Genomic DNA, 279,261 nt, shown 5'->3' on the forward strand with positions numbered 1-279,261 from the left:
CAAGAAACATAAAGAAAAAACTCAATTTCAGGCAATAAGGAATGAAAAGGCTGAAATTACTATATAGCCTGTGGAAATTCAGAAGATCATTAATACCTGCTTTGAAGATCTTTACTCACAAAGACTGGAAAGAAAACACAGAGAAAATGGACAGATTCCTAGAAATATATGAATTGCCAAAGCTGAATAAAGAAGTTATAAAAATTTTGAATAACCCAATATCAGTTACTAAAAATGAAAGCATATGAAAACTTAACAACAAAGAAAAGTCCAGGTTCTGATGGGTTTGTGGTTGAATTTTACAAAAATTTAAAGAAGATTTAATGCTAATGCTCCTCAAACACTTTAATGAAATTGAAAGGGAAGCAAGTATCCCTATCTCATTCCTGGAGGCAAGTGTTACTCTGAAACCAAAACCAGAGAAAAACCCAACCAAAAGGGAGAACTACAGGCCATTCTCCCTAATGAACACCAATACAAAAATTCTCAGTAAAATACTAGCAAAGTAGAATGCAGTAAACCATCAACAAGATTATACATCATGACCACAAGGGCTTTATCCTAGGAATTCAGGAATAGTTCAACAAACACAAATCAATAAATGCAATACGTCACATCAACAAAGCCAAAGACAAAAATCACATGACCATCTCCATAGATACATAAAAAGCTTTGATAAAGTCCAACACCCATTCATGATAAAAAACAAACCCTACCAAAAATTGGAATAGATGGTATAAGTCATTTGTGACAAACCAATAACCAACATCATACTAAATGGACAAAAAAATGAAAGCTTTCACTCTAAAATCAAGAACAAGACAAGGATGTTCACTATCACTACTCCTATTCAATATAGTTCTGGAAACATTAGCCAGAACAACTAAACAAGAAAGAAAAATATGGACTAAGGCTAGGAAAGTTAAATTATCATTATTTTCAGATGATATGATACTCTACATAGAAGACCCCTTTTTTCATTTTGAAATAAAAAATGTCATTTTTTCAATTGTTATGATGGTTAATTATATATGTTCAAAGCTCACAATTATGAATAGCAAAGGCAATTCTGGGCAACAAAGCTAAGGCAGGAGGCATCATAATCCCTAACTTGAAATTATATTACAAAATTACTGTGATAAAATCAGCATGGTATTGGAATAGAAACAGACCTGAAGATCAGTGGAATGGATTAGGAGACACAGCCACAACTGCAAACACACTCAGCTACCTTATCTTTGACAAAGGTACTAAATATGTACACTATAAGAAAGATAGCCTCTTTAATAAGTGGTGCTGGAAAAACTGGCTCTTCATATGCCAAAAAATAATCTAGATCCATGTCTATCACCATCCACTAAACTAAAGTCAAAATGGAGCAAAATTCTAAATATCAAAATAAAAACTAAATATACTGGAAAACAAGGTAGGCAGAAATCTTGAAAACATAGGGGCAGGCAAAGAGTTCATAAATACAATGTAAAATGCACAGGAAGCCCTTCAAAGAATCAACAACTGGGATCACATCTTATTAAAAAGTTTAAAAGAAATCACCAACAGAGTGAAAAGAAAACCCACGAAATGGGAACAAATTTTAGCAAGCTGTACCTCAGACAAAGGACTTATATCTAGAACAGATAAAGAACTGAAAAACATCAGGCCCCTTAAATTCAAAAACCTAACCCAAAAGTACTCATCTGAGATGGATATGCACCTCTTAGGTGAAGAAATACAAATGGTAAATAAATACACAAAGAAACATCCATCATCACTTGTCATTTGAGAAATGCAAATTAAAACAATATTGAGATTCTATTTCACTCCAGAAAGAATGGCTGCCATGAAGAAATCAACTGATAACAAATATTGGTAGGGCTGTGGGGAAAAAGGAACGTTTTGTTGGGAGTGTAGACTGGTATAACCACTGTGAAAATCCATGTAGAGATTCCTCCAAAAACTAGGATTGAAAGTCCTATTCCGTCTAGGAATTCCTCATCTGAGTACTTTCCCAGAAAAACTGAAAATGTCATGCCACAGTGACATATGTGCACTATGTTTATTGCAACACAATGTTATAGCTAAATCTTGGAAAGAATGCAAATACTCATCAACCACAGAATGGATAAAAAAGATGTGACATTTTATACAATGCAATATTACTCAGCTATAAAGAAGAACAGTCTTCAGGCTTTTATAGGTAAATGGAGACAACATGAGACCATACTCGTAAGTGAAATAAATCAAATTCACATTTATAAATATCACATTGTTAATCTAGTATAAAAAACAAAGAATAATAAGATCCAAAATGTACAATAGATACTGTGATAATGAAAGGGAAAAGTGCTCAAAATGAAAGAACAACTGGGATAGGGGAAAGGAGAAAAGGAAGAAGGGAGAAGATTATATGTATATAATATGCATAAATATGTGTGTGTGTGTGTGTGTATATATATATATATATATATATATATATATATATACACACACAGACAGATCACTATGCTGCTAATCTCTTGGCTCATCACAAAAAACTGCTTGTGTTTTCATTGTTTGATTGTTTGAACATTTTTATGCCTAAATCTTTTAACCTGAACGATTACTTCTAAGATAACAATATGCAATACATTACATATTAGTGTTAATTTCTTACTATATTTTTTAAATTCTGTACCATTCCTATTTTTTCCTGTTTTGCTTTTTAAAGTAAAAAAAGTAATCTGGAAAGAAGTAAGGACAACTTGGGTGGGGGAGTAGAAATGACAATGCAGCAAGGCCGAGTCAGATTTATGAGAACAATCATCTTTAAAGGGTTTCTCTAAATTCACTGATTGTGTTAGAAGAGTGTTACTTATATGACTCCATTCATCCACAAGGGAAATCCAGGTGGCTAGTGGTCTCTGCAGTGCCACACATCTCTCCTGTACCCATTACCAACCAAAACCCTTACTGTTTTTTAGACTTCCAACAAAGTCAGATTCCATGGCAAAATCAAAATACTGTTCCATTCCCTGTGTTAGTTAGAAAAAGTGAGAATCCTCAGAATTATAGTCTCTTCTTCCCCCAAAACAAAGCTTGGTTTCCTTCTTTCTCCCAGAAAACTATAATGCTCAGGTCATTTGAGGGCAAAGATCTCCTGCTTTCAGATCTCAACCACAGTACTTGATGGTTGCTGTCAACTGTTCAAAGTGTTCCCAGGACTGACGGTTAGTGGTGGAATAATTCAACATTACTATTTCAAACCAGCTCTGCAGCACTACAGGCAATTCCCTGCTGATTTTTCTATTGGCAGGGGGGATTTCTCCCCAACTGTTTGTTCAAAGGTCTGGGAAATTACATTAACATTGTATCATCCATCTAACTGCGTGTCTGCAGCCCTCTGCGGTTTTTTGAGATATGGTCCATTTTGATTCATCTTGAACTCTTAAGCTTTCTTAAGGGGGCCTCCATTGAGAGCTGCTATAGAGAGCCCATCATCCCTATGTGTCAACGAGGAATGCTATATTCTAAGCCTTAGCAAAGCTGTTCCAAGCTCGTGCAGAGACCAGTGGCAGCATTGATATCAACTGGGAACTGAAAAAAAATATAAATTTCATCCTATATGTCAAACCTAACGAATTATAATCTTTATTTTATCAAGAACTACACATAACTCTTAAGAACTGGTCAAGGGAATTGTTTTTCCCACTCATTCACACATGAACCAAAGGAACACTCACCCAAATTTCTTCTGGGGCCCATTCCTTGGATTTGTCTAGGAATTTCTAAAGAAAACACACAATACACAAAACATGTGTGATTTACACTTATGTGAAGCATCCTTAGAGCTTAATAAGGCTTTTATAGGTACGTGGAGGCAACCTGAGACCATGCTCATAAGTGAAATAAGTCAAATTCATTTATAAATAACTCATTATTGCTCCAGTATAAAAAAAACTTTTTATTGGTACAATTTTGCCATTCATAATGATCATGTTCATCATAGAGATTTTAACCTGTACAAAATATATCTTAATTCTTCCTTTTTAAAATTCTCCTCCCTTCTCCCCCTTATCCCTTTTTCCCTACCCATTTACAAAAGCATTTTTCTTCTGCCCTTTCTTTAAATTGTTTTTCTTTCATTCATGAAACTATCCATGAATTTATTTCCTTAAGTCATTCCTCATGAAAGAAAATTTAAAAATGATTTTTGTGTTGTGAGTTGTCTGTAAGGTTATACTAATTCTGCAATAAAAGCCAAAAATTCTGCATGTTTATTTTTACAGCACTAGTGTTTATATACCAGATTGGCCTATAATATAAATATTCCAGCTTCATCTCAACAAGACATTTTAGAGAAAGGTCCTTAAAAGATGAAGATTTAGTTAACACAGGCAGGAATCTTGAAAAATTGCATGTTTTCCTGTTTTTTGGAGAGTATCAAATTCACCGGAATGTACATCTCTTTGAAAGCCTAGGTTCCTGGTTGAGCATTGTGGGTATGTCTATAATTCCAGCACTCTGGAAGGCTGAGTCAAGACGATTATAAGTTTGATCCTAGGATGAGCAACTTAGCAATTTAGTGAAACTGTCTCAAAATTAAAAACGGCTAGAGATGTAGTTCAGTGTGAAGACCCTTGGTACTATAAAAAGAAAGAAAGACCAGGTTTCTGGATCTCAGTGTCTGAGAGCTAGAGTCAGTAGATGTGAGATGAAATGCATGATCTATATTTTAATTAAAGGAATTGTCTAAATGATGCTATATACAGTTTTTCAAGAAGCACTCCTTGAAGGGCGTTGCATGGAGACATTTCACCACTGAAAATCTGGCCCCATTTCAGGCTCTAGGACCAAAGTTGTTCCCAGGCCATAGTTTATTAGATCATATTTTTCATAGTTATAGTTCAGATCTTGCAGCCCAATTTAACACAAAATGTGTTCTTACCTCAATGACGTGGTTGACTATTTCCCTGTAATTTTTCTATCAACAGCTGAACTCTCTACCAGTCCTTTAGTTAAGGTTTCTGTTCTCAAAGCCCAAATTACCCAGGATAAAGTCATGGAAAAATCCTTCAGGCTCTATCTAATACCAGCTTTTGGTGAAGAATTTTGTTGTCTACCTGCTGCCTGTTGTGATAATCTTGGTCAGTTGCTTTGGTCTTTTGTTTGTTTAATAGAGGTTTTCATGTTTAATTTTAGCCATGAAACTATTCTTCAAATAAAAGTTTATTTGGGACTCCAATAAAATACAATCCAAAAAAAGCTTCTGTGACTGATATGGTGGGAAAAGGGGAAGTTCTAGACATTCTTTCACTGCACCACACACACACACACACACACACACAATCAGTACACACTAAACTCTGAGGTAGTTCTGTAAAAGCTCATGGGTTCCTAGAATGGTTTGATGATCTGTATCCTGGGAAATGGATTCAATTGCATGAATTCATTTTTGGAGCTATAGTACTGTTAGACTTTCTTCCTGCTTTGATTCCTTCTAAATCTGCCTTCTAAAGTAAAGGATTGGATGTTTCTTCTTTAAACACTAAATCTGAGTCACTCCTGTAACTAGAGTAACCATTTGACTAAATATATGTATCTCAAAACCCTATGCTTTTATATTACAATAGTTTGGACTTGAGATGCCTTTCTCCTGCAAGTTTCAGGAGTTGAGGGCTCGGTGTCCAGCCTATGGTGCTGCTAGACAGTGGTAAAACCTGTTAGAAGCATAGTGGATGGAAGCTGGTTCATAATTTCAAACGTAGATATTGAGACACTGGCCTTTTCCTCCATCTCTCTGCTCCTCAAGTACCATGAGATTATTGGGCCTCCTTCACCACGCTTCCACCATGAAATATTGTGCTACCACACATTCAAAGCAACAGGGCCAATGGACTTTGGAATGAAACCTCTGAAACTGTGAACCCAAATAATCGTTTAAATTTAGTTGTGTTTGTTTCCTTGTTTGTTTGTTTTGAAGTATTCTCTAATGAGCTAGGGGCTTTTGCACAGAACTAAATCCCCTGGTCTTTATTTATTTATTTATTTATTTTTTGAGTCAGAGTTTCTCTAAATTGCTAGGTTAAGCTTAAACTTTGGGCTCCTCTTGCCTCAGACTCTTAGAACACCATGCCTGGGTCATTTCTTCTATTTAATTTGATTTAGCTTAGATATTAGTTATAGTAGCACAGCTAAGTAGTAACTTTAAGAAAAAAATAAAATCTGTTTTTAAATTGTCAGTCTTTTGGTTTTCTTAACAATTATTTTAATTTGTATAGAGTTGGTAGTGGGTTTTTTTTTTACCTCAGATTGTTTTAATATGTATCTTTCTCTATTTTATTAATCATTTTAGTTGGAGTTTATCCATTTCTTTGTCTTTTTGATGAATTGATCTCTATTTTATTGACTTTTCTGCTGTTACCTTAACTAACTTAAATTTAGGGTAATTATTGATATGATGGAGCTTAGGTCTACTATATTAGTTTCATCTTGTATCTGTTAATTTTTCCCTATTTTCCTTTCCCGTCTTTTAAGAAATTATTTGATTACTTTAATATTTAATTTTAGTTTATCAGCTAGGTGGAATTTTATCTCTTTGTATAAGTTTGTATAATAGCTACTCTAAATATTATGCTAATCTAACATGATACATAAATAAAATTTGTATATATGTGTAAATATATATAAAATCTTCATATGTATATATACATAAATAAACATATGTATAGTCTTGAATGGTCTATTAGAATTAATATAGTAGCATTTCAAGTAAAATGTATAGATGACTGTATCCCATCCCTTTATGTTATAGTGGTCAAATGTCATGCATTTTCATACATTGAAAACTCAAACAAAGAATGGTATAATTTTGTTTTTCAAAAACAGTACACATCTGAAAGAATTCAAGAGGAGAAAAGTCACTTTTAATGTTTGCCTAAATATTTCCCACTCTTGTTATTTATTCCCTATTGCTTCCCTTCAAGCTAAACAAATTTATTTTGGATTTATTTTAGAGCAGGTTTATTAGGTAGTACATTTTCTTATCTATCCTTCAATGGAGACTTTTATTTTGCCTTCATTTCTGAAAACTCCTGTTGAAATGCAAAAACCATTGCAGCAGTATTGAGTGGATTTTTAAGAGGTAATTAGGTGATAACAGCTCCAAACTCACAAATGAATTAACCCTTCTCCTGGGAGTATCCTCGTTAAAAAAAAATCAGTGTGTTTCTCATTTACTGTGGCCTTCCAATACTCCTCTCGCCAGGAGAGGCCTGCTGCCATGTTACGATGCACCAAAAAGATCTTTGCCTTCAGTCTTGTACTCACAGCCTCCAAGAAGCAAGTTTCTTTATAAATCACCCAATCTGAAATATTCTGTAATGGTAGCAGAAAACAAACTTAGCAAGGATAGTTCGCTTGGATATGAAATTTTAAACTGAAAGGTTTCTCGTTGTGATTTTTGTTTTCCTTCCATTACTTTAAAACATATTCCACTGTCTTCTAGTTTCAGTGATTTGTGTTTATTCAGATCACATTTAGTCCTATATGTAATGTGTTAGTAATGTGTTAGTTTTGATAGCTTCTTCCAAGATATTTTCAGGTTCTTTTTTTCAATTTTTTGTCTTTTTCATTTTTATCGGTACCGGGGATCGAACTCACCACTGCCTGCTTGCAAGGCAGGTGCTTATGCCACTGAGCTAAATCCCAGGCCCTGTTTACCAAAATTTGGTCTGAAACTTCAAATATCTAATTGAGTTGTAGATTACGCCTATTAAGTATCTTTTTCTTTTAGAACTGGCTGCATTTATTTTGCTTCTCTCAATTTGGACTGATTCTGAATTACATCTTTGACATTTTTAATATTACGGTATATAAATTCTAGATCCTGCTAAAAGCCTACTGGGGAATTTTAATTTGCTTGTACTTTTAGATATTAAATTCAGCTATAATTATGATGCACACTGTTTAATTTTTTGAATACTGATTCTAAGCTCATTTCTGTTTTCAAAGGCTATGCTATACTGTTTTAGGACTGTTTATGACCAACACACTCTGCGGAGTTTAAAAGGAAACTTTGGTATTACTTTAATTCAGAGTTCAATTCTTGAAGCTTTTGTTACATTTATTTAGATCTATTTCAAAATATGCTGCTCAGAAGTAAGCCTCAGACTTCTATGTATCCACATACAAGACAAAGGGTTCCTTTCCCCATCTGTCTCCTCCCTGAAGATCCCAATACTCACACATTTATAGGCCTCTTTTTTCTGGTACGTCCTAGCCAGGAAAACAGAGCTTCTCTGAAATTTTAGCTTCTGTGCTATTCTTCTAGTGAAAGAAGCCCACCATCAGGACAATATAGATAGGAAGAAAGTGGAGCAACTTTCTGTTTAGACTATAGGAACAGCTTGTTTTACTTCACTGGGGTAGACGTGTGGGATTACTTTTGGAATTTTCACCTTCTATGCTACCACTGTACAGTTCAGGTTATAAAAAGAGAACAAAGGGGAACAGGGATATAGCTCAATGACACAGCACCTACCTGGCAAGCACAAGGCCATGAATTCTATCCCCAGTCCCAAAAGAAAGAGAAAAGGAGAGAGACAGGGAAAGAGAGTGAGAGAGGAAGAGAGAGAGAACAAAAGATAAAAATATATTCCATTACACATCACTTCAGCAATGATTTACTTCATTTCACAAGCTGTTTTTATTTGCTTTAAGTATCATCACATAGTTGATCTTTTGTGTGTATTTTCCCCATTATTTCTAGTTGTAATCAGGGAAAAAGATGGATTTAGGTTAGTCCATGTTGTATAGAACCAGAAACCAGAATAACTTGTATACCAAATTTAATATCCATGATCACCAACTATAATCTGCTTTAATCAACATGTTCCTAAAGTTTAACTGAGATGATTCTGCACCCAAATTTTATAGATAACTTAACAATATAAATTTTAAATATAAATTTAAGACAATATAAAAATTATTAGATGTTAATCCTAGCATTATTTTTGTTAATGCTCACATATATTGACTCATTTTTTCAAAAGTGTTCTAGGAAAAAAAGAACAATCCAAAAGAACAATCCAAAGGGGCAGTTATGTCTTAAGTCCTTTTATAATGCTTTAACTTCAAATTTGTGAGTATTTTGAAGGAAATCAAATCCAACTAGAGCTAACCTTCGATCAACCAAATAATTGCATTTTAGAGTCATTTGACATTTCAGACTTTAGTGGTGTTTTCTTTTTTCTCTTGTAAAAACAGGAAGTGGTCATCCGCCAAAAGTAAGTAAATTTAAGTTTATTTGAAAACCTTAAGAGTTCATGTTGAGTTCACAATTTTAAACACAAAGTTCACCCATGCATTCTAAATTTGGCAACACTTTGCTTTCTTCAATCAAAAAAAAAAAAAAAAAACACCTGACATGGGGAGTATTTACAGAAGTTACAATTTATCAAGCCTAAAAGTATTTACATATTCCATTTTTATAGAGGAAGATGATGTATGTTGACATTGAAAAACTAGTACAGAAAATTTTATTAAAAGCGGAAATAATTTGCGCAAAATTGGGATCATATTGAATTACACACCAATGGAGTATGGAACCATACCAGTATAGTCACTGAATGAATGAATTGACAAATATAAGGAAAAATGCCTACCATTTTCTTCTCTACACCCACAAGACTTCTGATATCTGATGTGTAGTGGGTTTTCTTTGCATATCAAGAAATTCTCCAGTACATTGCAGACTCCAGCCATAGGTCATACAATCCCATTCATACACCATCTACCTGGACTTAGCTCTGATCCCACAGGTCAAGGGCTCAATCCAATAAGACTGATTCCAACTTCAGAAACCAAGCCCAAGTGGTGGGTTCCCTCATTAGTCAAACTTCTGTCCCTACAATCTCTCCTCTGTTACTCACTAAAGTGGCTCACAGAATTCTGGAAAGCATTTTATGTGCTAGATTGCCAGCTTATTACAAAGGTTAAAACTGAGTAACAGCCCATGGAGGAGATACACAAGACAAGGTACAAGGGGCAGCATGGATCATCAAGGCCATCTCCATGCAGACAATCCTCCCAGTACTCCACATGCTCCCTGACTTGGAAGCTCTCCAAACATCATCCTTAGGAACCTTGCAGAGGCTTGTTGCATACATTGATAGAACCATTGCTGATCACCTCAATGATTAGCCATCTTCTCTCCCTGGAACTCAGGTGTTGAGACTGAAAAATTCCACATTACTAATTAATTTATTCATTTCCCTGAAAACTGGTTCACATCCTAAAGCTATCCAGGAAATCTCCCGCTTCAGTCTTCTCACTGTTGTACAGATTGACTTCATCACTTAAGAGATTCCTTTTTGGAGCTATATGTCAGGAAATGGTAATAAAGACCAAGAATACATTCCTATTTTAAATCACAATATCATATCACAATAAGTAAATAAGATATAATATTTCTCATAAAAATTTCTCATAAAAAATAAAACTTGGCGATTATGGGCACACCATAAATGTGAACCATGCACAAGAGTCCATGATGGGAAGTAGAGAGAAAGCTTAACTTTGCAGTTTGAAAACCTGATAAATATTGCTTTTCACAGACAATCAAAGTTAAGAGCAACAGAGATGAGTCTTGTTAATAGTAAGCCTTCTTAATATAACTTGATGAGAATATCCCTTTACTTATGTGGCCTTCCAGCCTCTACAAAGTATAACCTCTGAATGACTATGAGAAAAACATCCAAAAAATGTTGCAGTACATGATCACCTTACTATGTAACCAATTAGAAACTCTCAAATCTGCTAAGGTCTTTTTAAAAAGTCTAATAAATTGCCATAGCCAAGAATAGCCCAAGAAGCCATGATAGCCAAAAATAATGACATCCAAAAAATAATATGGTATCCTGGTTAGAATTCTTTAAAAGGAGAAAAATCCAGTATTTGGCCTTCCTTTAATAGAATGCCAATAGGTCTACTCATTAGTTGCAGCAAATGAATCAAAGTAATATAAGATACTAATTGGTTATATGGTGCTTGGCAACACTTCGGACTATCTTTAGTTTTTCTATAAATTCAAACCTAAGCTAAAGAATTTAGGAAAGAAATCCAAAACTGAGATCTCTTCCTCAACTGTCCAATACCAATCCTAAGTAAAGAATGTGTCTACCTATTTTACATTTGCAAAATATACATTGAAAATAACATTTCTAAAATTCCCTTTTTGCATGTTCAAAATTGATATATGGAAAGTCAATTTACCATAACAAAGAGGTGTTTAGACTGTTTTTCTCCCTGTAAGGATATAGGTGAACTTTCATGTTTTCTTGTCTGTGTTTATGTTGCAGAGCAAAATCTGAACTTGTCTGAAGGTGACTTCACTCTTTTAAATTGTGTTTTCATAATTTTAAGTGTCTTTAGTAGATTACAGTAGATATTCTTCTGACAGAGAGATAAGTGATGAGAGTAGTGCAAAAAAATAAAAATAAAATGAAATAGAGAGAAAAAGGAAGAACTTAATTTCCCCAGCACTGGCATGTTACAGAGATCTTGGAGTCCAGGATAGTAGGACCACTAAACCTGTTTTTTACTAGTTTTTAGGTAATGACCAGATCTCAATGGGTAAAATGAATCCAATCAAGACTGGACTCCAAATATTAGAAATCCCTGTCTGAGCAGAGACCAATGCCCAAACTGACAGAGAGGCCACTGAGCCTCATCATAAAGCCCATAAAGAGTTAACTCCTGACTTGTCTGCATTTCCTAACAGGCTCGGTATTTCTTTAACTCCAAAGGAACCCCAATTATGGTTGAGATTCAAATCCTTACTAAACCATTGAGTTAAAAAGTCAAATGCAACTAAATTTTTTAAAATTTATAAAAATATGTAATTATTTCCTCTGAATTTGTAAGCTAAAAATTTCATCTTTTAGAATAAACTGCATGGCTAACACTTAAAAACCATCAAACACTGAACTCTAAATTGAAGAAAGAAAAGTTATTTGTAAATGTTATACCAAGTAGAAGACAGATGAAAATTCTGTAAAAACACAGGAAGTGCTTTGTAGCAATAGTTTCTGAATAATTAATTGGGCATTGATTATATATATGGCAGCAATAGGCTAGCACTTTGCTTACATAACCTTGATTTTCCCCATTGGGTAGGAGAGCAATCAGTCTCACTGAGGAAAGGTGACTTGACAAAGATCACATTGCTACTAAGAGGTGAAAGCAGATATTCCACAGTTACAGAGATAGGCACATTCTAAACCTAACCTCTCTTGAATACTAAGCTTCTCACCTCTTTTCCTTGCTTAGGTCTGCAATTCCCTCCTAACACCTTCTTTCATTTCAATATTTGCCAACCCATGTAAGCATATTTTTGTTTTGATACATTGTATCTTCCATGGATAAAAGTACAACTTAAGCTAAAAGAAATTGCCTTCCATATTTTAATCATAGTCAATGGAACAATATATCTGCTACAAAAGCTCTGTTCCACACATCTCAAAGTGTTCACTCATAAGTGACCACTAAAGCACCCACAATACTTTGCTATTCTGAAGCAGCAGAATGCTATATTTCTTACAAAGTAGAATAGTAGAATACTATTAGAATAGTGAACTACTGTTTGATTCAGAAAATTTCAGAATCTACATACCACACCCCTTTGAGTAGATGTAGAACTCTTGGTTTAGGCTTCAGAATCCATGAAAAAACCAAGCTGATTTTTACAGAAGTTGGACGTTTCCAGTCAGTCATTAAAATTGCATAGAAAACTGCATGTGCTATGTGTGCCCAAGGCACCTTATCCATCTAAGCCAGAGACAGAAATTGACTGCCCAATTTAATGTCTAAACAAGCTTCCCTCAAGAGAGATACATAAATACACTGTTATGGTTTGAATCAAAAATGTTCCCTCAAAAGCTCGTATGTTCGGATGTGACACTTTCAGAAGAAAGTTATATCATGAGGTGCTAATTTTATCAAAGGATTAATCCACTAATGAGCTCATAGCTAAGTTTCTCCTGGGAGGTAGGACCAGGTTGATAGAAGTAGCTTACAGGGGACACACTTTTTGAATGGTATAATTCTTCTTCTCTACCTTGATCTCTTTCTCTATTCTTGACTGCCATGAGAGGAGTAGCTTTCCTGTACCATTTCTATCTGATATGTTTCTGCTTTAGAACCAGGCAACTATTAGTGGGAAGGGTCATCTAGCTAGCACGCTTCAGAAGAACTGTAACCAACAAAGAAAGAAACTGGGGCCTCCTGGAAGAAGCAAAAAAGATGGGAAGAGGAAGCAACAACAAAAAGTCCCCAGGTCCCAACCCTGAGAACACTGACCCAGGACAGGTAAAAACAAAGGAGAATGAGAACAGCAAACATACAATATCAGACACGGTGCCAGCGGACATAAAGAGATATATTCGAGACCTCATAGACGAGTTCAAAAGTGAAATATTTAGTCAACTAAAGCAATATATAAGAAGATTAATAAAAGAAATACTAAGCACCCTTCAAGCAGACACAGATGAAAGAAGAGGGGAACTCAAAAGAGAGAACCATTTGATGAAGAATATAAAGAAAATATAAATTCCATGAAGCAGACTCAAAGAGATTACCAGGATATTGAAAACTCTATGGAAAGATGGCAAATTTGCTTGAAAGAAACTAAGGATAGATTATCCAAACTGGAGGACAGTTTTGCAATGTGGTATTATGAAAGGAAAAACTTTTTTTAAAATAACAAGGAAACAAGCAGTAACATACAAAAGCTAGAAGACGACAACAGGATCTATAACTTGAGAATAAAGAATGTGAATGAAGAAGCAGGCGTACAAGGAACCATGAGCCAAAATAAAACTTTTCTCCTCTAGTCCTAGCAGTGAAAAGTTGATGCACACACTAACACATTCCTTCCCTGTAACACAAGCTCCACCAAGTCAACAAGTACCTTATAGACAGAAAAGGTTTTTAAGATGTCTCATGTTAAATGATAATATAAATGAAGCTTCTTAGAGATTAAGATCCTATATAACTTGCATTAACTCATTACAGCTGTTTAGTAAAAGTGTCTCTTTTTACTTTTTCCTGTTGATTTTCTTTGCCCTTCACTGCCAAGAAAACTTACTACATTCTTTTCATTAGTTTTCTCATGTCAAGTGAATTTTTTCATCCAAATTTCACTACTCGGGCCCATATGTTTCTTCTTTATTTTTGTACATTCTTTTAAAGATACCACATAACAAAAATGTTTCTCTTATATTAATTTTGTTACTCAGGCAAAGTAAACCATCACTCCTCAGTATGTCATATAAAAGCCAGAAGAGTAGTGACTCACTCATACAGAGATTTTATTTAAAACATTTGTTCTGTGGTCAGAGTAGATTAAAGACAGATCGGGTGCCCTTGCAGCAGCTCTAGGGTAGTGAGAGTGAGAGATGTGCCACTTGGTAGATAAACCACATGCAGCTCACATGCCAGTCCCTGCTCTTTCTCTCCTGCCCCACTCCCTCAGAATGTGACGCCTGCATTCATGTCAACTGCTGTTGTACATTTGAAGGGATGTTGGAAAGGCCTGATATTTTAATTTACCAACCAAAAATGGAATGACTGGGGTAAGAGAATCTGAGTTTTCCTCAGAGATTCTTGGGCAACGAAGAAAGGAAAAGGAGAAATTGGTGTGGAATAAAAAGAAAAATTAGAGAAGAGAAATAAACCAAGAGAAACAATTGTGACAAGTTTCCATTATTCTTTTTTCATACCAGAAATTAATGATTGCAAATTGAACAGCTCATGGGTAATGGATTTGATCTTCATTAGTAGGGGTCAGAAATCCATCATGATTAAATAAAATTTACACAATTGAAACAAGAAAAGATGAAGTACATGAAAGAGAATATAACTCTTCTTTTTGACTCTTATAGAAAATCATGAATTCCAACATCTGAAAAAAAAATTGCAAAGAAACTGCAGGTGATAGAAGTGTGTGAGTAAGTGAATATATGTGACTGTCAGTGTTTATGAGTCTACATGATATTTATCTCAGTTCTATCAAAAAAAGTCATAAAAATCAACTATCAAACTCATATCCATTTTCAAACTAACCCTCGTCCTGGAATAACTTTTCTTTTCTCCTTCTTTTTCCCTTTTGTTTCCACTTTGTAAGAAGTATGCAAACAAATCCATGATTTCTTCACACTTAAGGCAATTTTTAAGCTGTAGGAAATGGTGTCGGCAAGATAATAGAACCTGTAGAATGAAAAGAATCACAGTGGTCATCTAGTTAGGTCTCTGAATAGGACACAAATCTTTTCCATAACATCTATTAATAATTGGTCAACAAAGAAAATATGCTTGGCTATTTTCATTAGTAAGGATTCCACTTTATGGAGAATTTAGTTCCAGCGTACATACATCTTTTTATTCCATGCATATTTTAATGTCCATAATTGTGACCAATATATTAATAAGCAGGAAAATGATAAGACAATGTTAAGCACATTTTGTAGCATCAAAGTAGAGTAAGTCAAATGATTGATGACTAAAGATGATGTGTTTTAGGACATCTTCTTGTGTGAGATAACACACAGTCTCAGGGTAATAGTCTTCCAGTCATGAGTTGAGATGAAAGATCAAAGGTCAAAGGTGGGAGGCAGCATGCCTAGAAAAATAAACAATTGCTGGTTGTTGGAGGGATAGGATGAGGGTGCTGGAAAAATGTTGGAAAGATAAACAGAGGTCATCAGAATGGGGCATTGTAGGTTGGGATGCAGATTATAGATTTCATTCTAAATGCAGTGAAAAGTTAGCAGGTATTTAAAACAATGGATTTATATATTTTGGTCATGCATAAGGAATGGAATTCAAACCAGAAGGAATAGAATCAAGGAAACCACTTAATAGAGCTATTGTGTTAAATCAGGAAAAAAAAATCAGTGCTTAGATTGTATTTGTAGTCCAGCAGATAGAAAAAGGTGAATGCATTTGAAATACCCTTAGCACACTTAGTGGTAATGGCTAACAAGACATACTAAATTCAATGTGTGGAATGGAATAGAGAAAAAAGGATCACACACAATGCCCAAATAACTTGCTTAGAACATCTGAGCAGGAGGAGGTGGGACAGTTTGTTGATATGTAGAAAACTGGGGAATAAACAGGTTTTCAGACAATGTAGGTTATCCAATAATTGTGTCTTGACCACATTATCCTTGCTATAACTGGCAGTTACAGCAGTGGAGTACTGGATAAACAAGTTTTAGGCAGGGAGAGGGAGCATATTTTTGCAGCATCTATATTTGGAGAAAATTATTAGAGAGCTAGGTCTACATCAAGGTAAAGTTTCCTCCTCTACAATGCTGTCCATAGTTCATTCCATTTTCAGGAAGGGTAAGTCAGATCCAACTTTTTATGCAACAACTCTCCAAATATTTGAAGAACAAAAGCTTGTGTTTACTACACAGTTGTTGTATGCCAAGTATTTAATACAATCGCTTATTTCAATATTTTAAGGCCTATGTAGGCATTGACTACTATCCCCCTTTAAAAGGTGAGAACACGAGTACAAAGATTATATTGTTCAAATACATAAAACTTCAGAATGAAAGGGTGAGTTTTATTCAGATCCATTTGAACTTAAAGCTCATGATTTCATGTAGCGTCAGGCCAATAAACACCAGGGCCCCCAAGCATCCCTCACACAGCAGGGTTCTCAGAGCATATCACCAGTCTGAAAGTTCTCCAGCGGCTTCCTCCCTTAGCAGATCTCTCATTAAGTTTTGGGCCTTCCAATGAACACATTTGATCTGACCAAAAACACACTCATCTTCTGGATAGGTACATTCCTAGTGTGATGCTGGACACTGTAATAGTAACCACATGGCACTGCTGACACATACGAATTTGTGGTCAGCTTCTGTCTAGCCAGAGCTTCCACATCCTTTACTTGTACTATGATTTTTTTTTTTTGCTTAAATTAAAAAGTTTGGTATATTTGAAACCTGTGCCTTTTAAGTAGTACATGCCATCCCTTCTGCTTTTATTGCAAATGCAGGTAGAAGTGAGGTGTTTGTCTTTATCATTTTCATTAAAATTATTAAATGATATTTAAAGTATAATCAAACAATTTAATGTAATAAAAATTAAAATTAAAATTTAATACTTGTCTGTCATATTTCCATTATTACACTATACCTCAATGTTCTCATCTGTGAGATAGAAATTGTAACAGTGCTAAGAAGAGAATAACAACTTATCTATGAGATCCTTAAACATGAGATCGTATTTACCTAACACTCAACATTTTAGAACAGCTCCTTATTTAAGGTAACACTCAACTTTTAATTGTAAGTCACTCTCTGATATAACCAAGGCATCTTGTATGTAGAAGTATACAGAAACTAACAACAATTCACTAATAGTTTTTTCCATCGAAAGTAAGAATGAATGACTTTATACCATTGAGAACCATAAAAGCAGTTTAATTGCTCAATAGTTTCCTGGAAAATGTACTGTTAATGTGCTTCCCTCTCTACCCCATCAAGAAAAGGAGTTGTTTTAGGAGCACTGAACAAAGACAGAAATTGAAGGAAGGCCCTCAAGTTCCTCCACTCTATCTAAACCCATTCCATCTATTTATTTTTGCCCTACATACAATCTATGCTTCTCTCTTAGCTCAGATTACCCAAAAGTGGATAATGAGATAAGGATTCAAGACAAGTTGTTTGTTTTGGAGGATATCTTGGGAACTACCAACAAAATGGGTAAGTCAGTGAGGAAGTAATAAAGTGGAGCATTATAAAGCTAGTTACAGTTAAGAGTAAATGAAACACAGTCCTGGGAAGGAATCTGGCAGAGTGTGCAGAATTCATATTTTAGACTTATTCTACATTGGTTAACAGATTAGACATATATTCCTTTTCATCATTGGTTGAGAATTGAAGAGGCAGTGGACTAATTCCCAAGCACTTTCAGAATGTCCTGTGCACCAGGAAAAGCCATCCACTAGATGCAAGTCAACTGTAATACAGTACCATGGTCGGCCCTGGGAACTTGCAAACTTGTGTAACAAAAAATGCTACAATCAGTGAAAGCTTATCAAGGCCCATAAACTCTAACCTAACTGATCAGATGTGTTTTTCTGGCTGTATCCACAACTAACAAGTAGTTAACACAAAAAAGAATGGGCAAAGCCTTAAACAGATACACAAATGGCCAGGAAGTACATAAAGGAATACACATTTTTAGTTATTAAAGAAATACACATCATCCAAAGACTCCATGTGAAAGAAAAAAAAAAAAGAAATACACATCAAAACAATATCACTTCATGCTCATTAAAATGGCTACCCTGAAAAATGAAAAGAATCAGTGTTGATGAGGATGTGGAGAAATTAGAATCTTTTTGCATTGGTGATAAGGATATAAAGAGTGAAGAGTAAAAAACAGAAAACTCTTAAATATTTAAATGTAGAATTATATCATTCCAGCAAATCAACTCCCACATATATATTTATGATATTCTCATTGTTCATCCCTACTTACATACTCAAAAGAACTGAAATTAGGGAAGTATGCACTTGTACACAATTATTCATGACAGAATTATTCAAAATATTCACATTGCCCATATTATTACTGTTCAGATTATTCCCTTAAAAAATGGAAACAATTCAAGTATCAACAGATGAATGGATAAACAAAATGTAACATATACAAATAATAGAAAATTATTCACAAATAGGAAAGATCTTCTGAGTTATGCAACAACGTGGTTGAATCATGAAAGTATTATGCTAATAGACAAATATTGCATAATTGTGCTGAAATGAGATGTCAAAGATAGGTAAGTCTATAGAGAAAAAAAGGTTCAACTGGGGATGATGAGAAAATACTAAAAATGAGTAGTCATGATAATTACCTAATGCTATGAACATACTTAATGCCACTGAATCATACACTTAAAGTGACTAAAATGGTGAGTTGCATTATGCATATTTTACCACAGCAAAAAGGTCAAAATAAACTGATATGGTTAAGAATCAATACTTACAGAATAATTTTTCAAACAGAAATTTTGGAAGCATTAAATTCAATGTATGACATCTAGAATTCATGTCTCTTAGAAGTCATGCTAACTCAAAACTAGAAGTTTAAATGAATAGAAGCATGACTTTGTAAAAGCAAGATGTATGAGCATATACATTTTTAGAACCATTTACTCCTACATATATAGTTGGATTTCATTGAGTTTATAGTTGTGAACTTGGTTATGACACTAAATTTTTCTTCATCAAAAGTAACATAGAATACAGTCCAAAGTAGATTTTGACTTTTACTTATCAAACTATTTTTAATATGAATCTATTTTCAAATATTTCAAAAGCCAATAATTTGTTAACTGTTCAACTTTCTATTATACCTTCTCCCTCTTTCCCTTTCATAAAACTGGTAAATTCCTCCTTTCTTTTCTTTCTTTCTTTCTTCTTTCTTTTCAGCACTGAAGTTGAACCCAGGCCCTTACACTGAGCAGCACTCCTGCTCTTACTTTGATGCAAGCTCTCACGGAGTCTCTAAATTGCACAGACTGGGCTCAAACTTGCAATCCTCCTGCCTCTTCAGTTTTTTCTACAGTTGAGCACATTTGTCATAAGCACGAGACTTTTCTCATCGGGGTGTTGCAGTAGCAAACTTCATCTCCTACTCTCCCCTATAGTCTTCCGATTGATAACTTCTCTGACATAAATTTAAAGTTTCCCTTAGAGGGAAAAATACAACTGATGAGTGCAATCAGACTGTCTTCGTTACTTTTTACTCGTCGCTGAGACAAAATACTTGAAGCCCAAGTTGGGAAAGGAAAGATTTATTACTTACAGTTTTTGGAGGTTTTAGTTCACACTCAGTTGGCTCCAAGGCAGGCGGGCATGGCTGGGCAGCAGTTCATGGTGGCTGCAAACAGCAAGCAGAAACCAGCAAAGAGCAAGACACACTTTCTTCCTGCCATTACATCACATCCTGGCTCCACCCCTAGGTGGGTGGAACACTGAGACCATCAATCCAAGCACTAGACAATGAACCATCATAAATGCAAATGCGACCTCATGAGGCCTGGGGACACAGACATAAACCATGACACAGACCTATATTCAATTTCCAACTCTGGGGTCACATTTACTATGTGATCAGAGACAAGAAACAAGGCCTTTCTGAGACTCAATTATATTTCATGTAAAACTGAACTTACTACAATACCTCCTGGCACTGATGCATAAGGTATATTACATAATAAAACATTTTGTTCAGAGCATTCCATAATTATTTTTTCTAACTTTCTTCTCTATTTATTACACTATCTAAGAGCAGACAATGACATCAATACCATTTTATCAGTTTCTTTTTCTTTAATAGTAATAAAATCATGAGCTGGACCTAAGCTAATTCTTAAACAGAATTCATGGCCTTGCATTTTACAACTGGCTATGGTCTTATCTGTAAATGGATGAAGCAAAAAACACTCTTTGAAATAAACAACTTTGCTTCATGGGTAAGTTCTAGTCATTTGCTTTACAGTACAGTGACTAGAGTTAATAATAGTATTGTTAAGCAAGAAATGTATTCTTATGCTGCATTATCACAAAAATGGAAGGACAAAAGGAATTTCTGGAGAGTGTTAAGTGCAGTATGTCTATTACCTTGATCAGAGTAATGTTGTCATAGGTGTTTACTTATGTCCAAATCCATCAAATTATACAAATAAACAGGTGAAGCTCTTTGTATATCAATTATTCCTCAATAAATCTTTCAGAGAGGAGACAACTATCTTAGTTATTTTTCTTTCATTACTGATACGAAATACCTGACATCCAAAGTTAAAGGAGGAATAATTTATTTGGTGTACAGTTTGTGGAGGTTTCAAATCGATAGTTGGTTGGCTCCAAGGCAGAGTGGCACATGGCAAAGGAACATCAGAGAATAAACAGTTCATTGCATGCAGAAGACAACAAAGGCAAGCAAGTGAAAAGACAGGCTTCTTTACGCTCCTATATTGTATCTGGGCTACCAAGCTGAGCCAGCACCAAACCAGTCATTGGATTGGTTTAGTAATCACACACCTTAATCCCAGTAACACACACTCTAGATTTGGTTTCCTCTGAAAATGTCCAAACTTCATACAAGGGTTTGGAAGGGCATCTGACCCAAACCACAACACCAAGGTAGGAAGAGAGGAAAGAGGAGAGAGAAAGAGGGGAAGAAGAAGGAGGAGGAGGAGAAAAGAAAAGCCTAGCGGAAATGTAGCAAAGAAATGGCTGATATGAACTCCTTTTTTTTTTTTTTTAATCTGCTACCTAGAACGTAGAAATGAAAGAGTTTTGGCCCAGACAGGACACTGTATCTGGTGAAACCTTAAAGGAGAAACCAAAGAGCTCCTATCTCCCCCACCCCTAGGAATTTACCTGTGACACCATCTTCCCTGCCCCTGGGAACTTACCTATGGCGCCAAACCTAGGACCAATGAGCTACCTCTGCATCCCTGATGCCCCCTTAGGTTCCACCCCAAACCGAGGCTACTTACATACCCCCCCATGCCACGTGTCCACCAGAAAGAAAGCTGGACTCCAGCGGTTGGGGGGTGTTGGTTCTCTCTCTCCATGTTCTCAGAATAAAGGCCTCTTTTTTTTTATACTCCTCATCTTCTGGATATAATCCTATCAGTAAAAACCTGTACAACAAAGACAAAAGCTATACATAAAAGACAGGTTAGTGAAAATTTAGAAAGAATTTGAAGTTTCTGTGGAGTAGAAATGCCATAACATCACCAACTCATTTCCACCTAGGAATCATCTCTATGGAAAGAGGTTTATTTTACTCACAGTTACGGAGGTTTGAGAGCTCTGGGGAATCTACAGCATCACAGTAAGAACATGCTTGGGAATAAGAAGTCACATCTGCTAATAGGAAACCACAGGCCCTGGGTTCCCACAACACCTTCCAAAGACACACCACCAATTGACATCGTGAGCTACATCAAGCCCCACCTTTTAAAGGTCCCACCTCCCAACATAACCACATTGAGCACCAACTTGCCAAAATATGAAACTTGGGGTACATATTTTGTTCATATCCAAACTATAGAACTAATATTCCCTCCAAAGAAAAAATTTTGAGGCAGTGCAAATTTAGAGTTTTGTTTGTACCTCAAATTCTTCATCTGTTTCATGGGGTTCAAAATAATTACTAATAGGGTAAGTCTGATCTAAAATGCAAAAGTAATGTTGTTTAAGTGAAGTTCCTATAGAAGATGTCGAACACATATTTATTGTCATTTTAATATGTTGCCTCAGTATATTTCTCTGTTCAAAGGAAAAAGTAGCTCACCACATAGCTATCATTAAAAATTGTGTAGTAAAGTATATTAAATACCATGAAAATAGACTGTTTGAACGTATTTAAAACATTGACTCCTGTTCAAAACTTGACATAACCAGGAAAATGCTAAATTCAAAGAGCAAAAGTAAAAGAGAAACAGAATTATACATAGTTTCTAGTCCTTCTTCCAAAAATACTTATCAACTACAAAAAGGTAAAATGGTCATTTTACAATGGATGAACCACCTTAACTAAATGACTGAGCTCAGGCTCAATAGCAACAAAGAATGTCAACCTCATGAACCTTTTAATAAAACCCAGTTAGAACACAGTATCACTTCTGTGGCATTTTGGCTAAAAATAACTAACTTCACCTCAACTGTGAGCAAACATCAGGCAAGTGCAAAATGAAGGAAACTCTGATCAGTACTCTTCAAAAGTGTCAGACTCATGAAAGACAAAGTAATAACTGAGGAATTGTTTTAAATTGGAGAAGACACAAAGAATTAGAACTAAATGCAAAGTGAATTCCAGAATAAGATCCTAGAACAACAACAACAAAAAAAAAATCAGTGGAAAAACTGGTGAAATTTTAATATTGTTTGTAGTTCAAAGGAGTGAAGCCAGGCATAGTGGTCCATGCTTGTAATCCCATCTACTCAGGAAGCTGAGGCAGGAGGTTTGAAAGTTCCAGGGATAGCTTGGCTAATTTAGAGAAGCGATATCTCAAAATAAAAACTTATAAAAGAGCTGATGGTTTATTTCAGTGCTAGAGTATTTGCCTAGCATATGCAAAGTCCTGGGTTCAATCCTCAGTACCAGAAAAGGTGGTATATTAATATTAATTTCCTGGTTTGAGTCACTCTACTATAAATACTTAAAACTTGAATATTGGATAAAGTAGAGTAAAATACACACAGAAATCTTCTTGACTATTGTTAAAAAGTTTGTATAAAACTGAATTTAGTATAAGCTATAAAAATTGGAAGAGATCTGAACAGGTATCATGAAGTGTAGAAACTTTCACTGATAACAAATACAAATAAAACAATATCTGACAATAAATCAACATATAAGAAACATCAGTTAGAACACAAATGGTCACTTTGCCAAATGCTTTCATGCCTTAAATAATTTGGACAATAAAATTGAAGCATAAATGCTCAATTTAAACTTTTTTGAGTGGAAAAAACAAACTGTACAATATTATATATAAAACTATATATAACCTGACACACAATAACCTCATTTATGATTTATTCATTGATGTACATTTTAGTACTTACCCATAAATTATCTTGAAAGATAGCAAGAAAATCTAATTTGTGATTAGCATTTAGAGGTGAAAATGGGAAGGTAAAAGGAAAATTCATTCCTCTATATACTACTTGAATTGTTAGCATATATATAATGTATATACATGTTGTCCTTATTATTTTAGATAATAAAATAATACAGCTATAAAGAGAGATGTAAATCAAATAAGTAACTTCATCATCTCCATCACCAATTATAACTTTGCTGAATTGTCTAACCTTCTAGATCTCATTTTTTTCTTCCCTAGAATGAAATGATTAGTAAATCGTGATTCTTTAACTAGAAATCCCTGGTGTGTTTGGAAAAAACGAAATTCCTGGGACCCACCTCAAGTCCTATTACATCAGATTTTAGTGATAAAACCCAGGAGCAAAATCCATAAAAGCTCCTCAAGCAAATTTGCCAGCCAATGGTGACTGTATCTCTAAATGATTGGTTTCTTTCCTGCATTCAGTCATTCAGTAGAATCTCACTATAGCTTGCTACATGCATGAAATGCTAAGGAGCTAGAAATAAAATACACAAACCTAATACATTTTCAGTCTATCAGGGAAAACAAATAAAGCAGAAAACACTGGGAAGCACCACAACATGTAACACATGCCACTAGATACTGTATTTCTTTCGAATTAGCCCTCAATACCTTTGCTTCTCCTCCTTTCCATCAGGTAGCCTGGTCCAGTTGGATCTTTCCTGCCAGAAGATATTTCCCATCTGGTTCACATTTTTCCAGAGGCTAGAATTCACGATGAGAATATACAAGAAGTTCTCCATCTGGAAGGCATAGGGATGAAAGCTGTATGATTAAGCAGAGAGAAGGGAAAACCACCCAAACAGAGCCTGGAACACCTCTTTTCAAGCCACTAGGCAGTCCACTGACTATCTGGGCTCAGGCTTTGATCTCTGGACAGCACAGCTAAGAGCACAGTTCCAAGCGCTTGGGGGAATGTTAGCTCCTAGGCAGGTGGCCTCTAGCCTTTGCAAAGATGACTGGATCCCAAGATGGGAATAACAAAGGATGGGCTCTGAAAGGAATGTATAAAAGGTACCTTGAAGGTAAATCAAAATTGAAAATATTCAGAAAAATTAACTGCAATACCTATATGAAATATACACAGACATCTTTTCTCCACATTATTCCCTAAATAGTATTTGCACACCCTTTATGTTGTGTTAGATATTATAAGACATCTAAAGGTAGTTTAACATTTACAGGAAAATATGCATAGGTTATTCACAAATACCACATCAGTGTATATAAGGATCGTGTGCATCTGAAGATTTTGGCATCCATGGGGAATCCTGGAACAAGTCCCCCACAGTGACTATGTACACACATACATGTGTGCACATGCATGCATTTTACTGCTCTGTTTCCTTGACTAATACACACCACTTCAGGGTTAAGCAATACTGCAGCATTTAACAACATTCTCTTTCTTATCAAAGACAGCTGCCCTGGGATAACTGCAGTTCCCTTTGTCATATGCTGTTTCTCTTGCCAATAGCAGCTCTGCCCCTTCCACGTAATTTTAAGTATTTGAACACTGATCAATTGAGGCTAGACACTGATGAGATTTCCCAGTGTCAATCTGTGAGGCTCACTGTTCTAGACACTAAATGTTCTCATTAGAATGTGGAAAGACTCTTCTCATGGTAAGAATCCTCTTGAGGACTAAGGTAGCAGAAGGGGTTTAACATTTTCCAAATCACTCCTTGCTTTTCCACCACGTTCTTTCAGGAATAGGAGAAACTTAAATATAAAACTCTGTAGTGAGAGAAAGTTTTTCTTTTTTATACTAGGCTATTTTGTTTTTAAAGGGAGGCTCTTGTTCAATCAAATGTCATGCAATCAATTAAATCTCCAAAGATTATGTGAGCAGACTTGCACTTTGTTTTCTTCTAATTATCCAAGGAATCCAAGTGTCATGTTTAATAAAAATGAGATACTATCAGCAAAAGCTCACATCTCAAGGAAATGAAAACATGGGCCTACAAAGTTTCAGTTTGGGACCCACATTATGCTGGCAGGGAAAGCCATTGACACTTGTGATCAGTTGACAAGTGGTGTTTGGTTGTCTATTTTTACTAAGTCTTGTCTGTAGTAAAATTCTATGTCCATATCCATATGACTTCCTTTTACTAGCCTGCATGTCTGTAGGTATTCTCCTATGGTGAAACAAAGTTTCTATTCCAAAAGTTCACATTATTCTGTATCCTTCAAAGTTGTGGCTCCTGATAGTATAAAAAGAACCACCTACCCATATTTTGATTACTGAGTCTCAGACAATTCAAACAGATGCTATGGTGATGAAGAAGTGTAAAGAGACTGAGAGGGGCTTTAAAGGGGAGCTAGAAAAAGTATATGACTTCTCTAGATCTAAGAATATAATCAGCAACAGCAGCAAATGATATCAGAGAGTAATAAAATAGACAAATTTGGTTTAAAGAAGTAGGCAAATTTGGTTTTAAAAAGGAGATAAAAATAAAAAGCCAGAACATAGAATCAGTGTAAAATGTCAAATGTAGCACCTTCAATTGTTTTGTCAGAGACAAAGCTTCTGATGCTTGTTACTGTACCACTATATGTACAGTAGGCTGGAACTGTGTTGAAAAGTTGTACTCCTTCTTTGTACTACAATCATATGTCCATATTTCCATCCACATGATCTTGCAGGGCCTCCCAGGAAAGAAGTAGCACACTCATGTCTGCCATTTTTTACCAACTTAATGTGAATTGACTGATGGCCATCTGAATTGATTTGAGTGATCAAATGTTAATTCCATTCACATTGGCAGAGATGATTTTGTGCCTTTGTGGATTAGTTTGTTTGCATCTATTTTTTCAGATGAGAAAAACGTACAACACATTAATAGCTGATCCAAAATAAAAAGATGCTACATGGAGAATTGAATTCAATACACATGTCAAACACAGGCAATTCTAGCCAATCCCTGAAAAAACACTACTGTCACACAAATCTGTGAGTAAAAACCACATTTATCCCTGTAAGCCTCTGGGGTTTGCAGAACTTTGTTGCACGTCATTGGTATAGTGCCAGCTGTATAATGAAGGTGAAAAGAGGAATTTGGGAGATGACATTCCATCAATAGACTAAATTTTGAATAAAGTAGAAATAAGACAATTTGGAGAACTATTATAGATATTTGTTTTAGTTACTTTTTACTCTTTGGTGCTGAGACAAAATACCTGACCCTCAACATGAAAGAAGGAAAGGTTTATTTCTTACAATTTTGGAGGTTTAGTCCATACTCAGCAGGCTCCAAGCAGCAGGGTATAATGACAGGGCCACCATTCATGGCTGGCTGAGAACAGCAAGGCACGAACCCGGCACAAAAGAGAGACACACCTTCTCTCTGCCCTTACATCATATGCTGCTGGCTCTGCCCCTGGACAGGTGTAGCACTCACACCACCAATCTGAGTGCTAGACAACAAACCAATCACAAATGGTAGATTTCACCAAGTCCATAATTGCATGAGGCTTGGGGGCCATTGACATAAACCATGACAATATTGTAGGGATTTTTTTTTTGCTCCTTAGAATAACCAATAACTCTGCAACACATAACAGTTTCCTAAACCTATAATGTCTAAGATGTTGTTGTTCTATCTACCTGACTTCCAGAGTGAAGAAACTTAGAGCAAGTGGCCTATCCAATCTATGCTCTTCACCCAGTGCCAGTATATGATAACCCTTTGCTTTTATAAGCCACTGTTATGGTTTGCTTATTTCCTCGCTGTATCTCAGACAATCTTGACTAATAAATACCAGAAAGGAGTCCCAGGAGAAAATCAGCAGTTCTCTAATGCCACAGACTTTGAGTTTTCCTTCTTTTCATTTTTTCCTTTCACATCTCTCTTTAAAGATCTCTCTTTAAAGTTTCCAGGTGGCTATGGCAGATCCAAGACAAAAGCAGGTCACATGCCAATGTCTGGCTGTAAGAACAACTTTAGGAAAACTATCTCTGTTGCCTTTTCATTGTTCATCTGAGGAGACAGGCTCTTTCAGCCATTAAAGACATGGAAGGATAGCAGTCAACAGGTCCTCCAAAGGTAGTATGCGGTGCTACCTAAACTGTATATTCTACTATTTGTTGAGCACTTACTCTCTGTCAGTTTGTTTCCAACGCTTCTACATATTAATCCTACCCACCTTGCTCCCTTTTTATGGATAAGAAAATGGTACTGGAGGAAACGAATTGATGATCACAAAGAAAGAGCAGCATGTTTAAGATGAACTAGATCTTGGATAACAGAATAAAAATCTGAACCCGAGCTTGACTGTCAATGTCAAAATCATTTTTGTGCAAACTCCTTTCCTATTGAGACTTCTGCTTCTCTCCATTCTACCCTACTTTGAGACAGTTGCTGATTCAGCTGCATGATTCCTCTCTACTACAAAGAGGCGCAAGACACAGACATAACAACAAAGTTCTTCCCTGGAGGTCTGAAGTAGCCAACAAAAGGCAGATGGTGATTTTTTTAATGCCAAAGCCCATTCCAGTGAAGCAAGTGCCTGCTGTCCCATGACTTAAAACACCAAGTGATGTTCACATTCTGTTGGGCTCCCAAGTAAGCACGCCAAGTCTGTTTGCAATTTCGCAGCTCTGAGCATGCTTGTCAGAGGCTTTCCATTCATTTTCACTGATGCTTCCTTGGCCTTTTGAAGGCCCCATAACTCTGAAAGCCAAGAATCCAGGACCCAAACTCTCAGACTTCTCAATTACACTGCTCATGTCCGTGTCTCTCCCTTTGCTTTTTCCAAAGGAAGGACATCTTGATATAACTCAAAAATCAGCAAGCTGAAAACTCACTGGGAGGTTGAGCAGTAAGTCTCTGATGTTCCTCATCCTCAAAGCATTATTTCCCCCTTAATCACCAGCATCCTGGATTCAGAGTCTCTCACTCACTGGACAGCGGTCTGTCTTGATCTCTCTGGGAGAGGCAGCAAAGCAGCTGTGGGAGAATTTGGTGCCACATTCACAGTGGTGCGCTGTTTCTTCAGATTTCCAAATGGAAATGCTCCTTCCTAGGTGGCCTTCCATACACAGCAGCACCACAGTCCCTCCTCCCAGAAAGACAGCTGAGTGGTCCAACTGTCGTGTCCTTCAGGAAGCAAAGCACGTCTTCTTTGCTGCAGAATCTCTTAGATTTTTCCATATTGGAAGAAAAGAGACTAAGATTTTTTTTTCTGAGAATGTTAATGATATGATACTAGCGTCAGATCAATAGGCTGTTTCTCTCTCTCTCTCTCTCTCTCTCTCTCTCTCTCTCTCTCTCTCTCTCTCTCTAAAAGAGAACAGAGCTTGGACAGAAGAAAGCAACAGGCCCTTTGGGCCTCCTAAGTGGTAAGCAGAATTATCCAATTGGTACTCCATGATCCTCACTCTTGTGTAACCTTCTCCCCTGAGCTTTCAGTGTGGGTGGAATATGTGAGTATGATTACAAAGGAGACTGCCCAGGTGGGCCTAAATTCATCACATGAATCATTTAAAACAAAAGAGATGTTCTTGCTGACAGCAGAAGTCTGGAAGATGTAGAGAAATTTATGACAAATCTATGGGAAAGCCCAGGGTCTCCAGGAGCTCAGAAAGGACTCAGCTGTTGGGCAGCAAGGAAATGGAGGCTTCTTGTTGTGTAGCAATAGAAAACTAATGCAACCTCTTCAACCCCATTGTCAATTGCTGTCATTTGGAACTTAAGTGTCCCCTAAATGGCCCCTGTTAAATGTTGCTTGCCAGTTTGGCACTATTGTAAGGTGATGAAATCTTTACAAGGTGGGGTCTATTGAGAGATCTTTGGATCATAGGTGGCAGCCCTCAGAGATGACTGTGGGACCTTTGTCTCTTCCTTTCTTTTCCTTCCAGACATGAAGTGGTATAGTTTTGCTTTGCCGCTCACTCCTGGCATAATGTGGTGGCACAGGCCCTAAGTAAATGAGAACAGTAAATGACAGTCTGCAACTTTCAAAACTGTGAGCTAGGTCAATCTTTTTTTTGTAAAGGTTTATCACTTCAGAAATGTGTCACAGCAACAGAAAACCGACTAGTTTCAATTATATCCTTCAGTATTCAACAAATTGAAATTAAATTACCATGGGCTCTAGAAAATAGTAGGTTGTAGCATCACATTGTCTCCACTATCATTATTCATAGCAAATAAGAAATTAATATTTTTATACTAAATGTATAAAGAAATGCTTAAACTCCCAAGCTTTTCGAGTCAGAGAAACATGAGTCCAGATTCTGGATTCATCATCTAATGGATCTGATTTTCACTGAGTTCTTTAAACTTAAATAACAGATACCTCAACAGTTAACTCATTGGCAAAAAGGGCCAAAAATGACATGTTTCATCTTTGAACATCCATCAAAACATGACAGTTTTGGCCACAAGCTCCTTTTTCAAATCTCCCCAGTGGATGTGACACTAGGCTCCCCTGGATTCTCATCCTTAGCTGACAAAAGATACCTCCCCTCCATCTATTCCTTTAATGATAGAGTCTTCAAAATCTCAGTGCCTCACTTCATCTGTCTTCTCTTTCCTTTATTACGTTACTGCATAAGTGTTACACTTGTACCCTTGCTTGTACCCAGTGACTTCTCTTCTAATGTTTTCTATCTTCACAAATGAGTCCATCCTTTATTTCTCCTGGAAACCTGAAACTATCATGGAAAACTGCCTCAATCATCACATTCAATCAAACACTAAGGTGTATCAATTGTACCTCTTAAAAGTGTCCCTCATCTACTCCCTTATCTCTACCTCGACTATTACTATTATCTCAAGATCACCATATTTTGGATCTCTTCTCACTTGGAAATGCCTTTGTAAATTTTACTGAAGAAGTTGCTTCATTTTTCTGTCTGGTAAACCTATATTTATGACCAGAGCTGACTAGATAGCGGAGTACAGACGGAAAAAAAATAGACAAATGTCTGATATCTATTATCCCCATGAGGCCAACAGTATGTCCCATATTCCTTAAATTCTTTGTATTACTTATATAAATTTCCTTTTGATTATTATGACTTTGCTTTACTTGAAACCAAATAACTCTAAACAGAAATGAAATTCACACTTTGTTCTTCTTTCACCATATAATCGCAAGCTACAAACCAAATCTTAATTTGTAAAATCATCATATTTGAAAAAATTTTTGTGGATTTGCTAAGTCCAGGGTTCATTTGCAGTTCTTCACATGCAAGGAAGAATTACTAATAAAAATAAAATTTTCCAGATCAATAATATATTTTCAACTTTCTACTACAACATAACTTTGAATTTGACTTAACCATGACATATATTTCATGACACCACTCCCATTGCAGTACAGGATACAGTCTATGGCCAAACACCGAAGTTACCAAGGCATATTTCTTTGATGTTTTTGTTTTTATTGTCATTAACTATATTCACTATATTGTACTGTATATCTTTCAGTTTTATCATCCTAAATCTTATATCCATTGATCAACATCTTCCAAGTACTTCTGTCCCCCCAGCCTTTGATGTCCTTTAAGAGCATATGATTGTGTTCTTCATCAAAATTTCTTTCAATTTAGAATCCATTGATTATTTCATATTTCAGTTTGTGTCAAAATAGTAAAAAATGATACATTTTCATATCTAGTGTTCCTTCTCCTCTTACCAGCTAACACTTGGTATTCTATTAGCAAGAGTCCTCCTGCCATTTCTCTCTCTCTCTCTCTCTCTCTCTCTCTCTCTCTCTCTCTCTCTCTCTTCTCTCTCTTTCTCTCTCTTTCTTTTTTTCTTTCAATGTAAATTCACAAGGTTCTCTTTTCTGGTATTTATTATTATTGTAAATAATCACTTTGATGAACAAATTATACTAATTTAATTACTTTTACACCACAAATTGTGTGTGTATGTAGTGATTCTTCTTTTTTTTTGGACATAATAAATGCTTCAAGTTCATGTGATACTCACCTTGGAATTAGTCATTCCTTTCAACTGTATCTTAAAATCGAAGTAGTACACAGTAGGTTTTCTTAAAATGGGTCACATTTATACCTGCCTGACTGTTTATTAAAGTATTTTAGTAAGGCTCAAAGACAAATCAACGAATTTTGAGTGGAAAATTCCTCTAATTGTTTATTTCCCTTCAGGCCCTTGAGCAGGATGATTAATTACAATATGGGTTGAATGCTACTTATTTAAAAATCAATGTATTATTATCCTAATCTTTTGAGACTCAGCGTTTGGCAGAGTTGCCCAAATTTTATTATGAATTACAATGCTGGTGATTAATCCAATAAATTACTGTTCCTCCAGTTCACTTACACCAAATATGATTGCATTTTTTTTGTCTTTTTCGTTTTTATTGGTACCAGGGATCAAACTCAAGATTGCCTGCTCACAAGGCAGGCGCTTATGCCACTGAGCTAAATCCCGAGCCCCAGTTGCACTTTTAAAAACACAAACTTGTTGGAATATATTTCTTCATCTATAAATTTCAAGATTTTGACTAATTTTACACAAAAATATTGCTATGTGTGGGCTCCCATTAATCTGCCTTATGTCATTACTTGCTACTCTCCACAGCTGCTTTGAACATAACAGAAAATTACCAAATAAAAAAAATAAGCTGTCATATGCTCGGATTTCCTCTTTGGGGCATTTTATGTTTTTTTCATTGTATATCTTACACTTTAAAATATATTAAACACATCTGTTCCTGTGCCCAGGAAACAATTATTTCCAGCTTTAAAAACAGAATTGAGAATTCAGGGGGTTGGTGTTAGAGGATGAATGTTGCTTAGATTTTATGTGACAAGTGTCTATGTCTCATCTATGTACATTTTGTAAGATTACTCATCTTTAGGAACAAAATGTCGATGAAAACTTAAATCACAAAGAATGCATTTCCCCCTGGCTTGTATATTTATGCTGAATGGAACTCTACAATTCTTTGAATTATATGCAGTTAGGTTGGTGTGATAGGTTTAGTCAGCATGAGTCAGACACATTCAGTGAGATATAATATACTTTATAACTAAGAAACACAGAATAAAATGTCAGTAGCTGAAATGTAAATGGTCAGAGTTGGTGTCCAGGCTTCTAGAACATAATTTAGATTATTATTTGTTTTATTAAACTTTAAGATCCAGAGATGTAAAATAAAAGGGGAGGTTTTTTTAAATAAGAGTTTTACTGAAAAATAACTCTCATGTCAAAAATTCATCTTTTTAATGTGCATATTTAGTAGCTTTCAGCATAGTTACAAAACTGTGCCTTTTTCACTCTGTCTAATGGCAGAATATTTCTTTTGTCCTCAGAAAAAACCTGAGAGACATCAATTGCTTCCTCTACACCTGAGCCATCACTAATCTACTTCCTCTGTTTGTGGATTTGCCTGTTCTGAATATTTTATATAAATGGAAATAGATGACATGTGGTAGTTTTGATCTAGCATCTCTCCTCTTGCACCATGTTTTCGAAGTCCATCAACTGTACAGTAAATATTCGTGTTTCATTCTTTTTCATGATCACATTATATTCCACAGTTTATATGCACAATTAATATTTTTGTCTACCCACTCACCAGCTGGCAAATTGTTTTCACATTGGCTATAACAATTATTCTATGATCATTCATGTTCAAGCTTTTATGTGAACATATGTTTTCAGTTCCTTGGGGCATACACTTGGGGTGGAATTACCAGGTCATATGGTAACCGTATGCTAAACTGTTTTAAAAACTCCTAAACTGTTTACCAAAGTAGGTGTATCATTTTACATTATCATCTGGCAGATGTAGCATCCAATTTCTCCACAAATCCACCAAAATATAATATAGTGTCTTTTGCATTACAGCTATCAAGTAGCTCATTATGGTATTGATTTTTTGTTTCTCTGAGGATTCATGGGGCTAAGGGTATTCTCATATGTTTGTTGAGCAGCTGTATATCTTCACTAGAGGAATGTCTATTATTATGGCTTGTTTAAGTTATTGTTAAGCCTCATGCAGTCACAAAGATTGCATGCTTTTCACTTTTATTTTTGCTCTTTTTACTCTTGCCACTTGCAGCTGGCATGAACAGTTGCCCCTCAGTCATATCACCCTGCCTTAGAGCCAGTTAAGTATGGACTGAAACCTCCAAAAAACTGTAAGCTAAATAAACCTTTCCTTCTCCAATTTTTGGCATTAAGTATTTTGTCTCAACAAGGAGATAAAAGTAACTAAGACAGAATTTGGTATCAGGAGTGGGGTTGTTACTGTCACTTTACCTGACCATGTGGTTCAAAAGTCTTTGGGAATGACTTATGGGAAGAGATTGGAAAGGTTCGGAGACCTCATCTGAAAGAGTGGCACTGGCACATCTTAGGCTGTTCTGTATGGGAGACTCTGGTCAGACCTCAGAAGACCAGAAGACAGATAGAAATCCTGCAGGTAAAGACCAGGCTCTGGAGCATTCTGCTGGGAAGAAAGGCTGCATTGGTTGTTGGACTCCAGTTGATGTATGCTATGGCTTGGCAGAAAGTTTGTCTACATTTTTCTCATGTTCAAGACTTTGCCTGAGATGGAGATTAAGGGCAGTGTATTAATTAATATGACAAAAGAAATTTCAAGGCAGTCAAATGTTGAGGTGATGGCATGGCTATTGTTGGGGTCTTTTAGCCACATTTATGTTGCAAATCAACAGCAAAGAGCCCAGCAGGATGATTTAAAACATTGTGAGTCAGTCCAGAAAGCTGCAGACTGTAAAAATAGAGCTGAGATCCCCATTGCTGAGAAGGAACAGAAAAACAAAAAGACAGCCTGTGGGTATCATGGGGAGTGATGGCAGGTCTCTACCCTTTGTTACCTCAAAAATTCAAAAGTGTAAGATTTTGCTTAGAGGAGAAACTGCAGAGTGCCATGTTCCAAAATTGTGGTAGGTTCAATCTGGGAAACACAGCTGCCAGCTGGAGTGAGTGCTGGCACCATCCTGAGCCCTGGGAGACTTTAAGATCATTGGTCCCTGTGTTCAAGGACCCACACAGCTCCCAGCCACATTAGACTACCCTTGGGAGGTTTTGTGGCCTGATTGGATTATGCCCAGAGACCTTTTTCAATCAGGGGATTTGAGAGTCCGTGAAGTGAGTTCTAGGGCATTGGTCCTTGCCCTGAGAGAGCTTTAGACCATCATCCACAGTGGTTAGATGCCTGCCCAACTTCCTGGAAAACTGGAGGTGGCACAGGAGGGCCTGAAGGCCTGACTGGACCATGCTCATCAACCTCCATTCAGTCCCAGAAGCCCAGGGCATAGGAGAGATTTCCAACACAGCAGGGGAAACCTTGGAACAACACTTGAAACACAGAAATATAGGAAAATGACAAAATGAAAGACCAAAATGCAATCTCAAACATCCAACCCATCACAAGAAAGCCTAGGATACATGTACATAGAAGAAAATATATGCCATACACCAAAAATACTTGAAATAATAGCAACTGAAATAAAGAAAAGACTCCAGAAAGCTTTACAGTAATTCACACTAGAAATAACCTCCCAGGTAAAAGAAGAAATGATAAAAATAATGAAAGATATCCTAAACATAAATAAAGAAAACACAGTTACAAAATTAGAGGAACAAAGCAAAACAATAAAATCCCTGGATAAACAATATAAGAAACAAACAGACTACATGAAGCAAATTCAAAGAGATAAACAAGAAATCAAAAATTCCATCAAAAGTTGTGAAAATCAACTCAACAAAAGTGAAGATAGAATTTTAGACCTCGAAGACAAGATTTCAGCTAGTAAACAGGAAAGGAAAGATCGTTTAAAAATAACAAGGAATCAGGATATAACAATTCAACAGCTTCTAGATGACGCAAAGAAAAACAACAAAAGCTTCATAGAGATAAATGAAACAGAAGGGGAAAACACAAATGATATCAAGAGGCTATTTACAGAAGTAATAGCTGAAAATTTCCCAAACATGAGAATAGAAACTGACATTAGGATTAGTGAAGCATATAGAACTTCAAATAGCCATAAAGTAGAAGTAGAATTCTGCAGAATTCTACTTGAATTCTACAAGAAGTACAAAGAAGACTTAATGCAGACACTCCCCAAACTCTTCAGTGAAATTCAAAGGGAAACAATCCTTCCTAAATCATTCCTGGAAGCAAATATTACTCTAGTACAAAAACCTGAGAAGGACCCAACTAAAAAAGATAACTACAGGCCAATTTCCCTAATGAACACAGATGCAAACATCTTCAATAAAATATTGGCAAACAGGATGCATCAAATCATCAAGAAGATTACACACCATGACCAAGTGGGATTCATCCCAGGCAGGCAGGGATGGTTCAATATATGTAAATCAATAAATGTAATCCCCCAGATCAATAAAGCCAAAAGTAAGAATCACATAATCATTTCTATAGATGCAGAAAAAACTTTTGATAAGGTCCAACACTCATTCATGATAAGAATCAAACAGAAAATTGGAATAAATGGTCTTTACCTCAACATGATAAAGGCTGTCTATGACAAACCAAAAGCCACTATCATATTAAATGGCCACAAGACTGAAGGTCTTCACCTTAAGATCAACCACAAGATAAGGATGTCCCTTACCACCGCTCCTATTCAACATAGTACTGGAAATACTAGCCAGAGCAACTTGACAAGAGAGAAACAAAAGGGATAAAGACAGGAAAAGAGGAAGTTAAATTAACATATTTGCAGATGACATGATACTCTAGATAGAAGACCCCCAAAACTCCATTGAAAGACTCCTAGATATAATAAAGAAATTCAGCAATGTATCTGGATATAAAATCAATACACAAAATTCAATAGCATTTCTATACACTAAGAACAAAATCATTGAGAGAGAAATAAAAGAAGCCACACCCTTCACACTAGTGTACAAAAAATGACATATTTAGGAATTAATCTCATAAAAGAAGTAAAAGATATATATGCAGAGAAAATTATAATACCCTGAAAAAAGAAATTGAAGATGATCTCAGAAAATGGAAAGACATCCCATGCTCATGGATAGGAAGAACAAACATTGTGAAAATGGCCATTCTCCCAAAACTGTTATACAGATTCAATGCAATCCCAAAAAAATACCATCAACATACCTTATAGATCTAGAGAAATCACTCCTAAAATTCATCTGGAACCAGAAGAGACCTAGAATAGCAAAGGCAATTCTAAGCAGCAAGGATCACAATGCCTTAAATTGGGTTATGATATAATTTGAAGTTATACTACAAAGCAACTGTAGTAAAATCAACATGGTACTGGAATCAAAACAGATCTGAAGATCAATGGAATAGATTAGAAGATACAAGCACAACTACAAACACACTCAACCACCTTATCTTTGATAAAGGGGCCAAACATGTTCCCTGGAAGAACGACAGTCTCTTTAATAAATGGTGCTGGAAAAACTGGCTCTTCACATGCCAAAAACTAAAACTAGACCCATGCCTATCACCATATACTGAACTAAAGTCTAAATGGATCAAAGATCTGAACATTAAAACAGAAACACTAAATCTGTTGGAAGACAAATTAGGTAAAAATCTTGAAGACATAGCGATAGGTAGAGAATTCATGAACAGGAATCAAACTGCATGGGAAATACTTCCCAGAATCAATAACTGGGATCACATCTTATTAAAAAGTTTCTGCATGTCAAAAGAAATCTCCAAAATAGTGAAAAGAAAACCCACAAACTGGGAAAAAAATCTTAGTGAACTGTCCCTCAGACACAGGATTTCTATCTAAAACATATAAAGAATTTTTTAAAAATCAGACCCCCAAATTTCAAAGACCCAATCCAAAAGTGGGCATCTGAGAGGAATACACAGTTCTCAGATGAAGAATTACAAATGTCAAATAAATACATGTAAAAATGTTCATCATGATTGGTCATTAGAGAAATGCAAATTAAAACCATTTCACTCCAGAAAGAATGGCCAGGATCAAGAAAACTACCAACAAAAAATGCTGGAGACACTGTGAGGAAAAAAGAACTCTCCTGCACTGTTGGTGAAAGTGCAGACTGGGGCAACCACTGTGGAAATCAACATGAAGATTCCTCAAAAAGATGGGATTGGAAGTCCCATTTGACTCAGCTCTTTCACTTCTAGACATATTCCTAGAAGAACTGAAAACATCATACCACAGTGATATATGTACACCCATGTTTATAGCAGCACAATTTGTAATAACCAGATCTTGGAAATAACCTAAGTGTCCATCAACTGAGAAATGGATAAAAAAAGTTGTGGTATTTTTATACAACAGAGTACTACTTAGCTATAAAGAATGATTACATTAAGATATTTATAAATAAATAGACACAACTTCAGACCACACTCATAAGTGAAATAAATCAAACTCACATGTATAAATACTGTATAGTCTCCCTAGTGTAAGAAATGGTAAGTAAACATAAGAGTTTATGGTAATCATGAGTCCCCATTACATTACTTTGAAACCTTATAATGTTTGCATTCATTTGTTGGAATGATTTTATCCTGGTTTGTTTGATTTTATTATCTGTGATGGTATGAAAAGCTATTTTGAAGAAAAGACACTATAATAGCCAGTGCTGATTTAATATCATCTTACTCTGAAGTCCTACTATGCTTTTGTTCTTCTGTTTCCATTGGTTCTATCATATTATATCTTTTTTTTAATTTTTTTAAATTTTATTTAAAAGGAAAAAGAGAAAAAACAAAACAAAACAAAGCAGTGTAAGGGTACAAGTAATACAGAACTACAAAAAAAAAAAAAACAGTAAGAAATCACCAGTTAATAGATTACACATTTTCATCTTAGAAATAGTTGCTCGTGAGCTGGGGATTTAGCTCAGTGGCATAAGCACCTGCCTTGCAAGCAGGCAGTCATGAGTTCGATTCCCGGTACCGATAAAAAGGAAAAAGACCAAAAACAAACAAAACAAAAAAAAGAAATAGTTGCTCAAGTCACAGTATCAAAGCATACAAAGTGGACATTCAAACAGTGAGACTGCAAACAGTTGTGTTCAATGATCCAACCAAAAACATTAATATGGTCAGCTATTTAACACCCCTAAACACACTTGCAGTTGTATCCTTTAGAGCACTTTTTTTTCCCTCTCTTTTTTACAACAAAATTTACACATTTTGAGTTTTATTACTCCTTAGTTCTCATTACTTTTTTTTGGAAGAGAATAAAGTCAAATATGGCAAAAAAGGTTTCAGTCAAAACCAAGGATAGACATAGCACATGATGTAAAAACAGATTACAAGGTTATCAACAATGGTTACCATAATGCCTCTTGCTTCCTTAAAAAGAATTGTCTATCTCATTAGGCATTATAAAGTTGAACAAAACAGTAGAGAACAAGACCAATAATATTATACATTATTAGATTTTATTATGTGTGATAGTATAAACAAATTTTGTATGGAAAATGAGATAATAAAGTACCCATTATTCATTCTCTGTTATTTGATTCTGAATGCCCTGTAATGCTTTCATTCTCTTGTATGGTTTTATACTGTTTGTTACTATCATATATGAAGTTATGCTCAACTATTTCAAAGAAAGAGACATTATGATAGTTACTGTTAATTATGGCTTGTCTTGTGGTAAAATGCTGTGTTGCTTGCATTGTTCTGATCTGATCTGCCTTTTTATGTCCTCTTTTGTCTTAAACTCTTTAAAATAAAAATTTTTTAAAAATTTTTAAATGGCAGTGGAGGCTATACCAGGTTCCAAAATGGCAGCAACAGGGAGAAGCTATTCCTTACAGTCAGGTTCAGGGTACTCAGAAATCCAGGCACTCAAACTCTACAGCAAGAGAGAGGAAAACCTGGTTACTCCAATTGGCAGCAGACCTTGGCAGCATCCATATTGTGCTGATGTTAGGCACATGGAGAATGCAAGGGTTCTGAGGTTAAAATGTCTCTCACCCCAATTTCAGAAGACCTGGGAGGTCAGACAGTGTACCCCTGAGAAGACAGTGTGTGAAGCTGTGAGTTTGAAGCCAAAGGTACAATAGAGAACCCAGAAATTTGGAAAAGCCGGAAGCATGGATGGTCTAAGGAAACCTGCAAGAAGGGAGAAAAGCAAGCCTAAGAGAGAAGCTGTGGGAGCTAAAACCACCTGAAGTGCCATGGAGATGGAGTCACTCAAGGGCTTTGTAAGTCACAACCAGATCATTTGAGATGCTGAGCATCAAACTCCAGGACTTAATGTTTGTTCCACTGGATTTTGGACTTCCTTCCATTCCTTTGTATCCCCCTGTTTATACCCTTTGAAATAGTAATGTTTATCTCGTGTCATTGATTATTGGAAGTGTTTAACTTTGTTTTCATTTGTATAGAGAGTGATAATGCTAAGACTTTGCCTTAGATCTCAGAGAAACTTGGGACTTGGACTTTTCAGCAATGCTGACACTATTAGGACTTTGGCAACTCTTGGAGATGGACTAAATGTTTTTGCTTAAAGAATGCATATGAGTCTTTGGGGATCCAGGGATGGAATGTTATGTCTTGTTTAACTGGACCCCCAAAGTCTCATGAAGTCATGAAAGCAGAATGGTTTTTCCTTTTCTATTTGCCCTTTTTGTTCTTACTGTTTGCTGCTGCCAAAAATGGTTGCCCCTTAGCCATGCCACCATGCCTTGGAGCCAGCTAAATACGGACTGAAACCTCCAAAAGCTAAATAAATCCTTCCTTCCCTAATTTTGGTCCTCAGGCATTTTGTCTCAACAACAAGAAAAATGTAACCACAACATCGATTCAAATACTTTGCCTGAATTTAAATTGAGATACTTGTGTTTTGTGGGGATAGGGAAAAGTGGGTAGCAGGATCTAACTGTGCCGCTGGCCTCAAACTCATGCTCCTCCTGTCACAGCCTTCTGAGTAGTGGAATTACACAGATGTGTCACAGAGCCCAATGTGTCTTTTATTTAGATATTCATCCATTGTCAGATACATGATCTTTAAATGTTTTTTTAGATACCTGATCTTCAAATTTTTTCTCCCATCTATGAGTTCTCTTTTCACTCATGATGTTTGAGGTGGGTAAGGACAAATTGGAAACTTGAATGGGGAATGCCCAAGCTGAATTGCATCAGCATGGCTCTGAGCATGGAAGAGCAATATAAGGAGACTTACGTGGGGCAGTAAAAAAAGAGGATAGCAGGGAAGGACTTAGTTGACTTTCCTTGGAGGAGCTTCATTGTGACTGCTTTTCTTTGGAGAAGTTTTGGCAGTTTTTCTTCAAAAGGTTCTAGCTGTTTTCTTTCTTCAGGAGAGCATTGATTCTCATCTTCATTTTGGTCATTGTTTCCTGGCTTCCAGTTCAGACCCTTCAGCCTTCTGGCACAGATCCTTAAGCCTTTTAGTGTAGACTCTTGAGATTCCAGCACTGGCCCTTGGCCTTTTAGGCACAGATCCTTTGACCTCCTGATATGGATTTGTACAGGACATTGCCATAGACTCCAGGCCCTCAACTAGATCCTTTGAGTATCTAGCACACAGACAGACATTTTGTACTGTTGTCCATCTGCCTCTAGCAAACATTGACTTCTACAATTTCCTTGAAACATAAAAATTTTTAACTGATGAAGATAAATATGTCTTTTTTTTCTTTAGATGCTTGTATTTTTGTTGTCATGTCTAAAGACAACAATTTAAAGCATAATTTAAAGCAACATCATGGAGATTTTCTCCTCTGTTTTTTATTAGTAATTAAATAATTTTAGCCCTTACATTTATGTTTTTATCCATTTTGAGTTTATGTGTGTGGTATAAGGTAGGACTCTGTCTTCCTTCTTCTGCTTATGGATATCCATTTGACCCAATACCATTTGTTAAGTGTATTCTTTTACCATTGCAGTACCATTATCTTGGCACTCTCAGTTCCAGTATGTGGCCACTGTCTTGGCTTTCTCACTTGTTTATGGTAATAAAGCTAGCTACTCTGCTGTGAGATTTATCCTTGTAGCTAGGAATGAGACAACCATGACTCTTAGAAATGAAGAAAAAATGGTCTAATTCCAGCAGTGTAGAAATACCTGACTTGACCTAGCAGACAATAGAGAAAGAAATAAAGAGTTATAATACACAAGCATGCTTGTATGGATGAATTGTATGAGTCCAGAAGATCCACTAGATAAGCACATTCTTGAGATGATGCAGAAAGCAGAGATACCATTCACCAGGGCTCTCAAGGATGCACTGTAAGATGGGACATGCTACCATGTCTAAGAAATCTGGAGATTGGGCAGTGGCAAGTCACAGAGTGACTTTGTAGCATCCATAAGAGGACAGGGCTATGTAGCTGATCTTGTTAGCACTTTCTGTAACAAGACAGAGGCTCTGACACACTGTTTTGTGAAGGTACGTTGTGAAACTGATTTCAAACTACTAATGACAAACAATGAGAAAAAATCTATATTGCATGACTCCTTTAGTGATTCACCACTCTATTCACTTCAATAAAGATTTAATAAGACATTCTAGAGTCTCTACAAAGTTCAGAAATATTTGCAAAACAAAATTCTAGAACCACAAATAAAATTTTAAATAATCTCTTTAAATATAAAAGAACATATCTATAATTATTTCATGTAATTGTGCTTTGAACTTTTTGTCTTTTCTAAAAAGTAATGTGTTTTCGTAGCATGCCAAGAAAATTAATCTTTGGCAGTCAAACATTATTTTCCATAGCCAGGTTATAATCAATACATACAAGTGCTTTGGCAGCTATATAGTATATAATTATAAGGCATTTCATATATCAGCAAACAGGGTTCCTACGTCCAATCCACATACTGATGTTCATGTTCTTAGACTTTATGAAAGCAGAGTAAACAATGAGTTTAAGGGATTTTCTCTGCAGCAGGAGATTTGAATGGCCACTTTGTCGTTTGTTGGTTGCACTCCAGATACACTTACAAATTTCTCTCATCTCAGTTTACTTACTTAAATAATAAATAAACATGATTTTATATAAGAAATTTTTGAGAAAATATTAACTGACATCCATCAATAAACTCTAGTTCTAGTCCAAACCCAACTCTTTGAGTGTTCCTCCTATCTACCTCTATCCCACTCTGTCTTCTAAGCTTTTAATGAAAGGCTGTGAAGAAACAGACCAGCATAGCCAGAAAGAAATACAGCCCATCTTTCAAAATCAGTTCCATTTACTTTGTCTGAAAAGCTGGCTTGTGGGGCGGAATTCATATTACTTTTTTAATATGTTCATACATACTGTTCCTTCTTATTTTATCATATCATGGTGAGAACACTTACCATGGGATCTCCTCTGCTAATAGGATTTTAACCTCAGAATAGAGTATTGTTGTCTATAAGATAATGTTGTATAGTATATCTCAAGAGCTTATTCAGTGTGCATAATTGAATTTTCACAACTGTTGAGTGGCAATTTTTCTATTTCTTCTTTGCCCTTAGCAACCACAGTTATATCTTTGGCTTCTATGAGTTTGGATAAGCAGAGAAAATCCCTTAAAAATCACATATCAAATGGATAAATTTTTATTACTGAAAAGTATTTCAAACCATTTACAAGACAATTGCTATATTGCTTTATTACTTCTATGCAATTGCACTTAGATTTTTTCTGGACTGGGAATCAAACTCAGAACCTTGTACTTGCTAGCAGGAGTTGTGCTCTTGAGCTACATCCCAAGCCTTGCAACTGTACTTCAATATAGCCAACTCTTAGCATCTGAGTTGGCTTTCCACAATCTCTAATGCTGCTTTCTTACCATCTATGCCACTATTAATTCATAGCAATAAGTAATAGACACAAAAATCCATTTACCACGGTTTACCTCTTAGTTACCATCTGCTTATCTATGTAACAATCAATAGCCTCAGAACCAAATCAGAGGCAACAACATGGAATTCCAGGCCCATAACTCTGTGTTCCTCTGTCGGATTATAATGGTAAGCTACCACAGAGTCAGAAGGATATAATAATTTTCATGAAATTTTTGTTACCTATTAAAAAGGAACCCTGAGAAATTGCATTTGATGGTTTTATATGAAAAAATTTGTCCATACATAATCCAGGGGTTCTCAACAGGTAATAATCTTTGCTTTCCAATATTTGGAAATGCCTGGAGACAATTTTTAATGGAGGAGGGAAGATGGTCTATTAGTAACTAGTGGCAAGGGCCTGAAACTCCAGTAAATGTTATATGATACATAGGATAGACTCTGCTTTGGTTTTGATGTAGTTTGACACAACTAAAATTTATGTTGACATTTAATTGCCAGTGTGGCAGTTTAGGGAGGTGGAGTCCTTGAAGGAAATTAGTGTCTCTCCAGTGGGCTTTTGTTATGTGTTACCAAAAGCCCCTAGCCAGACACAGACGCCATATCTTGAACATCTCAATTTTCAGAGCCATCAGCCAAAATAAACATTTTTCTTTTGTAAATTACCTGGTATAAGGTGTTCTGTTATGGGAACAGAAAACAAACCAGGCTCCCATGCTAAAGAAATCTAGCCCAAATGCCAGTAAGTGTCGAGGTTGAGAAACTTTAGTCACTCCATAGCTTAACTACAAATATATGTAAGGAAAAGAGGGATGGAGTATAATACAATATTTTAGAAGACTCTCATATTATAGAAAATATGACTATAGTCATAACTTTTTCATAAAACAAAATTTGTCATTGGAATGAGGAGCAAAAAGTCTTCAAAATTGAATAAGCAAAAGCATTGAAAATAGGTCACAGAAAGAAATTCAGAAAATAGCAGAACAGGATCTTAAACTTGCCAAGCATACCATGGTGACAGTGTTCTCATAAACACGTGGGCACTACTCTAGGAATACAGAAATAGCTTTATTCAATCTCTACTTTTTTGGACCAATGGAAACATGTTTCTATGGAGCAAATCTGATTATAAAAAACTAATAAGTGTTGGGCACAATTATTCAAGAACCAATTTGGCTTGTTTTTTGTGGCATTCAGTTAACTAGATGACATACAAATAGATGCTGAGAGCTAAATGCTATAACTTCTCCTTAAAATGTGTACTTATCTATTAATAAACACCTTTTAGAGAGCTTTAACTAGTATATCACCCTTTACAGTGCCCACAGATTACACCACAGTCTGCATTTAGTTGGAGCTTAACAATGCTGGCTTATAACTTGGTAAACTATCTCATATTCTGTCCAAACTAAAAGAGCCTACATCTTGAGAGGTAAAAACAGATGGAAACAAAAGCTTAGCCATAGAGTATTTCCTACAGACCAAGTACTATACCAGAGACAAAAAGTAGAAAGATGAATAAGGTAAGTACTTGGTCTAACATGTTTTAGCCTAATTTTTCCATTAATATTGAGTTAATAGTGACCATTTCTAATAAGATGAAGCTGAATCCCATACCTATGACAGAAGTAAAGTTGGAAAGCCCAGTGTTATAGCCTTTTGCATGAAGTTTTCCATTACAACATGCTACCACGTTCGAACAAGAATCTATGAATTTCTACATTGGTTGGAGGACAAATAGGACAAACAAGGGGTAACACAGAATGGTGTCTTTTTTAAAGTTAAAAATATTCTCCCAATATGGTGTTTTCCTGGTGAGACAGAAGGAAGGTGTAGTTTCAGAGCAGAAGAATTACTAAGTGACAAAAGTCAGTACTACAATGAAGACTCCAGCAGTTCTGAGATGAATGGAAAAAAATTTATAACCCATCTGCAAGCCTGTAAGCCTGTCCCACTTGGGAATTAATTAGGATCAGCATTTTGTCAGCCAATATATCTCAAAAATATATCAGTGGCATGCCCTGTTTTCTCCTGTGCCACAAACCCCTCAGGTTCAGGGACGTAAGTACACTATCCTCCATGACTTTCGGGGGAGTTGAAAACTGTCTCTTGGCAATTTTTTTCATTTTAATGTGATTGTATTATTTTCAGTAAATGTATGTATAAGTTTGATTTGATATTTCTATTTAATACTTCCCATAAATATTTGTAAAAGAGAACATTTTGTGAGATTATGATACCCTCACTTACAAGTGTTCCTCTTCTACTTGTATGAGTAGTATCTTTTGTGCCAAAGCTATAATTTGGTAGATGATCACTAGAATATGAAATATGACTAGAAATTCATAAATGTCCTATTTCTATTCAACCTGCTTCATCAACACAGCATTGTTCTCTCCTATGCTATAGGACACCGAAAGCTGCTTTCACATTCTTATTTTCTCAGCTATAATTTTAGTCTTTCCACCAAAGCAGTTTTATTTCCTGATAGGCAACAGTTTATGAAAGCCAGTGCTGAGAAAATATTCCAAATGCACAGGTTATGTGGTTGATGGAAAATAGGCATTAATGGAAAAGGGACTGCAACCAAGGTCTCTTCCTATTGCTATTTTGGAACTTCTGGTTTTCCTGTGGAATTCCAACTCAGCGGTGATTGCAAAACCAAAAAGACTGAACAGAATGTTAGAAAAGCAAAGGATCAAGGGGAGATTACCTAGGATAGATAATTACACATTGTACTTTAATGGGTTTTCATTTTTAAGTCAAAGAAAATAGGCAATGTCAGGATAAGGGCAGGAACTTGAAATTTATGTATTTCTCCTTTCTTTCAAAATGACCTACCTGTATCTATTACCAGCCCCCTTTGAAAGATTACACATCCTGTGTCCAAGGACACAGGGCATGTTCTGACTTGCAGAGGTGTAGCTTGTGCAGCCCCATGGCAGCCAGCGCCATCTAGTGTCTACATTTTCACAACTTTTTTTCCACCCAGAAAGTCACTGCTTGATGTCAGTCAGATTCACAGATTTTAAAATGATAGAAAGTAAAATGGGAGTTGGGACAGAGACTGGGACCCAGAATTCTTGATAACCTGCTGTCCTGTCAGCTTGTTGCGGGAAAGTTTCCAGGCCAAGCCAAACCAAAACCATACCAAACCAAAAGGAAGATTCTTAACACCAAGGAGACATGAAGGCAGTATTTTAATCTGCTGTGGGATAATTCTACAAAAGCAACAGCCTTGAATTAGGGAAGAGTTTAATCTACATAAAACTTAGAAGTGGGGGTTACAAAGCAAGAGGCTAGTCTTAAAACAGTAAAAACACTTTGGGAACAAGAGGAGGGGGTTCTTACCAAATGAGCACAGTTAAGGGTATCCTCGAGTCAGCCCAGGATACCTTAAAATATAGACAATTACTCTGACTTAATCCTGATCAGAGATATGCAGTTGGGCTGCAGACACTGTCAAGGTCAATAGAATTTAGTAGAAACAGCAGAACAGTAACTTAGACTTTTCTAATTGATCATGAAATATCTATAAGGTTGTTATTTTACACAGGTGTTCTTACATTATAATTGTGCCCCAACAATAAGCTCTGCTGCTTGCTTGCAAAAATGAAAGCCTAGATACTGAAAACCACATGCTCCCTCTCAGAAGCTGATCATCCAATTAGCAAATATTGCCAAATTCCAAAAGGAAACTGTAGGCCACTTCAATTCAGTATAGATGTCATAATGACACTCTAGATATACTTGTATTATTTCTACCCTTAAAAAAATCTCATTATAATAATAAGAACCCATCCACTGATCCCATGATAGATATGACCAAGCTCAAATCAGGGAGGCAAAAGGTGCCATCCTGATCCCTGGAAATCTCTCTCCTTGGAAAGCTCTGGTGACAGCATACATACCACATCCACGTACACCTCAGCCTGTTAAAACCCCAGACCTCAGACCTGTTTGGAGTTAAGGTGCTTTTAGACTATGAGTTCTTCTCCACTCACTGGCCATTGAAATAAATGTCTTACTTGCTTCTAGAACTGGTCGATTTCAAAGGGTAATAAGTAGGACAAGAACCTGCAAATTCAGTAACATTAACAGCTCTCAACTGTCAGTGGGAGACAAATGTTCTCCAAGGTTCTAGAACTTTAGGTAGGATTCCACAGTTTCTCAATGTATTGCTGGCTTGTGTTTTATTTGCTTAAATTTTGCATATGAAATCTATAATATGTACAGAGAACTGGCTTCTGAATTTTAGCTACTATGCTGTGAGTTAGGGAGGATTTTTAACAGCATATTTGTTAGACTCTGACCCAAGAGCAGCTTCCCATTGAGGAGTATTAGAATATGGCACCCCACAATATGCCAACTCTACGCCAATAAGTCATAAGATTATTCTGAACAGGAGGCAACTGAGAAAAAGCAGACCCAGAAAAGTTTCCTGGTCTGGTCCTCCTGGCTAAATGTAGGGCATAAATCTTCCTTTATGAGAGTGATCTTTCAAACACACACACACACACACACACACACACACACACACACACACTAATCCTTGTCACTACAGTTGTAGACAAAATTGAGAAGAATCTGTGTAATACTCCTCTCTTAACTATGGTTTTGTGTTCTGCAGTTTTGGTCACCTGCAATCAACCATGATCCAAAATATTAAATTCCAGAAATTCTAGAATTTCAAAAATAAACAATTCACTAGTTTTAAATTTGCGCATGCTTTGGAGTAGTATGATGAAATCATATACCATCCTGTTCTGTCCAGATTGAGATTTGTTCGGCAAATCCACACCATATAGAATACCTGCTCATTAGTCACTGGGAACCATATCAGCTATCAAATAAATTGTCACACTTTTTGTAATAGGTATGTATTTGTAGGGGAAAAACATACTGTATACAGCATTCAGTACTATTCATGTTTTCAGGCATTCTCCAGGGGTACTGGGATGTATTTCCTACAGATGAAAGAGAACTACTACACCCACCCCTTTAGATTTCCCCATATGTTTATCTTCTCACAATCCACCCCTAGAAGACCTAATGCCCTTTATATAGTTACTTCCTCACAATTTATATCCCTTTGTTAAAATGGCACATAAGCTCTCATGTCTAAATACTTGTTTGGGTTTTCCACTTCTTTTCTGTGAAGCTTCTCTGTGTGTAAAATATTAACATCAAATGAAGCTTGTGTGATTTTCTTCTCTTTACTTTTGTCAGTTTAACATGTAGAGCAGCCACAGAATTTAAAAGATGACAGAATGTCTTCTTGCCCACTTAGATACAATGAACAACTTATAACTAGCCACAAGAACAGTGACTATATCCAGAAAAAGAAGCATGGCTCTATATCAAAACGGTCTTATTTTTTCTGATGTCAACTTTGAATGATGGCTATGAGTTTCACTTTCTTCTAAAATAACAAAGACTTCATCCAAAGCCTCATACTCTTCCATCTGCATGATAGTTTATTACATGAGAAGCAGAGGAACACACAATCATGAATCAGGCACATTTTTCATTGTTAGGCACAATATTTGGGGTACATGATTGGTTATCCTTTAGGGCCAGTAGGCATTTGAAATACATAAATAAAATTAAAACCAAGAAACCCAGCACACAAATAGATCTACATGAATTTTTGGAAGGTCTCTTTTTTTGTTGTTTTGATATTTGGGTTAATACAGGCATATCCCCTTTCTTTGTGCTTTACAAATACTGGGGGGGGGGGGTTGTTTTTTGAAAAAAAATTGAGGGTTTATAACACTGTTTTCCAGGATCACATGCTCACTTTATGTCTCTGTGCTACATTGTGACAATAATTGTAGTATTTTGAACTTTTTCATATATACACATTTTTCCCACTATGACATGTATATAATAGTGGTGTTACTATTTTAACTGTTTCACGGCATCACCGTTGCATTCATGTAGAATATTGAACTTAATCCATAAATGAGTGTGCTTGACTGTTCCACTGCTCCTGTTTCCCTTTCTCTCCTCAAGTCTTACTCCTTGAGACATAATAAAATGAAAATAGGCCCATTAGTAACTCTTTGATAACCTTTACGTATTAAAATCAAAATTTCAAGATTATTAAGCTTGGTAAGAAAGATATATCAAAAGTCCAGGCAAGCTAAAACCTAGGCTTCTTATCCTAAACCCAAAGTAAAAGTTCTTGAGGAAAGTTAAAAGTGCTACTCCCGTGTACACATGAATGATATTATTACTAGTAAAAGACATTTTTATTGGTTTGGATGGAAGATCAAACCAGCCACAACACTGTCTTAAAACATAGACTAACCCAGAACAAGTCCCAAACTCTTCAGTTCTATGAGATCTGAAAGATGGGAGGAGCATGCAAAAAGAAAGTTTGAAGTTGCTTCATGTAGGCTCAGAAAAAAAAGCCATCTGCACAGCGTAAAAGTTCAGGGTAAAGCAGCAAGTGCTGGTGCAGAAGGTGCAGCCAGTTATCTGTGTCTAGCTAACGTAATTAGTGACGGCAGCTCCAGCAAACAAAAGATTTTCAATGTAGATGAACTGTATCAGAAGAAGATGTCGTCTAGAGCTACCATAGCTGCAGAAAAAAGTCAATCCCCCATCTCATAGCTTCAAAGATAGGCTGACTCTCTTGGTGGAACTACTGCAACTGAAGTCCGTGCTAATTTGCCATTTCAAAATTCTAGGATTTCAACAAATTATACTAAATCTACTCTGTGTATGCTCCATAAATGGACCAGAAAAACTTGAATGACAACACATCTGTTTACAACATGGTTCACTCAATATTTTAAGCCTACTGTGGAGACAGCAAAGAAATAAAAAGATTCCTTTCAAAGTATTCCTGGTAAGAGACCACATACCATTCACCCAAGAGCTCTGGTGGAGATTTACAAAGACATTAATGTTTTATGCAGCTAAAACCACATCCGGTTGGCGACCTATAATTCAAAGTGTAACATCGATTTCTAAAATCTTGATTTTTTATTCTATGGAAAAAATTAAAACAAATTTTCATAGTAAAATGATAGAATAACAATAGTTAACACATTACATATTATTGTCTTAAAGTAGCTACTTGGAGTACAAGTGTTATGGATTAAAAACTGGTAGTCAACTTAACACCAGCTGGGTTACATCAGCATGGTGCTGAGCGTAGAAGTCCCATCTGAGGAAAGTTGCCAGAATAAATAGAGACATGGAGAAGGAGAAACTATTCTGTTGAGGCACTGAGACACTGTAGGTTCTTCTACGAATTGCTATTTGAGTCATTGTTTCTCGTGGAGAAGCTCTGGTCCTCACATTGAGCATTGCTTTCTGGCTCCAGAGGGGAAGATGTGTACTGCTTGGTCTCCAGGACGAACTCGTCACGCAGGCTTCCTGGCATATACTCAACTATTCTTATCGTTGGAGCTCAGGGCCTCCGTGTCACTGAGGCTATAGCTGTGGTGCTTTTCAGGACAGCCCTGGTCTTTGCTATGAGTGTGGCTTCTTGGATCCAATGTAGAACCCTCATCCCACGGGTGTGGCCTTTTGGCTTCCACCGCTGACCTTTGGGCCTTACAAGCATGGATCCATAAAAGAGACTGGCATGAGCCCTTGTTGTGGGCTCTGGACCTCCAATTGGACTCATGGGAGGCATTGTCATGAGCTCTGGGTTTTCACGTGTACTCGTGTAAGACTCCCTTGCTATGGGATTTAGGCCCTTGACTAAATATTCTATGTCTTTGGTGTTGCGGATAGATTTCCTGCGGTTTCTTGTGTTAACTCTAGGTGACCATTATAAATAATGTTATAAACTCCACGTCCTGATTCTAATTGTTCTCTGCACAACAAGAAGATATGAGCATAGAAAACTTTACCAGTCAATATTAGCACACATCTTTTTCTATGAACTAAGAGATACTAATAGTATACTAACTTGCATTTTTTCACTCTTTTCCTTTCCTTCCCTTCTCCTTTCACCCATTCCAGTTCCTTTTTCCTTTTTAACAATTTCTTTCCACTTCATAGTATCTATTGTACATTTTAGAATTTATTTATTCTTACAATTTCTCACACCAGAGTAACAATACAAACTTTACACTTGTGAGTCTGACTTATTTCACTTACGAGTTTGGTCTCTAGTTGTGTTCATTTAACTGTAAAAGTCTCAAGTTTATCCTCCTTTATGGCTGAATAGTGCTCCATTGTATAAAAGTGCTACATCGTTTTTATTCATTCCTCAGTCAATGGGCATTCAGAATATTTCCAAGATTTCACTATTATAAATTGTGCTACTATAAACATGGGTGCACATTGATACTGTTGATTGATGCTTTTAATTCTTCTGTGAAGATACCAAGAAGAGGAATACCTGGGTCTAATAGGACCTCTAATTCCAACTTTTTGAGGAATCTTCATACTGATTTCCAAAGTGGTTGCATCACTCTGCACTGCCAACAATGAAAAAGGGTCCCATTTTCCCCACAGCCCTGTCAACATTTGTTATTGGTTGATTTCTTGATAATAGTCATTCTTTCTGGAGTGAGATGGAATTTCAGCATTGGTTTAATTTGCCCTCTCAAACGATCAATGATGTTGAAAAGTTTTCATATATTTATTTATCACTTGTATTTCTTCACCTAAGAATTGTATATTCATCTCAGATGTGCACATTTGGATTGGGTCTTTGAATTTAGGGAGTCTGGTTTTCTTCAGTTCTTTATATATTCCAAATAAAAATAATTTATCTGAGGGACAATTAGCAAAAATTTTTCCCACTCTGAAAATTGTCTTTTCACTCTGTTGGTGATTTTTCTTTGATGTACAAATGCCTTTTAATAACATACAGTCTCATTTGTTGATTCTTTAAAGTGTTTCCCATGAAGTTTGAGTTTTTTCATGAGTACTCTGCCTATACCTATGTCTTCAAGATTTCTACCTACTTTGTCTTTCAGTAGACTGTTTCTGTTTTAATATTTAGATCTTTAATCCATTTTGACATTGGTTTAGTGCCCAGGGATAGATGTGAGTCTAGTTTTAATTTTCAGCATGTAGAGAGCCAGTTTTTCCAACACTAATTATTAAAGAACCTTCCAGTGAACATGATTGACTGTTTTGTCAAAAATAAGATGTTTTGTCAAGTATAAGTGTTTTTAAAGCTGTATCTGCACCTTCTAATCTGTTCTGATGATCCTCAGGTCTCTCTTTTTTGCAGCACCATGCTGATATTTTCACAGTACCTTGTAATATAATTTCAAGTCAGGATTGTAATGCCTCCTCCTTTGCCTTTGTTGCCCAGAATTTCTTTTGCTATTCCAGGTCTCTGCTGTTTCCAAATGAATTTTAGGAATGTTCTCTTTAGTCCTCTGAGGTATGCCTATGGTATTTTGATAAGGATTGCATTAAGTCTGTATAACAATTTTGGATGTATGGCCATTTTCACTATGCTGATTCTTCCTACCCATAAGCAAGGGATACCTTTCCATTTTCTGATATCCTTTTTGATCTTTTTCAGAGTACCACACTTTTCATTGTGTTGATCTTTTACTTCTTTTGTTAGATTGATTCTTAAGTATTTCATTTTTTTTGGATGCTACTGGGAATGGTGTGGCTTTCCTAATTTCTCTCTCAGTGAGTTTGTTGTTTGTGTACAGAATTGCTACTAATTTTTGAGTGTTGATTTTGTATTCAGCTACACTATTGAATTTTGTTTTTAAATTGAGAGGACTTTTGGTGGGGTTTTTGTTGTCTTCTATGTAGAGAATCATGTGGTCTGTGACTAATAGAATTTTTTAAATTTTTATTTAAACAAAACAGAAAATGGGTAGAAATAATACATACTTTCAAAGAAAAAATAAACAGTAAGAAATCACTAGTTGATGATTACATATTGTCCTCTTACAAATAATTGCTCAAGATATAAAAGTGATACAAACTGGGGATTCAAACAGCAAGACTGCAAACAATTCTGTTCAACTATCCAACAAAAACTTAGTAATATGGTTATCAATCCTATATACTTAAATATATATGCAGTTATCCATATCTTCATTTATGTTGACATTAAACAAACCATAGCAGGCTAAAATCACTCTGAACAAAGAATAATAGTATGGCTGGACTTCACATCTTGACACTAGAGGATCAGCACTAGGTACTGTAATGTCTTTTTCTTCAAAGTATTTGTTCATTTCATCATGCGTTATAAGATCAGTTCTCATAAACTGTTTATAGGTTCTACACATGCATGAATCTTTTTTATTTTAAAGAGGGTATGATTAAACATAACAAAACAGATCATAAGGAAACAATTTTAAGAAACATGGGTTTCAACGCAAGTAGAGCTTCACTGTCTATCTTGTTTCTAGTTTTCTTCCAAGTAGTTGTCCCCATCTTCACACACATTGAATACATACTGAACATCATAGAACTAATCTAATCATAACAGGATGATGAAGGCCTTTTAGGTCTTCAAGACCTGACATTGAGGAAGTCAATAATGACTACCATAATGTCTCTCATTCTCTTTGAAGTAGCTGTCTTTATCTTTACATATCCTGAAATTGAACATAAGAGATTAGACTAATATCACTCTGAACAGTGAATAACAGTAATGCTAGATTTCATATCATAATGCTACAGAACTAACACTGGGTATCTTAGTGTCTCTTTTTCTTCAGAGTATCTGTTCATTACATCTTGCATTATATAATCTGTTCCCGTAAACTTTTTAGAAATTCTCCCCATGTGTGAATCTCTACATATATATCTATCCTTTCTGTATTATAGGGAAAAACAGATCAAAACAAGACAAACAAAATAAATTCCTAGAAAAACATGAAATGAAAAAGACATATAAAACCACAATATTAGGTGATCTGCAGTAGTTACTAAGCTTTCTCTTGTTATTTTCAATAGAATTGTCCACATCATCAGACATAATACAACTGAACATAGCATTACATAGCTATTTTAATAAAAACACAAATTTGGAGACATTGTAGGACTTCAAAAGCATGAAATAATCAAACCAGAATGGGTATCTTATTACATCTTGTCATCTTCAGAGAAGTTGCTTCTACTCTTAGACTTGATACTATCAAGCATACCAAATTCAAATAAAATCAGTCAAGGCAAAACAGCAGTCTAACAAACCAACTTCAAATAAGATCAGTCATAGTAAGACACTGTAAGTAATACAGGGCTTCCGTTTAAGTTAATAGGAAATTAAGGATAGTCACCATGCTATAGCCTGCTATTTTGGGGATAGCTGTCTATGCCCTCAAATCTGGTTGGTATGAGTAGACAGACTGGAACAAATCAAACTAAACAGAGCATTAAGACTACTGTGGCTTTTAAATTCTGATACACTATTAACAATGTTCTCTGCCTTCTTTTTTTTAGGCAAATCCTCACCTTTCCCTTTCTCAGGATGCTTTGTATATTGGATCCCACTAGCTCCTTTAGTTTTTAGATTAGGGGTCAGCCCATTATCTATCTGAATGGTGCTGAACCTTTTTACCCCTGAGCTTGATCTTGAGCTGTATTCCTTTACTTACTAAAGCTACAAGGTTTTCCTTCCTTCTAGCTGTGTAGTTCTACACTGCACAAAAGTGTCATAACTTTCTAACCTATCTGTGGCTGCTGGACAAGTTGTCCCCATTTGTCTCTGGTTCCCTGTTATATAGAGCATCATTTTCTCATCTTTGACTTTCAGTTTATTAACCCTCTTTCAGGTTGCCTCCTAATCTACTCTGTCTGTGGTTTTTGTTTTGTTTTGTTTTGTTTTGTTTTTGTTAGTGTATCAAGGCTATTTATATTGGAGATTATAGCCCACCTTCTCTGGATCATCTCTGCTATTCTATTTTTCTGCTATTATTTGTCCACTTTTTTCCTTCATTCCACTGTCTGCCCCATTCATTGAGGCATCTCTGCCACTGTTGCTGGAATCCTGGTAATTTTTTTCTCTCTCTCTAGAATGTCCTTCAGTATTTTTTGTAGGGTTGGATTGGTGGAAATGAACTCCCACAGTTCCTCCTTGTCTTGGAAACATCTTATTTCTCCATTAATTTTGAGAGAGATTTTTTCAGGGTACATCAATCTGGGGTTAGGGTTATTTTCTTTCAGGGCTTGGACTATTTCCTCCCAGGCTCTTCTTGATTTGAGAGTTTGTGTTGATAAATCTGTTGTTACTTTGATGATTTTTCCTTTGTAAGTGATCTGCTTCTTTTCTCTGAACACTTTTAAAATTCTGTTCTTGTGGTGGATTTCTGGAAACTTGATTTTTATATGTCTGGGTGTAGATCTGTTTTGGTTGTAGTTGGTTGGAGTTCTGTATGCCTTATTTATCTGGATAGCATTTCTTTTTCCTATGCTTGGGAAATTTTTCTTAATTATTTCTGTGAATAGCCTTTGTAATTCATTTATGGTTACTCCTGCTTCTTTGCTCACATTTTTTATTCTTAAGTTCTAGATCCTCTTATCATCTTCTAGCCTTTGAATTGCTACTTCCCTGTTCCTTGTTATTTTTAATAGGTCTTTCCTTTCACAATCACATGTTGCAAATCTATCTTCAAGTTTTGAAAGGCTAACTTTAGTTTCTGTCAAGGCATTTTGCCAGCTTTCAATGGAGGTTTTAATTTCCTGGTAATTTCTTTGGATCTGTTTCATGTATTCTAGATTTTGTTTATATTCTTCACCAAAGGTTTCTCTTCCTTTTCTGGGTTCCTCCATTCTTCCATTTGTGTCTTCTTGAGAGGGGCTTAACATTTCTTTTACTAATTTTTTTTATATCTTGCCTCACTTGGATTAGAATTTCAGTTTTAAGTTCATCTATGATGTCATGAAGGTATTTCTTTACATCCACTGATGTTGTGGCCAATATTGCATGATTGCTGCACTGGTTCTCTTCTGTATTTACTTCTCCTGGACTTATTTTCCCAGTGTCAGCATCTGGAGATTTTTTCTTGTTTCTTTCTCCTGTCATGGTTCTGGTTTCTTTCAGACAGGTGTGTGATGGAGGTCTCAGGCCCTCTCCATATTGCTTATGGTTTTTCTGAAGCATGCAAGCTGCTTTGCTGCCCTCTCCAGTTTGCTGTTATCTGAGGTGCATGCAGGGACTGTGGGCTAACTGCTCTTCTCTGAGCCACTCAACCAGTAAGTGCCTTCAGCAACTTAGGCTGTGCTCTGGCTGACATCACAGGGTCAGGACAGTTTTGTCCCTGGGTGCCGACCAGGGGCATGACTCAACCCAAGATGATCCCACCAGTCCTCTCTGAGCCAGCGATGGCTGACTGATGCCACCATAGCACCAGACTCTGCCCCACTCCAAGATGTCTTCTAGCCAGCTTCACCCACTATGGGACCCAATTTCCAGCACTCACCGAGAATTAATGCAGCGCTCCACCTTGGTTCCACTCTACACTGCGCCACATCCTCCCTCCAAGGGGCCGGACTCACCAACTCCCATTATCAGCGGCTGTGGCTTCAGCATGACCTTGAATCATCTGATTCCACAGTGCTCCCAGCACAGTGTGGACCAGTCTCAGTGAACATGTTTGGCTTCTGCCCTCCACTTGCATTTTTCCTTCCTCTTCCTGTTCTTCTTTTTCCTCTAGTTTCCTCCTGGGGTTGTAAGAAACCCTCTCTACTCATCCAGCCCTCTCCAGGTTGTCAAATTCCAGCGTCTGAGCTGTTTTTCCCAGAGAGGCTCTCTACCCAGCTACCTAGCAAGCCGCCACCTTCTTGTCTCAATCTGAGAATAATGATAATTTCACTTCTTCTTGTCCTATCCTTAATCTTTTTATTTGTTTCTTTTCTAATCACTTTCTCTAATGTTTCCAGAACTATAATAGAAAAGGAGTGGTGATGGTGGACATCCTTGTTTTCATCCTGATTCCTAGTTAAAGCTTTCAGTTTTTGTCCATTTAGTATGATGCTGCCTCTTGATATGTCATAGATGGCTTTTACTGGATTGAGGTAAAGACCATCTATTCTGGTTTTCATCATGAATGAGCATTGGACATTGTCAAAAGCTTATTCTGCATCTCTTGAGATGAGTGTGATTATTTTCCTTTGGCTCTATTATTGTAGTATACTACATTTATTGATTTGCATATATTGAACTACCCCTGTGTTCCTGGGATGAATCCCACTTGGTCATACTGCATTATCTTCTTGATGATTTGCTGCATTCAGTTTGGTTGTATCCTATTGAGGATTTTTGCATCTATATTCATTAGGGACACTGGCCTGTGGTTCTCTTTTTGGTTAGAACTTTCTTCTGGTTTTGATATTTGGATAATACTTGCCTTGGGAATGAGTTACAGAATTGTCTTACATTTTAGTTTCATTAATAAATTTGAAGAGCAATCTTCTCTGGGCTTTTCCTTACTGTTAAGATTTTAATTACATTTTCAATTTCATTAACAGATATTGCATTATTCAGAATTTTAATGTCTTCTTGGTAATTAATATGTGTCCAGGAATGTGTCCATTTCTTCCGTGTTCCCATCCTATGAGAATAGATATTTTACATATGTATTGATGAACTTATGTATTTCCACAGAATCTACAGTGCAAATCTAGATATTCTAAAATATGTTTTGTAAGGCTGTAGCTGGCATAGTGATTCCTGTCCTAGATCTGAACAAAGTAAACTGAAAATCTTGTGGAAAATATTCACTTGTTTGGATGGCATAAACAATATTTTTTATTCATAAGAGGAGAATGAAAGCGTCAGTGTTAACAGAAGAGTCTGGAAGAAGTTAAATCCAATTTTCCTGGATAACTTTGAGGCATTCAAGGTTTCAGTGGGGATAATGGAAATGTGAGGCTATAGCAAGAGTAATAGAATTAGAAGTATAGCTTGAGTGTGAGACTAAATGGTTTCAGTGCCATAATAAATCTTTTTTATTTTAAAAGAATAGAGCCAAACAAAATTAAACAGAACAAAGCCAATTAAAAAACAATGAAAATCATATAGGACTTCAAAACAAGATAACAGGAAATCAACAGTGGTTACTACAATGCCTCTTGTCATCTTCAAAACAGTCACTCACACCATCACACATAATTAAGTCAAACATAATAGAATAAAACCAATCAGAAAAAAAAAACAATGAGAGTGATACAGGACTTCAAAACAAGATAATAGGAAATTAATAATGGCTGCCATAATGCCTCTTGCTATCTTCAAAATAGCTGTCCATACCATCAGATATAATAAAATCAAACAAAACTAAACAGAATAAAACCCATCAAAACAAAACAATGAAAGCAATTCAGGCCCTTAAAATAAAATAACAGGAAATTAACAATAAGTATTGTAATATATCTTTGTATCTTCAAAAAATACTTAATGAGTGAAGAATGCTAAATTGGCTAATACAGTGGGTTTTTCTTATTTTATTTAAGGAGAAAAAAAGCAGAAAAAGGGTGCAAGTTATACAGATTTACAGAAAAAAATAAACAGTAGGAAATCACTAGTTAATGGATTATATATTGTCATCCTAGAAGTAGTTGTTCAAGTTACAAAATTAAAGCTTATAATGTGGACATTCCAACAGTGAGGCTGCAAACAGTTCTGTTCATTGATCCAACAAAACTCAATAATATCATTATCTATCTTATATGCCTAAATATACATGCAGTTATATTGTTTAGAGCACTTTCTTTTCCTCTCCTTTATACAATGACAATTACACATTTTGGGTTTTGTTGCTCCCACAGCTTTTATTACTTTTTTGGAAGAGAGTAAAACCAAATGTGACATAACAGAACAGAGTCGGTCAAATCAAAAGGGTGGACATAATAGATAATGTAAAAATATAATACAAAGTGATCAACAATGGTTACCATAATGCCTCCCACTATCTCTAATAGAATTGCCTATATCATCAGTTACAATAAAATTGAACAAAACAGTAAAGAACAAAACCGACAAAACCAAAAAATTGGAGACATTATAGGTCTTCAAAAGTAGATAATAGTCAACCAGAATGGGCGACATAATGAATCCCACTATCTTCACAGCTTTTCAAACCTGGTACTATCAAACAAAACAGGATAGAAGAACATCAGTCAAAACAAGATGGTGAGAGCAATACAGGGTTTCAAATCAAGATAATGGAAAGTCAAAGTGGGTTACTATAATATATCCTGTTATTTTTTTATTTATTTTTCCCTTAATTAAGAGGATAAAAATAAAAAAGTAAATAAAAAATGGAGATTGAGATAAAAGAGGGCATAACAGCAAAACAGCACAGATCAAAACATAACCATTTAAGCAAAATAGTGTTTCATCACAAGATAATCCTGACATAAAAGTAGTTACCATATTGTCTCTTTCCTTGAAATCTTTGAGTATAACTTCTTATACTGTAGCATCAAATATATCAAAACAACGTAAAACCATTTAAGAGAATGACAGTATTACAGGGTATTTAGAATCAACTAACAGAAAATGAACAATGGTTTCTGTATAATCTCATTGTCTATAAAAGTTCTTGTTTATACTATCACATATAATAAAATCCAATTAGATACAACCTGTTTAGACCAATGGAGACATAAGAACAAAAGCTTGTGTGAGACTTCAAAACAAGATGATACTAAATCTGTATTACCTATTATGATGTCATTTTCTCCAAAATAACTGTTCCTATCATCCAGTCTTCTCTACTTCATTTCTGTTGAGCTCTTTTTCTGTCATTAGTTGTCAGTTTGTCTTCTTCATTTTGTTTTCTGCTCCATTCATTGTGGCCTCTCTGCCACTATTTCTGGATTCTTCGTATTTTTCTTTTTTAGAATATCCTGCAGTACTCTCTGTAGAGTTGAATTGGTGATTGCATATTCCCCTAGTTCCTCTTTATCCTGGAAGCATCTTGTTTTTCCATCAATTTCCAGGGATAGTTGTGCAGGAGGTTATTAACCTCCAATCTTGGCTGGAGGTTATTATCTTTCAAAGCTTGAATTATTTCCCCCCCCCCGTGCTCTTTGTGATTTGATGGTTTGTGCTGAGAAGTCTGCTGTAATTCTGATGGGTGTTCCCTTGTAAGTGATCTGTTTCTTGTCTCTGATGGCTTTTAATATTCTTTTCTTGTATTGGAATTCTGGAATTTTGATTATTATATGCCTGGGTGTAGCTCTGTTTGGGTTGTAGGTGCCTGGGGTCCTGTATACTTCACACAACTGAGTATCTTTACCTTTTGCTAAATTAGGAAAATTCTGCTGGATTATTTCTGTGAGTAGCTTTTGTAATTCATTTGTTTGTGTCCCTACACCTTCTTTTATGTTCTTAATTCTTAAGTTATAGATCCTCTTATCATCTTCTAGTCTTTGTATTATTGCTGTTTGTTTCTGTGTTATTTTTAAGAAGTTTTTCATTTCATGCTCCCGTATTACAAATCTGCCCTCCAGTTCAGATAATCTGTCCTTAGTTTCTTTCAAGCTGTTATGCCAGTTTTCGATAGAGTTTTTAGTTTCCTGGTAATCTCTTTGAACCTGCTTCACGTATTTTATTCTTTCTCTATTTTCTCCATCAAACAATTTTCCCCTCTTTTTCTTTTCTTCCACTCCCCATCTGTTTTTTCTTGGGTGGTGCTTAGCATCTCTCTAACTATTCTGCTTATGTCTAGCTTCAGGTCATTAATAACTTCATTCCTGAACTCATCTATGAGGCTCTGGAGATAACACTTTATATCTATTGGTGCTGTGTCTGCTATTGCCTCTTTCTCAGGATTGGGGGCCGAGGAGCCTTTCTTGTTGCTCCCTCTTCCCATATTCTTTGTTCCTTATATATGCAAGCATATATAGGAGGCCCAGCTTCCTTCCCTGTCAGCCACAGTCTGATTGAATTGCGCTGGCTAGGTGTTTCCGCCCACTGCAGCGCACCAGGAAATTACAGACCCGGCAGCCTATGAGGGGCCTGCCCCTCCAGGTCAACCTACCTTCAAGCGCTGGGACCTGGGTTGTGCTAGCCTACTGGGTCTCAGCTAGCAGCGTCACATAGGCTAGGCACTGCTCACCAATCCTGCTTGAGAGGAGGATATGTGACTGAAGTCACTACAGCGCCCTGTTCCCGCAAGTCTGCCTGGCCCCAGAATGTCCTCTGTTGGAGTCTCCTAGACAGTGGAAGAGTCCCAGTTTCTGTCACTCACCGATGCACAGCTCCTTGCCCATCCTGCTTTCAACTCTGTTCACCGATTCCCGTTCTCAGAGCTTTCCTGCGTCTCTCTCCCTGCCGAGCCGATGCAGACGCAGCGGCGGCGGCAGGAAACCCAAATCACGGCTTCCAATGGCGCGGGCTCCAGCTTCCACACTGAGGCTTTTCTGTTCCTCTTATAGCACCACAATTGCATTCCCAGTTGGTTTCTCTCAGCCCAGTTCATTCTTGGGTCAGCAGGGCATATCTCCTCTTGTCTATGATTCCTTACTCCACACCATTCCTGAATTCTAAGCTGGGTCTTTCAGAGAGCCTCCGTAGCTGCTGCTATCTGTCCACCATGTTCTCCGAAGTCCCCCAATACAGTGGTTTTCTAAAATGCAAACATCTCCTGGTGAAAAGGCTATGAACATTACTGAAATGGCAAGAACATATATTGCATAAAATTAGTACAGCAGCAGCAGAGTTTGACAGAATCAACTTTAATTCTGAAAGAAGTTTTATTTTGTTTAAAATGCTACCAAACAGCACCACATGCAACTGACAATTCTTTTGTTAAATAAACAGTTGATGTGGCAAACTTCAAATTGTTTTATGTGAAGAAATTGCTGCAGCCTTCCCAATCTTCAGCAACCATCACCCTAATCAGTCAGCAACCATCAAAGTAAGCTGAAAATCTTTAGTAAAGAAGCATATTAAAATGATATTTAAACATAATGGTATTTCACACTTAAAAGACTAATATAGCAAAATTCATATGTACTAGGAAACCAATAGTTTGACTTCTTTTAATGAGATTCATTTTATTGCAAGAGTCTGAATGTGTTTAATTATTGACTGTTAAATTCAATGAGGGAGTTTTACAGAAGATGTTGATGATTATAGTAATTAAGAAACTGAAGCCGTTTAATACTCATTAGAAGGGCATTAAACCCTTAATGAAATAGACTACCTGCTGCTTCCTGCAGACTTGAACTTTTTCAAGGAAATATGTAGTTACTATATTTTCCAGTGGCAACAATTGAAAGAAGGAAAAAATAGTTCTTACAAGTCTTAAATGTCTCTTTCAAAGAAAAAGTAGCTTTAACTTGTCCAAATTTATAGACATTACTTTGACAGGTAAAATTCTGTCATACAGTCTTCCTCCCCCATAGTAATCTTTGATTGAGAACAGAAACTTAAATTACAAAGACAACTTGGGTCTACAACAGTCTCAAATTTAAAGACATTCCTTACAGGAAAACAATTAAAAATAAAATTCTGATGCAAGTCTGTGGAATTTCTCTTCATGTTTCTTGAACTGAGTTTGGAGTCTTGGGAAATCCCAAAACTACCCACTCCAAGATCTCAGATGCCAATGCATTTTTTGACTTTTCATATGGTACCCATAGGTTGAGTGGCAATGACTTTCACACAAGCAGGTACTGGCTATAAAATATAATTAAAGACATCTACTTGTAATAGTGTAGACAACATTTTCATGGGCAATTATGTAACCACATTATATCTGATATATTTCAGTTTAACATATTTGATCACAGGACCTATTATGATCTGACATAAACCATTCTGAGGTCTGCCTGAGAGAATTTACTAGAATTTTACTTAAGAGGAAAATCCAAGCAAAGTTACATTTAAAATTAAACATTTGAGGATTTTGAACAGTTTAAAAATTCATAAATGCTGAAATGAAAAAAATTTTACTAGAATTATATCCCTAAATATAAGCCATTAAAAGAGGAAGGTTTGGTTTAGTAGCCATAATGGATAGATGGGTGGGCCCTGAAAAATATAGGTCTAACTAGAATGAAGAAACCATTTTTGGAAAAAATGTCTCTACACATGTAATTAAGAATCTTAAGATCATATCATCATGAGTAACAATGGTTCTAATCCCAATGACAACATCCTCCTAAAAAGAAAAAAGATACACATACATAGAAGATGACACTCATGATGATAGAGATAGAGATAGAAGTCATATCCTCAAGCCAGAACACACTTGTCAACAACTACATCTCAGATTTCTGAGCTCAGTGATTGTGAAAGGATAAATGTCTCATTTTAAATCACAAAGATTATGGGAAATTTGTAATTGTAGCCCTAAGAAATCAATCTACTCAAGTATCAAAAAAATGACTTGAGAGGAATGAATGTTTTAAAATAAATTCTCCTCTACTGATTAGTAGATTAATTAGTATTGATTAATACAAAATTCTCCCCATCCATGTTTCATACTTACCAGCACTGAAATTACAGTGGGGAAGCTTACAACATACAGAGTAGTCAAAGCTGAGAAGTATAAAAATTGAGATTCCCTAAATTCTTCTTTGTAGGAAATGCTTCAAAAACAGCAGGCAAATGTCAGACTTTTCACACCTTCTCCCAGGATTTTCATCACAGACCCCTAGCAATGAGTTTATACTCAATCAGAAACAGATTCCAAGAGGGATGAATTGGACCCTCTAACCCCATAAAATAATACCACCATTACCCATCCAACACTCAGTGGACACCAGCTCTGGGGTCCCCATTTTTTGGAGTTGTTTTACACTACTTTTTTTCTTCTGTAAATAAACATGCTTTTATTTTGCACAATTTTGTACTATTCTTTTCCCTCTTTATACAGAAAAGGAAAGACCAGCCCAGGAAGTCAAGTGCAGGCAAAAACCCCTCCATATAGCCCTACGATAGGTGTGTGTTTGTGTAAAAAAAATGTGGCAATAACAGATACATATATATAGATACATATTTCAAATATTATAATTACATAATTATATTGTAATTTATATTTTCTTACAAAAACAGACTTACAAACATTATTTGAATTGTTACATGAACAAGGTGTGATCTAAAAACAGATTGCTTAATTTTTTTAAATGTATTATAATAAAAGACACATTATTAATAATGACATTTAAAATGTTTCCCCTTGTTATGAATGCAAGTTATTCTTCCCACTTTCTGAAGTAGTTTCGGAAGTCCTCTTTTCATGAGTTATGCTGCCACAGCTGCCATGATATTTTGAATAAATTTAAAGTTTACCTTTCATGCTCATTTTGTGTTGGGGAAGAGTCAAAATTTGCACAGTGCCAGATCTGTTCAGCAAGGCAGATGAGGACACACCACAGTGCTCTTAGGAGCCAGCCGTTCCATTGTATGTTACTCAGAACTTTGGGATTTTTTTTTTTTGTAACTTCTAAAGGTACCTTAGAAAAAGAGTTCATAAACTATTTCAGAAAGTGGAAAGAACAATGGGGAAAATTGGCTAAAGTAAAGAAGAATATCCTGACAGGGATTAACAGCAATGTATCTGTTAATGTAATTATCTTTTAATTTGAATATTCACCCTACATTGTGATAACACTTTGCATTTTATCCACAGTCGTGCCACATTTAAATTAACTATTCCATTCTTATTAAATTTTCAGTCTACTTATATTTCTACCCCTATAAATTGTTCTGCAACACATCTCTGTGAATATATATATTTTTCCTATGTCTTTTATTAATTCCTGTAAAAAAAAACTTACTCAGAAATTGAGTCATTGGATCAAACAGTATGAATATTTCTAACTTTTTAAATATATTTCAAGTTGATTTTACTTTCAATGAATATTTTCAGACTTAAAATCAAAATACCAATCAACCAGTGTCTAGGCATATTTTGTAAAAGACCACTGAAAGAGTTTTGTCCTAGAATAAATTACAAGACACTATGGTGGGAATCTGAGCCATCCTAAGCATTGGGTAGACTTTAAGAAGATCTCTTCAGGAGCTCAAGGACCCACCCAGAGCCCAACCACACTAGGCTGCTCTTGGCAGGATTGAGGCCTGCCCAGGACATGCCTAGTGACCTCTCAAACCTGGAAACAGCTGGCTGGGGTGAGTCCACCTGCCATCCAGAGCCCCCAGGAGACTTTAAGAACATCTATTCTGGAGCTCAAGGACCCACCCAGAATCCAGCCACACGGGGCTGCGCTTGGCAGGTTTCAGGCCTGACCAGAACACACCCAGTGACCTTCTCCCAAATGGGGAAACTCAGTGGTGGCAGAGGTAAATTTGTGCTACCTCATGCCCCGAGAGATTTTAAGATCATCTCTTCTGGAGCTCGAGGACCCATCTAAGCCCAGGCACACTAGACTAGCCTTGTGAGGTTTTGTGGATGAACTATATTATATCTAGTGATCTTCTTCAATTACAGAATCGAGAGTAGGTGAAGTGAGTTCCATGGCATTGGTCTTCAGCCAAGGAGAGCTTCAACCCATCATCCACAGTAGTTAGGTGCCTGTCCAGCTACCTGAAACACTAAAGGAGGCACAGGAAACCCTGAGAACCTAACTGGACCAGGCTCAACATCTTCCACTCAGTCCCAGGAGCCTAGGGCATGGGAGATGATTTACAACACATCCAGGGGAAGCCTTGGAACAACATTTGAAGCATAGAAATATAGGGAAATGACAAAGCGAAAGAACAGATAACAATCTCAAATATCCAGCCCATACCAAGAAACCTTAGGAGCTATGTACATAGAAGAAAATATATGCCATACACCTGAAATATCTGAAATAATAGCAACTTAAATAAACAAACAACTCCAGGAAGCTTTAAATGAATTCAAACTAGAAATAATCTCCCAAGTAAAAGAAGAAATGATAAAAATAATGAAAGACATGCTGAACATACCTAAAGAAGACACAGTTAAAAACTTGGAGGAACTAAACAAAAAGGTAGAATCCCTGGATGAACAATATAAGAAACAAACAGAATACATAAAGCAGATGCAAAGAGATATACAGAAAATCAAAAATTCCACAAAAGTTATAAAAACCACCTCAATGAAAATGAAGATAGAATTTCAGACCTCAAAGACAGGGTTGCAGCTAGTGAACAGGTAAGGCAAGATCTTTTAAAAATAACAAGGATTCAGGAAATAACAATTCAAAGCTGCAAGATGATGCAAACAAAAACAACATATGATGGATGATAGGGATAAATGAAAAAGAGGGGGACAACATAAAAGATGTCAAGAGGATATTTAGAGAAGTAATAGCTGAAAATTTCCCAAACATGAGCACGGAAACTGATATCAGGATGAGTGAAGCATATAGAACTCCAAATAGTCATAACCAAAATAAAACTACACCCAGACATATAATAATCACCATCCCAGAAGTCCAACATAAGAATAGAATATTAAAAGCTGTCAGAGAGGAAAAACAGATCACCTATAAAGGAAAACCTATCAGAATCACAGCAGACTTCTCAGCACAAACAATAAAGTCAAGAAGAGCATGCCAGGAAGTATTTTAGATCCTAAAGGAAAATGATTTCCAACCTAGACTGCTATACCTTGTAAAACTGTCCTTCAAAATCAATGGAGAAATAAGATACTTCCATGACAAAGAACAGCTGAAGAACATGATCACCAAGCCAACCCTGCAAAGAATAGTGAAAGTCAGTTTAGATACACTTAGGAAAAAAACCACTAAGCAAAGCAGACAAACAGAACGAAAAGATAAAGATTCAACAGGAGAAAGATAACATGTCAGTGATAAACCAACACATAACAATTATAACCGTTAATGTAAATGATCTCAATGAACCAGACTGGCAGAATGGATCAAGAAACAACATCCAACCATCTAACACAAAGGAAACTCACAGACTGAAAGTCAAAGGATGCAAAACAATACTTCATGCCATAGGAACCCCCACCAAAAAAGTGGGAGTAGTTATTCTGTTTGCAGACAATGTGAACTTCAAACCAATAATGATCAGAAGAGATAAAAAAGGTCATTACATACTGGTTAGGGGAAAACTTCAAGAGGAAGAGATAACAATCTTAAATATATATGCACCAAATTGCAGAGCACCCAGTTAGATAAAGCAAGTATTAACAGAAATGAAATACAAAATTAGCAGTAACACAATTATAACAAGAGACCTTAACACACCATTGACACCAAGGGACAGATCAACCAGACAGAAAACCAGCAAAGAAATAACAGAACTGAGTCACACATGAGAACAAATGGATTTGATGGATATATACAGAGTGTTCCACCCAACATCAGAATACACATTTTTTTCAGAAGTACATGGGACATTCTCTAAAATAGGCCATATATTAGCCCACAGAACATATTTAAATAAAATGCAGAAGAGTTGAAATTATCCCATGTATGTTATCGGATCATAGCACCATGAAATTAGAAATTAATGATAAAAGATACTGCAAAAATCACACAAACACATGGAAACTGAATAACACACTCTTGAGTAATCAGTGGATCACAGGGGAAATTAAAGAAGAAATTAAGCAATACCCATAAGCAAACAAAAACACAAATACAACTTACTGGAATCTGTGGGATGCAATGAAAGCTGTCCTCAGAGGGAAGTTTATTGCACTGAATTCCCATATCAGGAAAACAGAACGAATACAAATACATAACCTGATGCTACACCTCAAACATCTAGAAAAAGAAGAGCATGTCAAGCCCAAAGTCAACAGAAGGGAGAAAATTATAAAAATCAGAGCAGAAATTAATGCAATAGAGACTAAGAAAACAATCCAAAGATCAATGAATCAAAGAGTTGCTTCTTTGAAAGAATAAATAAAATTGATAAGCCCCTAGCCAACCTTATTTTAAAAAAGGAAAGAAAAAGCTCAAATTCATGCAATAAGGAATTAAAAAGGTGAAATCACTACAGTCTCCATAGAAATATAGAAGATCATCAGCACCTATTTTGAAAACCTGTACTCTCATAGGTTTGATAAGACAAAAGAAATAGATTCCTAGAAACATATGAAGTACCAAAGCTAGGTCAAGAAGATGAAAAACTAATGAATAACCCAATATCTATTAATGAAATTGATAGCGTAATTAAGTCCTTACCTATAAAGAAGAGTCCAGGCCCAGACGGATTCACTGCGGAATTCTACAAGAAATACATTGAAGACTTACTGCCGACACTCCTCAAATGCTTCAGTGAAATTGAAAGGGAAGCAATCCTTCCTAAATCATTCCTAGAAGCAAATATTACTCTAGTACCAAAACCTGAGAAAGACCCAACTAAAAAAGATAACTACAGGCCAATCTCCCTAATGAACACAGATGCAAAAATCCTCAATAAAATATTGGCAAATAGGATGCAGCAAATCATCAAAAAGATTATACACTATGACCCAGTGGGATTCATCTCAGGCATGCAAGGATGGTTCAATATATGTAAACCAATAAATGTAATCCACCATATCAATAAAGCCAAAAGTAATAATCACATGATCATTTCTATAGATGCAGAAAAAGCTTTTGATAACATCCAACACTCATTTATGATAAGAATCTTACAGAAAATTGGAATAGATGGTTTTTTCCTCAATATAATAAACACCATCTATGACAAACCAACAGCCAGTATCATACTAAATGGCCAAAAATTGAAGGTTTTTACCTTAAAATCAGCCATAAGATAAGGATGTCCCTTATCACCACTCCTATTCAACATAGTACTGGCAATACTAGCCAGAGCAATTAGACAAGAGAGAGAAATAAAAGGGGTAAAGACAGGAAGAGAAGAAGTTAAATTATCATTATTTGTGGATGACATGATACTTTATATAGAAGACCACCAAATCTCCATTGAAAGACTCCTAGATATAATAAATAAATTCAGCAATGTAGCTGGATACAAAATCAGTACTCAAAAATCAATAGCATTTCTATACACTAACAACAAAATCAGTGACAGAGAAATAAGAGAAGCCACACCCTTCACACTAGCAACCAAAACAATTAAATATTTAGGAATTACTCTCATGAAACAAGTGAAAGACCGATACAAGGAAAATTATAATACACTGAAAAAAGAAGTTGAAGAGGATCTCAGAAAGTGGAAAGACAGCCCTTGCTCATGGATAGCAAGACTAAATATTGTGAAAATGGCCATTCTCCCAAAACTGCTGTGCAGATTCAATGCAATCCCAATAAAAATACCAACATGGATCTAGAGAAATCACTCCTCAAATTCATCTGGAACCAGAAGAGACATAAAATAGCAAAGACTGTTCTAAGTAGCAAAGGCAAGGCATGAGGCATTACAATCCCTGACGAAATTATACTACAAAGCAACTGTAGTAAAATCAACATTGTACTGGAATCAAAACAGAGCTGAAGATCAATGGAATACCACAACCACAAACACACTCAACCACCTTATTTTTGATAAAGGGGCCAAACATGTTCACTGGAAGAACGACAGCATCTTTAATAAATGGTGTTGGAAAACCTGGCTCCCCACATGCCAACAATTAAAACTAGACCCATGCCTGTCACCATATACTAAATTAAAATCTAAATGGATCAAAGATCTGAATATTGAAACAGAAACACTATATCTATTTGAAGACAAATTGGGTAGAAACTTGAAGACATAGGGGTAGGTAGAGAATTCATGAACAGGAATCAAACTGCACAAGAAATACTTCCCAGAATCAATAACTGGGATCACCTCTTATTAAGATTATCTGGTGGTGAAACACAATGATGCTTAAATTGTTCAGTTCTGACCTGCATTGTTCTGTTACAATGTCCTCTTTTATCTCAATCTCCCCTCTTTTTTAATTAATCTATTTTTTCTCATTTATTTAAGGGAAAACTAAATTTTAAAAAATAGTGGGATATACTATAGTAACTCTTTTTGTTTTCCTATTAACCTGATTTGAACTCCAGTATTGCTCTCCCCATCTCGTTCTGTCTCATTATGCAATATTCTATTTTGTTTTGATAGCATGAAGCTTGAGGGTATAGGCAACCACTTTGAAGGCAATAAGATTTACTATGATGCCTATTATGGCTTGACTATTATCTTCTTTTGAAGTCCTGTAAGTTTTCCAGTGTAGGTTTTATTGGTTCTGTTCTGCACTGTTTTCATCAATTCTATTATACCTGATGATATAGACAACTTTTTTAAAAAAATAGCAAGAGGCACAATGGTAACCATTTTTGATCACCTGATACTCTATTTTTGCATCATGTACTATGCCCATCCTTTTGTTCTAACTGACTCTGTTTTGTTTAATCACGTTAGGTTTTATTCTCTTCAAAAAACAAAAAAGTAATCACAGCTGTGGGAGTAAAAAAAAAAACCCAAAAAGTGTAACTGTTACTGTAAAAACGAGAGGAAAGGAAGGTGGTCTAAGGGATATAACTGCATGTATGTTGAGTGTGTAGGATGGAAAACCATATTACTGAGCTTTTGTTGGATCATTGAACGGAACTCTCTGCAATCTCACTGTATGAATGTCCACGTTATATGCTTTAATTTTGTAATTTGGACAACTGTTTCTAGGATGATGGTGTGTGGCCTATTAACTAGTGATTTCTTAATGTATAATTTTTTCTTCTTGAAATCCTGTATTATTTGTACCCTTTTACTGCTTTGTTTTTTTATTTCCTATCTTTTTTCTCTTTAAATTAAAAAAAAAGTTTCTGCATGTCAAAAGAAATCTCCAGCATAATGAAAAGAAAATCCACAAACTGGGAAAAAAAACTGTGAACTGTCCCTCAGACAAAGGACTTCTGTCTAAAATATATAAAGAATTTAAAAAATTCAGAGCCCCAAAAATCAAAGACCCAATCCAAAAATGGGCATCTGAGATAAATACACACTAATCACATGAAGAAATACAAATGGAAAGTAAATACATGAAAAAATGTTCATCATCATTAGTCATTAGAGAAATGCAAATTAAAACCACACTGAGATTCCATCTCACTCCAGAAAGAATGGCCAGAATCAAGAAAACTACCAACAACAAATGTTGGTGAGGTTGTAGGGGAAACCGAACTCTCCTGCACTGTTGGTAGGAGTGTAGACTGGGGGCTGGGAATTTAGCTCAGCGGCATAAGCACCTGCCTTGTAAGCAGGCGGTCATGACTTCAATCCCGGGTACCAATTTTTAAAAAAAGGAGTGTAGACTGGTGCAACCATTGTGGAGGTCAGTGTGGAGATTTCTCAAAGTCCCATTTGACTCAGCTATTCTGCTTTCTAGGCATATTCCCAGAAGAATTGAAAACATCATACCACAGTGATATATGTGCACCCATGTTCATAACAGCACAATTTGTAATAGCCAGATCTTGGAAACAACCTAAGTGTCCAACAATTGAGGAATGGATAAAAAATTTATGGTTTTTTTTTTCTCTTTTTCTTTTTATCGGTACCAGAGATCGAACTTATGACCACACACTGGGGCTGATGCCGCTGAGCTAAATCCCCAGCCCCCAAAGTTGTGGTATTTTTATACAATGGAGTACTACTCAGCTATAAAGAATGATCACATTGAGATATTTATAAATAAATGGATGCAACTTGAGATCATACTCATAAGCAAAATAAATCAAACTCACATGTATAAATACCATATAATCTCCCTGGTGTAAGAAATGGAAAGAGTACATAAAAGTTAATGGTAATCATAATTCCCCATTACATTGCTTTGAAGCCTTATATGTTTCCATTCATTAGTTGGAATGGTTTTACCCTGGGTTGTTTGATTTTATTATCTGTGATGGTATGAATAGCTATTTTAAAGAAAACAAGACATTATAAAATAGCTAATGCTGATTTAATATCATCTTGTTTTGAAGTCCTACTGTGCTTTTGTTCTTCTGTTTCCATTGGTTCTATCATATTGTATCTTATTGGATTTTATTATGTGTGATAGTATAAACAAATTTTTTATGGACAATAAGAAAATATAGTAACCACTGTTCATTTTCTGTTATTTGGTTCTGAATGCCCTGTAATACTTTCATTCTCTTTAATGATTTTATACTATTTTGTTAAGTTTGATACTATTGTGTATGAAGGTATGCTCAACTATTTCAAGGAGTGAAATATTATGGTTTCTGTTATATCGAGTTTTCTTGTGGTGAAATACTGTGTGGCTTAAATTGTTCTTTTCTGATCTGACCTGTTATGTCCTCTTTTAATATCTTTTAAATAAAAAAATAAATAGTACTAAAACAAGTGAATAAAGAAAGAAATGTGGAATCTAAGATAGGTAAGAAAGGAAATAAAGATCACAAGGAGCTGATCAACTGAAGCTAAAGATGTTCAAAAGATAAGAAGGTCAAAATAAGATCAAAAAACAGGTATATTAAGAGCTCCTTTAGAAGACAGAAGATAAATGATTTAAGTCAAAAAGAGAACTCGGCTTTTAAATGGCAGAAACAAAATCACAACAGAGTTGTATTAATTAGAGTTCTCTAGAGAAAACAGTCAATAAAAAATATATAGATAGCTGGCCATAGGTCTGCAGAGGAGGAGCTGGGCAGATCTGGGGTGCCCTCACCGGCCTCTCTGCGTGTCTGGAGGACTCTGGATATCTCCGCCCAGACTGCTGGAGTTCCCCCAGACTTCCAGGTGCAGTGAAGGGGAGAGGTGGGTTTGAGGCTTCCACATCAGCCTCCCCATTCCGGCTTCACTTGGAGACCTGCTGAGCTCCCGATAGGTGGGCTGGCCCACACTACCAGCCTAGCCCAGCCTCTTTAGCTGTCGCGCCTGGCCATAGGTCTGCAGAGGAGGAGCTGGGCAGATCTGGGGTGCCCTCACCGGCCTCTCTGCGTGTCTGGAGGACTCTGGATATCTCTGCAACCAGGGAGGGTCCACAGGTTCCTGAACCACTGCGGCCTGTGGTGGGTACCCTAACCCGACTGCGATTGAAGAACTGTGGAGCTTCCAAGGGGCAGGTGGGCGCACAGTGTCCCTGAGGCCCAGCTTGTCTGGAACCGCGGAGTTCTGAGCAGGCAGAGGAGGGCCACTGGTTCTGTAGGCCCAATGGCTTGGGGTAGCGCGGTGCCAGAGTCTCAGTAGCTCCAAACATAGAAGGGGATTTTCAACAGATCCTGAGGAAGCTTTCAAATAACACTTGAAACACAGAAATATAGGAAAACGACAAAACGAAAGACCAAATTACAACCTCAAACCTCCAGCCCATCTCAAGAAACCCTAGGAGCGATGTATATAGAAGAAAATATATCCCATCCACCTCATATATCGGACACAATAGCCATTGAAATTGACAAGCAACTCCAGGAAGCTTTAAAGAAATTCAAACTCAAAATAATCTCCCAGATAAAAGAAGAAATGATAAAAAAAATGAAAGAGATTCTAAATATATCCAAAGAAAACACAGATAAAAAATTGGAGGAACTAAACAAAAAGATAGAATCCCTAGACGAGCAATATAAGAAACAAACAGAATACATAATGCAGATGCACAGAGATATACAGGAAATAAAAAACTCCACTGAAAGTTGTAAAAACCACCTTAATGAAAGTGAAGATAGAATTTCAGACCTTGAAGACAGGATTGCAGCTAGTGAACAGGAAAGGAAAGTTCTTTTGAAAATAACAAGGAATCAGGAAACAACAATTCAACAACTGCAAGACGATGCAAAGAAGAATAACATAAGAATGATAGGGATTAATGAAAGAGAGGGAGACAACATGAAGGATGTCAGGAGGATATTTAGAGAAGTAATAGCTGAAAATTTCCCAAGCATGAGATCAGAAACTGACATCAGGATGAGTGAAGCATATAGAACTCCAAACAGTCATAACCAAAATAAAACTACACCCAGACATATAATAATCACCATCCCAGAAATCCAACACAAGAATAGATTATTAAAAGCTGTCAGAGAGAAAAGACAGATCACTTATAAAGGAAAACCTATCAGAATCACAGCAGACTTCTCAGCACAAACGATAAAGTCAAGAAGAGCATGGAGTGAAGTATTCCAGATCCTAAAGCAAAATGATTTCCAACCGAGACTGATATATCCTGCAAAACTATCATTCAAAATAGATGGTGCAATACGATACTTCCATGACAAAGAACAGCTGAAGAACTTAATGAACACCAAACCAACCCTGCAAAAAATATTGAAAGACAGTTTAGATACACAAAGGAAAAAACCACTAAGCAAAGCAAATAATTAAACAGAACAGAAAGATAAAGATGCAACAGCAGAGAGATAACATTCCTACAATTAACCAGCATTTAACAGTAATAACCATTAAAGTAAATGGTCTCAATGCACCAATCAAAAGAAACAGACTTGCAGAATGGATCAAGAAACAAAATCCAACCATATGCTGTTTACAGGAAACCCATCTAACCCAGAAGGATACTCACAGACTGAAAGTCAAAGGATGGAAAACAATTCTCCATGCAGCAGGAATCCAAAAAAAGGCAGGAGTAGCCATTCTATTTTCAGACAACGTGAACTTTAAACCAACAATGACCATAAAGGACAAAGAAGGTCACTACACACTCGTAAGGGGAAAACTCCAAGAGGAAGAGATAACTATCTTAAATATATATGCACCAAACTCCAGAGCACCCAGTTATATAAAACAATTATTAACAGAAATGAAAACTCAAATTATCAGTAACACAATTGTAACAGGAGGCCTTAATACACCACTGACACCAAGGGACAGATCAACCAGACAGAAAATGAGCAAACAAATAACAGAACTGAATCACACCTGTGAACAAATGGGTTTGATAGACATATACAGAATGTTCCACACAACAACATCAGAATACACATTCTTCTCGGCAGTACATGGATCATTTTCTAAAATAGACCATACATTAGCTCACAGAACATATTTAAGCAAATGCAAAAAAGTTGAAATCATCTCTTGCATATTATCGGATCATAGCGCTCTGAAATTAGAAATTAATGACAAAAGATACCGCAAAAATTCCACAAACACATGGAAACTAAATAACACACTCTTGAGTAATCAGTGGGTCACAGAAGAAATTAAAGAAGAAATTAAACAATACCTAAAAGAAAATGAAAATGCAGATACAACTTACCGGAATCTGTGGGATGCAATGAAAGCCATTCTGAGAGGAAAATTTATTGCACTGAGTTCCCACATCAGGAAAACAGAACAAATACAAATAAATAACTTGATGCTACACCTCAAACAGCTAGAAAAAGAAGAGCAAGTCAAGCCCAAAGCCAAAAGAAGAGAGGAAATTATAAAAATCAGAGCAGAAATCAATGCAATAGAGACTAAGAAAACAATCCAAAGAATCAACGAATCAAAGAGTTGGTTCGTTGAAAGAATAAATAAAATCGATAAGCCCCTAGCCAACCTTATTTAAAAAAGGGAAGAAAAAGCTCAAATTCATGCAATAAGAAATGAAAAAGGAGAAATCACTACAGACCCAATAGAAATACAGAGGATCATCAACACCTATTTTGAAAACCTCTACTCTCAAAAGTTTGATAACACAGAAGAAATAGACAGATTCTTAGAAGCATATGAAGTACCAAAGCTAGATCAAGAGGATATAAAACTGTTGAATAACCCAATCTCTGCTAATGAACTTGAAAATGTAATTAAGGCCTTACCCACCAAGAAGAGCCCAGGCCCAGATGGATTCACTGCAGAATTCTACAAGAAATATAAAGAAGACCTAATGCCGACACTCCTCAAACTATTCAATGAAATTGAAAGGGAAGCAATCCTTCCTAAGTCATTCCTGGAAGCAAATATTACTCTAGTACCAAAATCTGAGAAAGACCCAACTATAAAAGAGAACTATAGACCGATCTCCCTAATGAACACAGATGCAAAAATCCTCAATAAAATATTGGCAAATAGGATCCAGCAAATCATCAAGAAGATTATACACCATGACCAAGTGGGATTCATCCCAGGAATGCAAGGATGGTTCAACATACGCAAATCAATAAATGTAATCCACCATATCAATAAAGCCAAAAATAAGAATCACATGATCATCTCTATAGATGCAGAAAAAGCCTTCGATAAGGTCCAACACTGATTCATGATAAGAACTTTACAGAAAGTTGGAATAAATGGTCTTTACCTCAATATAATAAAGGCCATTTATGACAAACCAACAGCCAGCATCATACTAAATGGCCAAAAATTGAAAGCCTTTACTTTAAAATCGGGCACAAGACAAGGATGTCCTTTATCACTACTCCTATTTAATATAGTACTGGAAGTACTAGCCAGAGCAATTAGGCAAGAAAGAGAAATAAAAGGGGTAAAGATAGGAAAAGAAGAAGTTAAATTATCATTGTTTGCAGATGACATGATACTCTACATAGAAGACCCCCTAAACTCCATTGAAATACTCTTAGATACAATAAATAAATTCAGTAATGTGGCTGGATACAAAATCAATACTCAGAAATCAATAGCATTCCTATACACGAACAACAAAATTACAGAGAGGGAAATAAGAGAAACTGGACTATTCACATTAGCAAGCAAAAAAATGAAATATTTAGGAATTACTCTTACGAAAGAAGTGAAAGACTTATACAGTGAAAATTATAATACACTGAAAAAGGAAATTGAAGATGATCTCAGAAAATGGAAAGACATCCCTTGCTCATGGATAGGAAGAACAAACATTGTGAAAATGGCCATTCTCCCAAAACTGTTATACAGATTCAATGCAATCCCAATAGAAATTCCATCAACATACCTTATAGATCTAGAGAAATCACTCCTAAATTTCATCTGGAACCAGAAGAGACCTAGAATCGCAAAGGCAATTCTAAGCAACAAAGACAAAGCAGGAGGCATCACAATCCCTGACTTGAAGTTATACTACAAAGCAACAGTAATAAAATCAACATGGTATTGGAATCAAAACAGAGCCGAAGATCAGTGGAATAGATTAGAAGATACAACCACAACTACGAACACACTCAACCACCTTATCTTTGATAAAGGAGCCAAGCAGGTTCACTGGAAGAACGACAGTCTCTTTAATAAATGGTGCTGGAAAAACTGGCTCTCCATTTGCCGAAAACTAAAGCTAGACCCATGTCTATCACCATGTACTAAATTAAAATCTAAATGGGTCAAAGATCTGAATATTAAAACAGAAACACTAAATCTATTGGAAGACAAATTAGGTAGAAACCTTGGAGACATAGGAGTAGGTAAAGAATTCATGAACAGGACTCAAACCGCACGGGAAATACTTCCCAGAATCAATAACTGGGACCACTTCTTATTAAAAAGTTTCTGCATGTCAAAAGAAATCTCCAGCATAGTGAAAAGAAAACCCACAAACTGGGAAAAGATTTTAGTGAACTCTCTCTCAGACAAGGGCCTCTTGTCTAAAACATATAAAGAATTAAAGAAACTCAGACCTCCAAAATTCAAAGATCCAATCCAAAAATGGGCATCTGAGATGAATACGCAATTCTCAGATGAAGAAATGCAAATGGCAAATAAATACATGAAAAAATGCTCATCATCATTGGTCATTAGAGAAATGCAAATTAAAACCACACTGAGATACCATCTCACTCCTGAAAGAATGGCCAGGATCAAGAAAACCGACAACAAATGCTGGAGAGGCTGTGGGGAAAAAGTAACTCTCCTGCACTGCTGGTGGGAGTGTAGACTGGTACAGCCTTTGTGGAGATCTGTCTGGAGATTTCTCAAAAAGTTGGGACTGGAAAAATCCCATTTATTCCAGCTATTCCACTTCTAGGCATATTCCCAGAAGAACTGAAAGCATCATACCACAGTGATATATGTGCACCTATGTTTATAGCAGCACAATTTGTAATCGCCAGATCTTGGAAACAACCCAAGTGTCCATCAACTGAGGAATGGATAAAAAAGTTGTGGTATTTCTATACAATGGAGTATTATTCAGCTATAAAGAAGGATCACATTGAGATATTTATCAATAAATGGGCGCAGCTTGAGACCATACTCATAAGTGAAATAAATCAATCTCGCATGTGTGAATACCGAATAGTTTCCCTAATGTAAGTAATGATTCAAATATATAAAAATATGTGGTAATCATGATTCCCCATTAGGTGGCCTTGGAGCCTTATAAAGTTTTCACTCATTAATTAGAAAGGCTTTATTCTGGGCTTCTTGATTTGAAAATATTTGAAGCTAGAGTATATGAAGTTTTATCCAAATATATCAAGGAAAAAGACACTATGGTAACTACTATTAAGTCAGGTTATATGGTGGTGAAGTACTAGGTTGTTGAAACAGTCATGCTGTGACCTCTATTGTTATATTGTTATGTCCTGTTTTATCTCAATCTCCCCCTTATTGTTTTAAAAAAAATTATTTAGTCATTTCTTATGTTTGTCTTAATTAAAGAAAAAATTCAAAAAATTAGGATATATAAATAGTAACTCTTTTCGATTTCCTATTAACTTGTTTTGAAGTCCTGTAGTACTCCCACGATCTTGTTTTGACTGATTAGACTCTGTTCCATTCTATATGATAGTATCAAGTTTGAAGACATAGGCAACTACTTTGAAGACAATAAGATTCACTAAGATACCCATTCTGGTTTGACTATTGTCTTCTTTGGAAGTCCTGTAATGTTTACAACGCCTAAGTTTTATTGGTCTTGTTCTCTACTGTTTTGTCCAACTTTATAATATCTAATGAGATAGACAATTCTTTTTAAGGAAACAAGGGACAACGTTGATAACCATTGTTGATAAACTTGTACTCTGTTCTACATCATGTGCTATGTCTATCCTTGGTATTGACTGACAGCTTTGTTTTGCCATATTTGACTGTATTCTTCCCCCCCCCAAAAAAAGTAATAAGCACTAAGGAGTAATGAAATCCAAAGTGCGTGAATTTTGTTGTAAAAAAGAGAGGGAAAAAAAGAAAAAAAGAAAAAGAGCTCTAACGGATATAACAGCAAGTGTGTTTAGGGGTGTTAAATAGCTGACTGTATCAATGTTTTTGGATCATTGAACACAGCTGTTTGCAGTCTACCTGTTTGAATGTCCACCTTGTATTCTTTGATAGTGTGATTTGAGGAACTATTTTCAAGATGATAATATGTAATATACTAACAGGTGGCTTCTTACTGTTATGTTTTTTTTTGTTTGTTTGTTTTGGGTTTTTTTTGTTTTGTTTTGTTTTTTTGTAGTTCTGTATTACGTGTACCCTTACACCGCTTTGGTTTGTTTTGTGTTTTTCTCTTTTTCCTCTTAAATAAAAAAAAAAAGAAAAGAAAAAAAATATATAGATAGCTATGCCAAGGGATTTATTAGTTAAATCTACAAGATTGGTGTAGAAAAATCCATAATGGCTGTCTGCAAGCTGGAGGATCCGATAGCTGCTCAGCTGAAGAACATGGAAACTGCAGAACAAGACAAGTCAAAGATGTAACACCAGTACAAGGTCAAAGGTCAGAAGCTCCTCATAGAGTCAGAGGAAAGCTAGAGAAACTAGGGACCAAAGACAATGGCAAAGCCTATAGCTTTCCAAATAAGATCACTTCCTTCTTTTCTTTTGTATTCAAACCAGGCTACAAATCTATTGATCAGTGACACTCACGTTAAGGGTGGATTTTCCCTCTCAGTTTACTGGTATATATGAGAACCCTCCACAACCAGAATTGTGCCTTACTAACCTGTTAGATAGTTCTTACCCAAGTCAAGTTGACATACCATAATTAATGGCCACAAAGTCCTGAGATACATGCACTGAAAGTGGTGCAGAGGAAGTCACTGTGATGAAATCACCAAAATTAATGACTAGGTCATGCCTAGCTAGCCCTCATATCTGACCTTAAACTTGGCAATACAGTAACATATATATTCCAAATGCTTAACACTGTTCAGAATATATATATGAACTTGACACTTAGTAGATGTTGATTTTAGGAGCATTCTTGAGGTCTAAAAGAAATAGAATAAAATAGAAAAAAATACTGTGTGAAGAAAAGAATCAGAGACTTAGGAAGTAACTAAGTATTATCTTTAAAATTTGATGTCACTAGAATGCTGTCTCCAAAGCTGGTTTATAATCAATGATATGGTGTGTGAAAGAACAGAGAGAGTACTAGATGTCAGGTAACCACTGATTTAATGGTTTTCATCTTGTAAACTTACATGCAAAATACTTCCCTGTCTTTAAATACTTATTTGTTGCTAATGTATTTTATCAGAAATTTTCAGAAAGAAAGAATTAAAAAAAATCAGACCCCCAAAATTCAAGGATGGAAAAAAGGTAGGATTATGAGATGACCTTAATGTGGAAGTTAAAGGAGAAGCAGTAAAACATAAAAAATAAACAGCCCACACACATCTGCTATCTACATGCACAGGAAAATCTAGAAAACTAACTTTAAATAAAGTCAGTTTGCATTTAAACCTTATCTCATAAAAAGTGACATAATCTGATGAATTCTCAAAACAATTAGAAAAACTTTATTCAGAGTAATTTCCTATTGAAATATAACATATAACACATAAAAACATCAAGGACTTGACCAAATATCTGAAATTTTGAAATTTTCTTAAATGCTTAAAGTATTTTTTATAATTATCTTTTTGTGTGTTGTCGTTGATGTTATCACTGTTTTGTATTGTTTTGGTGATTTTTGTTTTTGTTTTGTTTTGTTTGCTTGCTTTTGAGATGGTTTCTCACTATGTTGCCCAGGATAGTCTGTAACTCCTGGACTCAAGGAAGACCTTAGGCACATAGAACTATGCCCAGTTTAAATGCTTCATAGAAAAATTTAAAACTCTAAATGTCTTCCTTCAGTTTGATGTTATTCTTCCACTGGTAAGCTTTTGAATATACGGAACATAAATAGGAGCTGCACCTTTTTTAAGCCTTAATGTCTTTTGTTCTTACTGGACCATTGTTTCCCATAGCTTGATCTTGGAGGAGGCAGGGTAATTGAAACCAAAATATTTAAAATGCACTCTCTGACTCCATTCACAAGGCACTTAATGAAAGCTGAGGGAAGTGCACAGAGTTGGGGGTGTAGCACAGTCCCACAGACAGCCTGACACCAGTGACACCAGGATTAGAAATACCAGTCAAAACAAAGAAGAAGGAGGCTGGGTGTGATTCAGTTACCAGCACTGTACCTTGGGAAACCATGATTTCTGGTGAGTAAGCCCTGCCCAAGATAATGAAAGTATAAAAATATATTTACACAATAGTGATTGAAGTTCAGTGTTTTTCATCTTATTTTCTAGCCTACTGGCTAAACAGGAAGTTTTTTGCAGGATGCTCCAATATCCTCTGTTCATAGTAACAACTTTAGCTTTCCTTTTCTCCCACGATACACTGAATGTTTCCGCTTGAGGTCCTGGATTCAGTCTTGGATTTCCTGCCAGCAGCAGCTAAGGTTCCTTAACTCTTTGTAAGGCTCTTGTCAGACTACACGTAAATGTCACATAAAACATTTTGTAGACAAACTCAATTTACTAAGGTAACCTTGCGGAAGGTCAAAGTTGGTGAATTAATGAAACTGCAAAATACGACCCATAATCTATATTTATCTCTACATTTGCTGGAATGCAGTATTTAAAAGAATTCCTGGTCATAGTGAAAAGGATAAATGATTCACTCAGGCTAAATATGGAAGGAAATTCTTCCTCAGACCTTACCTTGACACCTGGAAATGATTACAAAAGGTAAATGCTATTGTTATCTAAACATGATGATAAAAATAAAATGAAGCCAATGGGAACAGGGCATTTTGAATTAACATTCAGACTGAGCACATTAAGAGATGCAAGTTATTTTTTTCTTCAGTATTTACTGAGAAATTGAAAAACAGAGCATCTGCACTTAGCTACATCCCAAGCCTTTTTCTTTTCTTTTTTTTTTTTTTTTCACCTTCAAACAGGAATTATGGTCATGTGCTATAACACATAGCACCAATTTTCTTTTAAATCAATCTCCTATTAATTGATCTTATTTAGTTTTAAATTCTGCCCTTCTGATTCAGTATGGCATGGTGACTGAGACCGTGGACTCAGAGTCAAGACCCTGAATTTAAATCCCAGCACCAGCTTTTATCTCTATGAAGTTAAGGAAATTTGTTCAATTCTTAGGTTTCTGTTTTTGCTCACTTTTACTACAATAATAATGACTACATTGGGCCAAATCATACAATAATTCATTTTTATACCTTAAAACCTATGTAAGTTTTTTTGAGTATTAAGGAGTTAGTACCTATGAAATGCTTGGCACATTTATAATACCTGTTAAAATATAACCATGCAATGATATTTTTATTGTTATCATGCTAAATCTTTTTTCTTAACACGTATAATTCTTAAATATTTATAACCTAAGGGTCACTTAATAACACTCTAGAGGATAAAATCTTGAAGGATAGTTTTTATCTATTTGTTCATTGATATATTCATCTCAATAATAATGCCTAATATACTCAATAATTATTTGCTATATAAATGAATAAACTAATAATATGAAGATAACTATGACAAGATAGAGTTTACTACCACTAGCTGGAAATCATAAGCTAATTTATGTGTGTGTTTGTGTATGTGTGCATGTATTTTCCTTTTTAGTGAGATGAGCTATTTGTTGAAATAACAACTTTTCAAATTAGCTCAGGAAGACTAGTGTATTTTCAAGGTGGCAAGTGGGTCTACTTCTAAAACACTTAACCTCTGAGTCTTCCTAGAAACCTCAGTAATAATCCTACTGAAGCTAACAAGAGGAGCTCTGTTTGAATAATCAGAGCAGGCATCGAGAACTCGCTTGCTGGTTCCTGTCGAACTCATAACACTTATGCCTGTGTAGAGGCAAAAAGATGTATTTAATTTTGTGTTTAACTTTTTGGATTGCCTTCTGCCTAACATTATTTTCTCTTGTAATAAAAAAGGAAAATACAAAAAATATCCGAAGATGTTGATTTACTTGGTAGCTTATAGTACAAAAAGTCTTAAACCCTACAAAGAGAAACATAGTAGCACTGAGAGAATGCCATCAGAAATATACCAAAATAGCTCATGGCATCAAATTCATTAATATTTTGAATCTATAATTAAAGATATACCTGATAATTTTAATAAGCAAAATGAATTTATGGTTCATGACTTTTCATTTGCCAGTTGTAGAGTCTTTAAAAAGCAGTTTGACAGTAGTACAGTATCCATTACAAAGGAAGAAGAGGACCAGGAATAAAGCTCATGAAACAGTGGCTGCTAGGAAAGTGCAAAGTCCTGATTTCAATTTCCAGTACCAAACTAAAAATAGGAAGAAGAAAATGAAGAGGCAAAGAGACCAAAAAGACAAGTGAGCTAGGTCTAAGCTGCAGCACCTGGGTTCTAGTCCTGAGTCTACTGCACCTTATCCCGCCCCTCTGTGACTAAGTTGCCAGGCGTAATACAAGCAGATAATGCACATGACACCTTGTACAATGCCAGGAATGGCTAGCACAATAAACACCATCTCTTGCTGACAATATAGAATGTCATAAAGATAGCATCTATTTCAGAAGAGATGCTTTGGAAGGTCAAGACCACCAAAACCCTTTATTTTTTCCTTTATTTTCATTTACATTATTTCTATTCAAATAGTATCAATCCTGAAGTATCTACATTTTTACTCAGTTAAAAACAAGTTCAGCACCACAGATGGCATGGTAGTTCATATTGCTGGGTTTAAAAATAAAAGATCAGTAACAACAACAAAAAAAATTGTTTTATGTCTTCCAGAAATCTTGAAGCTTTGCTTCATGTCTTGACCATCTTCCTGCTTCAATAAAACTTCTCATGAGACTCTTGGGAGAATTAGCTCAAACAAACTTGGGAGTGATCTGAGTACTTGCTTATGCTGAGAGGATGTTGTTTATGTTTTAAATCCTGTTTTCATCCTGGATGAAGTGCCTCTGTTACCAGGTGCTTCTCTCTCTGTTATCGGCTCCTCTTCAGGGCTCAGCCTGCCAAAGGCAGCTTCCTGCAGTCTCTGTGTGAAACTTGAGGCTAAAGAATAGCAGGGAGCCTATCAGAAGTTATGACCCATGTGGGTTGCAGTTTCCATGAATGCAAAGCCGAGCATAGTCTGGTAAGGCCATTGCACTGATATGCCACAGGCCACAGAAGAGAGACAGACCTCAGGAGAACTGATTGAGAATTCAGAAAGGGAAGAACAAGATGGCAGGGGATTGTCATCTGAGATGCAAAAAACAAAAACTTCCCACAAATAGATATGAATTAAGGTACAATGCCTGGAACATTCCTGGGAAAAGCAATGAATACATGATACTCAATACAATGACCATCCAGCTTGCTTTGCACATATTCCATGTTCATGTTGTTACTAAGAATGACTTGACTTTAGCTATCTAAACAGAGCAAATAATTATTTGAATCGTACTTCAAAGGAAAAATTCCATTACCGCCTCAGATAATTAATAAATCATCAAAAGGGACACTAGATCAATTTTACTTCAAGACTCAGTGTTTATTCACTGGCTAATTAAAAAATAGAATGCTTGATTATGTACCAAACCTACTAATCCAGGGCTGTCATGACATAGAGTCAAAAGGAAGATCAGTCTCTAACCAGTTCTACTCCCCCAAAGAGAGCAGGTGGACAGGTGCTCACAGAGGTGCAAAAAACCTGGTAACCTGGCAGTCCTTTTAGAAGTCCAGTTAGACATTTCAGTGCTTTGTATAGAGAGCATATTTCTCTAAGACACTTACTCAAGGAAATATTTCTAAGTTGTATCCTCTTAGTTATCAGTTATTGACGGTAAAAGGAAAAACCTGATTTAGGAATAAGGAAAATATCACGCATTACACTTCCTTTAAGCCAGGCTCAGCCATTTCCTCTCTACACTCATGGCTTCCTTCCAGGCACAGACAATGTCCAGCAACAGTCCTGCAATTCCCAAAGAGCACGCTACCCCAACTTGCTCACTGATTTTCAAGGGCAATCATTAATGATAGTCTTCCTGGCAAAACACAACACATGAACAATAAATATTCCTCCTGATGGAAAATTAGGGGGAAATGTACAGTGGAAGAAGGGTATTGGATGAAGGCATAAGATTTCTTAGAATCATTTCTGTGCTCAGTTTTTATAGATTTCAGAAAATAGACATTTGGAAAATACATTGAACTGCTTTTATTTTGTAATAGTTTTTCTAGTTTCTCATAAAAACCTTTCCTAAACACTTTAATGAAAATGTACAGTGGAAAAAGGGCATTGGATGAAGGCATAAGATTTCTTAGAATCATTTCTGTCCTCAGTTTTTATAGATATCAGAAAATAGACATTTGGAAAATACATTGAACTTCTTTTATTTTGCAATAGTTTTTCTAGTTTCTCATAAAAACCTTTCCTAAACCCTTAGTATTTAGATTAAGCTAGCATGTTTATAGACCACAAGGTGATTTAGAACTGTTACTTCTAGGACTAGAATTAGAATAGGTTTATAAGGTGCCTAACACTTGCAGGAAACATGTTAAACACTGGTTATACACAAATACACAGTATGCCTCCCCACTCCCCAGTATTTTAAATTTTTCCCTAATGAAGCATTGTTTAAAAAACAAAAGGTTATTCTAGAACATTTGGGGCATTGTATTGGTCAACTTTCTTTTGCTTGAATATCTACAGTTTAAAGAAAGAGAGGCTTAATTCGATTCACAGTTTCAGAGGGTTCAGTCAATGATCAGGTGGCTCTAAGGGAGAAATATGATGTCAGAGGAGCATGGCAGAAGGAAGCTTCTCATTCCATGTTTCTGGGAAGCAGACCACAGGAAAAGAACCAGAGAGAGAGAGGAAAGGTACAGGGGACAGGACAGAATATAATCCCCAAGACCATTCCCTCTTGAGCCACCTAGACATACTCAGAAGTGAGATTTTATTAATCTCCTAAGTGTCATGTAATCCAGTCAGATTGACAATCAAGACTGTCATAGTCATGAAAACTAATGATAATAGTAGATTATAAACCATAACATAAAATTTAAAATTCATGAGAAGAAAGGAAGGGAGAGAGAGGAAGAGGGAAGGAGGGGAGTCTTTGTTAATGCTAGAATTTTCACTCATGAATGTATACAAAGAAAATTTTTGTAACAAGGATGTTAATAATTATTACAGAGATCACAAAATTACACTAGATGCAAGTTTAATAAGGAAAAGGTTTTTTATAGAGGCTCAAAGTTTTTTCTACTATTTATTAAGTACAAAGGGAAACTCAATTTTACAGAGCAAAATCACCTTGAAAATCACTATGAGAAAAATAGTCATACTGTGGTTCATGTTACCTTGTACTAAGAAAGATGTATCACTTCTATTGTATTTTTGCCAAAAATACATAACATAAATCTAGTCATGAGGAAAGTTCAGTAAACCTAACTGAAATATTGCCTATAAAATTCACAACCTGCATATATCAAAAATATGAAGATCATAGGCAGTAAAGACTAAAGAACTATTTTATAGTAGTGAAGGAGAATAAAGAGACACTAAAATTAAATATAATATATGACCCTAGATAGGATACCAAGCTAGTTTCTTTTTTCTTTTGCAATAAAAGACATAGAGAAATGATGAAATTTGATGACACATTCTTTACATCAGGGATCACAAACTTTTTCTCTAGAAGGTCATAGAGTAAATACTTTCAGCTCTGTTGGCAGAAAAATCGCTGTCCCTATTCAACTGTAGTATTGTACAAAGACGTGGTCATAAATAATCCATAAACAAATGAACATGATTGTGTTCTGACAAAATGTCAACTACCAACATAGATGTTGTGCCACATTTTCCAGCTGTTGGGTTGCATGACAGTATGAGATCAATGTTAATTTCCTAATTTGTTAACTGCATTTATAAATGAGAATCTTCACTTTTAGGAAACATGTCCCAAAGCATTTCCTGGTGACACTGTGATTGGAACCTACTCTGAAAGGCTTCAAAACAGGAGAAAAAAAGACTAATGAAAATTAATGTGGCAAAATTTTAAGACTTGTGAAGGCTGGTAAAAGGTATGGAAAAGTTTTTTAATTGTTTTGCAAATTTTAAATCTGAAGTAATATCAGAGTCACCTCACTAGTTTAGTAAGCATTTATTGAATGAATGATACCCTGGAGAGTTATGCTTTAAAAGTTTTTTTTTTAAAAAACACATTATAGTGGATGGGTGTGGTGGCACATGCCTGTAAGCGAGCACTCGGAAAGCTGAGGCAGGAGCATCGCTGGGAGATGGAGGCCAACATGGGGTACATATTTGAGGTCAGGGTCAGGCTGAACTACACAGTGAGACTCACTCTCAAAAAATAAAAATAGCTTATGATGGAAAATCCATTCGGACAGTTTAATAACTAGGAGTCCGATCGTTAGCAGCAAGACGTAAAATCAATGGCCAGAAGAAGCAATGAGGGCAAAATTTCCCTCAGGACCACCTGTCAGGACCTACTTGTACTAAACTGATCCCACTTTCCTATAGGCTGTCATTTAAATGATACTCATAAAAACAATTCCATAAATACTCCTCCTATTCCAATTTGCGCACAAAATGCTTAACTCTGAAGGGAAATTGCTTCTCCTTCTCAGCTCTCACATTGTTAGGATTGGCCAGGCATCTGAAAACCCGCAAGAATACTTCTTTATTTAACCCAAAGAACGGTCAAATATTGCAACCAAACATTTCCCTATATATGAATAAATTACTGGCATAAGAACAATGAGGTTGTGGTAAGAAACTTATGGGATGGTTTCCAAGGCAATGCTTGGAACCATGATTAAACTTTGGATGAGCATTCTGATATTTGTAAAAAGTTTTACACCTTACCACAGGTTGATTGCTCACTAAGACCAATACAGAATTTCCTCTAGAAATACTCTCTCCAGAGTATCTTCATCTTTCGATGCTAGCATTTCACAATTCCTATTTACAGGGCCTCCTGGAGCACAAGCAAAAGAAACTAAATAGTGGTGGAGGGTCATTTCCAACGAGATATGAAAGTATGAAGACATTACTTTCATTCATGCCTCATTTGTCAAAACGGTGGGCAGACACCATTGAACGTAAGTGAGCGGGAAACCAAGGTGCAGTACCACAGACACTTGGTGAGCACCAAATATCTCCACCACATGCCTTCTTGTTTTACCTCAGTAAAAATTACTGCAACTCTCCATGAAGATTACTATCTAAGAGAATAGAATTGTCTATTCTAAACTGAACAAAAGCTTATAAATGTTGTAACGAATTATTTTATTAAATCTTTAGCCCCAGAAGAGATTACTGACAGCTGCTGGTGCTGCTTAATTGTAGAGCACTTGCCTCGCATGTCTGAAACCCTGAGTTCTAGTCCCAGTACCAGAAGAGAATTAAGAAAAATGAGGAAGAACAAGGAGGAGAAAGAGGAAGAGAAAACGGGAAGGCGTAGGGAAAGGAGGAGGAGGGGACAGGATTACAAAAATTTGATTCCTTTTTCCTAACTGATGATCCCAGAAACTTGAAGAAATGGCGGGAAGGTAGCTTTTTATTTCTGTTGTAACTGAGTTGGAAAACTACTCAGTAACAAGCAAACAGATTATCACTGTCACCATAACACTTTAAGAAAAAACATCTCAAAGCCAAAAGAGTTAATAAATTTCCAAAATCCCAAGATGTGAAAGGAAGTAATTTGACATCTGAACATCAGAAAAAAAATATTTTTTGGCCTATGCTATTTGTATATGCCGAGGTCAGCTAAAAATTTATCAGAATTTTAAAGTAAATGAAATTAAAATCCTACTTTAAATGGTATCTTGTATCTGAAAGATGCAAACAAGCACATAGTGACCCGAGCACTTTCCCTCCCTTTTTAAAAATCTCTCAGCAGGGCTGAAGTATGCTAATGTGGTTGCTGAATCCAAGGAGACACTAGAAATACAGAGTGAAAGGATTTTGCCCTAGATAGGATGCTACAGCAGTGGGAGGCAGAACCAAGGGGCTTTACCACGAGGTCATCTCTGCCGCACCTAGGCAACTCACCTGGGGCCCGAAGCGAGTTCCAATGGGCTGCTGGCGCATCACCAGTGCCCCTCTAGGCACCACCCAGGCCAGAGCTATGCATGTGTCCCCCACACCACGTGTCCGACAGAGAAGGCCAGACCCGGCAGGCAGTCATCGAGTCTCTCTCCACATCCTTAAAATAAAAGCCACTTCTACTACATATTTTCTATCTTTCTAGCCGCGCCAAAAAACCTATCACAGAGTTATTCCCAAAAAACTTGCCTCAGTGTACAAGGAAGAACGTTCAAGGAAAATCCTGGGAATGTTGTTTATACAAAGATGCAGAAAGGGAAAGTCAAAATTTGAAAAAAAATTAGATTAAGTCCAATGAAAGTCCTTTCTACAACAAGGGTCACAAGAAGCAAGGAAAATAAGACAAGTTCTGTCTTGAAAGTCAAGTATTCCTGGAATTTACATCTCAAGGGAAAGGGAGGAGTTTAAAGATGTTCAACTTTATAAATAACAGTCCAGCACATCTTATGGTTTAGAGTCCCAGAAAAGTTTTCTTTTTTTTTTTTTTATTAAAAAAAAAGGGTAGAAATAATACTAAATTACAGACAAACAAAAGGTAAGAAATTGCCAGTTGATAAGTTACAAATTGTCATCTTCGAAATGGCTGTTCAGGTTATAGAATTAAAGTATTTAGAATGACATTCCAAAAAGTGACCCTACAAACCATTCTGCTCTATGGCCGAACTAAAGCTCCGTAATATGATTATCAGTCCCACCTATTTGTTTTACATCTCTAAGAGGATAAGGTTAACCATATCAAAACAGAACAGAACATTTAAAAAAAAATAAAAAACAATTTAAAGAAATACAGATTTCAAAGCAAGTCCACTGGAGATCTACCTTATCTAACTGTCTCTAGCTTCTTACAAATAGTTGTCCCTAACTTCACCCACTTTCTATACTTATTGCATATTATAGAACTAATCAAATCATTACAGGATGATGGAGTCTTTTTAGGTCCTCAAGTTCCAAATTAGGAAGACAATACCAACTACCATCGCATCTCTCATTCTCTTTGTGATAGCCGTCCCCATCTCTGCATATGCTGAAGTTGAGCTGAAGAAACCAGTCCAGAGTCATTTTAATCAGCAAGCAATAGATTGCTAGAATTTATATTATAATGCTACAAAATAAGCCTCGGGTTTTTCAGGTCTCTTCCTCAGAGTATTTGTTCCTATCCTCTCTGTATTATAGGGAAAACCAAGTCATAACAAGACAGCGAAACAATTTCCTAGAAAAACATGCAATGGATAAGACTTATAAAACTATAATATAAATGATCTTCCGTAGCTACTATGTTTTCTCTTGTTATTTTCAATAGATTTGTCTACAACACTGGCTTATTATAGTTAAACATACTATCACCTATTTTTATAAAAACTTATCTTTGACTGCATTGTAGTATTTGAGAGCTGTTACTGATTCATACCAGTATGGATATCCTTTACATCTTGTCATGCTCAGAGTAGTTTCCTCTACTTTTAGGGTTGATTCTAACACGCATACCGATTTCAAATAGGATCAGTCAAGGCCAACCAATAGTCTTATGATTCAGATACAATTAAGATCAGTCATAGTAAGACAATGTAAGTAATACAGGATTTCAGCCTAAGTCAATAGGAAAGTAAGGATAGTTACCATGGTATAACCTGCTATTTTTGGTTCTAGAGGTCTGTGTCCTCAAATCTGATATGAGTGGACAGACCAGAACAAATTTAATTCAATCTAAATATGGCACTAGGACTACTGTGTCTTTTAAATCGTTATACACCATTAGCAATGACCTCTGCTTTTTTTTTTTTAAATATAGTTTCAGAGCTGTCTCTACTAAAGACTAGCTTACCGTCTCTGCCTCCTGTCTGCTACTCCACTTTTCTGCTATAATTTGTCCACCTTATTCCCTCATTCCATGGTCTGCCCCGTTCACTGAGGCCTCTCTGCCACTGTAGCTGTAATCCTGATATCTCTTCCTCTCTTTCTCTGTAATGTCCTTCAGCGCTCTCTGTAGGGTTGGATTGGTGGCCACGAACTCCCACAGTTCCTCCTTGTCTTGAAAGTATCTTATTTCTTCATTAATTTTTAGAGAGAGTTTTGACGGGTATATGAACTTAGGTTGCATATTTTTTTCCTTCAGGACTTGGAATATTTCTCCCCACTCCCTTCTTGACTTAAGAGTTTGTGTTGATAAGTCTGCTGTTATTTTGATAGATTTCCCATTATAGGTAACCTGCATCTTTTCTCTGGCTGCTTTTAATATTCTGTTTTTTTGGTGGATTTCTGGGATCTCGATTATTATATGCCTAGGCGTAGATCTGTTTTGGTTGTAGGTAGCTGGCGTTCTGTATGCTTCTTTTATCTGGATATCATTTCTTTTTGCTATATGTGGGAAATTTTGCTTTAATATCTCTGTGAATATTTTTTGTATTTCATTTTTGGATGTTCCTGCTTCCTCACTCACATTCTTTATTCTTAGGTTATGTATCTTTTTATCATCTTCCAGTTTTAGAATTGCTTCTTTCTGGTTCCTTGTTATTTTTAAGAGGCTTTTTCTTTCACGTTCATAAGCCCTAAATCTCTCTTCAAGTTTCAGAAGGTTGTCTTTAGTTTCTGTCAAGGCATTTTGCCAATATTCAATGGAGTTTTTAGTTTCCTGATATTCTCTTTGGATCTGTTTCATGTATTCTAAGTTATGCTTAAATTCTTCTTCAGATGCTTCTCTTTCTTTTCTGATTTCCTCAGTTCTTCCATCTGTGTTCTCTTGGGCGGGGCTTGTCATTTCTTTAATTAATCTCTTTATATCTTGCCTCACTTGGATCAGGAGTACATCTTTAAATTCCTCTATGAGATCATGTAAGTACTTTTTAATTTCGGCTGATGCTGTGTCGAGTAGAGGATGGTTACTGTGTTTGTTCTCTTCAGTGTTTAGTTCTCTTGGGTTTAATTTCTCCTGTTGAACAGCTGGAGATTTTTTTTTATTTTTATCTCTTGTCATGTTTCTGGTTTCTTTCAGACTGTCCTGGAGTTCTCTGGCCCTCTCCGAATTGCTTAGGGCCTTTCAGAAGCGTGCTGGCTTGAGTTTTTGCTGTCCTCCCCAATTTGCTGTTATCTGGGGTAGGCTGGGATTTAGGGGCGGTACAGTCTAGTCTCTAGCCTCTGTGTCAGTTAGTTCATAAATTAGGCTGTACTTTCTGGTTGTCACTGAGTTGTGACTATTTTGTATCTGCTTATTGGGCCCCAAGCAGAGGCTTGGTTTAGCCCCAGTAGCTCCTGCCAGTTCTCTTTGAATCAGAAGCAGCTGAGTAATGGCACAGGATTCTGCCCAGGTCCCAGCCGTTCTCTTCCAAACCTCTCTGTGATAGGAGCACCAGAAAAGCAGATCTGCCCAAAACCAAGATGGCTCCCACTAAGTTCTCTGTGTGGAGCTGAAGCCAGCAAGTAATCAGGCTCTGCCAGGACTCAAGATGTCTTCCACCAGCCCTCCCTACAGGGGGACCTGGTGATGTCACCAAGCTGCGGTTTCTGCCGCCAGGCTAATATGTCTGCACCAGACTCTGTGTTATTGATTTCCCCGTGGTGGCGGGCCAGCTGTTCTCTGGCCAAACGCAGCAGCCGCGGGGTTTTCTGTACTCACCAGAGTCCGGTGCAAGTCCTCGTTCCGGGACCGCCGCACACCAAGCTGTCCACTTTTCCCCCACTCGCGGCTCAGCGCTGACCGGTCAGATTTCTGTGCACCGTTTAGATTTGAAACGCCAGAGCTTTGTACATTCGCTCTGGTGCAGCGGTGCAGAACTGGCTGCTACTTGGAGTCTCGATCTGGGTCTCAGTTTCCCGCAGTCCCCAAAAGCAACTCAGCTTTTCGTGCTGGGTCCACGAGTCTGTTTGTTGATTTAAGGGCGCGGGATTTGCAGCCTCCGGTCTCAGCACGACTTTAAATCCTCCAGCTGTACTGTCTTGGTTAATAAGAATCGCTATCGATTTGTCTGGTCCTCTCCATGCTGTCTTTTTTTTTAGCTTTGAGTTTGAATTCTCTGGAGAGACTCTTCGCTCGATCCCCTAGCTCGCCGCCATTTTCGGACTTCCCCCCAGAAAAGTTTTCTACAATAACAGAGGATACATTCTGAGAAACCCCACCAGGAGAAGGCCTTTCTTTCTAGTCAAGTCTCATCTCTGTCTCTCACTCTCTGTCTCTCTGTCTCTCTCTGTCTCTCTCTCTCTGTCTCTCTCTCTCTCTCTCTTGCTCACTGGCTCGTTCTTGCTCTCGCTCTCTTGCTCTCTCTTTCTGTCTCACACACTGCAATGGTATTTTAAGCCACTGCTGAGTTGTTAATGGAATATATTTTTCATATATACATACTGTAGCTAATGAGAAAAGTTACTGTAGAAATAATTTGCTTCTTTTTTGTTTTATTTGGTTTGTTTTGGATTTGGGTGCTGATGCTATGGATCAAACCAAAGGGTGCTCTGTAACTAAGCTACATTGCCAGGCTTTTTTATTTTTTATTTGTGTGTGTGTGTGTGTGTGTGTGTGTGTGTGTATCTGTGTGCATGAGACAGGGTACTGCTAAATTCCCTAAGAAGGTCTTGAACTTGTGATCTTCCTGTCTCAAACTTCCAAGAAGCTGGGATTACAGGTGTGCTTTGATTTTATTATTTGTTGTTCTGTGATCTGAGATGAGGCTCTGCTTGATCTTATCTAACATGAGAATGATGTGATAGATTCTGTAGGATGAATGGAATATGTGTAACTAAGAAACATAACACATCTTATGTGACACAGAGTTGACCACACGTCTTTCCACCTTTCATCTCTTAAAAGTATCACTTACCATTGTGATTAAAAATTCTCTAAACACTCATGTGCAAATGTGTGTGTGTGTGTGTGTGTGTGTGTGTGTGTGTGTGTTACACAAGAGGCTGAAACTGAGTAACAACCTACATATGATTAAGTGAAGTCATTGGCTGGAAAGAGTGAGAAATACAAGATGACAGGAAGATTGTGTTGACATTCAGGATGACAAGTCAATCTATATCTGGCCTACAGGATATTAAACGACTGTAATAATTCATCTTTTCCCCAAAACCCAATTTCAAATCATGCAGTAGAAATCAATGAAAAATGTTCTCTTTACTATGTGATTTGAAATGATGCTTAGAAAATATACAGTTGTGGACAGTTGATAGACTCATGACTTTGGAAATTTGTTTAAGTCTTTGAGTCTTGCTTTTCTCATCCATAAAAAAGTGGAGAATATTAGGGAAATGAGGGGTTATGGAGAGACTTCCTAGTAGACTAACAGCAGAAGAACTTCTCTTGATTCTAATATACCCTTTTCCTCTGTCCATGCCTCCAGTGTTAAGTAACTTCAGGGACTGGTGCCTTCAGGGTTCAGAAAGCCACTCACATCTGCCCACCTGCACTTTCACCATGGTGCCCCTGCCCCTTACCATCTGTTAGCTACATTGTATATTAGTCAGGACTCTCCAGACATAGAACAACTGCAGTGTTTGTATATATAGACAGAAAAGATTTACCTCAAGGAATTGGCTCATGTGACTGGAAAGACTCAGCCATTCCAAAATCCGCAGTATTAGCTGACAGCATGGAGACCCAGAAAGACTAAAGGCTACAGCCAGAGTTCAAAGATAACCTGGAAACAGAAATTTGTTTTTCCTAGAGGACACAGTAGAAATTCCTTAGGCTTTTCATTGATTGAAAAGAGCACACCCTCATTGTAAAGAGTAATCTGCATTTCTCAAAGTCTAAATTTAAATCAATCTTACTTTAAAAGTACCTTCATAAGAATATCTAGGCTATACTGAGCTAGTATACGTACAGTTGCCAAACTTCTTCCTGCCACTGGGCCTTTGCACTGTTTCTTTGCTTGGAAAGTTTGTTCTCAGTTCCTCACAAGTGTGCTGCCTTCTGCTGCCTCCTTTCTTACCACAGAATGATCTTTTACCTCCTCCCCCTTTATTTTACTCAAACGTGTAAAATACTATCCAAAATAATCTTACCTCTGTATTTTTCTGTTTGTTCTCTGTCCTCTTCCATCCGTTTCAGAACAATTGGCTTTGTGATATCAGTGATCTTTTATACCTCATATTCTATTCCCAGTCTATAGCACCATGTCTAAAACATGGTAGGCATGAAATAAATAATTGTGAAGTGAATCAATATTCCCATTCCAGACATTCCAAAATTATCCAGTTATCTGTTCATTAATAATTTTTATATAGTAATAATAGAAGTTCTTTTAAAACTATATCATCTCATCCTGGATTAATCTTAATAACAGATGCTAAAGTTACCTGTGATCTCACCATAGTGATGGTCTCAAACAAGTTTGTAAAATTTAAATTCTATTTTACAAGGAGGAAGAAGAGATGGAATAGCAAGGAACTGGGAATGAAGGTTGTCTAACAAAACTTACTGTTACTGCATTAGCATCTATAATTATAGGTATAGACAAGAGAGTACCAATCTAGACTCTGTCTACACTGACTTTGAGGTGATTTAATAGTGATTTCTGAATAACTCAGCCTAACTGTATAGATTTTAGGTGTTGTGGTGAGTAAAGCAGAGCTGGGATCTTTTTTGGATTACCTTGTTAACTGGCTTTATTTCTTCTGTCATTGTATGTGTATATAAGACCTGACTGGAGAAATTTACATATGGCAGAAAAATTGAGCTTCCCTGAAAGGTGGTTTCTTTGGTAATGAGATAAATATTATAACCTCATTATTTATTGCTGAAAATAAAAACACAATGCTACATGATATATACATATGTAATATAATATAATATAAAAAATATAATATTATATATATATAATGGCTAGCTCTAGTTTTTTTTTTAACTTAAACATAATATTATAAGTGATAAATTAGGGACTGGGAATTTAGCTCAATGGTGTAAGTGCCTGCTTGGCAAACATGATATCGTGAGTTTGATCTCTGGCACCAAAAAAATAGTTATAAAGTAATAAAAATTCTTTAAGTTTGCACCTCAATGAGTTCAGCGAAACTCTGTCATTTCCAAGTATCTTCGTAGTCTCACAATTTTCTCCTTTTCTTTTCTTTTCTTTTCTTTTTTTTTTTTTTTAACAGGTTTCCCCCAGTTTGGGCTGGCCTTGAACTCACTTTATATCCCAGGCTGGTCTCAAACTCGTAATATCCTCCTACCTCAGCTTCCTGAGTACTTGGATTACAGATGTGCACCACTACACCTGGCGATTCCTCCTTTCTTGCCTTAGGCCAATACTTTCACCGGAGCATGTACTTCTGTCTTTTTAGTTTTAACCTTTGAAAAGAGATTCATTTTGTCATAAGACTATTCATCCTTCCACAAGTGATGAAGACTCAGGAACAGAAATTACTACTTTGTTTTTAAAAAAATATGCCAAGCAGAGAATAGATAAGCGATGTCTGATACCATGCCCATATGAAAAGTCACTTCCCTGGAGAGTGAATTGGGAGCAACACAGCTAAAGAGACCATCTCAACCCTGTCCCTTCTTTTGTTGATAGAATCTAAACGCACGCATTACTTAGTTCATTGTGAGAATTAGTGGAAAAAAGGAAGCGAACCATTTACCTTCTTGGTAAACCTGGCCCTGATACCTTCACTGCTAAACCAACTTCACCTTCCTGTGGAACAGATACTATCAATCCATTCAAAGACCTGGAGAAGTGTACCAAGGGCCTGCGTCTCAGTCCACGTCAGACAGAAGGGAGGACTCATTGTCTGACAGCTCCAAAATCTACCTAGGGGAAAGCCTTATACCCAGGGACAGGAAAGGCTCTCCAATGGAAAACACAAAAAGCAGAAACCATAATATAAACGACCGATAGGCACGGTTATGTAAAACACTAAGAAAGAATGTTCATGATAACAGAAAGGTCTCATGAGATTTAAAGATAGTTCAACCAACTGAGAAAGTGTGTACATAAGGAGGAGGTAAAAGAAATTAATATGTAATTGAAAAATGACAGTTGTGAAAAAATTAGTAAAAGATCACCCCTTACCAAAAAAAAATGAAAAAGCAGTAAACTGTCAAAAATAGAAGTATTTACCTTAAAAGTATATAAAAGGTTATTCAAAGTGCTAGATAACAGATACGATGCTCAGAAAGATAAAGATAAATAAGAAAGACAAATGACACCCTTTGTTAGAGTTTGACAGTTTTACATACATGTGGAGAAATTAAACTTGAATGTCATTTTTCTGAAGAGATGAATGTCTATGGTTAAAAATAATAGATTCATAAAAGTTACTAAAGGACTAGACCTTAAATGTTCTCACTACAAAAAAAAATGGTAAGAATGTTGGGTGATGAATATGATACTTGGTTTTACTTATTCCACAATGAGTACATATATCAATATAGTTTTCATTTGTGAACTGCATCTTATTTAAGAATTTAAATTTAAATGTGCATTCCTTGGGTTAGTAATTTGACATTCAAAATTGAACTGAAGCATAATGGTAGAAAAGTTCACTGACATAAAAGTGTATAAAACTAGTGGCATTAATAATGATTTATAAGACTTCATCAATGAGCAATTGGTTGAAATATAAGAGCTCAGAAATGGATTCCATTGCTGTAAAGAGGCTGAGTACACATTGTCCATTTTTAACTTTATTAATTCTATTCTGTTCAAATCATCTGTTTATGCTATATACATACTTCCAGAATCAGTGAAAACAGACTACAGTTTCAAAGGCCTTCAATACACCTTGTATCTTTGCCATATATATATATATATATATTTTTTTTTTTTTTTTTTAATCGGTACCGGAGATCAAACTCACAACCACGTGCTTGCAAGGCAGGCACTTATGCCGCTGAGCTAAATTCCCAGCCCCTATTTTGCCATATTTTATTCCAAGGTACAAAGTAGTTCTCCTTTCCAGGGAAGCTATGATTTCACATGACCTCATGTCAAAAAGCAATACTTTCTCTCTTCACGTTAAATTTGTTTTAATTCTTTCAAGAGAAAAAAAAGGAGGCACTGAAAGAAATAGGCAGACGCCACAGGTACCTGAGTGCCACAACCATGATGCAAAGAGGGGGAAAAATTTTTTTTTAATTTTATTCCTCTGTGTGTCCTCAGGATCCTTTGAATGAACAGCTGCCAACCCCAAGCCACTGCTCTGCTGGGTTGGAAGAGAAATTTACTCCTCAAGTGCGGGTGTTTGCAGGGTCCCTTTGTCCCCAGCCACTTTGGGCCAGCCTTTCATGCCAGCAGGAAGGAAACGCTGACAACTCTCTCATCTTTATAGAAGGCAGACTTTATTTCCAGCTCTCAGGTCAAAAGGCAGCGGAAAGAAAACAAAACCACGAACAGATAAAAACTAAAAATAATGTCCTGTGAGGTGAACCAACCCAGTTGGAGATCCTTAAGACAGCAACAAGGCAAGGATGTGCGTAGGGCCACATCTGCGTCATCCGTAACAGGTGGCCGTGACCAGAACCAAAGCCTGGAGGAGAAAGGAAGGAGCTCGGCAAGCAGGTGCGCTGGGGGGAAGGCGTGGGGAGGGGAGAGGAAAAGCCTTGAAACCCTCCTGGGCGTGGAGCCCAGACACTTTCCCAGCAGGTCACGTCGGGGAGAGCCCAGGCCTGGGCATGGGGTCGGAAGGAACTAAATTTGATTTGGGGTTTTGTGGTTTGGGTGATGCGCTTTGAGTTTAAAATAGAAATGGATGTGTTTATGTGGTTGGGCTTTCTTTCTCTTTGCTTTGAATTGTCACTTTAGAAGAAACAAATCTATGATTCACAGATTAATGCCCCAAAAGTAGTTTTCATTTGGTGATTTCCTATTTTATAGGAAGCAGGAAGAGAATGGATTTAAAAATCACACTAAAGACATCCGCTGTGGACTTTGATGATGAATACACTAATGATTTGTTTTACTTATAAGGCACTTAAGTTGTGTTTCCAGCACTTTCTAACTTGGACAGTTAACCATCCTGAGCTGAGCTGTAATAATCATACACACATACATGCACACCATCAGGATTATGGGAAAGCTGATCTCAGGTGCTAAGGGGCATGGCCCAAAAGTGATACTGAAAAAAAGAGAAAGAATCCAGCCTATGTGGATGCAATTACAAGCTAGACCTCAAAGAAAACTGAAGAGCCTTCTCACCAATCCACTAGGTATCTTCAACTCGGATTTCCCACATGCACGAAGGCTGACTCTGTATCCTGCTTCCTTCCTTTCCCATGTTAATTGTGTCTCCATTTTCCCAGGCTCCCATATGCAAATAACATCCAACTTATCTACCATCCTTGCACTCTGTTTTCTATCCTCTTGCTCAACCTCTGAAATTATCCTCATATTTGTCTCCTTGTGTATCTATTGTTCTACTTATTCTTCTGATCTACACTAATGTGAGAATTTTTACCTCTTTTCACTACCCCCTGGCCTATTCAAGCTGCAATTGATTCTATCCACTGTTTTAGTCAGTCTTCACTTAAATGTGACCTAATTATGTACCCAACATTCTCATCACTAAAGCAATGTTCTCTGCCAATAAAGAAAATCTGAACTCATTAGCGATGGCATTTAAAACCATCTAGTCTCTAATTTTACATTTACAAACAACATTGAAAAATTACTTTCCTTAAAATATGCTGTCCTAACTCAACATCTGCACAAATTGTTATAGCTTCCTTCTTTTTGTATAAAAATATTCATATCCTTCAAAGCATACTCCAGATGTCTTCTGCTTGATGAAGGCTTCCACAGTTCTCTGATCCATTGACTACCCAGTCTTTCCCCTCCCCTCCACACTTGATAGCTCCCTTACACTGATCATCATACTTCATCTTTATTTTGGGTGTTTCCTAATAGATTTCAAGCTCCTTGGGGAAATCATGTCCCATTCATCTTTATGTACTGGAAAATGCTTAACATAATCCTTTATCATAGAAAACACCTAAGAAGTATCTGTTGTAATAGAGAATTAACTCATGCTGTGTCATGACTTCCAAATTATAGAAAGCTTGCGTTAATGATACCTGGCCACTCACCATTCCAAGATAATTATGATGGAGGCAATATGTGTCACTTACTGTACATTTATTATATGTTAAAGATACTGTGTACATTTTCTAGCTTGCAACAACCCAGTAGAATGCATTGTCACATTCACATTTTGTGTACGAGGAAACTAAGAGGAAATCTCTAAAAGGTACACAAATGGTAAACAAAGGAAACAAAATCAAGGTTCTCTGATTCCAGAATAGTGCCCTAACCAACAACCACTAACCACATATTGACAACACAGATGTGTTTTCATGGTGTATTCATCAGTTTTACTTTACTACAACAAATACCTGAGATGATCAACTCAGAAAGAGAGAAAATTTATTTTGGCTCATGGTGTCAAAAATTTCACTCCATCATCAGGCAGACTCATTGCTTTAGGTCAGTGATGGTGAATCTTTTAGAACTTTTAATAACACAAACATCCCGTTATGCTAAGGGTGCGATCATTCACCACCACTGCTTTGGGCTTATGGTAGCGGTGCTGGGTGAAAAGCATGGGGAGTATGCAACAGAGCCAAACTGTTCATCTCACGACCAGGAAGCAAGAGACAGAGGAAGGGTCCAAGTTTCACAATCCCATTCAAAGGTGCACCCTCAATGACCTTTACACCACCTGCCTCTTAAAACTTCAACTGTCTCATCATAGCATAGGGACAAAGCCTTGAATATATGGGACCTTGGAAGTCAATCAAGATCAAAGTGCAGCATTCAGCTACCTGGAATTGTACAGCAGTTCCCTTAAACAGGTTATCGTTTCCCATCACAATGTACGCATCTTTTTATCCAGCCTTCCCTTGAGAATAGCTAGATAACACCATGACAGGTATAAACCAGGCTTAGCATCGGGCTACAAGCTGAAAGAAGGACAGAATCTAGAGTATAAAAAAAGGATGGACATCACCAAAATCAGGTTAACATGGAGGCAGGTTCAGGAGGTGACAAAAGTTTAATCCAATGGATAGTGAAGCTGGAAAGTGCATTTGGAATAGAGAGGGACATTTGAAGGCATAGACACAAAGTCTGGGAAGGCCACTACTTGGGAACAAAATTAAAATGCTGACTTGCAAGGGGTCCAGAACACAGGCAAGAAAAATGGGCATGGAGTCAAATGCAAACAATTCCAAGGCCAGAGACCCAGATGTACTAGTGATTCTGGGAAGGCAGGACATAATCATGAATATTATCTGACTTGGGACTTTTAGGTAGAGATAAGTGGAAAGTCCTACTGAGAGAGGAGGATATGGGCTGGGACAATCCAGAAAGTTCTGATAATTTACTTTTATATCTCCAAGAAGACAGGACACAAAGGATGATTTGTTTTTCTTTTTTAAATATGAAGAAACCCATACCTGGTCATGCACCCCTTGTTCAAAGAAGCTCAATAAATCAGTAGGCTCCAGAAAGAGGCCAATTCTTTTGCAGAGTGAAGAGTTGAGTCCCCATGGGAGGAAAAGTGCTACATTTTCTAAGCCTAAGTAACTGGAAATGTCATACCTCTCTTTCAGGAAATATGCCACACAAGTATTCCCCAAGACATTATAATCTCTAGGCGCACTCAGGAAGCTTACATAAATAAAAAGCCAAGCTAGACTTTTCCAGAAGGACTAACCTATAACAACACTTCAAAAACAAATCGTTTTCTTTTATATAAGAAAATGTGTATGTGATATCTATTACTGTTTTCCCGGTAACCTGCTGTGAAGTTCTGTACCAATTTCACTGTACGATCTTAGTTGGCTTTATTCTGTCTTGTTCTGTTGTATACTTTCAAAATAAAATTTTAAAAAATTAAAAAAAAAAGAAAAAAGAAAATGTGCTGCGCATCATTATCAAATTTCCCAAAAAAGTCCAACTTATCTCTTATGAGTGTCAAAATTCAAAGCTAATCATTTACTCCATACAGGACCCTTTCAAATGTCTAAATTTCCCAAATCACAGCAGATAAACTCTGCCCTTAGAGATTGTTAGAGTTTATCTTCAGCAATTTTCCCCTATATGCTCAGCTACCTGAACTGAACTCATTACTCTTTTTCAAATGAAATCAGTAATTGAAGTTATAAAACAAAACCAATTTTCCATTACTTATGAAACACCTAATATTTCTTTGTGATATAGAAAGTTTAGAACTTCAAATGACATGTCCTACATGGGTAACTCTGAAATAACAGCACATTTAATACTTCCTCCTTGATCTTAGATGAAGTCTCCCTTTCTGCTAAATAGGAATAAGTTGAAAAATCTAGAAACAACATAAATTTTTTTACCCAGGTCTTTCCCATGAGTCAGTTCTCTATTTGTCCTGAATGTTTCAATCCCTTAATAGAATTTTCTCTTTTAATGATTTTAGGGGGGGAAACTAAGTTGCTTCCTGGCAGCTCGGATGGTGCACACACACAACAGCCAGTATCCACTAAGTACCAGTCACAGAACAAGAAGACAACAATCATTAAAAGCAAAAAACCAATACCACTACTTAGGCTACAAAGAATATGTTGTAAACTTCACCATATAATTCCAAAATGTTAAGTTTTCACAATTATTTTTATTTACTGAAAACAAAGACGTAATGAATGTGACATCTAAAACATGTTTTAAAAAATTACCTTCTCCCCGCCTTTACAGAAAGGAAAGGTAAGCAGAAAAGTGTTAGTATAATCTAACTCTTCTGTGGAATAAACACAATGGTCCCTGTTTTTGGTTGCTCACCTTTCCTACAAAAGAATAGGGATACTATTTGCATCTCAGGCTATGCAGATGGCACAAAAAAGTCTCATGCGTTTTTCTTATGCAAATGCACATCAAGAATATGTGTTTACCAGTCTTTACTCTGCTGGTCAGATAACCAATCTGGGACAGTCTAATATGACTTCTCCTCTCCCTGCCCAAACAAAAAAAGTACTAACATTGAAATCCATAGTGTTGTTCTGATCAGACAAGCAGCATCAAAAAATAAACTTAAATATCCAGGCATAGTAAAATGACTACATATACAGAGTACGTATAGCCATCATATAGAAAATGACACAACAGCTAGTTAAAGAAACCACTAGATAAAGAAAGAGCTCTAGAAGGTACTTGATATACTATAGGCATGTGAAGTTTGATTCCACTTGCAGAAGGTTCAAATCTCCAAAGAGCACAGACCTACAAGGTCTTCTAGAAGAAGAATAAGGCAGATCCAACAAGAGCACTGGGATCAGACATAGCCACCTCTGGATTTAGGTTAATGGGAAAGCTTTACAATGACAAGTACTGACTTAGTCCTTGGATAAATACCTTTAGCTCCCTGATTTCTCCCAACAAAAGTCTCTGGTGAGTCACAGTTGCTACATTTAGTTGTGAGCAGAGCAGAGACTCATGAACAATCTACCTGTCAGTCCTGATCAGCCATAAGGCCCATGTACCCATGAGGCTCAGTGTCTGTCTCCTGAGGATACTTCTCTTAGCACTTACCTCTGGCTTTCTAAATATTACTTCTAACCTCTCCAGACACCTGGCTTTTAGATTGGTTTTGTCTTTTATGCCCATTGCCCTCCAAATCTGCAAGAATCACTCACTTTAATTAACCAAGGCAGTCTGTAGCTCTTGCTACTGTTTCTCTGTTCAAAGACTTTCTGAGGCCCCTCTGCTCCTTAAAGCTTCCTCTAGTGGTCCCCTCTACCAACACTTCTTTTAGGGAATTCGATCTTTTTGTAGATTTCCAAAGTACTTAAAAGAGCATTGCAGCTCACAAAGTGGATTAAAAATACAACAACAAATTCTATTCCTTTCTATTTCCTCCCATTTACTAGGCACCTCCATAGTAAAATGACAATATCAATAATTCATAATGATTTCCCAAACAAATTAATAATGCAAACCACAGTAATAAAACATTAAGTCTAGAACTATGCTAATGACAACAATGGTTACAAAATTAATGATCTCCCTGAACTCTTCATGCAAAAACATCCCATAGTTCTTTATGGTTTTAAGATATCAAGAAGTTTTTGCTTCTGCACAAGCAGTTTTCTGGGTGATCCCACAAAGCACAAATAGCCAGGATAGAAGTGCGTGCTTGAAAGTGGAAAATTACAACTATGTGAACCAGTTCGTCAAGCTCCCCTTTGCACTGGATAGGAGCCAGGATACTATGTCTTACACTTCCGGCCATGCAGGAATGATGTTTGGGGATTTTTCTCATGGAAGATGTATGGGACATTCTGTGTTGCTTTTCAAAGACAGATACTGAGTGACAGCCTATCTTGCCACATGTTGGAGTTTTATATCTTTTGTATTTACTTATATGTGTTTTAAGAACTAACCACATCTTTTATTTTATTGCATCCCATTTAACAACAGTATGAAAGATTTGAGCCCTTCATCAAAATTAAGGATTCAAATTACAAACTGAAAGCACAAAAACATTTTCTCAACTGTAAAGAGCTTTGCAAATGTAAGACATTATTCAAAAGATTGTCATAAAATACCTAACAAGAACTTTGGCCTAAGCAAACTGTATAGCACTATAGTGTTGGCAGGAATTCATGATTTTGTAAAACTTATTTTTCATTGTTATTACTACGAATAATCATTATAGCAGCTGCCCATGACCTACACACAAATCTTTAATATGAACTTACCAGGGAGAACTTCCGGGTTTGGCAGCCTCTTTCCTTCCCACCTCCCCTTTCTGACCCTGGGAACCACACAGAATGACTAAAGTAGACCATGTGTTCCACAGTGTGTATGTGCAAAGCAGCACATGTAGACATCACACGCCTCTTTAAGAAGTTTACACCAGAATGATGGTGAGAAAGGGGCAAAGCCAAGTGTCAGAGTTAATTTCCAATCAGGATATCCTACTTGGAAACAAGCCAGCTTCCTCCCCTTTGAATAATGCAAGAATGATGTGACCTTTCTTGTAAGTGAATGAACACAATACTATTGGCACGATCACATCTGTATGGTTCTGCCTTGTCTAATGCTCTAAGTCATTCGGTAAGAAGTGAATTCCAAACACCTTGGTTTGGCAATGAAGCCTGGGTATTCAGGACAGCAGAATCAAACTGCTTAGTCATTTTTCCTAAAAGTTCTACCTTTAAATATTTCCTTTAACATCAATGATTATGCACTCAAGAATTGTGGCAGCCTGGGAAGTCTCCTACGCTAATGATGACAGAAACATGTGGGTAAGGCCTTTTTGTATCTTGGCATTATTTAATAACAAAAGCTTTCAAAATGTTATTAACCTTTAACATAGAAATCTGACTTCTAAAAACTTATCTGAAATAACTAACATCACAAAAAAATTAGGCTGCAAGCACAATTTTTTCAAGACAGTTTGTAAGAAGAAAAATTTTCAAAACACTATGTATCCAATATTGATGGCTAGTTTTATTAATCAGCATTCACTCCCAGGAGCATTTACATGTCAGCTACTTATGATAAATATGCTAGATAAAAGAAGCAAATACAAAGATGTGTGCAATTTTGTAAATTCATATTTGTGTGCGTTGGGCATATGTAGGAAAGAATGAGGTCCACAGATCACTTTGCAATTTTACAAACAAGTACATAACATCATCTAACAATGAACAGCTGATCTCCAGTTATCTTCAGATTAGGCTATTCAAGACCAGTCCTTCTATTCAAAACTTCAGTTCTAACAAAAAAATATAAACTATTTTTACCTGTCATTTTCTTCTTTTACATCATATTGTCTTTTAGGTCACTTCCAAAAGAGGAAGGTAACTATATGTTTGGAATCATCCGTGGTAGTGTCTTAAATTATGTCATTTCTTAAAGAAGAGGGAGGAAAGGAAGAAAATAAAGAAGGAAGGAAGAAAATGGAGTGGATAAAAGGACGGGAAGTGTAGGAGGAAAACAAAAGATCATTCATGATTATCTTCTGCTTCTTTTTCCACTGAAGCTCCACCTGTGCAGGAGACTTCTTGTTATGGAACACATTATTATGCAATTCTGATAGTTTGGGAATAAAACGGTACAGATACATTTCTGATTTAGTAAATAAATTTTGTGTCTCTGGATTTATTCATTTATCATAAACATGTTCCTCATGTTAAAGAATCTCCCTTGTAAAAATTTAGCAAGCATATCCTTGTATTTTTAAAATCAAAGATTCAGTATGAAAGAGAAACTATTCTACGGCTGATCAAGAGGAACATTTGAACAAGGTATAATTTAGGCATTTCCCATGTCTGATTATCTTATGCACATTTTTGATAGAATATCATTCTGTTTGCTTCACTGGCCCCAAGCAATGAGAATCTATCAAGTAAATATCGACATCTTGTAGTAACTTCATTTACAGGTATATGATATCCAAACAAGCATCATAAAACTTTCTTCAAGGTGCATGGATTACCCATCCTCTGACTGTAGAATAAGCATGATTGGAAGGGAAACCTTAAGCAAGTGAGAAATTTTTAATCCCCCTTTATTTCACCTCCCACTTTGTCCTGATGCCACCACCCAGGCTCACAAGAGACAAGTATACAGGAAGTCATTTTGCTTCTGAAGGCTCACACTCAGTAAGAACAAACAGAGTCTACTCAGAATTCTCCTCCAACTGCTGTAATTCACTGTCAAGGGCAGTGAAAAAGAAATAAGTGAATTTCCATTTTGGAAATAAATTAATACTACTTTCAAACATGAATTTTAAAGTCAACAGATAATTAAGAAAATCTATTAGAGACCTTCACTATAAACCTCTAACCTCTTAAAATTGATGTCATGGTGGCCAAGTGACACTTAGGCACTTTCAGCAACACAATATTTACCAGGAAGGATCCTGCTCAGAACCTGTTCATCTTTGCGACGTTCACAGAGGGCAGTTTTTATTAATTGGGGGACACACAAGAAATTAACCAAATAATTTATGAAATTGAATAGGTAATAAAGAAACAGCCTTATGTGATTTTCATAATGTTAATTTACAAAATGAATGTATATGGAATAGTTGGCTTTTATTTTGTAGTTTTCTGCTGCATATTTCTGTTATGGAAGAAACTACCAATCTCAGAGAATTTATAAATAATCAAGCTGCTTTAACTAGAGAGATTTTTTTTTAAACTCGAGGTTTATTTGTAAATGTTTGTGTTTATTTATTTCAAAAGTGTGCTTAGATTGGGTTTTTTAATGCATAGAGTAAGAATTTGCTTCTGTAAGCCTGTTTGTGAAGATAACTACTCCAAGCAAAAGTGGAAAGAGAAAGAGAATATTAACAAAAAGAGAAGGATTATATAAAATGTACTCAGAGAGACCAGGTGGAAAAAACTGTATTTACTGATTTTTTTTTCTTTAAGAAGACTGAACTCAGGAGTATATTTTGGCTCTGCACAAATACTTCCTCACTCCAGACCAGTTAATGCATTTCAACAATCTCTTGTTCCTATGAACAGGGATTGCATCAGATGACATAGGACATACACAAATGGATGTAATCATGAGTTTAAAGTATGTTTCCTGGGGCTGATTTCTAGCAGAGGCTAGTCTGGGTTTGAGACATTCCGGTAACACTGCTTTCTCCATGACTTCAAGAAAATCTCCCTTTCTCTCCTTTCCTTCCTCCTCTACTGGTCTGACTGGGGTATGAGAAGAGTCACTTGGTTCTGCCCTGTGCTGGCATGGTCAAAAAAGCTGAGTCATTTGCTAGATTTATCAGCTGACTGAGGTGACTTAAGCAGTTATAAGAGGAATGGGGTAAAAACTAATGGTAGCCAGCCTACCCAACTGTGGACAAAAGGCAGAAAGGTTACATGCACATCTCAGCTCTTTAATTTATATCAGCCAGGTTATCAGTGTTTTTGAACTTCAATTTTCTTACCTATAAAAACAAAGAGAAATAAAACCTCTCTCTCGAAATTAAATAACATACTAATCATTTGTTACCAAGCAATAATTACTGAGCACACTCAAATGCCACTTTATTATAATAATTACAACTGAATTGAATTCTTACTATTTAACAGGCACTGAACTAAATAGCCTATATGTTCTTTAAAATATTACGATATGGTCATCTTATAAGCAAAGAAGCAATGATAGAGATTAAGAAATCTGTCTAATCTTGAACAATTTCACACCCAGAATGTCTATAATAGAATATAATACCCTTGACTCTACAGAACTTCTGTAAAATCTTATGCTGAAAAGCACCTAATAATTGTAAGTAATTCATAAATAATATCTGCTTCTTTTGCATGGGACTTTGTTTCCTATTTTTAAATTTTCCTGTTATTTGTCCTTGGGATACAAAGCCTTAGTAATGAGGAGGAGGAGGAGGAGGAGGAGGTGTAGGTACCATTTTCTCAACCGGAAAGCATAATGATCAATAGGGTTTTATCCCAGCCGTGTACAAATCGTCACTTCCCTTTTCCAGAAATACTTAAAAAGCTGTTGTCCCTTACCCAAGAAGTATAGTCCTGCTTCTCCTCCCTGAATCTGTACTGGCAATGCCAGTGTTGGAAGATGGGTGAAATCCCAGGCCCTTCGTCTTGTCTTTTCATTCTTCTAATCACCCCTTGGTGGCCAGTCTTCCAGCTTCTGCACACGAAGGGCATTTAGTGTGTTTTGCTGCCCCCTTATGGCCATTTTTAATTTACCTATTTCAAGAGCTACCTGACCTAGCCTAAATTTTTTCACTTAAAACTCTCTTCAAACCAGAGCGCCAAGTTTGTGTGGTTTGTACCACTGCCATCAGTGTAAAACATGTGAGAGTGTGGCACATTTTTTAATAAAATAAACATGCTTAAGTGTACTAGAAGCACTATTGGTGATAATATCTGTATTAAAACACATTGTACACAGCATGTCATACCAAATTTTAATCAGGCTCTGAATTCCATAGTGAGCACTAAATTCTCAGCCGCGTTCATAAGAGCTCTTTTGCTGGAATGTAAGAACGTTTCTGTGCTGCAAAATCCAGTATAGAAGCTTGATCATCCACCATGTTACTAATATAAATAGCACTCTAGGGAAGGGACAGGAGAGGAAACTGTAAACTTATCATTGTGCAGTCGGCTTCTTATGAAGACATTAAACATGTTCAATATTCTAAATTGGAAGAGAACAGAGGGGCAACATGAGAAATACGCCAGAAGTCATTTTAAGATTTTCTCAGAGCTGGAGAAATAGCAGAGATCTCAATCTTAGCTCAGATATTGATGGAGAAGGGGAAAGTGGAACCTAGAAAGTAATTTTATAAATACTACTAAATATGTGGGTGATCAAACACACCAGAAAATGTTTAGGAGAAAGGTTTATTGAACAATGTAAAGCTAGTCAATTTGAGTGTTTATCAACTTCTTCTCCAGCTGTTTTGTTCTCATATATATCTGCATCATCCCCATACCATGCTAATACAAGGGGTATTTTTTTTTAGAATATGAAACACATTAAAATAAGTATTTTAAAGAACTATAATTATGTATTACAAAATAGTAAAAAGTATTTAAAATTATTTTACTTCTTGGTTGGTCTCACTTGCCAACACTTACTGTCTCCCACTTACTTCTATATTGGCAAGCTCATTACATTCTGGAATAAACTGCCTTTGAAATAGCAACAATATCATAAGGCATATTTGTCAGCTGGCTCCAAGGCATGACAGGGAAACCACAGGCCATCTTACTCATGACATGCTGTGTACAATGTGTTTTAATACAGATATTATCACCAATAGTGCTTCTAGTACACTTAAGCATGTTTATTTTATTAAAAAATGTGCCACACTCTCAGTAAATTATTGAAATCAAGGTAACTTACCAAAGATAATTTTAAAATTTGAAACGGACGCAGCTCTATGTGGAAAATAACACTAAGACAGTGCCTTAGTTACTTTTCTCATTGATGAGATGAAAATACCCAACATCCAAAGTTACAGGTTTATCACAGCTCTCAGTTTGGAAAGGTTTCAGCCCGTAATCAGCCGACACCAATGCTGGGAAGCAGAGCAAAGAGGCACCACAGAGGATAAACAATCGATGGCAGAGCAGAGCAGACGGAAGGCAGCAAGCAGCCAGTAAAGCCTTAGCAGCAATGAGGCAGAAGCTCTCCGTTTCAGCCTTCCAGGGCCACGCCTGGGGGAGGGATCCCCATTATCCACACCCAGAAGTATGCCTCGCCAGTCAGTGAACTAAGTTAGTAATCATGCACTCTTAATTCCTGAACTGCACAGTTTAATCCCAACACCATATACCCTAGAGCCAGCTACCTCTGAAAAGCCACATGCATGAGCACGTGAGACTTGGGAGGCAATGTAGAGTCAAGCCGTAACAGACAGCTACTCCATTTCTTGAATTTGATCGTTTCTTGAATCAAGAAACATAAATTCTTTGGAGAGAAGAATAAGAATTTTGCCAAACTGGTTACATTGTTGGTGAAGTTCATGCCTTGGGAATACGACAGGAAGACTGAAGTACAGATTTTGCACTCTTCGTTGTTCACAAACCAGTGCTGTTTCTAAAGCACCTAGAAGCCATAGCATATTATGCAATTTCCTCTTCCAGTTTCTGCTAACATCCAGAATAAACCAGAATTTCACTGTGCTCACTGCTATGAGGAAAGTGAATTCCTGGTACAGATCACATATATTATACATCTTATTATTTCCACCTGCTTCTGAAGTTTCTATAAGAGAATGTCGAAAGTGTTTTATGGTTTAACAAGAGGTCAAATGGAGGGTTTTGATGGAACTTTTCCCAATCATATCTTTCTACCTTACCCCACCTGCCACCTCCCTGACACCTAGTATATGTTTAGTATCCTTTATCTCTGAATGACCTTCCTAAACACATGCAAAATACGTTACATTTACATTTTCCATAACTTACTTCGACCTCAAAAGGTATTTGTTTACTAAATTCTAGGCTATGTATGACGTAGAAATTATTTTCCTATGTTCATCAGGACAGAATTGTCTACTTGGGAGGCTGATATCCACCTCCCGCCACCACTGCTTGCAGTCCCAGGTCTTTCACTGTGATACTAGAAAGCATTTCCTTTTACAGAAAACATGGTAAAGATTTAAAGGAGCAGGAATAGTACAGTAGTCTCCCTTGGCCCCGCCCATCAGACTTCTGAGGGTACCTGAAACTGTGGGCAATACCAAGCCCTACACATACTATGTTTTTCCTATATCTACATACCTATGGCAGAGTTAAATTTATAAGTTAGGTACAGTAAGAAATTAACAACTAATTATTATTAACCAATACAGAATAGGACAGTCATAAAATAAACTTGTAGTAAACATAATGCAGTCTCCTTCCCGCTAATACCTTGTACTTACCCTTCTTGTGATGGTGGATGGGGCACAATGCCTGTATGATGGGATCGAGAGGAATGCTGGAACTATTGTGATAAAGCCTCTGGTTACCTGTAAGGGTTACTTGAAAACAAGCACTGACACAGCCCATGGTTGTTCCGATAAACCAGATGGTTTAGGGTTATTTGAATGCCTAAAGGTGAGTAGCATGTACAGTAGGGACACACACAATAAAGGAATATTAATATCTCAAAAAGCACAAGCAAGATGTTGCCAAATTTCATCATACTTTTCAGAATGGTATGCCACTCAAAACTTAGGGATTTTTATTTCTGCAACTTTCCACAATATTTTTTGGATGGAGGATGACCAAATGCAAGGATAATCATGAAAAGTAAAGCCACAGATAAGGGGAAATAACCATTTCCTCGGTCATGAGGCAGTATAGCACTTTTGAAGGATGGTGCATTGTTGTCTCTGATGTGGTTTGTAAAGAAAGAGTGCCTCCCTTGTTCTCCTTTGAACTGGGGAAAGAAAGTAGTCCACAGGCTCTCTAGCTTTTGGTTTCGACAGGTGGGCCTGATTTTTTTTTAACTTCTACCCTAAAGGCATAGACAGAACTTCAGCCAACAATCCCTGCATTCCAAAGGTTAAAGCTACTGCATGAGTGAAGGTCTTCAAAGATACGTTTGGAGGAGCTCCTGGAATGACAAACACATGACCTGATGCCTCTCCTTTCCATGCTTTTGGCCTACAGTGCATGTGATGGTGTGGAATCCATTCCCTCCAGCTACGAAATAGAATTCTTTCCATTGCTTTAAGCTCAAGGTCACTGGCTCTGGCTCTTAGACCTTTGCTTAGCTGGATGCATCAGGCATCCACATCACCCCTCAAGACTCAGAGTCAGTGTGCTGTGAGAACAGAAGAGCAGTCTTGATGACCTCTGTTGTTGTGACAGTCTCTCTCCACCCCTATGTGCTGCAGAGCCGGTTTGTAGCCCAACTTCTAGATCTGGGGTCCTGTCATTGTAGTTACCAACTTTCTGGGTTACCTCTCTCTGCCCCTATGTCACAGAATCTCCTTTGTTATGACCCTTACACGATATTAAATGTATAGCTTACCTCAGCTGTACAGTGTTCTCCTCTGTCTCTCTTAGATTGGTCACCACTCTAGATTCCTATTTATACTCCCTCTCCTCAGCTCTGATCAAAACTAACTCTACCCTGCCTGACTTGAGTCAAAAAGAGATTGCCTTAAAGCTTGCTCAGTGGCTGAAGTCCTTGTGATCTGCCCCACAGCCTACTGTGATGCTGCCTGGTCCCTCCCCCACATACACCTGAGCACAAACACCCTAAATCCCCTCCTTTGCAGAGCCCCTGCAATTTCACTGACTAAGCCAGTCCAGACCCCTTCCTGAACTTGAGCCTAAATGATTGATTGACTCTGCTTTATCTCAACTCTTCAGATGGCTCATTTAAAACACTGGTTTCCCTGGGGAGGGAGTGGAAGTGAAGATTGAAAAGTTATTTACAGGGTAAAGAAAGTTAGAAAACCATTTGTTGTCATTGTTTTCATTAATGTTGTTGTTACTGTCATCCTTGTTATTGTGCAAATGTACAAAGACAAAATACAGACTGCCTCCTTCTGTCTGGCTTCTTTGTTTTTCTAGCTGTGTCAACCTGATTAAGCTACTGAACCTCTGGGGCTCCCTTTTCTAATCTCAGCACTTCGAGAGGCAAAGGCAGGAGGAATGCAAGTTCAAGTTGTGCCTAGGAAACGTAAGAGATTTGGTAAGGTTTCCTCTCAAAATGAGATACCTCAGTGTAAAGGCATCGAGTTCAGTCTCCGATATCAGCAAAAAATGGCTGGCATCAATCATGCATGTCTTTTTTCATATTTTCTGAGGAGTAGATGAAATAATGGATAAGACATGAATAGTACTGACGTGGAGACGTGTTACAGTGGTTCTATGATAACTCAGCTCATTACATGCAAAGCGAGGACCGCCTGCATATGTTAGACCCATAGGCACAGCGCTAGATTCCTTCTTTCTTATCTTTACAATTCACTCTTTCCTCTCCCCCATACAGTTCTGTATTCTCCTTTTTGAGACATACAACTGAAATTTTTATTGCTTCAAAATTTATTCTAGACCCCAAAAGCAAGTAGGAAGTAGAGGTTAGACTGAAATCCAGGTCTGGATACCACCGATAAGCACTGTTTTTCACAGACATATGTTTGTTGCTTTCTCTGAGAATAAAGTAGAATAATAAAATATATGTGGTTTTAAAGTCTTGAATTCACATGACTCGAGAGAATAGACTTGAGTAGAATAATAAAATATATGTGGTTTTAAAGTCTTGAATTCACATGACCTGAGAGAATAATCTCTCAGGTGTTCTAGAAATTACAAAGAAACTTTTGTTTAAAGAAAATTTTTTTGAGGTAGGTCTCACTACAATGCCTAGGTAGACCTCAAATTCCTGGGCTCAAGCTATTCTCTTGATTCAGCCTCCCAAGAAGCTGAGGCTATAGATATGCTTCACTGCATAAAGCTAAAATTGTTTGTATATCTTTCATAATTAAAGCATAGTCTAGGAATGTAGTATTTTAGCATCTGTGCCTTAATTTCTTAAAAATGCCTCAACTCTGTCCTTCTGATACAACATATTTCAAGCTTAATGAATACTCAGAAATTTTTTCAACACTGACATTGGATTTGGTACTTCAAAAGTGGTCCTTACTGTCTTAATGTCAGTAAGCAGGTTTACAGAAACAAAATGTTGATGTAATGCCTTGTGTGAGTAGACAAAGTTTTTAATGTACAAACCAAAAAATGGGAACAGTAGCATTTTGAATCGATGGGGCTAGATGATATAACATACTTTCAGGTTTGAAAATGCATCTTATCTGTCCTTTATATATAATTTTTAAAATTATATTTGTTGCAAAGAGAGGTTAAATGATCAGAAGATAACATCAAGGAAAACATTGAGTATCAATGCCGTGGCAGCACGAATGCGACTGTTGAAATTGTCAGTATTGTATTTAATTCCGATAAGCACTCAAAGTAGACCTCATTTTTATTTCCATCTACAGAGGGGTAAGTTGAGACAGACATTAAAGCACGTGTGCAAGATCACATAGCTAGTAGATGGTGGAGCACGTTTTGAAAAGCCTTCATGGCTCTACATTAGACCTCTTTACTTTGCCCCAGAACTGACGCAGATTTCTTCTGGCTCAATTATACTTTCCCACACTTTCATTGTTTTAAAATAATTCTTCACCCATTGTCTTAACATCATAAAATCATATTTCAGCTTACCTTATCCCGCTATGATATGTCAATAATCATGGATACTTTTGCACACAAACATAAGTTTTAAATGAAATAAATCTCACTGGCTCCTTTACTTCATGAGAAATTACATAAATGAAGATAATTCACCTTCTTCGTTATTGGTGGATATTGCCACTCACCCTGGGCTTGTGGCTGAAAACAGAGCTAATCTATTCTTTACAAGCTAGAGTTTTGAGAACCGGAGGCTCAGGCATATTGGCATTTACATTTACCTTCAGTGGTGACTCATCGGATTCCAATGAAGGAGTCCCAAAAGCCAAACAGCTCAAGGAGAAGATGACCTATCCAAAGATCACTATCTGACTAGTGAGACTAATTTAGCCTCTTTATGGTGGAAGTTGTGAATTGTTCAGAAGTTTTCTAAAGCACACCATGTCACTGGCTCAACTTTCCTGGCTGCCAAATTGGAGGAGACAAAAGAGATGGCATGCTCCTGATAAACATTTCTGCAGCTGTTGAAAAGGTCAAGTGGTTTAGCAAGTTCTTGTCTAAGAACAACTGCCTCCCAATCTTCAGGATCACTCTGTCTCACAGAAAAATTGACTGCCTTGACCAGAGCTAACCATTCTTAAGCAAGGAGCAGTAGGGTCTGAGTCAGCTCCTGGTCCTTCCTGGAGGACTGAAAGACACCCCCTGCCAAGGAAGTTTCTGTTAGTGCAAGGAAACCCAAGGTGATACTGAAGAGCAGATAATACCCAGAAGTCACAGAATTTTGAAGAAGTGGGAGTAGAGTTCTTTTAGGTCTTTCTTTAAGCTTCATGGTTAGCACCTCCTACAACTACTTTGGTACAAAGTCTACACAATGCTCTACATCTCTTAAACAGCATGTCAATTGAAATCGATAAAATAATTTTATCTGTAAGAGGTCTAAATGTATTCCAAATATTTGTCTTAATAATCTTATGATGAAGAAAAAGAAAGAGAAGATGAGAGAGAGAGAGAGAGAGAGAGAGAGAGAGAGAGAGCTACATTGAACTGAATACCAGAGTGCTGATACGTTTAAATATACTTTAACATTCATATCCCTCTGTCTAATCCCTTCCAGAGGTACCGTCTCTTTGCTTTTTTTTTTTTTTTTCTGTTGGATCAAACTCACTACTAAATGCTTGCCATGCAGGTGCTGTGCTGTTGTATTATATCCCCAGCCCATCTTTGTCATATGGAGTAAATATCAAAAGTAGAATAGTGACATTTGAGGTTCGTACAGTTCAAACCTTTGACACTGGATAACACAAAGAGACTAGTGTGCTTCTAAATCATAGCTTAAATGCACATTATCTAGGGATGGTGCTGAACTCCATATTCTTCTCTGAATTGCTAACAAGCTAAAAGTGGCTTCAGTTACCTTGTAGCATTGATGAGAAAGGGTTCAGAAGGCAAACTCCAGGATGGTACAGAGTTTCTGAAAATTAATGTAGTAATGCCACTAATGCCCATCACTAAATGATTTCTTTTGTTTGGTGCAAAGCACCACAACTAGCTTCACAAAGATTTAGGTGGTCTTATATGTATTCTCACCAGACCAAGTGGAAATTCCTCTTTTGTCTATTATGATATCACACAGTCATTGGCATGCATTTTTTAATTGACACATTGTGATGGATGCATGTTTTATGAATCTAACAATATTAAACAAATAAATTACACTTTTTTCTTTTTAAAAAAACAACTTTTTGCCTCATATATTGATTGTTTCCCCATTCCTATGCTCTTCTGCTTCTTCCTGATCATTTCTTTCTCTATGGTTTGACACTCAGTGGAGTATATATTCCCATTCAGGGAATATACTTGTCGGACTCACATTCCAGTGTGAGCCAACTTCAGCACTGAAAATCCCCACCTTAAGCTTTTGCCAAACAAATCTGCTCTCTCACTGCAAAGCTTGAGAGGGGGAGGGATCACCATGAGAACAAGAGAGAACTGTGCTAGGACAGACAGGTAACTAAAACTGATCCATGCTCAGCCCTGAGAAACAGGGGTGAGGTCCTTTAGTTTTAACATTTCTCTAAAAGGATCAGTCTAGTACATAAAAATTAAATAGATTTATGATAATGATGAAAGACAATAGTCCAAATTTCCACCAATCAGGGAATATTTTATGTATATAAATGTATGTGATGCAAAATTATGTAGCCGCTAAAAATTACACTGTATTAACTGATATGATAAAAGGCCTGGAATATAGTTTGAAAAGTAAGGCCAGTAAACAGTAGCAAATTCCATTAAAGTCTTGTGGGGATGTGAGAGGGAAGGTGACTTGCAAAGGGGAAAATATGGCCCAATACATTTTTTAAATGCATGAGCAATTAATTCAGGATTATAGGTAACATTTTGCTGTATATGTTCTCTGAACGTTCAGAAATGTATTATTTTTAAATTACAAAACAAAGCTATTTCCATTTGTGGAGAAGACACCTACACAGCAAGTATTTATGAACCATGACCATCTGGGGAGGCGGGGAAATACAGACAGGAGTTTTGTGAGTCACCCATGTCAATGTTTAATTCCCTCCTGGGTCCTTTGAGTTCCAACTATGGTTTCGGCATTTGCGGGAGAGTGGCTCACTTACCCTTAGTGGGATAACATTTTCTTTGATCAAAGTTATGTCCTAAATATAATTATGGTTGATAATTAAGTAGAAACTAATTTCATCATTACATTTTTTTCCTCTGCCTTTTGACTATTGATTTTAAAAGAGGGAATAACATTGATTTTTAAAATTTTCTAGCATATTTTAGTTGTGTTGAACTAACCATGCATGATAGCTAGTTTTCAAAGATATGAAAACGCACTTTTCTCAGTATTCACAATGGAAATTATGCTGCATACTTCATTCGAAGCCTTTGCCTGAGCCTCTTGGATCACTAATTTTTGAAGGAAGTCTAACTTCCATGAAGAATTCTGACTACCTCTAAAGAGTCCACACTAACAGAGACAGACAGACAGACAGACAGAGCAACAGGAACAGAGACCCATGTAGCCCCAGACAGTCCATCTGTCCAGCCCAGACACCAGATATAAATTCTGAGAAGCCCTCCAAGATTAACCCAGCCCCCATCTACGTGCAACTTCAAGAGACTCAAACTGAGACCTTTCAGCTGCCCTCAGGGCACCTAAAGGATTGTCAGAAACAGTAATAGACTGTTACAGAGTTTACTGTCTTTCAGTGTATAAACAACATCAAAATGCTTTTGTTATTAATCCAGTTTTCTTTCTCCATTTTTCAACATGAATTTGGTTTCCTACAGTATCTTAGATAAGGACCCATCTTAATGTGGTAGATCAGTGTTAGTCAATATGATAGGTGTCTGAACAAAGAAGGCATTGTAGCAAAGGAAAAATACTTTCAGAACTTAACAAGATCATAAAGTATGAAAAGCAGGAATGGCTGTAGATGAGCAGATAGAAGAGCAACTTCCACATAGGATGCCTGGAAACTTTGTGTATGGCCTCTGTGCCACTCAATCTAAATGTCAGTTTGACTGGCAAGGGTCCTGGGGAGGTGACATGGGCACTGTGCTCATCAGCGGATTAACTGGCTGGTGTTCATAGTGGAATATACTTTTAGGAGAAGGGACACAGTTAGAGGAAGTGGGTCCCTGTGGCCTGGCTTTGAGGTTGTATCTCTTTCTGGCTCTCTTTCTCCTGTCCTTTGCTTTCCAGTCACTGTAAAGCAGAGCCAGCCAATCAAGAGCTGAAACATTGAGGTAAATACCCCATTTCCTTCTTTAAGTTGTGTATGCCAGGTATTCTGTCCCATCAGTGAGAAAACTGGCTAACATATGTTTCCCATACAAATACCTTCACTTCTTTCCTAAACTTAAAACAAGATTCACAGCGACAAGGCAGCCTATCACTTTAAGATGCAGGATTAGAGCAAGCTTAAAACAATCCAATGAAAGATTTCAAAGTCGATAAATGCTTTGTTTTTGGAAAGGCAAGTGATTAATGTAAAAATTGAAGTAAGTCCTCCACCTGGGATTCTAACCCCTGAAATGATGAAAATTTAAGGTGAAAAATCACATGTTTTTAAGGAAGTCTACCCCAGATTGAGCAGCATCAATTTGTTTAAGCAAGAAGCAAAGCAGAGGTGAATGTGTCTTTCCAGGTATAACTGGAAATGTACTCCAACTATCCATGTGAAGTTCCAGGAATTTTCTAAAGTGCATTGATGTGGACACAAGTCAAATAGATTTCAGTGCAAAGGAGAACTCTGCAGTGCAACCACATTTACTTGCACCAGAATATTCTGTCTTCAGACATCTGGACCATGACACTGCCTGATCCTGTAAAGGAATGTCCTAATATTACACCTATATATCCAGGAAAAACTCAGATGACTAGCTTGCTTCATAATTTAGTGTCAGAAACACATGGAAGCCAAAAATGGGTTGGTTTAATCTTTTCATTTCAGACATCTGGATTGTCTTCACCACAAGCCATCTGAGTTTAATAATGAAATCTTAGCCTTCATTTCTATAGGCTGTCTAAAAGGGTATTCAGTCTGAAGTACACTACAGATAAAATGATTTTTTCATGAATCTTTAGGACTGCACTACTGCTGAGTTATGTTTTGTTCTGTTGTTTTTGGAAGTGAGGCGACAGAAACAAGAAGAATAAGGAGGAAGAACAGAGAAAATAGTCCAGGTAACACTTTTATTTGGATGGTCTTTTACTCATCCATATGACATTCCTGGAACATTGGACTTCCATCAGCAACTCAAGGAATATACAGACTTGCTGTACTTTTTAAAATGTCTTTTATTGGTTGTTCAGTTGTTATGAAATCAACACACCATCTCATTCAAGGACACCTTGTTTCTGAATGCTGATGTGGTTTGTCCCAGCTATGAAAATCACACCAAGCACTTTAATAGAAAGAGGTGGTTGGGTTTTTGCTTCTTTTTTTTTTTTCTTTGCCCTTATTGCTTTCTTCTCACTAGTGAAACTGTCATCTGAGTCAGTTCATAGATTGACAATACATTGAACACAACACACAAGTTGTAAAGCTGTACATCCATATACATACAAACATCTGGGAACCAGTTACAGTGTCAGCAGCTAGTTCTTTCCTCCTCAGCAGCAGTATGAAGCTGAAGAATAATCCTGAGATAGGAAATCAAAGCAAATGCTCCTCACCATCAGAGGGGTTCAAGTTCAACTTAATTTCTCAACTTTGTTTTCCTTTTGAGGGGGTGAATGCGGAGCCACACGAGCCATGTAACCACCATTTGGCTTAAAATCTCAGCCATTTCCTTGCTCAAAAACATGGATTCGAAAAAATATTTCACAGCACATAAGAAACATTCTTTTCAATATGCTTAGAAAAGAGGAGAAAAATGATAAAATTATGCTTTTTATAAGATACTACAATTGAAATCTTATCTATTCACTGATAGCAAACAATCATCCAGATTATGGGGTATGCCCATCAATATGGTATTTACATGAAAGACTGATTTCACAAGAACAAAGACCCATCAGAGGTTGTTCTCCAAATGTTATAAATAAACATGACTTCTTTAAAGCTATGTTATGCCTCAATAAAGTTTATTTCTGGAAGCTCGTAGTATGTAAGCTACATCAATACCAATCCCATGTCCACCCCAAGTCCTGGATAATGCCTAGTCCCTTGGTTTCAGGATTTGAGATAACATCATCATTTTGATAAGCAATAGTTCAAAAGAAAAAGCAAACGAACAAATAAAAATGCACACAACTTGGACAACAGGAAGACTAGGCTAAAATGATAAAGGATAGGGGCAGCCAAGCCAATAGGCAAAAAATCAAAAAAGATGCAACAGTTGTACTTTTGTGAGCAGATAAAAGAGCAACTTTAGGGCTGGGGATTTAGCTCAGAGGCATAAGCGCCTGCCTTGCAAGCAGGCAGTCGTGAGTTCGATCCCCGGTACCAATAAAAATGAAAAAGACAAAAAAAATCTATAAAAAAGACCAAAGAGCAACTTTAAATACAAAAAAAAAAAAGGTACTTTAAATACAATCTTAGAGCTTTACAGAAGTTAGCATTTGACACTTGTAACTTTCCTTTCCCCACACCATGATGGGAGATACTTCCACCTGAAGCTGCCCCACATATTTCCACGCAGGCAAACACAATGTGCAATTTGTATATATGCCTACCCAAACTTCTTCTTTCCCCCTGCAGTTCCTAAGCAAAAAGTTCCCAGAGCCAACAGTTAAATTTAACATTCACTGCAAAGACATGGAAACATTCCACCCACATACATAAACTTCTAATGAATTCCATACTCTACAGTTCAGCCTGCCTCATTCATAAAGAAAAGATACTGCAATCCACAAAGAAGAGATGATTCCAACGAGGGAAGCCTTGTGGTGAGCTGCACATGGCAGGGGAGATGCAGGAGCCCATGAGGGAATCCACACACTAATAATTCTGCTTTTTCAAAATCTCCAGGGACACTAAATTTAAGCACTGAAGATAGGACTTTTGAAGGAAAGGAGTATACAATTTTTCTGGTCTACTTTCAGAATATGTTGAGGACCAAGAAGAGGTAGCAGGCTCCTAAATATTTTATGAAATTATAAGTATTAAGGCATGTTTCCATTGCCCCATAACATTCTTTAGAATGAATATGATTAAAAAGTAAATTTGGGGTACCATATACAAAAACAGTCAGTCATACAAATAGTTAAAAATATATATCATAAAATTCACAGAATGGAAAAAAATCTTAATATATGAAAGCAGCATTTTCATCTATAAAACTGAAGTACAAAGGAAGTTTGGGAAATCCACCTATTCTATTGAAATTCCTGTAATGTTAATTCCACAGAGAAGCTCTATTCAGCATCTCATCAATGTGTCCTCAAAGTATATGGAAAAATGTTCAAGTGTTCAGAGAATTTGAAGCCACATCTGTAAATCTCACTCAGCCAGCTCTCTTCATTTACAATGACCCAATTTGGTGATTCTGTACAGCAAGAGGTAAGTTCTCACTGTGTAAATTAATTACACAAAGAAAATACTTTCCTCTCAAAATACTGTTCTGTTAAAATGTCATTTCAGTTCATGTAGAAAATCCACTCAGAAAAATGTGGGGCAAAAGAGCAAATCAGACAGAGGGATAATATGTGAGACAAACTATCCAAATTTTCAAGTAGCTTTTTAATACAGAGATTAGCCAAGAACAACATACAGGGAGACTTTCTGACAATCAAACGTTCCAACATGGCTCCCAAGAAACACAAGCCATTCCATTTTTTGTGCAAACTTCTATTGATATGGAGAGCCAGGCTCAGTTCCTTAGTCAGTGTCTGAGCCCTACCCCCGCACTCAGTTCCTGACAGATACACCATCTCAGCTGCTCATTTCCAAGGACTATGACAGGTTTCCATTCCTCCAACTATGACCCCTCTGTAAAACCCAGCCGGGGGCAGTGGTTAAGTTCATTTGAGTTCCAGATAGCATTTGGTCTGTGTTGCAATTGCTTAAAGAATTTTTATTTTATTTTCCTATAACCAAATAAACAAAAATTGTGACTCCTTCCTTTGCAACCTTAGAAATTTAAAAATGCTGCGCCCAAAAGCCCAGTCACACTCTCCCTGTCAGTGAGAGAAGAAAGGAGAGTCAGGTTGTGCTCAACTACTTTAGAAAATAACTCATTTAAGGACCTATACTACAAGGCCTTCACATATTGATTTCAGGCACTTACTTTGAAATGATTTCTGCTTAAAAATTAAAATAAAACACTCCTCTCTATTTTAATATCTCAATTCCTTAGCCTTTTTGGTATATTAATTATAGCAAAAGCCCCCACATTCACAGACATGGTTGACTCCAAAGTTTCCCAGATTTGGGGGTTCTTTAAGATATGCAAGTGGTCATTTCATTTCTGAGGTCTCAGGAGCCACAGACTTCCAATTAAATGGAACACTATTGGTAGCCATACATTCTGATTGGAGGTTGACGGGGTTCAGATGAGCAAAGCTGACTTGAACCACATTTCTCTTCTGCTCACAAAAGATCCCCAAAGTACTGAAAATTCAAACTCTTTTCAAGTGATAAACTTGTAAATTATAATTCTATTTCTCACGCAGACATGTAGTATGTTTCTAAAAGCCATCACAGCCTCCTGCATTGTGGGGTGCAAAATGTACCGATCCTTCTCAGAAAACCTTATTTGGGCTTCTTAAAACTGTCACCGGAATTAAAGGTTAGAGAGTTCTGGATTTGTACGCTATTATTGTACTCAAGAAGTAACTGATGGATGAGCTGTATACTCTCAAAATGCTTCAAGCAATTGTTCTTCGTCTCAATCACCTTATCACCTCTCAATGAATGATGTCTCTTGCAGACATCATTGGCTTAAAATGGAGACCCTTTCAAGTCAATGCCATTAGAGAAGCAAAAAGAAATTAACATCACTGTCTGAATCTGTTCATACTTCAATATTTTTTATGTAAAAAAAAGCAGGGTCAGTGTTTTGATGCGTTTCTTCACAGAAGAACATTTCCATAACCTAAGGCCAAGGATATACCTGCCCTTTCATCCTTTTATCAGCTTATTCTTTCATTGCTCTTTGATTTATCTTTTCTCCCAGTCCTCAAACATGATATCACATCACCATTCAGCTTTCATCTCCAAAACCCAGTGATAAACTCTGAAAACAATGCTTACTTGCTTTAAGTATCTCACAGAATCTACTACAATAGGTAATGATCCACGGATGTTAAATATTGCTGCAGAAAAGCACATGCCCAATTTAACTGCTCTTTTGGAAAGGCCAAATGGACGTTCTTACTACAAACACTCATATTTTAATGGGAGTTTTGCTTAAAGGTTCTCTCAGAAATCCCTTACATTTTCAAGAACTGGGGAAATAGTCCATTTAGTCAGATGGTGTACACTTGTCCATTTTATTTTTTGATACATGAAAATGGATATATCAGTTCCTTTTTGCAGAAGTATTAAATCAACTCTGATCTTTGAAAGAATTCTATGAGAAAAAAATACTAAAAACGGTTAATGACTCACTCTAGAACCTCCTTAGGAAATTCTGGTTCCCACATGAAGACACAAGTAAGTGCCTACCCTTGCCCTTGCTTTTCCTGCCAAGCCACAAAGGCCTCATTGCTTGAATGAGACCCTGACTTTCAGAAATGCAAATGTATAAACTCATAAGACCCTGGAGCATGTCAAGACTAACTCTACATAAAAACAAAGGTCTGTTCATACTGACAAGTATAAGAACAAATACAAATTGTTACAATTCAAAAAATTACAATAAGCTTGTGAAACTGTGGTTAAAAAAGAGAACAAATACAATAAAACCTCTCAAAATCTAATTGCAAACTCCCAACAATAAACCCCTTGATGTTCCATTCTAGCGATAATTCAAGTGATGTAAAAATACTGAATGTCCAAGGAATTAAACAGCATATTTTTAAGTTCTATTAATTTGTTTGTGTTAGGAGATGATATTGGCTTCTGAAAACCAAAAATTTCCTATAATGAAATCCTTGACCTTGCTTTGCAACTCTTTTTACTTGGGTTATACTTACTTCAAAAGAGAAAGAAGGTTTTAGAGGAATTTGGCTTGAAAAAGTTTGGGGCAGGAGCTAAAAATCTTCACCCAAGTAAATTTTTGATTTCAAAAGACACCATTTGGAAACATGTAACAGCATAATATTTGCATAACTGTAAATAGCAGTCTAAATTTTCAAAAGAAAGACACATCTTGATAGTCACCAGGAACAGGTGGCAAGTGATGAATTTGATGGGAACGTGCTTCCCTTGGGAGGATAATTTCATGGTGAAAGCTCTAGAATTCAGATTTTGTTTGCCAGGTGAAGAGAAAGCACTCTTCTAGGTAAATTGCAGATCAAGCACTTGTATATGCTTTAAGGACTCTCCAGCTGACATTCAGGGCATTAGGCTGATCATGCAGCAGGAAATGTAATTCTGAAAAACAGACTACAGCTTAAGATGTGCTCTATTCTAGAACAGAAAGGGGGAAACTCAGGTCACTGGCTAAGACTCATCTGCACAGGACTCTGCACAGCTCAGAGGGTGCAATACTGACAGATGTGAGAGTAGTTGTATAGCTGTTCTGGTTCAGTAGAGAAGCAGGAAATGGCTTTGGCACCCAAAAAATCAACCATGGCTGGCAACCCCCCCAAATCACATCACAAGGAGCCATTCTGCAGAGGCCCCTTGAAACAGAAATTTACTGATTGATTTGAAAAGAAGAGTACTTTCCTAACTTCAGAAACAGTGCACAGGGGGTCTGCAAGAGCCTGCAGTCACAGTGAAAATGAGGCGTGCCCTGGACACTGACTCCAAACTACTTTTTGCTTCCTGAAAAAAGCAGACAAATCCACAAGGTGGACACATTTCAAGATATTAAGAACTGGGCTAGAGATTTAGCTCAGCAGCATAAGGGCCTGCCTTGCAAGCGTGCAGTCGTGAGTTCGATCCCTGGTCTGATTTTAAAAAAAAGATATTAAGAACCATATCTATCTTGTACTTCTGTATTTTGTTGACCTAAGACAGGTATTGGCAAACTATGGCCCTTGGGCCAAATCTGGCCTATCAATTGGCTTTGTAAATAAGAGTTGATTAGAATATAGCCGTGTTCATTCATTTACAAATTACTTATGAATGCATTCACAATACAATGGCAGATTTGAGTAGTTGCAACAAATACTGCATAAAACACAAAGTCAAAGAGATTTACTATTTGGCCTGTAACAGAAAATCTGTCAACTCTGATCTAGGATTCATGTCTACATTCTAGAGTTATCTATTGTAGGGTTTATAAGCACAACCCCTCCCAATAAAGAAATGTTTGCAAATTACGTTTTCTGTATAATGTACTCTTTCCTAGGATAAAGTCCTTTCAACAGAGTTTTGAAAGAATCCAGAGTACTCCAAACAAAGTCAAAGGAAAACCAAAGAGTATATCGAGCTCTTTTAACAGTGCTAAAACATACACACACCCCTAGAAAAGATGAACATAAAAGTTTTAGGATATCAATATTTTAGTCATCGGATTTGGTGGCATTCTCTTCTAGATTTCACACTTGCATTTTTCCTTCTGAATATGCAAGTTTTCAGGATCTAAGTGAAAACTGTTCCTTTCATTTGAAAATTGGGTGGGGAAGAAAGTATCATTGAGGTGAAATTTATTATCTTTCATTTGCTAATTCAATAAAAATGGAAGAATCCTTAGACCAGAAAAATCATGTTAAGAAGGCAAAAATGCAAGCACAATAGAAATTTAATTTATTTTGCTAGATCCAAATATCAGCTCTGATGAATTTTATGAATATATGAACCTTACCAACAAGGTCGGTGGGAGTTAAATAGCCAAAAAACAAAAACATATGAGTGAGAAATTAGGAACTAGGTATCCATTGAACTTTTAGGCCAAAGACGAAGTGTTTTTGTTAGAAACTTTTGAGAGAAACAAAATACTTTCTCTGAGCACAGGTAATGAAATTTCTTGTTAGTGTTGGAGCATAAAATATCTCTCTCTTCTGCCTCCTTTGTAGTTATTTACAAAGACGCTACATCAAGTTCACTTGGAGAAATCAGGGATTTCATTTGTTTTGCACTAACCTCCTCTAGTTCTGGGTCTTATAAATATTCCATTTTCTACATTATGACAGTTGGCAATAAGGAATATCAAAGAATGACAGGCTAGCCTTAAAAAATGAATTAGCCAGAAAAATTCAAAAACAATAACAAGACAGAGTGAAATCACATAGAGCATTGAATAACCAAGAATTCAACCTTGAAGGTCAGTAACTATACAGCAAACATCATCATAACATTATATGTCTATGGTCCCAAACTATGTGTACTGAGATATGCTAAGATGTCAATGTAAACTCACAGACACAGGAAGATACTGCAAAGTTTTAAGGGAAACACTATAACATCTGAAGGACAGGAGACAAAATGCTACTATTAAACTCTGTGAACTTAATTCCCTGATACATTGAACTATTAAATATTTTGGCCTAGGGCACCATGGAAAAAATTATTATTTTTTCCAACTAATGGCACCGTAAACAGAGAAAGTCTGGAAACCTCTGCCATATACTGGATAATTTCTGTTAGGTTTGGAGGATATGTAGGAACTCTAAAATACAAACAATTTTGAGCTATACCAGACATACTTGTTTCCATTTCAAATGGTCTAACCAAGATAGAAGCTGTTTATTTAACCAATTATTCTGTCTTTCAGCATGACCAAATAGAGTCTTTGAAACAATGGCTTATTCCTCCATCCAAGGTCTTTGATCATGTGTAAAATAAATGACTACATTGATGATTTATCAATATATACATCTAAGCATATATTTTGAGGAGGAAATCATCATTTGAAATTATTTCCTGAACCCACAAAATATTTTGCAAAGATTTGGTGATGATAAAATTTCAACTCTGAGGGCAGATTCAATTTGTAGAAACTTCCAAACACAATTTCCTGCTAAACTGATAAACCAGGCAGTTACGTCAAAATGGACACAAACTACTAAGGACTCCTCTAACAAAAATAAAAACAAACAAGCAAAAAAAGAAACAAACTAACCAAACGAAAGCATACTTCTAACATGATGGTGATACATGTAGGGAAAGAATGGATTTCTGAAAGAGAAGTGGCAAAAATATTTTAGTAAAATTATTTATATAAATATACAATGTTTCAAGGTAGCTTCTCTCAAGAGCAATATTCCATGATACATACACACAGATAGTAATCATCTTCAAAATCCTTCACATTAAGTTCTTGGCACACTTCTTAAATCAACAATATATAGAGAAAAGTGGATATTTTTATAAATATAAAGAAAATTTATACTATGGACAACTATATGATACCAAGTCAAATACATTTGAAAAATAAGCATTATCTCTGACATAGAGCTATGCTGATCTTGTAATACATTGATAGAGCCAGGGCTGACAATCAGGTGGTCCATGGTGGCAGAGAATTAAACACTTCATACATATCTGTCTATATGTACAGGAGACTCTCAACTTACATATAATTTATCTGCCTTGGTTTTTTAAAGTTTACAAGCCAGTAACATAATTCCTTAGAAACAAAACCATGCTCTAAAATTTGGATTTCTAAGGCTATCAAGCCATCATATCTTGGTAGACAAGATACTTACTTAGTCATCAAGTAAATAATTGTTTCTCTGGGGAAAAGGTATTTCAATTTTCCAATCAGTGATCCCAGTAACATGCCCTCCCTGATAGTGATAAAGATATTGCAAAAGAAATAGGAGCTCTTGTTCTTCTACAATCACTTATTGTTCTCCGCAAATATTTGAAAGAAAGTAATTTCCAGTCAGTTCTGTCCTTAAAAAGTCCAATGCAATGCTATCATTTCAGAATCATATGAGGATTGTTTTTTCTTAAAAAAAAAAGTACCACTTTCTAGACCGCAGCCTGATGGAAAGTCTCCAGTGGTTAAGGCTTTGATGTTAGGAGTGTTCACAGACTCTTTAGATGCTTCCAAAGCGCACCAGGGTTGAGAACCTTAGACCAACTTATTCCCTACTATGGACTCTTCTACAAGTTCCAGCCCTGCATTTACCAGCTAAATAGACACACCAATAAAAAATGCACTTTTCCTTAAGAATGTTTCAAAGTACATAAACAGGTAGGAATAATCTGACTCAGACAAAAAGGATTATTTACTTTAATAGTTTAAATAGATCTATAATGGATTGACCATAGATTTTTCTCCCAATACTTTCTGTTTTCAGAAAATGAGTAAATAGAGCGGGAATAAGGTTGTAACTTTTCCTGATCTCAAAGAGAGAAACTTCCAGATGTAGGAAGGTGGATGAGAAATTACATGGCTATAATCACAAGGTTAGGACCCTCGCTCTGGCTAGAAAAAAATGAAGACAGGACATGAAGCTGCTATTTAATCAAATGTATATTTGTTGGAGTGGCACATGAAAAAATACTCTGTGCAGCCTCAAGAGCAAGACGTCAAGAACAAGACAAGAAAATACAGAGAAAAATATACTACTGCATTTCAAATCTAATAGGAGAAGGAAGGGAAAAGTGAAGGGATCAATGCCTCCACTCTGGAGAACTTGAGGCAAGGAAAGAAATAACGTGGCTTTTTTCCCTTTTTTTAAATAAACCACCTTCATCTTCAGCATAGCCCTGATAAACACTACTGTCAAAAGCAATGATTCCTGGTTATTTAGGACAGGTCTGTATTTCTTCTATCAATCATTTCACTCCTTAATCATAAAAAAAGAAAAATCTTCAAATCAGAGAACCTGTAGTTGTTTTTATCCTCAAGAAAAAATTTGGCTCTGCAATCAACCTGCTAGGAATTTAGTATGGAGTTTGCTACCCTACATTATTGAGGAAAAAACATAGCCTTCACTAATCCTGTGGAAACCTGGCGTCTATTCCTAGAAATTAATTCAACCTTCCTCTTTATCTTTTTATTTTGTCAGAAAACTACTAACTGGCTTTAATTTTCTTCTCTTCCAATCATAGTAAGGCTTTTTCATTGTATGAGAAAACAAACAAAGCAAAAGAGTACACCAATTACAGAGGCAATCCTTGGGGCTTACCCAGTGCAGGAGGGACAAAAGCAGAAGGCATCAATTCGCTCTGTGATTTGCCAGGTAGAACTCAATTTAACACACACACACACACACACACACACACACACAGATATGTGAATATGTGGATAGATATAAAATCACATCACAAATCACTTTCCACTAATACTATACCACAAATGTCAAGAGAACCAAATTTTTTAGTCTTTGAGCTGTGATAAAAGTGATTTTTATGTTTTCCAAAGTTGGGGAAAAAGTAGAAGCAAGATACTTTGACACTTCACTTAAAACACAAGATGATCACCCAGGACTGAGTTAGTTTGTGCGCATGGCTGCAAGCCACAACTAGAAGAGACATTTCACAAGAACTCCTTTTTTGAGATTTTTATAATATTCTTAAAGATGCATATTAAATTATTTCTTCTGGAACACAGACACAATCAAACTTAAAAAATAAAAGCCCTATAAATATCGCTAACCCAATCCTCTTCTGTATCTCCCTTCTTGCATAAAATGGAATCTTTCCAGCCAAGCGCTTAAACATAAATATTAAAATAATAAATGGAACAAACTACAAATCTACTTATAATTTCATCACTACTGTAGCACCTTTTTGCCAGGGCCAACGCATTCATTTTGTAAAGAACAAGAGAAATCTGAGAAGCTTAGGAACTTGTATGGCACATCATTAAATATTTAATCACCTTTTAAAGTCCTAAGCCTTTATCATATTTCATCCATCTAGAGAGTTCATTCTATGCTATAGATTCCAAGACCCCCTTAGGAGGGGGGTAAGAAAAAAAAATAGGGAAAGAAAACCCTCAGGGAGGCAGGGTTAAATGATCTCAAAGATGACTTTCTATTGGCGCTGTAGTGAACTTGCTTCGCCCTGTAAACCCATCAATCCACAGTAGGGTCAATTGATTAAGTCCATTGATTTTTAGTCTCCAAGAATCAGTTTTACAAAAGACGCCACATCTGTTGCTTTGGATTCATGTAGGGTGAAAAATGGATGTTGCTGTGAGAGAAAAGAAAAAACATATGGCATTAATATTTGTCAACGATATCTGAGATCCCCAAATTAATGCATTCATTTAAAATAGATTAATATCTCCATCAGCAGCAAGCTGGACTCCTCTTACCCTTCCAAAATATGCACACAGCTAGGGATGCAGCTATTTTAAAGTTATCTTTTTGCCACTCTTCTCTTTTAGAAAGCCCTAGATTTTTTTATACAAAGAAATTCTTTTGCTTTAAAAAAAAGTATATATGTTATGTAAATCCTATCTGCACTAAAATACAAACATTGGCAAAGACCATGCAAAGCTTTGACATACCCTACAAAGCATTTTATATTACTGTAGGAATAAAATAATTAGAAATTCATTAGATTTAGGCCATTTAATTTCTCAGGAAAAGTGATGGAATAAGATACCAAGTTTGTTGAACAATAAATGTGAAGGAAGGCATCCTTGCCCTTGACATTGAAATAGCTTGTGCGGACTGAAGCATTTAGAGTCATTTTCTAAGTCACAGCCAAGAATTAAGTGTGTCTTGATCCATCTGGAAAATAATGCAGACTACCAAAGTATAGCTATGTGCAGAAGAAATTCAACTCAGAGACTGAAGACTACAAATGGGAAAACTGGTCTTTGTACATGCAGCTCAGAATAAATAAACTTTAAAGAAGGAAATAAGTGTTGCACTTTGCTGGGGGAAAAGGCAAGGTATGATGCAAAAAATCATATATTTCAAAACAATTCAGAAGAACATCAAGTCACTTTTCCTGCATCAAAACAGCATTCCTAAATCACTCAACTGTGTTATAATAAGTACCAAGCTGTTACCTTGGAACCTTGCTCCTATAATTAGAGATACATCCGATCAAAATCCACATTTCTCATACCAAAACCAGAAGCAATCAAACACAAATGGACAATTCCTTCAACTACAATCTGATGCCAAGTACCCTCCTCACCTACCACACCCATGTCCCTGACCCTCTGGTGGTACTATTTTCAAAGAGAACTTGAGCAGTTAAATGCAGGCATTTTTGTAAACAGACATGTAGATGACTCATTCTGTTTCCCTGACCAAAGGGATTTAGTTTACAATCTCATGTTCCCTTGCTGTAGGTTTTCTAATTATATTTGTTTTAAACCTGACAGTAGAGGGCTGGATGAGTCAGCTCCGTGGGGACATGAATTCTCACCCATGAAAGTTTTAAGAAACAATACAATGCAGATAGAACACAGAAATAAAACCCAAAAGAAAGGAGGTGGGCACTGTGAAGGACTATGACTCAGGAAAGGAAAAGTAAGGTTTCTGCACTGCCTTATGTGAGGACACAGGTCGGGTGCTGACTCAGAGCCTTGCACCAAGGACTCGAGCGGAGTTTCTAGAGATAGAGTCCCTCATCCTGGGCTCCTTCAGTTACCAAATAGCACTACTTTTGATTACTAACCACTTAAATAGCACACTTACCAAACGTTTTATCATCATGGTTATTAAGCTTTCCCACATCCTCTTGGAATCTGAGATCTTTTAATGTACTTAAAAGCTTTCTACTATCAAAACAGGACGCACTAAACCTCAGATTATTTTAGAGGCTGCTTCCCATGTCTGGCAGCCCCACTTCGCCTCTTGTTCTGTTGCTGTTAGCTCAGTGGATGTAGGCTGAGTTTATGAATTAATTAAATAACTTGAAGTTTTCAATTAAAAAAATCTTGAGGTACATTTCAGTATATTCCCAGGCTGGAAATATGCAATGAGAGCCAGAAGGCAGGAGGAGGAAAAAGCAGATAGGCAACTCTAAATTCAAAATGTGATTTACCTTCTCCTATAAGTTTTGAGGCTGCAAAAGGCTGAGATGGAAGCCAATCCCCTCTCCAAACTGTGGACTAAGAACAAGGACAGATACCTGGAGGTGACCAGATGAGATGCCCTGAATAATCTTCAGTCCAGGGTTCCAGGCTTTCCAAAGAGGAGTCAGGCACAAGAAAGTAGAACACGAACCACATAGACTCACTGTGAGGCCTGAGGGAAGTGTAGAGATGCACGGACATGCTGCCAGAGGAGAGGGCCAGGCCACAAATACCAACAGGTCTCTGTGGCCCATGTACAACACCTCATCCTTTGAGACTGCAGTGTCCTTTGGGTTCAGATACCCTTGTTTCACACAGCCATTCAATCTAGAACTTCCTAAAATGTTTGAAGAACATTATCACCTCACTTGTAAATCACTTGAATGAGTTGAGTATCACTTTTGGTTGTTGTTATGAAAAGGAGAGGTCAGCAAACTATGGCCCATAAACCACATCGAGCCCATTGCACACTGCCTGATACTACATTTTTATTGGAACATAGACACATATCCACATAGTAAATACAGCTGCTTTCCTACACTACAACAGCAGACTTCAGTAGTGAGCAGAACTGCATGGCTACAAAGCCTAAAACACCATCTAGACCTTTTTTTTTAAGTTGACTTATACCTATTCAAGAAGAACAAATCCTAAAGAATCACTCTTCCCAAAAGAAGTTTGAGAAAATAAGTAAATAAGGCCATCATAAAGCATGTATAGCCATCAATCCTAGGGAGAGAAAAAACTATCTGGGGTAGGGGTACCCATCTGAGATGGAGCCTTAATTATACTGTACTTCATCTGGAAGAAAATGATTTTTTTCCTCCCTACCTTTTTGTAAACTTCTAAACTTTAAACAACAGCTTCTTGGCACATATTTCCCAATACTGAAGTCAGGGAGTTTGGTTCAGATTTTCCATTTAAAAATCTAAATTCTCAGGAAAGCAGGCAATAGTTAGAGTCTTAAAGGACAGGCTCATTTCCAGTACCACAAAGACTAATACCATAAAAGAAGGCAGGGAAAGCCCACACGATCTTACAACAACATTAATATGTATGCCAAAGAAAATCACAGTGCTAAAATATAATGGAAAGGTAGAATTCAACATCGGTCTCCAATGTATAATTTGCATTTTTTTTCTCAAGTATGTTGCAATAAAATTGCTGATGAGGTATCTTAAAGAAAGAAAGAAAGAAAGAAAGAAAGAAAGAAAGAAAGAAAGAAAGAAAGATTTGCATTTTAAATAGCCAGAAATAGAAAACATTTTCTCCGAAATTAATTATGAAACAAGGAGACTTTAAAACAGGATTGCTGACTCCCTAGGATCCCACAGGAATCACTCTATGTCTATTGTACTTTGTATGAAGCAACTTCTTAAACACTGTAGGACAGTGGTGGTGAATCTATGACATCACATCAGGCTATTTGTATCACTGAAAACTCTAAAAGGTTCACCATCACTGCTCCAGGGACTGGAGATGTCCACCAACAAGTAGTAGCCAAGATTGAGAAAGCCTCTGACTAGCTATTTACAAAAATAATAGTCAAGAGGAAATATTCATTCTAAGCATGTAGAATGTAAAGATCTTATCAGGTATTATTGATATGCTTTTCTTTTTAACTATAGATTTTCGGTGAACAAAACTGTTGAGGACTGAGCTCTGGGCACTGCTTTTGCAAAGGAGACAATGGCAGTCCAAGGATATGGCCTTCACTCCAATTCACCCAAATGGAGAGTGGTGAATTTCAGCCAAAGCTTGTCCTCGAGAACCTACAGGCCATATAACTGGTTGCAAGGATCACACACATATCTGATCAACGTTCCACAACTCTTCCTTGCTTGACCTCTCTTTGGTGTCTCACTAACACACACAGTTTAACAGATAGTAGTAACCCATCCTATATCATGACCTGAGCTGTGTGTAAAGAAGCACAGTTCTTGGGTTAGGTGTGACTGGGGCAGGCATTTCATGCTTGTAGCCTAATTGTGCTGTAGTAACTACAACAGCAATGAAAAGGTATCAGTGTTTGGAGATTGCACAAGAATGTAACTTTCCTTCCCTTACTGAAAATAAGACTTTGATCACTGAGACAAATTTGAGACAAATCTAGGGGTGGTTTAACACAAATTCACAGTCTGAATTTTCTAACATCTCCTCTGCCAAAGCGTGTTAATCTCACATTCAACACATAGTTTTAGAGCAAACCATGGTTCATCCATTTTAGGTGCTTGCCCTCTGCACTAGAAATGTCATTTGTAATTATCCTAGAATACTAATTACCACAGTTAGAAAGACTACTTAATATAATAATTCAGGGGCTTTATTTTCATCAGCAAATGATAAACTGAATGTTGAGGTCATAAAACTCAAACTAATAATGTTTTCTGCTACTTTTTGGTTCCACAAAAGTGAAACTCAAAAGGAGAAAAGAATTCTCTCTTTCCTGGTCTCTCACCAAGAAATCTGTCTAATTAATCCTAGGTATTTTATCTAAAAGTGGTAAGTCACAAAGCATTCACATTTCTTTTATTACCGAAATCTCTTAAGTCAGACTTTCTTTAATATTATGTTAGTAAACTGTGACTCCTAGGATCTATTAAATTGCAAACCATAAATTTTACAGACATAATTTGATGTATACCATGAAAGATTTATTAGCCTGAAAAAATTTTCTTAGATTACTTCTAACAAAACATATGAGGACTACAATCTTCTTAACTCTTTCTCGAGTCCAATTCTAATCACGTATGTCTCAATGAACCAATTCTTCCAATATGTTAATTTCATCATAATTTAGGTCTTAGTTACTTGACTAGCTATGAGTATGGACATATTAACACTGCTAATACTCACCATAAGCTCGGGGTATGTAGGCCGTTCTTTGGAATTCTTCTTCAAGCTTAAAGGGGAAAAAATAATCAAATTAACTCTAGAAATCATTTTTTCACTAAACTAGGACTTTAATACCTGAAAAAGAGCGACTATAACCAGTTTTTTAAAAAGTATTGAAAACATAGGCTTCCTGTCTTGACCTTCTGCTTCTGTTACTAATGATGTTTTAAATCATTCTGGGTATAACTCAGTATTAAAATAAATGTGTGTGTGTGTGTGTGTGTGTGTGTGTGTGTGTGTGTGTGTGTCTACTATCTTTGGATACAGACTATCTTTTCTATTTCATAGCCACTATATTTTCAAACATATATCTACTTTCCTTTAGGGCAACTTTCAATCCTACCTTCACTGGCAAAGAAACTGGCAAGTGTTTCTCATAATACGTTTGTTATCTTTTCACTGTTTTCAACTACTCCATTCTTTCTTCTAGTTCTCTTAAATGTATAATTTACTTTTATGTATTCCTCACCAAACCTGCCTGAGATAGAAGCAATCAGCCAAGAAGTTTCTAAGGTAACACTATTTGTTTACTACATTTTAGTGACAAAAGAGAAAGCATACCCAGTCAAAGACTGAGCAATTACTCTTCCTAGAAATACTGTATGGTCCTGCCCTACTGTCAAGTAGACGCCGGTTAGTTAGCTCTCTGTTTACACATACATTCAATAACATTCGATACCAGAGGAAACAGTAAAATAATTTGCAAGGTAAATAAATCAAACCACCCTTACCCTCTATCCATCCCAGTCTTAAAATGGAAAAAAAAAAAGAAAGAAAGAAATAGTTTATTTGCAGTTGGAGTCACAGATTATAAAATGAAGAAAAAGATGAATTTTCAAAACTATGATTCAAAAAGCAACATACAGTCTCCAGTACCACTAGGCCAAAAAAAAAATTATATATGAATGGAAAGGAATTTTGTCTGGAGTTGAAGGAATCAAAATGTGACTCATAATTAGGTTACTGGGATTTATGCTAATGGGTCATTTTGAGCAAATGAGACTTCCTATGTGTAGCATGAACTCTGCTCCCCCTACAAAAGCTGATTAGAATGATGGGACAAAGTGTAGAGTCATAAGAGAGAGAAGTCACTGAGATACTGTGAAGAACTATGATTTAAAACAAAGCAAAATGGGAAAAAACAAGAAAAGGAAAGATTTTGAACCAAAACAACTTAAAAGTAGCCTACCAGTTTATTCCAGGTAATGCTGTGGGTAGAAGCCAAGGAACCTGACACAGGGTAACAGGAAGATGTGAGGACAGAAGTCTCAACCTGGAATTGAGGGCAGACCTAGGACCTAGGGACCTCAGTGACCAGACAACCTATGAGAGAAAGTTTCATCTCAACTGAGGATAAAAATAAGAGTGCATTAGATAGAGGAATGATCAAGGGTCAAGTCAGGTTGACATGGGGATGTGTGCCTCAGTGAAATGAATGAGACTTTATAATGCCCACATATGGCTCTGCATGTACATGTTTCCTGGTGTTCAGTTGAAGGTGATTTTCCCCTAGGGGACATTAGGCAATACCTGGGGGCATTCTGGGTTGTATGACTAGTGACAGGTATATTGACATCCAGGATGTCCTGGTAGAGGGATTTTGCTAAACATCCTTTTAGGCAGAGGGTGGTCCTCCCCAGAAAAAAACTATTGAATTCCAAATGTTATTAGTACAGAGATCAAGGAACCCTGGAGTGTGAGTCCTAGGCTGTCCTTCCTTGTTCCCAGCTCCTATCTCCTTCTCTGAGATAGGATTCAGTTAAAAGCCACTTCCCGTTACTTGGGCACATTCTCATTACTATTATCTTCTCCCTCCTTTCTCCTCTCTACCACCATCCCTAGCATAAACCATTTTTCTGAGTCCAGGAGCTAGTTCACCTAGAAAGAAACACAGAGGAACAAATGTGATCCTTGAGCACTGCTGGTTTGCACATAATCCTAGCATAGATAAAGAATGTGCAAAAGCCCTATATTTCCAGCTACTGCTCAAAGCAAATCAAAATCTTATCAGTTGAACAGTTTTACTTACTAAAACAGTAACAGCAAAACAAAGACAACATTAAATCCATACTCGGTAGTCAAGGGGTGGACTGTGGGTGCTGCAGTTTAGACAACTGCACTGAATCTAAGACAAGCTCATACACATCTCAGCATGCTTCACCACCAACAACAAAACAGAGGGAAGGATTAACCAGTGTTAGAACCATCACCTCATTTACTAACCAGGGGTCTCTGTGATACTGATAATGTTTTACTTTGTATTCAATACATAATAAAATGACTTCACAAAATGACTCTTCTCAACAGGCAGATGGGTTTGAAGGATTCCATTTCTAAGTAGAGGTGATTCCTCCCTGCAGGTTGTCTTATCTTTTCACAGTTTATAAAAAATATTTCAAGATTTTTTTCTTTATTTCAAAAAAAGGGTAAAACCACTCAAGCTGATCCATAATGCAGTGGTTAAGATTCTGGAAACTTCAGAGACTGCTAGCAAATAGGTCACTTCTTGACTTATGTCCTCTTGGGAGAAAGCTCAAAGTTCACCCCCAAGCTCTACTACTGAGTAATATTGAAAAATATTTACAAAGCAAAGCAAGGGTGTTTACTGAATTAATGTAATTGATATAACCATTTTTCCCCACCTTTTAAAACAAGAACACTTCAAAACACATGCTAAGAAGAGCAAAATACCCAGGATAAGGTTTGAGGGGGGGAAAAAAGCAATTTTTCACATTTAATAGGGAGTGCCTGAAATTCAGTATGAAGTAACAACTGTAGAGTTCAAAGCAACATCAATTTCCTTTTGGCTTTAAGTCAGACTTGAATTTTCAAATGGCCTGTCATTTTCAAGTGTACAATTAGCTAACTGCCCTAATTCCTCCTCCAAATGCCACAATACACACTTCTGACCATAGCTGACACATCTCCATGCTGTCTTGAGAATTGCTGGCTTCAAGTTTGTGCTGGCCAAGATGATTTCTGCCTATTTGAATTCCCCCAATGGTTTCCAAGAAGGGCTGTTTGTTGCATCAACAGAATAAAAGCATGGTGGGCCTCTCAAGTCATACATTTGTCAAAAGCTAAACAAATATCAAGCGCCTCTCTTTTACTGTCCTTCATGAACAAATAGGAGGCTATATTTGACTGTCTCTGTTTTATGCTAGTTATTCTGAGTCAGACAGTATCGACATCTGGATGGGCCGCCAACGTGCTCTCCTATGCCAGCAGGCTGGTCAGCCAAGCACTCAGTCTCTGAATTAGGTCTGGAGGAAGAGTAAAAATGAGTCTGGCTATTTTAGCAGTGGGCAGTTGATTTTCAGTGACTTCCTTTTGTCAACCCATAGGCAGAAGTATAAGCTTGACAAGATTCCTTTTTTTTTTTTTTAATAAACTCATTCACTAACCCTTCTCAGAACTCCATTATAGGGCTTTTCTATGAGATTTTTGCTATTATTAATCTCAAAACAAGGCCTCTGTGGGCAATGTGATCCATGTTAGGAACTCTTTAAAATCTCTATGTTAAGAAAACTACCTTGGGGAGGGGAAAAGAAGAAACAATATCACTCCATAGTCTTATTTGGAAGTTAGTACAGAAAGAATGGGTTTATAAGGAGTTATTGATTCTTTTTTCTTCATGTTCCTAAGAATATACACACAAACTTCCCTTTCTTTTTCCTAAGATGATGTTTCTCTGACATTACCACAAGAGAAATAGAGCAGCAGAAGAAATGGAAGTCTGTACTCTGAAGCCACCTTTGGTTGTGATGTGATGATGATGCCTGTAAGTGCTTTGTATCATGACTTCCTGTCTCCTGGAGACAGCAATCTGCACTGAGAGGCCAGAGGACAGAGACTACCCAGTGACCGCCAGGCTGCAGGCATGCAGTCCTTTAGCAGCATTGTGACTCTAGCAGATGCGTACAGACAGTGCATCCCACAGAGGAGCACAAATACTCTGGCAGCTTCCCTATGCAGTGAACAGTGTGCCCTTCTTCTACACTTAGCCCAAAGACAGACTAGGAGATAAATACATAGGTGTGTATACCTTAAAATTTGCTATTAAATATTTCAGTTTCCAAAACTCTAGCTCCCTTTCACCCCTTATCACCAAGAGCTGGTGAATTGTGAACTGTGAACTGTGAGAATTCTAAAAGGATCCTTCCTGTGTCATTAAAGTATAACACAACAATCACTCAAAAAGGGGCTTTGTATAAAAATGTGTCTCAACATTATAGTTTTACACAGGTGGGATCAAAATAAAAGTCAAATATTTAAATTTTAAAAATTTGTTACCGTGGAAGACACATGGCCGTTAATTCCCCTCAAAATACTCCCCAGCATGTATCCAATCCCTTTTGCCACTTTCCAAAGCAGAAGTGGAAGTTCTCTTTTGCAAGTATCTTTTAGCAGTGTGATCAAAAATATGGTAATCAAAAAATATGGGAAAAACATTATACTGTATTCTCACCCACATTACTCACCGGATTGACACTGTATGATTCTTGTCTCTTCTTGAAAGTCAAAATGACTATAAAACTTAACAGTGTTGAATCAGTTCAGCACATGGGAGCAGTCATGACAGCATAAGTAAAGACATGAAGGAGGACTCCAGAACTGCTTCAGAAAGTGCCAAGTACAATGCGATAACGGTGTGTGAGCTGAGAGGGGGATATTCTGGGGGGGGGGGTGTTTGCAATGTATCTTTTAGCATAATAAATTTTTAACACTCACCCTATATGTAAGTCTTACCTCAAAAAGGAAAATAGAAAAAGAGCCAATAAAGAGTTACATCTTATGCCTGACACTATTTTTCATCAATAAATAAGTGTTCTTTGGTAACAATCATTCTTTCCACTCCATTCCAGACCAAATTTGGATGAAGCTCAGTGGTAGAACTCTTGCCTTGCACGCACAAGGTCCTGAGTTGGATCCCCAATACCACCAAAGAAAACACCTTCTATATGCTAATATATATTAAAATGAAACTGTATTCAGAAAGACCCAAATCAGTAGTAAGAGCTAAAATGAAAGTATAATCTTCCACCCAGTTGGCTTCAAAGAAAATACATTAGTTATTTATGGCAGGCAAAGAAGTTACTGATCTGGGACCTAAACAAGAGTGGCTGTCCTCCCTTGAGCCAAACTGAGGATAAGAATGCTCGTGAGATTGAACAGTGATGTTTGTCAGCTATTTTCCAATTCCCAAACCAACAAAAACGACTCAATATTCTACAAAACAGATATCCTCAACTATCAGATTCTACCAGACTCATAGTACTGAAATTCTGAAGAAGAAAAATATATGATTTCTGTCATACACTGATGGTGCCTAAATGGAAGGATTTTTGTTTCTACTGTTGTTTCTATTAAGCCCCATAAGCAAGATAAACAGATTCCTAAACACTTCTGTGATGAAATGACATGGAAGTAACAGGGTGAGCAGAAATCACAACTACAGAACCTACAACACACCTACAGCTCGGAATATTTAAATGAAGTGAGCTACAGTAGCTCAGAAAAAGTGGGAGATCTTAGAGGGACAGCGCAAAGAGACCATGACATGAATACAGGAGGGCAGGCACAGTGAGGGCGCCTAGAAGGAACAATACTACCAGAATCAAGAATTTCCACACGTGTGTGCATATGCTAACAGGAGAAAACATCTCTGCTGCTGTCATTGCAGGGAGGGAGTTCATTGTTTGTTTGTTTTTGTGCTGGGATCTAAATCCAGTGACTTATAAACGCAACTCAGATGCTCTACCACTGAGACACCCCTCTGGCCTGAAGTCTCCATTTTTTAAATTTTTGTAAGTATTTCAGTGCTGTGATACTTTGGCAAAATTTTAAGTGAGAGAAAATTGCACTGGTAAAGGAAAAATGAAGTAATTGAATGATATTTTTCAACAGCAAAAGGTCAGAAACATGAACAGTTGGCATTAGGTTCACAGATCTTCTGTCTAAATCCATGCTCTCATGAAGCATGTTAAAACGGGCATTAGAAGCACAGCAGGATAATTTGAGAATATTTGAAAAATCCTGAAAATTCTGGCCTCCTGTTGAACCAACTAAACTCAAGTCATTCAGGGAGTGAGGGTGAGATATCTTCTCAGAGACAGTATGTTTGCAGGCTTGCTAGAGATTTATGAATGAGCAGCCAGAATTTAATCCACTGGATTTGGATTAAACTTACGATTCACAATAGGAAATTCCACTTTCCTAAAGTTTTTACACTACATTCATTCTCACCGAAGTTTCTTGAAGTAACCAGAACACTGGGAAGAGGGGGGCCAGTAGGAGCAAGGAGACAGGAAGAAGACAGCATATTGAGACCCCCCTCTCAGTGAGATCTTTCTACATTACTTCCTCTCCTGAAAACTACTGGTTTGAAGTATCCAAGATGACTCCCTCCTCTCCCCATGTGACCTTTAAACATTTGAGTATTAGGCAAAAAGAGTCAAACTCAACAACAACAAAAATGGAGTGCTTGACTCCAGAAGCCAAATCAAATTCATGAACCCAGGTCAGCACAGCTGATGTAACACCACATCTACACACTCAGTGGAGGAAAACAGACAGGCACACAACTCAGGATCCCAGAAGATGGATATTTTAGAGACATTCAACAACACTGTAGTAAAGCTTACTGCCACAGCGCTCTTGAGTATTCAGCCAAAAATAAAAAAAAATCCCACCATGGAACAATATCCTAAATCACTAGGAAAAAGTACTAGGATTGAGAAGAGGCACAAGACTCACAAAAAGTCCAAGAAAACTTAGTTTCATAAGCAACAGAGGGCATCTTTGTCTCACCACGTTGCTAATCCAAAGAACGGTGCCATGAAGAAGGTATTACATTATCTGCCATGGCCCTGAGAAGCCTTTGGAGCCCCCAGCCCTTTCACAGTAGTGAGTCGCTGCCTTCTAGTACACAGCTGGGGTTACCACCAGCTCTGACCCCGTACGTCCTCCCAATTACTATGTGTTATAGGGTGCACAGATGAACTAACTCGGTTCCATTTTGTGATTCACACTTGGCATCCACTTTCTACCAGCACTGGCAGTACTCAGTACTACCAAGATACGCTAAACCTCATGATCCCAGTGCAGGCAGACATTATTTCACTGTCTGCAGAACACTTACTTTCCTTCCCCATCTTACTTTCCTCAGGGACCTTGACAGTTCTCTTTTGTTTTAAACAGAGTCTCACTATGCAGTGTAGAGTGGTCTAGAACTTGCTTATGTGGTAGCCCAGGCTAGCCTTGAACTCATAGCAATCCTCTCACCTCAGCCGCTCACGTGCTGAGATTTGGGTGTGTGCCACCACACTAGGTGAGGACTCTGGTAATTCTAAGAAAACAGAGTTAGCTACCTTACTATGTCTCTGATTTGCTTCCTACTCCAAATGTATTTATGCTGTCTTCTCAGACCCCCTGTGTTGTATACTATGTCCTCATGAGCAAGGATATCTTCAGTTACCAAGGGCTCTCTAGAAGATAAAGCCCTGCAAGACTTCTGGTACCTAAGTTGCACTCTTCAACTTCTCACCATCTTCTTACCCAGAGTAATTCTTTAGGTCTATTCCTCATCCTTGGGCTTCCAGCAGACCTTACCACATTTCTCTTTATATTCCAATCAATATCAAATTGCTTACAAATCTTATGGAAGATTTTATTGATTTTTACGACACTCTGGTTTATACTCCTTCTGTTTGGAACAGCTTTCCTCCTCGACTTTCCTTTTTCTTGGAAGACTCCTCTCATAATCTCTGCTCAGAATTTATTATCAGAGAAGTCTGTCTCGATGGGTTTCCTAAGTTTCCCAAATATGCTACACATATCTCCATCCCCAGACTTGCCTCTATTTACTGCACTCTAATAACTGATTCATGCAACACCCTTACTTGACTTGGAGCTCAGCAATGGTGACAGTCATCGCGTTCTGCTTCATAGAAGGTATGTTCCATAAACACTCTCAGAATGAATGAATGTATGCATAATGGATCAAGCCCAGTGGAGGGAATTCATGAGCACACACCCCCTTCCTTAGTACTTACGCATAGGACATGGGGCTGTCTTACCATTGTGAGGTGAAGTCCACAAACTCTGCAGAGAACTTGTCTGCTGGGAGCTGTGGTGATGGCTCCTCTACCACCTGTTTGAGCTGCTGAAAGGGAGTTCCCCACGAATCGTAGGGAAACCGAAGGATGGCCAGCTCAATCTAGAAACAAGAGACAAGGAAGTGACACTTTAAACAAAGCTGCCTGCACGTATCAGCTGTGCTTCATTCTAGACGAACCAAGAAGAAAATACAAAGCTGAAGAAACAAGTGTTATCTGAGGACAAAAATAAACAACTAATTCTTTCTCTAGACATTTTCCCCAAACTACTAGTGCTAGTGGATTTCAAATATTATCTTACTAGAGAGAACCATTTAAACCTGTCTAAAACTCATCCCCTCACCAAAACCCAGCTTAAGACTTCATAAAAATTATAAGCTCGCAGTATTAAACTTCACGGAGGATGTACAGCAACCAGGTTTAAAAGGTTTGGTTTTGAGAAGGATTCATAACCTGACTCTTGCAGTGCTGTACCTCTGCTGCCACCTGCTGGTTACTTGTTGAAATTGAAAATTGGGAGGGAAAAAAAAGTAGCCTAGGACCAGAAAACTACATTTTGCTGGACTTTTGGTCACTTTGTTTCTACAGGACCATGCATTTTCTGGGCAGGATCATGAAATAACTTAAAGGATTTATTGAGCTTCTGTGCCTGAGAAGGAGACAGGGATGCAGATGAAAATTCCACATCTTGGCAATACAATGAAAATGTATGACCATCAAAGTTAGGAATCACTGATCACATACCTGTGGTAGCTGTGCCTAAGGAAACTGCCCTTATTTTTTTATCATGTCTTTAGGATATACTTGACCTCGGTATCTAAGGCTTCTATAATAAAAACATCTTGGGAAGCACACTGCACTTTCTGGACCACATAGTCCCATCAGGCACATGAGCTTTCTTCATGAAGTTTAAGCTCCTTGCCCTAACAAGAACAATGTAGTCTAAATTGTAATGAGTCTAGGGAGATCCTCTCAGAATGGCTGTATGCATAATGGGTCAAACCCAACAGAAAGGGTTCTTGAGAACAAACACATCACTTCCTTACACTGGCACATAGGAAATGGGCTCTCCCTAGATTAGGACAGAAAGATAATTCATGCTACTACACCAGTTACTCAAGGGCATACAGCTCATATGAAGCAGAAAAAATGGAGCAGTATTAGTTTTCCCAATCCAAATTTAACGTTTCTACTACTCACACTGAAAATAATTTGCACTCAAAACCTGCCATCTTGGGCAGAAAACGATTCCCAAAACTAGCATTTAAAACATCTGCTTTTTGGTCCTATGGCCCACCCCATTCCAGCTGCATGGTGAGAACCTCATAATCACAGGATCATCATACTCTACCATAGTGATGCCCAGACTCCAAATGTCAGACTTCACACTGTATCCCTTCTGGTTGAGCTCTGGATTTATTCTTTCAGGCTGGAAAGGAGACAGACAACTGAGAAACTGGAAACACAATTGAGATGATATTGGTAGCTCAATAAAGATTGTGGGAACAGGGACATTACCATCTGCCAAGTGAAATATTTTAAGTTGTTAACATGCCTCCCAGGCCAAAAGACAATGCAACTATAATAAATAGTAAATCTCCATGGGTTGGTTTGTTGTGGTTGTTTTGTCTTCTAAGTTCATCTTTTCTTAGAGAAAGTAATGGCTTAAATTCCCTTTACAATAAATTTTAATTTTAATTTTGTTGTGAAAAAGAAAGAGTATACATATTATAAAGCTACTCTAGCCATCTAAAATTATCCTTGACAAAAACACCAACAGTCCAGGCTCAGTAAGAACAATCTAAAAGGTAGTTACTAGGCTACCATCTGATATTCCTAGAACTAAGCAACTTTGAGCTAAACATAGTTAGGAAGCTTTTCATTTCCAAATGTAAGTCCATTTCCAAATAAAACATGGTACAAGTTCCATGTTTCCAAGGTCTCTGCTAATGCCAATGAATGAATGAATCTTCAGAGCTATGGGGTTCCCTCAGGACTAACTCAACTATCTTGTGCAGGTAATTTAAATTGTTTATTACTCTGCCTCAACTAACAAGACAGCACTCACCTGAAACTCAGGGTAGAAAGCTTTATGCTCAAGCAAAACACCCTTTTAGTTTGATTTTTTAAAAATATATATGCTATATATGTTTGCATTACCCAAACTGCATATATTGAAATCCAATCACTATATGGCCAGAATAGAAAGTGGAGCCTCTTTTTTGTGGTAATTAGTCTTCAGGGTAGAGCTCTTTTGAATAGGGTTATGACTTTATAAAAGATCCTCTATGCCTCCCACTATGTGAAACACAACAAGAATGTACCATTTAAGAACTAGAGAAATGAGCCCTTTCCACCAAACACTGACTCTACCAGTGTTAGATCTTGGTCTTCCCAGCCTCCAAAATGCCAAAATAAATAAGTAAGTTAATGGTATTTTGCTACAGCAGCCCAAAAGAACAACAACAAAAAAAATATGAAACAAGTGACCAAGGATCTCAGACAGGAAATATGTGAGAATATAAAGTGCTGCAGAGTATTTTCTTAGGTCTTAGGCACATTCCAATTTTCTATCTACATTCATCTGTTTCTTATTTCACAACCTGGTTTTGCAGACAGGTGTGTTTTGAGATGCCACCCCTGGCTGCTATACTTACGGCCATGTATGGTTTGCAACCTGCATCAATTGTTTTAGCAACAGAGTCCACCAGGTAGCCACTGATTCCAAAGTCACACATCTTCACTTGGCCCAGGGTATTAATTAGCACATTCGAAGGCTTGACGTCTAAAAGGAAGCACAACCGGGATCCTCTCAGTCCAGCCTGCTTTGAAGATCCATTTCTCTACCACCAGAAGGCCTGAAATCGCCACTTGTCCTTTTCTTTCCTCAAACTGTTCTACACAAAGTAACCATGCTCCTTGACTCCCAGTTACCTGCTGCTGACAGCTTTCAACTGCATTTCTCTTTTTCATGTTTTGTTTGTGCCTGGGGAATGCCAATCCTCAAATGAAAAGCACTGTTTCCTCTACTTATTCAATCATTGTTGCTCCCATTTATGTAGTAACGACCTTACTGAGTCAAATGCCCAGTTCAAAATGATCTATGGCTTATTTAATGTGGAAGTAAGAGACTGAAGAACAAATGGCATTGTAACGCAGTGATACATCAAATATGGTCAAAGCAGCAAACTTTGATAGCAACCTTCATTAGAGATGTATCAGTGGTTACCATGATGTAAAGTGTTACAAACCCAAGGATGCCAGACCATAGGGCAGGTCATGAAAGAAGAGGTATTAATGTTTTTGATCAGCTCTAAAGACTAAAATGATAGCACCCACCTACTCATATGCCCACAAGGATAAACCACTATCATCTCTGGATTATAGAATTAACAAATGGAGGTCAGTTTTTCCCTTTGTGACTCTTTCATCAAAGACACAAGATAAGAAGAAAAAATCTAACCTAAGAGCTTTACAATTATCCTTTATAATTTTTCTCTTAAATTTGTTGATATACTCATTTTAGTTTGCTGGTTTTTATATATGACATCTTTTTCAAGAATTTAGTACTTCATAATTTTTAAGAGTTTTTTAAAAACAATAAAAAACTTTAATAAAAATTAAGTTTATTCTTAAAAAGTTGCATATTTGTAAGAATTTCATATTCTGCTGGGGATTTAGCTCAGTGGCATAAGCACCTGCCTTGCAAGCAGGCAGTGGTGAGTTCGATCCCTGGTACCGATAAAAAGGAAAAAGACAAAAAAAAAAAAAGAATTTCATATTCTTTGTCCCAATTAGGGTCCTTCTCACTTTCTTATCGTCATTTTCATTTTTCTAATATTTAACACTACCAACTAATATTAATAATACTAGGCATACTGTACAAGGCATTTTGCACTAGACTGAGGCTCACAAATTACCCAAATTGTAATGACATGTTTATAATCAATACTTTGTATTAGTCACCCCAAAGGTGTGGCTAGTGTACCTCTTCCAAGAAGCTTTGCCTGACAATGGTCTTTCAGTAACAATCAATTCTCTATTTTGCATTCTATGTATAGTACTTTCATATTTGATAATTTCCTATTTATAAGATTTTTTCATAGTTTTTATTTCCCAATAAAGAATCCCTATGTAAAATTTTAATAAGAATAATTTTCTCAGATAAAATCTCAAAACATCTATTATAATACCACACTTGAAATGCTTTAAAAGTAATTATAAGAGGTATATGGTAGGAGGAGTAGATGGACACAGAGCAGGATGAATGTGAGGATAGATGAGTGGCTGAAGAGAAAATAGGTCAAGAATAAAGAAGGGAAGGAGAGAAAAAAAAAGAAAAGGCAAATTATTCTCTGCAGCTTCCCACAGTATGAAAGGGTTTTGCTTTATTCTAAAGCTGGCCACACTTCAATGGGCACAAAAATCACCTGGGGATCTTGTTAAAATGTAGGTTTTGATTTATCTAATGATTACACTCCTCTAAAAAGCTACTACATGACGGCCAATACAAGATGAACTTTTATCATATCCTCTACAACTATCAATAATATCATCCCACAGCTGTGTTTGGTGACAGGCATTTTATACTGAATTTAGGTATCATATAAAGCCCATATCTTCTTATTTCCTCATCCAAGATAAAGAATAGCTATTGCTATAGTTTGGTTCTTTCTCTCTCTCTCTCTCTCTCTCAATCTCTCTCTCTCTCTCTCTCTCTGTGTGTGTGTGTGTGTGTGTGTGTGTGTGTAACTGAAAATAGAACTCAGGACGCTGAGCTACATCCCCAGCCGCCGCATTTGTTTGATTGCGACAGAGTCTAACTACATTGCTCAGACTGGGCTCCGTTATGACGTTCCTGCTTCATCTTCCCAGAGCACTGTAATTACAGGTGCATGCCATCATGTCTGGCCAATTTAGACCTTAAGTGTACAACGAAGGCAGCTTGGCACTACTGGAATGTGATGGAAATGTTAAGAAGCAGGGTCAAGTAGGAGGTATTAGGTCACTGAAGGAGTGTCCTTCAAGAGAGGGTGCTGGTCTCTTCCTCTGTCTCTCATTCCCTGCTAGTAGGTAAATGGGCCTCCTATGCCACATACCCCTGCCATGATATGCTATTAGGTAAATGGGCCTCCTATGCCACACACCCCTGCCATGATATACTGTATTGCCACAGCTCAAAAAGCAACAGAGCCAATAAGCCATGGTCTGAAACTGCCAAAACTCTGAGCCAAAATAAGCCTTTCTTCTTTATAAGTTGATTATAGCAAGTATTTTTTCATAGTAGCGGAATGCTAACACAGCTACTTACATGGTTTGCTATGCAGTCCCAAAGGAAAGCTCCTGGGTTCTCTCACCTGGCTCATTTCCACTTCCATCTATGCAAGGGAGTGGGAGTGAGGGAGGGAGTCTCCAGGCCAAAGAAATAAACTTATAAAAAGCTACCAACCATGGATGCTTACCCCGATGAATGACAGAGAGCTTACTGTGTAAATGTTCTAGTGCTTTTACAATCTGTAAGAAAAAAAGCAAAGTAGATTCATTTACTCCATCACAGAAAAGAATGATAAGTATATTTGGGTTTATTACCCCTAGCTTAAGGTCACAAGGTAAAGTGTTTTTGCAGCATTGAGGTTCCTATCCAGGGAAATAACACAAAAAGTTACCTAAACTGATCTCCACCCACCAAAGAGGACTGTATCTCAGAGCAGAGTCAATGTCCTATTCATCTATCTTGTTTATGTTTGATCTCAAGAGTTTTTTCTCTTCAATCTCATAACCTCATTAAGGCACTAAGGTAGCAGTCATTCTTGTTTTCTTTCTCCTGATTTCTTCTATGCCTGTTAGTCTTAAGAAATCATTTGAAAAACCTACAAGTCAAAATTGAAATGCAGTATGGGCATCAGAATACAGATGCTGGGAATGCGGTCATTACAAATCAATGAACTGCTTAAATATATTTAACGTAGAGTCTACCAAACCAAGTCACTTCCACAGAGGGCTCAAGAGAAAATGATATTTATTTATCCACCTGACAATGTACTCTTATATTAAACAGACACGTGCAGGATGGCACATATGGTGCAAGGAACGTTTCTTCCCACTAGGGATACAAAGACACCTACAGCACTAATTTTCCCATTTTCCTTGTAGTTACATGATATACTCACAGAAACTGCTATCTTCCCTAGGATATCCTCTGGAATTGTTTGGCCTTTATCAATAACTTGTTTGTAGAATTTATCTAGTGACGTATCCATGAGCTCCATGCAGATCCACACATCTCCCTGGAGACCAATCAGTTCACGGATGATTAAAGAGGTTGAAAGAGGGATAGGAAAAAGCCCATTACTGTCTTGAAGAACTGACTCTTGAGGGGTGGGAGGAAATAAGATAGATTTCCTTTGAGATCTCAAAGGAATTTATCAATCAGCAAGGTTATCTCCAAAGAGCAAATCAACAGGTATCAATGGGATAAAAGAACCTTCAGTTACTGTTCTCCTTGAACTCTGCACCAGAGGGTCACTTACCTCCCGGAAAAGTGCACCATAGAACGTGACAGTAAATGGACAGTCTACTGTTCTCATGGAGACATCCAAATCCATCAATAGCCTTTTCTGCTCCTGGCTATTCACAGTGGCCCGGATCCGCTGAATGGGAAAGCACAAGAAATTTATGGGTACTACTCTGAGGATGAGTCTGCCAATAAAGCAGGGCTTCAAAGAGCCCCACTCTGAAAACAATACAAAAATTCGCAATGGCTAGCACCTTTCACAAATCAGTGCTATAAGGGGGACTGAAAAATACAGTGAATAAATAAAATTATTACAGTACAAGACACAATGCTAAAAAACAAAGGGATAAGTATGTCCAAAGCAAGGAGGCATATTTTGAGTATTGTAAGGATTAATGGAAATGTGTCTTTTACGATAGTTATTTTTAAAAATGTAAACCTTAACTGTTTTTTATGATCATCCCACATTGATTAAATACAGCACTTTCTGCCAAATAAAAACATTACAGTGTGTCCTCATCCATCTTATTTACTGCATCTGGCACTGTGCAACTTCTGGCTCCTCTCCAGAGTCAAAATGACCATGAAATGTTTTTAATCGATTCGGGCTAGGATGATGCAACTAAAGACATTCACGAAAGAGGACTTTTAGAACTGCTTTGGAAAGTCTCAAGAACGATGGGATAAGTATGTTTAAAATGAGGGGGGTGCATATTGAAGGGGATTAATAGCAATACATCTCTTACTGTAATTTTTAAAATTTTAAATATTCATCATATTTTTGGATCACATACAATAGTAACAAATTTAAAATAAGAAAGACTATGGCCATGTAATATACTAAATAGTCCCTAGTAAGAAGAAAACTAATAGTTTGCTTTAGAGAGTAAGGAAATGTTTGGGAATGTATTTCCAAGGTGCAAAAACATCTGCTTTACTTTATCATACCTGCTTGGTGCAAAGAAGTCACAGTATTAATTACTTTACAGCTTATTTGGGGTCTTAAAGGGAAAAAAGTCAGAAACCCCTCTTTAGGAACAATTAGGACTACAGTGAAACACCTGTATCCCTGGGCATTATTTCCAGAATTTGCCCCTCATCCCCAGATACCAAAATCCATGGATTCTCAAGTCTCATATAAAATGACTTTGTATTTGCACATAACCTATGCATTATCTCCCCATACACATTAAATCAGATCACTTATATTATGCAGTATATTATAAATCCCATGGAAATACCTGTTACATTGTATTGTTTAATGACAAAAATGCTGTACATGTTAAGCATAATTCTTTCCAAACATTTTTAACCCACAGCCAGCTGAGTCTACAGATGTGGACCCCATGGATATGCAGAGCAATGGAACTGAGGAACAGCAACTGTAATAAAACTGGTACAGCTGGAGGGCTTAGCAGGAATCAAACAAATGGAGTAACCATTCATTTTTACTGAGTGTTTCTGAGTGAAGCAAAACCTGTCACAACAGCAAATCACCTTCTAGAAAGGTGATTGTGTCATCAACTGACAAGAAATACATACATGCTTTGCTATTTAGCAGAGTTAACAGAACAGACTGGAAAAATCTCTAAGAGAAAAGGAACAGACCTCCATTCTCCAACAAAGGGACCCACGTTTCTGGCCATTCCTAACAAGGTCCCAGCTCTGCTAACTCATCTCAAGATGTTAATTCTCTAAGATCCTTCTAGCATCTACTCAAGAAATGCAGACCGATTCCAGACTTCTGTTCACAGACCAAAAACCTTCAGTTTACTCTCGATGTCTCCTTTTTCCAGAACAATTTTCTCTTTCAACTCTGGCCACTTGCTTTTCAAGGAGAATTCTTTACACACAATACTAGCCAAAAGGCTGAGATGTGATTCAGGGAGAATAACAGCAAAAAAATATATAGATAACAACACTGAGCAAATTAGAAAATTTTAATTTAAATCCAATATCAGATGAACTTCAAAAACATATTACCAGTTCTATTAAGTATGATGATGACATGGTAGTTGCACAAAAAATGAAAATGGAGGGATAGAACTTAGTTAGAAAACACATACAAACCCAGACACGCTTCACACACCTGTAATCCCAGCACTCTGGGAGGCTGAGACAGGAGGATGGTAAGTTCAAGTCCAGTCTGGGCAACTTACTGACTTAGGGCGATGCTGTCTCAAATTTTTTAAAAAGGACTGGGAATGTAGTGCAGTGCAAAGGTCCTGGCTATAATTTTTGGTACCACTGAGTGAATGAATGAATGAATGAAGCAACACATTCCAAGGAAGCATTTTTCACCCATTTAGAGAGAAATACTATTCCCTGCAAATACTCTTTTCTTTTTCACCCAATCAAAGACTGTTTTGCTCCTATGAAGAGCGATGATTTGGAACAGAAGTGGACAAATGTGCACACCATGGACAGGAAACTTTGGGGAAACATCAACTCTACCTTCACTGCCATGATCTGCTCACTGGGTACATGCCGCATCTTCTCCACCACTCCATATGCACCTCGTCCCAGCTCCACTATTGGCTCCAGATCATCTGCCTTCACCTCAAAGTTCTGCCAAAAAAAAAAGTCATCGTGTGATTAAAAAAGCAAAAAGTAAATCAGACACTAGCTATCTTGTCCTTTATTTGATGTCTCCAAATGTTATAAGGATTCTTAATAGGCCACAAGATTTTCTTGCACATGAAAGCAACTACTAAAAGCATGAAGCCACAGGAAAAGATTTGACTATCACAGGACCCACTTGCTTGGCACAGGTGACAAACAGAGCCAACTCCATCCAATCCGGTTCTCAAGTGACAGCTCAGCTGCAGCTGATGACATTGCAGTTCCTTAGCCATGCCCCCTTAATTACCCTTATAATCTATGACTGTCTGCTGGCAGCTATATCTCTTTGGCTGTGAGAATTGCCCTCTCAAGAGAATCATCAACTCTCCTCACACGTTTCCAGAGAATCACAACGCCTGATTTCAATTCGCAATTCAAAACAGCAAAAACACTGTAAGCCATTTTGCTTGAATTTCAAAACTTTTCTGACCCATCCCCTGAGAGCATGTTACACAGACAAAAACTTTTGCATAGCCAGCCAGAAAGCATATACATAAAATGGCCAATGTGTTAACTAATTAGCATGACTTTTCTCACCTGGTTTCCAATAGAAATGCAAGCCTTGGAGTCTAAATCTCTAGGTGGCCTAAGAAAGATGAAGGTGAGAAGAAGAAACATGAGATATTCAGTCCATTATCCTTCCCAAATTATATGTAACAGGAGAGGTTTTCCTAAAGAAGGAGGAAAGTGAATTAGTCAAATAGGATAAATGGCAGTACAATGGAATGGGTCAGAATTAAAATACCTTTTGAGTTGAAAATACTTCAACTCTTTGAGCCTCCATTTTCTTTTTTAACGTGGAATATTTTTACTAACTTCTGGAGGAAGAGTGTACTAAATGAAGTACTCCAAGTACAATGCTTTGCATAATGTTTGACATACAGTAAATATCTAATATATAGGAGCTGTAAGTGTACAGTTGTATAAGTATTATGCTATGGAAATAAGTCTTTTCTTCCATCTAAGGCCACCAATGTATCCAATCATTTCTCCACCCTTTCCATAACTGTTTTTTTTTTTAAGAAATAACTCACAAAATTCATAGAACATAGGAATTCCTAATGTAGTCTCTCCCTTTAAAGATGGACAGAAAGATTCAGAGAGGTGAAAGGCTTGGCCCGTAACAAAGAACTACTGACTTTCCATCTCAGCATCCTTAGACAGCATACCAGACTGTCTAATCAAGTCCAGCCCTTTACATCATGAACACACTCTTTAGTGACCTTCTCAGAAACCAAAGGTTTCTTCATTGTGTGTCTCCACCGTCTCCTTGTGTTTTTATTTCTATTATTTCAATAACCTCTCAGTCAGTAGCAATTGATTTTGGAGAACAATGTTTAGCTTTGCCTATGCACCTAACTAGGAGTCTAGGAACCTATTTTTTTAATAAATGTACCAAAAGTATTACAATAAAAGTAACAAATGCTGAGAAATATATTGCTAACATGATCAAACAAACAGAATAATCATGGGCTAAGGACACAGAATCTTGGTTTTGTCTTTCTCAAGTGTGGCCTAATAGGAGCAACTCAAATATCTCTAGAGAGCCATCCTATGGCAGAATTGTCTTTAAAATATACATAGGAAAAAGGAAAGGAGGATAGAGAAAGGGAAGGTAAAAGCAAGAGAAGGAAGACTCATTTGCTAATGCAGTTGTTACCAATGATTATAACTGCACCCCTTCTGTTCACACTAAACATGCATAAAACATTGAGAAAGAAGTAGGAACATAAGCACAAACACAAGCATGAATCTAAGGTTTCAATGGTCAGTCTTCTCTTGCCTCAAAATCTCCCTGATTCGCACAGAATACTTGAAGTTTTTCCATATGAATTTAAAACAGAAGCCTGGGAGCGGGGAGAGAACAAAACAAAACATATTCACATGTGTACATACTCATACTCACACATACACACACACACACACACACACACACACACACACACACACACATAGCGGTGATAGTGACGCTCTTGTGCATCTTGTATTTCTGAGCAGGAAGTTGATCTTCAGAGTTTTCCAAAAAGTCAAATATTTTAGACATCAAATTTTTCATTCTTAAAATGTCTACAGCTGTTTTTCTTTAGTCACCATGATTTGTATTATTACAAAAATCCTTTGAGAAAAAGACAAATACCATTGAAACAGAGGCCTAATGTCAACAATTTAAAACTCCTTTGCAATTCTTCATTACCTCACCTTTTTAAAAGTATGGAAACAGAGAAATACGAGTATGTGGACCCTCAACTCTACAATAAATGTGCATTACACCTTCCATCCCAGCTTAAAAGTAGCAAGGTGTCACTCTCCAGATTGAGAAAAGTAAAATCCTCAAAAAGCTTGTGATTTTCAGAAGCCATACAGTTGTCAGTAGCATTGAAAATAAAACTGAATCTCAGATGACCTAAAGAGAGCAAAGAGGAGAAGAAAATAAGAAAATTGGACAGTGTAATAAACCTGCTCCAGTGATGCCCATTTGAGTCTGAATCAAAGAATTTGCTCCCAATTTCCAGGTCTTCTCTAATAAAGTGATTAATCCAGCCAAGCCTCAGGCCTTTGAGTTCATCAAGTCTACTAAAAGCATCAAATAATGCAGCCAGAACTCACAACTCAGACTGAATTAACTGACATGGGTATTCTTCCTATCCAGAGTTGGACATATTCATTCACCAGGGGCATCAAGACTCTCCAGGAGGTTGAAACTGTGCATGGATACTCTCTGTCAATTACTCTATATTTTAGTCCTTTGAGGAAAGAACTAATCTTATTGCAAAATTCCCTAGAAGACCAAAGGTCACCTACTCCTAGTGTTTTACATGACCAACCAACTTTGGTTTATTATAATTATGTAGTTCACTAGTCACTATTATTATTAATTTATTTAATAGATCTTATTAAGTGCCCACTTGGGCCACAGACTGTGCTAGATCATTTACATTACGTAGCTTCTTTGATTTTAACAACTCTCAGAAGTATTTTTACCTGTTTTACAATGCAAAGAATTGACACTGAAAGAAATTAAACAACTAATGTTCCTTCGAACGGATGATGACACTAGACTTCAGAGCAGCATCAACTTCTCAAGCACAGGAGGAAAAGACGCTGCTTCACTTAGCCATGACCTGTTTGGTCACAGTCTAATAAGTGGCTAAAAATATATATGAGAGTCAGAGGTCCTGAGTTTATCCGCTAGCTCTGCCAGTGAAAAGCTGCCATAATAAACAACTGGAGCTACCATTCCCTGAGCAATGACAATGAACAAGGTACTGAGCTCGATGTTTAATATGGATTATGACATTTAGTCTGCCTAATAGGCACATCGTGTTCATTCCTGTTTTTTAAAAAGGGAAACTAAGGCTTAGTGCAAGTAAGTATATTTGCCTAAGGTATTTAGTGAAGTTTAGATCCCGAATGTAAACGTCAGCATTTTGGCTCCAGAGCTTGAAATCTTCTTATCGAGGAGGTTACACTGAAGGACTCTAGCAAAGCACATGATGACCCTTACATAGCTCTGTTGTTGTACTTGCCAAGTGAGAGTAATAAAAACTACCTCCTGAACCTCTGGTGCAGGTTAAAATGAAATGATACGAGCGTGGAAATGATTTAGAACTAGTTACTACCAATCAAGTGAAGGGACAGCTCAGAAACCTGAGTGGAAAATACACTAGTATCAGCAACTCAAAGAGCTCAAACGGGAGGACCACACACATAGAACTAGAGATAAAGGAGCTCTGTCCCAGGCTATTTACTTTTGTGTAGCATAGCAGAAGGCAGTAAGAATCACCAAGCCAACCTCAAAAGCTTGCCAAGAGAAATATAAAATGTGGAAGCTATTTCTCTACAAGTATAATCTTAAATCTCAGTATTAAAATAAAAACAAGAAGGCGCTGAGCTCAAGAGGTATATTGTACAACAATACAGTGATTTTGCTGGCTTTACAAAGTTACGGAGAAAAGAACATTCAACATATAAAACAGAAACCACTTTTATAGCTGCATAGATTCCTATTCATTTGCTTACACCAAAGAAGGCTTTCAGAAATTTATAAAACACAGAAAGTTAACATGCATTAAGAAAGGGCAAAGCATGTGTTTTTAAGGGAAGGAAAGTTTGGTATTAGGAGATTTATTTTAGAATCAATTTTTTTTCCTTCCCACAGTGCTAAAGATCAAATGCAAAGCTTCATTCATGCTGGGAAAGCACTACACAGTACCACTGAGCTCTACTCTCAGTCTGATAGACTATATTTAAAAGAAAATATAAAAAGATAAGAGCAGAAAGCATTAAACTGAAAACAGGAAAACAATAAAATATATCTGATACTTAAAAAGATTGATAAAACTTACGCGAAACTCACAAAGCTAACAAGAGAGAAAACAAAAATTACCAATATCTGAGGGGGAAAAAACCCAAGATATCACAACACATCCTGTAGCCATTGAAAGCATAATCAAAAAACACTATAACAGCATTACTCTCATAAATTTTATTACTTAGGACAAATGTACCAACCACTCAAAAGTCACATTCTACAAAAAAGCCAACCATGATAAAAAGATAATATAAAAAGACCTGTATCTATTAAAGAATTGTATTTAAAATTAAGTTCTAGAAAACTACCCAGACACATTTCATTTCACTGGGAAATTTTAACAAACATTCAAAGAATTAATACCATTATTTACCAAAAAATTTTAAAAAGGATCACTTACTACTAATTCATTTTTAAGAGGCCAGTATTATCTTAATACTAAAACTAGAAATTAAGGCACAACAGAAATAATGAAACAGCATAGGCCAACATCTCTCATGAACTTTTATATAAGAATCCTTCATGAAATTTTAACAAATCAAATATTACAATATATTTTTAAAACATCTCTCATGAACATTTATATGAACATTTATATGAATATGACAATAGATTTTTAAAATTATATCACAACCAACTGGGATTTATTTGGGGGATATAAAACTGGCTCAATGTTTGAAAATTAATTGATATAATTCACCATATTACTACATGAAAGAGTAAAAACTTTATGATCATATCAATTGATCCAAATAAACACTCATTTATAATAAACACTCATTTATAATAAAAATTCTCAGTCTAGTATGACCAGAGAAGAACTTCTTCAAACATAAAAAAGTCTATATTGACAGCAGACTTCATAGTAAGAGATTGAAGCCAGGCAAGATGGCACATGACTGCAATCAGCACCATTACTTTTCTTGTTGCTGAAACAAAATACCTGACACCCAAAGTTAAAGAGGGAAAGGTTAATTTAGCTCACGGTCTATAGAAGTGTCAGTCCATAATCAGCTGCCTCCAAGGAAGGGTGGCATGGCAAACAAGCATTGCAGAGAAACAATTCATGGCAGGCAGAAGACAGCTAAAGCAAGCAGAGGTACTGAGCTCTTTCTATCCCTTACATCTTATCGAAGCTACCTGCCCTTAGGGTGGGCAGCATAACACCATTAATCCTCATGCCCTTGATCCTATCAATGTACTGTGAATCCTTCCCAGCCTCACACCCTCTATATTTAGCCACCTCTGAAAAAGCCTCACATATGAAAGCATGAGGCTTTGGGGAGACATCTAGATACAAGCCAGAACAATCATTTACAGTTGATCCAAAGAAAATTAATATTTAGATATAAATCTTAATGCTAATATACATGATCTATATACATGAGTTAATATAAAATGCTGATTAAAAAAAAGATAATCTGAAACCTTGAAGAAAATCACCATCTCATTGTTTGGAAGATTCTTTATCAATAACATGTGAGACATAGACAAACTTAGTCTGAAACTTATATGAAAGACAAAGGCCCTTTAAAGAGTCGGCATAATTTTAAAAACATAAAGAACCAAGTTGGAAGAATCACTTTTCCTAATGTTATATATATGTTATATATAATATAGCTATAGTAATCAAGGCAGTGTGATGTTGACATATAAATCAATGGAACAGAGAATCCAAAAATACATCATAACAAATATGCCCAATTGATATTAGACAAAGGAGCAAAAGCAAGTCAGGGGAAAAATGGACAGTTTTCCACAAATTGTACTGGAAGAACTGAAAATCATTGGCAGAAAAATATAAAGCTGAACTAAAGATTCATATGTACTTTGTATAACAATTAGCTCTAAATAGGTCATGGGCTTAAACATAAAACTATAAAATTTCTAGACAAGAATACAGAAAATCTTCAGGACCTAGGACAAGGCAAAAGTTTCCTACCCTGGTTACCAAAAGCACAATCTTTAAGAGGAATAACTGATAAATTGTATTTCAACAAAATTTAAAACTTTTATTCTGTGAAACATCCTGCCTAAAGAATGAAAAACCAAATTATAAGGAGAAAAATATTTTCATATCACATATTTGAAAAAGTCCTTTTGTCTAGAACAGGTAAATTAATTTCCAAAGTTAACAATTCAAAAAATATATAGTTAGAAGTCTAAAGATATGCACAGACATTTCACCAAAGAAAATATGTGGATGAAAAATAAACACCTAAAAACCTATTCTACATAACTAGCCCCTACAAAAATTCAAGTTAAAACAATAGTGTTGTAGCACTATGTATCCGAAAGGTTAAAATGCAAGATAGTGATAACATCACATACTGACAGGGATGCAAAGAAGCTATATCATCTATACACTATTAGTGAGAATAATGGAAAAGACTTTGGCAGTTCTTTCAAAGCTGAAAATAAGGACCTGGGATTTAGCTCAGTCATGTGAAGTGCCTGCCTGGCAAGCGCGAGGTTGTGAGATCGATCCCTGGTATAAAAAAGAAAAAACTGAAAATGGACTTATCTTATAAACAAGCAATTTTACTAGTGGGTATGTATCCCAGATAAACAAAGACTAATTTCCTACAAGAACTTAAATAGAAATGTTCAAAATGGCTTTATTCTTAATACCCTAAAACTGAAAAGCTTCCTTATATAAACTAGTAAACCATACCACAGTACGATACGCAGCTGTAAAGTGGAGTTATTAATAGGCACAAACCCTGAATGAATTTCAAAAGTATGAATGAAAAACCAAAAAACTCAAAATGAGGTGTCATTTATATAACAATCATGAAATAACAAAATGGTAATGGAAAACAGATTGATGTTTGCTGGGCTTTAAGAATGGGGTTGAGGAAGAGGTGGGTGTGACCTTCAGCAGATAAAAGAGTCGCACTGCACATAAAGTTGAGTATACTGACTATAGTAGTAGTTAACCTCAACCAAAACTGATAAATATAATAAGACTATCAGGCAATATAGGTGATAAACTACGTAGAGTTACACATACACAAAGAGCTTGTATGACATAAACAATTCCTGGTGAAATCAAATTCATTTGTGGAATTTGTACCAATATGTGTCCCTTGAATTTTTTTATAATGCACTACAGTTCTGTAACATGTTAACATGGGGTGGGGGTTGTTGGAGACTCCATGGTAAGCGTGGGGGAAGCTTTCTTGTATATTTTTTTTTTTGCAACTTCTGTGAATCTATAATTATTTCCACATAAGAATTTTAAAATAATACCTCATAAAGTCCTCTACCGCTAGCATAGCCAGCCACATGTGTGACTCTAAGTGCTTGAGAAAAGAGATGGGGGAAAAACAATTATTTCACAGTTCACAGGGCCGTAGGATGGGGGAAACCATTGTTCAAAGAATCTTCCCATATCCCCCAGAACAACCTTGAGGGTAGGAATGGTAAGACCTTCCTTTTATAGTTCTACACAAAAAGAACATTCTAACTAAACAGGAGTCCCTCAGCTACCCTCTACATCCCAGGAGACCACCCCCCCCCCACTCTGGCCTGTCCCTGGGAGTTCTTTATTGAGAAATGTCTCTGCGTTACTGCCTGCAAATGCAAAAACCAAGAAACTCCTCTTACAATAGACATGATCCTGTTTACCTGCGCATCTCAACACTAGGGGGTGCAATTTCTGATGAGCTGGATTACCATTAAAATCAAAACCTTTACAAAGGGAGGCACTTTGTAGACATCAATGAAAGTCTTAAAAGCACAAGCTTCCATGGTGATGCCCTTCCTCTGTACTTGTCCTGGCTCACTGATGCCTCTACCGTGATTTGATGCTTTGGAAAAACCACTCATCTCATGCAGATGCTGTGGCTGGTAGTCATGACACTGGCTAGACAGGAAGTACTCTCACTACCCCACATAGAGACAAAGAAACAGAAGACTGCTAGACAGGGTGCGTTCTTCACTAAAACTTGCACGTATGGATCAAAGCTTCAACTAAAAATGGAATGTTCCTTTGCCTCATTTTGCCTTCTGATTATACGAGACAGGATTCAGGGGTCAGGACTTGGGTCTTCACCAAATATGTCTTTCTATCTCAACCTAAATTTTACAACAGTAGCTGTCACAGAGACTTGTTTCTTTATTCAGATTGACAGAGGAAAGCAAGACTGCACATCCTGAAACCTTTCTGAGCTTGGCTAGGCCCCCAGCTCTTAAATGCATGTGACATTTAATTCTTACTCAGCCAATAGTTAGAGACCATCTCCAAAGTTACAATTACAATTATTTCAGAGTTAAGAACAGTGAGTAAATGACTTCTCATTTAAAGGGTTCTCCTTCCCAACAACTTCGTTCAAAGTCAAAGCATTCCTCCCAAAAATGAATCCCCAAGGGAAATCTGTGAAGATATTGATCTTGCCAACTTACGTAGAACTGGTCTGAGGTTGTTCAAATGCTTCTTTTGGAATTTTCAGGCCAGGGTTTCGCTTCTTGCCTGTAGGGAAAGAAATAAGGAAAAAATTAAAGTCTACATCACATCGAGAGAGCAGGAACAAAAACTGAGAGTCTCTATGGGTGTACATCACCATCATCCAGTTCAAATCACCAGGTAGTCTGTGAGTACAAGAACCCAAGCACCAGCCAGCACAGTCATCCCAAATGCAGGTTGGGGTCAAGAATAGCATTTTCATCAGCCTAACTGAAAAATATCCAAGTAAGAATGCCATTTACATTTTTCTAGGAAGACTTACCCTTTCCCCTGCTAAAAATCTGTAACTTAACTTTTCTTTTCTTTCTTTCTTTTTTTTTTTTTTTTTTGTATCAGGAATTGAACTCACAACCTCACGTTTGGCAAAGCAGGCACTTATGCCACTGAGCTAAATCCCTGGCCCTAACTTGTCTTTTCTTTTTCATAATAATTGCAATGACAGATATGATGTTGATTATAGTTTTGGTTTTTATTTCTTCTTAATGTCAGCAAAATGCAGTCACCACTACCTCAGTATCCTACAATCTTTCAAATCTGTCTCTGAACAATTGCTAGAATTAAAAATGAAAGTAGAATAAAAACTGCTTTTCCACCGTCCTGCCTTGCCCCATTTCTCAGTTCATCTGCCAGGAGTTGAAAACCCTAAGAAACGGCTTTACAACATACCAGCTAGAGTACTATTTACATGTATTTGCTCTGCTCCAAGATGGATTAGAGTAGCAGATGGACCCGGGCAAGGAGGTTACCACTTCTTTGGGGGCTAGCTGGGAACATAACCTGATGTGCTCACCCATGAGCTGAAACTACAAGAGAACTTGGCTCAAGTTCTTTTGTTGATGAGTCAAAAAGAACAGACTGAGAAATGCCAAGTCAGGAAGCAGACTGGAAAAAACAACCTTTTTAAGGGTCTGGGACTTTTCTCCCTGTATAGAGAACCTGTGTGTCTTTGCCCTTGGCTGGGGAAACCAAAGCAGAACTGGATAGAAGGTCCACAGCTCTACCTCCTTGTTCATCTCTTCCATGCCTGGAAAGTGAGGACTTCACAGCAAATAGATCCCTGGGTGACATCCTGGGTGGATTCTAAAGTTGCTAAGAAATTTAAAGTCAAGCATATAATCTCCTTGCAGGAAGATGACAGCTGAAAACTTGGGACTTGATCAGCATCACAGAGCCAGCAAGAACCTCACCAGAACCAGAATTCAGGACTCCTGACATCCAAGTTAGAGGCTTTTTACTCATTATTTCAGAATAGTAAGAATACAGACATAGCGAGATTTCCAGTTTGTCCATTCACCAAAGACCGTCAGAATGACTTTTCATCTGTCACTCTATTTCCTCCATTGTAAAATTGAGAAATGACATCGATACTCACCTTATTGGGCTGACATGAAAATCAAATCAGACCATGAATAATAAAAGACCCTGAGATGCCATAAAGAGCTCTTGCTTACAATCATATGGACAATCAGCAAAGTCAGTTTCTCTCCCCCTTTCTGTCTTCACCCTCTCTCTCCTCTTTGTGTGATCCTAGAGGCTGAACCCAAGGCCTTCACTGAACTATACCTCAGGGTGGTTTTTTTTAAATTTTATTTTGAAATGAGGTCTTGCTAAGTCTTCAAGAAAAATCATTTGAAATTCGTGAGCAAAGTGTGTCATGTTATCAACATCCAGTCCAACATCTGTTTTTTCCATAATCAATTCTATCAAGTTTCATAAAGCCAGAAAAAATGTTTATCCATCAACTCAAAGAAAGCCTTTCAAGAATACCTTTAGATGGCCCAGGATTTAGCTCAGCACAGTAAGTACCTGCTTGGCAAGCACAAGGTCATGAGTTCAATCCCTGGTACCCCCAAAAAACAAAACCCTTTAGTCAAACAGCTTTTCTCAATTCTTTCTTCATTTCAATCTATACATCGTAGAAGATTTAAAACTCATCATTCATCTTCCTGTTCTTGAAACTTATGGCATCAGTTAAGACACTATACACAACTATTAAACACAATGCAATGTCAACTGACAATACAGGGAGCTTTATTACATACTAGAAACTCTGCTAGAAGCCTATCTGGTTGTGAAAATCCAAGTAGACATATAGCCTATTTCCAACAAGTTTTATCTATAGGCCTCAGTCAGAAAGTTAGGGAATGCTATTTCAAATGAAATAGCATAGCAAGGAATGAATGACAGATTCAAATTATTCAAATAACTACACACATAGTCCAGTGCATGTGACAGGTAATTCAGACAATTTCAATGACAAAATTCTATAGTTCTCCTAAATAAAACAAAACTAAAAGCAAACCATTTTGCCTGTGAAAAAAAGTCCCAAATGCTCATTTAAGCAAACCAAAAGCTGAAGTTACTCTTAAAACTTATACCTCTTTCTCTTCTTCATTTACAACTTTTATAAAATGAAAGTAAAAAGAGATATTTACTGAGAAAACCTCCTTTGAAAAACCTGAATAAATATTTATTCTGAAAAAAAGAAAGACAGAGAGAACATACTGGGGGGGGGGGGACGAAGACAAAGAGAGAAAGATTGAGACTGAGTGATTTCTTGGCATGCAAAGCAAAGGAATAAATGACCACAACAATAGTCTCCAAGTGGAGGCAGAAGCCAGTGGTTCTCTCTCCCCTTTATCAGTACACCCAGCCATTCTACCCAAACATCAACACCACTCTTCCCCTGAATTTGCTGTCTATTTAGTGAAACTGCCGGCTACTTTTCTCTAGATTGGATCCCTAACTATACATAAGTTTTAGATTTGCACAGTCTTCAGACTTTTCTTAAATCTAATATTTCAAAGTCTAGCAAACTCTCTAAATCAACAAGGAAAAGACTGCTCCAGGATACACAAAATCTTACTGAAATATAGTTAGAAAATACCCTGTCCTCACTTGAAAAAGCAGATTAAAAAAAAAAAGAGATATTATAAACACATACACACCAACGTTCCAGAATTCACATCCTTAGAAGAGCCAGCAATTCTGATGCAGTTTTGAAGGCTTCAGAGAAAGCCAGCAGAAGAAGAATTCACAGAAGTTATTCTTTCCTTAGTTCTAAAGACCACACACTCCAGCTAGGAGAAACCAACCGGACTAGACTCCACCCCCTCCACCAGTGCAAACTGCAGCAAAACTCTTGGAGTTCATTGTTCCCAGCTCAGCAGGGGAGATAGGAAGTGGGTCCATTTGGATACCCAGGCATGACATTTATCATTAACCAGACTCCGAGAAGTAAATCTATAAAGTAATTCAGCAAATGTTCTCCAGCCTCCCTGTAAATACCCCTTTTATTTCTTAAAAAAAAAAAAAGAATAACAATACATGGTCAGTTTACAGCTGTGTTTAGTTCAGAGCAATCTGTTTCCCCTAGGAAAGCTGCCAACACCTGACGCTAACATTAAACACTAAGTTAAAAAAAAATTAAAGGGGGAGGGAATAATATGAATAATAAAGCTATGTGGCCAACTATATTAAACGATCTTTTCTTTTGATATTTTAAAACAAAAAAATGAAGAAGTCCAAAAATATGCGTTACATTATTATTATGCCACCAATGAGCCCTCTCAGAAAGTAGATTCTGTCTTCCTGCCTCGTTCTTAGTAAAAATCTGCACAGAGGAATCCTTGCTGGCCTGACTGGGCCAGGTAGTGCTATATTACATCAGCCCCTGTGGTACCCAGACATTTTCTCTGAATAGTGTGGTCCCAACACAGATGTGTATTTGCAAAATTCATCGTAAACTAAAGCTGGGTCAGTATAATCCAGGCCTGAAGAAAAATAACATGGGGGCAGCAGGCAGGCTTGCCAATAGTTAGAAAATATTTACTAGGCCACAGAAATGTTCACTAGCTTTGACCATGTGGAAAATTCTGAGTTATGTGAGAGTCTTGCCCAGCACCCACTCACAAAGGGTGAGCACAAAGGGCTCCTCTGATGTGCCTTATTACATAAAGTAGGAGATTGTGCTGCACGGCCCAGCCAGACAGGACAAGGGCCCCACAGGGTCAGCAGAAGGTGGCATCCGAAGGATATGCTGACGCCTAAATAGTTGTCAGTTTGGCTAAGGGCCCGAGAGCAGGATTCTGGGGGTTTACAGCTTCACAAAACGATGGTGGTGCTTCTACTGCCAAATTTATTTTAAAAATCTGTTTCCCAATATGAATGGGCATTTCTAGCCAAGTAACTGGCCACCTAAAAGCCTTGGCTGCCCTCTCCTTTCTACTTGCATCTGGGCTTAAGTTCCAAGTGTAGTTGGCAATGAAACCGGCAGTGCAATGTCATTAGCTCTTATTCAATAGCAATGATCACATGCAAAACAACTAATGAAGCCGGGAAGAGGAACAGGGATGCAGGGAGACAGTTGTCTTTACAGCACCGGTCTGTAAATGGACACGGATATCTTGTCCCCTAACCCGTACCACAGCCACTGGTTGTATGCACCACTGAGAATCCCAGCAGTGTGCCAGCCTCCTGTGGAATTACATGAAGGATAGAGAAGAAAAGCTAAAAAGCTTACTTGACAACCTGCAGTCACTTTGATTTCAAGGAGGCAAAGTGGTATGGAACCTGTGGTAGACAGAACCCTCTCTGATCAAGTGTAGCAGTTGTTTTTTTTTTTTTCTAAACTAAAGCCTCAATATTCAGTTTTAATTGAAGTGGGGTTGCAGTGCAGGCACTCAGACTATAAAAGTTTCATCATTAATGTCTTACGAGCTTACAACGTTCTTCCCTCTGCCAGGGGTGGGGACGTGGGGGGTGTCTCAGCCCCTGTGGATGAGAACTCAATCCTCCAAACTCAGCTCACTGACTAGATACCCCACAGACACTTTCCACAGCACTCTGTAAAACAGGTCCATGCTGTACACTAGCAAAAAGAGCTTTGTTATGTTTGTATTATGCCAAAGTACCTGTAATACCGCCTACTGTTCCTTATGCGGTTTTCCCCCCTCTTGGTGACCTAATTGATATGTTAATCAGTGCTCCCCTCTGTAAAGAATTGTAAATCCCTGAGAAACTAACCTAATTGATATGTTAACCAATGTTGCCCTCTACAAATAACAGATGTGGTGCTAAAATAAGCTGACAAAAGATTGTTAATTACTGATAAACTTCTCTGTTCTCTGCTAAGGGAAACAAAGGTTTTCCTCATTAGCAGATTTCCTGATCCAGGCCCATAACCCCTTACTTTGTAAAACTGTGATATGTACATAAAGGCTGCAAGCTTTGAGGGGGACACACAGCTTTTGCAAAGTCTAACTGCACTGTGTCACTGGGCCCAGGATAAAATAAATCAGCATTGCTTTTTTAAAATATGTTTTTGCTCATTTTTTTATACTCGAGTTTAGGGGCTTGTTTGTGGATTACAAGAGTCCACATGACTGTCTTCCATTTATTTTCCTCATAATCCATAACTACTTTATTGTTGTACCTATTTGTTTTTGCACTTACTTGTTCTTATTTACTACCTATCTCACCCACTAAAATTTAAGTTGCATGATGACAGTGAGTTTGCCCAGTCCATGTGTTGCAGGCAGCTGAGTTAGTTAGAAATACTATAGGTAGTGAGACAGGGCTAGGTCCTCAGTACAGCCAGTGTAGATACCTGGCAACTGCAGGGGAGACAGACACCTCCTGCTGTGGGCCAGGCCTCAAGACAAAGGATCTAGTGCATCTACATCCTAAAGACTGATATTCTAATTAGTTCCCTGTCACCCTGGAGTCACTATCCCATCCCCCTAGTTCACAGCTCCAAGAATGCTCACTTCCTACGTGACTTGCTTTCCCATTTGTCACCAATTTAATCAATTTTACCTGAACTACTGATCTTATTGGCTAACTATAGTTATGCCCCACCTTATGTCCATCTGGTTTTTGAGTTCCCAGTCTTCTCCCAACTTGAACCCATGGATTTACTCTATAAAAGTCCCTGGAAAAGACAGAGTCCTGGGCAGCCCTCTTGGGTCCCCTTCTGTCTCTCTCTCAGACAGAAGCTTTCTTTCTCTCAATCAATATATTCTACTCTTCACCTCCATTGTTCCTAAAATTCACTCTTTGGTTTTAGAGAACATGAACTCGCGGACATAGTCGGTTGGGAGTTTCATTCCCCTATATCACATACGTTTTATAAATATCTGTTGACTAACTTTTCTCTACCAATATGAGGTATCTCTCTGTCTTTGAGGTAAAATTGCCAGTAGCTTACCAAAGGAAGACATTTCAAGGAACAATTTTCATTAGGATGCAAACTTTGCTTTCAAAGAGTCAGGGGCTATGAAAATTTAATTACTGTGATAACAGTGAGTATAAGTGGAGGATGTTACAAGCATATCCTAAAAGCAGGAGAAAGGAAATCAGGCAAGGAAACCAGAACAAGAAAGAGAGAGAGCCAATGAAAAAAAGAGAAAGATCTCACAAAGGAATGCAAAAGAAGTGTGTTTTTAGTTGTTGTTTGTTGGTTTTTAAGGCAGGTTCCTTGAACTCACTGAACCCAGGCTGGCCTCAAACTCACTGTGCCTTCCTCCCTCAGTGTCAAGTATGCTGGGATTAAGGAATGCGCCACCCTGCAATTGGTAGGACTTTGAGAGGACATGAGGATTCATTATACAATACTTCTTCTTATTTGTATACATTTTAAATGCTTCCAAGATAAAAATTTCAACTGAGTCTGTTGGCTCATGCCTATAATCTCACTACTTGGGAGGGTTAGGCAGGAGGATCACAAATTCAATGCCAATGTGGGCTATCTAGACAGTTTAAGGTTAGCTGCAAATATAGTGAGACTTTATTTTTAAAAAGACAGTTTAAAAAATAATGGGACATATTCTTACCATCAAGAATTGGGAAAGCAACAAGTGGAACTCCAGGTAAAAGAAGAACATGCTATCAGTGGTGGGAAAAGGCAGTGTAATATATTTATAGCATTCTGAGCTGTCTGCTTTGGATAAAGTTAAAGTTGGTGATAGAAGCATGAAAGGTAGGTTGGAGTGAAAAAATGCAATATCATGAATAGTAAATTTCAAATTTCAGACTTAAGAAAAGTCACCTACGTTTTTGAGAAGCATGTCATGCCACATCTATGGTACAGAAAAAAAAAAATAAATAACACCCTAAGATTAGTTAACCTGGTATCTTGTTTTGACACTCATATACACAGAAACTCACATATACACATGCCTTGATAATTTCAGCCTTCAAATCTTTGCTCATATTTTCCCTGAAATGTCCTTATTACCTGTCTTTCCTGGTCAACCAAGCATGAACTTATCCATAAAACCTTCTGCAAAAGACCCACGTATAACAAATGCCCCTCCTTTATGTGGCCACAGTACCTTGGACATTATCTTTAATCTCTCTTCCTACTCTGATTAATGGAACCCATCTGTTCACCTAGTACTTTCACTAACAAGGCATCTTCTTGAAAGCTTGACCCCATAACTTGCTATCCACAGAATGAGCTCTGATACAAGAATTAAGAGGCAGAGACTAAGTGATCTGGCTGATAAATTAAACTGCTTAAAATTTGCATAGGCAAAATCTGCAAGCACTGGCAACTTAGTGGCCAAGAAATGGATAGAGGAATGGAAGTTAAATAGGAATAACACTAATTGGAATACTCATCATCATCAGGCTTTTCCACACTGAGATAAAATTAAGTGAAAAAAGAAAAGCAGATCAAGTAGAAGAGACAGTGGCGAGAGGGCAGATATCAGGTTTAGTTCAGATGTGACAAGAGTACGATGCTGGAGAAATGTCTGCCAGATTTCAATCAGATAAACGAAGTTTCAGGTGTACATGGGAAAATTAGTATATCTGAGAGTAAAAGAAACAGAAAGGTTAAAAATTAAACAAGGAAACAAGAACAAGAGAAGAGAGGAGGCAATCAAGGCAAGAACACTTTGAGAGAATAACGAATCACTGGAGGACACAATTGCTGGCCCTGTCAAGGGAGAAGAAGCCAGGCATGCAAAACAGCATCAGTGAAAATGAAAGCACTCAGAAGAGTTTTATACAGTCTATGTGATGGAAGTTCACTTTTTTGATGAGGGAAAGCTGACATGTACTGATGTTGACTCTGTGCCCTTGAAAATACCTAAAAGCAAGTACAGCTAATGGCCTCCAGTTGTCAGCTAGATCCAGTGTGAAGGCAGGAGGCTGACAGTAGTTGGATGGGAAATCCCCACTGTCTATCTACACACAACTGCTTCCTCATTCATGTGCTGCTCCATTCATGAGTCTTTGTCTAGAGGAAATGCAGTCATGATGATGTTAAAATCATCACCACTCTAAAATAAAAATACAGCAAGAGGTGGCAAAGAAATTGAAGAATGCAATCTTGGGGCTGGGGATTTAGCTCAGCGGCATAAGCGCCTGCCTCGTAAGCAGGCAGTCATGAGTTCGATCCCTGGTACCGGTAAAAAGGAAAAAGACCAAAAAAAAAAAAGAATGCAATCTTTTCAAAATGTACACTGAGCTTTTGTAAGGTTTAAAAGAGCACTCTTTTTTAAAGAAATTAAATACAGAAGTGTTTACAAATAAAATAAAATGATTCCAGGATTTGTTTCAAAAATAATTTTGGGCCAGGCATGGAACATGCCTGAAATCCCAGCACCTGGGAGGCTGAGGCAAAAGGATCACCACAAATTCAAGGGCAGCCTGGATGACATAGTAAGATTCTGTCTCAGAAAATAAAAAGTTATTTTCAGAGGTAGAAATATATATTCCTGAGTTGATAATTACCAAAGGTCTAATTAATATAGGTAGTTCATTATCTTCGATACTTTTGAATATGTTTGAAATTTGTTGAGATATAAAGGTTTTAAATAGCAACAGTCACAGAAAACACTCAATATTAAGAGGATCAGGATTCTTTTTCATCTTTGGTTCAAGGTTACTTTTTTTTTCTGGGACTGAAGATGAACTCCAGACCACGTGTATGCTGTAAAAATGCTCTCACACTGATCTACAACCCAGCCCCAAAGACTACCATTTTGGTAGCACTGGAATCACTTCTTTGATAACCAACAAAACTATAGGACTTTAAATTTGATTGACTCAGTTGCTTGAAGGCTGAAACCACAAGGAAATATACAGGAAGCTCAATGCTAGTCATTTTTAGAAGCTACTCTCATCTCAAAGTATCTATTCTGCCTCTGTTTGTTCTGATTTGGATCTTAAATGATCCATAAAGTTTCATGTCTTGAGGGCTGCACTCCTACTTGATGGTGTCATTGAGAAGTGTTGAAAATTTTAGGAGATGGAACTTAATGGAAAGAAGTTAGGTCAATGGGAGGTATACCCTTAAAGAGGGATAATGAGACCCCAGCTCTTTCCCTCTCCCTCTCCCGCCCTTTCTCCTCCCACTGTCTCTGTCTCTATCTCTATGTGTACATTTCTCTCCCCTCCCCTCTCCTCCCCTCCCCTCCCCTCTTCTCTTCTCTTCTCTTCTCTTCTCTTCTCTTCTCTTCTCTCTCTCCTCCCTCTCTGCTTCCCAGCCACCATGGCTAATCAGTACCTCTACCACATGCTTTCTACCATGATGTTCTGCCTCCCCATAGGCCTGAAAACATGCAATCAATTGACCATAAACTACATCTCTAAAACTATGAGCCAAAATAAATCTTTTGTCTGTATAACTTAATTAACTCAGGTATTTCGCTACAATGATGGAAAGCTGACATAGGTCTTTTCTTTAGCTGTCTTTTCCAGATCCACTGTCTTTTCTTTAGCTGTATTTTATCATAATTTAGGTACACCTTAAAAAGAAGCATCTGAAATCCCTCTCTAGAAGGGTAATTTCCCTTACCTTACATAACATCCTTTTTATAAACACTGAGAAGTATGTGATCTGTTATAGGAGAAGTTTGTTTCTCCTGCAATAATTAATCAACCCTTACCTGTGGGCAATGTGAACAATATCTCACTATGTGTTTCTAACCATAGAGCAACTGGTTAAAAATTTAGGGCTAACTGGAAAGCATATTCATATTTACTTTTGTATCATGTTGTTTTTGTCTGTACTTTGTTTCTGTCTTACCTACTCTTTTAATAGCATTTTACTATGGAACATTTTAACTATATGAGGAATTACACAAAACATTTCTAATCAGCCCCTATGCATGTATTTCCCAGCTTCAACAAATGCCAACTCAGAGCCAATTTTGTTTTATCTTTATTTTATCAATGTTCCCAGATCAAATTGTTTTTTAACAAACATTTACTAAATGTCTCTAAAGAAACTATTTTTATAAATATAACAATAACCATTATCATACTTGCACAAAAGATTTAACATCTGTTTAGTGTTCAAATTATAGTCTGATATTTTTAAATTACTGTGTGCTTAAATCAGGATCAAAATCAAGTCCATGCCTTCTGATTGGTTGACAAGTTTATTAGTTTCTCTGTCTCTCTTTTTTCATCTCTCTCCCTTTCTCAATCTTGCTATCTCTGTATTTCTATTTCATCACTGTATCATAGTGATCTATACCCCTATCCCTTTCCTTATTTTTATTTTCAGACAAGTGCTCACTAAATTCCCCAGATTGAGCTTGAATTTGCAATTCATGTCCTTCATATTTCCAGAGTTCTGGAATTACAGGTTTCTACCACTCAGCCTGATTCATGATCCTCAATATTTTTGTTTGACAAAACTATTTCATAGTACTGTTATTTAATTTAAATCTGTGTCAAATTGCTGAATTGTATGCAATCTAGCAAGCTATCTTAAATTCTTAACAGAAAAAGAAGAAATGAATGAATATATAATCCCTCAATAATATTTGGTAATTTTAAAATGTTTTTAAATTACAACTTGGTGGATAAACAGTTATACCTCATTGTTTTTAATTACATTTTTAAAAATATTTAATGAAGCTTAGGATCTTTTATACATCCACTAACACCTGTATTCAATTTTCCATGAGCTACCTATTCAAGTTATTTGTCTATTTTTATACTAGGTTGCCATTGGTTTATTTGCAAAGCAGGATACTGTTCCTTTTGTAGTCAATGTCGCAACACACATAAACACTTGAACTTTTGCTTCTATTTTTCCTCTTTGATTGTACAAAAGCTTCAACTGTGACATTCACCTATAGCCTGTGCATTTTAATGAGATAGGACATGCTTTCTCCTTCCAAAATGACTAGACCCTTTCCAGACACCACCTGCTAATCCTGCTAGCCTTTGCTGAAGTAAAGAAGAAAGAGATGCTAGCCTCCTGCAGGCCTTACTAACTCGGTGCCAAGTGTAAAAAAAAATCATGGGGAGGAAATACAGTCCATTTTCCAAGCCTGGAGCACATTCTGAAATGCTGTGTGGTCCCTACAATAAGAAACAAGAGGCTAAAGAAACCATAGCCAAAACAATATCAAAAAATATGACAGTATTCTTTGCCCCGAAACTTCAAGTCTTCAGTCTGGAAAACCTCGGTCTAATCCTTTGCACTCATGGTTGTTTCTGCAGTATCTAGTTACCTTTCTGTATACAGAAGTGAGAAATTGTTGCGGCTCCTGTTTTGTAAAGCACAGCCTGGCAAAAGACCATGATGGCCTTTGCCTTTCATTCTATGACATTTTCCTGGCTTAGTGCATCTCTTACAAGTGACATTTTTAGTTAGAGGTTCATAATGTTCAACGAAAAATCCAAAACTAAAACATAGCTTCGTGGAAACCACAAACTTTCAATATGAAATTTTCTGAAAAGAGAAAGCTAATCTATAAAAGCAAACAATTTATTTTTAAAGCAGTTTGTTTATGCCAGTGTACTAATATTTCAATGCTATTTCAAATCATCATCTAACTCTTACCAAAATAAATCCACAGTCCTATAGAAAGACTGAAACTCTCAGTTTTTACTGCTGCATAAACTGCCATCACTACAATGCATAAATATTGCTTCAAGTAACGCTGTAATTCAAGCTGTCAGACGAAGTGGAGTATGCTAGTCTTAGGAAATAAGACTAGTAAATTTTTCAGCCCATCACCTAGAAACATGTAAATTTGTTAATCTCCAAAACTGAGCACAAGAAAAATAGAAAAACTCCCTATCTCAAGGGAACAATATTCTCCCTACCAACGTGAAAAGTGTAGATTTATATACACTCTATGATATCTCATATCTACTATCACCTACCCAATGGTCCTAAACTGGTTTCAATGGCTAACCAAAAATACAAGATCACTTATAATGATCCCTGGATACATTAATTTCATAAGATTTGCTTCACATTGTAGATTTTTATTGGATCCATTTCAACTGAATGTTACTAATGGAAATGCTTACAGTGTTTATTTATTATTGGAGGGTGGGAAGAAAGACTCAGGCCAGCACTCTTATGGTCAGATGACTTAACCCTCCAACAAAGTTCTATGCAGTAAACTGGAAAATAACTTAACATGACCTTGTGCAAAAGCATCCTGGGGGAAAGGGACAAACCTCTCATAAGCTGTGAGAATGCGTAAAGCTGTTAATGTAACCCTCAGCCCTAAAATGAGAATACCAAAGTCTACTTTGGAGGAGTGAAAAGAGCTAAGCAATATATGAAGCGATGCTTCACATATGAACAATATGAAGTATGATCAAACAATACAGTGAACACTTAAATATTTCTAGAAGTATTACAGTGAAAGACACATTGCCATGAGCTTTCCTCAAAATACTTTCCTTCACATTGAACGCGCCTATCCCATTGTTCTTGCCATTTTCTGAAGCAGTTCTGGAAAACTTTTGCAAGTATCTTTCATTGCACTGTTGTGACTGCCTCAGTATCCTGAGGCAATATTCAAAATGCCAGCCTTTCACAGTCATTTTGACTGTGAGAAAGAGCCAAAAGTTGCACAGTGCTACTTCCAGTGAATCAAGTGGACAAGCCTGCTTATCTGTTGGATTTCACTTGGCAGCTGCATTTACTATATTTTTTAATACACCTCAAAAAGACATTTTCATTTTTTCATTTATATATTCACCATATATTTTGATCACATTGTGTACATATTTAATAAATTAATGCTGGATAGCTCTTTATTCTCTTTAAGAAGTAAAGAAAACTAAGGACAACCAGCATTTGTTGAGTATTTATTGTATTTAAGACACAATCTTCACCATTTCGTATGACTTAATGATCACAACTGCATAGCATCGTATTTCAAGGACCTTGCCCAGAACACAGGTTTTCAGAGAGGTGAGCAGTCAGCGTTTCTGTATAACACAATTGCATTTAGCTCTTCAACTGAAATTGCTCTTCATCATGAGTCTATTTCTATTAGCTTATGGAAGGGTTATTGTTGAACTGTGTCAGAGCTATTATATAAATTCTGGAATCCAAAGGGAAGTGTCCTGGATTCAACTCACTGTACAGGCTTCCTACTTATATGACCAGACTTCTCTTGAAAACATGTGCAGATTAAAAAGCTATTTACCAGGAACCGTGGGGGCACTACCTAGGGTTACTGGGGGATTTCTAGACTCAATCAAAAAGCTATGTTGCCATAAGCTTTGCTTTCACTTTTCTGAACTTTATTTCCCCTGATGCTAAAATACAAAACATGCAGTTGGCCAATCAAGCAGGTAATTGTCTCACTAACGAATGTTCTAGAATATCAGAGGAGAACTACATCAGTTTTATAAAGTCAAAGTTTTCTACTCTTCAGTAGCTCTGTGACATGTTTACACTAACACTTTTCCCTTAAAGGAGTTCCTGATGAATTTTAAAAGCCTGTTCTCTGCCAGACATGAATTACCTTAGCAGAAGGATAACAATCAAGTGACTCCCAAAATTTGTGACTGTGATAACTTTTTACAAGATTCTACATCTTAGGGATGCGTATGCCATGTTTGATGATGAACCCTCTCAAAATCCAAGAACAGGGCTCTTAGTCAATTAGTGGATTCAGTGATCGCCTTATCCTGATGGTGTCTCCAACCTGTCGTCTTTCCCTTTCTGTTAGGAGACTTAACAGTCCAAGGCTAGACTAAACACTTGGGGACACTGAGACTCTCAAATCTGGTTTTTTCAAAGAAACTTTAACACTCAAAATAAAATAAATACACAAAATCAGATATACTGCCATGCCTTTTTTTGGGACATTTCTCAATAAGGTAGTAATTTCTCTCCAAGACATTGTCCCATTCTCCATGCCCTTAAAAATTAAAATAAGCAAGTAAATAAACTAGGTCTTCCACCAAATAACACTCATTGCATCCAGCCCTGTAGCCAGAATGAGTGTCTCTCAGTTGCTGGGAAAACAACTGAAAAACTTCTCTCCTCCTACGACCCCTCTTTTCTCTTCCCCTGTTGAATATTTCCGGATGTTCTGGGGTTAATTATAGCACTAGGCTCTTATTTTGTAAATTCAGCCTCTTCCTTAACAGTTCAAATCCATAAATATGAGAAAATCTGGACTTTTCCAGAAAAACTTAAGAAAAAGAAATAACAGAACATGGTATATTAAGGAATAAAGATCTAAGGAAACTTTTGATGCTTGAATTTTTATATATTTGTTATTATACTCTTTAAAATGATGAGAAATTTGAGGGACTGCCAAACCAAGAAAAGAAGCCACCGGGACAAAGAATCAAAAGAGGTCAGGCAAGTAAGTACACTGAAATGACAGGATGTTGGGTGCCAGGGACACCAGGATATAGAAAAGACTGAAAAGAGGCAGTCTCATAGGAAGGAGTCTTTAGAAAAGGCAGAAAAAGGGTAAAAAGGATGACTATAGAGGCAAAATCTGACGTGAAAGGAAAAAGAGAGAGGCACTGAGTATTACACACAACAGATTGTTCTGCCCAGATTTCCTATAGGGTCCTACAAAATACAAAGCCAAGAAACATTACAAACAGTCCAAATAGGTCAGCAACGGAGTTTCTATAGATTCGAATGAAATTGTCCCAGATACCCTTACAGTTCACAAGCTTCTAAAGAAGTTACCAATGCTTATAAGAGAAAGGAGAAAAATCCAAACGGGAAAGCAAGCTATACAAGGATAGAAAGTAACTGCAACCTGAAACTTTTTCATTTTTTCTAAAATCCTCCTCTGTTTCAAAACTGATCGATTTAAAACCTGGAAAATGACTCAGAGGTGGTTCCCAGCTCAAGAGCTGTCTCCAGTTCTCATGATCACCTATGAATGCATGGATTATCTCACTCATCTAGAAATTTTAGAAAGTTTGCTACTAAAGAATTTGATTTCTTTATCTCAGAGTTGTAACACCAACGCTTAAAACATGACCCATGACACTACATTTGCACTCCAAATCTTATTATGATGCCTCATTATAATACAATTCAGTGATCTTCGAATATGCAGATTTGTGGAAACACCATCAGAGTTAATTTTAGAATATTTTAATCACCTATAAAATAAGTATTCTACCTATTACCAGTCACCTCTCATTTCCCTCCAGCTCTTTTCCTCCTGTGGCCTCAGACAAGAAGCACGAGCAGCTTTCTATTTTTCTACATTTGCCTACTCTCAACGTTCGTAAAGTAAGTGTGCTTTTGTGAATGTACTTTCCATTACGTGTTTTGTTTTGTTTTAACAGCACTGGGGATCAAATATAGGGGTCCTCTATCTACATTTTGAGCTTCTTAATTTTTTTTTTATTTTATTTAAAAGGAAAAAGAGAGAAAACAAAACAAACAAAGCCGTGTAAGGGTACAATTAATACAGAGCTACAAAAAAAAAAAAAAAAAAAAAACAGTAAGAAATCATCAGTTAATAGATTACAATTATCATCTTAGAGATAGTTGCTCAAGTCACAGTATCAAAACATACAAAGTAGGCATTCAAACAGTGAGACTGCAAACAGTTGTGTTCAATGATCCAACCAAAAACATTAATATGGTCATCTATTTAACACCCCTAAACACACTTGCAGTTGTATACTTTAGAGCACTTTTTTTTCCTCTCTTTTTTACAACAAAATTTACACATTTTGGGTTTTATGACTCCTTAGCTCTTATTACTTTTTTTTTTTGGAAGAGAATAAAGTCAAATATGGCAAAACAAAGCTGTCAGTCAAAACCAAGAATAGACATAGCACATGATGTAAAAACAGAGTACAAGGTTATCGACAATGGTTACCATAATGCCTCTTGCTTCCTTGAATCAAGAATTGTCTATCTCATAAGGTATTATAAAGTTGAACAAAATAGTAGAGAACAAGACCAATAAAACCTAAACCTTGTAAACACTACAGGACTTCCAAAGAAGATAATAGTCAAACCAGAATGGGCATCATAGTGAATCTTATTGCCTTCAAAGTAGTTGCCTATACCCGCAAACTTGATACTATCATACAGAAAAGAACAGAGTCTAATCAGTCAAAACAAGATAGTGGGAGTATTACAGGACTTCAAATCAAGTTAACAGGAAATCAAGTAAGTTACTATAATATATCCTATTAATGCTTCTTAATTTTTTGATAACTCTGAGACAGTTGCCCAGACAGGACCCAAACTTGTGATTCTCCTGCCTCAGCCTTCCTCATTGCTGATATTACAGGTATTTGCCATCGTGCCCAGTTCTCTGTCATGTTTTCAAGGGTCACCTATGTCTCAGCATGCATCAGGTCTTCCTTCTTTCCTTATTTCTCTGATAATCTATCATACGAACATTCTTCATTTTGTCTTTTCATCAAGTGATGGATATCAACTGCTTCAACTGCTGAGCTATTTTGAATAGTGCTGCTATGTGCATTCATATACCAATTTTTACATGGATTTTTTTTCACTTCTCACGGGTACTAAGCTATCTAGCAGTGAAACTGCTGCATTGAGCTGTAACTCTGTATTTACGCTTTCAGGAAACCATTTGTTTTCCAAAGCAGCTATTCAGTTGTACGTTCCACCAGTAGTCTATTGGATACCAAATTATCCACTAAATTTTGAAAAAAACATGAACAAAATGAAATGTCGTACACACCAGAAAATAGTGGTAACTACTAGCCCAATCTATAAAGGACTGCAAAGAAGTTATAGGTGGCAGATTGTGACTAGCCCAGGAAAGTCGGCAACATAGCAATATTTTGTCACAAAAATAAATATATAAATAAAATAAAATACATAAAAAGGTCTGAGGGTATATAACTCTGTACAAAAGACTCAGGTTCGATCTTACGGTAACAAAAACAAAAGATTTCAGATACTGCAAGAACCTAGGTCCTGAGTTTAGAAACTTGGGACTAGAAACTATCGGTATTCAGTTAAGCAATTCAGGACCAGAGTAGTCAATTTCACAGTTCATATAATTATTGGAATCCAACATTGTCTGAGGCTAATGATTCACTTAGACCTTTACATGCATTTATATCTCATAATCGTGTTACCAAATTAACTATTTCCTAAAAAAAAAGAAATTGAAAGCATGATTACCATAAAATCCAACAATTCCACCTCAGAAGGATGTACCCAAAAGAATTTCAAATGCTGTCATGGGCCAAACTGTTTCCCCACAAAATTCTTATGTTGAAATTCTAACCCTTACTATGTTAAAATCTCACTTTATTTGGGGTGATATACCTTTAAAGAGACAGTCTAATTAAAATATGGCCATTTGGATGTATTTTTAAATTCATTATGTTCTTATGAGAAGAAATCTGGGTGCACACATGCTTATAGTAACATTATTTGCAATAGTCCAAAGGTAAAAGCATCTCATTTATCTACTTATGGATAATGGCTAAACATTTGCTTCTATATACAATGAAAAGTTACTGTCTTTAAAATGAACAGAAAATGGCTGGGTGTGGTGACTCACGCCTGTAATCCCAGCACTCGGGAGGCTGAGGCAGGAGGATTGTTTCGAATTTGAGACCAGCCTGAGCTACAAAGTGAGCTCAAGGCCAGCCTGAACTGCATAGCGAGACCCTGTCTCAAAAAGACAAAAAAAAAGAACAGAAATTCTGACATATGAGACAACATGGATGACCCTTGTAGAAATTATGCAGAGTGAAATAATCTAATTACAAAGACAAAAACTGTCTGATTCTACTTACACACGGTATCTATAGTAGTCAAATTCATAGAGGTAGAAGTAGATTAATGGCTGCCAGAACCCAAAGGAAGGGAAAGGAATAGGGAGCTGTTTAACAGGTACAGAATTTCACTTTACTGGTCATAAAGAGTTCCTGGGGATGGCTACATAACAATGTAGATGTACTTAATGCTTCTGAATTCTATACCTAAGAATGGTTAAGATAGTGAATTATTAGTTATGTATATTTTACCACAATTAAAAGTAAATTCTTAAAAGAAAAAGTTAAGTATTATTTCCACTCTACAAGTTCAAAAACTAAAGTATGTTTGTTACTATTTTATTCTCAAGTTCTAACAGTCCATATTTCCATCGAGGTCTGAGTGCAAAGCCCAAGAAATGTTTTCAGTTGGAATCAAGAAGAAATGCTATTGTTTATTCTTTTTCCTATGATTCCCAAACTGGAGTTGTTTTCTGATGATTTTGCTTTCCCAATAAGTACTCCATTTGTTTAGCCCTCTGGAAGTGTAATCTTTCTTTGAAAAGTTACCTAAGTCATTCCCACCTACATCCCTCCTTCAAGTCACTATATCCCTGACTGGTGCTATGGCCTCTTGTTTAAGGATCCAAGAAAAGGAAGAATTTTTCCAAAATACTCAGTAGCTGTAGTGAGAGATGCCTCGGCTTCCTCCTTGTATGCCAGAGACTACATTCTCTGAAGTTAACCGCGTTACTTCTCCCAATTGTCTCAGTATCTCAAAGTTGCTGGACCAGAAGTTTTGCTCTCTCAAAAACTGAAATTAGTTCCATCCCTGGGGGTAAAACTATGCAAAGTCCTGTTCTCCAATCCTGCTAAATTGCAAACAGGTTAGGGCTAGTGGGAAGAATGGAATGTCCCATGAAAAAGAGGAGAGGCACAGAAGCAGCCACAAGCAATGAGGGCTAAAGCCATGGTGCTTCACGTGCTGGGAAACGAAAGTGAAACCACATAAAAAAAGCTGAGGGTGCATCCACAAGATCCTTGTAAACAGTTCCGAGTTCTTTGGAATGCTCAATTCTGAAGAATATAAGCACCTGGATTGCTAAATGGCTAAAACTACATTTATTTTTTTCTTAATTTTATAAAGAAACCAGAAAACATTTGACCTGAGAGTATCAAATAATTATCCAAAATTCTTCTGATCGGAGAAGCACAAACAACCAAGTCACTGAAGCCAGAGAAATATTATAGAAAGTAAAAGTATAATTTCCTGGATATTCTCATGTGGGTCTAAATCTGTTACATAAGTCTCCAAGAAATTGTCCAAATTCTGTGGTGGCACTGAAGATCTGTTGTACTTAATTCTGCTGGGAATAAATAGGCCATTCAAAGGGACTAACACATTTTTTTTCAAACCAAATAAATAGCTATGGCCATTGTAGTAGCCTATCTCATTACAGCATGCACCCTGTTCCAGATACTCCAGCAGAGGCTATAATCACTGGTCGTATCACACTTCCTTTTGAGCATTTACATGACCACATTATTTTTTGGTGAACCAAATAATTGTACAAGCACAGACTGAAACACAGCTTGCTCTGACCTAGGGAAAAAAAATGGATACCTACACATAGACTAGTTCTTTGGAATGCTGCATAGACTGAAGCTCAAAACACACCCAAAGTCTTTATCCTCGGGGAGCATGTCAGAGAAGTCACCTTGCAAGAGCTAGGCAGCAGGACAGATGACTCTTCCAAGCTGGCACAGGTACAGGAGGACAAATTTCTTACCAAAACGACAGCTTAATCTAACAATAGGGGACCCGGAAAAGATAAATGCACAGTGTGGTCCTTTGTTCATTTTTTTCCTCAAATATTTACTCAATAACTAACATGCATAGCACAAGGCTACACTTTGAAAATAAGAACGAGTTATGGATAGGCCCCTATTCCTACTCATCCTACCTCCCAAATGTCTCTTCTAGAAGGAAAATAGCGATAGTCCCAGAGGCTAAGGAGAGAGAAGGGCAGTGGTAACTTTCTACAGGACGGGATGAGATAGGAGTTTTTTTTTTTTTTTTTTTTTTTTATTTAAAGAAAAGGAAACGAAAAAAAAAATACATGGAGATTAAAGAATAAAAGGGTAGAAAAATAATACTAAATTACAGACAAACAAAAGGTAAGAAATTGCCAGTTGATAAGTTACAAATTGTCTTCTTCGAAATGGCTGTTTAGGTTATAGAATTAAAGTATTTAGAATGACATTCAAAAAAGTGACCCTACAAACCATTCTGCTCTATGGCCGATCAAAAGCTCCGTAATATGATTATCAGTCCCACCTATTTGTTTTACATCTCTAAGAGGATAAGGTTAACCATATCAAAACAGAACAGAACATTTAAAAAAAAAATAAAAAACAATTTAAAGAAATACAGATTTCAAAGCAAGTCCACTGGAGATCTACCTTATCTAACTGTCTCTAGCTTCTTACAGATAGTTGTCCCTAACTTCACCCACTTTCTATACTTATTGCATATTATAGAACTAATCAAATCATTACAGGATGATGGAGTCTTTTTAGGTCCTCAAGTTCCAAATTAGGGAAGACATTTCCAACTACCCTCGCATCTCTCATTCTCTTTGTGATAGCCGTCCCCATCTCTGCATATGCTGAAGTTGAGCTGAAGAAACCAGTCCAGAGTCATTTTAATCAGCAGGCAATAGATTGCTAGAATTTATATTATAATGCTACAAAATAAGCCTCGGGTTTTTCAGGTCTCTTCCTCAGAGTATTTGTTCCTATCCTCTCTGTATTATAGGGAAAACCAATTCATAACAAGACAGCGAAACAATTTCCTAGATAAACATGCAATGGATAAGACTTACAAAACTATAATATAAATGATCTTCCGTAGAAACCAAGGTGCCTCTTTGGTTGAATTCCCCATCACTGAAGGACTTGGTCTACAACTCCTTCCTAACGACCATAATTCATATGCATGTACCCACATACCTAGCTCCACTATCTTTTACTTCCACCCCTAAAACATAACTAAGAGATAGTCAAATGGAAGTCCTTTATACTTCCATTAACATACTAAATGCTAATTTTGCTCCTCTTGCCTGCTCCTGACACCTGGAAAACTACTTGTTCACTCTCCCTGCAACACATACACACTATCCCCAGCTCCTAAGAGATCTTCCTGTATTTGAATCCCATTTCTTCCTATAACCTTATGACTCTTTTTTTTTTTCCTTTCTCTTCTCCTCCACCTATGAAGTCACATCTGCATCTTCAGTTTGGCTTTGTTGGAGGTGAACCACCAGTATATATTTCTGGACCACTGCAAGAAAATTAAAAGATATCACTTCCGCTAACCTTCTTGATTGCATGAATAGTTACCTTCATTGTTCAGATGAGAAACTGAACTTTAGAATGGGCAGGGCAATAACCCACAGAGTGGATCTAGGTGTGTCTTGATCAAGGCCTTCATTCTCCTCACTAGACTATTTGGAAGGTAATGCGTGTATATGGGGAAATAATTTATACAGCAGTCCCAATTTCTCTCCACCCAATTTCTACTTCAGTCCATGGTATGATTTGTCCATCCAACACAGGTTTTTGAACAGCTTCCAAACAGATGCAACTTCAGAGGGCCTCATCTTTGGCTGCACCAGATGTCTTCTTCTTTCTGTATTTCTGCTCTAAAAGGAACACTCTGACACCTGCCAGAAGCTGCTGGGCCTGCTGATATGCATATCCTGGGAACTAAAGCATGTGAAGCCACCTGTGATCAACATATGATGAACAGAAGCCCATATAAGCCCTTTTGTCTCCAGATACAAAAAATCTGAGATGCAATTCACAAGGCTCTTAGAAGATCTGATCAGAACCAACACTCATTTTTCTCTGATAGTGTCCAATTTACTGGTGTTTCCTCCTTCCCTGTTCCATCCCCCTCATCCCTCCTACTTCTTGGGCTTGCACTGACCAACAAGTCTCTTATACACAAGACTATATTTTATAAAGGAACACATGTTATCACACCATAAGTATATTTTATGCTTTCATATGGATTTTTGTTTTTCTTTTCTGATTTTTAATAAAATGAATTTTCTTTATACAAAAAAACTATTCAAACTCTACTTCAGAGGTTAAAAAAAATAAAAAAGAAAGAAAAAAAAGCCCAGAGTTATAGGTAGCAGAATGTATGCCAAAACAATAGAGAACTTAGCAATGTCAGTTGTGTGTGCAATCTATCCTGTCACTCAATCGATAAGAATCAGGAGATCTAGTGTGCTTGGTAGAATCCATACTCAACTGTCCAGCTCTTCCCTTCAGTTCTCCAGGGTTGGCACAACGAACCCACAAATAGAATGGTTCAGATGATAGAAACAGAGTCTGTGCACAAGTCCCGCATCGTGAGCTTCCTCTTGTCAGTGGCCCAGCTACCACCACCATTGAATTTCCAACCAACCACCTGGAGACAGCGATGCTGATCCCTGTACACGCTTCATGGATCTCAGCAAGCCCCTAAGTCACAACAGACCTACAGAACACAAAGGAGATGGCAACTCACACTTACTGGAATTGAATCTACTCCAAATATGATGTGCCTTCTCCACCTGTGGTGGCTCCCTGAGCACCACTATCTGAGGACATCAGAATATCTAATCTACAACAAGAGATCCCAAGCAAGTTTACTTCAGACCACAGGACTGACAAATGTCAAAGACAGAACAAGTTGTGTATAACCAGGGAATCTACTACCGATACTCCTCCACTTATAATATATATTCCCAGAAGCCCATCCTAACTTGAAAATAACATAAATTGAAAATGCATTTAATACAATTAACCTACCAAACACTGTACTTTAGCAACACAGTACTCTATGAATATTGGCTGTTCAGTCTCATGATTGCACAAGTGGGAACTACAGTTCACTACTGCTGCCTAGCATTGTGAGAAAATATTATACAACACACTGATAGCCTAGAAGAAGATGACAACTCAAAGTACTATTTCTATTGAATTCATATGGCTTTTGCAACATCAGAAATTAGAAAAATCATTAAGTTGAATCATCATAAATCAGGGATGCCTTAGCCTCACTACATAACTTCTCATAAGATAGAAAACCATATGACTAAGTTTTTGTTAGATCATTGAACACAACTGTTTGCAGTCTCACGGTTTGAATGTTCACTTTGTATGCTTTAATTTTGTAACTTGAACAACTATTTCTAAGATGACAATATGTAATCTGTTAACTAGTGATTTCTGTTTATCTTTTTTTGAAATTCTGTATTACTTGTACCCTTTTACTGTTTTGTTTTGTTTTCTCTTTAAATTAAAAAAAAAATTTTTTTAAAGCCCTCAGTTTAACTGAAGAGTGAAATGGCCTGATAAAGGCCCAGTTAGTACATTAGATGGGCAAAACAGTCCAGTGTAGCATCACTTCTGTTTGTGCCTAAGCCCTGTAATTTCTGCAATGAGTCATTTCTTGCTGGACAGGAATTGTGTCAAGATCTGACTACATCTTATTATTAATAAAGCTTTTGCATGTCAAAAGAAATCACCAACAGAGTAAAAAGACAATATACAAATTGGGAAAAAAATTAAGCCAATTGTCCCTCAGACAAAAAACTTTTATCTAGAACATACAAAGAATTGAAAAAAAATCAGACCCTCCAAATTCAAAGACCCAATCCAAAAAAAATGAGCATCTGAGATGAATATACACTTCTCAAATAAAGAAATACAAGTAACAAATAAATATATGAAAAAATGTTCAACATGATTGGTCATTCAAGAAATGCAAATTAAAACAATACTAAGATTCTATCTCACCCCCCAAAAAATGGCTATCATTAAGAAATCAACCAATAAATGCTGGAGGGGCTAGAGGGAAAAAGAAGCTCCTTCCACTGATCCTCCATAGGATCCTATGTTGTCATCACTTCCCCAAGCATTTTCTGACCCAGGAAAAGTTTAGAACCCTTTACATTTTAAGTCAGCACCATCTTCAATCTCACATTTATGGAGCATAAGAGGCTCCCAGGGACTCAGATGCTAATTTGGAGAATGTAAGTGTTCTCCTAACTCCTTTATTGAACTTTTACTCCAAGAAGAGGATTCAGAAGATATAACACCTTTGTAAAAACACAAACATTTGTCTCAATTTGAGTTTCCTGGACCTTGTTTCTGTGGAGACTGACTTTTCAGGGTTTTATGGCAATTAAGGGGCACTACATTCTCAGCAAATTAGACTCTCAGCAAATTTAAACTCTAATTCTTCTAAAGAAAAAGGGGACTGAACAGGAGTGCAGTCATAAAGAAGAAATAAATCCATTACTTAGAAGCCAAAGAGTAGGTGTCAAGGCAGCTTGTCAATTTCAATATGTTCTTGGGATAAAATCCCTAAATGCAGTGTTTGGGACCCTGAAAATTTTACCACTATCTGGAACAGCTGTAGTAACAGAAAGAGATCAACTTGCCCAGAGCTTTTAATCCACTAGGGGCCCTTCAACAGTTCTATTTATCTATTTGAAAAGGCTGACCACAAAGGCACGGACTGGAGCCATTGTGCAGGGCAAAGAGGGCTGTGGTATTACAAAGCATATGCCCATGGTTGGGCCTCTTAAATTGTCGCCTGGCAGATAAATGCTGGTCAGACAGAGATCAAATTGCAAGTTTAGAAGACTTTGTGTAGCCACTTTAGTCAAAACGTGGCACTGTGAAATGATCATTCAAAATGAAACACAGCTGAAAATGAAAAAGCACACAATTGCCGACATGCACAAGGCCCTAGGTTTACTCCTCAGCACTGCCAGAAATAACTAAACCATGAAGGACTAAACCAAAACAAAAACCAGCTCACCTTCTGTAAGTGGCTCTGGTGTGGCAGGCTGAGGCTGCCCCAGGGGGAGAACCACCAGCCTCTCCTGAGATCCACATTTTGTTGAACTTAAGGCTCTGGGAAACCAAGTAACCAAATCGCCTTCCTGGTAAGCGGCTGTGGTGTGCCAGGCTGTGGCCACCCCAGGAGGAGAACCACCAGTGACTCCTGAGATGCATGCCATGTTGGAACTTACGGCACTGGGAAACCAAGCAACCAGTTCGCCTCCCTGCTAAGTGGTAGTGAACCTACTGGTGCATGGGCTAAGAATCAAACACTCCCCCCAGCATACCCCCATTAGCAAATGGGAGCCGGAGTTCTGAGCATCTCTTGGGAGGTTGACCATACGCAATATAGCAAATAAGGGGAATTTCCTTCTACCATCTCTTTGAAGGCAAACATTTTTACCATTGTTTTGCTTTATTCTGATTAATGGTATTGCTCTATTCAATATTGTTTTGACAAGTTCTATAATGTTCTGCATTTTATTTTATTTTCCTATACCTGATTGAAAGAACAACTATTGTGAAGATAACAAAATATACTGTGGTAAATATTACTGTTATTCTGGTAACCTGCTGTGAAGTTCTGTACCAATTTCAATACACTGTCTAAACTGGCTTTGTTCCATCTTGTTCTGTTGTGTTTTACTACTTTCAAAATAATAAAAAATAATTTTTAAAAAGTAGCGAGTGACCAATTTTGCATGGCTTTAACTTGTAATCTGAAGACGTATTGCGAAGATAAGAATAAACAATTCTCTTATCTCTGAAATTCTGTATCATTGTTTTTACTATATTTTTTCCTCTTTAAAATAATAAAAAAAAAACAACCAAAACAAGAGCTGTAAACTCTTTTGTCTTGATGACAGCAGTCTTGACCACACCCTGTACTCCATCAGTATACACTTTATAACACTTTCCTTCACTCTAATTTCTTTTATTCATTCACCCAGCACTCTACATGTGACAAACATGTTAAATGTCATATCTACAATGAAAAAAACAGTTACAAAGAAGATAGCATACAACATATGGTAACACACCTATCTTAGTTACTTTTTACTCGTCGCTGAGACAAAATACCTGAAGCCCAAGTTGGGAAGGGAAAGGTTTATTTCTTACAGTTTTTGGAGGTTTCAGTCTACACTCAATTGGCTCCAAGACAGGCGGGCATGGCTGGACCGCAGTTCATGGCGGCCGCCAAAAGCAAACAGGAACCGGCAAAGAGCAATACATACCTTCTTCCTGCCATTACATCACATCCTGGCTCCACCCCTATGTGGGTGTAGCACTGACACCATCAATCCAAGCACTAGACAATGAACGAATAACAAATACACAATGCAAACTCATGAGGCCTGGGGGACACAGACATAAACCATAACATTCCACCCCAGGCTTCCAGGACTCATGTACACTGTTCATACAAAAGACATTTAGTCTACTTCCAAATGTTGTCAAAGTTCTAACAGCTTCAGCATTGCTGAAGAGTCCAAGCCCCAAGTCTCCTCCAACATCTATGGCAAACTCTTAACTGTAAGCCCCTGTACAAACAAAACAAGGTTAAACATTTCTTAAATGCAAAGGCACAAGATAAACATTACCATTCCAAAAGTTACAAACAGGGGAATATAAAGCATTGGAATCAAAGCAAGTCCAACATCCAGCAGGACAAACATTAAGTCCTAGAGTTCCAAGCTCAGCATCTGAAGCAACCTGGTCACAAGCTTCAAAAGACTTGGGTGATTCCATCCCCAGGGCACTTCCAGCAATTTCAACTCCCGCAGCTTTTCTCTTAAATCTTTTCTGCTCGCTTTTTGCAGCTTTTCTTGGATTATCCAGGTTCCTGGCTTTTCCAAACTTCTGGGGTTTCCACTGCACCTTTGGCTTCACACTTACATCTTCACAAATTGCCCTCTTAGGGGCACACTGCTTGGCCTCCCAGGCCCTTTGCAATCAAGGTTGAAGCTGCTTTACCCTCAGAATTCGTGCATTTTCCTTGCACCTAAAATCAGCATCTTGTGGATGCTGCCAAGGTCTGCTGCCAGCTGAAGCAGTAGCCAGGCTTTTCTCTCTTTTGGCTGTAGGGGTCAGTTGCCTGGATCGCAGGGCTCTGTTTACCTGATTGTGATGAAAAGCTTCTCTGTGTTGCCACCATTCTGGAAACTGTGGCATCTGCCGCCATTTGGGAACCTCAGGTGGCCTCTGACACCATTTTGGAGCATGGCACTCTGTAGCTTTTTTCTCTGAGCAAATTCTTTTATCTTTGCCATTAGGCTGCAAAGGGTGGGGACCCACTTTCGGGGGATGCCCAGGGCCATCTTTCTTATCTCTCTGTTTCCCCTCAGGAATAAAAATCTCAACTCTGTCTTTGGAATCCACAGCCTTCTTGGAATTTTCCTTCTGGCCAAACTCACAGCATTGTAATTATCCTGCTGGGCTCTTTGCTCTTGATTAGAAACATAAAGCTGGCTGAAAGCCCCCAACAATAGCCATGCCACAGCCTCAATGTTTGATTGCTTTTTAATTTCCTTTTCAAGATTAATCAGTCCATTGCCCTTTGTCTCAGTCTCAGGCAAAGTCTCTGGGCAGGAGCAAAATGTAGACAAACTTTCTGCCAAGCCATAACACACATCATGCAGAGTCCAACGACCAATGCAGTCCTTCTTCCCAGCAGAAACCTCCCAAGCTTGTTCTTTACAATGAGGCTTTCTATCAGCTTTCTGGTCTCCTGAGCTCTGACCAGAATCTCCTCTACAAAACAGCCTAAGCTGCTCCAGCTCTATGCATCCAGGCGACATGTCCGAACCTTTCCAAACTCTCCCCACAAGCCATTTCCAAAGCTTCTCAAGAAACATGATCAGGTATAGTCACAGCAAACGACCCCACTCTCGGTACCAAGCTCTGTCTTAGTTACTTTTTACTCGTTGCTGAGACAAAATACCTGAAGCCCAAGCTGGGACGGGAAAGGTTTATTTCTTACAGTTTTTGGAGGTTTCAGTCTACACTCAGTTGGCTCCAAGACAGGCGGGCATGGCTGGGCCGCAGTTCATGGTGACCGCAAACAGCAAACAGGAACACACCTTCTTCCTGCCATTACATCACATCCTGGCTCCACCCCTATGTGGGTGTAGCATTGACACCATCAATCCAAGCACTAGACAATGAACGAATAACAAATACACAATGCAAACTCATGAGACCTGGGGGACACAGATATAAACCATGACAACACCACAACACACATGACATGTGGTCCCTGTGCATAAGCAACCACACCTCTTCACTCCAACATTTTACTTTGCCATAGTGATAAATTTCAACTTCAGAGGGTGGATCCAGATTAATTTGCAAATTAGGCTACTGTTCTCATCATAGAAATCCTATTTCAGCTACTTTCCTGACTTGCCTCTTGAATGTCTCATGGCAATTCAGAACAGCCAAATTGCAAATTTCAGTTACATTGTAAGGTCAAAATCTTCATCTCAAAAGATGATCCCCTTTACCTACGTGCTCAGATATCCTTAATTCCCTTTCCTCTTTGCCATTATGTCCAGATACATTGATTTTTTTTCTCCAAATCTGCCCACTTTTCTCCATCTCTCTTGCTAACACCTTCCTACCAGGACATTTTATTTTTTTTATGGGGATTGAATCCAGGGCCTCCACACTGAGATATATTGCCAGATCTCTTTATATTTTTAATTTTTTTAATTGTGAGACAGTGTCCTGGTGAGGTAAGGCTGGAACTTGTGGCTCTCCTGCCTTGGCCACTATTGTGGGGACTTCTGCAAAACTGTTCTGCTGTACTCTCTCTGGTCTTCATACTTTATCTTTCACCCTTCACTGACCCATGCATCACAAAGCAAGAGTTGTGACAAAATGGAAACTGAGTAAAGCTTCAATACTATCCCAACTACTTCAATAGTTTCTTATTGAACTGGGAGTAAAATACTCTCTGGAGTAGTCTACAAGGGCTTGTGTGATAGAATTCCTACCCATTTCTCTGATTTCATCTCATATGATCTTTCAGACAATCTGTGAATTAATCACCCTACACTAATTTTCACTTCTTTTAATCCAACAAGCTCTGACTTATCTTGGGATCTTTACACAAACTGTTTGCTCTGCCTCGAATATTTACATCTTCACCTCTTTCTATTCTAATTCCTTTGCATCCCTTAAATTTCAGCTTAAAAATCATCTTGGAGAATGTTATTTAACCCTGTGTAAGGTATATTCATCTTTTTCCCCAGTTTGAATCCTTGTTTGTTTCCTTGTAACATAAGACAAGTTTACAATCATGTTAGTTATTCATCTGGGTACATTTGTTGGACTTAAGCAACAGAAAATAATCTCTTCAAGAACAGAAATAGTGATTAGTTTATTGTTTTAGCCTCACTCACAAAAAGAAAGCAATTGACCCCTAAGTGGTGGCTGACTTCCTTAGTTTCTCAGTCATTCTGGTGATGTAGGGAGAGTGGCTTAAAGTGAGGGACAATATTGAAGACTGGAAAACTTGGAGATCATGGCCAACATCTAAATAAGAAACAAGAGAGGCTTGAATTTAATCAGAAACACTAGAGTTGGGGAGGAGCACTGAATTGGATTGAAAAACTTTCTAGGATAATTGCAGGTACTAGGTAAGCAAGAGACCACAAGAAGCTGATCTTGGGGCATGAAAAAGTATGAGTTTGGGTTCAAGTAGGGCGAAATTAAGGTACCACCCAGACAAAGAAATCAGCAAACAACTGCCTCTTCTAGTCTAAAGCCTCAAGGTAAAGGCTAGATGGGGAATCAAAGCTTGGGAGTTGTTATTATGAAAGGATATAGGCACATTAACATTTTTATAGTATACTAATTTCGGGATATTCCCAATTGCCTGATCAAAAAGTACTAGTCTAAACCCCATTGTTCAACAGTCACCCTAGCAGCAGAGTCCTCCTCTAGAAAAGCCAGTCAATGTACAATAAGAGGAAACTTACCACAATGCATTTCAGAGCTCAATGCAACCCACTTTTCCCTCCTGGTTATTTCAAACCTTCCTGCCTACAGATGGCCCCCTTCCTAACAAACATCAGTCCATCAGCTCCACACAGCTGCAAGCACTACAAAGCAGATTAATCAGAAATCTTTAGGAATTAGCTACAATACCAGCTCACGATTACTCACTAAGAAGCATTAAGACACATATTCTACAATTTCTAGTCTCTTCCTATATGTATTTACTATATGAGAACTCTTCTTTACTTAATCTCACATCTTTTCCCTTATTTACTGACCCTTCATGCCTGCCTGGTATGCAAGCATGAAGAAATAATTGGCTGATCAATACTTAGCTTCAAGTAAGGCACAAGACAGCAGTGCAGAATGGGTCACCAGTGTGTCATTAGTGATTTTTACTGTAACCTGTGTAGATATTATAATGTACTTTTCTGCTCAATGAATATTATCCTGTAACAAAATCCATGGCAGAATCCACCTTAACAGTATATCAAAAGTTCACTTGTTAATCTAATTGTTTAAAACTCTGAGTATATTTTCACAGATAAAGTGTTTCAATAGTTCCCTATAGCAGCCCCCTAAGGGCCCATCTGATTTGTAAGTGAATCATAGGTCATCAAAGCCAGACTAGAACTTAAGCAAATGGAACTTATTTGATCATTTACAAAAGGGGAAACTGAGGCCGCTTCTGGTTATCTAATTAGTCCTGTGAATAATGCTTTAAGCCCATCTACCAAATATAACCTGCCTCTGTAAAAAAACACCGTGAGATTTTAATTGGGAATGCTAAGAACACATGGCCTGCCCCTTTTCTGATAATGGATACAAAATTTGTCCTTTTTTTTTTTTAACCAGGTATGGAACTCATGACCTTGCACATGGAAGGCACTTATGCTACTGACCTAAATCCCCAGTCCCAATTTGTCCCATTTCTAAACTACCCAAATAGTTGTGGAGGTGATGGCTTCAGAAATAAGTTCCAGAACAGAATCAGATGAGGAAAAGAGGTGACATACGTATATGCACACAAAAAAGTATATGAAAGCAAATGCAGAAAACTACTTTCCACAGATTATTCAAACATTGTAATATAATAAGCAGAATAATTTTTCTTGACAAATTTTAAATCATTTTCTTAGTCATAAAGCCTGTAACACCGGGCTTCATAGAGCACAGCTTGGTACTCAGCACCAATGGCTACTACGATGGCAGTCAAATGCTTTCTCACTCACCACCCATAACAAGAAGGAGTTGGTCAACCCTAACTACATGAGTTTACTAGACAGTAAGCAAACTCCATGCTGTTGTAAAAGACAAGCCATGACTGGTTCTCTTTTGAATAACTATCCATGTATTAACAAAAAAATATGTTCACTGCACTCACATTGCATACACTAACCACGACCACGAAAGAACCTGGAAGCAAAGCATGGTAGATCTGGAAGACTCCACTTATTTTAATGCAACTATTAAATAAAGATAGTTTTTTTAATTAAAATTGGGGAAAATGCTAACCCAGATAGGATACAGGACACAGAAATATTCTAAGGCTGTCTCTGGTCTTCTGATGATGGAGCTATACTTGCTTGTCAACAACCTTAACAAGAAGCAAGATGTCTGAGGAGCCCACTACAAGGAAGTTTTAGATATGTGTGGGAGAAATCACCTCTGGCCCGGTAATAATGACAATCCTTGCTTGTTGCTTGGTCTTCTATTATAAGCAATTTTTTTTTTTTTTTTTTTTTTTTAATTTTTATTTAAGGAGAAAAGAAAAGAAAAAAAAACAGTGAAGGGTACAAGTTATACAGATTTACAGAAGAAAAAAAATGCGCAGTAGGAAATCACTAGTTAATAGATTACATATTGCCATCTTAGAAATAATTGTTCAAGTCACAGAATTAAAGTTTGTAGAGTGGACATTCCAGCAATGATACTGCAAACAGTTCTGTTCAATGATCCATTAGAACTCTGTGATATCATTTTCTGTCTTATACATTTAAATATACATGCAGTTATATAGTTTAGAGCATTTTCTTTTCCTCTCTTTTGTACAGTGACTATTACACATTTTGGGTTTCATTGCTCCCACTGTTCTTATTGCTTTTTTGGAAGAGAGTAAAACCAAATGTGACATGACAGAACAGAATCGGTCAAGTCAAAAGGGTGGATATAATAGATAATATAAAAACATAATACAAGGTGATCAACAATGGTTACCCTAATGCCTCCCGCTATTTCTAATAGAATTGCCTATATCGTTAGTTGTAATACTATTGAACAAAACCGTAAAGGATAAAACCGACAAAACCAAAACATTGGAGATATTGTAGGTCTTCAAAAGTAGATAGAAGTCAACGAGAATGGGCGTTATAATGAATCTCATTATCTTCTCAGCTGATGCCTAAACTTTCGAACCTGATACTATTCAGCAAAACAGAATAGAGGAACCTCAGTCAAAAACAAGATGGTGAGAGTAATACAGGGCTTCAAATCGAGAAAATAGAAAGTCAAAGTGGGTTACTATATTATATCCTGCTATATTTTTCCCTTTAATTAAATGGATAACAATAAAAAAGTATATAATGGAGTGGAGATTGAGAAAAAGAAAAAGAGGGCATAACAGCGAAACAGGGCAGATCAAAACATAACCTTTTAAGCAGAATAGTGTTTCACCACCAGATATTTCCGACTTAAAAATAGTTACCATATTGACTCCCTCCCTGAAGTCCTTGAGTACAACTTCATATACTGTAGCATTAAGTATATCAAAACAATGTAAAACCATTTAAGAGAATGACAGCATTATAGAGTATTTGGAATTGACTAACAGAAAATGAACAATGGTCTCTGTATAATCTCCTTGTCTTTAAAAGGTTTTTGCTTATACTAACGTACATAACAAAATCCAATAAGATACAACCTGGTTAGACCATTGGAGACAGAAGAACAAAAGCTAGATGAGACTTCAAAACAAGATGGTACTGAATCAGCATTACCTATTAAGATGTCATTTTCTCAAAAATAGCTGTTCCTATCATCCAATCTTCTCTGTCTCATTTCTGTTGAGCTCTTTTTCTGTCAGTAGCTGTCAGTTTGTCTTCTTCATTTTGTTCTCTGCTCCATTCGTTGTGGCCTCCCTGCCACTATTTCTGGGTTCTTTGTATTTTTCTTTTTTTAGAATATCCTGCAATACTTTCTGTAGAGTTGAATTGGTGGTTGCAAATTCCCCCAGTTCCTCTTTATCCTGGAAGCACCTCGTTTTTCCATCAATTTCCAGGGACAGTTGTGCAGGATATCTCAATCTTGGCTGGAGATTATTATCTTTCAAAGCTTGAATTATTTCCCCCCATGCTCTTCGTGATTTGATGGTTTGTGAAGAGAAATCTGCTGTAATTCTGATGGGTGTTCCTTTGTAAGTGATCTGTTTCTTGTCTCTTACAGCTTTTAATATTCTGTTCTTGTATTGAATTTCTGGGATTTTTATTATTATATGCCTGGGTGTTTCTCTGTTAGGGTTGTAGGTAGCTGGGGTCCTGTATGCCTCATACAGCTGAGTATCTTTACCTTTTGCTAAATTAGGAAAATTCTCCTGGATTATTTCTGTGAGTAGCTTTTGTAATTCATTTGTTTGTGTCCCTACTTCTTCTTCTATGTTCTTAATCCTTAAGTGGTGGCTCCTCTTATCATCTTCTTGTCTTTGTATTATTGCTGTTTGTTTCTTTGTTATTTTTAAGAAGTTTTTCATTTCATTCTCCCATATTTCAAGTCTGCCCTCCAGTTCAGATAGTCTGTCCTTAGTTTCTTTCAAGCTGTTATGCCAGTCTTGTATAGACTTATTAATTTCTTGATAGTCCCTTTGAACCTGCTTCACATACTCAATGCTTTCTCTGTTTTCTCCATCAAGCAATTCTCCCCTCTTTTTCTGTTCTTCCATTCCACCATCTGTTTTTTCCTGGGTGGTGTTTAGCATTTCTCTAACTATTCTGCATACTTCTAGCTTCAGATCATTGATAACTTCATTCCTGAATTGGTCTATGAGGCTCTCAATATGGTGCTTAATGTATACTGGTGCGGCGTCCATTATTGCCTGTTTCTCAGGATTGGGGGCCGAGGAGCTTTTTTTGTTGCTTCCCTTCCCCATATTTTTTGTTCCTTATAAAATGCAATCTTACAAAGGAGGCCCGGCTTCCCTGCCTGTCAGCCACAGCCTGATCAAATTGCGCTGGCTAGTTGTTCCCGCCCACCGCTGCGCACCAGGGAGTCGGAGGAGGCAGCCTACGCGGAAGTCAGTCGCTCCTCCGGGCCATCGTCCGGCTCTGGGATCTGGGTTAGGCTAGACTAGCCTAGAGAGTCCGCCAGCAGCGTCACTCAGGCCAGGCACTTTTCTCCAATCCCGTCCGAGAGGGGAATGGCGCCCAGAGAGATCTCCGCTAGAGTCAAACTGTGGTGGGGGGTCAGATTCTCACTCACCTCGCCACCAGTCAGTTTTCGTGTACACCTCTGTCCGTCCTTTTTTTTTTCGACTCCGTTCTCCCGTTCCCAGAGCTCGGCGCTCCCAGAGCTCGGCGCGTCTCTCCTTGCTGAGCCGCTGTGGAGATAGCCGGCCGCCGCACGGCGGGAAATCCAAACCGGTTTCCGATGGCGCGGAGTCGAGCCTCCACACCGAGATTTTTCTGTTCCTATTTTAGCGCCAGGACTGTATTCCAAGTTGGATTCTCTCAGCCCAGTTCGTTCCTGAGTCAGCAGAGCATATCTCTACTGATTCGTGTCTCCCTAGTCCGCATTATTTCTGGCCTCTGAGCCGAACCTTTCAGAGAGCCTCTGGTAGTTGCTGTTGTCTGTCCGCCATGTTCTCTGGTCTCCCCTATTATAAGCAATTTTAAACATAGAAAGAAAGAGAACAATTGCTGGGGATATAGCTCAGCAGCACAGCACCTGCCTGGCAAGAGTGAGGTCCCAAGTTAAATCCCTGGTCAGAAATAATTAATTAATTTTAAAGAAAGAATAGAATGATTCCCCTGTACCTGACTTCCATTAACTAATGACCAATTCTTAACCAGTCTTGCTTCACATGCACTCAATTCCCTGTAGGCTTCTTTGAAGTGAGTCCCAGACAACATCTTATTTCATCTGTACATTTTCCAGGGTCATTCCAGAGTGGTAAGAAATCTCTGGGAATACTCATAGGTATGAGATGTTATTTAAGTCTTAAAACTATACTTCCTAGAAGAAGGAATACAGTAAGCATCACAGCATGGAGGGTGGGGAGGTATGGAGGACTTGCGGAAAGTCTACACAAAACCCAGAATTGCTGAAAAAACAGGGTATGTGGGCCCAGAAATGAACTCAAGACTTAATTTGCAGGGTCATCCACACCAGATAAAAATATCCCTGGCATCTAGAGACACAAGATGAAACCATAGTACAGAGTGGTTTAAGAACTTTACCCACGGTCATTAAACTAAAATAGGACAGAATTCGTACTTGAACCAAAAGTTCTTAGATTGCTAGTTAAGAGTTCACTCAAAGGAGCCACTTATGTCATAACCACAGCAATAGCTCCACACAAAGCCTGCCACATTCCACGGCACACTGTGTCCTCCTGACATTTTATGGAGAGACTGCACACGCTGGAGCCCAGAGTGGCCAAGCACCTCTTCATTGCCAAATATCCTGGTCATGCTGATCAGCTGAACAAAGTCCCTTCCCTGGGTAGAAACCTGCTTACTGAATTAGAAGCTCTCTGACCTCTCTTGCACTGTCCTAGCTGTATTCAAATTTTTCCTGTGGAATATCCTGCACTGAGCCTAGGGCTGCGAGAGAAAGCAAGAGAACTGGGAAAACAGAAAACTCTGCTTGACACTCAACGTGTTACAGTCCCAAGGGTGTGTAATTCATCCCAAATGTGAACTGGAAACCCCATTCATCCCACCTTCCTTCCCAAATTACTCCTTTCAGAGTTCTATGCACAAATTCTGGCAAAAATTGACATTATGTATTTTGTGAAAGAAAGCACTGTGACTGCCAACTGGGCGGGGGGTAGAAATCATAAAAAGTGCTACAGCTGCTGCCTCTTCACTTTCTTTCTTTCTTTCTTTCTTCTTTCTTTTCTTCATTTCTTTTGGGTGTGTGATTGATGAATAAAATGGAATCTTTCTGGCCTGAGCTTTCTCCCATCAACTGGTAAGCTGACAGACTTGGCAACAAACGCTTCCCCCTCGCTATCAGTCAGACATGGACAAGGCCTCAGAGGCCTCAGATGACCCCAATGGGCAAATGATGCCTTTGGATGCTAATTCTCAGCTTTCTGGGGAGGCGCTTAGGGATGGCCCCAGAGGAAGTGGAACCCCACAGCTTTCTCAGCAGCCTGCTTTCTCAAACCAGCTCTCTTTAGAACAAAACAAAATGAAACCCTGTTAGGCACCATAAACAGTCAGAAAAGCAAGTAGCCAGACAGTGTTTACAGGCTCTGTCTTCCACTCTTCGGGATCATTGACCCAACAACTCACAGAGTCTGCAATGAAAACTGGAAAAAGAAATCTCCGTGGAAGGACAAAGGAATGAAGACAAATTTCTTTCCTGTCCCTCTGGACCACAAGCTAGCAGTGTTGCTAGTACAGGTAAACAGGTAAGAAACATCATGTTCAGACAGGTGGGCCAAAGGGGGCATGTATAACCCTAGAGGAAAAGATTAAAGGAATTTGCAAGAGCTTTCTTCCAACCACTTCAAGAGCTGTCAGGTTAAAAGGGGGAAAGATTTGTTCTGAGCTACTGCAAGAGGCCAAGGGGTAAGGTATTACCAATTGCATGACTATAAAAAGAACCTTCTTCCAAGTGTTAATCACAAAGGGTAGTGAGTGTTTTAAATCTGCACCATACAGGTTCTCCTCAGATTTTTCTAAGGAGCTCTTCCTTCTTTCAGGCCCATCAAAGACTGATCTGAACTAACACTCTATCATCACCTATTCTTTCCTTGTGCTTCCTGCCTGTGGTAACCTAGTCTCAAAGCATCTATGACTCCAAGTGACTCCTCTATTTGAAGCCCCAGTCTATCAAGTCTTAAACACAATTTGCACTGGTTTTCTCACTGATCTCACACCTTTCAGGACTATATGTTTCCCCCTCATCATCCTCATGGCTGTCACAGATAAGACAGCCAGGCTATCTCTATCCAAATTTGGCCTCCTTTGCTACCTCCTCACCTTCCTCTTTCAAAGTTCTCTCACCAAGTTGCAGGTCATTTCACACCTCTGGGTGCTGCTCATAGAGCTGCAGTTCCTAAAATATTGTTGCCTTTCAATGAAGCACCCAGGGAGCATCTTTCAACATTCAGCTCAAGCAGAGTCCTTGTGACTAGGACTCTGCCCATTCTCCACCCCATTCTTACCGGATGTTCATCACTCCCTCCCCACCACTTGGACCCTTACTTTCACTGTATGTGTAGCAACTTGTTCTGTTTGATGACATGACTATCTTGTAGGAGTCTTACTGAGTATGTAAAAAGAAGGAAAGAATGGAGAAAGAAAGAGGGGAAGAGAGGTAGTGAAGTGAAAAGAACAGAAGGTAGGAAAGGAAGGAGAGAGGCAAAGAGGGAGGGAACAGAGGGAGGGAGACAGGAAAGAAGAAAGGAAGGGAGAAAGGAAGAGTTGCCCTGAATATCATGATTTTTTTTCTATTTTTTTTCAATCTAAGTATTGCTCTTCCCTCAAATGTTAAAGCTTTACAGGTTCTTAATGGGAAGATAATGACTTATTTAGCTATTCTGAATCCAAATACATGCTGTAAAACAAAGAAAGACAACACTAATCTGAATCACCTGTGGAAGGTTAAACATCACACAAAAAAATAGGTACTAATTTAGCTGAAGGAATTTAGTAATTAAAGAAATGAGTTAAAATAAGTAGCTTAATGCTAAAAAGGAAAATCATATTAAACCTGAATCTGTAAAACATGTTTGTAAGTACAAAAACTTTCAGGGGCTGACGACTTTCCTGCCCTAGAGGTTGGCAAGTAAAGGCAGAATCAAGTCCAACATCTCTTGGCTTAAAGGCAGACATTCATGCTGAACTCTGCCCACCAGCAAAGGGAGGGTAGGACTAAATATATGACTTTTATATAGTTGCCAACCTTAAGAGGTTTGCTTTAAAGTGCTCTACAAGGTCAATGAGTTTGAAATAGGGAAGTCCCTTTGCAAGAACAGCTTTGGTGAAGAAGCAGGCAGAGACAGCACACTCCAGGCACAGAGAGATGAGTGAGCCTGCAGAAACCAAGCACAGGGCAGTGACAACACATGCTGAATTAGACCTGAGCCAGATGCACAAAAGCAATGGAAGTTACTAGAAATGGCCACAGATGCAACAAAACTTTTTATGTTTTCTCAGAACTCAGATGCCAGGTATATTTTTCAATAAAAGGTGAAGGGACACGTTGATAATAGGGAGAATGAAACCTAGGCAGAAAACTGAAGGCAACAAGAGAATGACAGTGCTATTATCAGCAGCCAGGAAATTGAGCAAGTTGAAGAATATGGATCGCAAAAGAGTTAACATTAATTTTGAGGGAGCCTCTTTACAACAGAGTTTTGGGGGAAATCACAGATAACTCAAGAGCTAAGATTTGCCCTGGGATGCAGCTCTTCAAACTTCATAGTGACAGGAATCACCCAGGATATTTAACACACAGTGGTTCTCTCCACTAAGAATCTGACTCAGTGTTGGTCAGGCCCTGTGAATTTGCACACAGGAAGGAAGAAAAAGGAGGAGAATAAAAGTGAGGGAACAAAGGTGCGTAGATAGGATGTATTTAGAATTCCTTGCATCTGAAGGTGACTGTGTTGTAGGTGGTAACTGGACCTTACTTTGAAAGCAATGCTTCTCAGAGTTTAACATGCATACGGATCTTCCAGGGATGCTGGTAAGATGCAGATTCTGAGGCAGCACATCCAGGATGTGGTTGCAGATCTTGCATTTCTAACAAGCTCTCTCATGCTGCCAGGCCACTGATGTGTAGGCTCAGGGATCATACATGGAGTAGCTAGGGCCAAGCAAAAGATATACTTTAAGGATCAGACAAACCCTTCTGAAAATCTAACATGGGGCTCCTTCATACAGACACCTGCTAGAGACCAAGCACTGAAGACTTGCAGATAAATATCAGTCAGTATGTGGGGTAAACATATCAATAGGCATGAGAAAATATTGTACAGTCCACAGCAACCTAAGTCCTTTTCCCTAAATATTTCTTGCATGTACACAAGAGTAACTACTGGCACTAGTAGCACTACAGGAAGTGATAACTTCATCTTGTAAATACCCAAGCTGTATCGTTCAACAGAAGAATCTCTCATCACAGAAAGTTGCTAAGATCTCTCAGAGATAATTCCCCACTGAGAAGGTCTCCCAGGAAAGACACACATTCACCAGAAAGGCCGATTCCACCATTTCCATGTGGTTCTAAAAGCAAAATCATATATGCCAAAATAGATTATGAGACGGTCCCATGGGGCAGGCCTTTTGGGGCAGTAGGTGAAGCAGAAGTTGACTTTTATCTCAGTTTTTATTGCTAAAAGAAGTAACAGAGAGCAATTTTACAATAGAAGAGAGATGTCATTAGGCAGCAGTGTAAGAGGTGGACTTGAGGACTGATAAAAATGCATCTGTAAGGCTTAGTCATATGAGAGTTATCATAAAGATAATCAGCATGCAGAACAAAGGAGTTTGCTAGAATTGAGAGGTGAGAGACATCAATGGATAAAACTAATAGGGATTGGTTAGAAACCAGCAGGAAAAAATCATTTAGGGTGGAGATCACCCAGTATTCCTAGCATCTGCTGAGGAAATTATGGATCTAATCAAGGACATCCTTACAGATCATCGAAACTCACCCTCTACTTACTACATCCACATAATGAAAGTCACAAAAGTGTAGGGCAGAGATAAAGAAGTATGAGTTTCAAAATCTGATGATTACAATAACAGAGAAAGTTAATTCCAGCCAATTGCTAGAATTAATGACATTTTGAAATTCTATAGACAAAGAGTTGCCTTACTTTAAAATTAAGTCTCGTGCTCACTTTGGCAGCACATATACTAAAATTGGAATGATACAGGGAAGATTAGCATGGCCCCTGCGCAAGGATGACATGCAAATTCGTGAAGCATTCCATATTTTAAAAAAATTAAGTCTCAACATAAACTTCAGGCTATTCCTACCCATGTTCCCTACACAATGATACCTCAGGTCATGAACTTAATTGTTCCATGATTCTGGAAAAGAAAGTTACTTTGTGTTTGTGCAGGAAAGATAGTCATGTCATGTTTGTCACTCAACACAGAGTTTGTAAACAAAAACAAAATTGCAAGATGTAGTGGTATACATCTGTAATCTCAGCACTCTAGAGGCTGAGGCAGGAAGACTACCATAAATTAGAGGCCTGTCTAAGCTACATAGTGATTTCAAGGCCAACCTAAACTACACAATGAGAACCTGTCTCAAACCACTGGGCATGGTGGCACATGCCTGTAATCCCATCACTCAAGAGGCTGAGACTGTGAGTTCAAGGCCTGCCTGGGTTACAAAATGAATTCAAGTCCAGCCTGAACTGCATAGTGAGACTCGGTCCCAAAAAGACAAATAGAAAAAAAAAAAAACATATTGGGGAGGGAAGGTCAAACAGAAGTATTCCTGAACTAGTTACCACTATAATAGTGCACAAGGTATATCCCAAAACTCAAATGTTATTTTGTTCCAAAGGGGTTCAAAGCATGAGCATTTTGGCTCACAGTTTCGGAGGCTTCAGTTGATAATCAATGGGTCCCCTTGGTTTTGGGCCTATGGTGAAGTAGCTCACCATGGCAGGAGCACATGGCAGGAGATGCATACCTCCTGGCAGTTAGGAAGTAAAGAGAGACATAGGCAGGGGATGGACTCCCATTAGACCCCCCAAAGACTAAGACCTCCAACTAGATCCTACCTCTTGAAAGCTCTACCATCTTCCAATAGCATCAAGCTACAGACCAACCCTTTAATATGTGAGCTCTTGGAAGACATTCCAGATCCAAACCATAGCAGTAACCAATTCTCAGAATGTGGTATTTGGTTCATGAGTATCAACATCAACCTGAAAAACGTTCAAAACACCAGATGTCACCACTGCAGACCTCCTGAATAAGAAGCTGGGGATAGGACCAGTGATCTTGTTTCCACGGGTCCTCTAGGTAATTCTAACACAGACCTGTTATGGCTTATGTCTAAATGTCCCACTAAACCCTCTTGCAGTCATATGTGGGGATTTTCAGAGGTGGCTGGATCTACAGTGTGTGATGCTAGGATTAAGTATGTGTCTGGGATTAAGGTTATGTGATTACTAAATTAGCCCATTGTCAGGGGCTGGGGATTTAGCTCAGCAGCATAAGCGCCTGCCTTGCAAGCAGGCAGTCGTGAGTTTGATCCCTGATACTGATAAAAATGAAAAAGACAAAAATAAATAAATAAATTAATTAATAAATAATAAATTAGCCCATTGTCTTAGTTATTTTTTACTCGTCACTAAAACTAAATACCTGATGCCCAAAGTTGGGAAAGGGAAGGTTTATTTTTGGTAGTTTTTGGAGGTTTTAGTCTATGTTTAGTTGGCTCTAAGGCAGGGTGGCATGGAGGGGCTGCAGTTTACGGTGGCTGCAAATAGCAAAGTGGAAACTGGCAAGAGAGAGAGACAAAACTTTTTTCATCCATTATATTGTATGTTGGCTCGACCCCTATGTGGGTGTAGCACTAACACCATTAACCTAAGTGCTAGACAATGAACCAATCACAAATGTATAGTGCAAATGCATGAAGCCTGGGGACCACCATCATAAACCATGATATTCTACCCCTGACCCCCAGGACTCACGTACATCTTTTATATAAAAGACATTTAATCTATCTCCAAGAGTTGCCAAAGTTTTAACAGTTTTAGCATTGCTGAAAAATTTAAGTATTATCTTCTTTAAGATCGATGGCAAACTCTTAATTGTAGTCCCCTGTATAAATGAAACAAGGTTAAACATTTCTGAAATGTAAAGGCACAAGATAAACATCGCCATTTCAAACGTTACAAAAGGGGGAATATAAAGCATTGGAAACAAAGCAAGTCTAACATCTAGCAGGGCGAACACTAAGTCCTAGAGTTTTATGCTCAGCATTTGAAGCAATCTGGTTGTAAGCTCTAAAAGGCTTGGGTGATTTTACTCCCACAGCACTTTTAGGGATTTTAGTTTTGTAGCTTTTTTTTTTTTTAAACTCTCTCTTTTAAACTTTCAAACTTTCTCTTTTTGCAGCCTTTTTTTGGATGATCTACATTTTTGGCTTTTTTAAACTTTTGGGGTCTCTACTGTACCTTTAGCTTTACCCTTACATCTTTATAAATTGTTCTCTCAGGGGCCTCCTGACACTGGCCTCCTAAGCCCCTGGCAACTGAGGAGGAAGCTATCTTATCCTCAGATTTGTGTAGGTTTTTTGTACCTAAAATCAGTGCCGTGTGGATGACACCAAGGTTTGCTGCCAGTTGGAGCAGTAGCCAGGAATTTTTTTTTGGGGGGGGGGGCTATGGGGTCTATTGTCTGGATTGCTGAGCTCTGTGAACCTGATTGTGAGGAAAAGTTTTTCTATGTTGCCACCATTTTGGAACCTCATGTAGCCTCTGTTGCCATTTTGAAACATGTTGTTCTGCAGCTTTGTTTTTTTCATCAAATTTTTTTACTTTTGCAGTTTTGAGACTGTAAATGGTGGAGACCCACTGCTTTTTGGGATGTCCCATGGCTATCTTTTTTATCTCTCTGTTTGTTTTTAGCAATCAAAGTCTCAATTTTACCTTTATAATCTACAGCTTTACTGGAGTTTTGTTTTGGTTTGGTTTGGTTTGTTTTGTATTATTTTTAGCTAAACTCACAGTATTGTAAATTATCCTGCTGGGCTCTTTGCTCTTGATTTGCAACATAAAACTGGCTAAAAGCTCCCAACAGCAGCCATGCAACAGCCTCAACATTTGACTGCCTTAAATTTTCTTTGCCAGATTAATCAGTCTATTGCCTTTAGTCTCAGTCTCAGTCAAAGAGCAAAATGTAGAAACTTTCTGTCATAACACACATCATGGGGAATCCAACAACCAATACAGTCCTTTTGCTCAACAGAAACATCCCAAGCCTAGTCTTTATCATGAGGCTTTCTTTATCATGAGCCTTTTAGTCCCCTGAGCTCTGACTAGAATCTCCTCTACAGAACAGCTTAAGCTGCTCCAGCTCTATGCATCCAGGCAACATGTCTGAACCTTTTAAACTCTGTCACAAGCCATTTTTAAAGCCTCTCCAAAACCATAGTCAGGTATAGTCACAGCAAATGACTCCACTCCTTGGTACCAAATTCTCAGTTACTTTTTACTCATCACTGAGACAAAATACCTGATGCCCAAAGTTGGGAAGGGAAAGGTTTATTTTTTACAGTTTTTGGAGGTTTTAATCTATACTCAGTTGACTCCAAAGCAAGGTGGCATGGCAGGTCTGCAGTTTATGGCAGCTGCAAACAGCAAGGTAGACACTGGCAAGAGAGAGAGACACACTTTCTTCCACTCATTATATTGTATGCTGGCTCCACTCCTATGTAGGTGTTAGGACTGACACCATCAATTCAAGTGCTAGACAATGAACCAATCATAAATGTATAGTGCAAAGGCATGAGGCCTGGGGGCCACTGAAATAAACCATGACACCCATTGATTGGTTTGGTGTAGTTCTAGGGGTGGATAATGGGAAGGCTCAGCCAAGTAGGAGTGATACCCACCCTAAGAGTGTGTGGCCTGGATAGAATATAAAGGTACAGAAAGAAGGCCACTGCCTCTTTGCTACTTCACTGCTTTGCTGCATTCTGCCTGCCATGGATCATTTCTCCTCTGTGATACCACTCTGCCATGCAATCCTGACTTGGAACCAGCCAATTATGAACTGAAACCTTTCCAAACTGTGAGCCAAAGAACCTTTCCTCCTTTAATTTCAGGTGCATTTTGCTTCAGAAATGAGGACGTAACTAAGACAAGACCACAGTGTGGGAACCATTGTCCTAGAGCACTGTTAGATTTTCTGAGTTGGTCAATGCTCAGATTCTCTGAGGTTGTGCTAAGTTGTGTTAATTCTTATGCACATGCAAATGATTTCCATCCACTAATGAACCCCCAATGGTCACAGTCTTATAGGCCTGAAAGATATTAACCAGTTTCACACATAAACTTACGCTAACATTCTTTCTTCAGTATCTAAATTCTCAGTCTTCTAACTTCATCTGTGAGTCAGTTTTGCTGTTCATGTGTGTGTGTGTATGTGTCTGTGTATGTATGCACACATATGTGCATGCTAGGGGGTCTCTCATCCTGAGCAAGTATTCTACCACCGAACTATAGCCCTAACCCTAGTTTCTCTCCCCCATTAATGAATAAGACCTTTAAATTTGTTCAGTGTATATTTCTATGAGTTATCACATTTTTAACTATTTGAAAATTTTATGTTTAAAATGTTGACTTGGATAATCAGTGTGAAATAATTCAGAACTTCATACATGTATAAATTTTGAGAAAGACAACAGTAAAACCATGAAAAATTGCTTTCAAGGTTTCTACTTAAACTCTGAGGAAATCTAGTTAATCACATAATGTATTGAAGAATTAATTTGCCAGGTACACTTTTGAGTGTTACATTTTTACCTGAATTTACTCCACAAAGACTAGGAATAGGTCAGGGTTAGGTAAATGTTGGGCGCAGGCGCTCAACATACCATACCCCACCCGGGACTAAGGACCACGCCAGCTTCCGCAATGCGCTACGTCCCTCTTTAAATTAGCCAACCTGTGCGCACTTCGTGCTCACTCCGTACTCTGTGGCAACTCCTGATTGGCCACAGCTGGATATGGTAGCCGGAGCCTGCGTCCCATTCCCGCCCTGCTTCCTTGTGGCAGCCTGTGATTGGTCACGGCCAAATATATAAACCAGAGCCCGCGTAAATAAACTAGCAGTTAACTGTCGTCCACAAGAGCGTCTCCTGTCTCCTGTTTCATTGGGGCTGCGCCGGTCAACTGGTGGCCCGTACGGGGAGCCCGGAGCACTGAGACCCTCTCTCCGACGGAACAGAGAGTCAACAGGTAAAACCGTCAAGCGCCAATAGCGGGGGCTACTTGGCGGGCGGGGGCTGACAGGTTAAACTGCTCAACGTTGGTAGCGGGTGCTACGCAACAGGGCCGGGTAGCGGGGGCTATCGGGCAACCTTGGGCGGACGCGTCGCAAGGGTCAGGAACTCGTAAAGAGAGTTCCGGGGGCCGTAAAGAGGCCGGTTTGGGGGGCGCCGTAAAGGGGCGCAGGGACTAAGCTGTCCCTGTATAAAAAAAAAAAAGAAGAAAAATATAAAATAAAAAGAAACTCTTGAAATTCCGGTTAACATGGGTAACACGGCTACTCAGCCACTGTCAGTCGCCTTAAGTGACTTACTGAGAGAAAAGGGATTACAAATGAAACGAGAACAAATTCAAAACTTCCTCGATCAGGTCGATAAGGTAGCACCTTGGTTTGGTCCCACGGGGTCCGTTACCATCCCCAGCTGGGATAAATTAGGGAGAGATCTTGACTTTGCAGCAGAAAATGGCCTCCTGGAGCCAGGAGTCAGACCCCTTTGGGCAGTGGTGAGAAGCTGCCTTGCAGACACCTCTTGTCGTGACCATATAAGGGCTGGCGCCATGGCACTTGATTACCATCAGGTAGAATCCTCCCGTGAGCAATCTCGCGAGTCCAGTGCCACAGGCGAGGTGACCCCACCCAACCCAGAAACAAAGGACTCGTCAGATAATGAGGGGGAGGAAGAAGAAGTATACAAAATGGTGGATGCAGACACCACCGAAAGAGGGGAAGTCACACACACGCAGTCGAGAGGGCCTTACTCTGAGGTCATAAATGAGCTGCAACGCAGGATTTCTCAGAGTAAATGGATCAATGAAAGCGAGTACGGGATCCCAGGGCCACCCCGTATAAGACCTACGGCTCTACCTCCCGACCCGCCAGATTATCATGCTTACCCCAGACCCTGCCATCAGCTATGTAGCTGTCCGCAACGGGTCCAGACGTCCCCTGGGACATTCCAGGAAGACCTTTGGCATCAAGTCAAAAGAGAGGACCCAGGAGGCCTGGGCCATTTTCTCCAGGCTTTTCCGGTTGCTGTCGATGCTCAGGGAAACAGAGCCCACCTGCCTATAGATATGAAGGCGATAAAGCATCTTAAGGAGGCCAGCACCATGTACGGTGTTAACGGGGCGTATACCCTGTCCCTAGTAGAAGCCCTGGCAGGAAATGCCATGACACCTGCTGATTGGGCCAGTTTGTGCAAGGCAGTGCTCAGCCCAGGCCAATATCTTGATTGGAAAGCTTGGAATGTTGAACTTGCCACAGAACAGGCCCAAGCTAATGCCCAGAACAATCAGGCCGCCTGGAACGCGGATATGTTATTAGGACAAGGGCAGTATCTCAATACCCAGCTGATATTTCCACAAGAGGTGTATGCACAGATAAATAGAATAGCCATACAAGCATGGAAACGGGTCTCGGCTAGGGGAGAAGTCTCAGGCCACTTGACAAAAATTTTGCAGGGCCCGAGCGAGCCTTTTTCAGATTTTGTGGCCCGCATGATGGAGGCGGCAGGGAGAATTTTTGGGGACGCAGAGACAGCCATGCTGCTCATTAAGCAGCTCACAGCTGCTCTGGGTCTGCACCAGGTGTAATTCGTTAACTTGGCAGGAGTCGGGGCTTGCCATTGTTGACGGCCCTACCACGAGACAAAGCAGAAGCCGCATCCAAACTTATTCAAGAGCAATTAAAGTTAGGCCATATCAAACCCTCAAGTCTATTCTGTTTAAACAAAAGGAGGGTATTGCCCAGGGCATGACACCTAGGGCCAGACTAAATCTCGCCCTCTTCACTTACAATTTTGTAAACATCAACCCACAAGGATTCACGCCAGCACAGCTACATGCCAACCCTGTCGCACCCAAACATGGTTGGGTACGCTGGAAAGACCTCCTGCATGGGGTGTGGAGAGGCCCCAGCCCAGTACTTAGTTGGGCGAGAGGGGCGGTCTGTATCTTCCCGCAGGAAGAAGGCAGCGAACCTGTCTGGGTCCCGGAACGCCTGATACGTCCCTGCAAACCACCAGACCCCGACCCAGAGGAAACGTCAACCACAGAACAGGGGAACCAACAGGAGCCTCACAAGCCAGACCTAGCAAGTATACCCACAACTCCCATTAACTATGGCACCTTGGCCAACTCCCCTGGTTAGTAGCCTCCTTTTCCCTTCCTTCTTGCATCTCGTACGGTCCTTGCAGCCAATGACTTTTCTAAATTGCTCCACCGCAACCTGTTATATGTTACAATGTTGGGATAACAGTGCACTTTCAGCTGTTGTTATGCAGGTACTCCAGTTCGCACCGGTTCCAGTTATGGCGGACTCAGACGAGTTTCCTGTGATCCAGCTCGGGCCAACTCTCCAATTGGCTTTCATAAAGGAATGGGCAGGAACAGGGGCTCTGGCTACCATAACTACACTTGCCGCATTAGGCAGTCTACTTCTGCTCTGTTGGATTCGCAGACAAAGGAATAGGGACAAAGTATCAAACAAGCATTGCTGATCATGGAATCTGGTCAAAGCCCGGCAGCATGGCTCGCCATGCTGTGACGCAGGTGTGGAGCAAAGCATCGCAGGGGGTGTCGTCCTTGGCCAGGAGACACCCCGGTCCCCATGTTGGTGAGCATGTGGGTTTGGCTCATAAAACAATACTCCCGCCCCCTCCAAAAGAGCACCAACGAGTAGTGAGGCACTGTCATGACTGCAGCGTGACACCTCACGAGGGGCACCGATCTCTGGAGACCCTGCGTCAGTTATAAAGAAAGGGGGAGATGTTGGGCGCAGGCGCTCAACATACCATACCCCACCCGGGACTAAGGACCACGCCAGCTTCCGCAATGCGCTACGTCCCTCTTTAAATTAGCCAACCTGTGCGCACTTCGTGCTCACTCCGTACTCTGTGGCAACTCCTGATTGGCCACAGCTGGATATGGTAGCTGGAGCCTGCATCCCATTATCGCCCTGCTTCCTTGTGGCAGCCTGTGATTGGTCACGGCCAAATATATAAACCAGAGCCCACGTAAATAAACTAGCAGTTAACTGTCGTCCACAAGAGCGTCTCCTGTCTCCTGTTTCATTGGGGCTGTGCCGGTCAGGTAAAGATGAAAAGGCTTCCCCAAAAATACTAATTCCTAAAGATGTAATTAGTAAGAGACAGGAGCAACATTTCAGGCTCTGCACTATTGATACCTGAAAGGTACAACATAAGTGGGCATGGTGGCACCTGACTGTAATTTCACGATGAGGCAGGAGAGTTGAGAGTTTTAGCCCAGCCTGGGTCACTCAGTGACTTAGTAAGACCCTGTGTCATTCACTGATTCATGTGTACTTACATGTGTGTATACACACATACATACATATGTACTTATATAAATGGGCTTGGGATGTAGATCAGTGCAAAAGCTCTGGGTTCAATCCCAGGGCTATGTACAAAAAGAAGATTGGGGATGGAATGAAGAGCAGTATTCCAGTCTCAACACTACTGACACTGGGATCTGATCATTCTTAATTTCAGAGGATGTCTCCTGCACTGTGGGATATGCACAGCATCTGTGAGCTCTCCCCACTAGATACTAGTAGCAACCCTCACTCTGCTGTGACAACTAAACATTCCTCAAACATTGCCTGCTGTGCACTATTGGGCAACATCACCTCCAGCTAAGTGTTGCAAAGAAAAACAAAGATGTTTTTGAAATAATAATAATAATTTATAAAAATCAACGTTGTTTTTTACCAAGCAATCTGCTTACAGTATACTTTCACTTCTACCAATTTTTAACTTATTCATTCAAACTTTATAAACAACTGATGAATCTAAATTGTTGTAAGAAAGGGAAAAGGAGTGGGAAAGAAGAAGAAGGTAATCCAAAAATATTTCTTGTAAAAGAAAAAGAAATAAAGAAACAAGAATTGGATAAACTAGAGTTTAAGACAAACAGAAAGCAAAGAAGTAGAAATTGCAAGTGTAATAATAGTACAACTTTTTTGATTCTTTCTGAAAAAAAAAAATACTAATAAAGCAACGGGGTTATGGACAGGATAGTAGTACTCACTAAACCTCTACATGTTCTACCACTTTCCTAGTCTTCACTGCAGCTGGGTTTGAAACCTCAGAAGGTGTCTGCTGGGAAATCCTGAAAAGACTTTCCTTCTTAATTAAGGCAATGAACAATGGGACATAGAGGAAATGTGCCCCCTTCTCTTCCTGCTTTGGATAATGTTATGATATTGAGGGCTTAGTAGCCATTCTGTGACCAGAAAGAAAGAGTTGAGGAAATCAGAGAGAGTAGAATCACCATCCAGAGCCATGACATGACTAAATCAACACTAAAACAGATAGTTTCAAAGAAGGGGCAATAAACTCCTGTTGTTATAGCCATTTTGATCAGATGCTTGGTTCTACCAAGGTTCAGATTCTTATCCCCTTCATAGCCCCTGACTGAATAAAGCAACTCCCGATCTCTACTACAGTGCCTGAGAAGGCGCAACAAGCAGTGTGTCCCCACCTGGAAGAAACTTCATTGAAGGTTTTGTACCCTTCTCTCACCAACAAAGGGGAAAATAAATGACTATTAAGCAAAGCGCACTAGGTCTTTAAAATCAACATTAGAACCTCCCATTTATCAAATGAAAAGGGTAATGTTTGCAAGAAAAGTGCCATAAAGATCCCTTTAAAAAGTTCTGATTCAGAATTATTATTGACTTACCTATATTTTCAAGTTAATTTTAATATATCTTTATAATCTTTCCTTGAATTTAGTGTCCACCTGCCCTATGTCTCCTTAACATTCAACAAAAATCACCATTAGCTCAGCCAGTTAGGTTCTCTTTACGAAATACATAGTATCAAACACACATGTGCCCAGGATGACATTATAAGGCAATTATATTCCTTCTGGAAGGAGAACATCTGTCCAGACCATTTGCTCTGCTGAGGCTGGCTTCTGTGGGTAATGACTTAATCACTGGAAACTTTCACCAGCCTCAAAGGCTGTCACCACACTTGCTGATGGAAAAAGCACTTCTAGCTAGAAATGCACATATCAGCCAAATCACAATCGCTCCCTGATATTCCTTTAATTTTTTTTTTTGTCTTTTTTTTAAATCAGTACCGGGAATCGAACTCAGGACTGCGCGCTTACAAGGCAGGCACTTATGCGACTGAGCTAAATCCCCAGCCCCTGATATCCCTTTTATTGCTTCTACCAAAAACAAGACAGAGGTTTTTTTACTATGTCATTAGGAAATAAGTGTTGTAAGAATACTAGACACCTTGTGGTCATAAGTGCTTACCTAAACAGTTATATTTGCCTCTTTATTTCAGCATCTAAAGGAAGTGTTGAAGATGTCTTTTCCTTCTTTAAATCCCAGGAAGTTAAGTCTCAGGCTGGGCTGCACATGGGCCTCCCCCAGGGTGCTTGAAAATCTAATGACTTAACTTGCTGGCCCTATCCCTGGAATTCTGATGAATTTTTCCACATGTGGTCCACACACTGTAATGTCTATAAGCTCCCCAGGTGACACCAATATACAGTGAAGCCTAAGACCTGACCCAGGGTCAATGGAAAATAAAAGAAAATGTGACCAAGAGCTACACCCAAGAGAAAAATAACTACATGACATTTACAAAGGGCTAAGAGAAAGAACTATCAAAAGTTCCTCATATTATCTAATACTTTAGAAAATCAACTATTATCAATCAACAAGTTAGTTATGGATACACATATGGATATATATGTATCAATTTCAAATTATTTCAAAGACAAGAGTGGCCATGAAAAAGAGATCAAAATTAAGAAAACAAATGTGTTTGATTTCCTTAATCCTAAATCTTACCTCCAAACCTCCATCTACATAGCCACACTTTCCTTTTTCATTTTTTAATTATTCTTTGCTTCTTAACACCTTAGGTCAGAGATCAGCCAACAAACATGGCATGCTAAACCTTTTGATAAAGCTTTATTAGACTACAACACTCAGATTCATGTTCATGTCTTCTGTTGGCTTCCACCTCACAGCGACACAGCTGCGGCACAGACAACGTGCCCTGCAAGAACCTAAACTATTTACTCCATCCTGTTACAGGAGTTTTCAGATCATTGCTCTCACCTATAATCTAGTTTCTGGTGCTGGAATTAGTACAGTTCCTTTTTATTCTCCTCCACTAGTGTCCAGCCCCAGAAATCTGAACTCCTGTCAGTCTCAGTTGTCTCCAGAAGTCACTCTGACCCAACAACCTTCTTGGGGACTGGGACATCTCAGTGTACTTAGCTAAGGCCTGTCACTGTACGATTACCAGCTTTTGGGCCAAATAAAAGCAAGCACCAAAGATCTCACCCAGAAGCTGCAACTCAGTGTACCAATGTTCAGAAGCAAACAAGATATGTATTTTATATCGTGCTTCTCCACTATCTAAATGGTAAACCTCCTCAATCAATTTTAGATATTTCCCAAGTAAATTTATTGTCATTGTTTACTTTATCACTTTGGTAAAACTTAAACAGTGCTCTTTTTTATTTATTTTTTAATTTATTTATCTATTTTACTGGGGATTGATCCAAGGCTTCGCACATGGGAAGCATGTGCACTATGCTCCTAATACCACCTATGCATTTTAAAGGTATCCTTATAGGTCTATTTCTTTGCAAAACTTTTACTACAATGGCATAAAAATGGAGGCTATTCTAAGGACACTCCCCATTCTTATTGTTTGCTTATTGTCACCTGCTTCGTCTCTACAGAGGGTTTTTTGTGGTTTGGTTTGAGTTTGGCTTGGTTTAATCTGTTTTACTTTTCTTTTTTAAAAACAGGGTCTCATTGTCAATTCAGGCTGGCCTGGGACTCACACTTCTCCTGCCTCACACTCCCAAATGCTGAGATTATGGACATGCATGATGGTGCCTGCCCCATTTCTCTGTTTCTAAAAAGAAACAAAACACCACTTTAATGTTTTCAGACCTTGCCACCTTTGGTTGGCATTAGGGAACTGGTCCACACACAGACTCATTCCCAAGCTGTTCACCTTACTTCATGCTCAGCACCAGTCCCCCTGTCTCCACTTCTCACAGGACTCATAAATTCTTCAAACTGCCTCTGGTCGCCAATTGCACAGTGACATCTGGGAAGCACCACCTTGAGCACCTCCTCCTTCAGTTGCTGAGGCATCTTCACTCATTCAGTAGAAGAGAGTCACTTCCCACGGTTCTGGGCCTCTCCACAGGACAGACTGCATACCCAGCGCAGACTCCCCTGATGATGGGCCAGGTCAGCTCCAAAGCCTTCCACTGGGACCAGGTGAACCTTTGTTATAGCTGTTTCACCATCCAACCCTCCTTCTGCCAAAGCCACTTTCTAGCACCCCAACAAATGCTAATCCCAAGAACATCCAAAAAATCCTCTATATGCAGATCTTCCTTTTTTGGTTTTGTTTCCTGAAGGCCAAGACTCAAACCCCAGACTTGTAAATCATAAACCTGACCATGTTGCTCCCTTACTAACCATTCTGCCTCCACTGCTTATCACCTACATGCACTGAGGCCCTAAAAATAAATTTTGGAATGGTACACAAGGTATCACAATCAACAGACTGCTAAAAAAACAGCTCTCCAGGGCAGAGGAGAGAAGGTCCTGATCTGCAGCTTTTGCCCAATTTCCATGCTGTAAAATTTTCTCCACTGCAGATTTCGAAGTAGCAATGGTTTATCAACCAGCTTTCAAATTTCCTCATTATTTCATAACTGCCTCTCAAAAGCCAGACATAAGCCAGCTCCAGTATGCCACTGATACCCTCACCATTATCCTCTTTACTTCTACTTGATTTCAGCCAGGACAAATTTACACAGTTCTTCGTTGGCCAGGATGACTTGGGGTTCTGTGTCCCTTATTCTTGCAATTGTTTCAGTCTCAAATATGCTTTCTTTCCCTATCTGACTCATTCAGACCCTACTCAATGCTTTGGATTCAGCTCAAATAAAAACTCTGCAAACATTTGCAAGATTCCCCACAACCCATTCTTCCCACTTCAGTGAAAGGGTAAGCAGAGTCCTCTTTCCATTGTGTTTACATGGACCTAATCATGAGGTTGGGCATCTATTTATATATATATATATATATCCAAACGAAAAGCAAGGATTTGAACACAAGCAACCTAGCTCCAAAATCCATGCCCTTAACAAGGTTAACAAAAAGAGAGAAACAGGCTCCTTTACAACTTTCTGCCACTGTCATCAAAGGATTAGAGGTATCCCTTTCAAAGACTGACACTTAGAAGCTCTGGCCTTTGCCCTTGACCCTGGCACACCATATACACCAGATGACCCATGACAGTTACATCCAGCTAACCCTGTAACACCTGCTCAGCTGTTGAGGGGAGCTTTCTTTAAAAAAAGAAATGAAATGAGGAAAAGAAGGTTCCTCCCCCTTCAGCAATGCAAACAAATTCTTCAAGTGATGCAGCCAAGAGTCAGGATAAGGTAAAACCCTCAGAGGACATCGGCTCTCCAGGCAGTCAGCTTACTGACCAGAAGGAAAAAGCCTTCCCATTACCTGGGGACAGCTAAAGAAGAAACCCACGGGTGTCAATAGTGGAGACGTGGCTGGGGGGAAAAAGCAGAAGGAAAACACAACCAATAGGGAGAAGAACCTTGGCCAGGAGTGGCCAGGATCAGGAATGGGGACTGGCAAACACTCTGACTGCAGTAAAGGGCCAGATGACTGTGATGAGACCCTGGCATCCCAACCTCAGCCTGGGGACAGGAAGGCCCACATCTAACAAGCTCTCTGCACACTGGAGGCCAGCAAAATGATGGTACTTTCTAAATAGAAAGTTGGACTGCACTTACGTGACAAGAAAAACAAAAGTGCCTTTCAGAAACAGTTTCATGAGAAACATGGTTAAATTAGATCTGAGCACTTAGAAAGCTAAACTTGACTCTTTTTTTTAAGTACTATGGTATTTCTCTACAGGACTAGACAATTGAACCATTGCTTGATTTAATAGTGTGGTGAGGAGTCCTGGGGGATATAAATTGGAAACAGGAAGACAAATTAGAGATAGCTGTAACAACATTCAGGTGAGTTTGTCATGGCTCACTTCCCTTCATCTCTACCCTAAGAGTCACTCTGTTCTCTCTCTGCTGTGTTTCAAATGCAGCCTCTCAATTCTGGGTCGAAACAGCCCTATCTGCCAAGTGACCTTAACAATCCGACAGTTCTTCATTTCCCCAGACTCAGCACAGTCTCCTCTTTAGCAAGTTTCCTCTGCCAGGGCTCCCTGCTAGAGACCAGCATCCTTGGCTCCTGCTGGTCCTGCTGTGTCATGAACAGCCTTCCCTCGGTCCACTGACACACACCCTCTCAATGCCTCTGCCAGCCCCAAGTTAGATCAGTGCTCTAATTTGCCTTTGTACAGGATCATCAAATTCTGGCTCCCAAACGACTTTTATTTACATATGACTGATTGCTTTGCATGTAGGAAACAAAGACCACCCTAAAACAGTTATATAAATCACCTACATCATTAAACCTGTTATAAGTATCAAACTCATGACTATTTCACACAATTATGTAATTTGATACCTGAAAAACAAAATGATTGAATCTAGCGATTGTGTTTTGAAGCATCCATTCACTTCCCAACAAGCTCAAAGGGTGGAGGAGGCATTCACTGGTGCGCTGGTGCTATCTGCGAAGAGCACTAAAACGATGCAAAAAGCAGGCTGGATAGGAGGAAGGATGAGCAGGCTGTCTCTGGAGCACCCCAATGGTGGTCTGCTCCCCTAAGTAGCTACTAACTTCAGGACCTCAAAATAAATTGCTCAACCTCACTCTGCTTTGGTTTCCCTCACTTTCTAAAAGGGAGAAATAAATGCCTGATAGGTTAGCAGTGACAGAGTAATGGGCTAATACACAAGGGATCCAGCATACAAGAAATGCTTATAAACATTGGTGGAGAAACTGAGGTACAGAAAGTAAGTGAGCTCAGCCAGTGCTGCTAGCATTGATTCTTATTCCAGCAATTCAATCCTTCCACGCTTGGTATCCTTTAGGCTTCCTGTACGTCACTCACAAAACTCATTAACCAACATAAATCCAGACTTTCTCCCTGTACTGTGTTCTCATTTTCTGGGAGAATTCTAGAGTGCGTCACTTAACTGAAACTGTCAATTATTGACTTGATTACATAAACACGGTATTCTTAGGCCAAGTGATAGACCCACCCTTCCCACACCTCAGTTTCTATTAATCACCAGAAGACACTAAAGCAATGAGAGCTACTCTTAACCTAAATGAGGCAGCAGCTGGTAAGACAACATGCTACATACCCAAAATACCTTTGCTGCAGGGGGAAGAAACTGTTTGTATTGCCTAAAGTCTTTAACTCCTTAGATGTCTGTGCGGGAGAGGGGAGGGAGGGAGGGAGAGAGAGAGAGAGAGAGAGAGAGAGAGAATACCAATGTGATTCCTGATGCAACGGGACATACATATTCTAATGCCTTGAAATAAATTTGAACAAAACCTAAAATTGAGAAATCTGAAATTAAACCTGGTGATAAAAAATACCTCAAAATAAGGAAAACAGACCTTCACAAGGTTTTTTTTCCAAGTCAAAGCATAGAAATTTGCCATATCCTTTATATAAATAACTGTCCTTGAGAAGCAAAGCCAATGTACACGTCCTGTTACCTCAGTCATTAAGCATAAAATCAGGGCCCTTTCAATAATATGCTTTATGATGCAGGCTTCAGATACAAAGCTTTTATTCTTCAAAGAAAAGGAAATTCTTACAGGGAAATATCCAAGATACAATGAGAATACAGGGAGAGAAATGTAGAGATTGGGTCCTAGGCTTAGGTTCATCACTTATAGTTATGTAACTCCAAAACAAAACAATAGTTTTCCCATCTGCAAAACAAGGAAAGAATACTTGGTCTACCTCATCAAGTTTTTAAGATGGACCAAATAAAATTTACCTGTGATGTTATCAATGATTTCTGAACATCGCTCACAAATCAAGGAAATGCTGCCCACATTTTAAATTTTCACTTTGTTTCATGAACCAGAATTAGCTCACTGACAGACCTAGCTAAGGCTGAGCCAGCCCTTTTGCTTTTGAGGTCAGTAAGTAATCTAAGACTCAAGAGCTTTCTCTCCACTGCTCAACTTCTCTGAGTCGAGTTTCCTTCCTCTATCTCAGAGAGTTGGTGCAAATGAACTCTGGGTTTCCCATGACACTCCAGAAAGAAAGTTGATGGCATGCCTAAACAGATAGCAGGGAGTCTGCAGTAGACATCTGTCATGCATTTGACATCTTGATCCCCTTCTATGTTGGGAAAAATTCTCCACTTCTTGAGGCAGAGCCTTCTTCCCAATAGCAGAAACTAACAGTGCTGGACACTTATTTTCTCAGCATCCTTTGCAGCTACAGTATGGGCTAAGGGCAGCTGCTGCAATATAGAATCAGTTCCTAGTGATGCAAACAGGGAGAAAACCTTATGACCCTGTTTGCCCTCCCTATTCACTGGATATATCACACAGCAAACCACACAGAGAGAGGAGAGAAAAAAAAGAAACCAATGTATACATCCAAACTGTAGTCCCATGGTACAGAAAGAAAAGCTCAGTGGTTTAGATTACCCAAAAACATCAGGACCAGCTCTATTCACACCTTTTATACAGAAGTACAAGGGAGTATCTGAAGAGCATGGCATTTTTAGTTTTTAAGACAAACCTGAACTTCGGTCCTTCCCTCTATCGTCTCTCCTCTTCCAACATCCTAAGGACCAGATGGCCCAGACATATTCCAGTTGTTCTGAGGAATTCACAGGCCATAACAGGATACATTCATGGCTCCTCTGCTTTTCTCAGGCTCTTCTTTGTTGCAACTAAAGTGTGTTCCCTTTGCCACTGAACTCATACACTTCAAATCCCAGCTCAAATGTCACTTCCATTGTGAGGCCTACTTAACCCACCCCTAAATTAATCATTGCTTTCTCCGTGCTGTTGCAATCTGTGCTATGGCCATGATGCTTTTCTTGGTTTGAAGAATGTCAGTAGCCTTCCTCCTTCCCTTCACTCAAGTTGCAAGCTCCTAGGATAATGAACTATCCCCTTTCTATCTCCACAAAGAAATCCTCCTTTCTTTTTCTTGTCATCTATCTTTTTTCTTTTTTCTTTCTTTTTTTTTTTTTTTTTTTTTTGTATTTTCAAGACAGGGTCTCACTACGTATTTCAGATTAGCCTCCAGCTCATGGCATTCCTCTTGCCTCAGCTTCCCAAGTGCTAGGATTACAGATGTGCACCATCATGCCTGGCCTCATCTATCTTTTATTTTGCTTTGTAACTATTTATATTTTAGGTTTCTCATATAACAGAAAATGTATGATGCTTAACTTTCCATGTCTGGTTTATTTCATTCACTTAGCATTATGGTGTCAGGATGCATCTGTTTTCCTATAAATGATACAAATTAGGCTTCTTCATTACCAAGTAGTATTCCATTATGAAAATATACCACATTTTCTTTATCCATTCATCTGTTGACGATCATATAGGCTGCTTCCAAACTTAAAGAGACATCCACTCTCAAGTGCAAGTGTACAAAGCTGGTCCTTACCCATCTTTTTTAAAATAACAATTCATACCCTCTCAAGAAAAAGCACTCTGACTTTGTCAACTGAATGTGAATAACATAAAAAATGGCTGTAATTCAGAGAATATTTATATTCTAAAGAGAAGTCAATGTCTGACACTGCCTCAAATAGTTTGAATGACTTTACAAAAGCCATTTAACCTGGCCAAATAGAAGAAAGAATATAACCTCCCTGGTGCATTTACTGCCAGTCCACGAACTTGTTACTCGAAATTCAGAGGCAGGTCAAAAAAAAAAAGATCAGGAAAAAAGGAGTGAGCCACAGTGTACTCTAGCACTCGAGCTGAAGCCTGACCAATGCACAGAATTTGAAGGACAGATGAGGAGAGTGGTCGTTCTAAGAAGAGGAACTAAAAGAATGATGTTATATATCTGAGTGAAATCAAATTAAGAAACTGACCAGAGCAAAGAATGCAAGCCAAGCAGTGAGAAATAAGCTGAATATAAACTAGATGGTTTGGGTAGGAAAATACAATGAAGCACCCTAGAAAACCAAGCAGGGAATTCTGGGGCTTGGACTAAGCAATAAAGTAGCAAATACTATTTTACATTAATAGAGGCCCAATGGCTACAATTACCGTATTAACCATTAGGTATCAGATTTTTTACATATTACAAATCTACTATCTCATTTCTTCCCTGAATCAAGCCTCTTTAGTTTTTATTATCATCATCATCCCCATTTAACATATGGGGTTATTGAGATTTAGTGAAGTTTAAATCAATTGTTCAAGGTCAAACCGTTTATAAGTAGTAGAATCAGATTAAACTTGGACTTTCTGCCTTAAATATGCTCCTATGTAAGACACACTGAAGGACAAATGGACAAGAGAATCAAACAAACCAGATGAAGGGTTCATGTTTGGAAGACAGAAAGGCAATATAAGAAGTAATCAAATGGATAAAAAGTAATAGCACTATATTATAAAATATGGATTTCTAATATGTAGGGATAGTTAATAGAAATCACAAGAGATATTTTTAAACGGTCACTTTCTCTCTCCACTGGAGCAGTGTTAGCCAAAGCCTAATGATGAGTGAGGGTTTTTTCTATCAGTCTGCTCTAGACCACTCACTCTACAGCAACCATGGAGGTCAGAAGCAGGGTAATAACTAAATGCCTCTCTCCCCTCCCAACCATGGAGTGAAGGCCTAGTAAGGATTCTTGAACTCCCCACCCCACCCAGCAACAATGGGCCCCATCCCTTTGCCTGTCAAAAGAGGCTTAACCAAGACCCTGTACCTCCGCCCTCACTTTACAGTAACCAGGCAGCACCCCTTTTACCACACCAGGATGGCATCAGTGGTCATCTTCAAAATAGGATCAAATAAGAACCAGTGTCTTGGGGCTGGGGATTTAGCTCAGCGGCATAAGCGCCTTTCTTGCAAGTGTGCAGTCGTGAGTTTGATCCCTGGTACGAAAAAAGGCAGAAAAAAAAAAAAAAAAAAAAAGAGAACCAGTGTCTTATAGCACAAAAGACATCCAGGCTTCAACCAGAAGTCAATCACGATACCTCAAAACACGAACATCTCAAATTAGTTGAGAAAAGACACCCAACATCGAGATGATTAGACATTATAATTACTTCACAAGGATTTTAAAGTAGGCATCATAAAAATGATTCAATGAGCAAATGAGTAAGCTAGAGACAAATGACAAAAAAGGAAATCTCAGAACAGAACTAACATATATTTAAGAAAGACAAATTTAGAACTACAAAACACAACCAAACTTTCTTTAAAAGTCAATGGATGGTCTCTAAACCAGAATGGAGATATAATAATAATTATTATTATTAAAAGAATTTAAGACACTTCAGTAGAAATTGCCAAATATCCAAAATAGGACAAAAAAAGTACAGATACCCAGGAATGGTTTGACCTTACAATATGTAACATTTGTGTCATTGGAGACTCAAAGAAAAGACGAAAGAGACTGGTACTGAAATATATTCAGAAAAACAACGACTGACATTTTTTAAAATTTGAAAAGAAAATTTCACACACACATCTTTGTACACATATATACTTTTATGGATTCATTCATACATATATGGCCTGCTAAGCAAATCCAAACAAGACAAACCCAAGCAAATCCATGTCATAACATATCATAAGTAAATGTCTTAATTTAAGAACTACAGAAGAATCATATCTATGAACATCCAATTGCATTAGCCTTCAATACATTCTTATTCTTTGTAAACCTTAGTCATCCCCTTTAGTAAGTGTTAATAACTACTTCAAAGTTATTTTAAGATTCAAATAAGACAATACTTAGTATTGAGCACAGTGTCTGTCTGGTGTGTAAGCATAATCACTCAAGAAATACTATTCCTACTTTTGGAAGCTAAAGTAGCTATTTTGGTCACAAGGAGAGCCAACCAGAAGGAATGCTATTCTCAGGATGCAAACTTAATACAAAAAGAAAAGACCACCAGAAAAAGAAGAGGAAAAATCAAAAGAGCATATAACATAGAAGACTAAACTGGGATATAGTGTAAGGAAGAGAGCTTTAGGCACCAGAACACAAAAACAGTATCAGACAGGATATACAGTGAGGTCAGAAGACAAGTCCAATCACTACCACCATGGCTTACTAAGAGACGTATCCTCTAGGAGCATCTTCATCTCCCTAAACTTCAACTCTCATTCCAGAAATGGGATAATAATCTTGACTTTAGATTTATCATCGCTAAATCATTCTTAAACCCCAGAGTGCTTGATACCATAGACATCTAATAAATGGCAATAGTGTTATTATTCAAAACAGATGAATTAATAACAGGATAGATACAGAGGGAGATGAGAAGTCAAGGCATGGATTTATGACTGGGGTGAAGGGTGTAATGTCTACTTTAGTTGGACCTCTTAGCTATCAAGAAAACTCAAATGTCGAGAGCAAGAAAGAGCAGAGCGAGCTGGAGACCTCACAGGAAAACAGATTAAAAGAACTTTCTCTGCAACTCTTGAAACACTGAAGTTAAAAAGGTCTTAAATAATAATTTATTTTCCTGTCTATATTTTATGGATTACAATAAATAAATTTGTCCTATACATGCTCAGTTAGTAAATATGGGATTTGGGAGATCACAGAGTTTCTGTCCCAGCAACTCAAATCTGCCATCACAGCATGAATGAAGAGATCAAATGTAACAAATGAGTGGAGTGTTCCAATCATACCTTATTTACAGACATTCAAACCTGAACATCATACTTGTGAAATACAAGTCATGAAGCATTCTCCTTTTGATTTTCCAAAAGCATTTAAAATTGTTACCAACTCTTTAAGCTTTCAAGCTGTATAAGAACACACAGGAAGCCATAGTTTGCCAATTGCTTCCATACAGTGGTTATAAGATCAGGCTAAAGTTAAGGCATGAATCTGAGTCTTCTCCTTACAATTTACTAGAAGTGAAACCTCAGCTAGGATACTTAGTCTTCCACACCCCTATTTATAGACCTTTCAACTATAAAATAAGGATAAAACTGCACATTTTCCATATAATTTTGTGCGAATCAAATGAGATAATGCATGTAAATGAGCCTAGCAGAGGGCCTGATACAATGCCAAACCCAAACTAACAATCAGAAGCATTGGACGTTGACGAATGCAGACCACACATTCAGCCAGCAACTAAACCAGGCTGAGAAGCTGCATGTGAGTCTACTCAGTTTGGGGTTTTTTTTAGTGTCACAGTTACTGACTTACTGACTTAGCTTCACAAAAATCCAGCCAGTCAAGAATAGGTAATTCAGTGGCACTAAGAAAGTCTCCCAACCCATTGGAAATTTCTCCCATCTTTGAAATTAAAACTGCATTGCTTTAAACATTAAAAATTAACATTAAAAATGCATTGCTTTGTTATAAGCTATTATCCACCTAAATGATGTTAATTTCCCTGGATGAGTTTAAATTCTACTAGCCATACTGACAAAAATTTATGAGTTACTTTTTCCTGTCTGTCTAGATATTAGATACGAATAGGAAATACAATAAGAAATGTGGTTTGTTAATGTAGTAGAATACATTCATCCATGAAAAGGAATAGCACACTGATTTGTGCTACAATATGAATGAACTTTGAAAATGTTTTGCTGAGTGAAAGAAGGCAGACACAAAAAGCTACAAGTTGTGTGATTCCATTTACAAGAAATATACAGAATAGGCAGATCTATAGAGACAGGAAGCAGGTGTTGGGAGAAGAGATATTGGGGCTGGGAGGGCTGGGAGAAGAGATATTGGGGACTGACTACTTAATAGGCACAAGGTTTCCTGTTATAACAATGAAAACAGTTTGGAAAGAGACAATGAGGAAGCTTGAACCTCTTTGTAAATACTAAAAGCCACTGAAATGTATACTTTAGCATCATTTAAATGGTGAGTTCCAGATTATATGTATTTATCACAATAAAAATACACAAAAAGATGCATATGGATTCTGCAGGTGTCACAAGATGTTCTCTTAAGAAGTGAGACCAAAGCCTAGGAACAGAAACTGAATTTACCAAGCACCACCTTCCCCACTTTGAAAGTTTGTATGAGGCTCATCCTAGATTGACCACCTACCATGTGCAAACTACTGAGCTTGGTTTTAAGAATAAAATACTGGGGGGCTGGGGATTTAGCTCAGCGGCATAAGCACCTGCCTTGCAAGCAGGCGGTCGTGGGTTCGATCCCCGGTACTGATAAAAACAAAACAAAACAAAAAACAAACAAAAAAAACAAAAAATGAAATCTCCATCCCTTTGGCTGGTCCGATGGCAGTGAGTTATCAGAACTTATTAACATTAGTGTCACTAAAGTTGGTATACCACCCCCCCCCCACGGCTAAATTTGACTGGCTTTAAAAAAAAAAAAAAGAATAAAATACTGCATGTAACATAGAAATTTGTTTCTTAAAAATCCTTTTCAATATGTAAATAACCAGAGCAAAATCCCCCATTGTCACTTTTATTATAATATATGCAAATAATTACTATAGAACTGCTAATATAAAATAGCACTTATGCATTCTCATTTTAATCCTGCCTGACCATTAGTATACCTAATAATGAAAAAAAATAGTAAAATGTTTTACCAGGCATGCAGCACATGCCTGCAATCTCATTCCTTGGAAGACTGAGGCAGGAAGATTGTGAGTTTAAGGACAGTCCAGTCAACATACCAAGTTGAAGGCCTGACAAGATAAAACCAAGTTTCATGAAGAAAGAGAAATGGCCTGGGGAAGTAATAGAGGGAGGAGAAGAAGAATGAGGAAGTGGAGGAGGAGAAGAAGGAGAAGAAGAATCCTTTGAGTCAAGGAATCAAAGGGCTGTGCTCTTGAAGGAAGTTGGATTAGGGCCCCAGAAGCTCCAGGAAAAAGGATAGAATTTAGATGAGATCTGTTAATTTGAAAACTTGTTCTCTTTCCAAAGTTAAATCTCTAGAGAGGACAGAGAAATCTGACAGCTGTTTATTTCTTTTAAAGTGCTGTTTGCAGCCTTACAATCTAATGTGCTGGCAGTACATCCCTCTTTTTTTCTTTTAAATCAATTTTAAATTTTTGAAAAAAAATTTAGATTATTTTTTAAGTTGTAGAACTATCAGGTCTATACCAACTCATAAAGCTGATGACACCCTTTCCTTGACACCTTCACAACCTTTCTTGGTCATACTATACAAAGGCCACTCTTCTACCACCTCTGTGGTTTGTCCTTGATTCTCAGCCGAGAAAAAGTGGAGATATGTACTTTTAATACAAATCAGTGATATATGAGTCCAGGTTATTATTAGAATATAGTGGAAGTAGTCAATTTCCTTCAAACTTCTACCCAAAACAAATAGAAGCAGGGATGATTTCCTTGAGCCCAACTGAAATAGAAAAAAGATAAAGTGTTTGAAGAATTTCACGTGCTAGAACTTTAGTCAGCTTAATTTTATGTTCTGATTCTCTGTGGTCTCCATATGTTCTTACCTCTGTGTGTCTTCCTAGTCATATAAAGCACTTCTGTAGAACCACAGAATAGAAGGACCATCTAGTCACAGAGGAAGAAACTGAGGACTGAGGATAGATAACATGAGATCACAGATACGGTTTAACTACTTAATTTGTTTTCCCTGATATGTTGCTAAGATTGTTGCTAAGAACTAAGCAAGGCTCTGGATACATGTTTTGGAAAATTCAAGTTGAAAAAATAAAGACAAAAATAATATTCATTGCATATGACTTTGGAAGAGACCACCTTGAGTTTTGTTTTTGCATTTCTTTTTTTTTTTTTTTTTTTTTTTGTCTTTTTCCTTTTTATCGGTACCAGGGATCGAACCCACGACTGCCTGCTTGCAAGGCAGGCGCTTATGCTGCTGAGCTAAATCCCCAGCCCCTGTTTTTGCATTTCATCATCACCTGGAGTACTTCCTCTCAAATTTCCGTAAGATTTTCTGAAACCCTGGAGTACTCACTTCTTCATGAGTATGAAGCTGATTTCCAGAGATCCCCAAGGTCTCTAGCTTCTAAAACAGAGGCTGAGTTTCTGCTATGGAAAACCTCCAGAGTGGCAGGCACTCAAGTGTGGCAACATAAGCATGATTACCTCATGGAGCAGGCAGACAGGGAGAGCCGGCAAACTCCCCAGACCTTGTCAGGCAGAATGTCAAGTTAGTTCATCAGGAAAAAAAAAAGCAGGGTGGAAGACAGGGCCATATAAATGGAAACCAGCTAATCAGACCTCCAGGCATTCCCTACTGAACAGGAATGAGTTTGAGCTGGTGAATCGCCAGCAAAGTATCATTACACATTGAGTCATCAAATGGTAGTTCAGGAAAATGATGTTCAATATTAATCAACCCATGTAAGCTCTCATCCCTCTAAAGGGTTACTATCTCTTTTGTTTTTATGATAAAGTTACTAGTTGACTTGCCAAAAGAAAGTTCTTCAAAGCCAATTTGGCTCCCTATTCTATACGGAACTCAGAATATTAACAAAAACTTGTTGCTAAAGGATGTAGATACATAATTAAATCTAAAATACAAAATTATGCTACTCTAGCTGCTGCAAGAATGCTTGTCTCAGTACTACTTCATAGCATATTTGTGTCTGGCCACAAAAGCCTCCTAAATTGCAAGACTTTCCCTCCCTCAGCCCCAACCTGTTCTTCCTACCTCATCTCTCCCTGTTGTACCCCATGACTCCTACATTCGAATCACAGATCTTCAGGATTTCCTGGATTTGTGCCTGTCACACTGCCCCACACTGCTTTGCCTGCCATTCACTTCCAGTCCCCAAATTTTCCCAATCACCTTTCAAGATCTGCATAAGTAGTCACCTTTCCTTTGAGCTACCACAACTGAAAGTATCAGTAGACACATCTATCTTCTATTAGAATTTGAGTTTTGCAAAAGTAGGAGTCATCTCTCTGCAGGCTCCTCCATGACTAGCAATAAACCACACAGTGAACCAACTAGTGAATGTCCAGGGGATGAACAACCACATGCATGACTGACCAGATCTCACTCCATCATCTGATGACTGACTGAATAAACAGAGGTCCTGATTTCTATTATGCCTGGTGCTCTTGCTTGCTATTTACCTATAAGCCTCGAAGTTTAGCTTCTGTCTTTATAGGAAAAGCCTAGAAGTTCTCTAGAAAGTCAAATTCTGACTTAGCATCAAGATCCACTTAAGATGCTAACAGCAGTCCAGGTATAAGGGTCAAGAGATCTGACCTCTGCACTTAGCTCACCACTACTCTGGCATTTATAGATAATTTTTCTTAGGCATAATTGCTTCATCTAGAAAAAGGGAGTCAGCAGAAGTGTTGCAACTTGCCTGCTAGGTATAATAGTCCATGATTCCCAAGTCTTGACTTTGCATTTTACTTGGTATCTATTCCCCAGAGTAACTGTACTTAGCACTTGCCACTTAACCTTTAAGGAAGCAGCAGCACATACCCTCTGCGTTGTTCTCTGTTTGGCTACATTGACTTGGTTTGTTCATCAGACAGTATTATTGGTATTTTTGTGGCCCTGTGGCCTCCTTACAAAGTCAACCAGCAACAGAAAAAAATGATACTATACATGGTCTCAGCCTCTTCCACTCACAGAAAACATGAGCAAATCCAAGGAGATGAATTTCCTTTATAAAGAAATACTTTATTATTAATATATGCAACTTTATAAAAGAGTTTGTACTAGAAAAATGAAGTAGAACACGCCAGGTCGTATCACTGCCAAAGTCTGGTGCACATCTGACTGGCTTTATTTGCTGTTTTTGTGTTGGTAACACATTTCTTTCTAGTGTAATTACTATAGCGATCCTTTTGTTTGTCCCTTCACTTAGATGTCCTCATTCTGCAGCACCTCTAAGGGGATAATGGTCTACATCATGAGCATAAGTATAAACATCTGATTTAGATCCAGCCAACTCATCACCAGGTTTCTTTTTTGAAAAGATATAGAATTTGATCTCAGACCAGAGAATGATGAGTACCAAAGATCTAAAGTTATAGAGGTGCAGAGTTGGCAGCCCTTTCATTTACATACCTGGTAGGGAGTCAGCAACAGCTGGCCAACAGAGGTGGCAGAGGACAGAGAAGACAGTGAGACCTCAGCAGTTGAGTGTGGCATTAGAAAGAGAGAGGCCCAGCCACACCTCTTGCAATTGGATTCCATGAAATCCTGCCTTATAATGTCTTTTACTTGAGGTAAAACACAATGTAAACAAATGTACAAACACACAGACTTATCTGTAACCATGTTCCAGATAGATTATATTTCTTAGCCTAAGCATTTTTCATTAACTTTATTGCCCCTCTCCATATTACCTATTATAAGAGCATCTGATAATCTAAGCTATCCTTTTTCTACTGTACAATAAAAGTGTTTCTATTTTTCAGTGCATTGATATAGCTGTGGCATGGAAAGAAGCAGAAATTTCAGAATTCTGGCCTTGAGCTTGGCCTGGGAGTGTGGCTCAGTGGTAGAGCTCTTGATCAGTAAGCTCAAGGCCCTTGGTTAGATCTCCTGCAACCCCCAAAACAAACAAAACAATGACAAACAGCTTAAATGAATCAATTAAAATACCCTCTCTCTGTTCACTAACTATATGATCTGTGACAATTTATTCCTGGAGTTCCAATTTTCTCTTTTGTAAAATGGAAATAATTACCATCTACTTCTCAGGTTTTTCATGAGGATTTGAGCTATCAAAGCTCTAATTGCTTAGTAAACGAGTACAATGTGTATCACCAAGTTTTGTACACAGTAGGCCCTCAATAATCACTCCTGGAGAGTTTTCCATTAACAAAAATGCTATATCAAGGGTACAAAAAGTGTACAGGTCCTAAGTGTCCCTAGGACCTTATACTTTTAGAGCAGAATTTCTAGAACAGTGTCCTTCCTCTCAAGTTTGCATTTTTTCTACCCAGTTGTGCCTTAGACTTAGAGGTATAAGATGTAGGGCTGCTTTTTCACATTAGACTGTGTGCACTTCCTACCCTGCAAGAGAAAATTAGAATACCATGTGAACAAGGGGCCGGACAATCCAGCTGATTCTCTCCTTCCTCTCTTCCTTTCCCTCTTTGGGTCCCACTTGGAAGGATGGCTGCTCGCAGGTACTCTGCAGGGAAGCTAAGTCTGGGCTCACTTTGAACAACCCAAAAGTAGTTTCTTCTGCTCTTTTCCTGTGTATCCTTCTCTACCTCACCTCCCAGGGTTTCTTCTAAGTGCATCTTCACACAAAAGCCAGGTGAACAATCTGAAGATGAAAGAAATAGGTGAGGAGGATACTTATTTCTTCTAGGCAGGGGTGTGCAATAAAAATCTATACTATAGACTAGGTTATTTGGCCTGGTTTCTTGGACCTTTCACTCTGATGCCTGTTTTCCAACTGACCTCTCTATTTATTCTTTCTCATTCTTGACTTTCTGCCTAGCATCTACGGCCCACCTGTTCTTTTGTTATTTGGATCACCTGTTCTACAACCATCCCCCAGCTCTGAGGGATGCCTGGTCCCTGGCCTCACCTTTCTGTGACTTTCTCTCAGCTGCCCATCTGGCCCCACATGTGAAGCCTGCCACCATCAACCCTCTGGCAGAACAATCTGATGGACGCTGGACAACTGGTCTAAACTGCAAAAGTTCCTTCCCACTAACTTTGCCTCACTGTCCTCAATGAGCACGCTTTCTTTCCCTGTTGTTCCCTGTTACTGAAGTGGCTCCTGGTATTTTCATATGTCATTTTGTGCTCTCAGTACACAGATCACAGTAAGAAAATAAAGCCTATTAGTGTGAATAAGAATACACACCGCTGAAAAGCCTTTAGTTAATAATCAATATAGAGAGGGCTTGGTAACACTTCAGTAGTACTTTCATTTTAAGAGTTACAGGCCTTTTCTAAAAATAAGCTTTGCCTGGCTACAGATTCTTGGTTCTTGTGCTCATTCCCTCCTAAGCTTTGTTCCATTAGGACTGGGATCATTTGTTACACTGGGTCAAATGCCTTCTTCCTCTAACCACCAAGCCCTGGCCCTGTCTCTGTACAACAGAGTTGCCTGCCACAACCACAGAGACTGCTATGTAGGTCTCATTAACACTAAATATTAATTAAATTTTAGAAATCAACACAATAGCAGCATGTGTGTTTGTGTTTACTAATCTAACTCATCCCTGTTTAGAAGCATTCAGTATGTCCTTCATGACAAAAAACCAGAAGCGTAGGCAGGTCAAGGACTAGATAACCATCTCCTGTTTTACTTCTTTATTCTCCTAAGAACTGCTCTTCAAGTTCTATTACACCAATTCATATCCTCCTTCTGCTCACAGGCTTGTTCATCTTCGCAGGCTGAGTGACAAGGCTCATCTTCCTCAGGCTCCTGGTTGCATTCTGTAGCAGATCTCAGCTGCATATCACCCAGAGTAGCAGTAGTTTGCCGACATGTTCATTTACCATGTTACAGATTGAACTATGTCCCCCACAATTATTATTTTCAAATCTCAGCCACCAGCACCTCAGAATGTAACCTAACTGGAGAAAAAGGTGGTTGCATAATAATTAGTTAAGATGATGTCATACTGGGATATAGCAAGCTTTAGCTCAAGTGTGAATGGTTTCCTTATAAAAAGGAAAAAGTTGGTTACAGACACATAGACAAGTGGAGCACCATGCAAACATGAAAGGAAAGAGCTAAGTGGTTATCCAAGAGAAGGAGTGTCAAAGCCTGCCAGCAAATCACCAAAAGCCAGGGGGGGACCTGGAGCACAATCCTCCTCGAAGCACCCAGAAGGAGCTAACCCCATTGCCTGCTGGACCTTGGAATTCTCCCAGACTGACAGACAATAAATTTTTGGTGTTATAGCCATCTCATTTGCAGTACTAAAGCAGCCTTAGCTAACAAATACTGTCTATGTCACCAAACTATGAGCTTCTCAAGGGTAAAAATAATTTTATGTTCATTGTTGTTTTCACCAAGCAAAGTGCAAGGAGCAGGTGCTCTATTTAGCTGGTCAGTGATGATCATTAAATTTAACTGCCCCCTCTCAATCCTGCCTGCTCTCTTATAGTAAGACAGGCCACATCAGAAAGATTGAAAATTTAGAATAGAAATATATATATATATATATAAAATCATTTCTCAATCTGATTGTTACATTAATTCCAAAATTAAGTCTGCATTTTCTCCCTACTTTCTCTGTAAAAACAGAACAAAATCCAGGCTAAGAAGTGTTGGCAAGTTACTTGACAAGTTGATATGGCCAGCAGGTCCTGTCTGCCTGGCTGGGTCCTATGTTCTCTCTAAACACACAGCAAAGTACATCAAAAACTACCCTGTAGCTTGCACAACTCTGGAGTGATTCAGTTCTCCAACCTCACCCACTGTTCTGACTGTAATTGAATAAAGTCACTGAGAAGAAACAAGGTACTGAAGTACCAGATTCATGGAGAAACAGTTTATTGTGAGCCCAAAAACCAGAGGTCACTCTATTTTATTTTTTAGGACACTCTATTTTTGAAACCAAGATAAGAAAAATAATTTCATTTAACTGGTCCACTGTATTAAATATATTTTATCTCTTAAACTATATTTTTTTTCTGAAATTAAAAATAAAAATATATGCAATGTATGAACTCCCTGCCCAGTATTTAGTACTGCACTTGAGAAAGTAAGCAAAAAGAACCTTCTAGAGCACTATCTGCCAATAAGAAAAATGAGAATTCAGAAGTACACTAAACAGCTTTCTTCTTAAACTGATCTTAGATTATTCTAAAGAAGCAAAAAGCACCAAGAAATAGAAACAGCAGGTTGGCATGTTAGCAGGTTGTAAAAAATGAAAATTACAGCTGTGGCTGGGCTCTGGAAAATATTCCCTGACCTAGCTAGACGCTGATTATTGAACCAACAGCTTGCTTATATAATTATAGTGTGTCTATAAACCTGGCTGATATGATATACTTGTTTAACTATTAACCTCCAGATTGCCTGGAGTTTCCACCATCTGAAAACTACCTAAAAGTATGAAATCTGATATATTCTGTGTATTAGCCTTTAGTGATCATAAGCAACAACTACAGTATTTATCTTGGTAAGAAAAGGAAGTTTTTAGAAAATATAAGTAAAGTACTTTAAGCTTTAGAGGCATTTTCTTGGAGCATTTTCCTTTTGTCTCCTTTTTACTTTCTTTCTTTTCTTTCTTTCTGTCTGTCTGTCTGTCTTTTTCTCCATTCTGCTAAGGCACTGTTCTGTGTGAACATTCAATTGCCACCACTAGAAGCTAGAAGGCAAGGTTCTTTCCCATTCCTACTTTGGATCTAGGACCAAATTTATCCACTCTGAAAATATCAGCGAAGTTTCCACTCCCACTGTAAATACTTTGCTGATCTCCTTCTCATTCCTGGGGCTTCTCAAATCATTGTTATCTTTTATAAACCAACCTAGAACTCTAGTTTGAATTATGTATGCGCTTGTGCTTTTCTTACTTCCTATGAGACTATAATGTCCTTCAGAACTAGAAGAAAAAGAAAAGTGAAGCAAATTTATGTTTATGGCATGATTCTTACAGTAAAGCATCTCAAACACAAACATGCATTCAATAAATATCTGTTGAATAAATGAATGTGAAGCATAGGCCAAAGCATGGTACACACATGACATTGTTCAGTCTTCATGATAAGCCCTCTGAGTGAGAGTCAGTCTCTCCATTTAAAAGGTGAAGAAATTGAGACTAGAGGTTAACAGATTATTTCAAGGCTTCATGACTAAATGTAGAAGAGTAGCATCAAATGCATTCCTATTTCCAACTATTACCATGTCTTAAATATAACAATTGATCAAAAATTTGGTGAATTGACATGAGTAAGCCCACTATCCTCTTTTTCCTTTTTCTTTCTTCCTTTTTTACTGCTGGAGTTCAAATTCAGGGCTTCATGCAGACTAAGCCCACGCTTTCCACTAAGCTAACCATCGGCCCCTGAAAATTCCGTTTTCAAGTATATCCAGCGACTTTGGGATTTTTTTTTTCCAAATGGCAAAGGGGTATAAAATACAGGATGGGAAAGAGGGAAGATTATCTGCCAAGATTTTCAAATATCACAGAAAGACTGTTTATGCATATTTTTAGGCATGATTCTACTCCCCTCCTCCACCCTGGTATTAGGGTTAAACCCAAGATTTTCACACTGAGCTACCTCCCCAGTCATTCATATATATATATATATGTTCTTTACTTTTGCTTTTGAGACAGGATCATTAAGTTACTAAATTGCCCAGGCTGTACTCAAACTGAGAATCCTCTTCGTTCAGCCTCCCAGAGTCCTGGGATTACAAACAACCATGCCTGGCTATCTCCATGTATTTACAGAAAAATAATTTGCAAATGTTTTATCATTCTGCTCCCCACTGATGTTTCAGATTCTAAATTTTAACTTATGTCTAATTCATCCTATCTCAGGAGTTAGTGGAGAAAAAATATCAAGGAAGCAAATAAATATTCATCATTCAACATCCAGATCATCTCTTCTCATGATTTGAAGAGAAGATCAGGGGGTGAGAGGTGACACCTGAAGCACAGGTATGACAGCCCTGCTTTGGCTGGAGAGAAAGCCAAAAGAGAATCATTGGTATAAAATGAAATTCATTCCCAATCCCATCTACCTCTTCTGTCACTAAAAAGAAATTCCAAGTTCCTCCACACTCTCCAGGACAAGAAGAGAATGGGGAAAATGACAGTTCATTCACAATTTCAAGGAAACTGCACTTGTTATATTTACCTAGAAATAATCAGGAAGAAATCACTAAGCCAAAAAGGAACTGTAGTATTCCTATACTTCCTATACATTAAAGCAATCTAATTTACATGTAAGGTTCAAGTCTAGTTTCTATATGACAGGGTCAGTAAAACAGCAAATGTGATGGATAGTGGTACCAAGGACTGAATCCAGGACCCTGAGCATGCCTGTCAAGTGCTCTACCCCTGAACCACATCCCCTGCCTGCTATCAGTCTGTTTTACTGCTGTTTTACCATATATTTCCTGTAAATCCACATCAGTACCTATCAGTAAACCAATTGTAATCAGCTTCCTCCAACCAATAGGAAGTTTATGCTTGGAATCCAACCTTACCAGTTAGCATGAGTCAGACTCAGTACTTTACAAGTGTCAGGCACTTAAAGAGTTACGTCACAAGAAACTATAAAAAGCGAGGCACAGGCAGCCCCTTTCTATTACCATGCACAGCCCCACTATGCTCAACTCTATCCAGATTCCTATGAAATCCATTCATATTTTCTGTTCCCAGCCATGTCTTCTATGCAATGGATTCTATGAAAATATTTTGTAGTAAGATCTCAAGTGGCGGAGCCAGGAGCTCAGGCTCTGGGGTTATACTGACTTTGACTGGAGCTCTGTCCTGCCAGTATCAGCCTGACACCTAAGGCAAGTTCTGAACCTCTCCAGCCTCGGTTTGTTCATTTACAAAATGAGGGGTCACTTCCCCCCAAGCAACAAACAGTGAGAGTACATGACATAACTGATATCCATCACTAAGCGCAGTATTTGGAACACAGAAAGAATCCACAACCACGATACCATCTGGAATGGTAGGAATTAGCATTTCACTGTGTGTGACTTAAATTAACCTCCTTCTGGATATGGCAAAGGAATGTGGGCACATCCTATCCGAAGCTACGCTGTCTTCATGTCCCTTTCACCTTCCTTCACTTTCAGAGCCTCTGTCAGAGCCCTTCCTACCAAACACACGAACAGCCATGATTTTAAAACAGCATAAGCAAAAAGACATGCAGAGCCCTCCAGAGCTTGCCTGCTCAGGATCAGAGGGTAGTGTAAGAATACAGTCACATTTGCAGGAGATGAACCAGAAACCTCCTCGTGTAAGATTAAAAATGTTCTATGACAGAGGGAGGAAAGGATGGGACCTCTGTGCTGAGATGGGACAATAATCAACAAAGTCAGGCAATGGTGATAGCACAAAAGTTTTTTTTAATTTACTTTCTAAATACATTGTAAGCTCAAGAAGGGTAGAGTGAATAAAAGGGAGGGGGAAGTGATAGCATCCCTTCTCAAAGGCTGAGAAGAAAAAAAAAAGAAACATACAGCAGACAGAACAGGCACAACTAAGGGAACAGGACCCTTGATGGCCTAAAAGAGATGAGTGGCTTAGTTCACCGGAAATGAGCAGTGACCTAAATTTTCTCAAAACTAGGAGAAACATCACTCAAACATTTCCTGTGGGCTAGGCCCATGAGGTCATTGAAGGAGTAACAGCAGGCCATTAGTTACCAAAATTAACAACTCCCAAATAAAGCCAAAGAGGAATGCACTCACGGAGCCAGTCATAAAAAGACCCCACTACTTAACTGAGTAAAGTCATAAGGAGGAGGGTCTACCAATTATTTCTGTTTTTGTTTTTCTTTTGGTACTGAGGATCGAACTCACGACTTCACACTGGCCAGGCAGGTGCTTAAGCTAAATCCTCAGCTAACAAACTATTTCTGAAGGAGGAAAAACAATAAATATCTATGCCTTTGTAGGACATAATGGTCTCCGTTGTAGCTATTCAACTGCATAATTGTAGAGCAAGAGGCAGCCATGGAAAACGGAAAGTATACAATCAAACACAGTTGTGTTATAAGAAGACTTTATTTGTGGACATTGAATTTGAATTTCATGTAATTTTCATGTGTCATAAAACATCATTTTGATTTATTTCTATCTCTGAAAATGGTAACAAAATACAGTTAGAAGGAAATTAGTTCTAATGTCCAAGAGTACAATAGAATCACTGGAATCTACAACTTACTACATATTTCAAAATAACTAGAGAAGAGTTTAAAGGCTCTCAATATATAAAAATGACAATGTCTGAAAAACAGAAATACTAATCAACCTGATTTGATCATTATATATTGTACATAGCTACTGAATGATCATACTGTACCCCATAAGTAAGTACAAATATTATCTGTCAATTAAAATAAACTATGGCTGGGATGTAGCTTACCAATGGAGTATAATTTAGTATGCATGAAGTGCCAAGTTCAATCCCTAGCATCATGAGAGACAGAGACAGACAGACCGACAGACAGAAAGAAAGAAAAAATGAACAAATGAAAGAAACAAAGAAAGACACAAAGAAAGAAAGTTAGTTGTTTTAAGTCATGACCTGAACTTAAAAATAAGCAGGCTGGATTTGGCCCAGGGAGTGAAGTTTGCTGATTATAAAGAGGGGAATCGTGGCAGATAGGCTGGTTTTGGCTCCTGCCTCTGTCATTTACATTTAACACTTGATTTCCTCATTTGTAAATTAAAACTAACAGTATCTGCCTATCATGTTTATGCATCCTTCAAAGACATGACACATAACAAGTGACTGATAAATACTGATGGCAGTGATGACAGGGGCAATGCTGGGGAGGCAGGGGATGGGGAGCTATCAGCATTCAGATCGGAAGCTGTCTGTACAAAGAAAGCCGATCCCAAGGATTTGACAAGAGTGATGTGCCAGTCCAGAAAATAGAACAAACGACAAGGAATCCTACAAGTGACTGTGTAATACTTCAACTCAGAGCACAGTTGACTGAATTACAATTTGTGGTAGATTTCACTGTGTGTGGGTTATAATCTGAAGATATTCTTCAAAGGAGAAAGAGGCATTTATGCACGATGCACCAAACCATAGGGGCCAGCTCTGCAACAGGAAGAGCATGCAAGAAGCACATCACAAATAACCCCAAGGCGAAAGGGGGTTGCTCAGGAGGACATGCATCATCACTGCACTTTGGGATTATTCTTGTAGATCTCTGCTTTGTCAGAGGGTAACCAGGTGTTAACATTTTTCAGATTGCCTCTGGTGACCTTCTTACGGACCAGTTCCTGAAACCAGCATGTCATGGAGAAATTCACTTCAATCCTATCAAATAAGATTCTTCAGACAATTCACCTTAGTTCTGCTGTGCATGGATGCATGTGAGTGTGTGTGTGTATATGTGCGTGTGTGTGTGTGTGTGTGTGTGTGTGTGTGTGTGGTACAGGCTTGGGACCCAGCGCCTCGCATATGCTAAGCATCTGTTCTGTCACAGAGGTACGTTCCTTACCTTGTTCTACACATGTATGACAGAAACAGTTAGCAAAGCATCATGCAAGCATCCACTCTTTTCAGAGGGCCTATGTAAGAGAAATGATACTTCTTCAGTCATTCTAAATTGCTTTTTATGCTATTCTTGCAACTTTCAAATAATCAATCAAAGACATAAATGAGACACTTAATGCAAATTAGGAAGCCCAACAAGGAAATTGTATTTTAATTGAATTGCCCCAAGCCTTTTATAAAACATAGGGGGGAAATTATAACTATCCCTAATGATGAAAAATAATTTCCTCGCCAGACATTTATTGAGCACCTATTATTTACAGGCACAAAGTTAAAAGGGCTGGAATGCATAGATATGTACAAAGTTTACCTACCCAGCAAGAGCTTTCAAATGAATGGCTCATAAAAGGCAAATAACAATTACAGTGGTTCAAACTTCTAGCTGTATTATGTAGTCGCTAGGAATCAAATGAGAGTGCTTACAAAATATCTTTTCATAGAATTAGCAAGAAATCCTACCAGTATGACTTATGAACACCGTTTTGGGGGGACAAAGAAAAGATAATCTCTGCTGATTGTACCATGAACCCCTTGCCAGCCTGCCCCCCCCCCCACAGAAACAAAAGAAATTTCAAGGGGGCTGGGGATTTAGCTCAGCGGCATAAGCGCCTGCCTTGCAAGCAGGCAGTCGTGAGTTCAATCCCCGGTACCGATAAAAAAGGAAAAAGACAAAAGAAATTTCAAAATGAGAAATATCCTAAAGATTCTGAGGACAAAAAAATTACATATGTGGATTACCAATGTTGATGTGTGGTTTAGTGAAAAGAACTTTGGGCAAAGATTCAGGAGAGGTAAGTCCTGCTGCTCTCATGTCTCCAGGTACACCGCTCACCCCAAGGACTTAGTCGGCTCATTTGTAGAATAAAGGGAGTGAACAGGATGCAAAACTCTTTCCAGAGCTCTAAATTCCATCACTTACTATCAGGATGCATAAAAGGCATATTTTAGTAAGCATTTGTTAGGAATATATCAAGCCTTGTTGGCTTTTAAAAGTTGTGAGGTCATCAAAGTTGATCTGGCCTTCTTTCATCTAACAAACAGTAAGTTTAAGTCGACTGTTTTCTGTACTTAGTCATTGCAGATGAAGTTAATCAAATTATTCTGCAGCAATGTATACAATACAACCAGGTACTACCTAAATATCAGTTATAAAACAAAAGCTATTTTTGTAGAAATGTCCAGAAATAAGTTATTTCCCAGACTGAAATTTAAATTAGCTTATTACATCTCCCTTATTATTTTCATGTGGGTCTGAAGAGCTATAGACAGTATAAACAAAATGAGTTTATGAGATATGTAATATTTACATACGGCATTTTGGTTAAAATTAAAATGAGATTTCATGAAGGAAATAAATTATTTCCATGCATGGAACCCAACTTCTAACTTCTAATTACTTAACCTCTCCAATCTCAGAATTTTCTGGCCTAACTCTGAAAATAATTTGATCCCCAATTAAATTTTTAATAATACATTATGCAGTAGAAAAAATTCAACACATGAATTGCAAATGTCAAAAAAATGAAAAATCAAATAATTGTTTTAAAAATATAAATAAGAATAGACTATAAATACCTTTTATCACATTAGCAAAGATTTTTTTTTCTTCAAATTAGTATACCTAGGATGCAAAAAAAAAATAACCTTTTGGGAGAGCATATTTATTTGCCATAACGCTTGAAAGGGAAGAATAGGCACTTCCAAACATTATTGGTGGCAATGAGAATTAGTGTTAGCTCTCCAGGGAGCAATTTAGCAATACATCCATGCACACTTTTGATCCAAGATTTCCACTTAAGGTACAACCTAAAGAAATAATTAAGCAAATGCACAAAAATAAATGTTGAAGATATTCATTGCAGTATTGTTTATAGCTGCCAAAAAAATGGAAACTATATGAAAGTCTAATGGAAGACTGCAAAAATAAAGGCTACATTCTTAGAAATTAAAATTTACAACTATGAAAAAGAATGAGATAATGGAAAAGTATCCAAGATACATGATACAGTATACAAGGATAGTTAAGAAATAACATATACAGTAAAATAAAAAGACAATCGCCAAAAATCTAACAGTTATTACTTGTGGGTAGCATGATTTTAAATGAGTTTTATATTCATATCATGAATTTCACTTTGTTTTGAATTTTTCAATGTGTATATGTTATTTTCATAATAATAAACAGCTTAAAAAAGAATGGGAAGGGGGAAAAAATTGGACGTTTACAACCTATAATCCACTTCCTGGAATTTTAGTCTATGACCAACATATGCACAATAATGTGTGAACTGGAAAAATCATCATGGCAACATTCATAATATTTAAAATTAATAAACATAAACATGATATTTAAATAAATATAATGAAATTGGACATTACCAATGTAAAAACATATTAACTTAGAAATATTTCACAGTATATTGGTAGGTGAAACAAAGGTAATTCGACAATGTTTTCGCACATACTGCATTTTGCATATATATGTATGCATAACATATATGTAGATAGAAAAGCTCACAAGGATCAATGCCAAAATGCATACTTCAGTAACTAGTGATTCTTATTGTCCTTTTTTATCAGACATTTCTATTACAAACAAGTACTATTTACATATTTTTTCTTTTAAATTTTAAAAATATTCCCTGTAGATTTTTCAAATTTTAAAATACTGTGAAAATAGTTTAAATGACATTAATCCGTGAAAGACAACAGGCTGAGAATCGCAATCCTTTTATAGTGCTACATTTACCATCAAGAGAGCCCCCCCAAACCCTCTACAGCTTATGCTAAAAAGACCTGAAGGCAACACTTAGTATCAGACAAGCTCTGGAAACCCATTCTGATGCTGCTTCCTGAAATGTGCAGTTATAAAATATATTAGCTCAGATCACAGGTTAACCATGACAAGTCTGTCTGCTACAACCTAAGAAAGGCATTTACATGGAATGAGCAATTTGTACATTTCGTTTCTCAGGGTGGAATGAATTACAGAAGCAAAGAGCTGAGAAAGGTTAAGTTCTTTCCTATCATTCTGCTACATGCTCCTGAGTTATGACTTAGAAGCATTTCTCACATGATTTACTTCTCCTTATAATAAACCAAAATAAACTCACTTTTTTAATGTGAACAAGAAGAGAAGTGAGAAAGAGCGGATTGTAAGAGACTCAAACTTTTTTTCATATTTTCAGGTGAACTGGGGAATGCCTGACTTCCCTCCCCACCCCCGTCCCTCCCTCAGAAGAACATTATTGCTGATAACAATAGTTTTTCTCTCCTGGGTAGTTGTAGATGACACATTTTTCCTGTAGCTTGTCTTCCTGTAATGTGCAGGAATTCCTGCACTTTCTGGGTGCCCTTCCTGTTAATTTACATTTCAGATTTCCTCAAAAGGCATACTACTGCTTTAATATTTGAAAAATGTCAGCTCAACCCCAGACAGCTAATATAAACAAGCCAAAAAGCATACCATCTGAAGTTACAACTGGGGAAAATGAAATTTCTTTTTAAGAATTCTTTCTCGGAATCTCACTGTTGGGAAGGCTGGAAAGAAGTAACCCAGTCCTCGCAGCTCCTAAGCAGTCTGTAATTCCTTGCTTCTGATGTGCCTTAAATTAGAGGTCTGTAAAACCGAATTATAGTGATCGAAAAAAGTCCGTAAAGGTCCTTGAATTGAACATGTTGTTAAACTCCTCAATACTATGAGATTGTGTCCACTTTTCACTTTTCCTCCCATTTCACTTGGCTAAAATATTAAAAAGAAGTCTGCTACTGCAAACAGTGTTTTAGCCATTTGAGGAGAGTATAACTGAATTAGGCCAATTCTACATTTAAAGTCCAGGCCAAAGTTCCTTTGCCATTTCTAAAATGATCACCCTCTTCCTTCTACCAATAATTTTCTTTTGGGACAAGCAGCACATGTTCATACCAGATGCACGTTGCAAACAGGATCCAGTTAGGGAAAAGTCATCTGAGTACATGGAAATTGACTTGAAAGACCACCAGTACCTTATTCATTATAGGCACAACCACATTGGCAGACTGCCACACAGCTATCTCCACCAGCTTCCAAATTCAAAAGCTTACTCTTTTAAGAGAGTGAGACCAAAGTATGCAAAAAGGACCATAATTTAGTTTAGTCCCTAAGGTCCAAAGGGAAGATCACAGGACACGCTACTTTCATCAAACTCCCTATCCCCGAAACAGATGGGTAACTATCATCTATAAAGTTTAATAGCACCATTTTTCTTCAATATCTGCCCTATCACCCTGTATTATAATGATTGCCTCATATGCTTGCTTTTATTAACCAGGTGGTTGAGTTCCCTGAAGGAAAAGACCTCATATTAAATATTCTTGTGTGCCCCAAATCCTATGCACATATGCACAGCACATACAAATGTATATGTAAATACACATACACATATGGCTAAAAGCATGCACATCCCAATATATATTTACATATATATTATATATTAACTAAATTTGTCAGTGAATGTTCACTGAATGCCATCTCATTAATACATCGATGTATATACACTGTCTCATTGCAATTATTATTTCTCTGCTTGGTTAGAAAGGTTTAGGCTTTCACCATGAGCAATATCTCCCCCTTAAAATGCCAATTCTTAGGTTCTTCAGCACTCTTAGTTTTTTAGATTTTCATTCTGCTCTAAAGACTAGCAGAGTTCTACTTCGAAGCGTAATTTCCTTCTTGATCTCAGCTACATGGCTTTCATCAGGTACAATTAAAATAAGGTGCAACAACTCAAAAAAAAGTGACAAAATGCTGTAATTCCACCAGATCCTACTTATCTAGTTCCCCAGGTAGCCTAACCTGTTGGTCTCTAACTCACCTCTTCTTTATTCCTACATTCTCAGCTGGCATATGCTTTCTCTATGGTAAAGAAGAAATAGTTCTGAAATGAGTGACAAAGGGTCTCTCAGGTATGTGACAACACCCCTCAGCTCTCAGATGCTGGGTCAGAATTCTTAAATTTCCCTCCCCAGGGTGATACTAAGGCTACAAAATACAACTGTATGTACAAATAAATAAATATAATAATAATAATGTTTTAAAAACATAAAGAAACCAAACACAACCCTGAACTTCTGACCTATTATAGCTGACTAGATGCAATTACACACAAAGATTTCATTAAGGTTGTCAGTGACTTTCCTGACTGTGCAGTCACCTCGTCTTGCTGTAATGCTTAAAAGTACAGTACCCCCCCCCTCAAGATTCCCTCCTGGAAATCCAAAGTATCTCTCAAATGGGCGAACACGTGTAGGTCTTCACTATTGCTTCTAAATACTGTGAGCCAATAAGCAATTGGTGTAAAGTGCAAAATCTCGGAAGAGCAAGACTTGTCTGCTCTTTTTGTGTAATATGCTGTTATCCACACTTCATTTTTACTTCCTTTAAAAAATCAAAAGTTGTCTAATGTTTAAAGCAAAATCAATGGAAATTTAGCTGAATACAGGCAGCGCAACGGTTCGTTCTCAAAAGAATATAAGATATCATTAATTTCCTAGTAGCTTAACTCGTTTTACCTTTCATCTTCACCTATAGACTTTTTTTAAAGTTTGTGTTCCTGTTGCACACAAAATTACTTATAATATGTATGCAGACTACACAATTTCACAATTATATAAAGCATTGCACATTTAGGCGCTACCAACCTGGTCTCTCTCTCCTGACTGTGCAAAAGGCAAAAAGAGCTCAGTAATCCTAGCAGAAGAATGCAAATAACGTCAATGCACAGCTGAACTGCAAGCCCTGCCTTACAGGAACTCTCTGTGTCTGCAAAAAAAGACACATACTAAACAGGAAATGCAACTGAGCTGTGGAAAACCTCAAACTTAAAAATGCAATCGCCAGGCGAAAATTGCATCCATGCATTCATAAATGCATGCACAACACTTTGCATTTTTGCAAGTAATGCAAACAGGCTCTTACCTTTCGACTGAGACATTTTCCCCTTTCCTCTGGTGGGGGAGGGGAGCACAAAAGACTTTGCCTTGCTTCTCTTCTGTAGCTAGTTTTGCAACAAAGATGCAAGCTGCAGGCGTGCAATCTTCATGCAAGTGGAGTTTCTCTTGACCGATGCAGCAGATGGACTTTCAGGGAATCAAGGTGGAAATGCACACCTTGCAAAACAAACTGGAAAGTGATTTTTCCCCCAGTTGCAACGTTAGGGAAGGCTGTGCTGCAGCTACATGATGGGCCAGGGCTGGCAGCTAAAAGCTCCAAACTTGGAACTGAGTATCTTAGTGCGCAGACGTCCTTCCTGCGAATGGCGCAGTGGTCTCTGGGTAATGTAGTTCCCATGTGAAGTCCAAGGGGTTTTGATTTTCGGAAACGTGTTCTTCCAGCTCACTCAGCAAGAGCCTGAGCGCAACAAAAAATTTCTCCCAGATAAACAAATCAAATACACACTCAGTAGTAAGTGATGGGCAAAATGTACCAAAGCCAACGAGTAGGGTATTATTCGTTGTCGAAAAGCTCCAGGAACAACAGCTAAAATACTTTGAGGTAGCCAAAGGGCTTTGGGCTCCTTTGGGAAAGTGTTTGCAACCCGTATTTTGCAGCTCAGCACCTGTTGTCAGTTATTGGCTGTAGACGTTTCACACTTACATCTCCATTGAAAATATATATATTTTTTTCTCTCCCTTGGAGAATTTTTGGTGATTTGACTCTGCAGAGTACATGCAAGTGTTATTCTCAGTAAGTTTTTCAAGGAACCTGAAATTTAATACTGGCTAGACCTGGGGTGGGCAAATGAGGGAGGCACGTGTCTCAATCCCTACAGGATTCCAGTGATGATTCTGCTTTTTATATGTTAAAGCCAATTTTATCAAAGTTAAGACTTTTAGATGCTCTTTCTTGCCTGAGAGATTTAGAAATTGACAGGAAAGTCCCTGGAGGAGATCAGGGGAGGTACTCTTAAGGGAACAAAGTCAAATATTTTGCATATATTTGATAAAATCAACAAATACTCTGAGTTCTCAAGATATGTCAGGCATTTTTCAGTTGCCTTAGGTTATTCTATACTGTGCAGAGCTGTGTGGTGAGCAGCATCCTGGTAGGAAAAAACTACTTTTTTCACCGGGAAGCCTGAGATGAACAGAATTCCCTGCAAGGAGTAAACGTCACCTGGGTGAAAATAAGCTCAGACTTATACTTCACTAGATAGATGACACTATCTAGTCCTTTCAGTGCAAAGAGGGAGGAATGGAGGGTTTTAGGTGCTGAGTTGTTGAGCTGTAAGCAAAGGTCAGTAGCAGGAATGGGGACCACCGGTTCAGGGGACATTGAGAATGTCATGTTGCTTTGTATGCAAGAGCCATGGAGGTGAGCAGAACTTACAGGCTAGGTTCTGCACGGCCTTAAAAGGCAGGCCAGAGGTTTGGACTTTATTCTGAAGTTGCTCCAGGAGGTGATTGCAAGGTTTTGTGAAGGGCATAGTCTAACCTGAAGCATTGTTTTAAGAAAACAAATTTACCCTTGGTGATCCCAGTGGTTTGGAACTGGGGAAGGCCAGGGATAGGTCAAGTCAGTCATGAAACACAAAAAAAGACACTTGGAAAGTAGACTCAACTGGATCTCATGGGTGCTAGATGAAAACTTGAAATTGGATTAAAAATTCTAGGAAGCCAGAACCATCTGAGTAATGGATGAATCAGAGACAAGAAGGCCACCATGTGTCAGCTGGAAATCAATAACTCAACTCTTCAAACAAATATTCATTAGATTGTGGGACTAACATTAATTACGTCAATTGATGCCCTTTATTAATAGCATTAAGAATTGCTCTCCCTTGTAAGTGCAGCTACTCAAGAAACTGAGGCAGAAAAATATTGAAGCCAACTTGGACAGCCTTGCAAGACCCTTTCTCAAAATAAAGTGTTGTTGGGTGTGTTGGTACATGCCTGTAACCCCAGTATTTGAAAATTGAGGCAGGAGGATCACCAATTCAAAGCCAGTCAGGGTTACAGAGGAAGTTCAGGACCAGCCTAAATTTCATAATGAGACTTTGCCTCAAAAAAGGAAAAAAAATCCAGGTAGCCTCACCTTCCTATTAGCCTCTGCCTCTGAGGATAGTGTTTCTGCACCACAAGCACAGGTGCAAGGACTTTCTTTATCTTTTACTATCCTTCTGCATCAATCCATACTGTCCTCTCCTTTCTTCCATTCTTCTGCACATATCTCAGCAACTCTTTTACTCAACCTTTTTCTAAGTTTTATTTAACCTGGATGTATTTCAATGTACCCAGAGTACTTTCCAATGCCTGGTGGAGCACCTGGTTCATGCCAGGTCCTGGGAGAGCTACTGAGCTTTCTGTAGACTCAAACCCAGACAGGTCCTGAACAACTGCCAGAGCTGTTTTCAATTTACTTTTCACCTGCTCAGCTACATTGTTTCTAAATTGCTCCAGACGTCCTTCTTTATGGAAGTGTCCTAATCCCAACTGGTCTGGTGCATTTCGCTACTGTCATTTGTGCTTTTACTCTCTGAATAGGCAAGTGTAGCTCCCAACTGGCAAATGGATTGTGCCCTGAAAGTCAATCTATAATTCATTTTGCCATACCAGCAACACTGTGTTCCATAATTAATGCACATATAGAGGCATACGTGCATATATGTACACAAATTCTGTCATCCATAAATCAGTTGACCCACATATTTTAAGAAGCAAGATAGGTCATTTTTCTTTATGGAAAAAAATAACTCTAACGTGAGTGGGAAACTGGAGTGCAGAGAACTCTGTCTCTCTGAGAAGATTTAGCTTCAGGAAGAAAAAGTTCTTCCTGCCTTGGTGTGAAAAGGTTTGTTCCTCCTACATTCTTTGTAGTAGAAGAGGCTGTGCCTCTACTCCTCTTCCTGCCAGTCTTTGATAGCACAGTAGCTTTCCCAGGATGAGAATCTCATGACTGTTCTTTAACATGCACATCAGTTATTTATCTGGAGGTGACCTGTTTGGGCCTTATCTTCTGTACCTTTGTGATTTTCTGTACATCAGATCTTTCTAAATTGTAAATCTGATGCACTTTCCTCCTAGCTTTTACTTATCTTTAGGATCAACTCCAAATTCCTTGAAATGATGCAACTGGCTCCTCTGGATCTGAGCCCTGCTTACTCTATAGCCTTTTGTCTCATGCTGTGTTGATACTGTAGCCAGGAGAAACCAAGATTTCTGTCTCTTTTTTTGCAAGATACACTGTTCCCTCTGTCTTGCAAAATTTTCCACTGTATACCTAGCTCATTCTGATTTGTACTTGACTTTCTTCCACATGGTCACCATGTTGGAAATGAAAACCTCTGTCCACTCTCAGTGTGAATTAGATGCGCTCTTTCATCCTGTAACATGTGCGCATACATCTCCCACTGAGACTCATCACAGTACTGATAAATATTTTTGTCTCTATCGGAGGTTGACTAATGGAAATAAAAGATAGTACCTAGTATTTATACATTCCCAATGCCCAGTTTAATATCTAGCATATTTGGTACTCAAATATCTCCTGAATAGACAGAGCAAGGACCTGCAACATTAGCTAATCTGGACTATTTTCCAACAAGTGAATTAATATCTCAAGTGAAATTAGAACATCTGGGCAAAGGCTCTGACTGTCAAGTTAGAAGTGTGAAATTCTTGGGAAGAGGTCCTTAGGTTAGGTCATACCGGCTTCTGAAAGAGTTGGATACAGAAAGTGGTCATGTACAGAGTCCACTGGGAAATTTTCACTTCCTGGAGACATTTGGCCAAATCTGGAGACATGTTATGGCTTGTGTTTAAATGTTCCTCCCGTGTCATAGGTGGAGCTTTTTCAGAGATGGCTGAACCTGCACAGTGTGACTGACTCATGATGCAATGCTATGATTAAGGGTGCTAGGATTAAGTATGGGTGATTACTAAATCTGTCCACAGATTGGTTTGGCACCACCTTAATCCAGGTAGCCTAAGTAGAATATAAAAGGAGCAGAGAAAAGCTGCTAAGATCCCTTGCTTGCTTGTTTTGCTACCTTTTGCTTCTGCAATGCTTGTCTGCCATGCCACCTTGCCTTGGAGTTAGGTGATTATGGGCTGAAGCCTCTACAATCTATGAGTTAAATAGACCTTTTCCCTTTGGGGAGTCAAGTATTTTGTCTCAACAATGAAAGAAAAGTAACTAAGACCAGACATTTTGTCACAATGATGAAGAGGCAGTAATTCTGGTATTCAGTGGGTAAAAATCAGAAATGTGATAATCATACTGCAGTGCCCAGGAAGCCTCCCACAACAAAGAATTATATTGTCCAAATGACAGTAGTGTAAAGAGAGCTTCAGAAACCTTGTTGTGAACTATGAAGTTACTGAGCACTCTAAATTAATTTAAAGCTAATGTGATTTGGTATGATATAATTATTTTGACATGTGAAAACCCCTGAAATCTAGATTTGGATTCTATTTCCTGGCTGTAGACATTAGCTGTACCTCCTAAGGCAAGTCACTTCACCTTTCTATGCCTGTTCCACTGCCACAGTAAAATAAAGAGGGACCATTTAAGGCAGCATTCCAGGGCTCTAAATCAAGCTTACATGTCTGACTAAAACCACTAAAGATTTTAAAAGACAGGCTTTTTGTTGTTGTTTGTTTGCTTGTTTTTAGCATCAGGTAATCATCATTCTCTTCAGGAATGATAAGAGTTCAGGTGGGACTAGAAATACTCACATTGCTGTTTGCAATCTTACTTCCTAGGTAACAGTATCAATCTGTAATGGAAATTGTGAATGTTTTCTAACATTATCTATTTGATTTCAGGAACAACATGCTAAACTTAAAGTTACAAATTCAAGTGTGAATGTCAACTTCCCCCTCCCCTACACTACTGGGATTAAACCCCAAACCTTTGAATGAGCTACATATAATAACAGCCTTTCTTTTTTTCTTTCTTTCTTTCTTTCTTTCTTTCTTTCTTTTTCCTTTCTTTCTCTCTCTCTTCTTCTCCCTCTTCTCTTTTTCTCCCTTACCTTCTCTGTCTCCCTCTCCCTCCTCCTCACTCTCACCTTCTCCTCTCTCTTTTTAATTTTGAGACAGAGTCTGAGTCCGAAATTGCCCAGGCTGGGCTCAAACTGTGATCTCGTGCCTCAGTCTCCCAGAGCAGTGGGATGACAAGCATACACCACCACCCCCAGCTTCAACTTTTCTAGATCATTTCTAGATCATACATCATTTGTATATATCAGAGAAGCAGATGAAAGATTCATTTAGGGAACTGGATGTTGAGTTGTGGTTATACAATACATTTATGTCCAATTATTTTTGTTGCCTTTTTATTGAAAGTATTATAGCAAACTATTATTTTATTATTGTTATTATTGTTAGTAGAATTTTGAAAATTCTAGTATAGATTCAGTTTCACCTTCACTGTTTCCTCAGTTTGGAACAGTTACCCCTGTATAGCCTTACCCCAGCCCATCTACTATAGGAGAACTTTTATAAGGAGTCTAGTCAAAACAAAATTCTTATCCACCTGAGACATGAATTTTCTGTCAGCACTTTTGTAAGTTAATTCACACTATTATTCTATGACTTTGCCTTTTTCTGGCCTCCACTGCGTTTTCATTTTTAAAATCCTACCCTGTGTCCAAAATGTAGTCCTCTGCCTCACAAAGCTGTCTTTGATCACCCTCCTCAGTTCTATGAAAATTTATCTCCATTCTTTTAATTCTGGTGATATCTATCGGCACTTATGGATTATGCATGTAATATCTGACAGTAATTTTACCTCAGTACAACCAAATCTTACATTTTCTGCTCAGTGGTGAGTTCTCTGGGTCTTCCTAACCTACTCTTTTGGGAAAATCTTCTGCTTCTTGGTACTCTTGACTCTAAGCTCAGCATGGAATGATTTCATCTTCATCTCATCACCCCAGATGTAGCACATGTCATGCACTTGATAGGTCCTCAGCTTGTCCTTGTTTTTCTGGTGTTTGCATGGATTTATGACCTACTGAATAAATTCAGTAGTTTATTATCTGTCAATTCATATTAGCAGTCTTCATTAAAAGTTAAGGAAGGAGAGATTTTTCTAGGGCAATTCTTATTTAATTATGGTACTTAATTAAAATATTATGGTTAACACTTTATTAGACTCCTATTAAGATTTTAGCTGTTCAAATTACTGTTAACAAACCTTTACAATTAACAGTGCCTGACATACATCATGGAAATGCCAACAGACTATCCCGAAGCTTCACTGGGTTGCATCAAATTAAAATGTGTGATATGAATTTTCAGTGTTTCTTAGTAACTAGGAGCCATGTTGAGCTCCAGTGTAATTTGTTTTAACCTTTTTTTCCAAATATACTGAGTCTTGGGCAGGCATGTTAGCCTCAGCTGAATAATGAGTTGGAGGTTCTGCAATAGTAAGAAAGGAAATTATTCCAGCCTAGCATTTAACCCATTAAGAGTTCCAATGTGTCATCTGAAGGGCATTGGTATGAAACCACTGGCAGATAGTGAGCTCTCCCACAGTGTTAAATTAAGTAATACATAGCACCAAAAAGATTTAAATTCTCTTCAATCAAAGGAGAAAATTAGAACAGTGTTTAATCAAACATACAGAATCAACTTTTTCTCTTCCTTTTGCCTAATCTCTAATCACTTTCTATCTGTGTACATATGGAAATGTATATACACATACATATACTGTGTGTGTATAAGAAGTGATCAAACTATACAGTGAATGTTTAAATTTTTAAAATTCATTACAGTAAAATATACTTTGCCATTAATATCTTCTTCCAAGTACTCCGTCTCACCCAAACACGCTTATTCCATCATTCATATCATTTTTGAAACAATATGGAAAGTCCTTCTTCATGAGTGTCATTATGAGGTATAATTAAAAATATAGTGAATGCTGCCTCTGCTGAGTACCTTGCAGTGGAAAAGCAGGCTTATAAAAACAAAATGTGTCCTCTTTCACCTTATTCACCAAATGTGGCACCATGTGACTTCTGGTTCTTCCTCAAAGTCAAAATAATTCAGAACCTCAAGGTATCCACAACAGTGCAATTAAAGACACTCATGAAAAAAGATTTCCAGAACTGCTTCAGAAAGTGGTAAAAATGATGTGGTATACTTGAAAAAAAATTTTTTTTGTCTTTTTCGTTTAGGGAGATGAATAGCAAGATGTCTTTTACTGCAATAATTATTTTTTAAAATTGAACATTTACTGTAGTTTAGATCTTATTTCATGTGCATGAATGTATATGTGTATATATGTGTACTTTTTATCTCATATATCATTTATTTTCTACCAGGTCCTGATCCTTGTCTTCTCTGGCTTCAAAAAATCTGAAGAAACCAGAGCTTTACAGAAAGCCAAATAAATGGTTGTGCTCTAAAAATGGGATTCAAGTTGGAATTCCTTTGTAATACACCTAATTAATTTCATAGTTAATTAATTACTGGCTTATATAATATAGGGTAACTGAAAAAGAATTGCACATTGACCATGCAGACCCTTAAATATCTCACTGCGCAACTTCTTCCAAAGAAAGAATCTCTGGAATCTCATGTTTCATCTCCTTCTGACTGTCATTTCAGTTGTCAAAAGTAATATGCTACAAAGCAGTTAGAGACTGTGAAAAGCAGTTGATGTGTGACATAAGAGGTTCATACTGAACTTTCATTGAATTAGAGAAAAAGCCAATATAACTGCTTTACAATGTAAGGTTTTCAAACTGCAGTCCATTCTCCAAATCTAGCCTGCTGACTATTTTAAATAAAGTTTTATTGGAGCACAGCTATGTCCATTCATTTCAATATTATCTACAGTGGTTCTACTATAAAAAAATCAACAGAATTGAATATTTGGAACTCAGAGTTTCTGTCTTCTGGTAACTGTTTAGTGCATTTCTAATGGTTGTCATGACTCATGGATTTATACACTACTTATAGCTAAGTCCACAATTAAACTGTAAAATCCCTCAAGGTACTCTTCTATACTCTAGTGATGCTATAAAGCCCAGCAGAGAGTCTATAGCAAGCATGTTACAAATATCTGATAAAATGACTAAATTGAGTTTTTATCATAAGAAAATAAATCTTGCGTGAATAAGAAAGAACATTTTCTTAGTTTTCCTTTACTATATCTGATTTTCCACCTATCTTATTTTCCTACATTTCTCTTATTTTCCTACATTTCCTACATTTCCTACATGTTCACTTCCTATGTTTTTATGTTTAACTACATCATTCATGTACTTTGGAAAGAATTTGGGAAAATTAAAATATAAAATTCAGTTTGGGAAACACAAACTATTAAAGACATATCTCACACATTTGCTTTTTATCCCAGGGATCAAAATGAAGAGGACTGATAAAAGTGGGAAAAAGCAACTCAATTTATTATATCTTATTTTTTAAATGTAATAAGACTTTGATTAAGATGTACAGTTGAAAAGGTATGGTATGAGTTATAAAATTAAACAAAGTATGATTTTTGGTATGAGAAGCTTAATATCTTGTGGATAATGTTAATAACATTTTGTAATATTTTAAGGTTTACAGTATACCATAATCATTTGATCACTACAGTGACACTGAGAAATGGATTGTTGCAACCTCCCAGCTTATCATCATCACCTCATGTGATTGCTTTACTTTTATAAGATGAAATTAATTGCAAGTATAAACATTTGTCTTCTGATTCCTATGGCTTTCTTTAAATTACCCAATCTAGTATTCAGCAAAGTAACTTTTTTTTTTTACATTTTTATCGGTACCAGGGATCGAACTCACAACCGCCTGCTTGCAAGGCAGGTGCTTATGCCGCTGAGCTAAATCCCCAGCCCCACAAAGTAACTTTTTTAAAGTATCCTAAAAATGTACATTTTTAGATTTGAGAATAATCTGGCAACATTTTGTCTCCTTTTATGTTAGTTATTAATAAGACTAATAATCAGACTTCAATAAGCCTTGCATATCTCCTTTACACTCTGTACCTTGGCCAATACACTGGGATGATTCAATAAATGCTGTACTGTTTGAGGATGAGTTTGAAACACTGACACAGGACATAGTGTTGTGCTCTTCAAACCCCCTTGATCTGTTTACATTGATATTAATAGATGTCTCTGGGCTTCATTCACAGACCAGAACACTTCAGGTCATACTGGCCTGCTGTACTTAAAAAAAAAAAACTGTTAAATATTTTGGGAAGTTTTTTAGATAGCTGTGAAAAAGATTGAAAAGTCCATAAATTAAGATGTTGTCTGAAGCACAGGTGTACAGAACAATTATTCAGCATAACAAATAAACTTGTTTTTAAATTATTCCATTTGTATTAGTGTCCAAAGAGGATGTTTGATAATTAACAGTGCACAGCAAGTAAGCAGAAAATACTGATGTAATAATTTTCAACTTTGTTTTCTGTCAAAACTGATACAGCAATAATTTGTTCCTATACCAAATTTTAAAAATGGATTCTACATACTTTCACTACTACGTCACGTAACTTAATACTTTCTTATAATTGTATGTAATTGTATAGTATTACAAAGTAACCATTTGAAAATATAATCCATATCTGATGACATTTTTAAGACTTGGACTTCCCAAAGCTATACACATTAAGGATGAATTCTTTACACACTACATATTACACATATTTTATCCTGCCATGTATAGGGTAAAACTGCAGATAGACAATAATTTACACTCTACTATCACTAGAATTCTTTGGCAATCTATTGGAGAGCACCATTTTCTTACCTTGTAGATATTTAGATGAAAACTAAAGAAAATGTATAAACCCGGAATGTTGGCTAGAACCAACTGAGAATTTCTAGTTTACAGCTGCTTATTTATCTTTTTGTTTCTTACACTGAGTTTCAAAAACTTAAGTAAATATCAAAATTTATTTATTAAGCATTTTTGTACATGTTGCCAAATCAGATGCTACTGTATATAAAGAAATGGTGTAATACAGTAACACCATCTGACACTGCAAATAATTTTTGAAATGCTTGTAGAATTTTAAAAGAAAAATGTAGAAAATTCTGTATTCTTTAATTTATCCCATGTGGCCCATGATTTAAAAACTTATTATACAAGTTTTTGATAAATATTTGTATAATTTTTAATACCCAGATAGTATTATTTAAAAATACAGCTTGTTTTTTTTTCTAAATTTTATTGAAAGAGAAAAAAAAGCAAAACAGAAAAAAGGGTAGTAATAATACAGAATTTCAAAAAAAACACTAGGAAATCACTAGTTGATAAGTTACATACTATCATCTTAGAAACAGTTCTTCAAGTTACAAAATTAAAGCATACAAAAATGGACATTCAAACAGTGAGATTGCAACCAGTTCTGCTCAATGACCCAACAACTTAGTAATATGATTATCAATCCTATACACTTAAACATACATGCAGTTATATCCTTTAGAGCATTTTCTTTTCCTCTCTTTTTTACAATAGCAATTACACATTTTGATTTTATTACTCCTACAGTTCTTACTATTTTTTACATTAGAGATACAATGTGAGATTTATAAATATCATTCTTATTTATTTCACTTATGAGGATAGTCTCAAGTTGCCTCCATTTCAATATGAAGGCCTCAAGATCATCCTTTTTATAGCTGAGTAATATTGCATTGTATAAAAATACCACATCTTTTTCATCCACTCTACAGTTGATGGGCATTTTGGTTGTTTCCAAGATTTAGCTATTACAAATTGTGCTGCTATGAACATGGGTGCACATATTTGACTGTGACATGATCTTTTCAAGTTTTCTCAGAAAATACCCAGGAGAGGAATAGCTGGGTTGAATGGAACTTCCAATCCTCTTCTGAGAAATCTCCATAGTGATTTCCATAGTTCACCAATCTGCACTCCCACCAACAATGGAGCAGTGTTCCTTTTTCCCCACAGCCATGCCAGCATTTGTTATCAGTTGATTTCTTGATGGTAGCTATTCTTTCTGGAGTGAGATGAAATCTCAACGCTGTTTTAACTTGCATTTCTCAAATGACCAGTGATGGTAAACATTTCTTAATGTATTTATTTGCCATTTGTATATCTTCATCTGAGAAATGCAGATCTCGTCTTTGAAAAGGATCTTTGAATTTGGGGGGCTTGATGTTTTTCAATACTTTATATGTTCTGGATACAAGTCCTTTATCTGAGAGGTTGCTGGCTATAATTATTTCCCATTTTGTGGGTTTTATTTTCACTCTGTTGGTGATTTATTTTGAAGTGCAGAAATTTTTCTATAATATGAGATCCCAGTTGCTGATTCTTTGAAGTGTTTCTCGTGCAGTTTGCATTTTGTTCATGAATTCTCTGCCTACCCCTATATCTCCAGGACTTCTACCTACCTTGTCTTCTAGTAGAACAGTGTTTCTGTTTTAATATTAAGATCTTTGATCCATTTAGACTTTAGTTTTGTGTATGGTGATATGCATTGGTCTAGTTTCAGTTTTCGGCATGTGGAAAGCCAATTTTTCCAACACCATTTATTAAAGAGGCTATCCTTCTTCCAGTGCACATGTTTAGAACCTTTGTCAAGTATCAGGTGGCTGAGTGTCTTTGTAGCTGTGTTTGCATCTTCTACCCTGTTCCATTGTTCCTCAGGTCTATTTCTTTGCCAGTACCATGCTGATTTTCTCTGTGGCTTTGTAGTATAGTTTCAAGTCAAGAATTGAGATGCCTACTGCCTTGCCTTTGTTGCCCAGAACTGCCTTTGCTATTCTAGGTTTCTTCTGTTTCTAGATGAATTTTAGGAGTGTTTTCTCTAGATCTGTGAGGTATGTTAATGGTATTTTGATTGGGATTGCATTAAATCTCTATAACAGTCTTAGGAGTATGGCCATTTTCACAATGCCGATTCTTCCTAGCCAACAGCACGGAATATTCTTCCATTTTCTAATGTTCTCTTCAATCTCCTTTTTTGGCATAGCACAATTTTCAGCATATAGATCTTTTACATTCTTAGTTAGGTTGATTCCTAAGTATTTCATATTTTTAGATACTATTGCGAAAGGCAATATTTCCATAATTTCTCTCTCAGTGAGTTTTTTGTTTGTGTACAGGAATGCTATTGATTTTTAAGCACTGACTTTGTATCCAGCCACACTGCTGAATTTGTTTATACCTCTAGTAGTCTATTAATGGAGTTTTTTTGGGTCTTCTATATAGAGTATCATGTTATCTGCAAATAGTGATAGTTTAACTTCTTCCTTTTCTATCTGTATTCCTTCTATTTCTCACTTTTGTATGATTGCCCTGGCTAGTATTCCCAGAACTATATTGAATAGAAATGGTAATAGTGGACATCCTTGTCTTGTTTCTGATTTTAGTATGAAAGCTTTCAGATTTTGTCCATTTAGTATAATATTGGCTGTTGGTTTGTCATAGATGGCCTTTATGAGATTGAGGTAGACACCATATATTCCAAGTTTCTGAAGGGTTTTTATCATGAACATGTTTTAGATTTTATCGAAAGCTTTTTCTGCATCCATTGAGATGATCATGTGGTTTTGGTTTTGTCTCTGTTGATATGGTGTATTACATTTATTGATTTGCATATGTTAAACCATCCCTGTATTCCTGGAATGAATCCCATTTGGTCATGATATATAATCTTCTTGATGATTTGCTGCATTCTATTTGCCAGTATTTTATTGAGAATCTTTGCATCAGTGTTCATTAGTGAGATTGGCCTATAGGTCTCCTTTTTGGTTGGGTCTTTCTCTGGTTTTGGTATGAGTAATACTTGCCTCCAGGAATGATTTAGGGAGGATTTCTTCCTTTTCAGTTTCATTGAAGAGTTTAAGGAGTATTGGCATCAAATCTCTAAATTTCTTGTAGAATTCAGCTTGATCCAACAGGACCTGGGATTTTCTTTGGTGGTAAGTTTTTAGTTATGTTTTCAATTTCAGTAGCTGATATTGGGTTATTCAAAATTGTTATATCTTCTTGGTTGAGTTTTGGTAGTTCATGTTTCTAGAAATTTGTCAATTTCCTCTCTGTTTTCCACTCTGTGTGAGTAGAGATTTTCAAAGTAGGTATTCATGATCTTTTGAATTTCCATGGAATCTGTAGTAACTTCCCCCTTTTTAGTCCTTATTGCATAAATATGGGTGTTTTCTTTTTCTTGATAAGGTTAACTAGAGGTTAACATTGTTTATTCTTTCAAAAACCAGCTTTTTGATTCATTAATTCTTTTTTTTATTTTCAATTGCATTGATTTCTGCTCTAATCTTTACAATTTCCTCTCTTCTATGAGCTTTGGGTTTAACTTGCTCTTCTTTTTCTAGAAGCTTGAGATGAAGCATTAGGTTGTTTGTGCTCATTCTATTTTCTTGATATGACAATTTATTGCTCTATATTTCTCTCTTAAGATTGCTTTCATTGCATCCCACAGATTGCAGTATGTTGTTTCTGCATTTTTCATTGAATTGTAGACATTGCTTTATTTTTCTCTAATTTCTTCCTTAGCCCACTGGTTATTCAAGTTTTTTATTTAAGTTCTATGTATTTATGCAGGTTTTGCAATTTCTTTTGCCATTAATTTCCAATTTCAGTGCACAATGGTCAGATATTATGCATGGGATAATTTCAAAACCTTTCCAGTTACTTAAGCATGTTTTATGGGATAATATATGTCTATTTTGGAGAATGTCCCATGTGCAGCTAAGAATAATGTGTATTCTGATGTGGTTGGGCGGAACACTCTGTAAACAGCTACTAAGTCCAATTGCTCACAGGTATGATTCAGTTCTATTATTTCTTTGCTGACTTTTTGTCTAGTTTATCTATCTCTTTGTGACAGTGGGGTACTAAGGTTCCCTGTTATAATTATGTTCTTGTATATTTGGTTTTTCATGTCTATTAGTATTTGTCTTATACAGTTGGGTGCTCCTGTATTTGGTGCCTATATATATTTTAACTGTTAGTTTTTCCTCTTGAATTTTTCCGCTAATGAGTATACAGTGACCTTCTTTATCCCTTTTAATCATTTAGGTTTGAAGTTCACATTGTCTGCAAATAGAATAGTTATCCTTGTTTTTTTGGGGTTCCTGTTGCATGGAATATTGTTTTCCATCCCTTGCTTTTAATCTAAGAGTTTCCTTTTGGGTGAGATGTGTTTCTTGTATACAGCATATTGTGGGATCATGTTTCTTGATCCATTCTGTCAACCTATTTCTTTTGATAGGTGAATTGAGGCCATTTACACTTATGGATATAACTGATATATACTGGCTCCACTTTGCCATGTTATGTTCCAGTTGCTTGCTTTCTGCTTTTTCCCCTTTGTTTAATTGCTTGTCCTACCTGGTGGTTTCTTTCTGTTGTTGTTCTGGGATTGTGGTCATTTTTATCTCTATCTATGTCTTTCAACTCTCTTTCTAGGGTTGGTTTGGTGGACATGAATTTCTTCAGTTGTTCTTTGCCATGGAAGTATCTTGTTTCTCCATTAAATTTGAAGGAAAGTTTTTCTGGGTACATCAGTCTGGGTTGAAAGTTGTTTTCTTTTAGGACTTCAAATACTTCACTCCAAACTCATCTTGACTTGAGGGTTTGTGCTTATCTTTTAATATTAATTTTTCATAGAAGAGCTTTTGAAAGTAGTTACTTAAGACATGCTATATAAAGCAAACTTTCAAGGATTTATGAACACTATAATATTAATTTTAACTTCATCCTAATGAGACAGCAAACCAGAGTGCCTCCCAGTATGACACTAAGGAAAGTGAAGTGTGTTCAAAACATGTTTGATCCTTATAGAATCCAGAAAAGAAGCAATGTACTGTTAAATTAGGGATCCAGTTTTATGATGTTAACACTTTGGTAAAGATAGCATAGTGTCAAATGCTTAATACATATACCTTATGTTAGCTAACTACTTATTAAACTAGGTTAAAAATAATTAGAACTTTGAAAGTAAATTGGCACCCCAAAGATAGAATGCATTACTTGATTTCTTTACCTATTTATCACCATTACTTTTTTCATCAAGTTGATTCAGATTTTAATTTGGTAAGTTCACAAGCCCTGTTCTAGTTTGCAAACCAGCACTCTTTTTGCTATAATTTTAAGTGACCTAAATTTATATGATGCTCAGCTAGAAGCAATGCCAATATGAAACTAAGAAATCATTATGAGCTATTCTTTAATACTGTTAAATATCAGAAAAACTAAGAATTTCAAAATATGATTAAAAGATTATTATTTGCATGCTACCAGCATAATAATATGTCTTAACCCGGACATGTACAACCCTGTTTTTTGCAAAGAATGTTTAGATATATCAGGTTCAGGTACTTATATAAGCAATAACTATGGGCTATTTTCGAAGGGCAGTGGTAACTCTATATGCTAAAGTGCTTTTATACATAGTATGTTTCACTTTTATTCATAGTATGCTTAAATTCAGTTTTATAAAGAATCAAAAATGTTGCTTAAAGATTATTCTAAGGATGCCTGCTAAAATTTTTTACTAACTTTTTATTTGGGAGAAAATTTAAGTTTTACTCACTTTTTATTTAGGAGAAAATTTAAGAAAGATTAGGCTCTGGAACCAGACTTCTTGTGTTTGACACCCACCTCCTTAATTACTATTTCTGTGACCTTAAGCTAAATGTATCAATTTTTTGTCCCTCAATTTCTTCACTTATGATAAGGCTTAATAATAGTACCTACTCTGTGGTGTGGTTAAGAACACTGAGAAAATACACTCAAATCCTATGAAGAGTAACTGGTACCTTTGTACACTATGTCCATAAGTTATGAAGACTTTTGATAATTATTATTTACAGTCACTGATTACTTTCTTAAGGATAAAGACATAATATTTGATATTGAACAAATCTGAAATATAAGAATGTGTGTCCTACCAAATAACACCAAAAAAACTCTTGCAGGCAGAAAATTTTTTTAAAACTCTGAAATTAGTGGAATGCGACCACCAACATGCAGAAATCTAACTAGAAAAGCTTAGTGAATCAAGAATATTTTCCTTAGTGAAAAGAAGAAATTTTTTTTATTGTAGCAAATCATAATGCTATTGGATACTGTTAAGAGGAAACAGGGGCCATCTGGAGTAAACAATTCCATTCTACTGTGTGGAATAGATTTAAAGAGCAGCTGAATAGCTAGTACATAAATAATATAGGCCGTTGGCCATATAATTTCAGAGATTAACAGAATGAACAGCAGGGGGTGTAGTGGTGGTTAATGAGAGATAGAAAGAGTTGCCCAGCTTCCAGCATCAGTGTTTATGGTATAGTGGATTCCTTTATTCAAAAAATATGCTGGGGACATTATTTTGATTCTTTCCAGTCATCTGAGTCTTATAGAACCTTGATATTCTACATTCTTTCATTCTATTGATAATTTCTCAAATTCATTATCTTCATATTAACTTTTTACTTACAACCATTACTAGTGGTTGCTTTCCTCTTAACTAATCAATAAGTTCAATTTTTAAAATTTATATTAAGCATATTTTTAAAATATGCTTGGAATCTATGTTTAAAATCATTGTTTCATACCTATCCAATATGATCTACATGGACCTTTTTGGAATTAGACAGGAAAAAGAAGAAAGAGAAATTTGACAATTTTTTATTAGCTGAAATACTTTTTCATCATAATAAGTTTTAAAACATGCATAGAAAAGAAATATCTCCTTTTATCTAAATACAGATGTGGAAATTGCCCTGTAAAAATCTACAAGATTGCAAAAGAACAGGTAGAATCACATTGAAATTTTTAGTGTGCTCAAATATTAAATGGCACATCTCATAGGTAGTATGTTCTGTTAACCCCACAATATTACTATCATTTTCTCTGTTTATTATGAATTCTACAGCTAAATGTTTGAGTTGCCTTAGACGTATATATGTAACCTTTTAACTTTAATTATTCTAGTTGAATTATTTTAGGAATTTGTCATCAATGCTAGTTCTGAATAAATGCTAACTGAAGAAAATAAGATTCAATGATTTAAGGCTTTATGCTCACAGCAGGTGAGACTCCTTCCAAGGCAAAAGTTTTGTGCAGCAAGAGTTGAGCAAACATCTATCAGTGCACCTTGCAGAAAAATAATTTGAGCCTTATGTCTTTACAATTGTACTTTAAAGATCAGTCACAGAAAAGATGAATAGCTTGGCAGCAATGTTCTCACTGGAAGATAATATTCCAGTTTTTTCTTCAATTAATTCCTCTGAAGCAGAATAACAAGTAACGTAAAATCATTTTCAAGATGCTGTATGTGTACACTTTTATTTCTATTTCTGTATTCATTGAAATAGGCAGTTTATGTCATAATACTCCCAGAACAAAGACCAAGTTCCCTGAAGGTTATGAGAACTCTTGAATTTTCCAGAAGAAATATGACCACATGAATATCTATCTATCTACCTATCTATCTATCTATCTATCTGTATCCATATATTCACATGGTCATATTTAAATAATGAAATATGCTAGATTTATAGCATGTCTCTGGTAAGTCTGAGGAAATATGCCACGTACATTAATTTTAGTCAGAGATTCAGAGTGGATGTAGGCACTTTGGAGCAGGCATCGACAATTAGTAATTAGCAGTGAGTGGTTGGAAGATGAAGGCTAAAAGGATTTGGGCAGCTGCTGCCCAAGAGTATCTTTCACTCTTGGAAAAACGGGTTTTCAATTGATATGTTTATGGTCCTTACTCAAGGTTTACGGATCAGAAAATGAATCTGTGTGTGACGGAAATAAACTGCGTGTTTTCTTCAAGTGGAAGTGAGAAGGTCATGTAAGGACAGTATATTAATCCTTTTGGCACTTCACAGCCATTTCTTTGCTTTATTTTGCCTGGGGGGGATGCATAGGGCTGAGAGTAGACACCCCTTACCGTGGACCCTGGGTGTGATTCCACCGATGATAGCAGGCCTCTCCTGTATGCAAGAGCAATGTGGGAGATTCCAAAGTTCAAGAGTAGTTGTGTGTCTTGGCTCCCTCTTTGTTTTCCTTCTTCAAATGCTTACATGGTGTTATTTTTCCTTGAATCGCACCAATAGTGATAAGTGGAAGAATTTTCCCCGCCAGCAGGCTTAGAAACAGTGTTCATGTCTAAACCTTCTTAGCTATCTGACAAATGATCACATATGGAAACTCATGCATTGCAAGATACACAGCAGTTTCACAGCTTTCTTTCCTTTTCATGAAGGCCAACCTGAATAAACAAATGACAGAGATTGCATGATTGCTCTGTCTCCAAGAATTTTCCCTGAAGTTCCCCAATCTTCAGGGGCACAGTACTGCCTAAACTTGTTTCTATTACATTTCACACCCAGGGCAGAGTTCTGCATGTGGAAACACTCTGCCCTTGCTCTGTACCTTGTTATATAATAGCCACAAATGTTCACGTGAGTCTATTTGTTAAACTATGAGGGTGGGTGAGTACAACTCTAAACCTCAGTGTAGTTTCTACCAAAAAGGAAAACTTAGTTTGTAAGCACAGGTAGAGAGGTGCTTTTACCCTAAAGCTTGTGACTACATTCTGAAATCACCAAGGACAACTGAGACAGAAAAGGTTGGACTTAATTGGTCCTGAGTGCAGAAAATTGGGGTGATCTTAAGGTGTTTAATAATTTGCTTTATTAGCTAGTGGCTGGCATGATATTCTCAGATTCTATCAGCTAAAAGACCAATGTGCTTATTTAGGTTTATCTAACTGGTGAAGTCATATGATTTGATGACAGTCTATTTGGAGAGAAAAAAAAAAAAGCAAGGGGAGAGTAAAAGTGCAAGGATATGAACTGGAACTCAAAGAATATTCATTAAAACTTCATATTTCATGCAGATAAAGAGGGAAAAAGATGGCTGCAGAGATATGGCAGGCAGTCTCTTGAGTTCTGCCACTAATTTTTAACTTACTGCTTACTTATTTGTTCATTTATTAATTTTGTTTTGGAGGAAAGATAGAGTAAGAATGAATTCGAGCATCTAATTTGATAATCTCACTCCTACCAAGAGATTTACCTGTCTGTCATGGTAGGAAGACTCTTTATTGTAAAATCAATTCCAGATAACTGTATTTAAAAGGATAGTAATCAGGGCAATCATTTTCCTTAAAGTTGCACTCAGGGCTGGCGCGTAGCTTTATGCCTAGCACATGTAAGGCCCTGAGTTTGATCCCTAGCACTGGGAAAATAATGCACCCATGTGTGTGTGTGTGTGTGTGTGTGTGTGTGTGTGTGTGTGTGTGTTCTGCATTCTAACTTCTTTCAAATTTACTTTGGAATCCAAGAACCTGTTAGCATAATAGATATAGTTAAACTGATCCTACAGTGAAAGAGATAACTGGTAGAAAACCAAAACCACAGTGAGATTTATCCTTGTACTATTTAGGATGGCCACTATAGAGAAAAAAAGAAAACAAATGTTGGCAAGAATGTGGAACCAAGTGAATTCTTTGTGCATTCTTGGTGGGAGTGTATAAGGATATAGCTAGTGTGGAAAACAGTGTGGAAGCTTTTCCAAACGTGAAAAATAGAATTACCATATGATCTACCAGTCTCTCTTTTGAATTCAAATCTAAGATAATTGAAAACAGGTTCTCAAAGAAATATTTGCATATACACATTCATTGTTTCATGATTCTCAAGAGTCCAATAGCATGTGAGTTTACCAAGTTTTTTGATAAATAGATACATCTTAAGACCATTATGTTAAGTGAAATAAATCAGACACACAAGTTCAAACATTGCATTGTTTCTCTCATGTGAAAAATCCAAAGGGAAAATAAGGAGCAACACAGAGGATAGACAAGGGGAAGCAGGAAAACCATGTTCATATGGGAAAGATAACAAAGGAGGTGGAGGGGGAAAGAATTTTTAAAAGGGAAGGGAAAAGTGTTCACAAAGCTTTTGCAAGTATCTATGATGAATGAGATCATTGTATATGGCAAATATGTACAAATATTTTTTTAAATACAGTATTTACCTATAATGAAATATTATTCAGTCTTTTTTTAAAAAAAAGATATCCTGGCATATGCTACTATAGGGATGAGCTCTGAAAATATTACACTAGCTGAAATAAGCCAGCCACAAAAAGACTAGTACTGCAAGATTGCATTTCTATGACACATCTACAGTAGCTGAACTCTTTAGAAACACAAGTAGAATGGTGGTTTCCTTGAATGACTGGTAGGAAAAAAAGGAAATTATTGTTCAGTAAGTAGAGAGTTTCAGTTTTACTAGGTGAAAACTTCCAGATTTCTGTTATACAGTCATATATATTAGTTAACACTACTTCATTATACACTTCAAAATAGTTACGGAGGTAAATTTTATGTTATGTGAGTTTTACTTTAATAAAAAGGAAAGTAACTATAGCTAAGGACTAGGTGAAGGTCCCAGTAAAACCTGAATTGTAACGGTAAGACTAATTCATTCTATAGATTATTTCAGTAACTCCTCAATCAGTACTTTCCTATATTCATGACATTAAGCCTTTTTTGGTAAATGGCCTCATACATTTTTGGAAATAGGCTAGGCAGAACAGAGCAATACATGAAGAGTAAGAATTCTCATAGTTTATCTCTTCAACTATAGTGATCTTTATCTCAATTCATTTCAGCAGGGCTAGGGATTTAGCTCATCAGGCAGAAGCACCTGCCTGGCAAGCACTAGGTCATAAGTTCGACCCCTGGTACCTCGCCCCCCAAAAAACAAAGTGAAATCAACTGCATACTGCGACCCTGCCTCAAAAACAAGACATGTCCTGCAGGAAGCCAACAGCATTTCAGCAAGCCTGGTGTTTGTATCTACATTCCTGGCTCTAGGAACAGCTTTCTCAACTATAACTGACATTTGTACCCTATAATTCTTTGTTTTGAGGGAGTGCCCTTAGCATCCTGGCCTCTCTGACCACTGCTCACTGAATGTCAGTAATGGCCCTCCACTAAGACTCAAAGTATCCCCAGATTTTGTCATATAGCCCTTATATGGAACAATTCCCTTTGATTTACAGTCAGAGCACTTTCTAAACTATTCTCAGTTTATATACATAGTTGCCTGAGTGTGTGGCATCTCTTTTCATTCTCAATAGTGCCAGTTTGGACACTGAATTACATAGTCACACAGTATGCGATCATTTAAACAGCAAATCCATGTTTCCAGTTGGTCATTGCTATCACTCAGAAGACATTAACTCCTCTCCCTCTTTTGTGCCTCATTTTACTTTTTGCAAATCCTTTCGAAACTGTCTTCAGACTATATCAGCTGTCCGGAGCTTTTCTCTACATTAACTGATATCACAGAGTCTGAGATGTCTCCTATCTTGTCCAGAATATGTGTCCTTTTCCTGACTGTCCTCAAACAGCTGCCAGAGTTATTATGTTTCATTAGCCAGATAGATCATGCATTCCTCAGCTAAGACCCTCCCTGGTTTTACATCCAGTCAGAGGAAAAGCCACAGTCATTACAGTGTCCTAAACGTAGCCTTAAGGACACATTGTTCCACCTCCTGTCCTCATTGCTGTTTCTTGAAAACTTGGTGCCCTCCAGTTTTGAGATTTTCCTCTGTCAAATCTTTCTGCTGTATACTTTTGTCCTCTCACCTGGCTAGTTATATAGCTGATTCCCTTAATTTACGGTCTGTATTCCCAATTTCACAGAGAAGCTTTCTCTGAGAAACCAAGTCAAAATTACACCTTCATTCTCTTTCTTTATTTTTTTTAAGCGTACCTTTTTTTTTTTTTTCTGAGATAAGGTCTCACTAGCTAGTTCAGGCCAGCCTTGAACTCACAACATAATCCAGGCTCACCTCAAACTCATGGCGACCCTCCTGCCTCAGTCTCCGAAGTGTTGGAATTATAGGCATGCACCACCTTGCCTGGCCTTAAGCATAGCTCTTAATCCTATCTAGCATGATAAAATTCTACCCGTTTGTTTCCTTATTTACATACTTGTCCAGTTATTTCTATCCAAATTTATATGTAAACTCCACACAAATGAGAATTTTTTTCTATTTTGCTCATTGTCATATAGTCAATTGTTACTGCATTTTTTAAGGAAATACATAGTAGGAATTCAGTAAGTATTTATTGAATGAATGCAATAATAAATTTATTGAATATGTGCTTTCTTCCAGACATTACAGCAGATCCTGAGACTATAGAAATGAATTCAGTTTGGCCCCTACCTTCAAGGAGCTTATGATCTATTCAAGGACATTCCTGAGTATAAATAAGTAAATATAATAGAATAAAATTCATATAATGAAGAGAAGAACGCATGGTGTAGTACAGTGAAGGAGAAAAAAATGAGTAACTGCCTGAGGAGGAAGTGGAAGCAGTGAAGGTATGCTGCCTAAAATGCCCTTGCTGTCCACCCATTTGCAGTCTGCCGTGCACATAATGGCTGCTGTACCTGGCAGCATAAAGCCCTCTTCCAGTAGTCCTCATCTTGTACACTCAGCCTACAGTGTGGCATGCAAACTCTCTGGCGTGGTTTATAAAAACCATCATAAACTAGCTTCCTGTCCAGACTCACCCATTGCCACTCTCTTCCAAAAACATTTTCCGTCTGAGTAGATTGACAGGAGAAAGACGTGTTTCCAGCACCTGCAGCTTCACCTTGTCTTGGATCCTCTCCGCCTCCGTGAACTACTTGCCAAGTCTCAGCTGAAATGGAATAACTTCTCTTGACACCTTCATGTAATCTTCCAGCTGGGTGAATTATCACATGAAAGGACAGAAAGAACTAGTAATAGTTAACTTCATGTATCAACTAGACTGGACCCAGATATTTGGGCGTTATTTCAGAATGTGGCTGTAAGGATGTTTCTGGAAAAGATTGGCATTTGAGTTGGCAGACGAAGGAAGGAAGATTTAGGCTAATCAGTTTGGGTGGGCATGTCCAATCTCCTGAGGGTCTACAGAGGAAGAAAAAAGTAAAGGGTGAATTTGCTCTCTGTTTAAACTAAGAAGTGCGCTTTCTCTTAATCTGAACATCAGTAATCCTGGATCTCCTGTCAGTGGATTTGGATTAAGATTCAGCCCACTATTCCCAATTCGATTCTTACAGCCTTATGTTTAGAATCCACTGTACCACCACCTTTCCTGATCTCCAACTTGCAGAGAGAAGATTGTGAGACTCCTCAGCCTCTATAATCACTGAGTTACCATCACAATAATGTTTCTGTATGTCTCGCCATCATCTATATGTCATGTGTGTGTGTGTGTGTCCTTGTTTGTGTACACATATTACTTCTATTTCTTTAAAGAATTCTGACCAATACACAGCTGAAAACTTGGGAAAGTGTACAGTTCCTCAGAAGAAGGAACTTACTAATAAGAGTGAAGAACGGTGCAAAAGATCAATACTATCGATGAAGACTGCAAACTTTTAATTGCAGTCTTAGATCCACATTACAAAAGCAAAGAAGTAACAGATCTATAATAAGTCAGTGTGAAACAGGACAGAGCTAAGAATGGACAATGGGAGAAGAGGAGGGAGAGTACCAGATAAAAACATTTCCCTAAGGTTTCATCCGAGAAAGGATAAAATTAAGTTCCAGACCACACTACAGTTATGAGTACATATTGATTATATTTTGTATGTATATGTTTACATTAAATATAGAGTAAGCTCTGTAAAATATCACAGTTTCTGGCCATTGTCCCTACTGTCATGATACATTTGTGACTTGAATATGCCTATCTGAGTATTTTAAAGATCAATACCACAAACAGGTGTCTGGAATCAGACTGATGGTTACAACCAAGATTCAAGTGACCAGACTGAGGACAGTCGAATCGGCAGTATATTTTACAAATAGTTTCTCTATGTCACTATCTTTTTGAGTATTTATTCAACAACCATATGGTTTAATATTCAATTGAACAGTCAAATTATTCATTTGACTAGTTCAATTACTGAAGGCCCAAACATCAAGGATTGTGCTACTAATCTTATAACCTTTTTAAGAAACTTATGAAATAAGTTTGTATGTTCTCCATTAAATAGTGGAGAACATTAAAATTAGAATCATTTACCTTTGCAAGTTAGTGTGTGCAAAACTCAAGATCTGAACCAAGATCTTCCTAAAGTCAAAGTTTATTTTCCTCATCTTGCCCCTAATCATCTTTCCCTCTTTCCCTTTCTCTTTCTCTCTCCTTTCCCCCTAGGCTTAGGCCCTTGAGTGGATTGGAAAAACTCTGCCACAGAAAAAGCTCATTCTTAACTATTACACATTTCTGTTTCTGCACTTCTTATCTAGATGGTTTCATTTCAGAGGCATTTGTATCTGAATTGAGAGTGATCTTTTGTGCCAACTATTTACATATTTAGTGATAATTTATATATGAGGAGTCATTATTAGTCACAGAGATTGTATAATTAATTTACAATTGCTACAAATTAAACTTATTGAAAGTAATGAATTGGCTGATAATAATATTTAAATTCAACATGTTATCTTGGGCAGGTACACTGCTGCTTGACATTTAATTATTTAGTGTGCCTTTTTGAAAACAGAATAATTGAGACACATATCAGCAGTTCTTGAAAGTTTTAAGAAGCAGCTGACAAGACTTTGAAAGGTCCCTGGGTATTTCATGTTTCATTTTAAGTGAAAATGCAAAACAGTTAAATTTCTTGAAACTGAATTCCTTAATGATACATAATTTCTTTTTTTAAAATTTTATGTAAAGGAGAAAAAAACAAAACGGTAAAAGGGTACAAGTAATACAGAATTTCAAAAAAACAGTAAGAAATCACTAGTTAATAGATTACATATTGTCATCTTAGAAACAGTTGTTCAAGTTACAGGATTAAAGCATACAAAGTGGACACTCAAACAGTGAGACTGCAAACAGTTGTGTTCAATGATCCAACAAAAACTTAGTAATATGGTCATCTATCTTAACACACCTAAACATACTTGAAGCTGATGACAATTTCTGTTGCTCATTTATGTTTATGAAAGAATTAATCATTTTGCTCAATTCTATTAAACTTTTCCTGCAAAAATATTAGTGAAAATGAAATAAAACAGGAATATTAGGTACAACAGTAAATGCTTTTGGTCTAAGGAAAGTATTTTTCAACTAAGATTCATATAAATAAGATGAGATAAGTTTTTCTAGATTTAAAAATTTTAATATTGTACTTTTACATTTTGAAAAGGCATAAATGTAAAATAAGTAAAACAATTCTTTACATATGTTTCATATGCATATATGAACACATTATATAAAATATAAAATGAAAATATAGTCATAAATAGTAAAATATTTATCAGTTTACATAAATAGTAAAACTGTGATGTAAGGTGAGTCATTTAATTCTATCTATATGTAAAGAATATTCTGCATGTAAGATAAATATCATGATTAGAAATTTAGGAAAATAGCATAAGTAAGGTGGCTGACTAGAAGTACTTAGCATACTTCCTTCTACAACAAAGAACAACAACAACAAAAAAACCATCACTGTTTGATGCTTGAGGCAGAGTACCTGAGTGCATTCATGGGGAAGACACTGTAAATCACAGAGAGACGCAACAGCTATACAAGGGAGGGATCTAAGCACAACTTTTAAGATCAACTTTGAACCAAGAAGGACTTTGCCCAGTAGGCAAAGAGTAAGCAGAAAACCCATAGTTACCACATGTGCCATGACACCTGGAACATTTGCTGCTGGAGAAGCCTGCAGCCCTCATTGGCCCTGAGAGTACTTTGAGGAGCTTCTGAGTTACCCCAATGAAGCACTGCTCTGGAAAAAGCACTGCCTGTACTGTGCCCAACCTCTACCCAGGCTTGGTTCAAAGTTGATTTTGAGAGATGAGGCGGTAGATCCTGTCTGTTTAGTTCTCATACTGCCATCCTGAGACCCTGCCTACCTGCAACCCTGCAAGCTGGTCCCACAAACATTCCCATCACCCTAGGAAAACACCTAAGCATCCCAGCCTGAGTACTTCAGACAGCAGAGGCCCAGGAAACAGATGGCAGTAATCACCCAACCTGGGCCTTGGATTGCAGCCAGGCAATCACCCCTGAGTGGTTCAGCCCATTGAGGCTGCCAGAAAGCAACCAGGTGGCCTCCTGTACTCTGCCACTGTCCTGAGAACCAGCTGGGTAGCCATCTGGCCCCAGCATCCCTGGGAAGAAGATAGCCCTACCTATCTACTAGTGACCCCAGGAAGCACTTGTGCAGCCTCATCTGAGAGAATTGACTACTGAGACCTCTAGGAAAAAGCCAGGCAGTCTTTTCCATCCTTCTGTAACTCCAGAATGTAGGTAAGCAGCTTGCTTTTAGAAGTTTGGCCTGGTAAGGCCCTGGCAAGCAGATAGACAAACTTCCCTGAGAACGTCACTTCCCAGACCATGAAAAGTCACCACCGAAGCCCTGGCACATTAACAGGTCTATCATCTGGATTCACTGGTGCAACCCAGACCCCTGTGGTGCTGAGGCACTGACAGGAATCCTATACTCCTGCTGGACATGTTGCATCACACCCATTTGGACCACTAGGTCAGCACTCCCTATGGAGCAATGGGTGGGTACCCTACACCCACAGAGAGCCATGCAGTATCCTGAACTGTTAGTGAAGCTACCTACATAAGAGTACAGTAGCCTAGCTAGTAGTGAAACTCCACATAGGAGTTGAGCCACCTATAGAGACAGCCTTTGATTTCAGTTAAGGAAGCCAGCTGGACACTACACTAAAGTGCCCACCTAGAACTAAAGTTAACACAACTTACTCAACAGATGTCCTAGGATATATTGCCAAGACAAAATGCATTACTATGAAAGCTATCCTATAAATTTGGTAAAGCTAATTGATCTACTACATGTATGGATATCAATGTAGGAGAACAAGATAAATCTCAACAAATACAAGAAAACTGAAATGATAGCATGTAACTTCTGACTACAAAGGAATAACCATAAAAATTAACAAGAGAAACATTGGAAGTTGGGCAAACACAAGGAAGTTGAGCAATATTCTCTTGAAAGATTAGTGGCTAGTGAAGAAATCAAAGGAAAATTTAAAATTTTTCAAAGAAAGTATAATATATGAAAACTTATGAGATATACCAACAGTAGAAGGAGAAAAATTTACAGCAATATGTATCTATATTAAAAGTAAAAAATCAGAAAGATCTCAAAAAATAGAATAACCTAATTATGCAACTCAATGAGCTAGAGAACTGTGAACACAGTTTGGTGATACCCTGGATTTGAGCACTAGCATCCTCCAAAAAATAAATTAATGGAAGAACAAAGCAAACACAAAATTAATATAAGGAAATACCAAAGAGCAGAATAGAAGCAAACAAAATAGGGTCTCCATAAAGCAATACAAAAAAATCAATGAAACAAAGACTTGGTGTTTTGACAAGAAAAACTAACAAACCTTCAGCTAGCTAGACTGAGAAAGAAGAGAGAAGATCTAAATAAAATTAGTGATTTAAAAATAAAGAGACATTGTGTGGAGGTGGACATCTCTAAACCTAGTTATTTGAGACACTGAGATAAGAGTGTTGTAAATTCGAGGTCAGCCTCAACAACTTAGCAAGATCCTGTCTTAAATTTAAAAATAAAGTAAAAGGGCTAAGATGCAGGGCAGCAGTATAGTTCTTACCCAATGGGCTTGAAGCCCTGGGTTTGAGTCCCAGTAACACGTACACATTATAAGTGATCACAGAAATTCAAAGGATCACTTGTTACTACTATGAACAACTGTATGACAACAAATTAGAAAATCTAGAATGCCAATTTTTCCTAAACTATCCTAGAGTATTAAAAAAAAAAAAAAAGGAACTCTGCAACTCTTTCTGAGAAGCCAGCATTAACCTGTTTGTTGGTTAGGATAAAATACCAACTTGTTTGAATTTGGGGTTCTTCCATGGGATCCACGGAGCATGGGGTGATGGAGGCATGGCCTTGGGTGTCTGTGTCTGTCCCTCACCTTTTCTCTCTTTCATTATTCTACTGTTCTATCTCCTGGCTGCAAAGAACTAAGCGACTTTGTATACCATGCCCTTCTACCTGGATGTTTCTGCCTCAGAGCTTGCTAGCCACATCCTGAATTTCCTGAAACTGTGAGCTAAATTAAAACTTGCCTCCTTTAAATCACAGGTGTGGAGCATTGTCTCAGTGACAGGAACGCTAACTAATATACCCCAATGTCAAAACCAGGCAAATTACAACAAAAAACTACACACCAAAATTCCTGATGACCTCAGACGAAAAGATTTTTTTTTTGAGACAGGGTCTCATTAAGTAGTTCAGGCTCATTTTAAACTCACTGTGTTGCCCAAGCTAGTCTCAAACTCCAGGCAATCCTTCTGCCTCAGCCTCCCAAGTGCTAGAATTACACACATATATTACCATGCCCAGCAAAAATTTTTTACCAAAAAAAGACAAGCATATAAAATCTAATAGCATGTCAAAGTTTCATATATCATTATCAAGTGAAATTTATGTATAATAAACAACACATCAATAGAATGAGAAAAACCCTCAACAATTGAATATGAAAACAATGTTCATCAACACAATATAGGTAATATGTGGTAAAACCACAGCCAGTGTTATACTTAATGGGGAAGAGCTGTAATTCTTTGTTCTAAAACCAGGAACAAGATAAAAATGTCTGTTTTTATCACTGTTATTTCAAAATAACATTAGAAATTTGAGTGAGTACATTAAAGCAAGCAAAAGAAAAGAGGCACATAAATAGAAAAAGGGAAGTTAAAGCATTGATTCACAAAAATGACAGGCTTTTGAATATGGAAAATCCTATGGATTACACACACACACACACACACACACACATACACACCTGTTAGAAATGATAAATTCAGTCATATTACAGGCTAAAAGTCAACATGTAATAGTAGCCTTTTTACACGGTAATAATGAAATTGCTAAGAAGAAAACAATCCTATCATCAATAACTATGAAAAGTAAATAAAAAGCTAGAAATAAATAAAATACCAAGGAAGTGAATGCACTCTACCATAACAAACTCAGTGTGATGGTACATACCTACAATCCTAGTATCTAGAAGGCTAGGGCAGGAAGGGCGAGTTCAATGCCAGCCTGGACTACATATTGAGACCCTGTCTCAAAACAAAAACAAAACAAAGTAGAAAATAACAAAATATTGATGAAAGAAATCGATGGATTTGGTAGGCTATAAAAATTAGGTAAAGACATCTTATTAGAAGCATTGTTATTCTTAAATGTCTATAGTATTCAAATAAATCTGGATTCGATGTAATTCTTGAAAATACCAAAAATATTCTTCACAGAAAGAAAAAATACTTTTGAAATTTCTATGTAGCTGCAAAGGACTCTGAATAACCACAGTAATCTTGAGTAAACAGAGTATAGTTTGATGCAATACAATACCTGACTTCAAAACATTTTATAAAGCTATAGTAACAATATACCACAGTACTAACAACAAAAAAACAGACATATGGAACAATGTAATAGAATAGAGAACCCAGAAACAGATCTACATATTTCCCACCAGCAGATTTTTGACAATAGCAGAAAGAACATACAATGTAGAAAGGAAAGTCTCTTTGATTGATATTGAATATCCACAGGCAGAAAAAAAGAAACTAGTCATCTGCCTGTCATCTTATACAAAAATCAAGCAAAATGAATCTAGGACTTCAGAAAGAACAAGATTTTTTTTTTTTTTTTTTTTTTTTGGTGTGGTGCCAGAGATTCAATTCAGGATTCCACACATACTAGGTAAGCGCGTCCCCAACCCCTTTATTAATTACTTATTTATTATGTATTTATGTATTCAGGAGATAGAGTCTTACCAAATTTCCCAAGATAGCTTTAAACTTGTGATCCTCCTGCCTCAAGCTCCAAGTAGCTGCAATTCTAGGTGTGCACTACCATAGCTAATTTTTTATATGACACCAAAACCATAAAAAACAAAAGGAAGAATTTACAAATGGGATTAGTTCAAACTAAAAGGTATTGCAAAGAAAACAATAAACAGAGTAAAGAGATAACCTACAGAATAGAAAAAAATATTTGTGAACTATTAATCAGACGATATTAATTTCCAGGCTATCTAAAGAACTCAAACAACTTAACAGCACAAAGCAAATAAAAAGAAAAAACAAAAAATCCACTCAGATAATGCACAGATAGCATTTCTCAAAAGAGGATATATACATATCTGACAAGTATATAAACAAAATCATCTGACAAGTATATAAACAAATCATCAGGGAAATGCAAGTCAGTATCACAATTAACTGGTCATGGTGTTGTATTCTATAATCTCAACTATTCAGTAGGCTGCATTACAAGAATCACGAGTTCAAGGCCAGTTAGGACAGAGAGAAAGAGAGAGAATTACTAGCTTGTATTCTCAATATCTACTACAACAGGGATCCATAAGACAATGCTTTACAAAAGAGGTAGGCTAGAAGAAAGACAAATAGATAGAAAGGAAACAAGGAAATTATAGTTTTAAAATTGTAATTTTAAGAAAGATGCTGCTTCAAGACACAATCAGTGTTGCCCAAGGTTACAATGCTCCTTTCAACCCTGTCCTGTTTTCCTTCCAGGCTCTTTACGCATAAATCTCTAAAAACTTTAAATAAAATTAGTCCATAAATTTGGTCTGTATTTTTCCACTACTATAATTCATAAATTACAAAGAGTACCAATCTCAAAAAATATTATTAATTGGGTATCGTAACTCCAAACTTAAACTGTCATGGTTTATGCCTGTAGCCCCCAGGCCTCATGAGTTTGCATTGTTCATTTGTGATGGTTCATTGTCTAGTGCTTGGATTGATGGTGTCAGTGCTCCACCCACATAGGGGTGGAGCCAGGATGTGATGTACTGGCAGGAAGAAGGTGTGTCTTGTTCTTTGCTGGCTCCTGTTTGCTGTTTGCAGCCGCCATGAACTGCGGCCCAGCCATGCCTGCCTGCCTTGGAGCCAACTGAGTGTGGACTAAAACCTCCAAAAACTGTAAAAAACTAACCTTTCCTTTCTCAACTTGGGCTTGAGGTATTTTGTCTCAGCAATGAGTAAAAAGTAACTAAGACACACACACAGGGGCTGGGGATTTAGCTCAACAGCATAAGCGCCTCCCTTGCAAGCAGGCAGCCATGAGTTTGATCCCTGGTACCGATAAAAACAAAACAAAACAAAAAAGATAAAAAAAAAACACACACACACACAATCAGTTTGCATCTGAGCCTAATTAAGACAGACAAGTTTTTCTTGTCCCCAATAATGAGCCACCTGACTGTAAAAAAACATGCTAGGTAAACGTTAAATAACTCAGACAATAAGCATCCCAGATCATCTGTCTTGAAGACACTTCAAGGACACAAAAACATATCCAGCCTCAGAACATGTTATACTCCACTCCTCCAGCACCCATGCTCTTTTTTGGTTCTGTACGTGCTTTTTTATTTTGTCTAATAAATCTGTCTGTGCTTCTCATCAATATGTCCTAAAGCACTTCTCCACAATAATGAGGCAAAAATCTCTCCAGGAAAGTTGAGGTCCCCATTTCTTTTGGGGGCTCTTCAGCTCCCTAAACTAAATATGGATTATGTCATTGGCATTCGCAAGATTAGCTCACTCATAAGAAATCCAGAGTGTAATTTGTCATATTTATAAGCATCAAAGGAAAAATGAGATAATCATCTTTGTAAATATAAGACACCTGACAAATCTGACACATTTTCTCACAAGATAATCAAATGGTAGTTTATAGGTACTTTCTTAACACGAAATGTGTACATGCTGTATCAGTATTTATCTTATTTAAGAACAAAAGAAAATTAGAAGCTTTCCCATAGAAACAATCTAATGACTTTTGTAGATCACTACTGTATTTAGAAGTGTTAGTGCAGATGAGTTAGTTAGGAATCAAAAGCATAAGGATTTCAAAGGCAAGAGATAAAACTCTTTGTCCAATAATAATAGTCAATATTCATATGTAGTTATTAAATTTAAATTTAATTTTTGATTCAAGAGTATTTAAAAGTGAGTACCTCAGACACACTAGCCACTTAGCCAAATGTTCAATGCTTGCATTTAAGTAAGAACTATCATATTAAGAATGTACAGGTATTGAAAATTTCTTCATATAGAACCTTCTGTTGGATAGTGCTACTTATCAATTATATATATAACTTGAAAGACCTACAAAATGAGTAGAAAATTATAAACAAAAATTTAATAAAATATTGGGTTGCAAAATTAAAAGACTGGCTGGGAATATGGCTCAGTCTAGAGCTCTTGCCTTGCATGTACAAGGCCCTGGGTTTGATGATCTCCAGCACCACAAAACATTTTTTTAAATAAAAAATAAAATAAAGGACCAATTCAGTAGTCTTCGTACATTGGTCAATCAATAAATATCCAAAGTTATTGTGTGGAAAAGTATAATATAGTCTTGGAAGATGCATAGGTAAATTTGAGTAAATATAAACGTTCATGTATTTGAATAGTGAGTTGCAACATCACGAAGAACTTGTCCTTTCATGATTGCATAAATGTAATACAATCCTAATAAAAGAGCTATTATATTTTCTAACATATAAAATGCATTTGAGACAATCAAACAAAGAAGGAAAGTAGAGCAATAAGATAGAAAACATTGCTAGATAGCAAAACATACTCCAAAGCAACTATACTCAACTGAGAGTACTTTTGCCACTCGTAGGACCTTCTGTGGGGTTTGGAAACATTTTTCATTGTCATTTCCAGGAGTAGGGTAGATGTAGGAAGCACTCTTGGAATCTAGCAGCCAAAGACCATAGATCATGCAAAATAGCCTGTATTACACAAAACAACCCTCACCAACAAGAAATGTTTGGATGTAACTTATCAATAAAGCATTCAGGCTCTAAAACTTCTCTAAAGAATGGTGTTGACAAGCCAGTGGAATAGAACAGAAAATTCAGAATTTAATCTGGTACATATTCAGTTTAGTGTTCAACAGAAGAAGGCACATACCAAATTAGAGAAAGAATCCTTGTAAATATAGAACATGGTGATGTTACGTTAGGAGAAATTTGTTGGAACATACTTTCTTCATAGAGATAAATTAAAAATAGCTCAGATGTTTAATGTAAAAAATTTAAGCTTGTATAAACATAAAATACATAAAGAATGTTTTATTCAATGAACACAGACAATTTTATAAGTTCCTATGAATAATAATCACAATTCATATTAAGAAACACTTTTTTTGGCATGTCAGCACATCTGACTGTAGTTCATTTTGATTGATTTATAATATTCGTTTTATGGATCTACTCCAATTTATTAATCTATTTATTCTATTGTTGATAGCTGAATTGTTTCCAAATTTGTCATCTTATGAATAATTCTGCTACGAATATTTTCATATACAGTGTATATGACCATGCACTGTTCCAGACTATACACAAGTACCTTAAGCACATGTGTGTGTGATATATTATTTTAAAAAATGTGTATACCATGGTTATCGTAAGCAATAATCTTTAACTTTCAATTAATTCAAGGTTTGTTAATTGTATTTTCTAATCCTCTGCATGTTTCCTAACATTTTAATTTCTTTGTTCCGTAGTCTACTAAAAGTGGTTGTTTTTTTGTTTTTGCAGTATGATTTGTAAATTTTTCCTTATTTTTTTATTTATACATTTTAAGCTATATCACTAATTATAGACAAAATGTGAAATGATTACCTTTCTTTTGAAATGAATGTTTTACTCTTATGAGCTGTCCCACCTTAACTGGGCCTGTTTACACAGGTGTTGTAAACCCAGCTATATTGCAGGCTGAGAGAGGAAGACTGTGAGTTTAAGGCCAGCCTGGGTAACACTGAGATTTGATTTCAAAACAAGTAAGTAAAATCAGACAATTGAAGGGACTTGCTTCATCCCTAGTCCAGTAGCACTTGTTATCATAAAGCCTACTCTTTCAGATATCAATATAGTTACCCCAGTGTCTTAGTTACTTTTTACTCGTTGCTGAGACAAGGTAATACTAGACTCCCTAGTACTGTTCCCCTTTCAAATTCATTAAAGAGTTTGAGTTTAAGAATTTAGACCTTCCCTTAAGTTCTTGTAGAATTTTGCAGTGAATTCATTGGGACCTGGGCTTTTCTTAGTTGCTAGAATTTTATTACTTCTTCAGTTTTGTTACCTGTTATTAGGTTGTTCACAGTTTTCATAACTTCATGGTTTGGTTTTGGTAATTCGTGTTTCTAGGAATCTATCCATGTCATCTGAATTCTCCAATTTATTAAAGTGTCCAAAAATAGTTACTTATCATTGTTATTTTCCAGATGTCTGGATTCTGGATCCTGGAGAGACTGAACTTTACTCCTGATTACTATATCACTACTGTCTCTTGACCTCACCTTATCTTCATGTTGCTCCTTGTATGTTGCCTTGCTACCTACTGTCTCATTACCAACAGAGTTTTGGTCATTGTGCTTAAAAACCTTTTCTGGGGATGGTAATACCTATGACAATGAATGCTTCTTCCTGAGAGAGATACAGTTTGTGTCTGCCAGTATTTGAGTGTACTAACAGGTGGGGACCACTTCAAATCAAGTTGAATCCTTGGAACTCCTTAGTCTGTCTTGGCTGTGCATATCCAGGTAAGGTCTAGGGCCTTATTTTTCAAGAACAGTAATTTTATTCTTGTTCCATTTTCTTCTCTCCAGTTCCAAGACTGACCTCAAGACGGGGCACTTGGAAAGTCATTTTAGCTTATCTTTGCCCTAAATGCATCCTTGGGACTTTCAGCTCATACAGGGAGGGAGGTCCTTTCCAAGGCATTTTGCTAAAGATATAATTTGGTGCTGCCCATCCATTTTTCTAATTAAGGCCATGGAACTGAAGCACAACTAAGAGGGATCAGAAAATATATATATATATTCATGAAGTAAAAAATGTCTTTGAAGTTCAAGAATAAAGCTTAGTTAATTATTTTTGAAATAGAAAATACAGAAAAATTCAAAGCAGAAAGTAACCAACTTTATTTTTACCACCCACAAGTAACTACTATTAATGTCATTTCATGTTCATTTTACAATATTATTTTTAACTAGGCATGTCCTGCATAATATAATTTAGGAAATATAAAACTATGAATAATTTATGCCCTTATGTTGTTAATATTGGACATTGTTCTAGACACTACTAATACACATGTGAATTCTTCATGTGTATACAGGTACTGTAAAGGACTAGATATGAATGGATAAAGAAAAAGAAAATACTTTGGTGAAATGATAAATATAAATACTACTGTAATTAAAAGGTTAATGTTTCTTGAATTTGATATAAGAAAAATAAATAAATAAATAAATAAATAAATAAATAAAAGGAAGTGAAATTGAAAGAATTATTGAACTTCATCTGTCTCTTGGCCACAGAAAAACTCATTTCCTAAAATATACATCTAAAAGTTTAGTTTTCTTGAAAAAAATGCACAGGTGTGGCCAAAAATTTGATATTAGAATCATTGCACTATTTGGTTTATTGTTTGTTGGTTTAGTTGGTTGACTGGATTTCTGGAGGAACTTGTTTGTTTATTTGCAGTGCTGGGAATCAAACCCAGGGCCTCAAATGCACTAGGCAATTCTACTATTTTAAGACATAAAATATTCTAATTTTAGCATTATGGACTATCTTTTGTGAAATATTACAATATTACTCCTATCATCTTCCCTATTCTGAATTATATAACTTTTATATCACTTAGCTTATTACATTCACATTCATTTCTTTGTCTATGATTTTTATAGCTGTGCTGCTCTACACTTAGATGCATTCAAAGTTAACCCTGCACTTTCACTTCTTGCTTTTTTGTTCCTGAATTGTTCTTTGTAACATCTGAGTTTTGTTGTCAAGCATTCAAAACAGCTCATGGGAAATAACTCCCTAAGTAATGTCATGTTTGAGAATGTGACCTTCTAGAGTGAATGATACAGCAACTGCAATGTAATTTTCCTGGTAACATCTTCTTTTCATAAGGACCTTGCAGATATTCAAAGTTCAATAAAACTAGCTACTACCTAGACATTTGTTATATAGGCTTGGTAGGTCTGGTATTAGGCCTGAGATTCTGTATTTTTATGAGCTTCCAGGTCATACCAATGCTTTTTTCAGCAACCTACAGAGTCAACATTGAACAGCATGTTTGTGGACTTGACTTCACTATCTTTTGACTTTAAAAGCTGGTGCAGTATGAAGGTGTCTAGAAGACCGGAGACAGAGCTCAGTGGTAAACTGCTTGTC

General features: G+C 37.4%; 1 protein-coding gene and 1 non-coding gene across 5 annotated transcripts; one reads left to right on the forward strand and one right to left on the reverse strand.

The window, feature by feature from the left end:
* Window positions 1-119,960: 119,960 nt before the first annotated feature.
* Map2k6 (mitogen-activated protein kinase kinase 6) lies at window positions 119,961-243,198 on the reverse strand. Of its 4 annotated transcripts, none has more exons than XM_013142471.3 (12): window positions 242,906-243,198; window positions 161,541-161,607; window positions 153,359-153,407; window positions 152,654-152,767; window positions 150,216-150,335; window positions 149,856-149,972; window positions 149,148-149,199; window positions 146,343-146,470; window positions 145,037-145,114; window positions 143,647-143,786; window positions 135,530-135,575; window positions 119,961-130,827 (listed from the first exon to the last, which is right to left on the reverse strand). In XM_013142471.3, exons 1-12 carry the CDS (start codon window positions 242,919-242,921, stop codon window positions 130,750-130,752), a joined length of 1,005 nt encoding a protein of 334 aa, XP_012997925.1. In that variant the 5' UTR covers window positions 242,922-243,198; the 3' UTR covers window positions 119,961-130,749. The 4 variants fall into 4 exon arrangements, with proteins under 4 accessions (XP_012997925.1, XP_023416917.1, XP_023416919.1 ...); XM_023561149.2 differs by lacking the exon at window positions 242,906-243,198 and adding an exon at window positions 164,550-164,748; XM_023561151.2 differs by lacking the exon at window positions 242,906-243,198 and adding an exon at window positions 164,546-164,736.
* On the forward strand, window positions 201,534-201,640 carry LOC111754208 (U6 spliceosomal RNA). The gene has a single exon (XR_002788914.1). It is a non-coding gene; the product is annotated as a U6 spliceosomal RNA (small nuclear RNA).
* Window positions 243,199-279,261: the final 36,063 nt, after the last annotated feature.

This window comes from Cavia porcellus, unplaced genomic scaffold, assembly GCF_034190915.1.
Source record: "Cavia porcellus strain 051 isolate PalLab524CR breed Dunkin Hartley unplaced genomic scaffold, mCavPor4.1 scaffold_12, whole genome shotgun sequence".
NCBI classification, from domain to species: Eukaryota; Metazoa; Chordata; class Mammalia; order Rodentia; family Caviidae; genus Cavia; species Cavia porcellus.

Bases quoted from the DNA above. Each gene is read 5' to 3' on its own strand.
- Map2k6 (XM_013142471.3), bottom strand. The intron at 152,768-153,358 runs GTGAGAAAAGTC...TTTTTTTGGCAG, and splicing joins GCATTTCTATTGGAAACCAG to AACTTTGAGGTGAAGGCAGA. The intron at 143,787-145,036 runs GTAGAGTATGAT...TCTTGTTTCTAG, and splicing joins GGAGTCTGGGCATCACTATG to ATTGAGCTGGCCATCCTTCG.